The sequence below is a fragment of the Poecilia mexicana genome, unplaced genomic scaffold, assembly GCF_051168715.1.
Source record: "Poecilia mexicana isolate PSO_F unplaced genomic scaffold, ASM5116871v1 scaffold_10, whole genome shotgun sequence".
NCBI classification, from domain to species: Eukaryota; Metazoa; Chordata; class Actinopteri; order Cyprinodontiformes; family Poeciliidae; genus Poecilia; species Poecilia mexicana.
The window spans coordinates 11,745,267-12,033,624 of record NW_028263379.1 but is presented as its reverse complement, the minus strand read 5'-3'; the positions used below and the strand labels follow the sequence as shown (position 1 = coordinate 12,033,624).

The following is a 288,358-nucleotide window of genomic DNA, read 5'->3' as shown; positions in this document are numbered from 1 at the left end:
GGAAAAATGCCTTTTTTATAAAACTCTGCTAGTGGAACTAGTACTTTTTCATCAATATTAAGTAATTACTTACTTAAAACAAGCTGTTATTACTGAAAAGTTACCTTTAAGCTAGTTTCATCTTATTTTCAGTGTACTAAGATATTTGTACTAGAAATTAGACTAAAACACTTGGTAGGAGTTTGTGTTTTTGCAGTGCACTCAGGTGTAACTAGTTGATTTTTAGCTGCATCATTGTTTACATCTAGATTATAAACAAAATTAGGTCACAGCGTTTGAGGAAATGTTGCTCCACAGCACAACTGGTAGCCAAACATTTACGACATTTATTAATAATTTATGTTTAAATACTTTTACATCTGATATATTGAGTAATTTTTCATAACAAGACATTTTTGTTTGTTTGCTTTACATTTTGTCTGTCATTCCTTTGAGGCTCCACATGGTGAATTTATCACGGTATGGCCACTCAGCTGCTGGTTGTTGTTTTCATACCTTTGTGATCATAAAGACAGATGAGTTTGGCTGCCAACCTGCAGTCAAGTGACAGGAAACTCAAGCAGGGCATCCTCTACTCATGTGGTTTTCACACCACTGAAATAACAAGCTGAAGTTGCCTTGCACTGAACTTCCTTCTCTGCACTCGCTGCCTGATCGTGTTTTTGCCTCCCTGTCCTGCAGCTTGACTGTATGTTTTTAAAAAGAGTGCAGACATTTTTCTGAGTCACTCCTGTATTTTTATCCAACGGCCGTCTCTTCTGGAACTTGTGACTGACGTTGCAACAAATTTATCTCATAAGTTATTGGCTGCATGAACATTTGCTGCTGCGATTGTCCTGGCTTGGAAAATTTTGTAGCCTCAGTGGTTGGCAGCTGCAGAGCCGTTGCAGTTTCCAAATATGTCATCCTTGATCATCTTTCACTTCCACACTTTACATGTGCTCACTATGAATACATTTGGACATGTTGACTGTAAAACTTTTGAGCTGAAACTATCATTTAGTATAAATGAACATGTGGGATTTTTTATTTATTTAAATGAATACATGACCTTCAGAACAAAGTCATGGCGCTTTTATTCAACTGATTTTGAGCAACTTGCATTTGAAAAATTTCTTTGAATCTTTTCACACTTCAAAACACTTTACTCTAGTTTCTAATGCAAATGTCTCAGCACACTTAAATAAGACACAACTAACTTACAAGTATTTTGGTAGCAAGATATATGAGCTTCTATTAAGTCAATAATTTCTTAATATTGATTAAAAAGTACTAGTTCAATTGGCAGATTATTCAACTTATAACAAGAATTATTTCCCATGTTATAATATTTTATAATCTGCCAGTGGAACTAAAACTTTTTCATCAATATTAAGTAATTACTTACTTAAAACAAGCTCACATAACTTGCTAAAAAGTTACTTGTATGTTAGTTTTCTCTTATTTCAAGTGCACCAAGGTATTTGTACTAGAAGCTAGACAAAAACTCTTGGTAGGATTTTGTGTTTTTGCAGACCAGAACTTGCCATAATGGCGCCTGAGAGCTGTTGAGTGTATAAGTTCACTTTTTTCAAGGAAGCTAATGGCACGCAATCATGAGTAATGCATGTAACCAACCCAGTAGCTCTGTTGAGGTTCTGAGCAGCAGAAACAGGGTTTGCCTTTTTAGTTTCATTGCACCCATGTGACTTCCTGACTTGTTCACTTCACTCTTTTGCAGCAGAGCACCTCAGCCCTCTTCTCTTCCTCCTCACCTCGCTCCGGATCGCAGCAGTGCAGTGACAGACGTTAGGTGATTAAACTCTGCAGCCTTCTCGCAGCTTTTCTTGTCCAGAGAGAAAAGTGGAAGAAGATGCTGAGGCGAAGGCCATCGAACGCCTCAGAGAAGGAGCAGACGCAGAAGAAGAAGGTGAGTTTCTGCTTCTGACTTTGCTTTGGGAAACCAACAGTAAGGCCTGGTTGGTGTGTATAAAAGTGAGCTTCATCGTTTTACCGTTTTGTAGTAAAACTCCAGTGAACGCCTCACACTCTGCTGGTTTTGTCTAAGTCTTTTAAACACAGGATGTCAGCTCAACTTAGTGCAGAGCTCTGCGGTCAACCTGAAACCCCCACAAACGCAGAACTTTAAAAACCTCTCGCATATTTAACTAGTTTAGGTCCTTTTGTGTATTTCCTAACTATCTGCTGCAGCTTATGCTTTGTGAGTTCCTCCATTCTGGCCTGGTGATTCATTGCAGATGCAGATTGAGTCAGAAAAGGCCGTGTGGCTTCAGCCGGCTTCGTCTCCAGCTGTCACCAAATCAGCACGCCTCCCACACTCGACACCAGTGCCCTTATTTTCCATCCTCAGCCCTGCTCCTGCGGTCTGATTGACATCTTGTCATTACACATCTCCTCGCTTTTGTTCTCAGAAAACATTTGTATTCGCTCAGGGAGTCATCGAGGTTGGAGGACCTCCTCGCTGTGGCTTCGATTTTCAGCAGCTATTCAGTTTATTCGATCACGTTGCAGCAAAAACTCGAGATGTTAAAGGTCGGCGAGTTTGTCTGACTTCACCTGCGGTTTTAATTCTTCAGGTTTTTGACGCCGCTGAAATGTCTGCAATGATTGGCTGGCAGCAGTTGCTCAAGCTTTGCCCGTTTCCTGTGGTTTCAGCACGCAGAGACAGAAGGATGAGCTGCGATAAGATTTTTTGCGCTGCGCCACAGTTCGACGGAAAATTAGACAAAGAGTTTCCGCCACAGATAGAGGGAAAACTCTGCTTGTGGATAGTCATGCAAAGGAGTGAAAATCGCAACCGATTTGGTTAACAGCAGTTCCTAATTTCAGAATGTGTGCAGGAAAATTGTAGTTTGTACAACAAAGAAAGAAGTTCTCAGGGTTTGGACGTACACAAATGTCAAACATGATGAGGAAGTATGAAAACCGGTGTTTCCTATTTTCAGACGTCCTAATTAGCATATTTTAAAGATTCGATCTGGAAGTCTGATGTTGTATCGCTACTTTCATCACTTATAGATCTTTGCAAAAGTTCTCTTTAACCTTTTTATCACAGTATAACCACAAACTTCTATGAAATCTACTGAGATTTGTGCAATAGACCAACACAAAGTAGAGCACAGGTGGAAAACAGATTCCTGTCTTATCAAAGTTTTACAAATGAAATTACATCATTTATTAATGATTTATTCTGATTAGTTCCAGGTGATATGCAGTTAGAGTTTTACTGCAGTATTTTGTGAATATGATAAAGATTATTTAGGTAACTGTGTGACTGTCATTGCGTGGCCCAGCATTCATAGCGCCACAAACACAATATTTATTTAAAACAGGCTTCTTCAGGATCAATTAAAAACATTATATTTAAATCACTAAACTACACAGTTACTTCATTTAATCATATTTTCAAATTTACTGACATTTATTTAAGTTCTTGTGCAACAAAAGTGAAGAAAAATAACATTTCTGATCATATTATCAGTTTTGTTTTCATTTACTATCAATAACTGAAGTTTATCATGACAATGATAAATCAATATTCTTATCATAAGGACTCTGATTCACCTAAATAAAGTTGATCATGAAGTTAAACTGTCTGGGTCACAAGCAGAATGGTGTGCAAGGTGAAATACTAGACATACACCACTAGGCATGGTGTTAGCAGCATCATGCTGTGGGGTTCCTTTTTGTCAGACGATTTTTATTGAGCTTAAACTTGTGTAAAATGAATACACATCATTTTAATAGCTGGAAAACACAAAATTAGTGCAACAAGTTGCTTTAAGAAATCTACTAATTGGTAAACAGAGTTCGCTTGTTTTTACTTTAGTCATAAATTTTTATACTTGTTAGAAAACTTTAGTGAAAATGGACATTAACATTAATCTGGGAAGCAGCCAAGAAGAGTCCAACTCTTCGTCTTTCACTCCAGAAGTCGCGTATAAATGGACGAAAGTCGAAGTCAAAACTGGCAGAAATCCATTAAAACTTCTGTTGCAGTTTTCCACCAGACATGTAGGGGGCGCTGCAAACATGTGGAAGTAGATTCTCTGGCCAGATAAGAAACTTTTTGGGGTTCATGTGCAAAACCAACCAATGGTTGATTTAACCTGAGTTGTAACTGCTTACATTTCAGCCGTCAACTGAAAACTATCAGGGTTTCTAATAATACCAGCTGCATGTTTTCCCCTTTTGTCACTTTGTAGCCGCTGACTGGAAATATATTTTAGTAATATTTGCACAGTCAGAGCCGCATTTAACTAGTTACATCTACTCAATTGCATTTACTTAAATAACTTTTTTTGGGGGAAAAAATACTTTTAAGAGTATTTTACTACACTGTACTTTTACTTAAGTAATTTTATTATGAAGTTTTTCTGTTCTTGAATAAAATTTCTGTTTTCTCTACCTACTGAATGAAAAACAAACATGTTTTAACACAGACCTGCAGTTTTTGTTTAAGTTTTATATGTTTTTATTGAAAGAAACTGATTAGAGAAAATTTATTTAGCCTGATTTTGTTATTTTTTGTTACTTATATGAATTATTGTCACTTTGGTATTTTAGTCCATCTGATGGATTAAATGTTTATATATTAAATAAAAGAGAATTTGATCACTTACTCTATTTGAGTAACTTTTTACCAAATCCTTTTTTATTCTTAGTTCAGTAATTGTTGGACGGCTATTTGAGTAAAAATTAAACTACAATATTTGGGTACTCTGCCCACCTCTAAATGTAGGACAACCCTGAAAAATGGCAAAATACTTGAAATTGGGTCAAAGGTTCACCTGAAAGTTAAAATGTCCGAGTCAAAGTCCAAACTTAAATCCAATTACAAATCTGTAGGAAGACTTGGAAAAAGACGACCAAACATAATTTCCAATTTGTCAAAAAAGCTTTGACAAATTGACTCAGGTAAAAAAAAAACTTACAGAGGTTCTTGGTAGTTATTTAAAACTAACATCCCCAAATTAGATGAGTTGTGTTAATATTTTGGAAGTTTTATGAAAATAAACAATAGTTAAATGTTTCTTTGGGAACATCATGGATTTATCGGTATTAAACTACCAGGCATCACTTCGTACCTGCTGACGTCTGGACTCATTTTATTAAATGTTATAAAATGTACTGTGTCTTGCATTTGTTAAAGTATTTTTTCCTAGTGGAGACATTTTTGGGCACCAAAACTGGCTCCAGCCCAGGGGCCCATATCCTGGTAAATCCGGCCCTGCTGATGGTTGAAATATGTACAACTTTCTGTCAGTCCATCAGAAAAAAATCCCAATAAAGTTGAGTTTCTTCTTTAAACAAAACGTGAAGAAGTTCCAAAGATATTAATACTTCAGCTAAGCGCTCTACATTAGTGGTGCGGTTTATTTCAGAGACAGCTGTTAATCAGCCGCCCTCGTTTCCTTTCTGCTCTATATTTACACAAACACAGTCACAGGTAGAGCTGCAGAAAGCTCAGGACACAGATTTCTGGCTGCACTGCAGAAACACAAACACAGCAGGTGTTTCTTTCAAACTGACATAAGATAAAATTTACTTACATGTAACTTTTCAGCAGGATATAGGAGCTTGTTTTCAGTAAAAATAATCCCATAGTATTGATTAAAAAGTGCTAAGATACAAATGTTTTATTAAAAGTGAAATAATCTGCAGTGGAACTACAACTTTTTAATCAATATTTAGGTTTTGTTTACTTAAAACAAGCTCCTACATCTTTCTGAAAAGTTACTTACAAGTTAGTTTCATCTTATGTCAAGTGCACTAAGATATTTGCACCAAAAATACTTGGTAGGATTTGGCGTTTTTGCAGTGTGTTTGTGCAGAAATAAAACAATAATTTGGTAACACTTTATTTAAAGGGCTGTGCACAAGACTGATGTAAATGTCAAAAACATGAAGGAGTCTTTGTGAATGTTGTCATGAAGTGTTATTTAGTAAATAATGACACTTTTAGTGCAATGTTTACACTTGTAATGGGCATTCAGTTCAAGTTTTCTTGCATCTTTGCTTTAAAACTGTCATTATTCACTATATAATGAAAATTTGACACTTTTATTGGACTTTTAAATGACATTTTGAATTACTTGTATCACTCTTAGGCATTCATGTTTTATTCATTTTATCACTCAATGTTATATTTGTATTCTCAAATAACTTGTCAACTAATAAGAAGTTCCCCTTGGGGATCAATCAAGTATATTCTACTCTGTTGACATTAAAAATGTCGTTATTGACTGAGCGACACTTCATGACAAGAATCATAAACATTTATTAAAACTCCTTCGTGTTCATAGCAGCTGTTATGTGAGTTTTATGCACATCCCTTCAAATAAAGCGTTACAAATTGTTTTCATAACCAGAAATCGTTCTGCACTTTCACTGTTTGACCAGTACAAGATAAGAGCAGAAGCCTTGTCAGCGCTGCAGCACAAAATCACTGAGCAGCAGCCATTGTGCACCAACAGTCGCTTATCTGGTGCTTTTTTGTGTGTTTGTGCCTCTGCGGTTTGTGCTTTTTCTTCATGGCCTTTTCGTGTTTTGCAGCTCACCTTGCAGAGGTCCAGCAGCTTCAAGGATTTCATGAAGCACAAGCCCACCTCCCCCTGCACACCAGATAAGGAGTTCACCTTAGACGAGCATGTGAGTCTCTCGCCCAAAGCCAGTTTGAAACAAAAGGCTGGAAAAGTAGAAGTAGGCGCCTCAATCTTTGTCGTTTTAAGTTCCTGCATGGTTGTTCCTACAGGTAGTGTTTTCACAGTGTTCCTCATTTTTCTTCAATCCCAGAGAGAAACCCCACTACTGTCAGTTGCGACTGAATTAAGCTTCCCTTTTTTTTTCTTTTTTAAATCAGCCGCTTTACATTTTCTGTGAATCTCCCAGCAGAAAGGGTTAGTCACTTCTCGGCAGCGTTGAGCGAGTTGTAGGACGAAGGAGTGCAGAAGTACCGAAGCGGAGAGGAAGTAAGAAAGAGAAGCAGTGCGGTGCAGATGACAGCACCGAGCAGACAGGATGTCCTCTGGTGACAGCTAGTCAAGCAGAGAGCCTCTGCGTCAGACAGGCTGAGCAGAGCAGAAAGCATTAACCAGGGCCTTTCCCTGGAGATTATAACGCGCTTAAGACTCGCCGTTATCAGGTTTTAATCCGACAAATTAACTCAGCCATGAAATCTGAGTGAGCATTAAACTTCTTCAGCAATAAAACACTTTATTTGAGTCCTGATTGGACAGCTTATAGGTAAACAGTGATGTGGGTCTGGTTGCATTAAAGTGATACTCCTCCAGTTGCATAATTTACTAGATTGAATTAATGCAGAAGACAAAATCTTACCAAGTTTGTCTAGTTTTTAATGCAAACATCTTATTACATTGGAAATAAGACAAAACTAACTTACAAGTAACTTTTCAACAAGATATAGGAGCTTGTTTTAAGTAAATAACTCCTAACTCTGGCAGATTATTTCACTTTTAACATGGAAAATGTCTTGTGATAAGTGAAATAATCTGCCATTGGAAATAGTTATTTTTCATCAATATTAAGAAATTATTGACATAAAACAAGCTTCTATTTCTTGCTGAAAAGTTACTTGTAAGTTAGTTTCGTCTTATTTCAAGTGGATTAAGATATTTGCATTGAAAACCAGTGAGATTTTGTGTTTTTGCAGTTCGTGGCTCTACATGCTGTTACTCCCTGATGATGTCATTTGGTGTTTAATAAAAACCTCCAGGCTTTTGCTGCGTGATTTTCTCTCTTCGTCTCTCTGCTCATTCCTGTCTGAAACACGGGTCAGTAAAGGTGCTAACAAGATGCTAGCAAGATGCTAACAAGATGCAAACAGAATTAATAATGGTAAAATTGCAGACGTGAAGAACTAAATGTGTTGCACCCACAGCCAAACCAATGGCGAACAGTAGATAAGTTTTCATTACTAATGTGTCGATATTTGATAAAGTTCTCGTTCCACTGGCAGATTATCTCACTTATAACATGGGAAAAATAATCTGCCAGTGGAACTAGTACTTTTTCAAGAATTAACTTAAAACAAGCTGTAAAGTTACCTGTAAGTTAGTTTTTCTTACTTAAGATGTTTTCACTAGAAAGTAGAGCAAAAACACTTGGTTAGGTTTTGTGTTTTTACAGTGTAATGAACGTAACTTTGGGAAATAAACTGATGCACAACATTTTGGAGAGTGAAATGGTTTGTTTCCAGGTAGAAAATGAATTTAGGAAGGGTTGAAATAGCTAAAGATGGCGTCTTTAGTTGGTCAGAAAGACAAATTGACCCAGAGACGTTGTGTGGCTGTGCGCCTGTTGCAATGTATTCATGTTGTATGTAATCAAAACTATTGAGTAACCGCCTTGTAGAAATAGTGAGAACCTCAGTTTCCTTGAATCACCAGGCTGCAGATGTGTGTGCGTGCGTGTGCGTGTGTGTGTGCGTGCACGTGTGTGTGCGTGTGCGCATGTGTATGTGTGGGTTTTCAAATACCAAGACCACAAACCTGCAGGGTTTCTAGTTCGTGAGAATTTAACCTTTTTTTGTCTGAGTGATCAAGATAAACCGGCTTCGCCTTTGTGACTTTAAAGGAACAGGTCGCTGTTTTACACTTTCTGTGATCTCTTGTAACCTGACAGGTGTTGATAGAGAGCTGGTGTTTTTTATTTTTTTTCTTGTGTTAGGTGGGAGAGAATGTGACCGAAGAAGAAGCAGTGAAAAGTGGCAGCAAACTTGGGAAAAAATGGCGCAACGTCATCTCCCGTACGATGACCCGGAAAACATCCAAGATGGTGCAGAAGGCCCTGGCTGAGGAGGGGGTGAGCAAAGCACAACCTGACGAATTAAATCCTTACCAAATTTAATAGAAATATGCTTACAGCCCTAAAAACCAGCCCACAGCGCATTAATTCATGCTCCAGATGAACCCTGTTTAAAAAGACTTACAGCTTGTTATTCTGAGCTATTTGCCTCCCCCTTGTGGTAAGAACTTGCGCTGCATTTATTTAGAATAAGTCAATAAAATATAGAAACTGTTAACAGATTAATGATCCAACAACTTGATCAAAATTTTTTTTTATTTAATTTTTTTTTATTTTAAATAAAAAAAAAATATTAATCATTATCATAAAGGTGCAGAACATTTAGACTTTATATTTCTAACATTTAATAATATATTTTAAAGTATGAAATGGTTATATATTCTTCATTTAAATATATATTTAAATAAATAAATTCACTTCAATATGCAAATTTAAGTGAATTGATCAATTTGATTAACATTTCAAATTATTTGTGATAAATTATATTTAGCAGAAATAATTTAAATAGAATGAATGTTTTTCTCATTGTTTTCATTATTGACTGCTATTCAAGCAAGAAAAACAGGACTAGTTTAATATATTTCACTGATATTTAGTGTTTCGGCATTGGGGTTAATTAAAAGTGAACGGTTCTCTGAGCTATGTTGATTTTTTAATGTTTTTTCTCCAGGCGGAGAGCGGCGAGGAGCTGTCCCCCGTCTCCTCTGACTTTCTCCCAGACCTGAGTGCGGGACAGAGGACGTCCGTCTGCTCCACGGGTTCAGAGGACACGACTCCCAGCCCAGTCTGCCGCCAGCTCTCTGCCAGTAAGCCTTCGAACTTCAAGAACCTCCACAGAAAAACCAATAAACACGCTGCCCTTTTATGGTCAAGTTTAATTGCCCAGAGAAAATATTTAATTCACTGTAACTGTGTCACGGTTTTTATGTTTGTGCAAGTTTTCACCACTCAGAAATAATTGGAACTAGCATTATTATTTTTTCCTAAAGGGAAAAATTTAACCTCATAAAATATTTGACATCTGGTGACAGATCGTTAAAAAATAGATTTTAATAATATTCCAAAGAATGAGAGAAGGATGGACCAGTGAACTCTCCCCCACTGCAAAAACTAAAATACTTTTTATCTGGCTTATAATGAAGATATCTTGAAATAAGACAGAACTAAATTAATGTTTCAGCAAAATATAGGAGCTTTGTTAAAGTCTATAATTCAATACTGATGAAAAAGTGCTTGTTCTGTTATTTTACATGAGAAAATGCTTTGTCATAAGAGAAACTAGGACTTATTTTTAAATCAATACTAATGAATTACTAGCTTAAAACAAGCACCTATATTTTGCTGTGAAGTTACTTGTAAGTTAGTTTTGTTTTAATTAAGGTCTACTAAGATATTTGCACTATAAACTAGATCAAAATTACCTGGTAAGGTTTTGTTTTTGCAGTGTAAATGAACACAAAACCTGACAAGTCAACATAACATAAGACAAAGGGTTACTATAACTCTAAATAAGACAACCTTACTGGTCGTTGCTAGGCAACCACAGTTGGTGGGAACTTGAAACTTCTTGCTGCAAAGCAGGTCGTTGCTAGGCAACCAACGAGTGAGAGAGTTAGTTGGTTCACATTCAAAAATACTTTACTGATCCTAAAGGGAAATTAAATGTTGTCATTCACATTAATTCAGATTCTTCAGTTAGTGTACATTGTGATGGCTGTTGGTAGGAAACATCTCCTGTAGCAGTCTGTGTTACAGCAAATATGAAGAAGCCTCTGACTGAAGACACTCTGTTTTCCCTAGAAAGTCTCATGAAGAGGATTTTCTTAATTTTATGAAGAATCCTTCATAAAATGAACCCACAAAACTTTCTTAGCTAGCCATGAGAGGTTGAACGGCCAAAGCTTTTCCTCTGCCTTCATTTCCCAGACTGCTGTGCGGTTCTGAATTAGAGTTCAGTGAATATTCTATATGTTGAATATTCTATTATCTATTGATACTGATGATGTGTCTACAGCGATACATATTGTTACTAATTTATTGTCCAGCGCTAACCTTCTGTTGTCTTCAGGCAGCGACAGGCAGAGCCTGGACAGCGGGTACTGCCAGCGGGACAGCATGAGGCTGGAGGACAGCGCCTACAATGGGCCTTTCTGCGGCCGCGCCGTGGTCCACACCGACTTCACTCCCAGCCCCTACGATGTGGAGTCGCTGAAACTCCAAGTGAGTCTGTCTGTGATCTGGCCTTTAGCTGAGTCTGCTGTCTGGTTGTTGTTGTCCTCCTGGGAGCTTGTTAGCTCCACGAAACAAGACGGCTCATCTGATTATTATTCTGCAAAGGGAGAATAATCTGCAGGGCCCAACGCTGTCTGAATGTTTAAACACACTGACTCAATCTAAGGAAAACATACAAAAAGGAGTAAGAAGAAAAGATAGGTCTGTAGGTGATGCAAAATATGTCCATTACATTTTTCACACAAAATCATTTTTAGATAATGAGATTTTAAGTTTCCTCAGTTCTGCTATTTCAGATTTTGAAGTAAAACATTTTTAAAAATTTCCAAAAGTAAAAACAAAATTGCTTTTAAACTCAGAAATGACGATGCTTCTTTTCTAGCAACAACAGAAAAACAAAACAAATGTGTAGTTTTTTTTCTAAATAAAATACAAAACATGATCGGTTGAAATTAAATCAAAACATGTTTTTTTTTAGGTAGAGTTGAGAAATTCAAATAAAAAAAATTTAATCTGTTTCAGATTCCCTCTTAAAATTTAAGCGTCAGTCTCGCCACACTGACATCGTTAGATATTATATTATAAATATTATAGATATTTTAGCTTGAGCCGGCCACCTCTAGTTTACACTCATTGGTGGAAATGGCTGGAAACAGATGTCAATTATATGACCGCACATCTTTGATAAGCAGAAGTAGAGCCTCCTGCACAACCAAGTGGTATCTGGACTGTAGGTCAACAACAAAACACTTGTGTTTTCCAGCAGCCATTGTACAGAGCATGCAGCGGTACAACCTACTGACCAAACATGCTGTAGATCTGCTGGGGTTGCTAGGTAACGGGGGAACTCTGCTGGGGTTGCTAGGTAACAGGGGGGAACTCTGCTGGGGTTGCTAGGTAATGGTGCAATACCATCAAATGTGACTTATGTTTTTGAAATGACTCATTTTCCAGACACCAAAATACATGCATTTTTTGGTGTCTGGGTGTTTTTTTTTAAGCGTTTGAACTGTTTTCAGATGCAGTTGAGACCCAAATTGAAGTACAAAATAGGCCCCCTTTAATGACGGTTTCCGAGGTTTCATTAAACGTTCATCTCGATGCTTTGCGTCTTATTTTACAGAAAGGTGACATTATCCACATCATCGACAAGCCCCCCGTGGGAACCTGGACAGGAAAGCTCAACAACAAAGTGGGATCCTTCAAGTTCATCTATGTCAACCTTCTGCCTGATGAGACGCCTCCAACCAGGAGGAAACGCTGCCACAGCAAGGGCAACCGGTCCAAATCCAAGCCCAAAACCTTGGAGGAAGTCCTGGACCGCATCGGTCTGACGGTACGTGGACCGAGCCGTTACCGCTCTGGTTCCTGTCCACACATTAATCACAGTCTGATGAGAGTTTCACTGTGTTTCAGGAGCTGAGTTCCTTGCTGTCCATGCATGGCTTCCAGAGCCTGGAGGACTTCACCGGACTGAAGGAGTCTCACCTGAACGAGCTGAACATCACAAACCCAGATCACCGCTCCAAGATCCTGAACGCAGCTGACCTGCTCAGAGACTGTACGTCCAAACACGGCAAAACCCCGTCAGATTTCAGATTAACACTGCTCGACGGCTGCTGCTCAGACCAGGAACTGCAAATAAAGTTTTTCTTTTTATTTAGGAGGAAAACTAAGACAACTGGCTTTCCTGTCAGATTTAATTCATTTTTATTTGTATACAGTGATATTTCACCAAAAAAACTGAGAAACTGGTTAGCTTTACTTTTGCTGGATTATAATTTGACCAGCATGTCCAGTGGTAAATTTAAGTATAGAATGCATTTTATCGTAATTCTGGTTTAAATTTATATTAAGTCAGCCAAATACCATTAAATTCAAGAAATTTGGGGATTAGAAATAAAAAGCTAAATATCATCAGCATAAAGGGAAACCTTGTTCAGTTTGACCTTCTGAAAGCCCTAAAAGGTCAATAACAACAAACTGACATGCAAATCTTAGCTAAAAGTGACATAATGTGTCAGTGGAACAGGACATTTTACCCACCTCATAAATCTATTTTTTAATCCACTGACAGATTATAGCTACAGTTGAAATAATCTGCCAATGGAACAATAATTTTTTAGGCAATATTAAGGAATTATTCACTAAAACAAGCTCCTATGTTGTGCTAAATGTTGTTTGTGAGTTAGTTTTGTCATATTTTAATTGCATTAAGATATTTGCACTAGAAACTAGACAAATACTTTTTAATATTTTGTGGTTTTGCAGTGCATTATCTTTGTCTTGCAATGAGTGTTTTGGGGCCAGAGTAGTTAGAAAAAATTAGTAAATATTCATAAAAAATTTCTCAAATATTAAAAACAAAAAAAAACCAAGAAAACTGTTGGGTTTGAGAAGTTGGAAATTTGCTAGAAAAAAATCTGAAATTGTTTAGAAAATTTTCAACTTTTAAACTCAGAATTTCCTAAAATTTTTTCTCACAAATTTCTGAGATTAATCTAAAATTTCTGTTTTTATAGCAAATTTTGGATTTTTCAAACACAGAAATTTCTTAGTTTTTTCTCTAAAATTTCTCAGATTAATCCGACTCTATCAGTTTCTTCTAGAAAATTTCTGACTGTTCAAACTCAGAAATTTTCTAGATTTTCTCAAAAATTTTTGATTAATCTAAACTTTTCTGAATTTTTTTCTAGTAAATTTTCAGCTTCTCTAACTCAGAAATTTCCTTGTTTTTTTTCTAGAAGATTTATAGGATTAATCTCAAAATTTCAGTTTTTTTTGTAAAATGTACTCGTCTTTTTTTATTTTCTATCTGCACTGGCTTTAATACGGCGTCATCCTGTCTGAAGCCAAGTTAAAGATTCTTTTGACATATCCTGTACTTAAACCTGATTTATTTTCCATCTTCCAGCTGAAGACGAGTCTGAACCAGAGGGTGATGAAGAGGAGGAGGAGAGGTCAGCTGAAAACTCGAAGGAGCCGCGGGACTCAGGTTGCTTTGAGAGCTCAGAGAACCTGGAGAACGGCCGCGAGGAGCCGAAGACGGAGGAGGAAGAGTCAAGCCAGCCAACAGAGAAAGAAGAGGAGAAGTCGGAGGAGACGCGGGAGGCTGGGGACCTGGAGGCCGTCCAGGAACAGCTGCAGGAGCTGGCGGTGGACGAAGGACAGTGATGGAAAACTCTCAAACCTTCCCCTCTGATTTCTGAGACTGAACGGCATTTAACGTCTCTCTTCATCGAAAGAGAGCAGATTGAGCCACTTCACTGCTACAAGCCGGCCGTCCGTTACTGAAGGCTGATTTTCCCATGATAACGATGATTTCACAGCTCGCTTACAAGCAACACAAACTGTTACCAGCTGCCACAGGTGGCAGCTTTTTTTAACCAACTTGTAAAATATGATGCTATAACTTTACTTGATGCATTTTTTGTTTCACTATAATGTTTATGCTAAAGCATTCAAGGGTTTCACTCGGGGCCCTATTCTGTCCTTTGTGTTTCAGTGTTTTCCTTCGTGAATGTAAACTATCTTCACATTTTTCATGTATCATGTTGTCTGTGACTGTAAATAAATTAAATAAACAATCAATGGAGTGTAAATAATGTTGGTTAATCCCTGATTAAATTGGTTTTTAGTTCTGCGTTAAAATTCTCAGGTATCTGGTTAAACATTTTCACTGCTTTCCATAAATGTTTTTTTTCACTAGTTGCCATGGAGACAGAAGCTGATAAATTATGACATCAGAGCTTCCTTTCCTGAAGCTCCTCCCCTCCCTAACGCAGAGCATTCTGGGAGTAATATTTACAAAGATACCATCTTCAGCAACATTTTGATGAGTCAACAAACAGCAGAGTACAGTTGGTGTCAAATATTTTTCATTTTAAAGATATTAATAAATGTTTCTAGAGGTCAAAGGTCAACTAGCCAGTCCACATTCACAAAATTAAAATAAATATTGTGTCAATCATCTGTGCTACATTTGTGCTGCAAAAATATTTGTTTGGACTGCAATAATTTAAAAAAAAAGAAATTTTATATTTGTGCTGCTAAAATTGTAGAAGCAGTTAACTGACACCAAATTTGTTTGACTTGTTAACCTTTGATGACCTCTGGAAACATTTATCAATATCTTTAAAATTATAGCAGCACAAAATGTTTTGCTGCTCAAACCTAACTTAAACATTTGACACTAATTTCATTTAATTCTGAGACCTTTCCACTAATGCAAACACGCCTGCATACAAAACTATATTCAAATTGTGAAAAAAGTATTTAAAAAGTCCGTTTATAGTAAGACAACATTGTTTATTTAATGGACACACAGATCAAGTAAAAAGAAGTGAAGCAATTTGAATGAAATACAGAGAATCACAGTGTTGTGTTGATACCAAACAAAGAAAACATAAATAATGATTCCTTCAAAGTATCTGTATATATAATGCGGTGTAACTGATCAGAGCATTCAGATCTGATCTTCGTTTCAACACAGGAATTATAAATACAAGAGCTAAGACTGGTCTTCAAAAATAAAAAACATAAAAATCCATCAGTCCCTTTAAAATGTGCTTCAAAAACACAAACATCCCTTTTCTCAAATGTCCACTACCTACATTCCTGCTTCTTCATAATAACACCAAGCCGTCTTAAAATACCTTCACAGTAAAGGAGCTCAGCTTTAAGTTTAGCACTTTTTACTGGCAATTTAACATTTAAAATACAGCTGTATCATGGCAACATTTTGGCGTTACACAAGCTGCTTTAGAAATGTAAACTTCTGTAAATTTCCATAGGTTATCATGATGTTATGGATACGAAGTGGCCAGCTTTGTTTTAAAGACATTCTGTTAGCTTCAGTCTGAACCTTCATTAACAAGTGCCTTATGTAAGATTAAACTAAACCCCCTTCGACTTAAATAAATCTTTCTGGGCAGAAATGTCTGATATAAAACTTGAAGTCTACACAAGAAAGATTCACAAACACAAACTCTGTCTTGCATACAGCACAGTCACTACTACAGACTCGCTATCAGCTAACACTTTCTAAATACTAACGTGTGAAAAGATCTTCCCGCTCTTTTCTCTGCGATTACATCCCGTCAAAACTGTCTGATGTGTCAAGAGACGGAGTTTACTGAAGAGGCAGGAAAGGAGAGAAAATGCAAAGGAAGGAAGATCACCTCTGCCATAGTTCACAGAAGGTGCTGAACAATAAACCCCAGCTACGCTTCCTTATACGTTACTTTAAGATGTTTCATCGCAGCTCTACCTAACAATGTACAATAAATAATGGTTTTACTTTTCACCACAAACTCCAGTTTCTCATCTTATCAGATGTTTTTGTGGCCATGTTAAAGGTGGAATACTGCATCTCTAAAAAGAGTTTTCTATTAACTTCTGATGGAAAATCAGTTTTTCAAGCATCGTTATGTCAGTTATATTGTTGCAGTTTCCCTTTTATAAAAGAAGAAAATTTAGATGGTTTGTTTTGGCTGTAAAATTAAGAAACTAGTTTTCCAAATCTCACCAGATCAGATATTAGCAGCTAGTTAGCTTAGCTTTTCTGAAAATGTGTTTTTTATTATTAAAGACTAAAAGTACTCATTTACATACAACCAAATGTTAACGAGACATTTTTTAATTTAGAGAAACAAAATGTGGGATTACAAACCGTTTTTCTAAGCAGGGGGTTGTTTTCACACTAAGCTAAGCTAAAGTTAAACTAGTCAGTTCCAGTAAATTTTAATCCCACATAATTGGATTTAATCCCCAAAAAGCCCAATTATCTTTTAATTATCTAAACCATTAGATTGATCCAATTTAAAATAGTCAAAAATTAATCTTCAATTTACGTCAGGAAAAATTTGAGTTTCTTTTCATAAGTATTGTGAAAAAAAAAGATTGTACCAGTTTTGTTAACGCAGCGTTAATTACAGAATGTAGTTATTCTACTTTATTGTTGTTCTGAAAGTTAAATTAAGGAATCAGTCCTGCTACCGCAGCAGCTAGTTAGCTTAAACATAATTTAGCAGAAAACAGAAAAGCTTAATTTATTTTGGGAAACCTTTACAAAAAGGAAAATACATTTTCCTTTTACTAAGCAGCGCATTTAATATTGGCTTATATTCACAAAGGAAAACTAAGCTAAGCTATGCTAAGCTAAGCTAAGCTGCACCAAGTTTTTTAGTTTCTTCCATCAACTGAAAAATCAGATTTAAACTAAGCTAAGTTCATTTATGATAATTGTTTTGTTTTTTTCTTCAAAAATTCTAATTATATTTTAAATAACTAATCATTTTGTGAAACTGTTATTTCTCAGTTAAAACAAAATCAATTCTGGATTTTTAAAAATCTTTTTCAAAGCTTTATGAGTCAAAATGTGTTTTTCAGTTTGCTTTTTAAACCAGATTAAAGTTTAAATTGTCCCTTTTTGAATTTTGTTCTGAGTTAAATGAAGAAATCCACTTAAACCAATTCAGCATTCACAGCTAGTTAGCTTAGCTTAATCAGAAGAAGCTTAACTTATTCTGTTTAAAATATGTAGAAATCATAAAACACTAGAAGATTTCCAGAAATACAAATTACTGTCATTGTCTTGTAGCAGAGTTACGAAGCAATTTGTCACACAAATGTAAACTATAAGCTAAGCTACGCTAACAAACTAGCAAGTCGCACCGCATTTTTTTAAGTGGCTGCAGCAAGATGGTTGCTATCTTTTCTTCCAAAAAGTCAGATTAGCTTTTGTAGCTGATTTTTGATTCAACACTGTTAGAGGATCGTCCCTGTTGCTCGAGTTGCAGCTGCATTGATAAGGCACTGTTAATGCGAGTGTCGACACTCATTAGGCCTTTTCTTTCCTCAGACTCAGGGGCTCAACACCACCTGCAGCCTCAACATCACACTACATCCTTAGTTATAAAAAAAAAAAAAACAACTAAACCACAGCAGTTGAGATTGATTTAAAAAAAGATGCACATACGTGTGAACAGCACTCAATGCAGCAGAATCAGAAGACAATTGGTAGGCGTTACCTGGAAGGAGTCCGACCTACGAGCGATTCCTCCTGCGTCCACGTCACATTTTCCCCAGGTTAAACCAACTCATACCCATGTTCTCACAAAGATGCTTTTCCAGCCTCACAATGGTTTGCATAGGGTATGTAATTTATGTACAGCATAGATGACACACTGCAAAAACAATAAATACTACAAAATACTTATGGTCTAGGTTTAGTCCAAATATTTTAATTCACTTAAAATAAGACAAAACTAACATACAAGCAGAGTTGGGTAGTACATGTGAGCTACATTTACTCGCATGTACTTTTAGGAGTATTTTTACTAAGCTTCACTTTTTACTTTTACTTGAGTCATTTTGTTCTGAAGTATTTCTGCTCTTACTTGAGTAAAATTTCTGTTTTCTACCCACTGAATGGAAACATGTTTTAGCCAAAAGTTCACCAGACACAGACACACTCCTGCAGTTTTTGTTAAAATGTCATAAGTTTTTTATTGAAAGAAACTGATTTGGTTAAAAAAAAATTAGCCTATTTTTAGTATTTTTTGTTACTAATATTAATTATTGTTATCTTTGTCCTTAAAATATCTAAATTTTCACTTAACTTTATATTATGGTCCGTCTGATGATTTAATTTTAAATATTAAATGATTGATAAGTGGATCAGTTACTCCGTACTTGAATATATTTTTTACCAAATACTTTTTTACTGTTATTTGAATAATTTCTTGGATGCTACTTTTCAGTTTTACTTGAGTAAAAACATGTTGAAGTACTGGTACTCCCACTTGAGTATAATTTTTAGATCCTCAACTCCCCTCTGGATTTAATCAGAAGGAAACTGTCTGGTTAAAGTTAAATGTTGGACAGTTCTGGAAGAAAACTGCAAAATACTAGAAACCGGGTCAGGACCTACAAGTTAGAATGTCCCAGTCAAAGTCACAACTTAAGTCCAATTAAGAATCCATAGGAAAACTTGGAAAGAGATTATCAAAAATAATTTCCATCCAGTTTAGACTTTTTACTTTTACTTGAGTAAGAATACATTGCAGTAGTGGTACTATTACTCGAGTACGACTCGTGTAGTTTCTCAGGCAGATTATTGCACTTACAAGAAGACATGTTACCCTTGTTACAAGTGAAATAATCTGTACTTTTTCATCAATATTCAAAAATTATTTACTCAAAACAAGCTCTTACATCTCCCTGTAAGTTAGTTTTGTTTTATGTACAGCATAGATGCTGTACATGTGGCTAAAATATCTGCTCTAGAAAATCTAAAATACTTGGTAGGATTTAGAGTTTCTGCAGTGTTTTTGATTCAACCGATGTTCAGGAATCAGACCCTTCGTCTCTGATGCTTGCTATAACTGAACTGGCCTCTGGATATAAATGTTTACAGTTTCAGATGATGAACAAACAGACTAACAATCAGCGTTGGCTCTCCGAGCAGCATCTCTCCTGCGAGTCTTTTCCATGCAGTGGTCAGGAGACGGGAAGCTGCTGATTTTCCTTCTCTTCTAGGAGTCAAACGTTTCTGCAGGAAAAGCGCAGGCGCTCCAATCCGTTAAAGGTCAAAGGTTAACTGAATACCCCTCATATGATCAGGTGCTGATTATTATTGTTTTTCAGTTCATGAGTTGACAGATTGCTGGTCCGTCCAGCTACTGGTTCTTGGCGATGGACGTCTCAGCATCGGTCTCGGGGGAAGCCAGCGGCGGCTGCATGGCGGCCGGCGGCTGGTCGTCTTTTGGGCCGGAGCTTTTCTCTGCTGCGATGCTCGGCTTGACGTCGTCAGGCGTGTGCTCGTTGGGGATGAGAGGAGCTGTGGTTTTCTGTGGAAAAGATGCAGAGAAAGAGGTTAAAAAGAGAGAAAAGAAGGTCACACTGAGATCGTCATGGTAACACATCTTACTGGGCGATAAATTGTTCCAAAATTTATTGCGATAAACGATAAAATTGTTGTTTTCAGATTATTTTCAACTAATATAATGCAAGATCATACTCTTAAAGATCAATAAACTTTAAGTTCTGATTAACATTTAACATGGGAAAAGATTTTAAATCTCCAAAATAAAGAAAACAACATAAATAACAAATAAAATTAATTATTAAGTCTTTGTAAACAAAACTGTCCTTCAAAATAAAGGTGTAGTTGAGACCGAAGCACCACCAACTTTCATCATCTAGTTTTTGAAGAAAAAAAAAGAAGACAAAAACAATAAATGATACAAACGGAAATCATTAAGTTTGCTTTACGTAATCATGTGATTAATTGATTTTTTGCTTATTGTGACAGTCTTAGCCACACTTTTCAGATTTTAATCAGTCAAAAATTTTACAATTGCAATTGTTGGCAGCTTTGTGTTGATCTCTTACAAAATATCATGATAAGGTTCATGGTTCACACATGAAAAAATGGTAAAAGGTTCAAGGACTGTGGGAACATTAAAATCAAAACTACAGAGTAAAAGAGCAAATATTTTAAATAAAAATTTAAAATTTGGATAATATTTTTCAAGCAAAATAATAAATCAAACATTTGGATGTTTTGATTTTTGTTACTTATTTATTACCAATGTTATCACTATGTATTTAATATATCTTTAAAAAATATCATAACTTAAGATTTTGAATCCTAAAAATAAGCAAAAAGCAGACAAATATCCTGAAATAATAAATTCTCTTTTTACATCTCTTACTTCTTTTTGTTAATTTTTATTTTATTTTGATTTTGTAACAAAATTTGAATCAGGAGAAGCTAAAACTGCAACTAGAAGATTTCAGGGTAGAAAGAATTTACAGATAAAGAAGTTTAGTTAAATTTTTTATGCAAAATGTTGATTTTTTTTTTTTGCAGTTTTGGTGTAATTACTGCTCTGAGTGTATTGTTCTCAAAGGAATTATTCTCTTTTGAGTCAGTTTACTCCTTTAATCAATGACTAAATCAGCTGACGATCATTCCAATAATCTGATTAATCGCTGGCTGTTTGGTTGCACCTTGCAGCAGAGGACTGACTGGGGTGAATTAATGTGCTCACCGTAGTTTGTGCCACTGGGTTGTCGAAGGAACAGGGACCTTCGCTGTTCGCAGCAGCGGGCGAATCCTCCTGCATCAGCCCTCGTCTGTCCAAGACGCTGAAGGGCAGAAAACGGGTCAGAAACTGAATGTGGCGCTCATTACTGATCCGAACAGGGAATAAATGGAGCAACCAGACCAGGAAATGTTTTATAAGTAGAGAAGAAATGAAGGAACTGAAGGAAAGCGGAGGTATTCACCTGGGGTAGGTCGGCCCACACAGAACCTCGCAGCAGTTTTTGATGATGTTCTTGTGGCTGTAAGGATTCTGGCCTCTGTTCTTCCCAGACCAGGAGCCTTTAATCTAAAAACAAAACGCACAGCAACACCAATCAGAGCAGCAGCAAACACCAAAACACGCCCTGCAAAGTCAACCGGTTCATTCCCACAGTCCCTCCTTCAGCTTATACCTTATTCAAAAGCATGCTTCTGTTTTTAGACGATATTCCCACTGGCTTTGGTTTGACCTACTAAAATTCATCCTGCAGGATTAAACGATTCCTGCTTTAACTCCGTTCGCCACAAAGAGAGCGAGGAAAGATTAAAAACTCTTAGTTAATTCATGAACATGATTTACGAAACGGATTAATGACAGAAATACCTCCAAATTATCACGGCTGCATCTCCACTCATCACATAATGAGGTTTGAAATTTAGCTGAAGTTAATTAAACTAAACAACGCAGGATTTAAACTATTTATGACGAGTTTATCTACTTTCTGTGAGCAAAAACACAAAATCTTACTAAATATCTCTCATGCAAATATCTCAGTTTATGTAACATTTCAGCAAGATACAGGAGCTTGTTTTAACAAATAAATTTTTAATATTGATGAAAAAGTTCTACTTCCACTGAGATTATTTCATCATAGCAAAAATGTCTCGCTATAAGCAAAATAATCTACGAGTGTAACTTTAGGGGCGAAAATGAAATAATTCATATATGTAACAAAAAATAACAAAATCAGGCAACAGAAAATCAGTTTCTTTCAATTAAAAAACTTACAAAACGTTATCAAAAACTGCAGGTGTGTGTCTGTTGTATTAGCACTACTTCAACATATTTTTACTCAAGTAAGAGTAAAAAAGTATTTGGTAAAACACAAGTACTGAGTAACTGATCAAATTATCAATCATTTAATATTTAAATAAATTATACACTTAGACCAAAATATAAAGTTAAGTGGAAATTTTGGTATTTTAAGAACAAAAATTATAATAATTAATATGAGTAAAAAATAAAATAAAATCAGGCAACAGGACATTTTCCAAATCAGCTTCTTTCAATAAAAAATTGATTTGGAAAATTTAACAAAAACTACAGGTGTGTGTCTGTTTATGGTGGATTTTTGGTTGAAACATGTTTGTTTTTCATTCAGTTGGCAGAGAAAACAGAAATTTTACTCAAGTAAGAGCAGAAATACTTCATAATAAATTTATTCAAGTAAAAGTAGAAAGTACAGCATAGTAAAAATAGAAGTTACTCAAGTAAATGTAACTAGTTACTACCTAACTGTACACTCAGAGATAAACAGATGTAGATAAACCAGATTAAAAGACAGAAAGTGCATCTGTAACATGACTCCTACGGCTCAGCATGAACTAAACGACCCGCCTGCAGGGCAGAGAAGACAGAAGAATGCTTCTGGTGGTAAACATGTAGGTCACCAGGCACCGTGTGTGTGCGTGTGTGTGTTCGTACGTGCGTGCGCGCGCGTGTCTGCATGCGGGTGTGCGTGTGCGCCTGCATGTGTGTGAGTGATCTATGGGAAACCAGAGCGGCTGCACCACTCAAGGTGCCTCCATCACGCCGCTGTGCTTCTGGCTGCGCTCCCAGACCCTGCAGGTATCGATGCATCTATTATTAGGCTGATCACAAACGCTGAAGCGACCGGGCTGACAGCCATCGCTTCATCTCCCGCAGCGGGAAAAAAATAAATAAAAAATCACAGGTCGCAATGCTTCATTACTGATTAAATGAATGGAAAAAATGAGGCCAGTCATCCCACTGGAAAGGAGCAAGGGGACGATAAATTAATCATTATAACAAAGTAGAAGAGCTCAAACCACTAACATCATCGTTCCTGCTTCGTTTTTGAAGTTCTGCAGTCAGACGTTGGCTTGAAAACACAGAATATCTAATAAACATGCAGCACCTGTGAATCTGTTCTCACTTCTGTGGGTAATTAACGACCAAGCACAATAAAAATGATCAATTGTTCTATTCTTATCTGGTTTGGGCCTCAGAAGCTTTTCTAAAAGTAGCCCAGAGGTCCGGGGAAAGAAACAGACGAGTCTGTTTTGCCCTCAGATGTGACAACGGTTTTAAGAATAGAAGCTATTTATACGTATTTTTAGATGATTAGATAACATTGAAAAAAAACTGCCATTTCAGGTTCCAGCTGACTTAAATACGCTCAGAAGCTAAAACAAAATCCAGAAACAAAATGGAGCTGAAAACAATACAGACAATGTAAGTGTTTTTACTTTAAAGAGACATTTTATCAACATATTTACACATTTTTATACTTCTATTTGAGTCTCTACTGCTTCTAAAAACAGCCTAAGTAGTAAAAAAAAAAAAAAAAAAAACCCTACATGACCCACAGTCATTTCTTGACAAACTGGTGGTTTTTATTGTCTGGAAATGAGCCATTTTTAAAACCTCCCGAATGTTAAGTCACATTCCGCAGGCGGTGCACCGTTACCTAGCAACCCCAGCCAGCCCAGTGCCGTTACCTAGCAACGACAGCCAGCCTGGTGCCGTTACCTAGCAACCCCAGCCAACCCAGTGCCATTGCCTAGCAACGACAGCTGAGTTATAACTCTTTTGGTTAGCTGGTTAACAGGCTTCAAAGTGTTGGGTTGGAATAAAACAGCTTTTGGGCAGGTTGTTAAAATTTGAGCTGCTTTTCACAACATTTGACGGATTTTTAGAAAGTTTTCAGAGGAAAATTCTTATTAATAGTTGTTGCTATGTGGCAGAAAAGCACAAAACTTTTACTAAAATGCTTATTGGCTCATTTATTTTGAAATGTCTAGAATCTGCTGAATGTGAGATCATCAGTGATTAGTCACTGGTTAAGTGTAAAACAGAACTTCATGGGTGATATTATTTAAAGGACATACTGTATCAGCATAAAAAGTCTCACTGTGTTCAAAGAGTCCCAATTGGACCTGGTACTGGTCAGAATATAATAAAGGAAAACGACCTATGGCATATATAATTAACAGACATATGTGACTATATATGACTTTTTTAACATGAGTTTCAGCTGAGACTTGGGCTGATTTTATTTTATTTTTGGGGGGTTTTATGTTGTGTTTGGGCTGGAAACTGTTAGTCAGATCTGGCAACCCTGCAGCTGTATGCGCTGTACAATGGCTTCTGGAAAAGACAAAGAGTTTTGTTGTTGACTTACTACTCAGAAACCACTTGCTGTGTTGTTGTTGGTTATGCAGGAGGCTCTACTGATGCTTTTCAAAGATGTACAGTTGCATAATTGTGCATTGGTTTGTAGCCATTTTGGCGCAAGAATGATTTTGTGCAAAAAATGTAATGAACATGTTTAGCATATCCCATAGATCTATCCTAACGTCTTTAAGGAAGTATAATAAGTCACCTTTAAATTATTATTTATCTGGAGCTTCTTTTTCTATCTCGAGGAATATAACCTTAATTTTTTTACAACAGAGTCGACCTTAGTTTACAACACAAAGGTCTTGTTAAACAAGCTGCGGTTTACGAGCCACTCTGTCCTTCAGGGGTGAACGAGGTGCTGCAGTTGTCACGGTAACGTATCAGCTCTTCGATGGCGCAGAGTTCACACCTCAATGATGCCGTTAGGATTTCTGATCTCTATCATCACAGACTTAATTATCTACACTGTCTGCAAAATTTCAGAATTACCAAATGCTAAACATGTTTTCAAGTTGAATTATTTTTTATATGTGATTAAAATATTTAGATGTACTGTTTGAGAATTGTCAAAGAAATAAAAAAGACAAAAAACAGAGAAAAACAAAAACAAAAGAAACAGAAAAAAAGGAAGAGACGATGAAAAAAGGAAAAAGAAATGTATAAAAGAAACAGAAAAGAAAGGAAGAAGAGAGAAAGAAAGAAAAAAGTGAGAAAGAGAAAGAAAAGGAAGAAAAATAGAGAAATAGGAAAGAAAGGAACAGAAAAACGAAAAGGGAAGAGAAAAACGTATGAGAAAAGGGAAAAGGAGGAAAGAAAAAAAAGAGGGTAACAAAAGAAAGAAAGAAAAAAAAATCATAAAAGGAAAATTGGAAAAAATAAATAAATCTTTTTTTCATAATGAGGAAGGAACAGAAAAAAGAAAGAAAAAGAAAGAATGAGAAGAAAAGAGAACAAAGAGAAAATGGAAAAAGAAACAAATAGAAAAGACAGACAGAAAAAAGGATTCAGGGCAGTGAAAGGATCCTAAACCACTTACGTCCTCGTTGGTGGTCTGGTTCAGAGAGATGAGGTACGTGTGGAAACCAGTCAGTCCCACCATCGACCACAGGGTGAAGAAGCACACCAGCACTTCCAGTACAGTGAGTTCCAGTTAAGAAACCACAGCAGGTCTGAGTCATGGCCGCCAGTAAACAGACGGTGGTGTTAAAACAGCTGGAAGTTATAGGTGCTTAAAGACGTTTGATGGAAAAGCACGGAGAACGGACGGATTCCTGCTCCTACAGACAGATTCACGTTTAATTAAAAGTTACAGATGCTCTTTATTTTCTTTATTGTTTAGTTTTATTTTGTTGTGACTTTTATTTGTCTAATTAAGTTATTTATATTTAGTTTTTAGAGTGTGTTTGCTAGTTTTCATTAGCTAAATATTTTTAGCTTCAGTTTAGTTTTTAGTAGTTATAATAGTAGTTTTAGTTTTTTCATACTTTGGTTAATTTTTAGGTGCAGAATTCAAAAAGGTGAAAGTATTTTATTGTGATTATGTTTACACTCATTGGGTAATGAGTACTGAAAGAAGACACATTTTCAAAAACTATATTTACCAACTGATTCTGGTGTTTCATACCAAACTTTGCTGTCAGGAGGATTATGGCGATTTACCGACAGCTGATGTTGAGCGGAAAAAAAAACAACAAAAAATATAAATTTCACATCAGCTTGAAAGGCTAATTAACGGATAATAAACAAAAAAACAAAGGTTGTTATATTTATAATTTCAGCATGTTTTAGTTACTTTTTATAAATTAACAGTATGGTTCCAGTTAGTTGCAGTTTTTCCTCCATTAATTACTGTTTTTGTTTATTTCAGTTAATTAAAATATTTTCTCAGTTGCAGATTTTGATATTTTGTTAGTTTTAGTTAACTAATAACCTTTCTTCATATCTTGTTTCCATCTTGGAGTAGTGAGGATATTCCACCTCTCTAAGCTGTGTTGTAAAACTTGTCAGGAACCAAATGGGACCAAACATTTGTTACTGATTATTCACTCCTGCCACTTCATTTATAAGCCAAGAAAAGAAACAGTTTGGAACAGTTTACTGAAAAGAGGAAGCTGCTACTTTGAGAACAGGACAGAGAGTCCTTAAAATAACCAGTCGACTTCCTCTGATGTATAAATAACATCCGTTATAAATATCAGGCCCTAAACTGGGGTCAAAGGTCAACATTTGGGAAGAATAAATCCAAACTGTCCGTTATGATGTCACTGAGTTAACTTGTTTGTGCTTCATAAAATTATGTGTCCCAGTAATTTATCTACCAAAAATGAACAACACAGGTATATAATATTTAATAACATTTTGATTTACTTAACTGAAATTCAATGTTTTTTTATAATAATTATAGAGATGCACCAGTTTGGTTTTAAGTTATTTAAGAGCATTTTAAATACAGCGCTAGCATCACAGGAAAGAGAAAAACAAAAAACAAAAGGATGAATCAATCCCTGAATAAACGTTTAATTAACAATATAGCCTGTTACTGATAAGGTAACTAACAGTAACTTCATTTCCAATAAAAATGTGTGCAAAATGAGGATATTCTATTGTCAAAAAACAATTTCAATTAATAAGAAATGTAATTAAAATCACAAGTGAACAAGTTTATGTAATATATGAATAAAAAACCAGCACCACCATCATCCTCCTACCACTTCCTGTCGTAATTTATTGTGGTTTTCGCCAGTAGTAACTTGATGCTGATAACATGACTTGTGTGAAGTGAGGAAAGTGTTTTGATTGCAGTTTAGCAAAACACACTAATTTTGATAAAACCAAAAAAAAAAAATCATCCTAGCGCAAAAACCTTTTATTGAAAAAGTTTATTTCTAAACTGGCGTGTGAAGGAAATAAGGAACGGACAAACGGAGGAAGAAAGTTCTTGACTTTCTTAAAACATGGCGCGCACACACAAACACACAAAATGTATTCATATTTAAAGGATATGTTCCAGGTGTTTCCTTCAAGGTGTTCAGAAAGCCTTGATCCACGGAGCCTGAGCACAAAGAGAGACAGACAGCAGAAACACGGAGGTAAATGTGCTGAAAAGTAAAACTCATACATAGAGTATGGCACTAAAGGGGGATTATTATACCAAATTCTAATCAGTATATCCATTTGGGTTTCTACTGCTTCTAAAAACACTCAAAGCACTTTTAAAAAATCACCAGAGAGTTTTTGCCAATAAGTTAATGCTTTTTTGGTGTCTGGAAGATGAGCCATTTCAAAAACCTCCAGGTTGTTAAGTCACAATTGACAGGCACTGCGCTGTTACCTAGCAACCAGCTGAGCTCCAGCACATTTGGTCAGCTAGTTATACACTGTAGTGTATAACTAGCTGTATGTGGTGTACAATGGCTGCTGGAAAAGACAAGACAACTTACCATCCAGAAACCACTTTCTGCATACTTGTTGGTTGTGCAGGAGGCCCTACTTCTGCTTTTCAAACATGTGTGTTTTTATGATGTAAAGAAGTTTGAACTGCCTTGTTGTTGAAATGTGCTGCATGAATAAACTTAACTGATGTGTTTGAAGCCTTTTTCACGGGTGAGTCTAAACATTAAGTTTGGGGGCGTGGCCAGCAGCAGCTTATTTGGATTTAAAGTGACAGGACGCCCTAAAAATGCTCTTTCTGAACAGGCAGAACTTACGACTGAAATCTCATTTTCTAAGAATGATTTTGTGCAAAAATATTTACTGAAAAATGTTTTGTATCGCTACGTTTTCCTTTAAAATAAGGTCAAAGGCCAACTATGATCTTTTTCTGTACAAAAAAAGCAGCAAATCACTTCAGGTTACTTCTGAGGCTCCAGTTGATGCAACATGAACAATCAGCTGCTATGAAGCTCCTGTTGCATCACGTTCTTCCAGATCTGCCACATTCCTGCCGCCGTACTCACGCATGACGACGTGGACGATGTTGAAGGCGAAGATGTAGATGGTGAGCAGGGACAGCGTCAGGGTGAACAGGTAGAAGTACCTGTAGTTCCTCTTGCCCACGCAGTTGCCCACCCACGGACAGTGGTGATCAAAACGGTCTGAAAAACAACAACATTCTCCGTTAATATGTGAAAACAACAAGCTGAGGCGTTGTTATAGAAGTCGAATGTGTGAAAAATGACACCAGCTTTCTGTGAATCTGGAGTCTAAAAATAGTTTTCTTCCTCCTCCGTGTTTGGAGCGAAGCCAGAGGAAAGCATGGCAGGGTTGAAACGAACAACAGGGAGAAAACATTACTGCACTGATATTTACCCCAGTTTCACAGCAAGATACTGAAAACTCAGTCAGGTTAGGCTAACTATTGTTTTATAGAAGGTAAAACAAACTGGCAAACCCAAATAGTTTCATCCAGTTTGACTTTTACTTGTGATATAATTTATTTATTTTTAGGCATTTAGCCTCTTTAACCTGCTAGGTTCCTCAAAGGCCTTCAGATTTAAACAAAAGTTCACACATTTTTTTAGAAATTACACAGAGTTTGAGGGAAATTGTTTGATTTGTGTTCATTTTATGTTTTTAATCAAGAGTGATTTGACACAAACTTAAATTACTTGTCAACAAACTTGAGGCAAAAATGTTGAGTTTCTTTCTAAATTCACCGATCCCTTAAGTTTTTTACTTTTTAAAAAGTAAAATAATGAAGTTCACAATAAAATTGTAATTATACACTGCTCAAAAAAATAAAGGGAACACTCAAATAACACATCCTAGATCTGAATGAATGAAATATTCTAATTGAATACTTTGTTCTGTACAAAGTTGAATGTGCCGACAACAAAATCACACAAAAATCATCAATGGAAATCAAATTTATTAACCAATGGAGGCCTGGATTTGGAGCCACACGCAAAATTAAAGTGAAATGTTCCCTTTATTTTTTTGAGCAGTATATTTAAAGCAAAAAGGCTTTAAATAAGCAAACAGGAATAGATAGATAGGAAGGAAGGAAGGATGGAAGGAAGGAAGGAAGGAAGGAAGGAAGGAAGGAAGGAAGGAACGAACGAACGAACGAACGAACGAAGGAAGGAACGAACAAAGGAATGAAAGAACGAACGAACAAACGAAGGAACAAAGAAAGGAAGACGACAGGAGGAAAAGTAGAAAACTAGAAGGACAAGACAGAAAGGAGGACACTAGGAAGGAAAGAAGACGAGTGAAGAAAGACAGGAAGGATACTAGGGACGTAAGAACGGAGGGCAACGGAAGGAAAGTCAGCAGAAGAAAAGAAAGATAGATAGTAAAGGAGGACAAAGATCCAAGGAAGGTGTTAAAAAAGGCAGGAAGAGGACAAAGTAGGAGGCAAAGAAAGAAACGAGACAAGGAGTTAGGAAATAAGGAGACTATGAAGGAATAAAGGAAAGTTTTTTTTACTGGTGTTTAATCAGATTCTATTAATAACTGAGTTCAGTCTGACTGTTGCTAACAGTCGTCAACATAAACCCGGATCTCATCGGGTCACAAGCTGAAGGAAGCAGGAGCAGCATCACAGGAACGTTTTACGTATTTAATATCACATTAACATCGGTCTACTCAAAGCCCGTCCACCTTGAAAAGAAAAACCATCTTCCAGTTCGCCTAGCAACAGCAGCCACTCAGGCTGAGAGCAGCTAACAGGGTTTCTGATTGATGCAGCGTATATCTGAGGTACACAGAGCAGCAGGAGAGTAATCGTTCACACTTCAGGAAAGTTCACTCTAAAGCTGCAAACGTTGCACTTCCTTTACAATCAAACCGAGCTGTGAAAATTTAACTGCACTTAAACCCAAGATTTATTCGGTTTCAAACGGACAGTGGTGGATCACAAAAGCAGGATTTGCTCCTCTTTGGTTTGGTAAAACATTAACTTTGACCTTGAACAGGTTAGGAGAAATATATGGGCTAAACAAAACATGTTCATTAATTTTTTTTGCACAAAATTATTTTTTGATAATGAGATTTTAGCCTGGTCAGTTCTGCCTATTTGAGCTGTTTAATGGCCTCTGCCACTTTAAATCCAGATAAGATGCTGCTGGCCACGCCCCCAACTCTACGTTTGCACTCGCATGTGAAAATGGCTGCAAACAAATGCACAATTACGCAACTGTACATCTTTGAAAAGCAAAAGTAGAGCCTCCTGCACAACCAACAAGAATGCATTAAGTTGTTTTTGAATGGTAATTCAACAATGAAATACTTCTTTTTTCCAGCAGCCATTGTACAGCACATTCAATGGTAAAACCAGCTGACCACACGTGTTGAAGCTCAGTTTGGGTTCGCCAAATGTAAAATGCAACCCAAATTTTAACAACCTGCCCAAAGTCTTTGTTTTTAGATTGCAAAGGACTTGATTCTTTGAACACAACAAGACTTGTGTTTTTTGTGGTAATATGTCTTTAAATAATAATGTTGCCGGGGATATCTGTTTTACAATACTATTACATAGTGACACTTGATTAACCAATAATTATTAATCATTGATAATGTCACGTTCAACCAACTCTACGCATTTTCAAAAAATAACAACCAATAAGATGAGCTTATGAGCTAATAAGATGAGCAAAGAAAACTATTGGGAAAGAATTTTCCTCTGAATATTTTCTAAAAATCTACCAAATATTAAGCAGCCCAAATTTTAACAACCCGCCCAAAGCTGTTGTTTCCAGTTCAACAGCCCAAACCAGCTGACCAAATGTGCTAGAGTTCTGCTTGGGTTGCTAGGTAACGGGGCTGGGCTTGGCTGGGATTGCTAGGTAACGGCACACTGCCCACTGAATGTGATTTATCTGAAGGTTTTTAAACAGCTCACTTACCAGACACCAAAAAACATTAAATTATTGCTAAAAAAGACTGGGTGTTTTTTTTTAAAAAAACACTTTAGTTGCTTTTAGAAGCAGCAGAAACTCAAATGGAAGCATAAAAATATGCAGAATATGAATTTTGCATAATAGGTCCCCTTTAAGCTAGCATGAAGATGATTCCTTCAGTAAAAGCGACTGAGGCGTGTCGCTGTGTAATGGCAGCCTCTCCACAGCAGGTGCACACAGACGAACCAGTGTTCACAATGACTCAGCGTTTATTCCCTCACTGAGGCGCCACTGTCTCCTCTCATATCGCCTATGACTCCAAGGCTTCCTTCAAACACAGCCCTCAATCATCAGCAGCCAAATCACTTTTACTTCGCGAGGTCGGGAGGTGACACGAGCCGACAGCTCCCAACTCAACACGGGCGGAGTCACAGTTCAAACCACCTTCATCGTTCAAAGCACAGATTGCAACTCTTAGTACTTCCACCCCATCTGCTTAGTTCAGCGTTTATTTTTAAAGCTTTTGAAATTATTTTATGAATGCTGATATGTCTGCAGGCAATTTTCCTCCCAAATCTCTCTTCCTTTAACCATGTCTAACTCAAATAACCCATTTCACCTGCCTGACTTTATTAAAACTACACTACAGCTGCTGCTTGAACCAACTTTTAAAGTTTTACCTTTTGAGCTTCTTACAAAGTATTTTTGTCTAGTTTCTATGCAAATATCTGTGAAATGCCATGTAGTAGAGTTTTAGCATTACCTTCCAATAAATACCCTGTTTGTATAGCACTTTAGCATTAGCTTCTAAGAAATACTTTGCTGGTGTAGCCCTTTATTGCTAGCTCCTAAGAAATACATTGTTTGTGCAGCTCTTTAACATTAGCTTCTAAAAAAACCCTGTTGGTGTAGCGCTTTACCATTAGCTTCTGTGAAATACTCTTTTGACTAAATGCACTTTAGCATTAGCTTCTGCTAAATATCCTGTTGGTGTAGTGCTTTAGAATTGGATTTTGCAAAATACCTTGTTGATGTAGCAATTTTGCGTTAGCTTCGGAGAAATACTCTGTTGGCTAAATGCACTTTAGCATTAGCTTCTGCTAAATATCCTGTTGGTGTAGTGCTTTAGAATTGGATTTTGCAAAATACCTTGTTGATGTAGCAATTTTGCGTTAGCTACGGAGAAATACTCTGTTGGCTAAATGCACTTTAGCATTAGCTTCAAAGAAATACCTTGTTAGTGTAGCGCTTTACCATTAGTTTCTGCTAAATATCCTGTTGATGTAGTGCTTTATAATAGGCTTTTGCAAAATACCTTGTTGATGTAGCAATTTACCGTTAGCTTCTGAGAAATACCCTGCTAGTGTAGCACTTTAGCATTAGTTTTCGCTAAATATGTTGTTGGTGTAGGACCTTAGCATTAGCAGATCTAGTGTGTATGATTAGTGTTTTAGGGTTATCACTACTATCTTTTAAGTTAGCAGTGCCCACCACTAGTTTAGATGTAGACTTGTTTATCTTCTAAATTAATATCGATTAGACATTAATTGCATCGTAACGAACATAATTTACTTTTTTTCAGCGTAATGGAAATGTGTGATTGATGCTTAATTGGATGAAATAATGTAGACATTTTTTGAGACTGGTTTGATGTTTGACAAACGGTGGTACTAGTTGGTTTTTGAATGTTAAAGTGATTTAAAGCAGCTAATTTCTGCAGCACAGCTGAGATGACGTACCAACACAGTTGTCACAGATGCTGCAGTGAGACGCTCGCGGAGGCCGGAAGATCTTGCAGGTGTAGCAATACTTGAGCTTGACGATCTGGTTGTTGATCTGAACGTTACGGATCCGAGGTGGAGCTCGCTGCCCAGACGGGACGTTCCCATTGGCTGCCTCTGTGAATTAAAATAAAAACAAGATGTCACCACAGAACACACCGACACATCATAGCGATTTTGTTCTGGAGTTGTTGCTAAAGGCTCGATGTGTTGCTTTTGGAGATTTTTCAGCCTACTTCATGTTGTCAGACTGGTTCTGCTTAAGTAATTTATAGTTTCCACAACCTAGCAGTAATCAAGCTTTGGTGAAATTGAACTTAACTTTTCAAAAACTGTAACCAATAATAATTATTTCATGATTTACCAAAGGAGGAGGAGTCATTTTTACAGTGCCATTTCTGCGAAAATTAAATCGTTACTTGAAAACTGCATTAACTGCCTACTTTACTGATATTGAAGTTTACTTGATATGAAACATTCAAGTTTGACAAAAAAGCAAAACCAGAAAAACTAACCGAATAAATCTACTGAAAAGGATTAGGATAACTAAAAAAAACCAGAATTCAGATTTTGAATTCTACTTCTGAATTCTGAAGTTTCTTCTCAAAATTCTAATATTTTTTTCTCAAAATTATGACATTTTTTGTAGAATTGTGATATAGTTTCTTGGAATTCTGACAATCTTTAGAATTTTAACTTTTTTTTTTCAAAATTGTGACATTTCTTCTTAGAATTCTGAAATTTTCTCACAAATTTGACATTTTTTTTCTCAGATTTGACATTTTTTCTCAGAATTATGTCTTTAGTTTTAGAACTCACACATTTCTTCTTAGAATTGTGACTTTTTTTTTCTCAAAATTGTGATATTTGCTTCCTGGAATTGTGACATTATTTCTCAGAATTATGACTCCTTGTGAAATCAAAAGTCAGATTCCTAAGGAATAAAACATCACAATTCTGAGAAAAAACATCAGATTCTTTTTTCATTGTTTTTTCAGTTGCTCTGATCCTCTTCCATAGAAATGTTATGTTTGATTGACAGTTTATTATTTCTGCTTAAGCTTCACTACAGAAGCCAGGAGGCGTACTAATGATCACAAGGCTGCAAACTCAGATCCCTCAAGAGAGAAACCGCTGTGGAGAATCGACCATTAAGTTGCTGCAAAGAGCAGACAAGAATTACCTCTTAATGGGAAAGAGCAAGCATGCCCACATGAATTTCTGGAGATGCATTAAGATAAAAAAAAATTTATATTAGAGGGAAGTTAATTCTCTCAGCTGCAGAAAGCATACAGACAAGAGGATAAAAGTGACTCTAATTCAAACTAATAGCGTATCAACATTTGTTTACAGCTTTCAGTGGAGGATATCTGCCATGTAAAGTGGTTTTTGCACGAATAAGTCAGACTCATTATGAAGCATTAAAATGGTGAACAGATTTTTTCTGACAGTAAGAGATAACCAATATTAATCATCCAAATAAAGCTGGAGAAGGGCTTTTGAGAGAAACTGGGAATAAATCTGAGAGAATGCACTCAGAGGGATTGATGCCACTCCCAATGGAGGCCAATCTGCTGGAGGCGTCACAGACAGGAAACAGTTTCCTGGAATTAGAAACCCTCCTCAGGAGCGCCACCAACAGGATGAGGGACAGAAACACCCAGGCTGCAGCAGTCACATCAAAATGTCTGCCTGGTTATTAAAATGGCTTTTTAAATACAAATAGCTAAATTATGCTAAGCTAAGCTAAGATAGGATGCACTAGAAACTGGACACACTGCAAAAACGCAAAATCTTATTGATAGACTATTTCTAGTGCAAATATCTTACAACAAAAACTAACAAAACTAACTTATAAGTAACTTCTCAGAAAGATACAGGACCTTATTTTAAGTAAATAATTCCTTAATATTGATGAAAAACTACTAGTTCCTTAGGCAAATTATTTCTCTTACAACATGAGAAAATGTTTTATTATAAGAGAAATAATCTGCCAGAGGAACTAGTCCTTTTTCGTTAATATTAAGGATTATTGACTCAAAACAAGATTCTACATGTTGCTGAAAAACTACTATTAAGTTAGTTTTGTTTTATTTAATCTGTAGTAAGATATTTGAAACAGAAACTAGAGCTAAATTACTTGGTAATATTTTGTATTTTTGCAGTGCAGCAACTCAATGGCAGGTCAGGCCTTTAAAGATCTGTGATCGACCAGAGAACTGCAATCGATGCACTCCTAATAATTATTTTTAACATGGAAGCCAAATAATATTTTGGAAAGTGAAAATGTATAATTTTGCTGCAGATGCCATATAAACTGATGTCCACTAATTAGTAACAAGTATATAAATGTATATGTTTGAATAAAATACAATCCTATCACAACAATTGTGAAATATCCTTTTAGTAATAGATTACACCTCTTTTTGGTGCACAAACATTTTTTCTTTTTTTTCTACTTTAACCTGCAACACAAGAAGAAAAAGATTTTATGTTTTCTATTTAATAAGTTATTATCTAGCGTAATGAAATTAAACCAAAGCAGTGGTGTAATGATAACCAAAGCCAAAAGTATCAGAATTAAATAATTTACTGAGCAATTGCTCCAGGTGCAGCTTTAACAGGGATTTCAAGGTCAGTGTGAGGATTTCTGTAAAATCCTTCATGTAACCTGCTGCAGCAAACTGCAACTGGTCCATTAGGGCCATCAGGGCCACAGCAGAACCACCATCCTCCACGCAGAGTGAGTCACGGTCATAATGAGAGCAGCAAACCCATCTTCAGAGGGCTGCGTGCCTCCGCTCGCTCGCTACACCGACTCCCTTAACTCCGCCAGAGTGCAGAGTTTCCCCACAGTGAAATTTAAGCACATTTCAATCAGGACTGGACAATAACAGATTCAGAGCTGCACGGCATTATGGGAGATGTAGGCAGAGGAAAACGCTTTAACCAACATTTCATTTCCCTGTGGGAGCAATAAAGTATTTTTGAATTTGAATTTGAGTCAACTCACTCACTCACTCCTCGGTTACCTAGCAACTCACTCGCTCACTCTTTGGTTGCCTAGCAACGACCTGTTACTTACACAGCAGCAGTTTAAAGTTCCACCACTGTGTCTCATAACTGCTTAAAATTTAAAAAAACAACGGCGTGAGGTGAAAACTGGAAAGGTTACACCACCAGTTTCAAATGTTTAAACAAAAAACGAATAAAAAATTATCAATATCGTCTGAAATGAAACGTTTAGGAATTGAGCTCGTCACATCCTGATAACTCAAAGCTTTTTTCTTATTAAAACGTTTTTCTTTAAAACATATTGTCCAGCTCTATAAGGAAGTAACTAGAAAAACAACTTTCTAACATAAGAAGCATGAATAAACACGGTTCTGCCTGCTTGCTGCCAAACAAACCAATCTGAAACATTTATTCCTCATAAATACTTCTAGCTTTAACCACTACAATTTTTCCCGCATCTCTGCTTGTTATTTTTGTCCAGAAAGATCCCCAGGTAAAGATGAGGTAAAACATGCTGATGTCACTCCTGTAGCTGCCCTTAAATGCCTGATCATAAAGGTTTGATACCATCAGTAAAGACCGAGAGCAAACTCCATGGATTGTGTAAAAATTGTTTTCATGAAGTCATTTTAATTAGGCAAAAATACAAATTAACACTGTGAATCTATTTGTATTTGAATCAGAAATCACAGAGAAAGCTTCTAAACATGGCTCCTTGTTTTCACAGTTTTACAGTAAATTTGTAGCTTTTTTCCTACATTTTTTCTTCTGCACATTTGTCCTTTAAAAGTTAATAATTAGCAGACTTGTATCTCTGGTCTCACATGCAGCTGTAACATTACTAATCAGCTGGTCGTGTTTGTTTTGCCCTGCCAAACCAAAGACATTACACTCCTTTCTACTTATCTTGTGGCAAACGGGAACCACAGTCATGAGCAAATATATAAGCATTACCAACCTGTCAAAAGGTCAGACACCTTCTCACCAGTGGGAAGTGGTGTCCAAACGTCTGACTGGTAGGGTTTATATAAAACTCTGGAAAAAAATTAAGAGACCGCTTAAAATGATCTGATTTTACTCGTTATGTTTAAGTAAAATGAACATCGTTCTTTTATTCTATGAACTACTGACAACACGTCTCTCTTACTGTCAAACTTTGAGTTTTTTTCCTACAATGGCCCTAATACGCCACATTAGATTTTGCAAGTTTGAAAGAAAGATTTCTAGTTTTCAGTTTATTTTGGGTTCAATTGAATAAATGTATTTTCAGTAATAAGAACTGGATTTGGGTCACTGCGTTTCAAAACTCTTGCTATATTTAGCCGAGTTTAGCAAGCTGACTTCTCAGCACACCCCTGGATTAAGTACTTTGATTTTTGTCGGTTCTTGGAAAATAGCGTACGATGTTTCCAACTCTCCACATTTTAGTTTTTTAAGTAACTGAAGCTTTTCTGAATTTGAAATGTCTTCAGCTAAGAGATGGAAGCAGATCTGGTTGCTTATTAGCCACCTGCTGCAGATTATTCACATTTGTGAGGAAACTCGTGGATCAGCAGTGACTAAACCATTGTGTGTTTTTCTGACATACGACCAACACTTAAACAGTTTAGGATATTTCTATGGGCCATACAAAACATGTTCATTACATTGTTTTTAAGAAAACCATTCTTAGATAATGAGATTTTAGTCTGATCAGTTCTGACTATTTTGAGCTGTTTTAGGGCTCCTTGTCACTTTAAATCCAAATAAGCTGCTGCCAGCCGCACCCCCCCAAACTCAACGTTTACACTCGCACGTGAAAATGGCTGCAAACAGATGGACATCTATGAAAAGCAGAAGTGGAACCTCCTACACAACCAACAAAAAAGCAGCAAGTTGTTTCTGGATTGTAAGTCAACAACAAAACATTTATCTTTTCCAGCAGCCATTGTACAGCGCATACAGCGGTAAAACAAGATGACCAAATGTGCTGGAGCTCAGCTTGGGTTGCTAGGTGACGGAGTTGGGGTTGCTAGGTGACGTCGCAGTGCAACAATCGGGAGGTTTTTGAAACTGACCAAAGAACAGCTGGTTATTTTTTAAGCGCTTGGGTCGAAACAGTAGAGACATAAATGGAAGAATAAAAACATGCAAACCATGAAATTAGCATAATAGATCCTCCTACACAGTTAAAACATTCATTGGCTCCATTAGCTAAGCTGAGTTCAGGTTCAGATGATGGTTTTTTTCCCCTCTGAGAATGGAGACGAATGCATCTACTGACCGATCTCCATCTCTATGAAGTTGGCCTCCTCGGGAAGGGCCCGCGGCAGGACCCCGGGGTCGCTGAAGCTCGTCCTCAGCAGCATGGCCATGACGAACAGGAAGAGCAGCACGGCAAAAACTGGGATGGCAGGAGACAGGTGGACGGCCAGGTACGGACACCTGCACAGGAGCACGGCAAAAATGTTGCTCTAGTCGGAAATAATACAATACAGCATTTATGAACTCTGAGTTTGAGGATTTTAAACTTTTAACTGGTAAATTAACACCTTGGATTAGGAAACACAAGATTATGTGGGATAGAAAATTGGAAGATTCACTTTTAATAAAAATGTAATCACAGTAAATACTCATGACTTAACATGTTCACAATTATATGAGCCCTTTGAATAATTGGAGGGTTTTTCAAATGACTCATTTTATAGACACCAAAAGATAAAGTTATTACAAAAAAAGCCAGCCTGATGTTTTTTATTTTTTATCGATATCTGTATTGGTCCCAATGTTGAAAAAGATTCCAGATCAGGTATTGATGACAATGTGTCTGATTCACAAGGGCAGATCTATTCAATCTAATTCTATACTCATGATTTATTGATTTTACATTATATTTAACTTTCTAATTGCTCTTTCTGAACCATTTGATTTGTAGCAGTTTATTTTTTACATTTTCGACAGAGCTGATGAAACCTTTTTTATCAGCTTCAGTGTCTTTATTATTATTGGTTCTTTTACTCCTAACTGCACTGAAGGAACAAATTAAAGTTGTTTTTACATGTTTGCTTTTGAAGCTATTGGTGTATTTAATGTGCTGTACTGGTGCAGAGTCAAAAAATAATAATTTTGTAAGAACATTTGTGTCTGTGTTTTAAAAACCAAAGAGAAAAGTCCCCAGTTGCAACGTGTCTGAATGTGAAAAGGTTTACGTACAAACACAGCGAACATTATGCTCTCAGCGAGGTCGCACCAGAACAGAAACACTCTGATCTGCTGCTTTAAGCATGAGGTCATGACCTTTTAACCGGACCTCACAGCTGTGCATAAACAGGCCGCAGCCTCTTCGCTGGCGGAGAACATGGCTGGTATCAGCATAGCTCTGGTAGTGGGTCCAACCGGGCCGAGAGCCAGCAGGACTCCTCTGAACCCGCCTGCTGCTTGGTAACAGATGGCAGCTGCAGAGCAGCAGCACCTGAAGCTCCTGAATGCTGGTGTTAATACCTGAACTGCTTCATCTCTGTTCGATGGAGACGTTTATTCATAAAGCTAATGAAGCTCCACAGAACGGAGACGCATCCTGAACAAGAAAAACGCTGTTACAGCAGCTCACGTATCTGCCCACACACAGAACCACCATTAGTAAATTTAACATAATGTGACTATTCAGTGTTAAGAAATGAAGTGATGCTGTGGACTAAAAAATTCACAATTTTGACCACAAAATCTGTGATTTCAGACGTCAATAATAATAATAATAATAAATCATCCCAACATCCTGGAGGGACTGTCTGTCTCATCCAGCCAGGATTTCCATTTTCACAACAAACTTAGCTAACAGGAAACAGCTTAGTCAGCAAAACACCACAAAGACCAGAGTCCATGTGATTCGCTGTGACCGCAGGGACGTCGGCATACTGGAGAAGAGACCAGCTCCCAGCTCCACCAGTCTGAGCTCTGCAGCGTTTCCCCACCGCTAATGGGAAGCAGCAGCAGCAGCGTCGGATCGATAGAAACTTCCAGTGTGAGAGCAGGATGACCAGGCGGGTGATTCCTGTAATAATGACCGTCAGGAACTGGAGTCACGCTCCATCATCACTTCCCATCTGCCCCTCCTCCGCTGAGCTGCTGAGGCGTGTCAATCAGCACAGATCCAGAAAAACTGGATCTAGATTGTTTACATTCCCACAGGATGAAATTTTCCTCATTAACAGAGATGGTGGTGTTTAGCTACATTTACTCGAAAGAAAATTTAGTTTTTCTAAGCTGCACTTTTCAGCTTTTCTTGAGTAATTTTATTATAAGTATCTCTGCTTTTGAGTAAAATTTATGATTTTTTTACCCACTGAATGAAAAACAAACATGTTTTATCCAAAAATTTTGTTTTTTGTTACAAATATGAATTATTGTCATTTCGTCCTGAAGAAAAACAAAATTTCCATTTAACTTTATATTTCAATCCATCTGATGATGTAAGTTTTAAATATTAGATGATTGATAACTTGATCAGGTACTCAGTATACTGGAGTAACTTTTTACCAAATACTTTTTACTTTTACTTGAGTAAAAATATGTTGAAGTACATTTTGGATACTCTCTCCTTCTCTGCTTATATTTCATCTCAAACCTTCTAACATGTAAAATTGTCTCATTTAAGTTAACAGTTAAAATGTGTTGGACTTTTGCTGGCGGGCTTTGAATGAGCCGCTGGGTGAATTTCATCAGAACCAGGTGAGTTGGTTCTTCCTGTTTCCTCTCATTGTGCCAAACACAACAAACCTGCTGCTGAGTGAAACTCCAACACAAAACATATTACATCACAGGTTTTATTTAAAACCCTCAGAGTGGGAGGTTTACTTTAGCAAATAGTAAATACAAATAGGTCGGTTTTCTTTGCACATATTTCTATATTTCACACAAAGACCTTCACAAACCGTCCCGCTTCCTGGAGGCTGAACAACTGAACAAACACTTTCTTATAGCTGTTATTTTTAAACCTTATCAGACGTTTTTCAGGTGATATGACGATTTATTTTTAAACAGTCGACATAAAACACTCAGGAAACGCAGCAAAGTGTTACAGCGACTCGTCTTCAGTAACTCTAGTCTGGAGCCGGCGTGTTAATCTGACGGAGCTTCTCTTTTTCTCGGACTTTTGAACCATCAAAATATAATAAACAGGTAAAACAGGTTTCAACGGTTCAGCCTTTGCAGCCAAAAAACTTGATCAGTGACGTTACTGCAGATTTAAAACATGAAATATCTGTGAAACACTTTGGCTCAAAACGTTCATTAGCTGCACCTGTGTGGGTCAGATAGCATTAAAAGACCTGTAGACAGAAATGATCGATCCATCCATCCATCCATCCATCCATCCATCCATCCATCCATCCATCCATCCATCCATCCATCCATCCATCCATCCATCCATCCATCCATCCATCCATCCATCCATCCATCCATCCATCCATCCATCCATCCATCCATCCATCCATCCATCCATCCATCCGAGTCTACGCTTTTTAATAATCATTTGTTTTTTTACAACAAATCACAATAAATGTTACTTTTTTATCGGTTTAGATTAGAGCTGCAACTATCGATTATACTAGTAATCAATTAAACGGATAAATAATTGCCACATTCTGCAGATTTTTGATTTATACACTTAAGTTTATTTTATGCAATTTACAAATACATTAAATTACTAATAAATAATTAAATTCCTTTTTAATATAAGAAAATAAGAATTTTATTTGGCTAAAATGAGCGCGTGATCATTTGTAGAAAGGATGAATCTGCAGCTAAAGAATAATTTGTTGATTTTTATTTTGATTAATCAAATAATAATCAAATATCGTGATAAAACTTTAAATTAATATCTCCCACCTTTATGTCAATTATAGAAAGTAGTAAATTTTCTAACCAGCAAACACGCGTTTTGGAGAAATGTTTAGGTCTTTAACGTTGTACTCCATTATAAGCTTAATTTCCTCAGAAACATTGAAGACGTTAGGCTTGTGGTTGGTTAACACTGGAGAACCTTCAGCTTATAAATAACAGCACATAAAATAATTACGCCCCATTATAAACCTGATCCAGATAAGCTCCTTCGACATGCGAGTGTGCACAAGGTGTGGACGCGTTTCTAGGCGTGTCTGCTGCAGACGTTCATCAGCGGTTACATTCAGGATGACATGAGCCTCCAGATGAAAAACGGCTGCAGTCAGGATTAAAATCCTTTCAAAGGTCTGAGGAAGAACGCCGCTGCAGTCAAACCTGTGCCACTCATGACACTCTCCCTGCATTGAACTTTCTTATTAATACTTAACAGCTGTGAGCTGTGATGAATTAATCCACAAAAAGACTGATGCTCTCGTCGGGTTTCACTACGTTTCTGGGGCGCTGCAAGGTAAAACATAAGATCGCAGCCTGAGCTGGCCTCTTGTCTTTCACAGTATAGAGAGGAAAATCAATATGTGAGGAGCTTTGATACGTCCCTCTGCAGCAGCGGCTCCAACCAACTGATACGCTTTTCCACAAAGCGACTCCTCCAATCGGAGCGCTAATGCATGGTTTTTATGCTCCAGATATAAATTATTCCAGAAGGTCTGATCAATTGAGGGGCTGCAGGCCTTGCAGGGTCTGTAGTGGATGAGTTGGTGGCTTTCAATAAAGGAGATCAATCCTTAGCGTGGCAGATCGCTTTTAGAAAGAGAACTGAGCACTCTTGTTTAGTCCGATTTAACTGAACTGAGTTTGTTTGCATAGAAAGTTTAGTTTGTTTGGGTCGATGTGAACGTGCAATCGAACTCTGATGTGGACCAAAAAAAGCTGAATCGGGTCTGTCTAAAAACCTCGGTCTCAGTTGAATAAAGTGAATTTGAATGTTTATTTGACTACAAGCGCACAGGAGACCGCTCCAAAAGCAGGAAGTGGACTAAACCGCAGGGCATTCTGGGTAAATACAACCAAAACAGACGTGTGAGTCTCATATCAGAGGGAGAAACGGCTTCTAGTCTTTTACCAGAGACAGAAGAGGAATCCTACAACCACTAAAGTCAGACGCCGCTCCATTTTTGTTTATATTTTTGAATTCATGTCATTTTCATGTCGGCTTGATTTGGGAGCAAAGTTGCAACATTTGTTGCATTTTCAGCTGCTGTGGTTCACTTTCACACCGCGCTGAGTGAAACGAACCAAACTAACGGAAAAATCAGTTCACCTCCTTGCCTGTGGTGGCGCTGTTCCAAGAAATACTGAAGGAAACGACATGAAAACCTCTGAAGAAGACATGAGCGCAATGTCATCATGTCTGGTTATACTTCCTATTTATATTCATTTTACTCAAGCAAGAGTAAAATCAATGAATTTACTCAAGTAGAAAGTACAGAGTGTTAAAAATACTCAGAAAAATAATTTTTTCAAAGACGTTACTCAAGCAAACGTAACTTGTTACTACATAACTCTGCTTCCTTGTTATGTAACATTTTAATATGACATTGACAGAAACGTCAGAGGTGGGGCCGTTGACCTTTACTGGGATTAAAGCAATAATCCCAGTATATAATACGCTGTTGCATCACAGAATATTCAGTCAGATGAGAAAATCTGACAGTGGGGGGAATAAAAGCGATGAAAGAACCACCCATTATTTACATATTTCTGTTGGAGGAGTATTTATTCAAATGTAAAACTCCCAGTATGAGAACAGAAAGCAGCTCTCTGCTCCCAGAGAACAAAGCCTGCGGATCGCTGCGACTGTAAATGGAGCATGTTCTCTGAGCATAAATCATGTTGCTGCTCGTTTAGCCTCAGCTGGATGCTGACTGGCTGGCAGGGCCAAAGGGTGGGGTCGGATGCTCGCGGGTCGGTTACCAGATCTGCTCTCGACTGCAGACGCTCTGCTCTGCAGGGTCGACCCACAGAGGAAAACTCTCTGCACATAATGCAGCTTGGTGTCCTGCGGTGGACGAACAGATGACTCACTGTCCTTGTGGTCCAGTCTCATCCCAGCTCTGCAGGGAGCTGTGTGCACACACACTCATGTATCGCACAAATATTTATCACAAATCAAGCTGAAAAAAGCCTCTGTAGAGACCTGAAGGTGTGTTTTACAGCAAGTTCAAGGATAAAAGCTGCAAAATGAGCAGGATAACAATTACTGACTGACTAATCTGTTTACTAGGGATGAAACGATTAATCAGATTAATCGATTATTCAAATAATCATCAACTAGGCCTTTTGCAATAAGTAATAAATCAATTAATCACATGATAAATTAAAACTAGGTCAATAATTTCCATTTGCATAATTTATTGTTTTTCTTTTTCTAAAAGTCTCCGGTTTGGTGTTTTGGTTTCAACTCCTTTTTTTGAAGTGAATTTGCCATTTTAAGGACAAAAACAGTTATTCACTCCTTATTATTATTATTATTATTATTATTATTATTATTCCATTCCCATCATATTACTGGAAAATGGTCTCAAAACAACATTATTGTTTATCGTAATAACCTCTGGGGCAATTAATCGTCCAGCAAACTTTGTTCCTATCGTCAACTAATCTAGTAATCGATTAATTGTTAACTGAACTAAAAAAAAGGTCCATTTACTGAAAAAGTAACAGATTTAGAGCAGTAATTAAGTCAAAACTATACAAAATTAATATAAATTTTGAATTTGAGATAAAAATATATTTTTCTGTAAATATGTTTTACCCTGAACTCCTAAAGTGGTTTAGTTTTAGCTTCATCTGGTCTAGAAGAATGAGCTGTTATTGCATTTTAGGCAATAAAATGTTTATTTTTCCTTTTTAAAGACAAAATTCTTTATTATTTTGCATTTTTACTGTATTGCTAACATTGTATAAAAACAAAAAAGCGGCTAAATGAAAAATCTATAGAGTGTGGAAATGTTTTGATCCGATTAAACTGATTACTAAAATAAGAGTTGCTAATGTTTCCTTTCTGCTGCTCGTGTCTTTAATTTAAGGCGAGTTTTCGCTGCGCGAACCGCCAACGTCTGGAGGTAAAACTGAGCCACGCGTCGCTCTCCAACGCCGCAGCTCAACCTCAGGTTCACCTTAGAACGAATAAACTTCTGGTTTTATTCACAGCATGAATATGAATTAAGTTTTAAATCAAGACGAATGGAATAATCTCAGAGAAAATTTGGTGTTTAGGAGGAGATTTTTTAGTCAATATTAAGCAAATAGCTGCTGTATTAGATTATTGTGTCGTTCCACAAAGTGCTGCAGACACACTAATCACTTTTGTGCCCAGTAATCCAGAATAATTTAGGATAAATTAGGTTTGAAGATTGCCCTCTTCCTCTTTCTGGGTGGCGTGGTTATTACACAGGGTACCAGCGGTTTGATGGTGCAAACTGTCGGTTTCTGTACTTCGTGATGAAGGGTTCAGGTTTCTTTTCTCTGCTATTGCATTTGGAAAACTCCAATTCCCACATCAACATTTTATTTCTGGATCTCAGATTTCAGGGGGAAATTACAGAGCCTTGTTTTTGTTTATTTTTGTTTTTTTGGAAAAGGAATGGAAAAAATTTTTCTGTAGTTACAAACTGAAATGTATGGAAATGATTAAAATGTTCTACTTTCCATTTAAGCCCAACTCTGCTTTTTATATTTAAGGTTCGTGTTATTAATTTGACTGAATGGACTTACTAAGTAATTTCACACTCTAAAAATGTCAATAAGTAACCAAAGATTTCGTGAAGGATCATTCTTTGACCCAACATAAATCAGTGTTGTTATTTAAAGACAATATAAAACATATTAAATCTTTGCAATAATCAGACGAGTACTCAAAAACTGCACTCAAGTAAAATTAGCATAACTTCACCATATTTTTACTCAAGAAAAATAAAAAGTAGCCTAAAGAAATTAGAAACAAGAGTAAAATTATTTGGTAAAACATCTATTAAAGTACTGAGTAACTGATCAAATTATCAATCATTTACTGTTTAAACATGACATCATCAAACAGACCAGAATATGGAGATAAGTGGAAATTTTGGTATTTTAAGAACGAAAATGACAATAAGCAGCGAAAAATAACTAAATCAGACAAAATAAAATGTTTCCAAATCAGTTTCTTTAAAAAATAATTTATGAAACTTCAACAAAAAACTGCAGGTGTGTCTCTGTGTCTGGTGAATATTTGATTAAAATATGTTGGTTTTTCATTCAGTGGGTAAAAAATCCAGAATTTTACTCAAGTTTGAGTGGAAATACTTCATAATCAAATTACTCAAGTTAAAGTAAAACTGCAGTAAAAATCAGTTTTTCCAAAAAGGTTACTAAAGTAAATGTAATTGAGTAAATGTAGCTAAATACTAACCAACTCTGAATCTTAGCTTCTAGAAACTTCAATTAAAAAAACTAAAAAATAAGAAAACGGGACAGTAACTGTTTCCTTGAATGATAATAAAACACAATAGTGAAATACAATATTTTTGTAATCTTATGTACAACCATGAACACTTTAAACCTGCAGCTGGAGTTTCACAGAAACATCTGAGGTTTCTCCTTGCAAAGTAACGTCGAGCTAAACCCACCAGCATATCGTATCTCATTCTCAGCATCGGCTCCCGCCCACTCCACATAATTATGTTCCTCTGTAATATGAACATCCTCAGCTAACGACCCTCAGAGCGCTCAGCGCATCAGCTTTTTCCGCTCTGTGCTCCCAGCCGGACAAAAACTCCTTCTGTGCAGACTCAGAGTTGAGCAGGAGGCCATTAAACGATCGGGCATGAAGATAGGAGGAGAGCCACTGCTGCACAAACGGATTCAACCTGACGGCTGCACACACCCAGCCAGTCAAGCACAGACCGAGTTAACGCTGCAGGACTTAGTGCCAAGTCAACAATCTGGGTGTGTTGGCCAAAAGAAACTCAGGAAAAATGAGGAATAATTAAGAAACAGGAGAAAATCAGCGTAAGCGCTGATTAAAATGCTCCTCATGCTATAAACACATAAAAAGCAGAAGTGCTGAGTCGTGGAAGCCGAAGAGGTTATCTACAGCGAGGTAAAGGTGGGCCACTCAACACATTAAATATTAATCAGCTGTGAACCTTGAGTCAGATAGGAACAGGAAAACATGCACTCACTGGTAAAAAAAACAAAAATTACACTGCTTTTTACTGAGTGCACTGTTAAAACAAACAGAATTAATCAGTTAAACTGGCGTTAAGCTTACAAACATTTTAGTTTAGTTTGACATAAAATGTAGCAAAAACATTAAAATACATGCATATAAATATTTTCTAACAGGGGGGAATGTAAATACTTACCCTGAAAATTAAAGCTATCATGTGACAGAAATCAAACTTAAGAAGCTATGCTTGCTAACAATTTTCACTTTAGCTTTAGCACCTTTACTAAACTAGTAATAGATGGAAACGGTTTTAAATTCCTTTTTCAAAACAAAAGCTTTAAAAACAACTTTTCTGAACATAAATGGAGCTTATATATTTTAATTTTAAATTATAAAACAAACTAAACCCCTGCTAGGCGTCACAAACAACAGCTAACAGCTGACTTAGCAGCTAACAGTTAAATTCTAATAAAGATGTTAAGATTGCAGGTTTTCAGGTTTTGCCAAATAGCGCAAATTAATGTTGAACAAAATTATAATTTTACATCTTTTCTTTGTGTTTGAGCTTATTTTGTTTAAAAATATGTTTCAGCAGCAAATAAAAACCAATTAAATCTTCCCAGATTTGATCAAAAATCTGTGTTGAATCGCCATTAGTGGTGAGGCCCCAAAAAAACTTGAACCGGCCCTGATGACACGTAAACACACTGATTTATTATTTTTGCTACTTTTGTAAAGATATTTTTTCAAGATTTTAGTATTTTTTAAAGAATATATCAAATATAAGCTACTAAGCCAAATATTTACTCAACAAAGCAGGTTTTTGTGAATGCAAACAATTTAAAGAGAAGTCTGAAATATTATATTAAAGTTAATATATTTTGCACTAAAGGAAGTAAAAAACTAAATAAAATAAAGGAAAGCAAGTTTTGTTTACCTAAATCTCGGTTTGACTTGGGTCTTTAAACTGTAAATGCATATTTATGGCTTCATGTGGGCCCTGAATAATTCATAACCAATGAAATCTAAAATTTCTATACCAGATAATTAATTGACAGTTGATGGTAACAACTAGAAACGTCAAAGCCCTGAACAGGAAAGTCATCAGGAAAGTGTGTCTTCTTTGGTCTTCGAGACGTGAAATTTTTGCAGATGAATCCAGATTTACTGCTTCAAACGGCTGGAAAAACCATAATGAAAGGACTCTAACATTTCAATCGACTAATCGATTGGTCTGTAACGATTAATCCTATTACTGGAAAACTCAGATTTCCCAGTAATAGGAAATCACCCAAGTGTGCTTCTCAGGTCTTCAGGATGTCAAAGTTTTGCAGATAAATCCAGATTTATGACTTCGAATGGGCCCTGAACAATCCATAATCAAAGGTTTCTAACATTTCAGTCAACTAATCAATTGGTAAGAAATGACAGTGATTGCTAAGTAATGGTATTGATTGGTGGTAATGACTGGAAATGTACAACCCAAAGCAAATGCTGTAAGAAGAGTGTCCTCTCAAGCTGTCAAATTTTTACAGATAAATCCAGATTTACGGCTAACATTTTAATCGACTAATCAACTAGTCTGGTAACAACTGGAAAAGTAAAACTCTGAACATACGATGTAAAGGAAGTGTGTCTTCTTGAGTCTCTAAACTCTCAACTTTTCACAGATAAATCCAGATTTACGCCTTCAAATGGGTCCTGAATATCCCATAATCAAAAGGAATGTAAAAACGTATATGACCAATCGATTAGTCAGTAAAGATAACCATTGGAAACGGTTAAACGCTGAACACATGCCGTAAGGAAAGTGTTAATTCCGTGACCTCTGAGGTGAACTACTGTGACTTACTCGAAAGCGAAGAAGAGGGAGCAGGTTCCGATGATGAGGAACAGGGTCAGGTAGAAGATCCCCTTCTGCCGGGCCATCATCACCCTCCCGTCGCAGCAGAAGGTGTTCTTCCCGGGGAGCTTCTCCCATTTCCGCACCTTTCGCGTTATCATAACCGCCGACATGCTGGCTGCTTTTTCCAAAATCTTCACTTCTTCAAACTGGGACAAACAGAATCGGGTCAGTGGTGGAGATGTTCGGTCAAAAACAGGCGGGTTGCTCGGATGTTAAAGACTTCCGCTGCATTCTTGTTGTTTTATTTTTTCCTTTTTGGATTGTGGCTGTCACATCGTTGCTGCTTCCTACTCCATCTGACTGCAGCGTGTTTTTATTCCCACGGCGATGCTTCCCTTTCTCCTCAGGCAGGTCTTTAATCCCTCCAGTCCAGATTATTAGAAATCCATCCGAAACGACTGCGACAGATGTTTCCCACTATAAAGAGAGGAAATCCACCCGTGGTTGTGGCAGAGCGGACCTTGACCGCTTGACTTTCATATCATCTCGATAAAAAAAAAAATAATAATAATAACAAAGCGAGCTGCTGCTGCAGAAACAACCCGCTGCAGTCACAGATCCCGGGCTGAGAATAGGATGCAGTCAGCTCAACCAGATCACCGTAAAAAACAGGAATAACCTGTTTTTTGAGCAGAAACGCGTTGCGCTGTGATGAGCTCCAGTTTTTTCCTGCAGGATGAGCTCTTGGTTTTAGTCAATGGCAGCAGGAAACACGCCTAGATTGAAATGTCTTGTCTTAAAGGGACAGCACAGGTGAAACAGAGGAACAAAGGAACAGATTCAGCTCCTTTTACAAAAGATTGAGAACTGCTTTACTATAATATGTAAAATCAACAACTTAACTTTGTTTAATTCTAATACTGTTTTATTCACATTAATTATTTACTTAAATTAATGGGGGGAGGGGAGGGGCCGTTTTTAGCCTCATTTTTAACAAATTAATTGTCATAAAAATCCTTTGGAAAATGGTCCAGCTTAATAGATGACACTATATAAAATATATATGTTTACAGTTAAAGAGACACGGTTATATTTCTATTTTAGGATGATAAAAATACACCTTTTTCTTGTTTTGTGTATTTATTATGTTTGTCAAAGATATTGTGATATTCATCTTGAAAGGTGCTATGTAGACAATGTCTTCAATCATTTATTTGTTGCTTATTGGGGGTAAAGAGACTATAAATATCAACAGATGGGTTTCAAAAAACAAAATAGACAACTCATATTAACTGTGCATTCATATCAACTAATCTGAACATCTGTTTATATCGGTGTTGGGAAACTCTACTTGCTCTGTGTTGAGAGGTTTGACCTCTTTAGCACAGCAATCAAACTGGAATTCAGAAAAAATTACATTTTTGATACAATATACAGACTTTCTCAACCTCAAATCTCATTGCAGTTCTTATTTTTTACTTCCCTCTTGGCAGCAACCTTCTCTGTCTTGTCTGTGCTGATGTGTTTTCCAAACACTCATAAAATGTTCTGATATTTTGTTTACATCCACAAACTTTATATTTTTTTATTGTGATTTGATGTAATAAACCTTTTTATGGCCTCAAGTTTGAGGAAGCTCATAACTGTGCTGTCAAAGGCAAATCATCCGTGATCTTTAAAAATGTTTTACAAATAAAAATATAACCTTTACATGGATACAAAGCCTAAAGATACAATAGAGTTACAATGGAATGGTTTTGCTCAAACGATGCTAATTTGTTAAAATGGTACTGTCAAAGTCCAGACCTAACATTCAATCTAGATCCCATGAAAACAATCAAAAATGTGGGTATTTGGAAAAAGTATAAAGTAAATTTTGGTATTTTGGAGACTAAAATTAAAAAATAAAATAACACAAATAAATAATTTAAAAGGAAAAATATCAGGCATAAGAAAGACTTTTCCAAATCAGTATTTTTGCTATATAGAACTTATGAAACTAATATTTACAATAGGTAATATTAAATGTTATATATGACAGACTTAAATACTTGCAGGAACAATACATAGAGTTTAATGTATCTTCTTGATCTTAAAAAGGTTTAGCAGATAGAAAATATCATTAAAACAATAAAGCTTGTGTACAAAGAGGAAGTCTGACTTGAACATAATTGTTGTCTCACTGGTCAAGAATATGTAATCTTTACCAGGTTCTGAGATTATTTAAATATATCCGCGATCTGTGCTTTTACTTCAGTAAATTAAAGTAGTACTCCTCTTACTTGTGTATATTTTTTCGGTATTCTACCACTTACTTGAGTAACTTTTTTGGGGGGAAAACTTCCTCTTAAGTAAAATGTCTAGATAGTTTTGAGTAGGTTTTATGTCATGAACCAGATCATATCACACTTTGGATTTAAAACAACACTTTGTCGCCATCTACCGACATTAGCGAGAAATTGTCTATTTTTAATTACTTCTTGCTGTTTCAACTTCTTCATGTAATTCATTCTCAGTTTTGTTTTCTGTCCCAAAAGTAGACAAATAAAACTTCAATTGATAAAATATAACATTTTATATTTTGCAAAGCAAGCAAAACATGGGACCAGCTAATAGCAAATAACAAGCGGTTTGTCCGTCCTTCACAACAGTCCGACTGGAAACAAAAGCTTGATCAATGGCAGGTGCCCCATTGGCTGCATATAGCGTTTTACTAACTAATGAGACATTTAAAGTAAATCCAAAGTATTTATTTAGTTGCTCATAAATGGATGGTGTACCTTGTCTCCGTGTGTCTTGTTGTCAGGCACAGCCGTTCAGGTAAGGATCTGTTTACGGCGAAAGCCGTTAGCTTAGTAAGCTAGCAGGCAGCAGAAAGAAACTGGTAGAGCGTCAGAAGTTTATTGTGTTTTTAAATAACGTTTCTGTTTTATTATGCAGAATGTATCTCCAGTCCAGGGGGATGTTCGACCGGAGTTTTAGCTTGGTTAAACAACCAGACGGGACAGTCCTCCTTCCTATTTCACCATCCTGCCTCTCACAGCTGGATCTGCAGTCTCTCAGAAACACTTTGACTCCAGATGTTTGTGACTTCACCTGGAGTCAGGTAGCTACCGCCAACTTCAATCCCTCATTTAAATGTTAGGATTTCTGTTGTGTTTAGTATCAATGGCGATCAGATGGAATGCCGTTAACTGCAAAGTTTTAAAAACTTAAAATTAATATTTGCACACCTGCTACAAACTATTTCACTGATCATGTGGCTGCGAGCATAAAGCCTAACATAAAGCATTTATTAATTAAATAGAATGGGGCACCAAATATAACTTACTCTGTTTGAATAAAAGGAGCTGATTTGTTTTAAAGAAACCTTCTTTTGTTATGTCTGGTAATCAAGTATTTGGGTAGGTCCAAAGTTATTTTGATTTAAAAAAGTGATAGTTTCACTGACAGATTATTTCACTTGTAACATGGAGAAAATGTCTGATTAGTGAAATAATCTGCTAGTAGAACTAATACTTTTAATAAATATTAAGCAAATATTGACCTTAAAAAAAGCTTGTATTTCTTGCTGAAAGGTTCATTTTCAGAAACAAACAAATTACCATTACAGGAAAAGCATTTATTCAACGTCATCGGTGGCTATCCTAACTAACCTAGCGTTTACAACAGGCTATGCTTCTATAGCATAGCAAACAGGAAGAGGGAGGGGATGAGCAGCGCCACACGGAGGATGATTGACAGCTCTAAGCCCTGCCTACTGACTCTGATTGGTTGTTTCTAGTTAGCACTAGGAACACTAGGAGAAGGCAGAGGAGCTCAACTTTTTCACAGATTCTGTCTCATAAAACTGTCATGACATGGTGACAGTTTCAACAAAAATATAAAAACATATTTTTGTTTTATAAAAGTTACATCCTGGAGCTTTAAGGCGTTTAGAATCTCTCTTTTTCTCTCTCTAGTCTCCACAGTCAAAAAAGGAGAAGGGAAGGAAAGCTGGAAGTAAACTGGAGAGAACCATCCAGGAGTTGTTGGAGTCTCGGGGTGAAAGATGGATGGAGGAGATGAGGAGCGATCTTCCTCGGAGCTTCCAGAGGCATGGAGACCTCGTCCTGCTGGCCGACAGCTGCTTTACTCTGCCGATATGGAATAAAATAGGTACCACCTCATTCACTTTAGTACAAACTGTAGAAAATTTGTTCATTTCGAATGTCCATCTCCGGGTGACTCTGAACCCATCCAATCACTGAACGGACGCCTAGAACAGGTAAATGTGCCAAACCTTTCTCCAACTTAGCAGAAACAAAACTAAGTTATCTTTCTAGAGTCAACACACAGCTTCAGTTATTACAATTAGAAACTACTAATAAGGCCTGAAACCGGGGAGTAGTGATGAACTCTGGCCTGAACCTTCAGAGCCACATAAAGACAGTCAGAAAGTCAGCCTTCTATCATCTGAAGAACATCTCCAGGATTAAAGGACTAATGTCTCAGCGTGATCTAGAAAGCATTCAGCTTCTATGCCCCACAATTCTGGAACAAACTTCCAGAAAACTGCAACACAGCTGAAACACTGAGTTCCTTTAAATCCAGACTAAAACCCAGCTGTTTAGAGTTGCTTTTGATTATAATCAATGAAACATTAATCAAAATTTTGATGTGTAACGATGACAAAATATGTTTGTCCAATTCTTTTCTTCTATTCTTTTGAACTCCCTTGCTGCTGAAATGTGTCACACAAATAAACGTTATTGATTGATTGGTTTCTCTAGGCGATCAGTTATGGAGTGCAGTGACCAAAGAGCTGAGGGCGAAGCGGCTTGCAAAGATGAGTCGAATATCCAGGGATGGGTTCAGGTCTCCTGTGGTGACGATGCTGCTGGGCGACAACAGCTGGGTCAAGCATGTGGACAATGGCATCAGGTGCGCGCATATATATATATATATATATATATATATATATATATATATATATATATATATATATATATATATATATATATAGACATGCTCTTAATGAATAATGTGTTTTTGTTTCAGTTATGAGTTTGATGTTACCAGATGCATGTTCTCAGCCGGGAACATCACAGAGAAGCTCCGTGTGGCCGGATTTGACTGCAGAGGAGAGACTGTGGTCGACTTATATGCAGGTAAGAAAAGATCAATGTGTTGTTCAGGGCTGGGAGATTAATAAATTTTATCAATCAGTCAAAGTTTTGGTTCTTTAAGATTAAGCCTGTTGCAATAAACAATAAATCAATTAATCGCATGATAAATTAGAACAAGTTCAATAATTTGCATTTACATCATTTATTGTTTTTCTCTTTTCTCTCTTTCTACACAAAAGTGGATGATAAAAGTCTTCAACTAGCGCTTTATTTGAAGGACAATGTAGTTTACAGAAACTTCATAATTAATTTTGTTTTGTTCCAGTTCCAGTGTTAAATGTTCATTAAAATATCAATGTTATTACTTGAAAATGGTCTCAAAACAATATTTTTATTTATTGCAGTAACTTCTTGGACATTATATTGTCCCTAAAACTTGACATGCTTATTGAAGATTTAATTTTTGGAAAATTAGGATTTTTTTTTCTCCTTTGGTTTCTATAGTTCAGAGTGATGTCAACATTAAGAATAAATGTAATTATTCTGGCATTCTGTTGTGTAATCGTCCCATTTTTGCCTCCTGTCAGGTATTGGCTACTTCACTCTGCCATATTTGGTTCATGCGAGGGCCAGCCATGTTCACGCCTGTGAGTGGAACCCGGACGCTGTCGCTGCTTTACAGAAAAACCTGGAAGTGAACGGGGTGTCAGAGCGCTGCACCATCCACCCAGGAGACAACCGTCAAGTAAAGAGTCTTCATTTGGCTGGTCTTATTTTTAAAAATGTGTCCAACATAGCTGAATCAAATGACCGAATTCCCTCATCAGCCATTCATTTGATTCAGCTGAGTTGGAGAAAAAGAAGCATATAAGGAGGGGCAACCGCTACAGCTCAGCTCAGTACCACCCCCTAGTGGTACTACTGGGAAACACAATGTGACTGAGTCGGAACAATTAACTTTTTTTTTTAACATTGATATATAATCTAACATAATATAATATAATGATTAATATACATTTATGGTTTTTTTCCCCAATTTAGATAATTTTCAAATTATAATTTTTTTAAATTACAGAGTCAAGACTTAATAAAATGTATTTATTCATTCATTTATTGGTATGATTTTTAAAATATTTTTTATTTGTAGAATAAATTATTTTAAATTTAAGTAGTTGTTTGGCATCCCATATACAAAGTATATATATAATATACGGTGGATTGCACCGTATATTATTTTTAATGAAAAATTTATTTTAATAAGAATTTTGATTTATTGTTGTCTCAATAAAAAATAATAAATGATAGTATTATCAGAAATATTAATTTTTCAGCAGGATGTAGGGGTTTGTTTTAAGTTAATAACTGAAAAAATACCAGTTCATTTATAACATGGGAAAAATGTCTTATTATAATCAGTGTAACTAGCACTTTTCCATCAATATTAAGGAATTATTATTATTATTACTTAAAACAAACTGCTATTTCTTGTTAAAATGTTACTTGTAAGTTAGTTTTGTCTTATTTCAAGTGTACTAAAATATTTGCCCTGGAAAATACAAAAATACTGAGTAAGATTTTATGTTTTTGCCTTTGTTTTCTTTTCTTCCCAGGTTCAGCTGTGTAATATCGCCGACCGGGTGAACCTGGGTCTCATCCCGACCTCTGAGGACGGCTGGCCCATAGCGTGTCGGCTGCTGAAGAAGACGACTGGCGGCGTTTTGCACATTCATCAGAACGTCACCTCTCCTTTACCGAACGCTGCTGCTGGCGACGCCGCTCCTCAAAATCTTTCTGCAAAGAACGCTGACAGAGAGGTGTGGCGGGCCTGGGCCAGTGACACCGCAGACCGAATAACTTCTCTGTTCAAGGACCTCACTGGTGCATCATGGGTAATAAATATCCAGCACATAGAACATGTGAAGTCTTATGCGCCTCATGTGCACCATGTTGTGCTGGACTTGGACTGCAGACCGAACTGAATTAACACTGAAACAATATTCCTGCTGCTTTTATTCCCAGGAATAAATAAAAGAAAGAAAGATAATATTGTTGTTTTGAGACCATTTTCAAGTAAAAATGCAATAACACACTATCAAAGATCAATAAACTTTAAATCCGAATGAATATTTAACACTGGAATTGGAAGATATTTTAAATTTCCAAAATAAACAAACAACAGAAACAACAAATTAAATTAATTATGAAGTTTCTGTAAACAAAATTGTCCTTTAAAAAAGAGGCCAGTTGAGACAAAAACACGAGACTGAAGATTTTAACATCCAGTTTTTGGTAGAAAGAAAAGAGAAAAACAATAAATTATGAAAATGTAAATAATTGACGTTGCTTTAATTTATCATCTGATTAATTGATTTATTGCTCATTGCAATAGGCCTGTGTTTTTGAAGTGTAAGCACAGAAACAAAAGGAACAAAACACAAAACAGCCAAGACCAGATATCTCTACATTTTATAGCAATTAAAGCCAGTATGAGTTTATGAAAAAATATATTATAAAATAATTTTGAAATCACGAATTGGCCATAAAATACTTAGAAACTTTTTTCTCTGCAGGGTTATACTAAATAATTAAGCGTTTGATCATATAGTCAAAATAACTTCAAATCCTATCACTTGAAATAGTTTTCTAGCCTACCGTGAAAATAAATGTATATATTTGATGGAAAACAGACACTTTTTCCCTTCATACATGCTTGTCTTTTCTGATTTTATTGATTAATAAGAAACTAACCAGTAACAAACATCATACAAATGATAAATTCAGTGAGATTTTCATTGGTTTAAACCCTGAAAACTTTCATAGAGCAGATGGATTTAGCACAAAGTCTGCATCAGATTTTCTGAAAAGAGCTCTCCTCAAAAAGTGTCAAACTTTAATCAGAACTAGAAGTGAATCTGCTAAAAAAAAAAACATTGAATTATTTGACAAATTTCTCATTCATGAATATTTAAATTAGTTTAAGGTATCACTGTGAACTAAAGGAAGTGAAAGGAGAATCAGTCCTCCGTATAGACAATTCCCTGCATGTTTTTATTAGCGTGGATGTAATGTGAATCACATGCTGAGACCCTCACAATAATCCTATCTGAGCTCGGTTGAGTAGATGAGGGAAGATTTGCTCCCAAAAAAGGGATTTTTCTTCTCGATGATCTGCAAAAGCAAAAAGTCAAAGTTGTTTTAAAGAAAAAAATGAAGCTTTGTTGGTAGCAACATTCTGAACATATCAATATTAATTATTTCTGGTTACAAAATAGTTTATACTGATCAATATTGCTGCAAAACTGTGACTCCTTTCCTCTCTTTACTTCAAATTGGGACTGACTTTCCTAGAATGCTTATTTTATTTTTAACATTTTTATTTTTATTTTAAATGTAATGTATAACTCATTTTTAAAAAATGTGCCAACAGACACTGGTTAGATTTGAAAATTTTACAGATTTCTTGAAATTGAGCTGTTGTCTTACAGCAACAGTCTTCAGTCAGAGGCCTCTTCAGGGTCACTGCAAGACTGACTGCTACTGAAAGCTCTTCCTGCACACAGCAGACTCTCTGAAGATACTTGGATACAAATTTGGGGAAAAATAAAGTATCTTTGAATTACTTTATCTTTATTAAAATTATTTTGATTACATAAAACTTTAACAAAAAGATGAAAAAAGGAAAAACGTTAAATGAACATTAAATTATTTCCATTCTTTCAGGAGCTTTGAACGTTTTGTGGGATCTAAGGGAAAACGGAGCTCTTCCCGTTCCAACTTATTAGCCAAAAGGAAGAAAAAGAGCTGAGATATGAGGAAAAAACGGTTAATGAGCCGATTTTTCCACATTCAGCGTTTCATTCTGTGGTAAACGGAGCAAAAGAAACGCACCTGTCATGGAAAGGCGCTCCGACCCGAGTGCTGCCAACTTTCCTTTATCTTCCGGGCAGTGGTTCGGATCCCGCAGGGCAGGAAGAAGACGAAAACACCAGGCATTGGAGCAGGGAGGAATATTAATCAGTCTAGAGGTGCGGTTTGGACCGTGGCGGTGAAACAGGCTGAGTGAAGTTGCCTCTGCCGGATCGTCTCATGGTTTCTGTGTTTTTACAGCTCTTCATCGTTTTTTCTATTATTTCCTGTCGTTGTCTCTCACAGTAACCCGAGTCAACGCCGACAGCGGACTGGTGTCGACTTTTACCAACAGGTGTGTGCAGTTCTCACTAACTAGATACTTTTAGACACTTTCATGTAACTGTGTTTCTATGCGACTCAGACCAGTCTGTAGTCGTCGTTTATGTGGATAGTTAGTGTAACTTGCGCTGCAGTTTGAGGCTCTTAACGTAACTTACGTCAACGTCCGACCGTTGGTTCGGTTAACGGCTAACGGTGGGCTTCATTAAACGGGCTTTAATCGCCAGATTTCATACATGTTTAACCTAAACTGGCGAGTTTTAAAGACCGTCTGAGCGTTGTAGTCATTTGCGAGTTTAAATCTGTTCTTATTTGCATTATCTACTTGCCAATAGTTTTATTAGACTTGCATATACATCGTGGTGAACCTTGATAAACTTTATTAGCAGCAGTTCTCCTTGTCTTTTGTTACAATCACCAGTTCCTGGTAGAGTTTTTATCACACAGAAGTTGCCCTACAGGTGCTGTTTAACTGTTGGCATTCAAACTATGAGGAAAAAGTTGCCTGGTTATTCCAGTAATGTTTCATTTTGCTTTAAGGTAACCTAGAATTTAAATGAAGCTCTTATTTGAGATGGGAATGTGGCATACTATAAAACTGGTGTTGAGTTTGAACAAATGATCCGCCCTGCTCTCTGTATCTTTACAGGGTGGGAACCCTCCATGATGGCCAAGTTCATGTTGTTTCAGCCTTCATTAATCAAAACATTTAACCCCAGCAGAGGATGTCTGTGGGATATTTAAATCCTGCTTCTTTTTAAGCATTTGTTTTGTTTTTTTTAGGTGGGGAACTGCATGTCATGATCCTTTTTCAGAATTTCTGACTAAAGTGCTGTGGGAAAATATGTCTACATCAAGATTTACTCACATACCTTTTTTTATTATTTGAAATGCAGTTTAATCTTCATGGCATGGCATGAAGCATTCGGTCCATTTGGTTTTTCTGGGTTTTACAAATGAGCCACATCCTGCTGAGTTGAGCTGTCGAGCACTGCAGAAACTTTCTACTGGTATCTTGACTGCAGGCTCCTTGTGTCGATGTGCCATCCATTAAGTCGACCCAGTTCTTCTGACCTGACAGATCTTAAAGACATGATGCTAGAGGCTCCTGACTTGATCAACCTGGGCTTCCTGTCCGATTCGGAACGGGAGCTTATCCTGGAAGTGCTGCGTCGGGATGAGGAGCTGAGGACGGTGGAAGACAAACGAGTACGGTGAGAAGAGACCAGAGAGTACCAAAACATGTTACGTTTACATGGCCAGGAGATTTAAATGTTGGGGTTCCCTTAATTTTATGCTCCTCTTATGACACAGTAAGTTATGTTTTAAAGATTGCCATGAAAATATTTTACATCAGTGTATTTGCAAGCACTATGATTAACTTCTGTCTTTAGCTGGGTTAGCTTACCGTTTTCAAATCCGTAAATAGTAGTTTTAGCTTTTAAAAGTCCGAAAAAAGATGGAAATGTTTATCTTTTTCCATCCCATCTATGCAAAGTAGGTTGTGTTGCAATATGTATGCAAATTGGTAGGGTTACAAAAATAAATACTTTCACTAGGGAGGAAACGATAACATTAAATTCTGACAGGATTTTAACGCCAGAAAGTTGAAACATTTTAAGAAACTAAATTAAGTGCAATTGTCTTATTTGACACATTTTGTGAAAGGAAAATGATTCCTTCCCTTCCACTCTTCTCATTATTTTTCCATCCATTTTGCAATCATCCTTTTATTTCTCCATTCATTTTTCCATCCGTCTATCTATTAGTTCACCAATTTTAATCACTTAATGGCTACATTTTGGTTGTCTTTATTCAGTAATAACATTCACACTGAAGAGTGCTGGCTTCATTGCAGACTGGTAGCATTTAGGATGGTGCTTAATGCTACATGAGCTTTTAGGTAGCAAAAGAAGATCCATCAAATTTGTGTGCTCTCTTTTGCTGGTGCACCTTTTCCTTCCACTCAACTTTCTTTCAATATTCCTGGATGCATAGCTCTGTGAGCAACAGGCTTCTTTAGCAGTGACTGTTTACGGCTGCGTCTTCTGGAGCGTTAATGCTGCAATGTCTGGTCAGTAGTTTTTACCTGTGAAGACAGTGTCTAAGCTTTGCAGGTGTTTTTATTTACTGTATTTCATGGTTCATGTCCATTGGTATGAATTAACATTTAACACATCAGTGAAAACATGAGTCACAAAGAGGAAAAAGCATGGACCATAAGAACCAGAACCAGCCAAACTATGAAAAAAAGTGCTACTTATATTCTGGAAAATATGGAAATTATTGGTGTGAAACTGAGTTTTCTTTATTTAACTTTAAATTTAGACACAGAATTTTGGATTTTTATTATGTGTAAACCACAATGATCACATTAAAAGGCTTGGAATATTTTAGTGTATAATGAGTTTTGCTTTCTGATGTTGACCAGAAATATTAAACTTTTTCATGCACAACATTCACATTTTTTCAGATGCACTTGTATTCTTTGTACTGTTTTGTTTTTTATTCTTAACTTTTCCAGTTGCATTTTCTTTATTGAAAGCACATGTACAGTATTCCTGAGCTCCCTGCCTGCATTAATGCTCAGTTGAAGTGGTGGTTGTTGGTTATTTATCTCAGGAAGCTGAAGTCGGAGTTGCTGGAGGTCAAACGGAAAGGGGCCAAGCGCGGCGGTGAAAGTTACAGCGAGCGGAGCTGTGGCCGATGCCAGGAGCCTCTGAGTCGTCTGTCGGTTTTCTCCAACCAGTGTAAAATATGCAATCACTACGTGTGCCGAAGCTGCCAAGCAGTCCTGCCCAATGGATCCTGGCTGTGCAGCGTGTGTATCAAAGAAACGTAAGACCGGTTTGGTTCCCTCATCCTTGCATATCTGCCGTCGTTGATTTTGCTGCATTTGTTCAAAACGACTTAAAATTTTAAAGACTTGAGTGACTTTGTAAGTTGTTTTTTTTAATTATTATTATTTGTTGCGTTTTGAATGAAAATGCCTCCATCCTTTCTGCCATTGATTTAAATCCGTGGTGTCCAACCAAAATCCCCAATCTGAAAATATTCAGGGTCCAAAATCTTTTCTCTTTTTTTTCCTAGATTACAAATGCCAAAATATTATTGTGTACTTTTTCTGTTTTACCTGCACAATATTAAGGCAAACGTAAAATATTAAGTTTGCAGTTATTTTATTTTTTGGACTTATTTTCCATTTTAAAATGTTTTTAGTTTATTGCCACCAATGAAAGTAAGATTTTTATTTTACAGTCTTTACTGTATTTGGCTAAATGTAAAGACGTGCCAAAGTCTGTTTTTGAGTAAAAACATCCTCAATGTTTGTGGCTTGATTAATCGCATAATAATAAATAATAAAAGCTAACTCAAGGAAAATTCTTTGCGTTATAATTAACATTTTCTGTTTAAGATGATATAAACTTGCCATGGAAAAAATGACAGTGTTGCAGTCGGGGGCCATATAATATTAATCCAACAGGGCCACAAACGGACTGAGCAGCAGCTCATTGGAGAGGGGCTGAGTTTCTATTACTGTAGCACTGCTGGCAGAAGAAATCAGGCATCAGTGCCACTGATCTTTTTTATTATTATTATTATTCAGAAGTTGTGTCACCAGCCCCTGCTGCCATATATCCAAATAAATATTCATGCCTAGTGTGTATAAAGTCCTGTTTCCACACTCCTCTGCATGTGTTTGTAATAAATTTCAGGGACGTAAAGAAGAGGACAGGCGATTGGTTCTACGACCAAAGAGTTAATCGTTTCTCTATGAATCCTGGGCATGACCTCGTGAGGGTCTCCCTGAAAAAGAGACCACCAGGTTAGTTAAGACAGGAACCAGACATGAGCTTCAGTGGTTCTGATTCTAACAGTTTGTTTTATTCTTATAGCGAGGAAACGTGAAACAGCAGGAGAAAAACTCTTGAGAACTGCAGTTCTTCCCAAACCAGTGCCTCTGCTCAGACAGAAAAATCCGCCCGTTGACACAGAGTGAGTCTTCTTCATTCTTATGGTTTTCTGAAGGATTAGTGTGAGCTTTCTCACAACGCACAGGAAGGAATATTTCACAACTATTTGTTACATTTTCATTGACAGTCAGTCAAGTGAGCATTCAGGATCTATTGCTTCAAGGGAATCTCTTGAACCAAAGGATAATGTTTCTGCAAAGCCTCCCTGCAGTGACACAGAGTCTGCAGAAAACGTCAGTATCCTTAGCGCTAAAACCAAGACTGAATCCGGCCGGGCAACTCCTGAGCAACCGAGGTAAATTCACAGTTTAACACCGTTTAGACTCGCCTTTAAATAAAAAGTGAAGTGGAAACTGAAACCGTAACTCGTATTATTTACATGTACTTTATACTGTTTCCCTGAAATTCTCTTTATTTGACAAAATTCAAAGATTTAGCAAATAATTCAAGCATCTGTGACCATTTTACCAGTGATGTATGGAAATAGAGATGAATAACTAGAGGTGCACCGGTTTATCAGGCAGCCGATCTCCTTAATTTTGGGAGATCAGAGATCGGCCGATATTTACATGTGTAGCTGATCTTATCTGCCTCGGCGAAGGTTTAAAAATGAACCACCATCCTCTTCTGCTCTCCCATGAGAGGTTTGACTGACAGACCAGCCCATCATGTCTGCCCATTCATTTAACATGGTCACCTCACTGTAGGCACCAACTTTATTGTTATATTTAATTAAATTTCAGACAAAAATAAATCAGGTCAGTCTTTTTCAAGATCAGTAATTGGTGATCAGCCAGAAAACTGCAACCGGTGCTAAAAACAGCTTTTTTTTAAATGAGTGAATGGGAGTTGAATTATAAGAACAACTCCAATTTGAACTACAGAACATTTCCAAAATCTCACCTGAAGTAAGGTTTAATTTCTGGAATGTCTTGGTAAGTTTTAAGTTCAGCGATGTTAATTATTTTTCAAACTAGAAGCGGAGCTCATAAATCTCAGGTGGTCAGATATTTATTTCTCTTGTTTTGTGTGTTTTGAGCAGCAGAATAAAGCTGCACATTTCCGAAGCCTTTCTTTCAGTAGATGTGTTTTCCTGCAGAGCTCGCAGCTCCGTCCCCTCCAGCCCAGCAGCCTCCAGTCCGATGGCGCCGGGCAGAACGGACGTTGTCAGAACTGAAAGCGGCAGCTCAAACACCAGCCCTGTAAGGACTTTTACTTCAGTCTTAAGTGATTGTGTTTTTATGCATGTGTGTATATTTTTTCATAATGCTTTACATTTTTGTCCTGGAGGCTCCGGATGTGAAATCCCGCAACGCGAACTTCGACCTGGAAGTTGAACGACTCTTCAAGAAAAGCGTCAAAATAGACCCAAAACCCAAAGGTTGTTAATCCCATTTAGAAAAACTGTTATTTTATTATATCTACCTAACTTCTGTTTTTATTCTGTTAGAGTGTTTATCAACACTTGACTTGCGTGATGGTGGTGAGAAACCAGAGGCTTTGATGGGCAAGCGAAGCCGCTCAGTTCCAGGCTTGGACATACAGGTAAGTGGTGAATATTATCGTTTATTTATAGAATCATTATTGTATCATTTCTTTCTGGTTCTGATCAGGAATCTCTGTCTGTGATCCAGTCTTTTAAAATGCCTTTACTGGGACAGTGGAGTACTTGACTGGGTTTGGATGTTTCCACTTTTTGCTCATGGTTCATTATTGCATGTACTGACCAGGCCTGGCATGGTAACAAATTTTACTGGATGATAAATTGTCCCAGAAGTTATTGTGATAAATGATAATATTGTTATTTTGAGACCATTGCAAGTAATGTAAGGGTAATGGCAAAATAATGGAAAAACAAATTTTCTCAAAGATCAATAAACTTAAAGTCTGATGAACATTTAAAACTGGAACTGGAAGACATTTTAAATATCCAAAATAAATAAACAAAACAGAAACGAATAAAATTAATTATGAAGTCTCTGTAAGCAAAAATTATCCTTTAAAAAACAAAAAGCTAGCTGAGACCAAAACTGAAGAGTTTTATCATCCAGTTTTTGGTAGAAACGGAGTAAAGAGAAAAACAACAAATCATGCAAATGGAAATTGAGTTTGTTTTAATTTATCACAATTGATTTATTGTGACAGGCTCAGTACTGAAAATGTAATCTTGTCTATGATGGATTTTCCATAACGGTGAAACATACGTGACCAGAAAAATTCAAACTTTACCCGATTGAACCTGGATCACTGAAGCTGCTGTTGACATTATGATGAACTCGGCTTTATAGTGTGACTGTTGTGTTTATTTAAATGTTTTTATGACCACACAGGAGGATGAGGAGGAGGAGGAAGATATTGACCGTTTGGTCAGCTTTCATAAAATGTCGATGGCCAGAAGTAGCTCCAGTCTGCAGAGTTCAAAGGTATCAATGCTCTGACATTTCTTACAGCAGGCGCAGCTGATGTCAGCTAATCTACATGAGCATCTTTAACCTCAGGATTTCCTGCCTCCAGTTCGGAAATCCTGAGCTCATCTAGGACGCCAGCTTACTCAGTTTTGATACGAATTATCTTAAAGAAAATGCCAAATTTTTGCATGTTTAAACAGAATTTGGATAATAAGAAAACACTATTAGTCCTTTAGGAAATGTCTGAGCATCTAAAAATTAGGTCATCTAAAAATCAATGTTTGCTTTAAAATGCAGACATTATTACCGACTCTTAACGTCTGTTTGTGCAGAGCATGACGAGTATTTACAGTGAATCCGGAGACTTTGACAGCGTGGAGGTGAGCGGCGACGTCGTCTTCTCTCTGAAGTACGATGAACACACACAGAGCCTCCATGTGTTCATCAAGCAGTGCAACGGTCTGGCCTGCGCCGACGCATCGCGCCTGGTTTCCAACCCGTGAGTGTTAAACTTCCAGCTGTACGACACAAAAACAGTGACGAATAAAATCCTGGACTTGTTGAGCAGCTGGACTGATGGTCTCTGTGCGTTTTTGATGTGCAAACACGCCTCAGCGACGTTTCCACAGCTTTGATCAGTTTAGATAAGGGGCTGTTCTGTTTACACAGGCTCGATTCTTGCATCCCTCTGGTGATTAGCTGAGCTTCACAGGAAATTGTATGTTAACATTCACCTCAGCATTTAGTCAGGAAATGCTGCAGAAAACCAGCAGTTGTTCCTTGGAAAAACCTAAACTTTCATCCTTTTTTGTTTTTTTTCCTTCTTTGTTTTGTGTTTCAGTTATGTGAAATGTTACCTGCTGCCAGACAAATCACATCAAAGCAAGAGAAAAACCAGCATCAAGAAAAACACCATCAACCCCGTCTACAATGAAACTATAAAGGTGAACTTTGCATTTTGGCTTAAAGAAAACTTCAGAGTTGGTTTTCTTGCACTGCTCCAAGTATTGACCGCACCCACTCTGACCCTGGGATCTGTGTTGACTTTGCAGACAAGTACAGCTATTGTCAAATATTGATTTTTGGTCCTGCTTTCAGTGGAGGCAGCTGAAACACAAACAGAGCAGCTTACATGGAAATTAGTTGAAATATTTGATAGGAATAGTTGTTTAATATGCAGTCATTTTGAATTTTAGGTACAAGATGAGAAAATTTAAATTTGTTTTGTTTTTTGTTCATGATCTTTATCATTACGTCTCCACCAGACGAGCCTTTACAGGGTGTCCACTCTTCCTTAAAAAGTCTTAAATTTGTGTATAAAATGTTAAGGCCTTAAAATGTCTTAGATTAATTTTATAAATGTAAGTTGGCCTTAGATTCATCAGTCTTGTATGTATATTATTATTTTCTCTCAGACTTTTTTTTATACATTTTTTGTGTTCCACTGTTTTTAACTAAACTGTTGTGATCCCCATTTCAAAAGTTTGTATTGCCTGTTGGCTGGACGATGTTCATCTTTCCCATTAGCTCTTGCTAACTGGTACATTGCTGTTTGAAGAAGCAGGGCACCGTTCCACTTTAATCTACTTATTTTTATACATCTGTCAAGTTTCCTGTTTGGCAAGAAAGCTGACTTGCCTCACTGTATCCAAATCTACCTAATGGTATAAATAAAGTTGATTTAAAATATGATTTTTCTTTTTGTACATTTCTGTCTTGCTACAGATATTAAATTTCACTGTTAATGGACTTAAATGTCTTGAATTTGAATGTATGACACCTTCAGAAACTCTCCTTTAATTATCTGATTTTTGCTGTCCAGTACTCCATCGTCCGTTCTCAGCTGGTCAACCGCTGCCTGATGATATCGGTGTGGCATCACGGTCGCCTCAGCCGTAATGCCTTCCTGGGAGAGGTGCAGGTCGCTCTGGACTGCAGAGACCTGGAGTCAGGACGCAAGGAACAAATGGCTCTCATGGCAAAGGTAGACTAAAGAGACGATTCTGTCCTGAAACGAGGTTTTCTGGTGGATGATGGGTGTTTTCTGTGTAGTTTATATTCTACCTGTTACCAGAACATCTGAGGGGAAAACAAAGCTTACAGAAAATGTGTGTAGGTACTAATATCTCACAGATCCTGGAGTTTGGAAACCAGATTCTTCCTTTGTTTTCTAAGGTTGGTCTAAAGCTGACCTGCTGGCCACGAGCCTTTATTTGGACTTCCTACACAGTCTGGAAAGTTACAGAATTTGATCTAAAAGCTTTTATAGATGAGCACCAATCAGGAAAAAGAGTTGTATTTTTCCTCCTTGGTAGAAATATTTTTACCAGTAGTTTTGGTCTAGTTTCTGAAGTGTCCTTCCACACAAGTAACTTTTCAACAAGATACCAGAGCTTGTTTTTAATTAGTAATTTCTTAATTTTGAGAAATGAGAGAGTACTAGTTCCACTGGCAAATTGTTTCACTTATAACTAGTACTTTTTAAGGAATTATTGACTTGAAACAAGCTGTTTAGCTAAAAGTTGTTTGTAAGTTTTATCTTATTTAAAATGTACTAAGACATTTGCACTAGAATTAAACAAAAATATCTAGTTAGATTTTCTGTTTTTGCAGTGTATCTCGTCTAAATGTTGTATCCCTCCACCAGCCTTCAGTCAGTTCATCCTTCCATCCAACCTTTTTTGGTTTATTCACCATCCCATTAGTCCTTCTGTCTGATCATTTCGACATGTTTACATCTATAGAAATAATTGCCATGAACTTTTTGTCAAGGTTTTTACTTAAGAAATGGGAAGGAACTCTAGAAATCTGAGTTTGGAAAAGTCTAGAATATTCTTAAATGTGTGAAAACCTGGTATAGTTATTAATCTGTTAAATATCACTAAGTTGTTTCCCTTTTTACCTGAGGTTGTAAGTATTATAATTTATGCAGGCACTAACTTTTTTAGTAAGAGGCATCATCAGAAGAGATTTCATATTACTGACGATTTAGTAACCAGTAGTTTTTTCTTAAATGCCTCTGAAATAAGATTTTCCTGCCATTAGTCCAAAACTGCCTGCAGCCATAATCTGTCTTGGAAAATATTTAAAATTACAGGCCACTTTTAAAGACATTTATACTGGAGCGCATTGAAGGTTTCTTTGTGGTAAATTTTACCTCAGATAGTTATGAGTGTCTAAAAGTTTGAGGTTTAAACTTAATTTCTCAGTAAATGCAGCACCTTCAGTCTGTCTGTGCTGCTCGTTCGTCACTGATGTGGCAGAAACATTGATTAGCAGCAGCAGCTGAATAATGGAGCCAGCAGAGAAATGTGATGTTTTTAAAACAGGAGACAGTCCAGTTGCTCTTCCTCCCTACTTTTAGTCAGAGACCAGCAATACCTGCAATCAAGCTCAAGTTGAACTTTTTATTTTTAACTAAATCCCAAATAATTTCTCACTTCTCATCCAACCCTTTTTATTCCTTGGACCACAGTCTGCTTTGGAAATAAATCTTTTAATTATAATGTAATATAATAAAAACAAATCTAATCTTTTATAGGTGTTTTAAATGGCTGGATTTCTCTTTTTCTTACTGAGATCTTCATTTGTCCAGTTGAGAAACTGCTTTGTGACGTCGCCAAGAGAAACGGACGAATATTTCACATATATTTAACTGTTACAACACATCAGCTAAAGCCATGTTCATGAAATCATTAATATGTTTTAGTGTGAGTATATTTCTGCTTTAACGTAGTAACTGTACCAGCTGAGCCACCCAGTCCTGATGAACCTTGTTTTGTTTTTTGGTCATATTCATGTTTTGGTTCCTAAATGTTTCCTTTAACAGACGGGGTCGGCTGTGCCAGCTTCACCGTTTGCTCAGTACAAAGGAGAGCTGGTGATCTCACTGAAATATGTCACGCCCAAAAAGACGACCGCAGCGAAGGTCAAAGGTAACGTCTCAGACACCAGCTTTCTGCCATGCACTTTAAAACTCTTCCTATCAGTTTTTGTTTCTTATTTTCAGGTAAAAAAGCGCCGCCTGTGGAAAGTGGAGAGCTGCATGTCTTGATTAAAGAAGCGAAGAACCTGATGGCAATGAAAGCCGGAGGGACATCTGACAGCTTTGTGAAAGGGTGCGTCACACGCCTCAGGAAGGGAACTGACATCGATTCATTATTGATCCCACTTATCGATTCTCATTGAGCTGGGAAATAAACTCTTTAATTCAAAATATGCACCATGATGTATTCGATTAAAGCAAAATGAAAACTTACTTAAAGAATAAGAATCCCTCTGTCAAACATTTTAACATAACATGCAACTTTCTGCACATCAACAGTTTTTGTGCTTTTAATATAACGAACGAGCCTCATGTGAAAATACATTCTAATTTATTGAATGTGACTGAATGTTGGAGATTATTCATTCAGTGTGGCGCCAACATGAACACAGTAATGTGGAGGAGTTTAACGTTACCTGGGACTTTTACAGCAGAAGACGCTGTGCTCAGAGAGTCACCGCTGTTGCTAAGCAACGTATCAAACACTTTCCATTCGTACGGCTCCATCTGTGTGGTGAACTGTTTGAGGATGATGGAGGCATTTACTCCTTTCATTGCGATTAAAGTTCTGACCATGTTCCAACCAGCCATAGTTTTGTCTTTTTTTGAGAAATATAAAGATATTTTGACGCCATCTTGGATATTTTCTAATTTAAAATACGAAGCATGTGCAAAACGTCATCAAGCAAATGCGTTACAGGAACCAATAAGTAGATTCGTTAAGCAGGCGCCTTAATGGATCCAAGAAACTGAACTACTGTGAACGGATTCCCATCCTTATAGTCGCTTTAACGACATTTACTGAAACATTTCTTAATTTACTGGGTTTGTATTTGTGGCTCTCCAGGTACTTGTTCCCGTCTAAGGCGAAGAGCACAAAGAGAAAGACCGACATCGTGAAGAAGAACCTGAACCCCCAGTATAACAGCACGTTTGTGTACAAAGAGCTGAGTCTGGAGCAGCTGAGAGAGATGTGCCTGGAGCTGACGGTGTGGGACCGAGAGGCCATGCTGAGCAACGAGTTCCTGGGGGGAGTCCGCCTCAGCTCAGGAAAACGTAAAAAACTGATGTTTCTGTTTTCAGCTCGACAAGAAAATCTAAAAATACCAACCAGAACTAATCAGATTAAGTGTTGTCAGGGTGTAAAACTGGAATGGTAGCAAATCCTGATTCATACTAATAGATGAACAGCATTTTAAAGGGGCAGTATTATGCAAAATTTACTTTATTTTAGCTTTAAATTATGTTATTTCCTCATCAAAAACATACATGGAGTGTTTCCTTGATTCTCTCATGCTTGAGAAATCCTTTAATCTCCATGGCAACCATTCAGCTGTGCAAAACGCCTGGGTGGACTTGGCACCGCCCTCAAGGCGCAGCTCCACCTCCGAGCCACAGTTTTCAATCTTCTGATCTTTCCCCAAATCCTTCAGACTAGCCAGCAGCATTTGGCAAACACCTGGTGGAGCTGCACTTCTGCTGAGCTCATTTTACGAACTACTTCTCAGTTCAACACTGGTAAAAATGCAATAGAGGAGAAATGTTGTGAAGAGACAGAGGCTCAATTGTTACATGTGTTAAATTGCAAAGTAAACCTTATGAAAATCCTGTTTATTCCAAATGACTTAAAATTACAACTGAAGGTAGCGTAGTTACTTGATGGTGCAATAAAAACAGATAAAAATGTAATTTTAATATTTAAAGATGAACTCTTTATTTCCACATAATGGAAAGAACTTTGTATGTAGGTCTTAATTTTCCAGGTTGGTTTACTGTAAGATCATCACTACTTCTCTTTTTTTCTCTCTTGTGTGAACATAATATGAGTCAAAGGAATTTTCCATCATGGATCATAATGGATGCCGTGTAATCTTCACACTGCAGGCGCTGTAAAAATAGGAAAAGAGGAAGTGGAGCTGGAATCTGTGGGAGAGGAGATCAGCCTGTGGCAGAAGATGATGCAGTACCCCGACTCGTGGGCAGAGGGCACTCTTCCACTGCGATCCTCAATGGGAAAGACGAAGGGTAAATGAGGACAGAGCTGAAAATGATCTGATATGATAAGCTCTGGCCTCGGAGACAAATGGGAGTCTGGATTCATTGGAGAAACCAAACTTATCTGACCAGAAGCTCGGTGCTACAGTTTTACCGTCTGCTCACTCCTCCCTCTCTGCACGGGACTCAGCTTATTTCACCGACTCCTGATTGGTGTTACTATTGAAAATGCACCAAAGCATCACACTTAGTCACTTTTTCAAACTCTGAATGTATGTATTACTATTTAAAATCATGTAGGACACAGACGTTTCTTAATTTTTCACACTTGTCTTTATAATCGTTTACAGAAGAACACTATGAAGGAAAACCATTATAAACCGGTATTATGGAGGATTTCTGGGTTTGGATGAAAACCACCAATGTGCTTTATTCTTATTACTGTTGTTTTTATAGAACTTCAATTAAAGGCCTTATTTGAATAAATTAAATAACTATAAGTTTAAGATTTTCTTTTTGGAGTGTTATCAGTCACATCTGTTGACCCAATAAAAATTAAATCCATCGTGTTCTTGTCTCCACTTTTTTCTGTTTGCATCCAACTCGGCATGGAAACATTTAATTGACTTACAGTTAATTGTCGATTTGATTATTAGATTCATTCTAGCTAAAATCGATTAATAACGTCCGTTTTAGACATTCTCCTAGCGTTGCAGTTTGGCCGCCGTCCAGCAGAGGGCGCGGCTGATCATTTCGAACCGGAGCTATTTATACAGAAACAATATGGCGGCTATTCCAGAACGGGAAGGGAAATACGATCCAACAGAGTCAGATGTGGGATGCAAAATGCACCTTTTAAGATTCTGTTTTGAAATATAAACACCTGGATATCGCCCATTCAGCCGTTATACGATAGGGCGACGTCAATTTCCCAAGAAGGTGAGGCTGTGCAGACAGAAAAACGGAGTAAAGGTTAAAAAAATAAAATAAAAATGATTAGCAAGGTTGATTTTAAGGGCTGTCGTGAGTTAAAGCACTTCATGTAGCGAAGTTTTAACATTTCTGTAAGATCAGCCAGACTTCCATATTCATCTCTGTTCATCAGCAACTTTTGCTTGACATATTTAATTATTTTAATATTTTTATTTTTCACCAACCCTATAGGTTCTTTTATATTTTACAAAATACGTCTAACCTTAATAATGTGAGAAAGGCACAATTTCACGGGTTTTTTTTTCTCAGTATTTAATACAGCTGACACTAAATATTTTTATTTTCTAAAAAATGTAGCCATTTATGTTACAGGAAGACAGTCGGCATCTTGATAGAAAACTCAGATTTCTAAGAAGATGGCCGCTCCTTTAAAAAATAACAGCGAAAAGAGAAGGAATTAAACAAAAAAAAAATAAGATAACTAAGAAAAGATGCTGATTGTCAAGTCATTAGTCAATTGATAAGATTATTCGACTTTAAATTTATTAATAACTTGCATCTCTATGTCCACCTGGTCATTTTCCCTTTTCTAACATGTCATTTACTGGTAAACTAGATTTTTAACTCTGGGATTTAATAGTTGTACATGACATTAAAGCAGAATAGGTTATTCTAGATTTCTTGCAATAAAAATGTTATTTTATTATAAATTAGAACAGAATTTATTGATGTAAAGTAAAAATAAACTCCTTTCCTGCCCCAGATGTTGGTTTTATATTGAACAAACAGTGCCAGCACTTCAGTCTTGTGTAATGACCCCATTTAAACATGAGGAGCTGCCCTCTGCTTTAATCCCCCCTGGAACTGGTTCCTGGTTGGTTGTCCCTCCACATCTCGTCTAATAAACATGATGGCGTTGCCGCGGCAGCCGGAGAGCCTCCATAAATTAATCGCAGAAGTCTCTGTGCAGCTCCAGCCTCTCCCGTTCCTCCTCCTCCATCAGGAAATTGTCTATGTAGGAGAAGAGCTCCTCTGACGACACTGGGACGATGAAGCGCTCTCGGTCAATGCCCAGCTTGTCCAGCAGCACCATGCTGAAGTAGAATCGGGAGATTCTGAATGCTTGCCTAGAGACGGAAACAATACAAGCAATTAACAATAGAAACAGAGTCCGGTTTCATGATTTACAAAAAGATTGATCTCTTCTACCTCTGCACTATGCTACTATTGTCTAAACGCACCGTTCCCAACCAAAAACAACCAATCAGAGCCAGGAGGTGGGTCTTAACGCTGTCAATCAACCTGGTGTACCCCATGTTCAATGTGCTAATGGTGGAGAAACAAATTATCTTTACACAAAACACTGTTTATTTGTCATCATGGGTGGTTATGCTAACTAGCCTAGCATTCATTGCTGGCTCTGCAGTAGCAGAAAGGGAGGTGTAAGACTGGACAAGCAGGCGCACACAAGTATGATTGACAGCACTACAACATTCCTCTGAGCTCTGATTGGTTGCAATGGGAGATTTTTTAAAAATTTTTACTGATTATCTTTAATACCATACTGTCACAATAATGGTATTTTTTTTACAGAAGTGGTTTTGCAAAGAGGACCACTTATGCAAAACATATTTTGCACGTTCTTTGTACTTCTGTTTGGGTTTCTACTGCTTCCAAAAACAGGACAAGCACTTAAAAAAAACACCTGCCTGTTTTTTGGCCACAAATTAATGTTTTTTGGTGTCTGGAATATGAGCCGTTTCAAAAACCTCCTGTCAAGTCACATTCAATGAGCCGTCACCTAGCAACCCGAGCTCCGTTACCTAGCAACCTAAGCGGACTCCAGTACGTTTGATTTTATTACGAGTGTTTTGTTGTTGATTTAACATCCAGAAAACACTTTGATGCATTCTTGTTGGTTGTTCAGGAAGCTCTACTTTTGCTTTTCAAAAATGTGTGGATGAATAATTGCGTATCTGTTTGCAGCCATTTCCATGTGTGAGTGTAAACGTTGAGTTAAGTGGGCGCGGCCAGCAGCAGTATATTTGGATTTAAAGTCACAAGACGCCCTAAAACAGCTCATTATGAACTGATAGGACTAAAATCTCATTATCTAAGAATGATTTTGTACAGAAAATGTAATGAACATGTTTTGTACAGACCACAGACCTATACTAATCTATTCCAGGAAGCATAATATGTCATCTTTAACACATCTACTTTTATTTTTTTGTTACTGCCTCTACTGCCAGGCACGTTGGACAAAGTTTAGCCCTTTTTTTATTCCCTACCCTGCAGCCTCTTGCCTTTAACTACCTCTCTCTGTGTTCAGTCCTGTGAAGCTGTGGATTCATGAGTCAGGGTAAAGACTGGATGTTTGGAGATTTTCCAGTCTGGAAAGAATGAGAGGGGCTCCGTTCTCGACTTACACAGTTATTGGAAAGAAGTCTGAGCCTGGAGTTCTCCTAGGAGGAATTAGTGTGTTTCTGGTGCAAAGTTGAGACTTTTTTTAAAACTCAGCTTGTTTAATGAGCCAAAGCTTGTTTAAGTTATGTTTCTTTGAAGATGGTTAACTATAAAATGGATAAGAGTAACAGACTCTCACAAGTGAGTGTTTTTTTTTTACATTAAAGGAGAGTGTTGTGAGTTTTCCAGACACATGGTTCCATTTTATAGCATAATCAAGTAATTATGTTGCCTTCGTGCTGTATATATCTAAACTAACTTGAAACATAATGGATTATATAGAACAGGAAAAGATTTCGCTTCTGGTTGTTTTATTAAAGACGTATGTGGTTGTATGGATGAGTTACAGAAGACTGTGAATAGTAAGACTGGATAATTAATCATTTGTCATGAAATATAAATGATAAACGATCCTTTATTTTTCACACTGAATGTGAAAAATATTGTCAGAATTTGATATTTTGACCATTTTGATATCGTCAAAACTCCTATATTGATTTGACGATAAATCAAAATAAGAATCTGGATTTATCGTCATCACAATAAATTTCAATTAATGTCAAAAAACTGACTAAAATGTTTTTTAATCTATTTTCTGCCTTGTTTTTTCCAAGAAAGCATCCAAAAATATCAGTAAATTCATAAATATGATTAAATAAAGTCTCTATGTGCAGTTAAGTAAAATAAATCACATTTCTTTATGTAAATGACATCCTGAAGAATCTATATGATCTTTGATCTATGTCAAATAGGAATGTTTTTCAACAGTAGTATTTATACTGAATGCTGTGCTATGCAGTTATCATAATTTTTATTATTATTATTACAAAATATTGTGATAAAATTCTAGGAAATTACATTATAACATGATGAAAAAGCTCAAAAATGATGATTTTCATAATATTTCTCATTTAAAGGCTGAAGAGAAAATACTCCTTACTTGTAATGATATACATATATTTTTGTTAATTAGTTTATTTTCTCTGAATGACCCATTTAGATAGGTCTCACCTCAAACCCTCGATGACGTCTGACTGCAGCAGATTTTCTTTGATGCGTCCCGTCTCACGCGGCGGGGAGCCCAGCAGCTCAACCACTGTGACGTGTCGAAGGTCCAACCCACAGTCAGATTTCTGGGGAAAAGAAGAACCTGCTCGTTAAAACACTGTAAAAAAAAAAAAACCCTGTAAAACACTGTAGAGAGCAGAGCGACGGTTCCTCACCTGGATCATGATGTTCTGCAGCTGGTAGTCTGGGTCGGATATGTTGGGCGCCGACATGATCAGCAGCCTCCTCTTTTCATAGAACTGATCCAGGAGAGCGCCGACTGTCTGTACGCTGAACTTAAACTCCATCGCTGCATAATAAACAATAATTTACAACCTGCAGCACACAAACACTGCAATGTTTGCACAGATCTAACGAGGCTTTTAAAATGATTTTTGATCTTTGAGCTTTTTTGAGGCAATGGGAGTAAAGAGGCTGTTTAGGACCTCCACACCACCAGGGGTCCCCCAAGAGCAAAAAGCTAGCATATTTGTACAGCTCTGGAAAAAGTTCAGAGACCACATAAAAATGATCAGTTTCTCTGATTTACTTTCACATTTGAGTAAAATGAACATTGTTCTTTTAGTCTACGAACTACTGACATGTCTCCGAAATCCCAAGCAAAAATGTAGTTTTTATCTCCAAAAAATGATAAATGGTCAAAATAATGAAATGGATGCAGTGCTTTCAGACCTCAGATAATGCAAAGAAAATAAGTTCATATTCATTAAGAAACAACAAAACTGATGTTTTAACTCAGATTTCAGAAATCAATATTTGGTGGAATAATCAGGAGGTTTTCAATGGGGTTCACTGCAGTAGGCTCTTTTCAGAGCGGTATGTATATGAACTCTGGTGCAGTTTGAATACATATAGGAATGCAAATTGAACCGGAGAGCTCTCCAAAAGCAGGAAGTGGACTACAGCGCAGGGAATTCTGGGTAAATACAACCAAAACAAACGTGCAAGTCTGGCGCTAGCAGAGCTCATGTTCTTTTACCAACAACCTTCTATAACCACTAATATCTGACACAACTCAACTTTTGTTTACATTTTGCGAAGAAAGAAGTCACGCTCAGTGTCTTCTTCTGCGGTTTTTATGTCATTTCTTTCTGTTGTTCTTGGTGCAGCGCCACCGCAGGCGAGGAGGGGAACAGGTTTTTCAAAGGGTTTGGATCATTTGATACAGTGCAGTGTGAAAACGAACTGCAGCAGCTGAAAATGTAACAAATGTTGTAATTTTGGTCCCCAATCCAACTGAGTCCACCGGACTATCAGCTGTGAAAACATCCTAAGTGTACAAGACTCATAAACATGTATGAACTGATCCCAAATCAAAGTTCAAAGGTCTCTGGTATTAACTGAAAAAATTTAAAACTCATCAGATAGTCCTATTCCATCATTTCTCAAAAAGTTACACATTATCCACGTTTTAAACAAAAATACTCACATTTCCCAAAGATTCATGCTATTAAACACTAATCTAAATGAATTTATCGATGCACCTTTTAAACTGCTGCTGTGTTTTGTGTGACTCTACTCACGGACACACTCCGCCGGTCCTCCGCTCCAGCTGCGGTTGAACTGGCAGACTCGGCTAGACATTCCCTTGCGCTCATATCCGCCGTCACAGAGGTATTCACACTCTGCGCCGTAGTTATTCCCATCAGACGAGCAGATGAGGTAACCGTGTAGCGGCGGCGGCAGTTCTGGACACCTTCTCACTGAGACAGAGTGGAAAAAGCCTGTATCAGCTCCATGTGTTGCAGCTTGAATCACTTCATGAGAGGAAAAAAACCCTGGCCGCTTACCCTCAACACGTACAATAAACTTGCAGGCAGCTCTGTTCCTGGCCTGATCGTACACTTTGTATCTGATGACATGCAGTCCCTCCTTAAACTCGGAGCCGGGCTGCTGGTCCACTAACACCACACTGCACAGCAGAGAGACAGGAGACGGTCGGGCGTTTATTTAAAACTGAAGAAGAAACAAGAGAGGGAAAATCAACTTACTTCAGGAATTTGTCTGCAGTATCAGTGGCAGCTGGGGGGTCCCAGCTCACTCTGGCGGTGAGCTTCCCAGGTTCAGCCACTTTCAGTCTGGATGGTGGACACCTGATCTTCGGAGGGTCGGTATCTGAAGTAAAATATTGACCACCACAAAAAACAGATACAAGACATGTCTTTTATTATCACAAGATCTGCAGCTATGCATTTCTTATTCAGCTTGCATAGTTCTCATCATGTTACCACAGGTAACCAGGTTGAACAGGTTAGTATTGCTTTATGGGCTAAACAAAACATGTTCATTACATTTTTTCCACAAAATCATTCTTACATAAAGAGATTTTAATCTGGTCAGTTCTGAGCTGTTTTAGGGCCTCCTGTCACTTTAAATCCAAACAATCTGCTGCTGGCAACAACCTCCTATCCAGCGTTTACACCTGCATCTGAAAATGGCTGCAAAGAGATGCATAATTATACATCTCTGAAAAGCAGAAGTGGAGCCTCCTGCACAACCAATAAGAATGCAGCAAGTGGGTTCTGAATGATAAGTCAACAACAAAGCACTTGTCTTTTCCACCAGTCATTGTACAGGGCATATTTTCAGTTAGTTTCCCCATGAAAATATTATTCTGTCCTAAAAAGTCGTTTCATGCTAACGCTACACATGTTGGGTGGTATAGCAGCTAAAACAATCAGTTAAAGACTTTATTCGTCATTTAGCTCAGACACAGAGAAAATAAATACTAAAGTCTGAAGTTAAACAGTTATCTCATAAGCTCTCCTGTTTACTGCCTGATTATATTATCTTTGTATCAAAAGCTCTTGCTACAATTATTAAACATATTCTCATTAAATTATCCTTTTAATTTATGTAAAACATGAATCCTTCTCACACTGCAGATCTAGATTATGTGTTGTCATCCAAAGATGGTGCTCACTTCCTGTTTTTTACTGCTAATATGTGTTTTTTATTTATTTGCTTTTAAAAACGACAAGGCCTAAATATGTTTTATTTATATTTTATGATTTTGTTTTATTTATATTTTATGATTTCAATAAGTAAAGATTTATGGGTCTAAAATTTACCCCTTTAGAGAACAAAGTGATGTAAGATAAACACAGACAATACAGTTAAGTGAGGCTAATGCTAATTCATAGAACTTGGTGAAGTTTTACGAAGCGTTTTGTGGAAAAGGCGACAGCTTTAATTTCAGGAGTAGAACATGAGGAGTAACTGCAGGCTGCGGTTTGGATCCTCTCAGGAAATTAGTCAGTTTCTGTGAAGCCGTGAGAGCAAACACATGTGGACCTTGTTTTGAGAAAGGAATCTCAGGAAGTTGAGCAATAGCACAAATGGACCCAAGTTCAAGCCGCAGTTCACAGAATTTCCTAAAAGACTTTTAAAAGTTTGAACATCTTAAAGAAACTCAACCTGAACACTCCGGCTGTACTCCGCTCCACGAACCCCGGTGCAGGCAGGTGCGCGAGTGTTCCCCCTCGATGCGGTAGCCGGGTCGACAGGTAAACTCACACCTGGAGTCCACGAAGAAGCCCTGAGTGCAGGAGTATCTGCCCTGTGGGATGAGGGGCAGGACATGGCAACGAACCCCTGCAGAAACATCAGTACACATTCACTGCAGTCATAGTTAGGCCTTTTTTACACTGCAAAAACACAAAATATTACAAATATCTTGTACACTTGAAATAAGACAAAACTAACTTACAAGTGACTTCAGCAAGACATAAGAACTTGTTTTGAGTCAAGGATCCTTAATATTGATTTAAAACACATGTGTCAAACTCAAGGCCCGCGGGTCACATGTGGCCCGCCATGTCATTTTATGTGGCCCCCCCCAGCATTTTATAGGCCGATGATTGACTTAAAATAGGTTTTGAGCACGAATTGATTACAAACTACATCTCCCACAATGCATTCCAATTGTTACCAGCCAACATTACAGCTTCTCGCCACTAGAGAGCAGCAGAGTCACCTCAAGCTGCTTATTGATTTTCCCAGCGAATAAAACTGAGACATCGACAAGCTAACATCAAAACGTCCAAGAAAAGAAAAATCGATTTACAAGTAAGACTGTGAATGAAGATGTGTGTGAGTTGGTGTCAGGGCGGCAGGTGGCGCTAGACTTTTTTTGTTATCTGTTATCTTGACCGACAACATAAAAAAAATCGGTCATGTACTATTTTTATCCGTGAAATTACAATCATATTAACATCGGCTACTTAGTCGCATTTTATGCGGTTTAGTTAATCTTCACCGTTAATCCAGATCCCATCACAAATTAAGCAGATAAATGTATCTACATTTTTCTCGTAGTGACAAAAACCACTGACTGAGGCCCCAATAACTTTTAATAAATTAAATTAAGCGACTTCACTTAAATTAGCATCACTTCACCCGCTGGGGTCTGAACGTACTTCCTCCTGGTTCCCATCTGCAGAAAATTCTGCGCTAATTCATCAGTCAGTTGGATCTGTCTGATCCAATCAGATTAACTGAGTGTTTTACCCTGCGCGGTCCGGTGTGCGCTTCTACTAGGATTTTTTTTTTTTTTTTTTTTTTTGCTGGTTTCGCTTCTCCGAAACTGACAGATGTTACGTCTGCAGCTCCTCCAGAGCGCCGCTCTCCTGGGTAACGTGAACCCAGAAGGCTCCATTTGTTAAATCCGCTGGGTGAGTTACTTCCAGCGGTTTCTTTCTAATTTCGCAGTGGTTGAGCAGCGGACTGCGCATGTTACAGTCTAATTAACTTTTGCATCGTCATTTATTTCCTCCAGATAAACTACCGGCTCCTCAAATGGATTAACACAACGTTGCATTCTCTTTAGTTTTTTCTGGTCTGTAATGGAGACTTGAATTTAACGCACCATTTCAACAAAAGATTTGTAATGTGCTTCCTAACCATTTTTTATTTGTAAGTATTGATTTTATGGACTGAACAGACAGAAACCATTATACAGTTTGAACTCTTGATTTTATTTTTTAACCCTTATTTATTTTTTAACCATTTTTTAATTGTGAAGTGTTGATTTTATTTTTGAAACCTTATTTATTTTGAAGTGTTGATTTTATTTTTGAACCCTTATTTATTTTGAAGTGTTGATTTTATTTTTGAACCATTTTTTAATTGTGAAGTGTTGATTTTATTTTTGGACCCTTATTTATTGTAAAGTGTTGATTTTATTTTTGAACCCTTATTTATTTTGAGGTGTTGATTATCTGAAAGACATTAGACATGAATTGCCCCATACGGGGTTTGAACCGACGACCTCAGCATTACCAGCACGGTGCTCTAACCTGCTGAGCTAACTCACCTACCTTACAAATTGTTGAGTTTCCATGGATTTAAGAAGAACTTACATGATCTTACCACAATGAAGATTTGATAAAAGTGCTTATATTCTAATGTTTTTCAAAACAACATACATAATATTTTATTTTCCAGAGATTTTGTATTTTTAAGTGTTGATATTATTTTTGAACCATTTTTAATTTTCAAGTGTTGATTGTATTTCACATATTTTTTATTTTAATGTGTTAATTTTATTTTTGAACCATTTTTTATTTGTAAGTATTGATTTTATTTTATAGCCATTTAGCCAAGTCTCTGCAGAACCATTTGTCTCTGCTAATGACATCTTTAATACAATTTGTTGATCCCAGGCTTAGTTTATGGACAGACAGAAACAGATTTAGTATGTTCTATTCATCACAGGTGTTTACTAAAGGTCAACAAGGGTTTTGTGGTGTCATGGGCTGTACTCTGAATCCAGGCATCTGAGTGCAAACCTCAGTTGAACTTTTCATGTGTTGCATCTCACATCATCAACTTTGGAACCTCAAACTGAAACAGAGCAGAGAAGTTCAGTTCCTGTAGTGTAGTGGTTATCACATTTGCTTCACACGCAAAAGGTTTCTGGTTTGAAACCAGACAGAAACAGATTTTGCATGTTCTCTTCATCACAGGTGTTTACTAAAGGTCAACAAGGGTTTTGTGGTGTCATGGTCTGTACTCTGAATCCAGGCATCTGAGTGCAAACCTCAGTTGAAATTTTCATGTTGCATCTCACATCATCAACTTTGGAACCTCAAACTGAAACAAAGCAGAGAAGTTCAGTTCCTGTAGTGTAGTGGTTATCATGTTTGCTTTACATGCAAAAGGTCTCTGGTTCAAAACCAGACAGAAATGGTTTTTGTAGGTTATGCATCTCTTGGGGTGCAGTGAGACAACAAGAGCCTTCCTCTTTCGTGATGGTTCATTTGCCAATCGACTTCAATGTCGGCTTCTTTGAAATCGAAGCTACTTTACTTCAATTACCAATTGGCAGTTCTATGGCGTAATGTACATGTGTCAAACTCATGGCCCCCAGCATTTTATAGGCCATGGGAACTCAAATGCAATATATAAAACTTCAATACATAAAATCAGTTATTTAACAATATGAGGTGGTGTTTAATTTATTTTTAACATTATATTTTTATACATTTACAGTATGCTGGGGCTGCCCAAGTCTAGTTTTCCAGAGCTACCATCTACAACTTCAGATGCATTCCTTCTCTAACACACCTGGACCATTGAATCATTATAAGCCTACAGAACTGAATGAGGGAAGTCAACCTTTTGTCTGGGGTGTTTTAGCAGGGATGCACTCCTGATTTGTACCGTCAATGTGGCCCGTTGAGGGGGGCCAATATGCTGAAGTGGCCCTCGGTGAAATTGAGTTTGACACCCCTGATTTAAAAGTTCTAGTTCTACTGGCAGATTATTTTACTTATAACAAGAGATTTTTCTCAGGTTTTTAGTGAAATAATCTGCCAATAGAAAAGCAAATTTTCATCAATATTAAGAAATAATTGATTCAAAACACGCTCTTATATTTTGCTGGATCGTCCCTTTTAAGTTATTTTTGTTTTATTTCAAGTGTAATAAGATATTTGGGCTAAAACCTAAACCAGAAATACTTGATAAGATTTTGTTTTTGAAGTGTATGATTTACAAATCAAATTTCAACCAGAAAATATTATTTGTAGCCTATTTCCTCCTGCAGCACATCTCATAAGCTCTGAAATTATGTTTTTGTCTTGTTTATTTATTCTAATTTCAGACTGCAACAAACAATTATTTTAGTAATCAATTATTCTGACGATTAATCAATTAATCAGATACAAAATTGGCACGTTCTACAGATTTTCATTAACCTATTAAGCTTTTATTAAACAATATTTGAAATACATTAAAAGATGAAAATAAATAATTCAATTCCTTTTTTAAATGAGAAAATAAACATTTTATTGCCTAGAATGCGATACCATTCTTTTAGTGAATTTGAACTAAAACTATGTTTTGGATTAAACAGAATTATAAATAAAGGTGCTTTTTTTCCTAGATGTAAATTATTTACATATTTTTGTACAGTTTTGATTTAATTACTGATCTAAATATGTCGTTTCTTAATCAAATGGCCTTCTTAGAGTCTGAATTCTCCAGTTAACGATTAATCTATTACTAACTTAGTTAACGATATTTCAGAAATAGATTAATCATGATTAATCTGATTAATCGTTTCAGCCTTATTCTAATCTCATGATCATTTCAAGCGCTACATTTTGAAAACTTTCTGTTATTACAACATTTTGCTAGCTCTCAAATGAATGAAGCGTAATTAGGCGCTGATGTCTGGTTGGTCAAATCTCAGTTTGGCAGTTTGATGAGTTTCATTCTGTTACAGTCTGAAGTGTAAATTCTTATTCATGCTCTTCTTATTTCTTCACATCTGGATGACTGAAATTCATCATCATTCACGTGTCTAAACAAAGCCTCCTTGAAACGCCTGCAGGTTGTTCTGTCAGACTCATGACTAACTATTCGTAAGTCGCACCATTTCCGTTTCCCAGCTCTGGTTTCTCATTAATGCCAGCATCCATTTTAGGATCCTGAGTTAGACTTTAAAGCATTCAGTAGACAAGCTGTAGCACGGACCGGAAACAGCATGCAGATCATTTCCAATGGAGGGCTCTGAATTAAGTTCATTAAGTTCAAATAAAAGATTATTCCTTTACTTTTTGCTTTATTGTTTTAAAATAGGGCCGAAACGATTAATCATGGTGATTTATTGAAATAATCGTCAACTCATTTAGTTATCGATTAATCGTTAACTGGAGCAAACAGACTCTAAAAAGGCCTCTCACTGAAAGAACATATTCAGAGCAGCAATTCACAAGGCCTCAGATTCATATTGTTGGTAATAAAGACTAAAAGTGTCCACGTACTGTGGCAGTAAGCCGACCCGGACCAGAGGCGGTTGGCGAGGCACTGAATCGACCTTCTGCCCAGCAGTCGGTAGCCTCGGTCGCAGGTCATCTCACACCGGGTGCCCAGCAAACCCCGGTGGGCCCCACCGCGAGGGGAGCGGCACGACACCTCACCATTAGGCAGATGTGGAGAGCGACACCAGTTTGGGTCTGCTTTCAAAGAAGAAGAGAGAAAAACAAAGAAAAGCAGAAAAATTATTTATTGTTATTATTTAGTATTCTGTTTTCATTTCTGTCACTAATGAAGATTATTTCATGTCATCTTATCAATTCTTAGGAAAATTCCTCCAAAATCCAAGGAACAAACTGAAAAAGCAGCCAGTCTAAAAAAGGTTAGAAAATCTGTAAACTGGAGCAACTTTTAATTTCTATATTGAAAAAAAGTTTAATAATTGTAAAAAATAAAAAATTTATGCAAAAATAACAAAGTAAATATTGGACAGGAAATTCATGCTAATTATGTGCTAATATTTTATGTTTTCTAAGGTCAAACAGTCAGACTGCACAACATATTACATGTTTACTGTTATTGTGTCAATCTTCAATAATTGTTAGCTAATTATTTATTTTACAGGCTCTCTAGTTATGTTATATTTAGATGGAAAATATGTGGTAAGATGTTCAAATTATTAAGGAATTAAAACAAACAAAAACAGACAGAATAAACTTTATTGTTTAAAAAAACATGTTGAAAATTCATTATCTGAGATTCATGTTTTAATAAACCCAACGCAGAAATATATTAACACTTCTTAATTATCACTGTAAAATGATCTACTATGCTTCCTTCAACAGTTTAGGAAAAGTCTATGGTGATACAAAACATACAAATAATTCTTAGAATGAGATTTCAGTCTGCTTAGTTCTGCTTTGAGCTCCTTTTAGAAAGAGCTGAGCAAGGCTCTCTGGCTGGTTTAGCTGGGGTTGCCAGGTAACGGGGCTGGTTTAGCTGGGGTTGCTAGATAACGGGGCTGGTTTAGCTGGGGTTGCTAGATAACGGGGCTGGTTTAGCTGGGGTTGCTAGATAACGGGGCTGGTTTAGCTGGGGTTGCCAGGTAACGGGGCTGGTTTAGCTGGGGTTGCCAGGTAACGGGGCTGGTTTAGCTGGGGTTGCCATGTAACGGGGCTGGTTTAGCTGGGGTTGCTAGATAACGGGGCTGGTTTAGCTGGGGTTGCTAAGTAATGGGGCTGGGCTTAGCTGGGGTTGCTAAGTAACGGGGCTGGGCTTAGCTGGGGTTGCTAGGTAACGGGCCTGGTTTAGCTGGGATTGCTAGGTAACAGGGCTGGGCTTAGCTGGGGTTGCTAGTTAACAGCACAGTTCCCTTTGATTATGACTCAACAATTGGGAGGTTTTTGAATCAGCTTGTTTTCCAGACACCAAAAAACATTAAATTACTGATGACAAAAAAAACAGCTGGGAGGTTTTTTTTAAGTGCTTGGATTGTTTTCAGAAGCAACAAAAACATCCAAAATGTGAATTTTCCAATTTTGAACAGCAGATGTAAACTATTATTACCATCAAATCTTAATCATATTCATTGTGTATATATAAAGCACAGAGAGGTTTATTTGTGTCAAATAATGCTGCCTTAGATATTATACACGTGTTTCACATTTGCACCTTTGTAGTCCAGCTGAGGAGTGTCGTCTTCCTCTATGAAGTCACTGTAGCTGTCGTAGTCTGTGGTGGCTCCCGCTGAAATGTGGAGACATGAAACACATTTTCAAATATGTCTGAAATGTTTCAAATGAATGTAGGTGAAACAGTTGTTACACAGATGAATATTACATGTGGAGAACAGAAAATGAGGGTAACACAGAAACAGGCAGGCATGTAAGCTCTTCCCTCACATTGGCTCATTTCCTGTACCTTTAATGGAGGAAATGTCTGGTTTTCAAATCAGGGAGGACGATGGAAACTCATGAAAGTTTTAAAACTGTGTGAAAAGCTCCAAGATCATTCTCACAGATGCAAACAGAAATACTAAACAGAAATACTTGATTTAATGTGTAAAAATTTAATTGTGTTTTGTTTTTATTCCATTGTGATTCTAATAACCTTATTTAAAAGTTTCAATTTCACTACATTTTGATAGCACATCAGTTATTTTAAATTATTTATCCTATCTAACTTGGTTTAAAGCTATAATTATCTCCCTGTCATCATTAATTTGTTCATAGAAGTGATTAAATTTAGATCTGGAAGCTGTTTCACTAAAATCTTCAGATTTACTCATTTCTTGACCACTTTGCTTCATAAAATACAACCACAAACCAAAAGAGGCTCATTTATAGATTAATATGAAACTTATCAAGAAATAACCTTGAAGGCTATAATATACTTGGGAGTTTCTACATAGAGACCATCAGGGTGGATGAATATCTAAATCAGTTTCTTATGGTAATATGTACTGGCACAGAAACCGTAGCCATTTGGTTCCTTGGACCAATTTCATATTTCACCTTCACAGTTTTACTTTAACAATGAATTATAAATTAAGATGTTACTCTTTTAGCTAGATCCATATTGAGACAGGATCACAGTTTTCATCTGCTAGTTCAGGATTCTGCAACCTCTGATGTGTTTTTTTTTTATTTATTTATTTTTAGTTTTAATAAAATATTGCCCTGTTTAGTGTTTTTTTTTTTTGTTTCATTCTTTTGCTGTGCCTCCATGAAAAATCTCACTTCCCTCACTGATTAAAATTTCTGTTAAAAATGTTATTTATTTATATTTCCTTTACTTCCAGACCAAAAGTAGTCCACATCATTTTAAAAATAAGGAATAAATAAATCACAAACCAAACATTTTTAATCCAATATTTAAACAAGCTGGCGGTATATTGTGTCATTATATGTTACAGTTGACACATTCAAACAAGACAAGATTTTAACTCATAAACATTTGGCTTGCACATGTTTATCTTGTAGTCTGAGGCATGAACACTGTTCTTGTGTCTTTTTTTTTATTTTACATGTCATGTTTTATTCACTGTAGGCAGAAAATAATCAAGTAAAGGCTTGAAAACATTAGTCTGAGACTAATTAATCTATGAAATGAGTTTCATTTAGTGAACTAAGCTGCTGAAATGAATGGACTTTTTAACAATATGACTTGTATGAATGAATAAAGGGAAGCATATGGATGTCTGCAGCCTCATGTTATAAAATACTTCATCTGATGACAAATGTGGAAACCCAGCATATTTTCATTATTCTATTATAGACTCATTTGTGTATCTTATTGCACAACACCACATGTATTTCACTCTGCAGGCATCCTAACTTCTCTGCAGCTGTTTCACGCTCATTATGCCCTTTGAAAGTCTGACTCCATGTTTGGAGCTGGATGCCAGAGTTTCCTCCCCCCTGTCTCAGGCCTCATTCCTGCTCCACTTCCTTTCTCCAACTGAAAGGTCGCTTCAACAACATGTTCTCTTAATAAGGATGCCTCACATCCAGCCGCCAGATTGTTTCTAAAACCAGAAGACTTTTAGATTAAAGCTGTCATCAGCATTTTAACTCATAATGAGCTCTGTGTTCCTCTCTTTCCCCCAGGCTAATGTAGCCCCCTCTTTCTCCCAGAGCATTAGTCACACAGGAAATAAACACTCAGCTCATCTGATACTATGCAAGATTCAAGAGGCAGCAGACTTAAAGCGGCATGCACCACGAGGGCATTCAAACGGCACGTCCTTTAATTCACATTTTATACTTCCATTTGGGTCTCAATTGCTTCTAAAAAGCGTTTAAAATACACCCAGCCGTTTTAGCAATATATAAGTTAATTGTTTTAAGAATCTGGAAAACAACCCGTTTCAAAAACCTCAGGAATGTAATGTCACATTCAACGGACACTGCGCTGTTACCTAGCAACGTCAGCCGAGCTAGCTTCGTTACCTAGCAACCCAAGCGGAGTATGTTTGGTCAGCTAGTTTTTGTGAAATCCACTTTTTTCACGTGGTTATTTGCGTTTCCAATTATATGTGACTTTTATGTGATCTCCTAATGTGAACCCCAAATAACCTAAAAGTGTTCTGCATGCTGACTAACGTCACATAGCGAGCATGTTCAGTGTTTGCGGAAGTAAACGCTAGATGCTAACGGTGGAGCGTACCTTGATTTTAACATTTTTATCCAATAGCAGCTAGCACATGACTTAACCCTCATTACCGTCCGCCATGGCTGTTGTTTTTCTTCCTGGCTGCGCGTATCAGGACGCAGAATAATGACGTTCAGGTCGGTTGAATCATAGACATAATATATTATATTATGTCTATGGGTTGAATGCCACCCGAGCCTCACAGGTCACGTTCGAAAAAAATCATATTGTTTTAGGAACACATATCCAAGTGGCGAGGGAAGCAAGTGTAAAAATCCAATCTGTTGTTCAGACTGTAGTAATAATCTGAGATACATGTTGCATTAAGGTAAAATAATTAAAAATCGGATTTGGGTTACTTCAGGCTGCAGTGTGAATGTAGCCTTTTGTTAGTCTAACAGCCTATTAAGTCTTTATCTGTGTAATGTTTGGTTTTTGACTCCGTTACCTTTTAATTACTTTTAGTGTTTTGTTTTTCCTTGTAAAGCAGAGTGTGCTGTTGGAAACATGCTATATAAATAAACTTGATTTTGGTCTTACCATTCAGAAACCACTTGCAGTGTTCTTGTGGTTGTGCAGGCAGCTCTACTAATGCTTTTCACAGATGTATGGTAGTATAATTGTTAACCTGCTTGCAGCCAAATTCACATCAGAGTGTAAAAGTTGAGTTTGGGAGCATGGCCAGCAGCAGCTTAATTGGATTTTAAGTGACAGAGACCCTAAAACAGCTCATTCGGAAAGGAGTTCTAAATAAACAGAACTAACCTGTCCTAACCTGTTCAAGGAAGCTTTACCTTTATAACTGCCCTGACTCTGGCTCTGGGGCCTCACGGATCAAATGGTGCAGAATACTCAAACAGTGGCACTGTGAGTCCACTTCCTCTCTAGTGACAAAGAGAAACGACCAGCGTCCTTTCAATCGTCTGAGTCCCTGTGTGCTCCTGGGCAGTTTTTAGGTGTGGCTGTTATCTTGCAGGATTAAATGAAACCCCACTGAGGGAGATGGTAGGGGGAGCACCTCAGTAATTAACTGGTAGTGACTGGAGCAGAGCTGTAATTAAACCACCTGTCCAGTGAGTACAGAGTAGCACCTGAGGATGAGAGAGCGAAGTTTAACTACAGCTTAACCCAATAAAACAAGAGGCAATTGGCAGGAAAATTCTGATTTTCAAAAGTGACCTATTATGCTTCATTGAACAGGTTAGGGTAGGTCTACAATTCATGTTCATTACATTTTGACCCCTAGAAAATAATTTTTAGTTAAGAGATTTTATTCTGGTCAGTTCTGTTTATTTTGATCTCCTCTCATAAGGAGCTGATTTAGGACTGCTGGCCAAGCCCCCCAACTCAACATTTACACTTACACAAGAAAATGGCTGCAAACAGATGCACAATTATACAACCATACATCTTTGAAAAGCAGAAGTGGAGCTCCCTGCACATCAAAACACTTGTCTTTTCCAGCAGCCATTGTACAGAAAATGCAGCGGTAAAACCAGCTGACCAAAGGTGCTGGAGCTCCACTTGGGTGGCTAGGTATTGGGCTGGGCTTCGTTGCTAGGTAACTGGGCAGTGCCTGCTGATTTGTGAAATTACACTAAGAAGGTTTTTGAAATGACTCATTTTACAGACACCAAAAAACATTAATGTATTGCCTAAAAACATCTGAGTGTTTTTTAAGTCCTTTGGCTGTTTTTAGAAGCAGTACAAACTCAAATGGAAGTACAAAACAATGCAAAATGTGAAGAATTTTTTTTTCTTGCTAACTTTTGGAAACATTGCTTTGTTTTTCTATAAAAAACATTAAAATGACTTTTTTTTCTTGTAATTTCAAGACGTTCTCCTGGTAAAGTTGTGTCTTTATTCTATTCTCATAACCTAATACATACATGGATTCAACTCTCAGAAGAGATGATAGAAATAAAAACAACTTTCTGAAAATAAACTTTAATTTCTTTGTTTGAAAATAAAGCAAGAAAAAAAATATTAAAATCAGAAATAAAATCTGGTATGAAAGAAATTAAAGATTTTATTTTGAAGCCCTAAAAGTATCCCTCTTTGAATCTAATGGACAATCAGTGGATTAGGGTGATGGCGAGGAGGCCTTCCAACCTCAAAGACAAATCAACATACCAATGGAAACAAAAACAAATGCTGTAAAGCCAGTAAGGGTTTTATCTATGGAATATTGAGAAGCTTGAGTCTAAATGTGAGTTTGATGGGTTAATGTTTAATTCATCCTGACTGGAGCCTGGCCAGTTGCATGCTGGGGGACGCTGAGGAGCAGCTTCTCATTCCTGCAAGGAAGATGGGCTCACTGTGCAGTCAGCACATCTGCGTCTAATACAAATGTTGTTTCTGCTGAGATGAAGGCGTTTTCCTGCTGCAGTAGCAAGAGGCGAAAGATGAGCTGCTGTAATTACCTCCAGAAATCCTACATACAGCATTAAACCATATATTTAAACACACTGAAAGACACTTTAAAGACTTTTACAAACTAAATGTCAATGCACCTAATTTTATTACAAGGTAAATGAGAGCCATATGATGTCATGCATTATTGTCAGTTTAATATTGTCAGTATTAATTATTTGCAAGTAATTGATTACTAACTGTTACTGATATTTCTTTTGTTTCCTTCTGGTTTTGTCTTGTTTTATGTCCTGTTTTGCTCTCTGTAATCTCATGCGACAAGCAATTAAATATATATATATATACAAATATATATATTTATTTATAAAATATTTTCTGATTTCTTTTTCTTGAAAAAAATTACACATTCTTGTAGTAAAATCGGGCAGTAGGGTAGTAATTTGAGGTTCAACATTCATCTTTAGCCTAACGCAGCATTTGTGTATTTTAAAAATCACTTAAGCAATAAACTAGATTTCTATACAATTAAAGTAACGATTGTTTTGTCATTAAGTGTCCTGAAAATGTTCTTGCATTAATTTTGCAATTATATAAAAGTTATAAATCTGCTATGAAATGTTTTGTAGTTTCTGGAATCACCTGAGAAGAAGAATAAGATGAACGCAGCAGCAGCAGCAGCAACACATCGGTTGGTTGGCATGGTAGTAACAACGATTCCTCTGCAGGCGGAGAATAAAAACGATTGTTTTGTTTTGTTCAAGGAGATTTTACAAGAAATTATCAAAGTAAAATCTAGAAAAGCTTTCAAAGTTGTTTGGTAAAGAGCCTTTAAAAATCTTGAGTTCGCCTGAACCCCGATGAGGACAAAAAAGAGGCTCCTGAAGAGGAAAAGTTTTTTCAGTAAGTAAAGTGAGAAGGTAACGCCAGTAGGTGGCGCCCTCGGGCTTCAATGCATGCACGTTTCCTCCCCTCTGCTGCATTAAACATGATGAATCGAGCAATTAACCCCACAAACTCCATAGAGAGGATTAAAATACACCAACACATTAACCCGTGAGCTTCAATAGTGATTTTTTTTCTTTAACATTTACATTCATGCGACTTGTACACTTTGCTGGAGTTAATTTTTTAACAACTACGTAGCTTTTTTAAATTTGCTCACAACTAATTCAAGCATTAAATCTGAAAATAGTAGACACTGATTAAATCAAATAATAATCAGCTACTCCTGAAACATATTGTTGTGATTTTAGATATTGTTTAATTTGTAAACATCCTGCTAGATAATACTGTAGCTTAATTTAGCAGCTATGAAACTGGTCTAAATAAAAATGTTTATAAAGTAAAACCGCTAATTTTAAAGGCCGTGTTTCACTGAGTGCCACGTTGTAATAAATTTATTTACGTGGGTCACTTCACCGCAGCACAGACGTCAAGGCGAGCTTCGTCATACAGGAAACGGTGCTGCTACTGTCAGAATAAAAGCACACGACTAAGAAGACGATAAAAAAATATGCAGATTAGCATTTTTGTTTTGGAAGCATTTCCAAATTCCCAAAAATAAATATTATCTTCCTATTTTACATGGAGCTCAATTAGGTCATAAAGTTTGTTCAAAAGAAAAATAAACTGAAATTGAAAAAAAGGATGTGCAACTGAAAAAAAATGTTTACAAAGTTGTAAACTGTTTTTTTAGTTTATTATTTATTCTTTTTCAGTTTAATACATTATTACATCTTTGACAAAATAAAAACTGTAAAAAGTATCATTTGGCCCCGAAAAGCTTTGACAACATATAGACTGCAGCTTTGGAGAAAAATGGAAAAGCCTAGTAAAAATCCAGTGTCTTGGACAGCTGAGATTAAATATTTTATCATTTTAAAATTATTTAATTGGTATATTGTTTGTTTGTTTGTTTGTTTGTTTGTTTGTTTGTTTGTTTGTTTGTTTGTTTGTTTGTTTGTTTGAGACAATTGGATGATGCTGATGATGGGATTTACCTTAAAATAATTTAATAGGCTATTGCTACTGTTTTTGCTTTTGTACAAATTTTCTACCACACTTTTCCTTTCACTAGACTTTGAAATAATATGCTTGGATACAGATCTCTACACACAGTCAGCTTCTTCAGCTTTCTGGCAAACGTATTCTGTAACATTTCTAGTCCTTCTTAATAATAAATAAGCTCAACATAATACTTGAAATTTAGAATAAAAGAATGGAATAGAAACAAACTTTATTGTCTCGCAACAAGGAAATTCTGGTGTAAAAGTACTAGATATTAAAACAAGTTCTTAAACGGTTAAAATATATATAATAAACAAGATTAACATTAACAACAAACATAGTTATAATAATAATCTGTACAAAAGTAAAAGTTAAGAAATACTGTGCAGTTATTTGAAATAATCAAATAATTAAAAATATTTCTTACAATCCAAGGAATGTGCAAAAAATAGCACAATGTGTAATAAACATTTATATTTTATTTTAAAATAATATATAAATAATATAATAATAATATAAAATAAAATAATATATTTACTTTAAAAATCCAAATGATGCTATATTTTTACAAGGATCAATAGGATTTTTCAACAAGCTTTCCTTAAAAATCCTCCTTTGTTCAGTGCTTTTATTTTGTTAGCTACTTCCTGTTTGAGGCGTTTAAAAGGTGGCTGCTGCTACCTTGACCTAGGAAAAACCATTTGTCCCTTCAGGAAAGTGATTCTTGGGTTAGTGACGACACTTCCCCCCTCTTGGTGAATCTTCAAAGTTTTCCCCACAATCTCGGCGTCGGGAAGCAGAAAGGGAAACTTTTTTTGTATCTCTTATTTTCCAGCTGTGAACCTAAACTCCAGCATGTCGCCTCCGTCTCGGCGGCTTCAGACGAAGCCAGTGATCACCTGCCTGAAGACTTTCCTCATTTCTTACAGCCTCATTTTCTGGGTGAGTGGCTGGATGAGTAATGGGGTCTGGAATAAAGGAGCAACAATGGGGCTCAAAGCGGCTACCGAGGCTAATGACAGAAAGTCGGAAGGGTTAAAAACAAAATCACTGCACGAGCCAAACATGTTGAACGAAAACAAACGAAACGTTTTAGTCGGTTTTGTTCAGCCACTTGTTGGAAACTCTTCGGCCGTTGGGGAGACACGAAGCAACCGTTAGCTTCTGCGTTTCCAACCGTTGGGGGTGGGGGGGCTGTGATTAGCCTTTACCAACCGAAAGAAACGAGCTGTAGGCATGCTGCTGATGTGATTTAACGCGACTAAACATTATGATCTCCGTATTGTTCAAATGCTCAGCTGAATCGCACACAACGCGAAGCAGCAACACTGATTATTGATTATTCGAATAATCAATCGAATAAAGACTCGGATCACTTGGCTTTGTGTCAGAAACAACTTAACGCCATTTGTTTTACTGACTGAACTTCAAAATACAAGACGTAAAACTCTCCAATGTTCTAAATATTTGAAGAAGATATAAGTGTAGCCTTACTGTGAACGGTTGGCAATGTATTGAAAATGATGGCTAACTACACCTAACTCACAGTTTTATGGTGGGTAGTCCTGTTGGAATACAATGTTTAAACTGAGGAAGTAGTTAAAATGATGCCTTTGCAATTCTATAAAATATGTCTTAAGGAAAATGTTTCTACAGAGGTTCGTCCTTCTTTGTGTTTATAGCCTGTAGAAGTATCTCCCTTAAATTTATGCTGAATTTACTGTTTCCATCCATTGTCATCTTCTTAATCTGGGGTAATCTGGAAGCAGGTTGCTCCCACAAACCTAACTTTTCTAGTCGATTCTTGAAGGGTTTGCAGTTTTTACATGAAATTGTTCGGGAACCACACCGTCTTCATCTTTTCATAAAGTTTACATCAATTTAGATGGTAAAAATATTAAATAGAAAAGCAAATTCCCGAAATGTACATGTTGTGGTGCTTTTAAATAAATGAAATCTTCAAATGATGCTGAGATGATAGCTTTAGGGTAAAAGGTACAGTATTTAAAAATGATGGATGCTAACGTTTCCTGGTGAATAAAAACCAGCACGTATTAAACTATCAAATTAGGTGGGGTTTTTTTGTTTGTTTTGTTTTTAATAAATGATGGTAGCTGAACACAGAACTAATCAGGGCCTGAAATTCACTGCGGGGTTCAGAGTTTCATACATCGTATAATCGATTCCTGCAAATCTGTTTTTTATATTGTGGGAAATTCCCGCTGCGAGTTACAACAGTGTAAGACCTGCATTCATGCTCTAAGTAATTCCCCCTTTTTAAAAGGTGAATTTCAGAATCTAATACATGCTGTTGGTTCTTTAAAGTAAATCCAATGAAAGACCAAGGGGGATTTATTTCAGACTAAAACTATAGTACAGACTGGAAAAATGGGCAGGGAAGTTTACCTTGCATGTAAAATCATAAATCAAACTTTTACCGACTTTAAAATAGAATAATTGTTCATTTTAAAGCGTGCTCACATTAATGCTTGGCGCTGCTCTGAATAAATTATTTATGAAACTGATCATTTATTTTTACCTTATTACTAAAATAATATGAAAAACAAGTATAACATTTTTTTAGGCAAGGAATTAAGTGTAAAAAATGAGAAATTTCATGTTGGAAATGTAAGTAAAATGGGCAAAATAACATAGTTTGACCATAACAAAGCTAAAGAGTTTTCAGATTTTTGATTGAAGATGTAAGATATGCTTTACATGTTTAGTAAGGTAACTGATTAATTGGTTCATTAATTAGTTGGCTGCAAAACATCAAAATGTTTTTTTGTTGTTTTTCTATAGCCTCACTATGACAGACGGGACAACACTGAGCATCAAGATGCAGAGACAGGAGCTTATTTTCAGAATATTTCTTCTCTAGAAACATCTTAAAACATTTTAAGATGTTTACTTGATTTACACAAGTCTTACAGGTTGAATACCACCCAGTATGTTTACTCGTTTTGTCATGAAGCTTTAAGATCAAAATTTATTCTGAAAATTTGCTATCAAAACCATGAAGATCAGGCGTGTGTGTGTGTGAGTCCTTTTTCATTTAAGGTGACTCGAGTCTTAAGGTTCAGTACAAACATCAGTCCAGGACTTTGTATTCTCATCCAAAGTCATGCTGCGCACAAATGGAAGAAAGTCAGATTGTTCTTAAACCTATAAAGATCAGAGTGAAAGCCTTTAAGCTCCTTAAACATCGTTACTGTTTTACCACCCAGAAAATATGAAACATAAAGGGATTCCAAAGGGAAAAGGACGGCCTCTTTTCTGTTTATTAAGGCTTATGACAGAAGATGAGTTTTGTTTTTATGATGGCCTCTAAAATCTTTTCAGGAGGAAAAAATCAGAAGCGTAAATTAGGGAAAATGGACGCTGGATTTCAGTACAAGAAGCTTAACCCATTTTCAAAACTCGAGTACAGCGTTATCAGGATTTAGGCTTTTTGTTTTCCTCAGGCCAGAACAGCTTAGTTAGCAACATTAACCTTGAAACCTTTGGGCCTAATGATGAGAAACGAGTGAATGAAAAAGGGAAATGTCTTCCTGAAAGATTACATTTTTCCTCTGTCCATAATGATACAGCTAACTATGGAAGTTTGCATTCTGGTTCTGTTTGCTAGTGGAAGCTGAATAAAGTAGGTTGGTTTGAAAACATCATGGCCAAAAGCAACAGCAACAAAGGCTAAAGGCGTAGGAAAATCAGAGCCTGTTTTTGCTCTTGGTGTTAATCTTTGTGCAGATCAAACAAGCAGCTGCTGCTGGCCGAGTTCAGGGCTTTTATCTGGCCATTTATTGCTGCTGGCTGTTTTCAGCCGCTCACACTAACGACTCCGCGCTTTAAAGAAGGAAACATTTAGCTGATAGAACCCCAGGCGGAGGTCAGCGCCTGTCCCAGCTGTGTGCGTCTATTCCTGACCCACAGCGCTCTAATCAGACACCTTGCAGTTCAGGTGACCTCATCCTTTTTCTTTCTGCTCTGAGAAATCCAATCCTGCTTCTGTTTTTTATTTTACTGCGTTTGTTCCCGTGGGAACGGTGTTGATTTGGTACAGGAAATCAATGTTGGAAATAGTTTTTTGTTTTTTCCAGCCTGGATTCTGTTCTCTACGGTTAATAAAAGGGCCCACCGTATCCCTGTCAGGCTGGATGAGCACCTCGGTCGACAAAAATGAATCAAGTTGTGCTTGTGGCTCAGAAAAAAAAAAACACATTTCTGGAGCAAAGACAGAACGCCGCTCGCCTGGTCCTCCATGTTAATCAGACAGCTGCTCAATATTCTGTCAGATGTCTGAAATTCATACAAATCTACGCTTCTAATCGTGTGCCATGTTCAAATTTTAGACCCTGTCACCTCAAAATAATTATTATTCTGTTTAATAAAGATGAGGAGGGCCCAATTTTTTCCTTGATTGCCTATCAAGTAATGAAAAAAACAAGGCAATTTTAAAACCAACTATGATATATTCACAGCATATGTGAAAACCTCAAAGAACTACGAATCAATCAATTAATCGTGATGAATTGATTATTGAATTAACTAATTTAGTAATTGATTAACCATTAACTGGCATATACAGACTCAAAAAAGGCTAATTACTGGGAGCTCAACACTCCCAGCATGTCAGAACTGAACAAAAAGATAAACATTTTGTCTGTACGTCTTATTCAGATCTACTCAAATTACATTCTTAGCTTCACTTGGTTCAAATTCTGAAAAACAGTCAACTTTTGCTGTCCAATTAATAACTAGTTAATCCAAAATATAATCAACAGATCACCCATACATTATATTGATAAGCTGATCAGAAAGAACTTTTCACTGGTTCATGTTAGAAATATTGTTAGCTGCAGAGCATCAATCTTACGCTAACCGGATGCTTTAATTGTTGAATTTTAGGCAATAAAATGTTTATTTAAATATTTCTAATGTAGAAAAAATCCTTAGGTGGTTCAATGAAAAGCCATTTTTTCCAATTAATTAATTGCAGCCCTACGTCATTGCATCTCCACAAGTCGCCATCATGTCATTATTTTATTTATTTACTTTCCTTTGACTGTTAATTCCAGAGCTTTAAAATATTTGATGAACAAGATGCCAAACATGGCTGGATTTTTGCAGGTAAAATGATTGTTGATGTTGTTTTCACTGCGTTAAAATGTCGTCGTCGTCTCGCTCAGTTCACAGGTGTGATCCTGCTGGCTGTCGGGGTCTGGGGGAAGGTCAGCCTGGAGGCCTACTTCTCCCTCGTCTCTGAGGACAGCACCAACGCGCCGTACGTCCTGATCGGGACCGGAGCCATCATTGTTGTCTTCGGGCTGTTTGGCTGCTTCGCCACATGCCGAGGAAGCCCATGGATGCTCAAACTGGTGAGCCAGGAAGTGGAAGGAAAACATTTCCTCTGCGGACCGCTGCGCTCAGCTTACCCACGTTCCCCTCTGTTTTTCAGTACGCCATGTTTCTGACTCTGGTCTTCCTGGCCGAGCTGATAGCAGGAGTTTCAGGTTTCATCTTCCGTCACGAGGTAAATCACTGAAACTGTGGAGTCATTCATGTTCAGCTGTGAAACTGCTTGACGTGTTTTGAATCCATCAGATCAAGGATAAAATCGGCAAGGCTTACGAGAGCGCAGTGATGACGTACAACAGCACAGACAGCAAGAGCAAAGCAGTCGACACCCTGCAGGAAACGGTTGGTGCTGCTCCTCAAACTTTGAATTTTTATGTGTTTCATGAAGGAGATAATCCAGATTAATGAACACCGTCATGTACGTATGCTGGATTTAGCCAAAGAGGCTAATTTTCATCTGTAGTCCATTAGCAGATTGATGGAAGAGATTAAAAGATTACAATTAACATCAGTCCAGTTTATCACCACATTTCAGAAACAAGCTTTTCAATTTGCTTCACATCAGGAAAATGGAAAGAACAAGTCGCCAACTGAAACATTACAGTCGTTACACATCAAGATGTTGCTTAGTGTTTCATTTATATTCATGATAAAGCTGGGTCATCAGTCTGGATTTAAAGGAACTCGGCGTTTCTGCTGTTCAGTTTTCTGGAAGTTTGTTCCAGATTTTGTGGTGCATAGAAGCTGACTGCTGCTTCTCCGTGTTTGGTTCTGGGGATGCAGAGCAGAACCAGAAGATGACCCATCATTTATAACAGATTTCAATGTATAGCCAATGGTTGAGTGAATTACAGTAAACAGTTAAAATAAAAACAAGTCACATCCGTTAAAAAAACATTAATTTAAAAATGCAGTACAGTTTTGATTACCTGTTGACTGCTGCAGAAGGGATTTCCTCTAGGATCGGATTCTGTTGCATGAAGTTTTTTTTTTTTTTTTTTCTGCTTTTTCCAGCTGCATTGCTGCGGCATGAAGAATTTCTCTGACTGGGGGAAAACGGACTACTTCAAAACTCACGGGATTCCTACGAGCTGCTGTAAAACCAACAGCAACAACTGCACTGAAGAGAACCTGAAAAACCTGGGAAGCGCCGGCACAGTGGTGTTCCCTCAGGTGAGTTACCACCAGCTGCAGTCACGATGTTTACTGGAAGCTTTAGATTTATTCTTGTCTGCTTTTCTTTTTGTCAGGGCTGCTTTTCACTGGTGACCAGCATGTTGGAATCCAACCTGGGAGTTATTGCCGGCGTCTCCTTTGGGATTGCTTTCTTCCAGGTTTGTTGCTTTTTCTCCCTCATGTTAAACTGTGTCAAGCTTTTTGTTTCCCCAAATGTGAGATTAAAGCTGCATGTAGCAGTAATGATCATCTTCCTTCCACAGTCATCCTTGGGTATCATTAGTAAGGATTTTTAATTATAACAACTTTCATTAATGGCCACAAAACCTGAATATCCAGACCTTAAAAACATAAAACCTCCTGAAACTGTTTCGTGTAATTAGCCTCAGGGGTGAAAGCTTCCTGATTTCCTTTATATCCAGTATTTAAGGTAACGACTGTTGCATAATTAAATGTTCAAGTTGAACCTGTTTTAAGTGCAACATGTTCAGATTGTCTGGCTCTGCGTGATGCAGTCAGTCAGTGTTCAAAGTTTATTTCTATTGAACGAGTCGACTAAAAGATTGTGCTTATCTTTTATTGAACAACACCTGGAGCATGTTTTCCTATTTCTAATTTTTTTTCCTTTAAAATATTATCTGCCTCAGCAGTGTGTGAGGATGATGCAGTTGGATCATTTTTACAACTTTTCCTTTTCAGTTTCAGCCAAAAGACGCCAAAGAGTCGCAGCTTTAACAGTAGAACCCAAACCGAGGCAGAACAGGAGAAATGTTGAGTAAATGAAGCGGTTTGGGCCCCAAACTCCACCCTAGGGAGGATTAAAAACACTCTAAAACTCTGGCAGTGTTCAGATTTCTGCTTCAGTTTTCTCAGCATTGTTCCTGAACGATTTCATCCAGCTCAGCCATTTCTTGTGCGCATTTCCTCATCAGGGAACCTTAATGGAGATTACATCCTCAGATGCTAATCAGTTCTTTGATCCTCCATTTTAAACGGCGAAACCAGATCAAAACGGCATTAATCTCAGATTGTTTCATGGTTAAAAACACAAACTGGGAGGAAATTTGAGGCAAAATGAGTTTTAAATGAGCTGCGTTGATCTGACTTCCAGCAGCCGGAAACATGGAGAGTCAGAGATTAGATTGGGATTACAGTCACCTTTTAAAGGTATAATTTGATTATTTTGTAGCTATTAAGCTCTCAATATGAATTAAGACCAGTTTTAACTCAAGTTTAGAGTAATTCACACATTTTAATAACTGAAACTGAATTCAAACTTAAAATCTGTGACTGTCTTCCATGATAATCTGACTTTCTGAATATTCAGATGCATGAAATTCATAAAAAATATAAGCTTTTTAATACTGTGCCATTATCAAATTTTATATTTTGTTCCTTGAAAATAATTATTGGGTACAGAAAAGTTAAATTTTCATTTGATTGTCTTTAATTAATGATCAGATGATCAAATGCTAAAACATTTTAAAAACTTTCACTGGATGAAGACTAGCGAACCAGTTCGTCTTCGAACCAGTTCGTCTTCGAACCAGTTCATCATCTTTGAACCAGTTCCACATTAAATGAATGGAGATGAGCATTTCTAACATTTGAAACAAAATGGCTTCTTTCTTCAGACCTGTTTGCATTGAGACAGTTAAACATTTCTAGGCATAGTCGTAAATCTGATTACATTTTTTAATGGATTGATGGTTCTGGTTTGAACTGAAACTAATTAAACTAATTAAAGCTTACTTGCTCCGTCCATAATTAGGCCAGTAACAGCAGCGGTGTTATCAGGTTAAATGTGCTGACAGTCGCTCATCTGGTTGTAAATTTACAGCAGGGTCAAAGTTGAACGTCGTTCCAAGAACGCAGCAGGTCATAATATTAACTCGGGTCTCTGTGAAAGTTATGAATCTGAAGCTTTCAGTTTAGTATGAGCTGCAGGAGCCAGATAAATGTTTGATTTTTTTTTTTTCCCCTCAGGTCATTGGGATTTTCCTGGCCTGCTGCTTGTCTCGCTACATAACCAACAACCAGTATGAGATGGTCTAGCAGTCACCTGTGACAGGTACGGCTTTATTGGCTTCACTTCCTCTTTCTCTTGACCACGCTGCCCTCGTTCATCTGTTTGTCGTCTCTGTTTGCAGGTGACGGCTGGGCAGCTGCAGCTGCAAACTGAGCTCAGATTTTAATGTTGTATAAATGTGTTAGTTTCATTTTTAGGGAGCAAAACTGACAGCTTCTGCTTTTACTGTCTCACCAGCAGAGCGAACGCATTACAGGGACGACACCTGACCAAAACAAAGGGACCTACATGTTTCTGTTACTCACTCCAGTTTGGCTGTCATTATGTAGTTAACTTAATATTTGTGTTTCCTGTCCTTCAACTGCCTTGTTTTTCACTAATAAGCTTGATCTAGTGTATAGAAAATCTTCAGCGCCACTTGTGTCTTTACATGTGAATCTAATTGGAGTCGGAGAGATCGCTGCTGTGGATGAATTATGTGGAAGAGAAACGGTGTGTGGGCCAGTGCTGATGAACAGCAGCCATTATGTGCCAATCCAGCCGCTCCGATGACTCTGTGTTCAGTGTTGATGTTCTTTGGATGCATGTGGAAAAAATAAAGATGAAATCTGATATCTTTGATGGGCCGTGGTGTCTGGATGTGTCTGCTCAGCCGTTTCCTCCCGAGGTCGTGATAAAAACACAAAATAATATAAACTAAATGAGTTTAGTTTAAGTTTGAGGTCATTAGTTGGTGGAAAACTTGAATATTTCCACCAACTCAACCTGTCTATTATTAGAAACACTTTTTATACATACATTCCTAAGAAAAAAATTTATTTGCTCCTTTAATTCATATTTTAAATGTCTTTTAGAGGTGAGTATTTATCGTATCGTTAATTATTTGTGAAAATTATTCATCACTGTCACAATAATGTTGACTTAAAATGTTAGTTTTGCTATTTCCTCACCTGTTAAATGTGTCGTTTAGTGATATAAATCCCACTTCTTTTTGTATTTGGTGTCCTAAAGACTAAAATAAGAATCTAATTCCATTTGTTTGTGCGTTGCATATACTTTAGCGTTTACCTAAAAAAGTAGCTTTTTTTAGCATTTGTATTGTAAATTATAATAGTACCACAACATACTGTGATAATATTATATGTATGTATCACCCGCCCCTAGTCTTAATTGTGAGTGGAATTAAAGTCTTAATTTCTTGTTTTTGTCCACAAACTTGGTGAATAAAGTTGATTTTGAAGAACATTTAAGTTTGGACTTAACTGCTTGTGAGGTTAGATTAAAATATATAACAAATTATTTTATAAAGTAGTTAAAGGGCTTTGTTTTTCAAAAATGCAACTATAATTTTTAGCAGACCTACTTTAAACATTTATTTTAAAATATTTACTGAGGTTAAGAAAAATTTCTCTGCTTCATCACCTCATCTGACTCAGCTGTGTTACAGAAACATGTAAAACATTCAGGGCCGGGTTGGAGAAATGCTGTCCGACATAATGTGTTCTCATTTGAGGAGTTAAAACACTTTCTTTTTTTTTTGGTGAAAAAATAAGTTATAATAAGCCAAAAGAAAGCATCAAAACTCTGCCAATTAAAGCTTTTGTTGGATTTTTAAGGTTTAAAACTCATAAATGCACAGAATGCTATTGAAAAATTAGCTTTTTTTTTAAATAAAACCTTGTTTTTGTGAATATTAAATTACCTTTATTTCCAGTGAAACATATTCTGACCTTGTCATGAAGTAAGGGAACTCCCTGTGCCTGTGTTTACGGCCATGTTGACTCTCAGCTGCTCAGTACATTGGAGATTCCCCTCTGTGTTTGCTGGCAAAATAAACACAAGATCCACCGTGAGCAGAGACTCCAGACCGGCAGAAAACAGCAAAGGTACGTTAAATGTTTCTGTTTTGCAAACATTTATATCCATCATTTAAACACACACTTATTTTATTTTTTTGTTTTTGCAGAGACAGGAGAGGAGCTGGTCAAATTAAATAAAGTAGATTTATATGTATGTATTGTGAAGATATCTTGGTAGGTTGTTGTATAAAATAGGGTAGGCAAGAATAAGCTTGGCTTCAGCCTATTCCTGTTTTTGGTAAATTATGTGTTTGATTATTGTTTTGTTTGTGTTATGTGTTTAATGTGGGAAAATTGATGCACAAAAAATAAAATAAAAAAAGACTGATTTAAATTAAATGAGCTAAAATTTTGCTATTTTAATTTATACTTTGAGTGTTTTTGTCAAATATTAGTAAAATTATGGTATTTTTTAAACCTGCATTTCCTGTTCTGTTGACTTGAATTTTTGAGAGACAGCAGGCGCAAATCGTGACACCGCACCTCGTACTGGCACTTCCGGTGGCAGGTCTGACACCTGCCACAAGTGCCACTGCGTTCGGCTGACTTCGGCTGACCTCGGCACCTCTTACTGGCACTTCCGCTGACACCTGCCACAAGTGCCACTGCCTTCGGGACTAGCTGCCAGAGTTGCCACTGCGTTCGGCTGACTTCGGCTGACCTCGGCACCTCGTACTGGCACTTCCGGTGGCAGGTCTGACACCTGCCACAAGTGCCACTGCGTTCGGGATTAGCTGCCAGTGCTGCCGCTGCGTTCGGCTGACTTCGGCTGACCTCGGCACCTCTTACTGGCACTTCCGCTGACACCTGCCACAAGTGCCACTGCTTTCGGGACTAGCTGCCAGAGTTGCCACTGTGTTCGGGTGACTTCGGCTGACTTCGGCTGACCTCGGCACCTCTTACTGGCACTTCCTCTGACACCTGCCATTAGTGTCACTGTTTTCGGGTCTAGCTGTCAGTGTTGCCACTGCGTTCGGCTGACTTCGGCTGACTTCGGCACCTTCCAAGGGTTGCCACGACCTCATACTGGCACCTCCCACGCCTCACGGACCCCTCTCGCCTATTTTTGCTCACGAGATTTAGGGCGGCCATCTTATAGCGTTCGACCGCTCCACTCAGCGTTATATGTTTAACAGGCACAATGACGTATTTGAACATTTAATCTTTCATAACACGCTGTTTTGTTACTGGAAACCTTATACATGCAGCCATATTTATAAACAGTTGTATTTTTAAAGTATTTTTAATTGTATTATACATACTTCAGCATATTTAAATATGCTTAGTGGGGAAAACAATAGAATAGAAATATAATATTCTTTGGTGACAGCTTCTGTGTCAGAATTAATATGAATGAATTTATAATTAATGAAAATAATGGTGGATCTGGCACAAAGTATTGCATTTCTTGTTAAGTATTCTGTTCCCTTAAAAAAAGCAAATATGCCCTGGTCTATTTTTTATACAGTCTCAAATTTCAGTTTCCAATAAACAGCCTCAGTGAAAACATGTTGACAGTTGCCATAAGCTGTCACTTGTGCCACGGGCTTCTGGGTAAGGTGCCACTTGTGCCACCTTACCACTGGGTAAGGTGACACAAGTAAGGTGGCCATGGGTGCCACAGGCTGCTAACCTCATTCTCTATCTGTTTCAGACAGAATGTAGCATATGAATAACTTTAGATCAAACAAATAGAAATAAAATATATCTTAATTACAACATAATTCTCATACATATTTAAATATACAGCCGGTGTTCAGACTTAAACAGAGAAAGACAACTCCTGCGCTTTCAGATGGGACCTCTTCTGCAACAGGTGATAATAACTACCAGTAGGTACCTACCACTACAACTGACACTCGGTTGCCATGGTATGTCAGTGCTGACAAGCTCCTGTCAGTTCCGGATTATAATTATTTTCATACAATGACCTTAATATAATGCTATTGATTATTAAACCGGGTAAGTTCACTAATATTGACTTATTAGTTAACATTTCTGACAGTGGCAACATGAGATATTGACAATTCCAGAGTGACATTATGTTCAGCCTGGTTCCATGACAGTGCACAGGATGTCATAAGTTATAGTGGCTGCCTGGTCTATTATCTAATAGACCAGGCAGCCACTATAACTTTCAGTGTTTTTTGTTAAGATAATGCATTTTTTAAAAAAAGAAACATGTTATCATAATTTTCCAAAAATGCCAGTTAATCATTTTTAAATAGTTATTACTTGTTTTTATTTATTACATTTAATCCCCGCTATTTTTCATTATTTGTCAAGTTTATTACAGATTTGTGTGGCATAAATGAAGGTTGCTTCTCTGTGTTTTTTTCTGGTTCGGTTCATTGTCTTCAAAGTTTTCTTATTCAAAGATGAGAGAATGACTAAAATCTGAGCTAAAAAATGCATTTCAACAGCATTTTCAAGGCAGCAGGAGGATTTTCACTTTCAAGTTAAAACAACTTCAATTTTTTTACACCAATATTGAATATTGATAAGTCAAAACACAAATTATTTACACCTCAAAAAATTTGACAATGTGTGAATCTTAAGCAGCATTAAGAACAAGAATGTTACATATTTTTGGAAATAAAAATTACTTTAGTTTATACTTAAGATGCAAATGATTTTTTCAAAGAAAATTGTGCTGTTTACATATTATTTTATTTGGCAGATATGTTTCAACATTTTTTCAAGTTTATGTCACAAAGTATATGCATAGTAATTGATTTGTCAATATTTATTAGCCATTGTATGTAAATACTTTAAACAGCAATTTGAAGTCTACTGTAAAATTCATGTTTAGTCAACGTGTGAATTTACTACATCAGGATCAAATAACTTATTATTCCTCCATGAGAAATTATGATCATTAAGCTTAAATTTATTTTTCAAACTTTATTAATTTCTACAATATACGTTATACAGAGTCTGATTATTATTACTATTATCCAGTTGCAACATTTGGCTTCCTGTTGCACTATGTCAGCCACTGTTCTGCGATATAAACATGGGCAAGGGTTGAATGTCATTTTGATTAAGTAAAAAGTCCTATTAACTATCAGTGATGTGTGATTAACCAGATGTGTCTTTGAACATAGTGACAGGTTCCACTGTAATAGTGACACTTTATAGTATATTCAATTGGCCATCTTGATTGAATTAAACTCAGTCAAAAATATTCAAAGTGTTAAATGGATAAATATACAATTACCATTGAATTTTTTTTTATAAACACGCATTATAAGTAACACGTTTTCAAAAAACTGTCATTGCCATCCCCCAAAACATCGGAAACAGTTGTGACAGCTCTGAAACATCCTGGACATCTAACAGCAGCTCTAGTGGAGGCGAGACTCAGCTGTTACAAAGGTGCCGAAACCAATGGCATCCCTGATACCTTCTGTGTATTTGATTAATTCAAAGACGGAAGGAGTCGGCTGGATTATTCAGATGAACTTTAGTGAATAAATAGGATGAACGAATCATACATGATATAATAAACGTGTAGGAATTCAGCTAACATAAGTATTTATGCGAAAAAAAAATTATTAAATTCTGTCTTCTTCGTCTGTGTTTAAGTTCTTCTTCTACTAGTAATAAAGCATCATGGGATATGTAGTCCATTTGCCTAAGTCAGTAGCAACACTGAGAGCTAGACCCGAAAACAGTGGCACTAATGGCAGGTGTCACCGGAAGTGCCAGTAAGAGGTGCCGAGGTCAGCCGAAGTCAGCCGAACGCAGTGGCAACTCTGGCAGCTAGTCCCGAAAGCAGTGGCACTTGTGGCAGGTGTCACCGGAAGTGCCAGTAAGAGGTGCCGAGGTCAGCCGAAGTCAGCCGAACGCAGTGGCAACTCTGGCAGCTAGTCCCGAAAGCAGTGGCACTTGTGGCAGGTGTCAGCGGAAGTGCCAGTAAGAGGTGCCGAGGTCAGCCGAAGTCAGCCGAACGCAGTGGCACTTGTGGCAGGTGTCAGACCTGCCACCGGAAGTGCCAGTACGAGGTGCGGTGTCACGATTTGCGCTCGGCCCTGCTGGAATTTTTCCATGTTGGTAAAACAAACTCGGTCTCAGACGCACGTAGCTGAACCTGCAGATACCTGAGAGTTGGTGGATATTTGTAAAAAAAAAAAGAAAAAGTCCAGTGGCTGCTGTGCAAATAAAGTTATTCTTAATAACCATTTAACAGCTGAAACATGTCAGTATACTAGGATATTGCTGAAATTATTTCATTTATCTAATCTCATTTACAGTCCTCTCAACCCTGCAGTCATCCCTGTATTATGTGAAACCCTTTTTACCGCATTTTTCCTTCCACTAAACTTTCCAACAATATTCCTAGAAACAGTGTTCTCTGAACAGCAGCTACTTTAGCTGTAACTTGACCTTTCAGTGTCTTGTGGAGAGTATCAGTGACTGTCTGCTGGACACCTGACCCAGATGGTTGAGTTAACCGGAACGTTTCTATATTGTAATTTATATCATCTTGAAATCTCCTGAGGAACTGAAGTTTGGGTTTTCACCAGCTGTGAGTCAGAATGTTGAAAATTAACACTAATAAACACAAATTAATTGCTGAAATAAAGAACTTTAAATTATATTGTCCACTATTTATTGATTATAACTACATAATTAGTATGAAGTTATCACTATATGTGCAATATAACTATTTTACAAACTCATGTAGTATAAATATTGCTGCTGTGTATTTGTACTTTTTCATGTTTCTGCTGTATATTTTATTTCATATATTTTCATAGTTTCTCTGTTACATTTCTTGCTAAACCACCTTTATTGCCCATATAGCTCCTGGAAACAAAATGCTATTATTATTATTATTATTATTATTATTATTATTATTATTATTATTATTATTATTAATAATAATAATAATAATAATTCAATATAATATAGAAATAATTTATGCTGCCTCTTTGCCAGGACTTTGAAATATAAATTTTTAATCTCAAATAGTTTTTTCTGGTAAAATAAAGGTTGAATTAAAAAAACATTTTATTAAATTATTCATTAAAATATTGGTGTAAATGTGTATTACAATTTAAGGTTCAGGACTTCATTAGTTTTACTTGAGAATTTTTAAAGATTTTATTGTATTTATTTATAAATGGCATGGACTACCTTTTGTCTTGAAATAATGACTTTCAATTATTTACATTTTTACTTTTATTATAATAATTGTCACCGTTTTTTATGGAGAGCCATTGCTGAAACTTTGTTTGTAGTTTAAATCTTTCCACCTAATATTGACTGAACATGTAAAGCATACGAGTAAAATAAGAAACACATTTTAAACTTGTTAGATGTAAATGTAATGGTAAGTAAAAAAAAACAACACTTGGTCCATAGTTGAATGTTATTCTGTTCCGTGCATGCCCAGAGCTGCACTATGCCACACCTGATCATTAATTAATGTAATTAAACACACCTGAGTTGCTCCTGCTGCTGCTGGGACTTTAATATAAAGTCAGGCCTGTCTACCGGGGTTTCTGGAGTCGTTACGGTCTAAAACCTTCAGGTAAGACCAGGGTTTCCTCTAGCAGGTGCAATAGATGTACGTTTTAAACTGTGTTAAGTGGGTTACAGATTGTGACCTATAAATTTAAATTGGGGAGTTATTTCAGTTCATGGGAGGTTAATGTTGAAGCTGCGTGGCTCAGCCAGCAGGGGGCAGAGTTGGGTAAAGCTCCCAATGCGGAGATAAGAGCGAATCCCTGGGGGGAATATCCTAAAACTGGATTAATCTGATGTAATCCAAACCTTTCAGTGCTTCCCGCTAGTCTAACCTGACAGATGAGTATTATTTAGGTGTCTTCAGGTTGTAATGGCCTGGCAGCACGGAGAGAGACGTAACCAGGCAGCGGATAATAGAGGAACAAACACGGCTAACTGACGGCGCTAATCTCCTCTCTGATTGGTCAGCCGCGGATCAGAAGCTACTAAGCTCCGCCCACATTCTCCCAGCACTCCAATTGGCTGTGAGGAGAAATAAAACGGGGCGGGGTTTGATTTGTTTTATTTTTTCCAGCCGGCGCTTCTGGTATAAAACCGGGGCTAACGCTTCCAGACAGCTGAGGAAACGTTCACATTTCCTTCCCGGCGGTTTCTGTCCGGCTCCTGGCGAAACTAACAACCAAAACGGCCAACAAATATTCTCCTCAGGGTTTCTAGAGCTTCAGGTGAGTCTGAGTCCTCTCCATTTTCTGCTTAATGTGAATGTTGATAAAGAAAATAATTCAAGGTCATGAGGATTTGCTTCACTGCAGGAATATTCAGGAAATGATTTGTCAGCTTTATGTGCTTCAGATTTTTAATTATTCTGCTTTCTATTTTGCAGGTTTAACCCCAATTTAACCAGTCTGCAGCTAAGCCTATAAATCCCTCATGATGATGCAGATCAGCATCGACCCTGCCAGCAACAAGCACTCTCTCCTCAACGTCATGCACCGCTTCATAGCAGCTGCCAACAACATGGACGAGACCATCATGGTGCCCAGCCTGCTCAGAGACGTTCCCCTGGAGGAGCAGGCCAACAACAATAACAACGACGACGATGTGGCGGAGACCCAGGTGGCCAGCAACAAGCAGAGGGACATGTATGAACACTACTTGCTCCTCAAGTCCATCAAGAACGACATGGAGTGGGGTCTGCTGAAGAGGGAGATGAGCAGCGGCGCCAGCTTCCTGGAGATCGCCGTGAAGCAGGAGGAAGAGGAGCAGCAGCCGTCAGTGAAGGGGGTTCTGGCTGTGGAGGACAACGCTGACCTGGAGCATCAGTTTCATTATCACCTCAGAGGACTGTTTGGCGTGCTGTCCAAGCTCACGCTGCAGGCTGACCACCTCACCAACAGATACAAGAGAGAAATCGGAGGAGGGAACTTCATGAGATAGAAGTCTCTCTCTTCCACTGAACTGCTTTGACTTTTTGTAAGAAATCTTATCTGACCAGGGTGCTCTTTGTTTTCACTCCTCCTCTGCACTCCACCTGCCACCTGAAACCAGTGATGCCAGACCTCTGTTCAGTGCTTGGTGGAGGTTTCCTCACTTTTCTTTTTTTTCCAGCCAGATGACGCACAGCTTTGTTTCTTACAGAACCTTACCCATCACCTTGTTTCAGGTTCAGACATGTTTGTGAATAAAAAGGTTCCTACCTGTAGGAGATGTTGAATGCTGGTTGTTCTGCCCATCCTCCTTCTTTAATTTATCTTAAAGCTGAGCTGAAGGGCTCTTAACTGTACAGTTTAATTCCTTACACTTGTTGGTGTGCCTTGGCTTCATACTTTTTTTTTCTACTGCTTCCCTGATCAGGTCATTGATGTTTTAACAGCTCAATGTTTGTCCTTGTATTTCAAAATCAGTTTTATATTGATGCATTACAGCTGAAATAAATTGCAATGTTTTACAATAGTTTCCTTCTCTTCCTTATTGCTGCACTACTGGGATCATTGCTTGGCTTTTCCTTTAAGAAACTTTTAAAATGACCAGTCAAGTTTATTTGTACAGCACATTTCAGCAACAAGGCAGTTCAAGGTGCTTCACATCATAAAAGTCAGAACATGCAACTAAGAACCAGGAAACATTTTGCCACGTGCTGCCATGAAACATCAAATATGTTTATAATGGTTCCAAAGCAACTCTTAAACATGTGGGTTTTAGTCTAGATTTAAAGGAACTGCTTAAGCTGTTTTACAGTAAATCTGGAAGTTTGTTCCAGATTTGAGGCTGCACAGTGGTGCAGCCTGGCCCAGTTGGGCAGCAGCTCTGCCAGGAATCTGGGTTCAATTCCCAGCCTGGGTCTTTCTGCATGGAGTTTGCATGTTCTCCCTGTGTATGGTGGATTCTCTCTGGGTTCTCTGGCTTCTTCCCACAGTCCAAAATCATGACTGTCAGGTTAATTGGCCTCTTTAAATTGGCCCTAGGGGTGAGTGTGTGTGCATGGTTGTTTGTCTCTGTGTTGCCCTGCGACAGACTGACTTGTCCACGGTGACCCCGCCTCTCGCCCAGAACGTTAGCTGGAGATGGGCACTGTTTTAAGACTTGATAAAAATTGCTTTCTAACTTGCATCTTCAATATTTATTTTAAAATGTGACTCTTGGAATTTTGCATTGAATGTATTTAAAATTTCAAGCAGACTGGCTTTTTACACTGCAAAAACACACAATCTTGCCAGGTATTTTTGTCTAGTTTCCAGTGCAAGTATCTTAGTATATTTGTAATAGGATAAAACTAACTTGCATGAAACTTTGTAGGATATGAGCTTGTTTAAATTCAATTCCTTTAATATTAAAGTTCTAGTTCCACTGGATTATTTCACTTATCAGGGATGTCCAAGTGAAATAATCTGCCAGTGGAACTAGAACTTTTTCATGAATATTAGGGAATTATTTACTTAAAACAAGCTCCTATATCTTGCTGAAAAGTTACTTGTAAATTTTGATATACATACTAAGGTAATTGCACTAGAAAGAACAAAATTTCTTAGGATTTTGTGATTTTTTTTTTTGCAGTGTAAAATATCAAATTTACCTAAAGGTAATGATAAATGCTGCATAAAAGGGTCATGGCTGCTCCTGAAGCAAATTCAGCACTTTGTATTTGAACATGGTGGCTGTTTCATGCAAATTAGAGGTGAGTTGGTCTGCAGCACACCGGAGCTGCAGATCCTCCCTGCAGTAAAAATCCCAAACCTTTGGGAACATTTACCAATCGTAAAGTACAAACACTTTGCTGCCAACTCAATCCAGTGACATTTACAAAGTCCACTAATCATCTCAAACCCTGGGAATGGGAGCTCTGGGCCATAAACAGGACCTAGTCATCACAGCTGATAAGATTTGGGTGAAACAAAAAGTACAATAGTGACGAAGCAAATTCAATAAACCTGATTAGAGATCAGACAGGTGTTTCTCTGAAGTTTGCCTTCAGCGGAGAACGAGGAGCATAAATTACCAGAGTTACCTCACACCTAAAGCACTTTACTTCAAAGAATCATTATTTTTTATGTGATATATTCTTCAATATTTGCAACTCTGGTTAACATTTACTGGTTTAGTTTCATTTGATGTGTGCAATAAAGAAAAATCACTAAAACAGAACCTGTTCAACAGCATGAAGCTCAAAAAACCCCAACAGATTATGCTGAGAAACAAATTTGCTGACGTCTTATCGGCCTTGAAAAGGTTACAAAATTATTTCCAAAGCTTTGGGCCTCCAGCAGATAACAATGGGAGGCATTATACAGAAAGAATGGACAATCAATTCAGTAATAGTGACTGAGCAAAAGTGGCACACATGATTTTAACATAAATTAAAATCTTAATTATTAATACTTTGTATTCAACTTTTGCAGTTATTCAATTGACATATTGATAGATACAATCATTTATTTCCTGTATTTTTTTAGTTTACCAGGAAGTTCTCGGAAAGCATGGAAGTGTAGTATATAAAACACATTAAATGCATACAAATAAAAAATAACAAAAGTCACTTATGTACAAAACATGTAATAAATTACAGAAATAGAGGATAAAAACTGCTTAAAAGTGGATTAAGAATAGCAATATCACGAGTCAGTTAGTTTTAAAAAAGGTGATGTATTGTGATTCCTTGAACAGGTTAGGATAGGTTTATGGGCTACACCAGTGTTTCCCAACCCTGGTCCTCAAGGCACACCGCCCTGCATGTTTTAGAAATGTCCCTGTTTTAATGCACCTCATTCAGCTGATTGCAGTTCAGCAAAGACCTGCTAATTGAAATAACCTGTGCTGAAGCAAGGAAACACCTAAAACATGCAGGGCAGTGTGCCTTGAGGACCAGGGTTGGGAAACACTCGTCTACACAAAACATATTTGTTGCATTTCTTTGAACAAAATTATTCTTAGATAATGAGATTTCAGTCTGATCAGTTCTGTTTATTTTCAGCTTAATTCAGATTGAGCTGTTTTAGGACGTCTTTTCACTTTAAATCCAAATAAGCTGCGTGACCACGACCGCCAACTCAACATTTATATTCACACCTGAGAATGGCTGCAAACTGATGCACAATTATACAACCATACATCTTTGAAAAGCAGAAGTAGAGCCTCCTGCACAACCAACAAGATCAGAGCAAGTGGTTTCTGGATGGTAAGTCAACAACAAAACTCTTGTCTTTTCCAGCAGTCATCATACAGCAGTAAAACCAGCTGACCAAACATGCTGGAATTCTGGTTGGGTTGCTAGGTAACCGGCTGCTTGGCTGGGGTTGCTAGGTAACATCGGAATATAACTTAACAATGAGGAGATTTTTGAAACTGTTCATTTTCTAGACACTAAAAAACTTATTAACTTATTGCCCAAAAACAACTGGGTGTTTTTAAAAGATTGGGTTGTTTTTAGAAACAGTTGAGATGCAAATTGAAGTATACAAACGTGCCAGATATGAATTTTGCACAGAAGGTTCAGTTTAATGTACATTTATTTTAAATATCAGCAGCTCTGTTTTGCTATGCTTGGTGCTCAGTAGGGGAACGACACACAAAAACAACACATTAAGCAGAATGGGTCCAACCACATCTATCCATCAACGAGAGAAGCCCTCCCCTTAGCAACAGCTCCACCAATCCCGTCCTCGGATCCTCACCCCCCCCCCTCCGCCTCACAGCAGTGATTAAGAGGTTGTGGGATGAAGGGCGTCCACAGAGCGACACCGTCCGCCGAGCTGCTGCTGTTCCTCCAGAGAGCAGCGAGGACGCCGGCAGGGTCAGAGGGTTTGCGTTTCTGAACGCTGCTCCTCTCTGTTCCTCTCACACAATGGGCCTTTGAATCAAAATGGCTGCATTGGTCAGTGTGCCTCAGCCCACTCAAGTAAACTGGGTCAGCTGCACTGGTGACAGCTGGCCCTGCAGGGGATCCAGAGAGAGCGGTAGTTTCCTTTTAAGCTGAGCTGGATGAAACCACTGGAATAAATTTATGTTTTAATTTATTAAGAGTTCAGAGAAGATGCAAAAATGTAATCTTTTTCACCTGTTTATCTCCAAATTATAGAATAGATGAGCAGGAGCTTTAAAAACCAAATAAGTGAGGTAAACAGGCATACAATGCAGAGTTGTGTGGTAACCAGTTGTATTTACTTGAGTAACGTTTTGGAAAAACCTAACTTTTTACTATGCTGTCATTTTTACTTTTTATTGAGTATTTTATTATTTAGTGATTCATCCTTTCTGTGCCTTATTTTGTTTATTAGAAATGCTTTAACCTCTAAAAGCAAATCTTTCTTCATGGCTCTGAAGATAAAAGGTTCCTGCATTCAAGATTAATAACAAAGTTTGTCAAGAGCTCCAGGAACATTTGGTTGATAAAGTTTCTGCACTTTCACTTCTGACATCTGATTAATTTCTTTATCTCCACAAACAGCTATGAAGCTGATATCCAAAATATGATTTATCCTAAAATCAGAGCCGGATAGTAACTAGTTATATTTAGGTGAGTAACTTTTTTGGGGAAAAAAATTACTGAAAGGGTATTTTTACTTTGCTGTGCTACTAACTTTTACAAGAGTAATTTTATTAAGACATATCGCTACTCTTACTTGGGTAAAATTTCTTGATTTTTTCTTCACTGAATTGAGAATAAGCATGTTTTAGCCAAGCATTCACCAGACACCCACCTGCAGTTTTTGTTCAAAGTTTCATAAGTCTTACATTGAAAGAAATTGATTTGGAAAAATGTTTCTTTTGCCTTATTTTGTAATTGTTATTTGTATGAATCATTTTCCTTTTGGTCTCTAAAATACCTAAATGTCCACATAACTTTTCATTTTGGATGGTCTGATGTTGTAATTTTTAGTGTCCCATGTACGTCCAAACACAATAAAAAACCACAGATTGCATCATAATAAAGCATCCTTGTTACTTTTAAAGCTAGATGCATCTGAAAATGCCAGAACAGGAAGGTTAGATATCTACATGCCAGAACAGGTTCTTCAACTTCTTTATCTTTTACTTTTGCTTCTGATTTTATGAAATAATCTTATCTAAAGCCTTTATTGATACAGTATCATACAGATTGAATTTTCCAACTTAATGTTTTGCGCCAGGCCATTTTCTTGTATTTTTTTTTTTTTTTTCAGAAATTGAGTCTTTTAGGCTTTTTCACAGAGTTTAGCTATCAGCGTTTTTTAAAAGATGGATGTTTCTTTGTTTTTATGGCACTCTATTCTAATTAATTAACGTTTTGGGTATTAAAAGACTCCCACACTTAAAAGATGACCCTGTTCTTGTCAACACCTAGCCAGTTTAAAATGTCTCAGGACGCTTGATCTGTGAGACTTTCATAGTTAAGACATTTTGAGATGCTAATCAGCAACTCCTAGTACTTAAAATACACTGTTGCCATGGTTACGTGCCATAACAACTGCCAAAAAGTGAAAATATGATTTGAAAGATACGTCCAGCTGCACAGGATCCAAAACCAGAGGGAATAATTAATTTCCTCAACAAAGAAAAAATATTTAGGGCAAAAGTATAGAAGAACAAATCGGAACTAGAAGAGCTGCTACAACATGCTACCACCGTTAGCTGTGTTAGCTAAAACTTGGAATCATTCGTTTTTTTCAAGGTGGACAAAAATCCACCTAAATTAATAAAAGAAACTAGGACTGGGACTTTACTGCGTTAAAGTCAAGTAATTAATTACAAATATTGCTTTTTACAAACGAAGTTAATCGGTTTTTTTAGACACAGAGATTTTGATTCGGAACCTTTGTATTGTGTTTCCGGTACGGCCGTAAATCTGACGCACAACCGACGGATTTACATTTATGCTTCAAAATGATCTGATCGGTACGGAAGCGCATCAGTTTTTTCTATAAAATTAATGTTTGTTCACTCAACATTTGTAATATTGTTAGAAAATCCCAAATGTTTTGACCAATGATTTAATTCATTTCTATTGAATTGCTTTAATTAGTTAAAGTTTGAGCTTTTAAAATATATTCAGTTGTATTAATTATTGCCATAATTTTTAACGGCCAAACTTTTCTGAGCATAGATTGTGTTTGAAAGCCTTTATTTTAGTTATGATTTTCCACTTACAGTTAAAAAAGCACTTTGAACAAATCTGATTATTGAATAACCAAATAGCAGATTAAATACAATAAATATATTTTTGTTGTTGAGCTCATATTTCTATTTATTTGATAATTTTAATTGAAAATGTTGCTTATTTTTGTCAATATTATTCAATTACAGACTCTGGAATTAATTATATTAAACATTTTAATTGAGTCCCCACAAAAAAGAAAAAGAACATAATATTTTGAAGTGCAATATTTTTGTGCCATCAAGCTAATCTCCAAGGTCAGAGTCGACCTCCCAGCAGGCCACATTCGGCCCTTTAGAAACCTGAGAGCAAACATCCAGTACATTCTGGATTTGAAAGGGCGAAGAGGAGGAGGTGCTGTTTCATCATGCAGTACAGCTTAAAGTTCACTGGGAATTTTATGTAATAAAATCTTTCCTAATTACCTTCGCCCTGCCTAAAAAGCAGGAGCCAGACGTTCAGATAAATTTGGAAGCTCTCAGGTGTTGCAACGTGTCTTGGGTTCAGTGTGCGACGTGACACAGATAGATCTTGGGACATGCTGGGGAGTCGTTAAGTGTTGAAAGACCTGAGTGGGCCTTGCCAGGCATGATGAGGCTGCGTGACTGCAGACTTGGCAGGAGCGGGCGGTGTCTCCTGTCCTTTTCTCTGGCTGCGCCTCGGAGTTGCTCAACAGCCGTAAAACAGTGGATAACCAGGCAGAGCAGAGATTATCAGTTCACAGGGCAGGTCGCGTCTGCGTTCCTCTTATCACTGGAGTGAGAAATGTTTTAACTGTACTGTTCCCTGAGCAAACAGCTGACTGCAAACCAGTTTTTTTAATACTGTCAGTTTACTGTGAGGTGTGTGGGCACCTCTCAGAAAACCAACCAATCAAAGCAGAGAAAAACTGGGAAAATATTTACTGAACTTTAGGTTGACGTATAACTCCAATTGTTCTGCAGGAATGTTTTAAAAAAGCCTCAGTTTATAAATGCATGGAATGTGACAGACATTCAAAGAAAAACACAAAATCTAACCAAGTATTTCTGGTCTAGTTTGTGTAGTACAAATATCTTGGTTCACTTCAAACAGGAGAAAATTGACTTACGTGTAACTTTTCAGAAAAATATAGGAGGTTGTTTTAGGTGAATGATTCCTTAATTATAATGAAAAACTACTTTATATAAGTAGAATAACAAAAAAAACTATAAACCTTTAATATGAAAATAATGTCTTGTTCAACTGGCAGGTTAATGTAACTTGTGCGTTTTCATCAATATAAAGGAATTATTTACTTAAACTATTTTTTCTTGATAAAAAGTTACTTGTAAGTTAGTTTTGTCTTATTTCAAGTGTATTAAGATATCTGTACTACAAACTAGACCAAACATACTTAGTAAATTATTTATTTATATATATCCTAAAAAGTGTAATGTATCTGATCAGCACTTGCATTTAATTGGAGTTGGTGCGTAGACTGTAGGTAAAAGCAGTAATCATCAGGTGACATGGTGCTAAATCACTGCTTTGCAGCGTTTTATTGTTTCAGGTGGTTAAATTATAACTAAGATTCATATTTTACACCCATTTTATATACTTTGTCAAAATCCAGTCAGATAAGAGTGTAAAAGATAACCTAATTTTAATTATTCTGTTCTCAATATGGTTTATGTTTAATGATTTTTACTTGGAATCCACTGACTTCAAAATCAATGCTGCTGTAACTGACATTTACCAATATATATTACGTATATTTCCCCACCCATTCAATTCCGTGACCAAAGCTCGTTCAGACAGTTCACACACAACTGATTTTATTTATTTATTATTATTTTTGCCCCCATCCGGCTTTTCATTGCAGTCTGAAAGGGCTGTACCCACCTTTTAGCCCAAAAATCTGATTTGTGCCACTTACTATTAATTTGGTTAGATATCAGATAGTTTTCAAAGTCTGCTGCAGGAATAGTCGTGCCGCATTTTATCTAACCTTTACGTCATTTATGGGAGACATGCGTCATAATTCTGCACCAGAAGAAAACAGAAGCGATAAATCTAGACGTGATGGCTAAAGCTAGCGACACACTGACCTTTAGCTTTCTTTGTGATGTTATGAACTTTTGTCAATAACGTCGGTTCTCGATTGCTCAACAACTTGAAAATTGATTCACAGATGGCAGCATCCATTACTATTGCTGCTGTGTGACGTCTACGTTCTTCTTCTGCGCATGCGGGTCGGTAACCGTTAGCCGTTAATCAAACGACTACGAACAGAAGTTGGATTTCAGAAAAAAAAACAAAAAAAAACTAAATTATACGAAGCTTTTAGCTGCAAGAGCTTGTAAATAAACTCAGGGGTGTTTTTTAAGTAGTTATGACAAGAAAACTTTGTTGTTATAACAAGACAAGTTTTATCTGTAGTTTAAATGAGAAATCTTGCTAAAAACCTGCTAAAATTATAATTTCTGTCTCGTTTTAAACAAGACCCTGCTCCTGAATTTATTCCTAAACTTGGGTAATTAAAAACTTCCTTTGAGCATCGAGACGCTATTATGTGGGGAAAAAACGATTAAAAAGGTCGTTTTTTTCATCGAGTTTTTAACCATTTTAGAATAAAACATTCCCATGTGAATGGGGCCTGAGGATGCTTTGGCAATTAAATTTCCTTCGTTTCACCGCTTGCAACAAAAATCCCAAACCATGATTGTCCCACCTCGGTTCTGAAATGTTTATCGAATAAGAGCTAGCCTAAACGTTAGCAGTCAGTGAGCTGCTCTTTTCCCCTCAACAGGTTATCCTGCAGGTTTCAACTTGGTCTCAAGGTAGCGGTTGCTTGGAATTTAAACAAATTTGCTGTTGTGTAATGCGATGTACGCTGCTTCTGTGCAGCAGGGTTGGAGTTGCCAGGCGTCGTTGTGACGTAAAATCTTCCCATGTGAAGCGGACGGCTCAGATACAAAGCTCTTCCTTGTGCTGCAGGCATAATGTGAACCAGCATGCAGGCTGATGTCATTAGCATTTGTGTTTGGCATCTTTCTGGCTGCACAAGAGCCGCATGGTTGCAGGAAACATCCACAGAGACAAAGCTTCTCTTTAGAGAGATTATCCACGCAAGTTACAGGATCTCTCCTATAAAATACAATAAGTTAAACTGTTAGCCAAGTTTTCAGAAAATGTAAACAAACTTTACTGAGAAAAACGGGACATGTTCACGGAAGTGAAACAACCTTGCCGTGTTTGTTTACCTTCATGATGAACTTTGAATTGTGTCAGAAAGTATTTTTAGATCTAATCAATACCATACCGTGTTTTCAGTAACAGACTACAGAGCGACCTCGCAGTAAAGAAGATTTTTATCTGCGTGAGGGACGGGGCTCCCTGTCACATTATCAGGTGTTTTATAGTTTATTACAGTCATGTTTAGTAGAAAATGTACATGTTTCTGTCTTTGTCTCATTACACAGCAATTTTGTACCTGTGTCTTTGTGAGGGTTTTGAATTTATTTAATCTGTTTTTGGCTCCTTTTATCATTTTACCATTGTTTTATTTTACAAGTGCGGATATTTTACTTCAGCATTGCAGAAGAAAGGCTTAAAAATATCAACAAAGTTTCATTTATCTGATAAAGGTTTTACAGAGAGGAATTAAATATTCTCAACATGTATACTATTTTCTGGTGTTCCACAGGGTTCTGTACTTAGATGCCATTTGCTCACCTGAACATGTAGGTGAGAAAATGTGACCTGCATGTTCGCCGTTATGCTGATGACACTGTGATCTGTGATTACTGCACAGTAATTTCCTGGTTGGGATGAATAAAGTACTTCTTCTTCTTCTTAAAACTTCAGGAATATGATCAGCAGCTCAGTGTATGAGCTGATCTGGAACACAATAAAGTAGATTATTTGTGTTTTTCTTTTGTTGAACTCTAATACAACATAAACAATAAAAACAACCATGCATGTGCACACTCATATCTAAGGGCAATTTTAGAGTAACTAATTAACCTAGCAGTCATGTTCTTGGACTTTGGGAGGAAGACAGAGTACGTGGAGAGAACCTGCACATGCTGCAGTGCTACAAACTGGGCAGCGCTAATAATATAAATATATGCAGTTTAAACCAGACATTTACCTTCTCTGTAAATAACCGTTTTGTTCTCACTGTCTGACATGAAAACAGATATTTTTCCTGCTTTAGGTCTGTTACAATAGTTCAAAACATGTTCGTTACATTAAAACATAAAATTATTCTTAGATTATGATATTTTATCCTCCTCAGTTCTGCATGTTTGAGTTCCTTTCAGAATGAGCTGCTTTAGGGCGTCTTGTCACTTTAAATCCAAAAAAGCTGCTGCTGGCCACGCCCCCTGCTCAACGTTTACACTTGCACATGAAAATGGCTGCAAACAGATCCACAATTATACAACCATATATCTTTGAAAAGCAGAAGTAGAGCCTTCTGTACAACCAACAAGAAAGCAGCAAGTGATTTCTGGATGGTACATCAACAACAAAACATTTGTCTTTCCAGCAGCCATTGTACAATGGTAAGACAGGCTGACCAAATGTGCTGGAACTCTGCTTGCCTTGCTATGTGACTGTTGACTGTGGCTTAACAACCAGGATATTTTTTGAAACAGCTCGTTTTCCAGACACCAAAAATCCTTAACTCATTTCCTGAAACTTTTTAAATGTTTTTTTAAGTGCTTGGTTTGTTTTTAGAAGCAGTAGTTACAAAATGGAAGCATAAAAACGTTCAAAATGTGAATTTTGCATAATAAGTCCCTTTAAGTTTTAGTTTCATCCCTTTAAGTTTTTGGACTTGTCCCCGAAGGTGAAGGCCATTTGCAAACTGTAATCTTGGTTTTTATGTTGCTGTTAGAGTAATTCTTCCATTGCTACTTTCACAGTAAGAGCATTGAACCACTGAGAGTCTTATCAGCTTCAGCCAGCATTATCTCAAAGTTTTATGGAAACGATACCCAGACTTCATGCCGTCCACCGTTCTCCTCCTGGTATTTTGGCTGATTTCTTTTCATTTTTCCTGTTATGTCACAAAAGGAAGCAGCGAGTTTGAGGCATTTCCTTAAATTGTATCTGCAGGTGAGCCTCAGTTTAACATCATTTTTGTGAACTAAATCACGAAGCTTATAAAGCCATGAGATCTGGGCTTTCCCAAACTTCTTCATGACATTTGATAAAAAATTAATCTCTACAAATTCATTGTTCTGGGATTAACCCATAAGAAATAGGTTTGGTAATTATAACCCACCTAAAATGCAACAGGTTTTGTTTGATCTAATAACAGGAAGTGTGGAGGGGGGGGAAGGTTTTTTAAGGTTTTAAAGCCAGAACTTAACGTGTTTCTCATGTTTTCTCTTTAACATTTGTTTTCCGTAGCATTTGAACTGAAACTGAAGCTCTTTCTTCTCACAAACTGAAGTCTCGTAGCGCTCCATTTTGTCTCAAAGGTCTCTTTGTTCATCACCATCCCACCACATTTCTTCTGCTTGTAGCTTCAAGGGTTTCCAGAAATTCAAGCTGAGGTTTCAGGATCTCCTTTCATAGACAACAAAACTCACATCTGAATCAGTTTTGTGTTCTCTTTTCTAATTAATTGCTGTTAGTAATCATTTTTATGTAAAATCATGCAAACTTGATTTTATATTTCAATACATCACCTTCTGTTTTCACCACTTTGTATTTATTTAAGTTTTATTTTCTTAGAGTCTCTGTTGAAAATATTAAATTTAAATTCAATCACTCTTTATGAATATTTAAATCATTTGAGGCCATTCATCATAAATACTTTTCACCTTTCAGATCTTTTGACATGTTTTGCACCTCAGAGATTAGATTTTTGTGCCTTAATTGTAAGTTTTAGCAGCTTCTGTTTGCTTCTCTAGATTGTTTTTGCTTTTTTTTAGTGGTACTTAGTGAATCATTTGTTTGTGTCTTTATATGGTTTGTTTATGTGAATCTTTAAGGATCAACACTGTAAAATACAAAAACTGACAAAGTTTCTTTAGTCTAGTTTCCAGTGCAAATATTTTAGCACACTTGAAAGAAGACAAAACTAGCATACAAGTAACCTTTCTGCAAGAAATAGCAGTTTGTTTTCAGTAAAGATTTCCTTAATATTGATTTAAAAGAGTAATAGTTCCACTGGCAGATTATTTCACGTATAACCAGAACTTTTTCTTCAACATCAAGTAATTATTGACTAAAAACAAGCTGCTATTTCTTACTGAAAAGTTTCTTGTAAATAAGTTTTGCTTTATTTCAAGTGTAATAAGATATTTGCACTAGAAACTTTACCAAAAATACTTGGTAGTATTTCATGTGTTCATCTCTTTCTTTTCTTTCCTATCTAACTGTTCACAGGCTTCATGTTTTATTTAGCTTTTGTGTGTTAATTAAAATACACAGTATCATGCAGATGTGATAAACTACCTTTGATAATGGTAAGAAACGTTTGTGGTACGTTTTGCATGTGAGTGTACTGAAGCACAGAGAAACGTTCAGCTCCTGGTTCTGGGAATTGTTTTGGCTCTTGTTATCAGTGTGACATTTGAGCCAGGCCTCCACATAAACATCTGTAACTGTAAATCCTGAGAGTCAGCTCGACAAATCTGGTTTCAGATGAAAGCTGTTGGCCGGTGCTTCAGTCCCAGCATGTTGTATTGTCAGCAAGAAGGTGCAGCTGTGCAGCCAGGAACACAAAGTTCCCCGTTGGGCGGAGGACTTCCCACAGAACCGCTGCAACAAAACACCCAACAGTTGTTTATAAACACACACACACAATATTTCTTTGCTGCGAATGCTATTTTATGTTTTCAGAAACTTGATCAAGGCTGAACTTGCAGACCTGAGAGTTGGCTTTGAAGCAGAACGGTTAGTGTGATCCTGCCACGTGCAGCGCATGCAGGACCAGATGAGGTTATGCAAGAGGAAAACCAGGGAGGGCGTGGAGTCCAGCCGGAGCCGCTTACAGCCTGACACAGCGTATCTCTGAGAGTGAACAATCCTCTCAGCCATGCAGCCTCTGCACACTTTAACCAGCCGCTGTGTTCAGCTAATGCAGGTCAGCACAACCTCCAGCCATGCATACACACAACAAGAAGATGCATTTCAAGCAGCGGTGGGTAGAGTACCCAAAAATGTACTCAAGTAAGAGCAGCACTACTTCAACATATGTTTACTCAAGTAAAAGTAAAAACTAGCCATCTAAGAAATTACTCAAGTAAGAGTAAAAACGTAAAGGCTGCTCAAAGCTTCACATTTTACATGTTTTGTAAATCAATTTGGGTCTCAGCTGCTTCTAAAAACAGAACAAACACTTAAAAAAAAACACAATTTCCAAAACTTCAGGATAGTTAAGTCACTTTCCACAGGCACAGCGCTGTTTCCTAGCAACCCCTTCAGAGTTCCGCCTGTTACCCAGCAACCCCAGGAGCCCAGGCCTGTTACCTAGCAACCAAAGCAGAGCTCCAACACTTTAGATCATTTAGTTTTACCTCTATATGAGCTGTACAAAGGAGCAAGAGCAGCACTACTTATATTTTTACTCAAGTAAAAGTAAAAAGTACAGCATCGCATCAATTTCCTAAAATCATGGCCTTTTTGACAGTCATTTTTGGCAAAAAAAAAAACATACTTATTTTAAGTAGGTGTCGACACAACAACCGCTACTAATAGGAGTAAAAATACTCCTAAAAGTAAATTTACTTAAGTAAATGTAATTAGTTTCTACCCAACTAATTTTAAGATTAATCATGTATTAGATATCAGTTTCACAGCAGCTTGTGGAGAAAAGAAACTCAGATGTCAGAAGTACAGAAACTTTATCGACCAAATGTTACTGAAACAGTTGATAAACTTTGAGGTTTTTTTGCAACTTTTTAGCTACTGAGCTACAAAGAAACAGTTGCTTTTAAGCAGTAGAGGCACAGAAATGTTTTTGTTTCTTAGAAGTGGGAGGATGAACCAAAGGTCCAGTGTTTGCTCTAATTATCAGTTAAGTGGTGATTACAATAAGAGCCTCCATCCGGAGAGATAAGAGAGTCTCAGTCAGTCCATCTGTGCTGGAATCGAATCGGGACTGAAGGTCCGGAGCTGCTGGAAGCTGCAAGGCTGTCGCCACCGACTGCAGGAGGAAAACAGCCTGAAACGCTGCAAAAACACTGAACATTACCAAGGTTTTATGGTCCAGCTTCTATGAAAACATCTTAGTTCACCTGAAATAAGACAAAGCCTACAATTAACTTTTCAGTTAAATATAGGAGCTTGTTTTGAGTCAATAATTCCTTATTAATAAAAAAAAGTTTTAGTTCCTCTGGCAGATTATTTCACTTAAAACAAAACATTTTTATGTTACTAGTGAAATAATCTGCTAGTAGAACTAGAGCTTTTTTTAAAATCAATATTAAGAAATTATTAACCTTAAATAAGCTCATGTTTCTTACTGAAAAGTTACTTGTAAGTTAGTTTTATTTTATTTCAAATGTACTAAGATATTTGCACTTGAAACTAAACCAAAAATACTTGGTAAGATTTTGTGTTTTTCCATACTAAGTAAAATTGGTAGAATATCATTATTTAAATGTTATTTTATGAAGTTAAACTCTTTAATGTTTGGTGTTTTTATGGATTTACTAATAAAGAAAGAAGTAAACCCTTACTTTTTGAGAGCAAAACAGAGAAATGACGGCACACTCAAAGTCTGAGTGTTGGTGTCTGTATAAACAATGTTCTCAGTTAATCCACTGCAGCTCATGTGCGATGGATAAACATCTCCTAGTTTAGTATCAGAGTCTGTCTGGCATCATCAGATGTGTTTATAATGTCAACGTAGCGACACGTGCAGAGTGCCTGGACGGAGAACCGCATGCAGGGTGCAGCTCATGTCTGCAGAAGGTCAGAGCATGATGGAGCTGCTGTCTTCCTCTGATGTTATATTTAGCCTGGAAGTCAGGGAGACTCCGCATTTAACCCTATTAGATGTCCTCATGTTGGCACAAACAAAAGACATCCAACACTGCTGCTGGGACAGAGACAGACACACAGTGTGCTGGAAAACTATTTAAACCCTCCAACCTTTTCCAGTTTTGTCACCTCATGAATCAAAATTTAAAGGTGAGTCACCATGCCTCCTTTAAAACAGGTCAGGACGGGTTTATGGGCAAAACAAAACACGTACATTACATTTTTAACAAAATCATTCGTAGATAAAGAGCTTTTAGTCTGGTCAGTTCCGACTACTTTGAGCTCCTTTCGGACATAGCTGCTTTAGAGTCTCTGTCACTTTTATGCAAATAAGCAGCTGCTGGCCACGCCCCCAACTCAACATTTACGCTTTAAACACATGAAAATTATACATCTTTAACTCTGAGTTAGACCCAAAAGCATTAGTGGAGCCTCCTGCACAACCAACAACAATACAGCAAGTAGTTTATTGATTCCAAGTCAACAACAAAACTCTTATATTTTCCAGCAGCCATTATATAGCACATACATATGTAAAACCAGCTGCCCAAATCTGCTGGAGCTCAGCTTGGGTTGCTAGGTAACAGGACTTTGCTTGGCTGGGGTTGCTAGGTGACGATGCAGTGTACGTCAAATGTGAATTAAAAATCGGGAGGTTTTTGAAACGAGTCGTTTTCTAAACACTACAAAAACATTAATTTATTGTCAAAAAGGCGTCTGTATGTGGTTTTTAAGCATTTGTTTTTTTTTAGAAACAGTAGAGACACAGATGGAAGTACAAAAAGATTATAAATGAAAAAAAAAAAAACACCCAGTTGTTTTTGACAATAAGTTAATGTTTTTTGGCGTTTGGAAAATGAGCCATTTCCAAAACCTCCTGATTGTTAAATCACAATGGAAGGGCACTGCGCTGTTACCTAGCAACCAAAGCTTCAGGTTGTTTGGTCAGCTGGTTTTACCGCTGTATGCACTGTACAATGGCTGCTGGAAAAGACAGTTGTTTTGTTGTTGACTTACAATCCAGAAACCACTTGCTGCATTCTTGTTGGTTGTCCAGGAGGCTCCACTTCTGCTTTTCAAAGATGTGTGGTTGTATAATTATGGATCAGTTTGCAGCCATTTTCATGTGTGAGTGTAAATGGTGAGGTGAGGTTGTGGCCAGCAGCAGATTATTTGAATTTAAAGCGACAGAGAAACAGCTCAATCTGAACTGCTCAAACTAAAATCTCTTTATCTAAGAATGATTTATGAATGAACATGTTTTCTGTTGCCTATATAAATATCCTAACCTGTTCAAACAGAAGAAGATGTGGGCGAAGGTGGGAAGTTTTCAAAATGTCTGTCCATTCAGTCCAGCTGTCTCTGACCTATTCTGCAAAGAATAAAACACAACAGACAAGATGGCTTCCAAAAAGCTTGGATTAAACATTTTTTAAATTAATGCTTTAAAAATTTTAACTGCACAACAATTATACTGTGCCTAATTGTCGTGCAACTAAGATTTGAATAGTTATGCACAACAGTAGTGCATAATTGCAATTAAATTTTGCAATTGTTATGTGTTGGTCTGTGTATTCACAACACTCTTACAGGTTCTTTATCAGTTTTTAGGGAAAATTCAGACTAAAAGATTTAATTTCAACAGAAGCAGCAACAAGTGAGAGAAAAGGAAGCCTCCAGATTTAAATTTACATGCAGGAGACGTCAGCAGGACTTCCTCAATCTGTGCGCCGCCTCGTTTTTTTGTTCCTTTCATGGAGGACTCTTACATAACGCGCTCAAGGAGCTGTTAACAAAGACAACGAGCATGTCCTCAGTGAACTCCTTCGGCTTGAACGGTTCCTCAAAACTCCCACAACGAGAATCCAGACCAAGAAGAAAAGCAGCTGAGTTAAAACTCCCAGCCTGGATCTCGAACTCTCTCTCTCTCTCTCTCTCTCTATCTATCTGTTGCTGTTATTGAAATAAATGTTGCATTTAAATATGCAAGGGCCTCAAATGTCCCTGAACTTTTGCAGATTTAAGAAAGCAGCTTTGTTGGGTTTGTTGCAAACGAATTGCAACAGATATAACTTTCAGTTCAGCAGTAAAGAGAACAACTTGTCTCGCCAGTCTGGCTGAACCGTGACGAAAACTTTAACCAAAAATGATGTTGCAAATGAAGCACAATTTCATTCAGAGGTGATGAGTTTAACCGGTTGAACTCTAAGCAGTGTTCAAAGTCATTTCTGCATGAAAAATGCATAAAATAAATAAAAAATGGCTTATTATCAGAATGAAATGCAACTTTTAGTGCCTCTACAAAGGTAAAATATCAAGTAATGGCTTATAGTGTCAGCATATTCCCGCTGCCTAATTTGTTAGTGGTAAAGAATGTAGTAAATTTTACATTTTTTTAGAATCATCAAGTTCAGCAAATTAGGACTGAATCAGTTGAAGCAAAGTTATGTCTCAAAAGTTTTAGTGACAAATGTATCAAGCTTTTAAACTTTGTTTAAAAAAACTTATATGAAATTTTTTTTAATTTTTTTTTTTTTACATATTTTGTAAAATTGTCACTATGTTGTAACGGTAAGAGACAAATAATCAGTGAAAACATCGATCCCCATCTAATTGCTAACTACTGTAATTGCCATCTGAAGAAATGTTGCGCTCCTGATCAAAAACAACCAATCAGAGCAAGGAGGCGGGCCTTTGTGGTGTCAGTTAACTCATGTACTCATGTACTCGCTGCTAAATGTGCTAGGAAACAACTTACCACTGCAGCAAAACCATTTATCCGCTGTCATCGGTGGTCATGCTAACTAGCATTAGCATTCAGGACAGGGTTTGCTGACAGGAAGATGCAGCGCTAAGACCCGCCTCCTGGCTCTGATTGGTTGTTTCTAGTTAGCTGTTGGAGAAGGCAAGGGAGCCAGACGTTGTTCATAGATTATCTGTCTCATAACATATTGTCACAACATGGTGACTGTTTCAGGAAACATGTAAAATACATTAAGTAAAAGTTAAAACTGCAGTATGCTTTTATGTATTATTTTTTAAACTTCATTAAAGGGAATCTGGTCAAATAAAACAGCTGTAGGTAATTTTGCTCAGCATAAAATCCATAAAAAGCAACTAACAAAACGAGTAATCATGGCAAAAAGTAATCCAAATATTATGTGTGATGGTTTCAAAAGTTTTTATTCAAATAATAATGAGAGAAAGTTGTTATTTTCAATCATGTTACCTTATATGGACTAAGCCTTCCTGCAGTTCTTCGGTGTTTTATATCAGTCTGTCAGTGGGCTTGAGCAGACTTGCCCTCATTTTCCTCCAATCAGAGGCTGCTGCCTGTCCGTGCGGACCAATCAGGGGCCAGGCTCGGCGGGGGCTCGGCGGGACGGGGGGAGGACCTGCGGGGTCCCGGCTGGATGTTTGACGGCCCCAGATTTACAGAGACCCAGACCTGAAACCCAACCTTTCCCTGAGAACAGACCAGATCGAGTTACGATGAGAAAAAAAGAGAGAGAAAAACCTGTAGCTCTGAACTTTTCAGCGTTTTCCCCAAAGTATCTGATCTTCCTTTGTAAATAAAGCTTATCAGACGGAACAGGGCGAACTGGTCGCAGCCTGAACGGCAGTAACCTCCCGGCAGGCGGGACCATCTGGACCCGGAGGCCCTGCCAGGGGCGGCGGCTGGCATCGCTGCCCCGCTCCGGTCACACTGGGATGCATATGGCGGACATACTGGTGGCAGAGCATGAATCATCGCATTTAAACTGGAGAAACTCCAGTGAAACCAGTTCAAACATGCTTCTAATGCGATTTAAGCGCTTTAATATGAATTTTAAGTTTGTTTATTTAGTAAAAGTGGTTAGTAACTAGATACATTTACTTAGTTACAATGAACTCGAATAACTTTTTTGGAAAAAAATTACTATTTGGAGTGGTTTTCCTACATTATACTTTTACTATTATTATGCCGTATTGTTACTTTTATTTGAGTAACTTTATTATTAAGATACCTTTACTTTTAATACTTAATTACTTTTACTTGAGTAATATTTTTATGAAGTACCACTACTTTTACATATTAAGATACTTTTAACAATACTAAATTTACTTGAGTAATATTACTTTGAAGTATTGCGGTTTACATGAGTAATGATACTTTTACTTTTAATAATTACTTTTAATGAGTAATATTATTAAACTTTCTACTGCCTTAATTTATTTTGAAGATATTTGTATATATTTAATAAAATGACTTTATACATAATTTTACTTTTTTCTCTCCATCTGATGACATTGTTATGCAATCTTAAGTCAGCTATAATCAGTTACATTTGAACCTTTTTAACTTTTCTCTGCTTTCCCCTGAGTTAAATCTCGTCTCTTCTTTGTGTCTGAACTGCAGCTGTCCGGCATAAAACTCAGATTTAATGTGTTTTATCAGAAGATCGTGAGGTTTCATGAGCAGCCGCACGTTGCAGTGACGTAACACCAATAAAACAGGATTGTTCAGGTCTTCAGTGAACTGAGCTGCTGTCTGTGGCGCCCTCTAGTGGAGAACATAAATCCAATCTCACCGCAGCAGTCACATTCATTTTTAGTTCAGACATGTCCTCCTTTTGTGTTTTTTTAAGTTAAGGGACTCGATTTAAATTATTAATCGAGTTATTTACAGTGTCTGAAATTAACATTTTAATTAAAAAAAAAATCAATAAAATAAACATTTTCAATTAAAAAAACCGTTTTGCTTTAAATTATTAAATCTATAGACATAAGTCCAACAATAAAGATATTTATTTTAGTTTCTTTGAAAAATTACTTCTGAGGAGTTTAAACCATAAAGAATTTCATTAAAGTCGAGTCTTCAGCTTCAGTCTGAACACGAGCTGAAACTATTAATCAAATTAATCAATTAATTGTGAGTAAATTGATAAAACTCTATAATTATTAGCTGTATCCCTAATCTGAACAACCCACTGACAACAAAAACAGAGACAAACTATGATTCACAATCATGCTTTATTCTGCTTGATTTCTTATAAAAGAATCAGATAAAATCCTCTTCCAGGATCTCCTTCAGTCTAGCTGCGTCCCGCTTCCCCTCAGCTAAACTAAACTTTCCTTTACACCTTAAATATCTTTTATTAGTTTGTGACGTCAAAGCAAAAAACAAAAAAAAGAAAAGAAAGAAACTTCGTTGATTGTCAACACAAAACTCTATTTTTAGCACCAGTACAATAAAACTGTACTTTAGCTGTTTTTGAAACACTGGTTCTGAAGGAGGGAGAGTAATCTCAGAGTAAAGGGATCCTTAGTGAGAACATTTCAGAAAGAAGCACCAACCATGGAGGCGTCTCCTCACACACCGGCTCCTCAGATACACAACAGTTCAAATATATTAATGACTATTAAATTAAGCACAACAAACAGTGGAGCTCCAACACAAAGCACTCTGGGATCTGGAAACACTGTGGGGGGTTTGGGTCGGGTCGGGTCGTGGCTGCAGTCGGTCGGGCGGGCGTCTCTGGACCGCCGCGGTTCTGTAACAGTTCATGATGAATGAATCTGCCTGGTTCTGTAAACAAACTCTCAACGTGGCGACCGATGATGTCGTTCGATTCATGGCGGTCTGTCTGTCCATGATGGCGACCGATGATGTCGTTCGATTCATGGCGGTCTGTCTGTCCATGATGGCGACCGATGATGTCGTTCGATTCATGGCGGTCTGTCTGTCCATGATGGCGACCGATGATGTCGTTCGATTCATGGCGGTCTGTCTGTCCATGATGGCGACCGAGTGGAGCGAAGCGGAAATGTGTCTCAATATGTGCCACGGTTTCTTCTCTCCCTCGAGTCCTTCAAAATAAAAGCCTCGGGTCGTCTCCTAAATGCTAAACTGAAAGACCGGAAAAATTCGCCGGCTCATCGCCACGGCAACTCATTTATGTAACCAAATGTGTTCACCCTGATATACATTTACACAACCATGTACACACGGATCAGTAAAAAAGTTTCTTGTGTATTCAAATATACCTAAAGATAAGAACCTGAAAGCTGCTTTCCTGCATTGACCACTCCTGTGTGTGAGGTCAAAGGTCGAGGGTTGGGGCTGTCACGGGGGTCAGTCCCGCCGGACGGAGAGGCTTCCTGCTGTTTCCATGGAAACGCGGGGCGGACGGGGGGGCTATCGGCTCCGACACTTGGCTGTGGGAGCCGGCGTCTCCTCCTCCTCTTCCTCGTCTTCCTCCGGTAGGATGTGAACGGACGAGCCCAGCAGTCTCTGCAGCTCCGGCACGCAGCATACCAGCTCCACCGGACCCTCTTCGTCCTCCTCCTCCTCCTCATCATCATCGCCGGCGCCGCGTTTCTGGGGGAAGCCGACCTGGCTGACAGAGACCTGCCTCCAGAGCTCGGCTTGGGACAAACTCACGACCTCGAAATGAGGGTAACGGGCCCGGAAGATCCGCGCCGACATCTTCAGCCGCTTCAGGACGTCCGTCAGCAGGAACCAGTTACAGAAGCTGCCAGGGAGGAAGAACAAAACAAACGCCTCGCGTCAGCCAAGACGTCTGCAGCAGCCTGTCTGGAACAGGGTTTATTTTAACATAGTATAGTTTGTCAAAACCTGTTTATTCATTATCTGGATTCATTTTGTTTAGTGAAGAAGTCGTTTCTTCAGACATTAGCTGAATTCAGTCTGCATCCTTTGAAGAACCCGGTCTACGGAGACCGGGTTCTTCTGATGGTCTACGTAGATCGGGTTCTTCAAAGACTACGAATAAACGAAGACCAGAGGAGAAAAGCTGTAACTCCGGACAGGTCTAGCCTCCACCCACTGTCTCCGCCCCGCCTCAGCGTAACTCATGTTGCCTAGCAACTGTGACATCACCTATATTTCCCTAGTTATAGGTGACTTATAGGCGATTTAAGATGTTTTTAGCATTTACAATCATTTCTTTTTTCTTCTTATCCTTTGTGGTGTAACTTTAACAGACTTACTGTTTTTTTTATTTTTTATCTCTTTTCAGGCTGTTTTGTTGTTTGTATTGCTTCACATATAAAGTGGTTTGTGTTGCTGTGGTTCTGTACAAAAGGTCATTGATTAATTAATAAATTGATCGGTTTGTTTCAGATATTTAAACATTGTGAAGGCTGCCCAACAACAGACTGTGAGGAACATGTCAGACTATGGAATAAAGGCTGGAAATAAACATGTTTTTAAATTATTCAGATCCAAATGAGTGCTCTGAATGTAGATTAAAAACCTTCCACGGGTTTTCTCATCAGTTCTCTACATTGCTTTGTCTCGGTAACGTCGTTTTGAACTCACCCCTGTGTCAGTGAAACCTGAACATGGTAGCAGGGTAACAGCGGCTCCGATGAGAACTCAAACAGGAGACAGTCTTTGTCCGAGTCCCTCTCCGGCTTCGCATCTCTGTTCTCCTCCTCCGGCTCTTGGTTCTCCTCAGACAGCAGGAAGTCCCAGCACGGCTCCTGGTCCGTTTCTGCACAGCGAAGTCAACAGAGGTCAGAGGAAATAGAGACAATATCCAGCTGGCGGCAAAACACGAGGTCTGGACGCCCCCTAGTGGTCAGTCCGACCTCACCAATCACAGTTTATTGAAAGGAAATGCTGAACCCTCACAGCTACATGCAGAGGGAAAATACAACAGAACAAATCTCCCTAAAACATCAATAATTTCATATTAAAAACTGAAACCCAGTTAGATTTGAGGGACTTAAAAATAATCATGACTTAACCGTGCAACCTAAACACTAAAAGCTGTTGTAAAAGTTTAGTCTACAAGTAAAACAAGCAGATGTGAGGATTAGCAGGCTGGACACAAACCGAGAAATTAGAGAAGGAGAATATAATTTTAAAATTAAATAATTACTGGATTAAAGAACAACAGCAGCTGTCACAGCGCAGATAAAACGGCGAGGAGCAGCTCAAACTTTACTCCATAAGATATAAATCATGGATGGATGTTGATATTATTAGAGAAGTTATTTATGTCTCCTGGGGCTGAAAAACACGATATAAGAGTTTCATATCAGTCGATATCAATAATCATTGATTCTTTTTCCATTTTAAATATCTGAAATACTGCCACACTGGTAGAATATTTTATTTTATTTCACTTTCCACTACAAGCTGTTGATTTTTTATTTTCAAGTGGTTATGAGGCGCCGTGGTGAAACATTAAACTGCTGCTGTGCCAGTTACTCAACAAGTTGTTGCTAGGTAACCAAAGAGTGAGTTGCTAGGTAACCAAAGAGTGAGTGAGCCGATTCCACTCAACATGCTCTGCTTAGCAGTGAGAGGTTGAGCAGCTACAGCCTTTCTTCTGCCTACATCTCCCAGAATGCTGTGCGGTTCTGGATCAGAGGTCAGTGAATTTCTAAATATTGAATATTCTATCAGATGGATTAACTATTGATATTGATCGTGTGTTTATTGTGATATATACTGTTTTGGATTTATTATCCAGTCCTAATGTTTCCTGGTATGAAAACTACAGTCGACTTTCCCTGAAATAAAATCCTCAATATAAGAAAGAACAGGTAATAAAATTTAAAACTTCACAATCACAAACACTGTCATGGTTAATGATGAGTCCAGCCTTCAGTTTGCTCTGCAACAACTCACCCGTTAGTCAAAATAACCTGCGAAAGTGCTCACCTCGAGGACAGCTAAATCTAGTCACAGTTTTTTCTGACTGATTTTGTAAATGATGAACATGAGCTTCATTTGCAGACAGATCTGTGAAGAGGTTTCTTACCAAACAGCGAGCTGCTGTAGAAATCCCAGGGTAAACTGGAATCCTTTTCACTGCGGCCTTCTAGGTCTGAGAAATACTCTGGAAAATAAAGTAATAAAGTACACTGCATCAATATTCAGTGGCAGTTTGAACATCAACAGACGGAAACAAGCTGAGGGGAGTTCTGCAGGTTTCACCAACTCAGATTTAAGACTTTTAAAGACCTTCTTAAGGGCATTATGAATGAAACTTAAGACCTGTATCAGAATACAAATGTGCAGAATGACATCTCATATTTTGTGAGGCTCTCCACAAACTTAAGCCCCGGAGTGCCAAACTTGTTTTTGCACAAGATGCACTGAGCATCGTATGGATTAGCAGCAGAAGTGATTTAATGGAGAAGTCCAGCAAACTGGCTATAAATTTTAACTGACCTGTGTCAGATGCAAAAAAAAAACCTAGCAAGCTAGCTAAAGTATATTAGCAGCTAGTTAGCAGTAGCTTCAATTGCCTCAAATCAGAGAACAAAATGAAGATGTCTGAGTGCAACTCTACATGTTGCCTGACAGAAGAGTCCTGCAAGATTTTTATTTTTAAACTACACAGAATATACAAGATTAGATACTGCTACCATGACATAATTTAAGACCTGTGATTTAAAGCTAACTTACCTTAAAAAAAAGAAAAAGAAATGTTTCAAGGCCTTAATTTTTGAAACACAAATTTAAAGACGCCCAGAACACCTGATCATGTCGTTATCGCAACATTCACCTCCACAACTAGATACAGCATGTCTTCCTCTAGTTCATAACAGAATTTCACAATTGAAATACAACTATACATTGAAATAGAATACAAAAAATCTGGGTTGACCAGTGAAAAACACAGAATCTGGACTTTGTGCACACTGCCTGCTCAGAGCATCCTTAGAGCACCATATTAAGATTATAAAACAGAAAGACATTTTAAGAGCTGCAGCTGAATGCTGAACAGAAAACGCTGCATCAGCTGTTGCTTCTGATAAACTAATAAAAATGCTGACAGTGTTTCAGAAACCTGCTATAAAACAATATTCTAATTTTTTTTTGGAAAAAAGTCTTCTTACGGTGTAGAGAGGGCTGTTTTGAACTGTGTGTATAAATATTTATCTTTAATGGTTGTTGTGAAGATATCTTTCTGTAAATCCTGGATGAATAAGGCTAGCGATCCAGAAACAAACAAAAACAACCGAGTCATCTCGGCTTTTTATAAAGTCGGCTCGTCTGTTCCTGATTGGTTACTTCGTCACTATAATCACTGCTTGTCATGTTCGGCGTCGGGACGGCTGCAGAGTCCCAGCAGCAGGACGAGCAGCGCGTTTGACAACAGTTATTGTCCTGCTCTGAAGGAGACGGTGGACCCAGCAGCAGCTGTTAATCCGCCTCGCCGTGCCAAATGAGAAGTGGGCACAGTGTTTATTAATGTGTTGACACTTTCACTCTTGGAAAAACACATCATCAATTATTCATGTTTCGTTTACTTTCAGTTGGCTTCATGAGATCCTTGCTAGCGTGTAAACAGCTCTCTGGTTAAATATTGCTGCTGTGAGTCGACTTCTGGCAGAAACGGCGTCGGTACCTGTGAGGAAGGTCTTCATGCTCGGACTGTGCGCCAGTTTGACCGGCGTGTGGCCAGAATAAGTCGCCAGCGTCGGGTCGGCTCCGTGGTTCAGCAGAAGCCAAACTATTGGCAGGTTGTCGCTGGCTACTGCATCATGAAGTGGCCTAAAGGGAGAAACACACACAGGTGGGTTTCAGGAAGTCTGCAAGGTAACAAACGACACCAAATCAAAAACCTGCCCTGAGCTCATCTGGTAAAAAGCTAATTATACTTCATACATTCATGACCACAAATCACCATCAGAGTAGCAACAATTTAACATATTTTCACTCGGGTAAAAGTAAGTAGTAGTCGTCCAAAAAATTACTCAAGAGTAAAAAAGTATTTGGTAAAAAGGCAGCTAAAGTACTGAGATACTGATCAAAACATTGATCATTAATATTAAAAAAATACGTAATCGGACGGCCCAAAGTATAAAGTTATGTAAAAATGTTGGTGATTTAAAGACAAAAATGAAAATAATTCCTATAAATAAGGCAAATACAAAATAACAAAATCAGGCAAAAGAAAATGTTTTCCAAATCATTTTTTTAAATTAAGGATTCAGTAATTTGATTTAGTAATTATTCACTAGATTGATTAATCTGGTGATTAATTTAATTTGATAAAAAATAGGAACATTCTGCACATCTTTTTATTTAGCTACTTAAGCCTTTTTTATGCAACAGTAGAAATAGATTAAAAGATACAAATAAAAAATTAAGTTCCTTTTTTAAATAAGAAAATAAATATTTTATGCAACAATAGCAATCTTTAGTAAATTTGAACCAGGTGAATTTAAAACTGGGCCACTTGAGGAGTTTGGGGTCAAACATATTTAAAGACAAGTGTGATTATATCTTAACTGTAAAATATGAACGGTTTTGGCTTATTTACTGCTCTGAATATGATGTTTTTGACCGTACACTCCAGTTAATGATTAATCGATTACTAAATTAGTTGACTAGTATTCAATTAATCACGATTAATCGTTTCAGCTTCCAATAGAAAACTTATGAAACTTTAAGAAAAACTGCTGTGTCTGGTGAACTTTTGGTTAAAACATGTTTATCATTCAGTGGGTAGAAAATAAAATCTCTCCAGTAAATGTAACTGGTTGCTCTTAAACCCACCTCGTTCCATCCTGAGCGCTGCAGTTGACGTCGGCTCCGTGTTTCAGGAGGATCTGGACGATCTGAGTCCAACCTCGTGAGGACGCCTCATGAAGAGCCGTGTAGCCTGCGTTGTCCCGCCGATTCACCTCCCTGATGTCCTTGTCCAGACAGTACTGGACCACGTCCTGCCCAGCAGAGGACAGACAGACTTTCAGAACGTCTCTGGTTTCGGAGTAACAAACCAATCGGATCGCAGCGACGGCGGTTTACCTGGTAGCCGAGGCGTGAGGCGCGCTGCAGCAGAGTTTCTCCAGCGTTTTTATTCACGATGAGTCGGCGGACCTCAGGAGGAACCGGCCTCTTGGGAGACGAGTCGGAACCGCTGCTTCTTCCTGAGGAGCTTTTCTTGACGGTCGGAGAAGATGGAAAACTTTTTGGAGTTGGCAGAGGCGTGGGTTGTGGTTTTGCATCAGTGCCGTCGTCGTCCAGCGGGAGGGAGGAGCCGCGTTTCCCTGAGCTGCTGCGCTTGGTCTTACTCTAAAGAAGAGAGTTGGGTGTTTACCATTCATGTGGCTGCTTACTGTCCCAGCTGATCCCATATCTGTGGAGAACAGCGTGTCATCTGGCCACAGGGGGGCAGTGTAATCTTACATATTTTCAGAACTGTACATGATTAGAAATGTGCTGCAACCTGGGGTGAAGGATCAGGAGCGTACCTTGGGCTCATCACTGTCACTGAGGTGTTTGCTTTTGAACTTCCTTTTTCCAGAAGGCTTGTTGCTGCACTCGGACTCCTCGCTCTCCTGGTAGCGGATGGATCCGGAGCGAGTGTATGAGGGTTTGGGTGGGGGAGGGGGCTTTGGGCTGGGGGCAGCCGGACTCGGACACCGATCCCTATGCGCGTCTGCAGACAGGATTGATTAAAAGTTATGCAGAAGCTACCACCAAGCTACAGCCAAACGTGAGGCGCCCTGCGAAGGTGTTCATATTTCATCCCTTTATTGATTCCCTTTCAGGTCTTTATTGATAAAATTGTTAGAAATTCACAAACACTTTCCTGCTGCACTCCTTTGTTTTCCTATATTACATAAAATCTCATTGGTTTAATGGGGCATGAAAAAAAGGCAAAAAAATCCCATCGTTGAATTACAAAATAATCTATTCCACAAACAGCTGATGTGATCAAAGCTCAGCAGGAAAATGGAGGAGCAAAGACAGCGACACTCCTAAATCAAGTCATAACCAATAATCCACCTAACAGGGTAACCACAGAAAACTCCATCTGGGATGTGACCTTTAGCCCCCCTCCAGCTAAAGGTCGCGTCTTTAACTCCCAGAGCACCTTTACATTTTGTCAGATGGACCTCAGCATGTTCACCCAGTGACTCGACTTGGAAACCTTCAACATTTATTCAACCATTTATTCTGGGTTAGACCAGCAGCAAAGCCTCTCAATCTGGCAACATGGACTGTCTGTGCTTGTTGTTCTTCTTTGGTTGTTTGTTTATTTAGTCATATTTGTGTGTTAAAAGGAACATGAATTGTTTTAACTTGTTTTTGTTTTTTTGGGGGGGATTTTTGCGCGTTAACAGTGTAAAGTTCAAACTGGGTACTGATGGCAACACATTTGAGCTCAAAGACAACTGAATTAGGCTGATTTATTAAGTCAATTTGATTGTTTCCATTATGCCAAGAAAAAATAAAATTTTAATATTCATGTAAATTATAATCTACTAGATTTGATAAAGTTTATTGTTAATATATTTTCATGTTTTGAACGCTGTGCAGCTCTAAGGATTTTTGCTCTTACTTTTAATTTACTTGAGGACAGTTGTTGTTATGCGTAACCGTGGCAACAACGTTTTTGGACCTGGGAGCAGCTGATTAGCATCTCAAAACCTCTAATAATGAACTATGACATAAAATCCCAGAGGAGCTGAAAGGGATGCAGAGCAGAGAGAGGTGAGGAAGTTCAAGCCCTCGATCATAACGGCTCATATCCCCTACTCCAACGTCTCTCTGCTTTATAACAAAACGGTCAGACGGAGATTTAAAGAGAAGCAAAAGCAAAGGAGGTGGATTAGCAGTGCTTGCTTACAACTGATGGTGTCAACAAGACACGTTACTGTGAAATATGGTCTCTGGTAAATGAGCTGTTAGCATAACATGACTGTCAACAGTCTTCAGTTAGAGGTCTACTGAGACCGCTGGAAGACTGTCTGCTACTGGAGAGCCATCCTGCCCACAGCATGACCATCCACAAAGACTCTTTGAAGATATCTGGATGATATGAGTTACAATATTTAACTTCCCTTTGGGACTAATTAAATATTTTTGAACTGAACTAAATCATCTCTGTTTCAGTTTATTAAAGGCTAACTGAAACTAAAAAAAAAAAATATCTAAGTAAATCATCCCTGTATTATTTCCTCTGGTAAGTATGATGCTGTTCTTTGTAAAGTTTGTGCAATAGTCTGCTCAGCTTCCTATGTGGTCTGCTGGTGTTGCACTGAAAACGCCCCCCTGCTGTGAGAAGCAGCCTGTCTGCAGGAATCACTGACAAAATGGTCTAATAGGCAAAACAACACAAATATACCTGCTATTTATTCAACTTCTGCAAGTCCGTCTGTCTGACTGATTTGGGTTATTGGTATAGAGCTAATCAATCAGGATACTGATCAATCAGGAGAGAAGAGGAAGTGAAAGATGTCTGCCTCCTCCTCTTCCTCCTGCTTCATCTGTGGACTCAAGTTGCTGAAGGAAATTCTCAGGTGAACCAGCTGTTCTAGTTCTCTGCTTCTTAAATGTTTTATTTGTCTAGACATAATTTATAAAACAAGCAGCCATTTTCACAGCATATCCTTAAGAAGATAAAGACGTTACGGTGCTGCTGCCATCAGATTTATTCTGATTGTTTTTGTTTTGGTCAGTAAAATCTTCAGATCGTTAAACAAATTTTAATATCAGACAACAGAGTTTGCCCCAGAAAACCTACCATGTCTGGTGGTCCAGGTGGCCTCTATCTTATAAAAGGCAAATATATATATATATATATATATATATATATATATATATATATATATATATATATATATATATATATATATAAATAAATAAAAAACTAAAATAAACAAACAAACAAAGCTCAGCCTGGTGGCCCGCCAGGCTTATAATACACCTAGATAAAGTAAATATAAAATGCATTTTCCAAGTTAAGATTTTGCCCCAAGATTCGTCAACTAAATAGAACCTGCCTGACGACATGAAGCAGGCTAAAAGATCTCATAAAGGGGCATCATCTATAGAAACTTAACAAACGAGAAACAAAGTCTCTTTCCAGAACTGCATATAAGTTAAGGGATTCATGTGTTAGAGAAGAAGTGACAACAATCGAAACGCCAACTAAACTGGAGATAAAAAGAAAAAAAAATTATTTGGATAAAAGCAGAAGCAGGAATTGTGTAAAAACTCAGAATGACTAAAACGAGCACCAACGTCATGTTCTAAAAATAGTTTCTTTCTGCTGCTTTTAAAGGAGCAATTTCATATTTCTCTCTGTAAATAGATTTACAATCTTTACACAATTATTCATAACTTTTTCAGCAGTGATTCACCCTGATACACAATGTTTTTTTATGAATAATCACTTAACCTATGAAACGTCAGACAATGACAAACACTTGCCACAAGCAAACAAGTTGAAATGATTTAAATAACTCCCTACTGCCAAAGAAAAGGATGAATGCACAACAACGGTTTTAAAACGAAGCTCTTACAGGCTAAACTATGACGTGTCAAGCTGAGTATTTTGTTGCCACTGTTTAATATGCCAATAACATTACACACTGCTCTGTGACTACCTTTGTACTTCAGATTTACTTTGTTTTCCTTCAGTTGTACCAATCATAAAGGTTTTAAAACTCCGACTCCTTTTCCAAAACATTTCATGTCAGAAAGTCAAATCTTTTCCCCTCAGATTTCTGGAGTTCTTTTTATTTTAGCTTATTTGTTAAACTCCTCAATAGATATTTTTATCTATTGAGCACCGAAGTATTCATTTCGGTGCTCTGGTCTCAACTAGCCTCTTTTTTGGAGGGTAATTTTGTTTACAGAGACTTCAGTATCCATTTTATTTGTTGTTTCTTTTTATTTATTTTGGATATTTAAAATGTCTTCCAGTTCCAGTGTTAAATATTTGAACTTAAAGCTTATTGGTCTTTGGGAGGGTGTGCTTGCATTCATTCATTCATTCATTCATTCATTTTTTAAGTTTTGGGGGCTAAAGTTGGAAATTAGCCTTAATAGCAATAACCTGGTACAGTAAATCTCTCCTGCATTGTCCCATTTTAAATAACATCATTCATTCAGTATTATGTCCTAATCTTTATATTACTTTAAAACTGAAGATGAATGTTGAAGCTGATAGTTGTCCTGCCAACAAGCGATAAAATTACACTTTACCCATGATAGATGCATAAAAGCTAGCTAGCTAACTATTAGTAGCTAGTTAGCGTTAGCCGCAACCGCCTCAAGTCAGAGGACGTAATGATAATGATTGCGGGTGATTCAAACATTTGCCTGACAGAAAAGTCCCACAAGAAAAATAAAGCACATATAGGATATTAAACAGTCCTGCCACGACAAAATTTAAGACCTGTCATTCACGTATTTAAGGCTAACTCACATTTTTAAATAAATTTAAGACATTTCAATGCTTTAACTTTAGATACATACATTTAAGACTTTTTAAGGATGAATCACATAAATGGTTAAAAAACGCCAAACAGGTGGATGGACAACAGACAAATAGGTGAGTAGACAGATGAATCTACCTTTAAACTCTGAAACCAAACTGGAGCTGTTCTGTGTTACCTGCTGGCGTTTCGGCGTCCGGCCTCAGAACGTCTCCCAGCTGCTCGCCCTCCTCCAGCTTGTCCTTCTCAGTGATGTATTCCCCAGTCTCATACTTCTTACTGGAACATCGCCGACGTTTCTTGTGTGGGGGCGTGTCAGCCTCAGCGCCGGCCGTTTTGACCTTCCCCTCAATCGCTCGTTCAGGCAACGCGTTCGATCGGGGCCTGCCTCTCGGACGGCGAGCCGGCTGGCTGGGCGTCGAAGGCGGCGATGGAGACACGTCTTTGGGCAGCGGGGGCGGAGGGGACGGCGTTGCAAACCCCCAGAGGTCAAGTCGAGCATCGTCGGCCCGTCGCTGTCCTCTCCTCAGTCGTGGGAAGGAGGATTCTGCCGCTTCTGGTTCTTTGTTGGATGCGGTGGAGTTGTTGGGGGACACAGAGGCGTCTGCACTGACAGGACTGCTTTTATCTGTAATAGACAAAATAAGATCTGATTGGTAGTTCAGATTTTATGCATGTAAATATGAAGAAAATGAATTGAAAGAAACAAGAAACTGCTTAAAGTGACTGCGCTAACACTACAATGGAAAGCATAATTAAATCTATGATAAATGCCACAAACGCACATAAGCTGGGAGCGCTTTAAAGGCAGTAAATGCCTCACAAAACAGGGTTTGTATATTTTTCCCCACAGTAAAATTCAAGCACTTCTCAAGCATTTTCAAGGTAAGTTTTCAAACTTTTCCAGCACCATGCTTTGGAAACAAAACAAATGAACTCAGAAAAGTCGGTTTCAGTTCCAGAATATATGATACCATTTGTGACTGTAATTAATGGTTTTGTGATAGTATTCTAGGAAAACTAAAATGTAAGAATAAAGATTTTTTATTTTGAAACCTCATACACCTCACTGGTCTGAGAACAAAACACTAATTAAACAAAAAAAATTACCAATTTCAATAATGTGGTTTAGCATATAAAAGACAACTTTATTTCAATTACACAGATCAATAAGCCATTGAGAAATTAGGAAAAAGTAATCGTCATTGCATTGAAACAACCAAATTGTGACCGTTTTACTCAAATTAATTGCTCAAACACAGTAAACAAAGTTAAAAAAAAAAACTCCCTCTAAAATCTAAAAAACGTTCAGACTAAGTTTTCTGGCATTTAACCAACAGAAATAAGTTTGGAAATTCCAACAGACCAAAAGTCTGATTTATTTCAGGTAGTGAAAAATAAATGTGTCTGTGTCTTTGTATGAAAACATCTGGTTTCAACTGCACATAAAGTTTTCCAAATTTAGGTTTTTAATCAAGCGTTAGGCTACTGTGGCGTTTTGTAGTGCAGTTTCCAAATCTTGAAAACACTGAACTGATTTAAGCATTTTCAAGGATTTCAAGCACCCGTACGAGCCGTGAAAACAGGCCGTACCTGTTTTGTTCCGTGCGGCGTGCTCAGCCTCGTTGAAACCGATCTTGTCCTTTGGATTCGGCTCTTTACTCTGAGGGGAAAGCCCTCCTTTCGACAGATTCTGCTCCAGTGCAGGTGCAGATTGTTTCTTCTGCTGAAATTCACAGGGGACACATTAAACAGGATGCTATTGATCACAAACTTTCTTGGTAAAGTAAAGAAAGCTAACTCAAAATAAAGCCCTAGAAGTAATCAATCACAGGCCTGGTTCATGAAATTGAGCTCTGACCACCTCATCAGCTCATGAGAACCTTTATATGTGTTATTTTATCACCCTTGTCGCTCCAAAATGGATATTAAACTAAAGATCTGCAAGGCATCAACAAAATGTACCTTTTTATTCACAGGAACCTTCACTGGTGTCTTCTCTTTGTCTTGCTTTTTCTTCCCCGCAGCCTTCTTCGCTGGGTCTGCTGCTGGCTTCTCCTTCGCTGGCTTCTTAGGACTGCTCTTCTTTTGTTTGATAGCAGCTGCTTTTGCTTTGGTCGGCGACTCCTCTTTGGTACCGTTTGCGGTTTTCTCCAACACGTCACTCCCACCTCTACGCTGGCCTGTAAGGATGGATGCAACCATGCCCTCCAATTTTTCACCCGCAGCACCGTTTGATGTCCCACTTTCTTTCCTTGATATCTCCCCTTCTAACACCTGGGCCAGTTTGCTCTCCATCCTGCCCCCATTTGTTGATGCATTGCTCCCAAACAGATGAGTCTGACCAGTGGGGTTGGAGGAGCCGTGCTTTGCGTGCTGTGTGCTGTGAACGGTGGTGTTATTTTCTGAAAGTTCAGCAGCATTCAACATCTCGTGCCTTTTTGTAACTTGAGTGGATTCTCCTTGAGACGGCCATTTCTCCACAGGCCAGTAAGGGGGGTATTCGAAAGTAGTACCATGCTTAGATTGGACGTCTTTGCTCTCACCGAGTGGATTCAGAACATCGGATTTTCTCAATGCGCCAGGTGATGCTTGAGTGCTCCCCTCATTTGTGTGCGCTGTCGTTTCAAGACCTTGTTGCTTCACAATGGAAGCAAGGTTGGACAGGGGAGACTTCATTCTCTCCCACTTGTTCTCCTCGGGTTTGGACGGGCTCTTGAACTTGGACCCCTCTGCGACGGTGGAGCCTTTTGTCTTTGTTGATCCTTGAGGGTTTTTTCTCTGGTGAGGAAGAAGGGACGGCGGCTGCCAGGTCGGACTGACGGCAGCAGCAGAGTACGGCCCAGTTGCTTTGTTGGGGCCACATTTCTTTTGACTTCCAGCGTTAGTGGAGCTCAACAGGGCGGCCGACAGAGCTCCTTTAGTGGGACAGTTCTTGGATAAGGCCGTGCTGGTGTTTTTAACGTGCTTCCCGCTTTGAGCGTGTTGGTTCCCCTTCACCAGACAGGATGGCTTCTTCCCTCCTGATGCCAGATGTTCTCCTTGGTCAATGATGGATATAAACTCTTGCTTTGCAAAGCTCTGTAATTCATCAGCAAAGGTCCCCTTTCCATCTTTGCCTCTTAGGGTGGAAGCCAGTATGGGGCTCGCCACGCCTACATACGTACCAGGGATACTTTTAATGGACTCCTGTGCAGATCCCTTCCCCCACGTCGGTTTGGACTCTGTAATCTGGTGATTCTGAGTCTGACTCAACTGCTTTTGATGCGATCCGTTCCTGTGGGAGTTCGGTAAAACTGGATACTGTGTGTTTGAGCAGTAAGCTGTAGAATGAGTCCTCTTTGCGTTCAGAAAGTCTCTCGGACTGGACTCGCCATGAGGCTCGACCGCAGAAACCGGTGCGTCGCCTACGCATTTCAGACGTTTTGATTTAGCGGACAAATCGAGAGGTACGTCTCTTTGTTCGTTGGAGCAAGCAGAGTGGTTTTCTGCAGCAGAGGGGGGCATAGCGTTAACAGCACCCATGGCTGTCTTGTCTATGCTGTTGGCTTTTTCCAGATGGTTCAGGAGCCGACTTTGGGAGGTGATGCCGGCCAGTGCAGACCCGCAGCAGATGGCAGCGGTCGGAGACAAGGTGTAGTGGGTGGGTGCTGCTGAAGTTAATGATGGATGCTGCAATGGTAGTGTAATAGCTGGTGAGCATACCACAGAGGCTAAAGATTTAGGCTCTCCTAAAGATTTGGTAGTCTTGCTTGACGAGTGGTTGGGTTTGAGCTTTAGGTTTGATCCAGCTGCTTTCTTGTCTGGAGCTCGGCCCACGGACAATGAGTAGGGGTAAGTCCGCAGGAGAGATTTGCCTCCAACACCTGAGCCCTGAGGCTGAAGTTCTTTCTGAAACTGACTGCTTGTGGCATCTCTCAACGCTGTGATTTGACCCAACGCTGGTGGAAGAGTGATTTTACAAAGCTGAGGGGAGAAATTAGAGGAGGGGATAAAGGCAACGGGCTGGGCTGGTTTGAACATGGCAGAGCACTGAAACCCTGGAGCGAGACTTTGCAGAGACTGCGTTTGTGGGTGTGATTTTTTACTAGATGTCACATTGCTGTGACACGGGTTGAGAGCGTCCTCCCGGCCGGCTTTTACACCACTTGACCACTGAGGAGAGGGGAAGACCCCAGACCCATCAGCTCTGACTTTCGGGGTGTCTGTCCGTTTGTCTGTTCCCTTCTCTGAACTGGCCAGAACCGGGCTGGACATTGGTGCATTATTAGGCTGTTGAGGCAGCGGATTTTCCAGAATATGGTTGCAGTTGCTAGAGTCCAGGCAGGCTTTTAAGGCCTTACAGTCTTTTGTTGGAGTGGTCTTATTTTGCTGACTGAGGTTCGCATCTCCTCTAAACTCAGGGGTTAGCGCCTGCGGGGGATTTCCCACCATACTAGTGGATGTTTTAGTCAGAGCACTGATCTCTCTGCTCACCGGGCCTCCATCCCCTACATTCATTAGTGTAGATTCCACCTGGGTAATGACAGAGGTTAATGAGACCAGGGTTAAGAGGATAAGAGGACAAATTGCTCTAATCAAGTGATCTAACTTCAACAGAAGGAAAACAAGTACCTGCATAGGTGTTTCTCTAGCAAAACATGCCTCAGGTGGGAGCTCAGCCAGTCAATATGACCTTCTTTAAAACAAAGCAATATGCTGCAGAACACACAGGAAAGAACAAGTTATGATTCTGACATTGCGCTGTTCTGTTTTTACTTAAATCTGAGAAAGCCAGAAGCAAACAGGTTGATCTGATCCCAAGTGTAAACTACTAAATACAGGGCTCCCTTTTAGCTCTCGCACTAATATCCACCTGACTGCACTCAAACCAGTGGTGTCAAAAGTGCGGCTCCGGGGCCATTCGCGTACCCTGGAAAGATCAGGCAAATCTAAGCACTAAAGGGACAATACAACAACACTCCTTAGTACAGATGCTGTTACTGAGTGAAGTAGGAACTGGCATCAATGGAGACCTTAACATAAAGTCAGAAGAAACACAAAGATGCAAGAAGTTTTCAACTGCATATTGAAATATGTCTCCAGTTCATCCAGGCTGTGAGAGAGCAAGAGAAAGCAAGATTTCAAGAGAACCAATAAAGCTGAATGTACTGCAGAAAGTAGCTCATATGTAATGATGTTGTGGTAATGACCTGAATGGATTCGTAGGAACACTCAAAAAACTACACTCTGACTTGACAATAAAATTATCACCACAATCTCACCACAATAATCTGAAAAATTATCAAGATTTCTTGGTTTTTGGGTGTGATTATTTTGTTGTTTTTACTGAACTGAATTATCTAGCTCCCTCACCTCCAAGAGCCCACTGCCCTGAACCCCATTAAAACCTCCTGGTTATTCCACCAAATATTGATTTCTGAACTCTTCCAGGGTTAAAACATTAGTTTGTTGTTTCTAAATGAATATAAACTTGTTTTCTTTGCATTATTTGAGGTCTGAAAGCGCTGCTTTCATTTTCTACAAATAAATACTAAATTGTTGCTTGGAATCTCGGAGATATGTTGTCAATAGTTCATAGAATAAAAGAACAATGTTCATTTTACTAAAACATAAACCTATAAAGAGTAAAATCAGAGAAACTGATCATTTTACAGTGGTCTCTTAATTTTTTCCAGAGCTGCCAGAGTGCAAAACCTATTTTCATTAAATTTATCACAAGACTATTTGTCTGTCATGTATAAGGACTTCAGCACAGCTGAGTTAAGAAAAAAAAAATAATTTAAGGGTGTCAAACCTAAATGTGTGTGCCTTGCATCAGCAATGAACTCTATAATTGCCACTTCTTTCGACTCATTTTCTTATCTCACATTGCATCTGGTGGAAAGCAGCTGAGTGTTTCAGTGTTCATGTCTGAATAACGGTTTAGCTCAGGTGGCTAAATGTGTTTGTGGTTTAGGAGTAACATCAGGAGATGAGCTGAAGTCATGTTGGTTGAACAGCTGATCACAAATTGTCACCAGGTCAGGAGACTTGGGTCTGGGACAGATTTTAAACGCAGGTATGAACTCACATAGTGGACCGTTTGCAGTCGGATCACATAGCATTCACAGCACAATCAAAAAGGCCCAGAGAGCGTTTTGGGTGAGGTTTTCCTTTGTCTTAGTCCGACTATCAATTTCGAAAGGGAACTACTCTTTTTAGGAAAATATTTGAAGTTAGAGCTAATGCACTTGTTGCAACATGAGGAGACTATGAGTCACGCAAATAGCCAACAACAACCACATCACCTCTTTGCCATCATGCTGAGGCTTTTCTGCCTAACTTTGCTGACTAGCTTTACCGCTAATGATCTGTTTGTGTTGAAAATCAAAAGAGATATTTAAATCAGTCCAACAGCCCTCCTTTCAGCAGCAGAGTAACAAATATAAATTGACTAGAACATTAGACAACATAAAAAAGGAACAAGATTTCCACAGGAAGAAAATAAACCACAGAGGGTTGAATTTCCTAAGCATTTGTCCACAGCAGATTGCTTCTGTTTTTCCTTTTTTAATCACTCTTCAGATAAAACAATATCAAAGCAAAGGAAATATTTCCACGTTTACACAGTAGGTCTTCAGGCACTACTGATTTTTTTGCTTCACTTCTATGTGAACAGTTTACGACCCCAAAGCGATTCGCATGAGCAGAAGAAGAACGTTGACATCACACAGCAGCACGTTGTTTACGATCTATGGATCGGTTTATTCAGCAAAGGGAGCCGACAGGATTGTCACAACACCATAACAACACACAAAACAAAGCTAACAAAAAGAAAGCACAGCTAAAAGCAACGGCGTTTTGTGGAACATTAACTTCTGCAGAGAAGTCTGTTTGGATGCGTAGTCGGTGCCAAGAGTGGTGGGATTGTGATGTGATGCGTTTCCCTGACACAGACTTCTTTCATAATTTCATCATTATAATTTTCAGCCGTTGTTTGTGTCTGGATTTACAGCGTCTGGCTTCTTCTGGTGCAAAATTACAATGCATGTCTCTCATTAGTGACGTAAAAGTTGAATTAAATGAATGTGACAGTTCTGACGACAGACGCAATCCGATGCATATCCAACTTAGTATCACATGAAAGTAGCACAAATCGGAAAAAGTCGTGTTTGGGTCACACGAGGGCTAAGAATGTGCATTTTGGTCGCATTCAGCTGCTGTGTGAACATAGTCTCGTTAGCTTTCAAATTATGACTGATTCAGCCAAATCGGAAGGTTTTCAAGCACGAGAGGCTTTAGCATCTAAATCAAATTTAAGTCCAGACTTTAACTAGGCCTTCTTTTTGTTTTATGAGCCATTGTCCTGCTGCATAACCCAGGTGTTTGCGACCTGAACATCACAGACTGATGGCTTTTACCTTCATTTTCTAAGAGAAAGGGAGAGAGAAAAAAATCATGGTTTAATCAATTACAGCAACTCTACCAGAACCTGGAGCAGTAAAGGTCATGATACTTCCACCACCATATTTCCCTGAAGATTAAACGTTGCTTTATGGAAATACCACTTTTTGGCAAATTCCTCTAAAACGTTTCCCTTTGTCTCATTAGTCACGGGTTTTTGGGGATCAATGAGATATTTTTAAGTCAAATGTGTGGTGGATCTTTGTGTTTTTATTGCTTTCATCTTGGATCAGAAGCTGTTTTTGCCCAGTCTCTTTCTTGCTGTTGATCCATAAACACCGACTGTACCTGATGCAAATGAGGCCTGCAGCGCTTTGGATGTTATTCTGGGTTCTTTTGTGAAGAGGTTGCGAAGGGTTAATCAGAGTTAAATCATGATTTAACAAGTAGGCAATTACTTTTTCACAGGTGAATGAATGGTTTGGACAACTTTTCCCACCTTAATTAATGAAATCGTTTGAAATCTGCATTTTGTGTTTACTCTGCTTGTCTTTATCTGACATTAAAGTTTGAACACGTCTGACAAAAAAAAAATAAAAACAGAAGAAAACAAAAACTACATGTCAGAAATGTATTTAGAAATGTACTACCGGCACATAAACACACATTTATCTGGCAAATGTTGCCAAATAACTTTATATTCCTTAATCCTTATTTTAAAGATATGCATTTAGAAAAAACACATTTAACCTAAATTAAAAAGTAAATTCGAATAGTACATCTGTTACATTCTTTTGGTTTAAACACCATATTTGTTAAAGCCACCAGCTGGACTACTGAGTAATGTCTAACCTGTCATTACTCTGGGCAAGCAACAATTGCTTTTCCAGAGTAATAGACTAATTACATCACCTATGACACATAACATAATTAAAAGATTTTTAGAATTTCAAGGAAATGTCAGCACACAGTTGTCACGGAGACGTGATTTGGAAAACCAATCCAATTTAAAATAAATGCATTAAATCATTTTTGGACAATAAAGTCTGTAGGTTAAAGCACAGTAGCATTTTGCAGAATACCGAATCCCAAAATAAATCAATGATACTGACAGATCACTGCTGTAAAATACACAGGTAGCTCACACACCACTGAAGACATCAGCGAGACTAAAACTAACTAAAAAAATCTACTAAAATGCAAACCCGCTGCACAATGTCTTAGAAAGTTATACAATGCCTTTAAAGAATTATCCACACCCTTCAATTTTTTAAAAAAATTTCCACAAACTTTAGTAACTTGTATGTGTTAAAACAACACAGAACACTAAGCATTGTGAAGCAGAAAAAAACAATATTTTCTAAATGTTTGCAAATCAAAAGCTGAAAAGTGCCACATACATATGTATTCAGCCGCCCAGAATTATTAATATTTTATAGAAAACTCCTTTCACTGCCTTTTAGGGTATTTTTCTACCAGCTTGCACATGTAGAGACTGACCTTTCTGCCTTTGTTCTTGAACAAAATAGCTCTAGCTCATTCAGACTGGATGAAATCTGTGAACACCCATTTTAAAGTCCGGCTGCAGATTTTCAGATTGGCCGGTTCTAAGACATGAAATCATTCCATCGTTGCTCTGGCTGAACCTCTGCCACAGCCTCAAGTCTTTTACAGCCTACAACAGGTTTCCCTCCGGTACGTCTGTGTATTTAACTCCATCCACTGACCCTTTTCCACCAGCACCTAGCAGCAAAACTCAACTCCACACAGTTCTGGTGGTTTTCCATTACAATTGAGTAAGAGCTCTAGCGGGTGGGGTTGACGTGTATTTTGACAGCCTGGGAGTCCAAAACGTAGTGCAATACAACATTGGAGGAGAAGGAAGCCATGTTGAACACTCTTGTCAGTCTGTGGCTCTGAGTGAGTTTTCACAAATGTTGGGTCAGATTATTGCAACAAGCCAATCAGTGATGGTTTTCTGTGTTTTCAGTCTGAAACCCAGCGAAGTGGCTCTAAAAAAGGGGATGGTACCACAGAACCGTTACTGGTGGAAAACCAAGTTGAGAAGGTGCCACTGGAAAAGGGCCACATCTTCCCATCAAACCTGACCCGATTTCTGTCCCTGCTGAGGAAAAGCATGATGCTGTCACCACCATGTTTCACCCAGGGAATGTCCTGCTCCGTGTCAGTTCTTTCCACATGTAACATTTTGCATGAAAGGCATAAAAGTTTAACTTTGATCTCATCTGACTGAATCTTTATTTCTTCTGTTTTTCATTGTCTCTTTAAATGGGATGTTTCTAGGCTTTCCTTCAGCCATCCCTTTCTTCTTGCACCTCTTCCATAAAAGCCAGATTTGTGGGGTGATCGACCAACAGATTGTTCCATCTGAGCTGTGGATTTCTGCAGTTCCTCAGGAGTTACCATGGGACTCTAAGCTGTTCTCTGTTTGATGCCGCTCTTGCTCAGTCTGATGGATGGATGTACTGCCCTCTCAAAGCTGCTCTCTGTGAAATGTTCAAAGCTTGGGGTATGATTCAAAACTTAACCCTTTAAACTTATCCACAACTTTCTCCCTGGCCTGTCAGTTGTGTCCCTTGGTCTTCATGTTTGCTCAAAGATGTTATTAAAAAAAAAAAAAAAAAAAAAAAAAAAAACTTACACTGATTTTCAAGAGGGAACCAAAATTGCAACATTTGTTACATTTTTAGCTGGTTCGATTTGCTCTGTGTCAGATGATCCAAACCCTTTTAAAAACCTGTTCCCCTCCTCGCCTGTGGGGGCGCTGCACCAAGAACCACTGAAGAAAATGTCACAAAAACCTCTGAAGAAGACGCTAAACACAACTTCTTTCTTTATGAAATGTAGACAAATGGAGTGGCGTTGGATTTTAGCAGTTGTATGATTTCTGTTTTGGCTTTGACAGAAGACCATGAGCCATTTCTCTGTTTGGTTGTATTTACCCAGAATGCCCTGCGTTATTGTCTGCTTCCTGCTTCTGGAGCGTAGCTCAATTAAAGTGGATCAAACAGGGCGATTAAAGCCAACTAAATAGGTCTGGTGGAAATACACCCTAAAAGGGACCAAATACATACGCAACATTTTTCAGATTTTTTTTAAGGTTTATTCTTAAAGTTTTATAATTTCCTTCCACTCAATTATCAGGGACTACTTTGTGTTGGTCTCCCAAATAAAATCACAGAAAATTCATTAAAATTTGAGGCGGTAATCTGGAAAAATGCGTCAAAGTTTAAAGGATAAGAACAATACTGAACGGTACTGTGTACGCCACGCTCCTACCTTTTCTGCAACATGCATCTTATTCAAGTTTGAATAAATGTTGAGGTCCTGCCTTGGTGACATTTTCAGGCCAACAAGGGCTTTAAATGGTCATCCTCATTGCATTACATCCCTACTAATGAACCCTTATGCAAGAATAAATGCATGTAAACGTACGCAGCAGAGTATCAAACATTTCAGAGAAAAACACGCTGCCTTCAACAGATAGGTGTGAAAATGGTCGTCTATGGACATAATTCAAACGCCCAAATCAATTTCAAACCATTGCTGACAATAACCTACTCACTAATTATTCATGATGCTTAGGGCTGAGCAATGTTAAGAAATGAAGACATTGCAAAATTACTTTTGTTCTCGCTGAACTTCAGGATCTTGGTCACTGGACCTATATCCGGGGTGGGCACAGGTAAGTGGGCCGAATAAGTTGAACAATGTCTAATATTACATATAAAAAGATTGAATGGTGAAATCTGCCACTCAGTACATGATGCAGCTTTAATTTACAGCAATAGCCCAGTTCTAATGCAGCCTATCCATGCATTACTTACCCTGTTGTATCAAAATAACCTCAAATCAACAACTATAGCCATTCAATCAGCCCAGAGCTAAAGGACAGAATATATTTTCAACACCACTAAATAATTTCTCACTGACACTTGCTTTTATCTGTCACTTCAAACAGGAGCTAGAGTTAAAGTGGCCTCTGACCCCTGGTCTCCGTGGTCTGTCCTCCGTATGACCATACATTAATCCATATATGAGGCAACCACTGAACTAACCTTTATCTGCAGCGTTTTGCTTTACATAAAGTCCAGCAGAGCAGAAAGTGGTCGACTTAAATGAGAAAAAGTTTTGATTGTTATCTTACAGAGAACAGGGAATTTAATGTAATAACATAGATAACTATATCACACATTTAATCATGAAGCATCCGTGTGCACAGGAGGAGCATCCTGGATGAAGGTGGAGGTGAGCGCACCAAAAAGGCTCTAAAAATCTGAGGTGAAAGCTTTGAATGCGATGGAAATGTTTCACCTTTGAGTCACTGGAGCCACAGCGAAGATGATGCACATACTGACAGACAGACACGCCAAATCTCTGCGTGTAATCTGCGTGTTCAGATGAGAGAGAGGGGGAGAGAGAGAGGGGGGGGGAGCAGCGATGCAGATGCCGCTCCGCTCCGTGGAAAGGAGGGTCTGCATACATTACCGTACAACAGTTGCTTACAGCTAGTTTGTCTTTGTGCTCCGATCGCGGTCTGCTCCGCAACATCTGAATCCATTCGCTCGGATGTAGGCCAGCGAATGCATGCAGAGGTCCGCGCACACGCCGTGGGCAGCAGACGAAAACAAAAAGTGGAGGCTGGGAATACCTCTGAGAGAGAGAAAGAGAGGGAGAGAGGGATGAAAAAGGGGAGGAAAAACAGCCACATTATTCTGTTGTGGCCCCCCTACTTCCATCCGGTCAGCCCCCTGTCCTGTTCAGCGGTTCCCAATGTCACAGCTGACAAAAAAAAAGGAAAAAAAAGAAAAAAGAAAAAGTGCACAAAAAGCCCACATGCACGCTGTGCTGGGGCAGTCGGTATAAATATAAGCACGGAAAAACTCTGGAGAGCTCCGCGTTGCTCCCTTTCTCCAGCATAATGGGAGGACCGGGCTCTCAGGTGACCGGTCCATCCGCAGGCAAACATGGACACTAACCGGGCAGGCGGCTCGCTGACAAAACCAGCGAAGTGACGGGAGAGCCCTGCCAGAAGACCCCCACAATCTGTCACATCTGCGCCCGATAAGGTCAGTCAACATCCGAGCAAAGTCAAAACAAGAGACCGAAACGAGACGCGAACTAAACAACAACAACAACAACAAAGTAACACATGACAAACTAACGATTATTTCCACTGGCCAAAAAAGCACACAAACTGGACCAACTGGTAGGTAGGTGAGAAAAAGTAGTCCACTACAGAGGGGCAGCAGAGGGGTGACAACTTATTACCGGGTCCGGCTCGCTGCGTGTTTATCCCCGGCCGCCCTAATGCTGAAGTGCTCCAGCCTCTCTTATCGGCCCTTCACCGGACCGACTCACGGAGCCACTCCGGCGTTGAAAGGCATTCACCGAGCCTCTCCTCTCCGGGCCCCCCTTGTTTCTTCTTTCACTCTCTACCTCCAAAACTGAACCAATCCGGCGCTAATCAGCGAGCGAGCGAAAAGATGTCTAATGACACAAACAGTTACGAACCCGCTCGTCCAGATGGCAAGTGAAGCGACGTGCAGACACGACTGTGGTGGATAGATACGGCCGTGTCCAGCCTTTCGCCCCGGCCGTCCGCGGCTGCTCACTGATCTCGACGGTTTTCGGCTCTAAAAGTCCGGGGTGGGGGGGCGGGAGTAAGGGAGGAGAAGAAGGGGAGGGTAGAGAGGGGGGGTCGTCAAGACAGTCCGTTCCGTATCTCCAGCCTCCAGTCTGGTGGGAGAGAGCGGAGGGAGGGAGAGGGGCAGGAGGGTGCGCGGCGACAGCATGGGAGATGTAGTGCTAGGCTCTCCACGCCCAGCGTTGGACGCTGGAGAGGCCGGGAGCGCTCGGAACTGCAGGTACCGGCATGCAACGCGCGCTCCAGCCGCTCAGGGGAATGGGGGATCGCGACCAAAGAGTGTAACGGTGCGCTAAACTGAAAAGGCTTATCGGGGCAACGAAGTAATGAAATGCGTGTGCGTGTGTGTTTCTTTCTTTCTTTCTTTTTCTTTTTTTTTTTAAATAAACAACGCGGGGTTACGATTATCACGGAGCGTCTGACTGAGTCAGCCCACGACAGGTCAATTAGCAGTCAGCTGGTGAAACGGGCTTTAATAAAACCCAGAGTGGCAGAGGTTTGGGTCTGCTGCTGGAGGACTAACATGAGGGAGCGGGAGGCCCTCCAGCTGCAGCCTGACGGACGGAGGGGGATTTTGAAACATGTTTTCTTCAAAGCACCTTTGGTCTTTTGTGGCCATCTAACTTCACCAGTCTCTTTATGAGCTTTAGTTTCACATACATGGCCAACACCGGATGGGAAACACAAGCAAATTTTTTAATAATTTCTACTATATTTACCATGTGGATGCCAAATCAGTTAAGTGATATAATGACGACCAGAATTAGCCTTTTCCTTTTACCTTGTTCTTATTAAAATTGTTTTTTTCCTAATACAAATATACAGCACGTAACTGATTAAAAGTATCAAAAACATAAAATGCTTAGTTGCAAATTCACAAATTTGCATTGTTCCACAGAGATTCAGCTCAATTAAAATTAGATTTTCATTTTACTGAATCGAGCAGCTGACTTTGAGCCAATGCAAAGACATTCAAAATAAGACTGGGCATTATTTTGAATAAGATTTAAGTTTAATTAGAGAGAAAACACTGCTTCTTACATTTTAACTCACCCACATGGGAAAACCCATTTTACTGGCTCCATTTTTAAAAAGCTGATCTTAAATTGACTTCTTGACAACTTGATTTTTGCTGAAACCTCATGTAGTTTACATTATCACTGGAAATAGTCCAAATAGACCCTAAAGATTATCCAAAGCACAACACTGATTGGAAATAACAAAAACATCTCAACTTTCAGTCACAAATACAACAAACATGAAAAAAAGCTAAGCTGATGTTGATTTTCTGAGAACTTTTGACTTTTAACTCAACATTATGTTAATCTCACTTTTTTATACCTATACAAAGTGTGTCTGATTTCAACAAATCTATTCTTATAATCTTCTCTCCTTCATAAAACCCAGAGATGAGTTTTCTGTGTTTGTGTAAATCTCCATTGTCTCAAATCAAAATAAACCGATCTGAGACCTCGTGAATCAGAAATAAAGACCATTTCACATTTATGGCGATAGCAACTGCTAACAACTATTTATAATGACAATGAAGACGGTAATTAAACAGATTTTAAACTAGACATGGGTCGATCACAGATGTCAAGGTATACCGAGGCTTTTTCATTCAAAACCAATGAGCACAGAGTGAGAAATCACTGCCCCTCCCCCACTAGTTGCTGCACTACTTATTGAATGGCAGAAAGAGAGCTGCTACATTTTTTCCCTTTCAGGAAAGTAAATTCAGCTGTTTGTAAGTATTTTTGGTTACAAAAAAGTACAGCTAGTCAATAAATGTTACAGATGTGGTTATCACAGCTACGATAGTTAAAATGTCAGATTATTTTAGCATCAGAGAAAATAATTGTTGATTTTGTGTTTGAAATGCTATATAATTCTGTTAAAATGTTACATTTATGCAGAGTAATCGTGGTATTTTTACCTGAGAATCACATTCTGGCCCAAACACTTTGATATAGAAAACCTAATGAGTGAACCCTATTGAAACAATTATTTTATAATGATTATAAAGACAGCGCCTCCCTCTCCCTCTCTATGTGTTGTGCATCTTCAGCTCTGACATTGCAGAGCAGTATGTCAAAATCACATTTCCTGTTACCATAAGGGTAGTTTAGGTTCTGGATTCAGTTAGGTGGTTTTAACTCCAGTTTGCACATTCAGATTAATCCTAGTTTACATTCTCATATTTCTGTGCTCACATCATGACAGGTAAGTCAATGGAAAACAACAAGATTCCCCCATCCCCCTAAAGATAAACAGCCACAGGTCATTCAGCTCTCTTACTCCATAATCACATTTTGGCACAGTAGTTAAGCGGTGCAGGGGACTGCGCTGTAATTAGGCCACTCGGTCTTACCTGAATCCAGAGAGCAGAGCAGGCCTGCTGCTTTGCACGGGGATCCACTCCTTTAGCAACAACAAATATCTGACTTTTCTGAACTCCAGCCTGGTGCCTGGTGGGGAAATAACCGCCCAAAACGGCCGGGCTGAAGCCGCCGTGTGGTGGGAGGAATTAGTGTGGCTGCTGCCGCCGTGCAGGACAACGACCCTGTCCACAAACTACTTCGCTGCTCCGCCGTGCGGGAGACTCCAGCATGCCCTTCGCCATTCGCCCAGCAATGGCTGCGTGTAATCGGACAAATCGCTGACAGGCGGCCAGATGAGAAATCGGCAAAACAAATACAAGCGGCCGATCAGTGAGGAGGGAAACGCCGTAGAGAGCCGTAACAGTCACACAAAGTGGGCAGCTGACACATCGCATTGTGTCTGAGCCTGGGGCAGCGGGCTGGGGAGGGGGGCAACCCGGAGACCCGAACCTCCGCGCAGGAGCTCCGGATGAAATCCCCCGGCTGCGACCGGCTGCTTTCTTTCACGGACTCCACACCGGATGTGTGAAGCTGGGAGTTTTTTTTATTTATTTTTTATTTCAAAACTTGTTATCCACGCCATTATTATAAATCAGGGATGTGGTATTCCGCACAAGCGACGATGGCAGCTGCGATGCCACGGATGAATGCACTTTGTTTATGTTCAAGGGCCTGTTTTTATTTTGTTCAAAGTGTGTCGTCTTCAAAGTGGGCTCACATGCTCATCTAAGTGTTAGTCATATCGGAGATTATCGACCCTATTTAGGCCGCCATGCTTCACGGCGAGGAGGATGTCCCGTCTAAGTTGGTGCTTCACCTGGTCAATAATGTCGAGGCTGCGGGGAAGTCAGGACACGCAAACCCACAACAATGCCCTTCCATCTTGGTATAAGTGATCAATTATTCCACAGTATGCTACAGGAAGGACAGCAGCCGCTCACAGAAACAGTCCAGAGTGATGTTATCCTCCAGGTTAATGGATGGCCCTGTGTGCTATGTTGTGTTAAATCTATCCCAGAAATGTTCAAATCGCATCTACGGGGGTCTAAACTGTGTCAGGATCTGGATTTTACCCCGCACCCGGCACGCATGGACGGCACTTCCACGGATGTCATCCCCACAACTTGGCTGTCCGTATACATGTGACACGATCCCGCATTTAATGCCGCGGGATAACAGAGAAACATCACGCCAACTACTGTGGCTCCTTCGAGACACAAACCGGGAGGGGAAACGCAAATATCCAGGTCAAAGTTTGGCAGAGTTTTACTCGCCCTCGGCAGCGTTGTGCAATGCCCCCTTTAATGCCCCCTGCTCGCCCGTAACGCCTTTGTTATTAGTAATCGCATGGTATTGCACCGTCTTACCTTGCGCTCCGAGCCGTCGACAGCCTCAAAGCCCGCACACAGCGCAACAAGCGGCCGCCGCCGTCGCCCGGGCTTCGGTGAGGGGCCACGGGTGGGATTTTTGAAGCAGAATGAATACAGTAAGCAATTTTGGCTTGTCCTCGCGATCTTCCCTTATTGCCAGTTTTCGGTCTGCAGCAGCTGGAGATGAAAATCGCGCACCCTGGGTCCTAGCGCCGGCATAAGCCCTACAGGTGAATAACAGGCAGACATGCTGCTCGTTGGGTCTCAGCCTTTCATTTTGGAGTCTTTAGTTGCTGTCCCCCACATTATCTGACTGATATGTAACCCAAAAACAGCCGAAATAAAGCGAGATGTTATTCTGAATAAGCAAGTATTTGATTTGAATTACACAGGCCAAATTAAACTTTCGTAATGGTGAGGGCTGGAAACGCTGCTTCTGCCATTTTAACTCACAAACGGGTGTGAACACAGCACCCTAACTTCCCCTTACTGACTCCAGCTAAAACACAGAGCTTATTTAAGGAGAAAAGTTCTTGTTTATTAAAGTACTCACATTTTATCTCATTACAACCATACAACATGTTTGATTGTGATTTTATGACAGATAACACGATAAAGTACAAAAGTGGGATGGGGAGTCAGAAGTCAGATCATACATTGCTGTCACTTTTATAACAAATATAAATCTGGAAAGTGCGGTGTGCTTATATATTCACCTAGCCTGGTGAAAGTCAGCTCCTATTTGCTTCAACAGAGTGTCTCGACTTTCGGCCACTGAGAAAAATGATTGCTTACTCGAGGTGTGGATTCTGTTGAAGTTTTAAATTTTACTCAGTGGTTAATATTTGGCCATGACGTAGGTAATGCACCAGTTCGACTGGAAACAACCATCCTTTGCTGCCTTCAGCCTCTTTCTCCCACATTATCTGACTGAATGTAACGCAAAAACAACCGAAATAAAGTGAGATGTTATTCTTAACCATCCTTTGCTGGTTGTTTCCATGCTTTGCTGGTTCCATTCTTCGAGGATAGAGGTGCCAAGCCGAACAAGCCGACTGTTGATGTTAATTCAGTTTTTTTGGAAGCCTGGCCAACATGGCTTCATTCACTTCCTCCACTGCGTTTGCTAAACTACATGCAGGCTACAATTCTAAAACAGGGCAGAAAATAAATGTCATCACTCACAACTTTTCTTTCTGTTCGCTGATTGGTTGCAAGTCCACCAGAGAAATCAAGTTCAATTGGAGAAATACCAAATGGAGCACCAAAGGGACATGATAATTGAGCAGAGCTGAACATAGGAAGTTAATGGCCAGGCTAATATTGACCCTTTTTAATAAATAAAAAACTAAATAAAGTCCAGTGGAAGTAAATGCCTCTAGAAGTCACCTATTTAATATAATCTCAGAGGCTCTGTGAAACCTTCAGCGAACAAAGATCATGAAGACCAAGGGACACACAGGTCAGAGATAAAGTTGTAGAGAAATATAGCTTGTCATAAAATTGCACTGTAGGCCAGATATGGGGCCAACAAACTTTAATCTTTGTTTTTAGTTTTTTTTTTTTTTTTTTTTGTATCCCAGATTCATGGATTTAGATCCAATTCAAAACACCAGAAGAAGGCATGGCGCTGTTTTAAATGAGCACGATTTTACGTTTAATTACAGACTCCATCTTGACTTTCATATTAATAATGACTGAAAACATTGCTTCTGACACTTCAACTGTTTTCACCTGAAATGTTTGACATTTTCGCCTGAAGTGAAAATGTGAAACTGGAGAGCTGATGTGAAATCATCTAGTTTAAATTGGAAGGATGGATGGATGGATGGACGGACGGACGGACGGACGGACGGACGGACGGACGGACGGGCGGGTGGGTGGGTGGGTGGATGGATGGATGGATGGATGTATGGACGGACGGATGTAAGGACGGACGGATGGATGTACGGACGGGTGGATGGATGATGGATGGGTGGGTGGGTGGGTGGGTGGATGGATGGATGGATGGATGGACAGATGGACTTTGCTTTGGGCAGTAGTAAGAAGTGTTGGAACAGAAATAGCTAATCTCCAAACTGTTCTTTCAGTTTCTCATTAAATTGTAAGAAATATCTTGGTGTGCTGCACCATTATGGCGTCTTTAATTAAGAGAACCCAACTTCTGAAAAAAAGAGCCACATCGTTCATAAACCCTTCAGCACCAAACTTTCTACTTGGTACACTGCAGCCACCTTTCTCCTGGCTAAAGCCAAACGCTGAGCTGCAGCCTGGATTTAGTGAAGTGAGGCTGCGATGCAGCTGCTCAGAAACAGAAACTTACTCCATGAAGCTTTCTATGCTTCATTGTTCAGATACTTTGAAGGCCACATAAAGACTGGAGCTCTGCAGCTTGTCGATGACCTCTGCACACTGTGTCACGACCCTGGGGTTTTTGTGTTATAATAATTTTTTGTAATTTATTTATGTTCAATAGAACTTGCCATATTCTGTTCAGCTCTCTGTATTCATTATAGCTCTGTGGTGTTGCCATATTAGTTAATTCCTTTCTGTTTAGTTTCTTAGTACTTGTGTTGTGCTGCTTTTACATTCCAATTTATTTTCTCAGATTACTGTCAGATCTTCCTCCTTCGGTTTGTAGACTCATTGGTTGTTAGTTCTGCTCCCTCTGTGTTAATTAGTCTTCCTCCCACAGCTGCGCCCCTGATCATCTCATCTGGTTCTCTTGTCATTTTCCACCCGTCTCAGTATTTTACCTCCTGGTTTTTCAATGCTCTTTGTTGGATTCTTACGTTTCTCTACCGCTATTTTATAACCTGTTCTCATTGTGCTTCTGTTGTAAGTTTTGTCATTTTACTATAAAAGTGTCCACAATGGTCCTCAAAGGCTCTAGTCTGCGTTTGGTCCAGCTTCAGTGACACAGAACATGACAATGTGTGCCTCAGCATCCGCTGACCTGACTCTGTGGATGCCACTTTGTGGCTGAGTTGCTGTCATTCTCAAACGCTTTCACTTTGGAAAATTTAGTAGGGAAGAAATATCCTGGCCGGACCTTTTGCCCAGTTAACATATTATCAGGATACTTTTTCTGAAAGTGACTCATTCTTTTACAAAATGTTTGTAAAAGCAGCTTGTAAGCTCAGGTGCTGGAGTTTATACGACTGTGGCCATGGAAGTGATTTGAATGCCTCTAGAAGTCACCTGAATTAAATGATTTGGATGGGTGAGCAAATACATTTGCCAATATAGTGCAATTTCTGTGTAAGTCTACTTTTTTTACTGTGAGTTTTTTGGGATAAAATCTTAGCTTTACTTCTCAAATTTCTGTGCAAACTTCAAGAGTTAACTCAATCCTACGGGATAACATTCTTTCCCCTAAAGATAAACAGTCAAAGGTTATTTATGGTAGATCTACGACTCCATAGTCACATTTTGGGATAGTAGTTCAAAGTATTCTCACCATGATGAAACTACAACAAACATCGGTTTAAAATTTACTGTTGTTCTCGTATGTAAATTTTACGTTTCTAGCTATTTTTGACATCTAACAGTAAAGATTTACTGTAAATTAAACACCTGTGTGATCCAAACACGAAACACACTTTGTCACCTGAGGCAGAGCCACCAATGGTGCATATAAAGTCAGGTGAACATGGTTGTCTCTGTCGGTTCCTGGGCATTAAAGCACCACTGAGATAGTGAAAGGAGAAACAAGCAGCTGGCAGCTTTTAAATGTCTGGACAGTATTCACTTTTTCCACATTTTTTTATGCTAAATCCTTATTCCAAATTTTATCAAAATAATCTCTTTCCTTAAAATTCTATACACAAATACTCAATTATGACAAAAATGTTTGAATTATTTATTTGTAAATTTATAAAAATAAAAAAAACTAGAAAACCAAGAAATCAGATGTACATTGTCAGCCTTTGCCATGAAGTTCTAAACTAAGCTGTGTCCACTGGTCAAACTTGCATGTTTCTACTGCTTAAATGGAGTCCACCTGAGCCGACTGGACTTGATTTGGAAAGGCTCAGACCTGTTTCTACGAGGCCCTACAGTTGGCAGTGCAGGTCAGAGGTCAAACACTAAGCATGAACTCAAAGGGATTGTCTTGAGGCTCAAATCTGGGGAAACGTTTCTGCTGTTTTGAAGGTCCCAGTGAGCTCAGTGGCCTCCGTTATCGGTAAGTGGAAGAAGTTTGGAACCAGCAGGACTCTTCCTGAAGCTGGCTGGCTGTCTGAACTGAGTGATTAGAGGAGAAAGGTCTTAGGGAGGTGTCCAAGAACCTGATGGTCACTCTGTCCAAGCTCCAGAAAGGACAACCTTCCAGAAGGACAATTATCATCTGGCCTGTAAGGTAGAGCGGTCAGACGAAAACCAATCCTTAATAAACATGGCAACCCATCTGGAGTTTACCAAAAAGCTCCTGGAGGACTCTCAGACCAAGAGAAACTAAATTTTCTGATTTGTTGAGACAAAGATTGAACTCTTTGGTGTGAATGCCAGACGTCATATTTGGAGGAAACCACGTACACCTCATCACCGTCTCTACAGTGAAGCATGGTGGTGTGAGTATCATACTATGGGGATGTTTGCAGCAGCAGGAACTGGCAGACTGACATTGTGGCATCATATTCAAACCCTGCACTTAGGTGTCAAATAAAAATAGTTTGCTTTCTAGTTCAATTTAAACATTTTTTTTTAAATAACCGTTATGCTTTTGCTGGGTGATGCCTTACTTGCTTTGAAAAAATATGTCTAATGATCCTGATTTAATTGTTACTTTTATTTGTTTCTTCATCTGTTTTATGAAATGTGCTTTGCTAACAAACCTGACTTGTCCAATTAATCACAGCAAATTCAGACTGCAGGACAAACAACACCTTGCAGGTTCTTTTTTTGGATTTTTTTCTTCAATAATAATAATAATAATAATAATAATAATAATAATAATAATAATTTCATATTGTGTTTATGTTTGTTGTCTTTGACTGCTATCTTAATTGGTTTGATGTTCTGAAACACCTAAGTGTGACACATAATGGAAACCAGGAAGGGTGCAAACACTTTTTCACTCTACTTTATGTGAGTGTTTTTCTGTGGAGGGGATTTCTGCTGTATGAACACAGTGAGTAAACAGTACATGTGCACTGATATCTGTGGGACATCTCTGTGTATTATACATCCTGTATTCATCAAGGGAATATATTTTCTTAATTTTGCTATACAATATTTTTAATAATACACTAGAAGAGATGTGTGAGTGTGGGTTTACTATTAAGGAGGCTGTGGACATGAGCGAGATAGTCTCTGTATTTCCTGTGTGAATAAAATATTGATGTTTAGGGTTCAGTTTTCAAACAGCTGCTGAATTTTGAGAGTTCTGGTTAGTCTGCAGCGAGCTAAGGCATCTGGTGGCAAACCTAATAAATATGAGAATTTTATAACCTGATATCACTGTCAATCTGAGATAAAAAGAAATATTTAGCACAGACAACTCAAACAGCATTAGTTCATTTGTGTCTATAATAAGTCTGCATTGAGACTGGTGTAAATATAGTTCTCTTCAAATGACACAGAAGGCTGAAAAGAAAAAAAAAATAAAGAGATGCTCTAAAAGTACAAAATGGATTTTTCTACCAGACATCATTGTCCATCTAAACTGACAGACTGGACAAGGAGAACATTCATCAGAGCAGCAACAAAGAGGCAGTTCAGGTGGGAAAATCTGTTGACAAGACAACCATTAGCTGTAGACTAAATAAATTCAGCTTTTATGGAAGAATGGAAAGAAGAAAACCACTGTTGAAAGAAAGTCATGACTTTTAACTTGCAGCTGTCATGAAGGGGCCGCAGCAAATATACGTGGAACTTGTCAAATTCAAACTTTCCAGACTTAATTCAAAACTAACTGAACATCATCGTGAACACAGCATCTCCAAGGTGAAACATGCTGGTGTCAGCAGCATCATGTGATGCTTTTCCTCCAACAGGGACAGGAGAAGCGAATGGATCTAAACGCAGAACTATCCAGGAGGGAAACCTGGTAGAGATGAGGACTGAGGCCTCCTTATGCTGAACCCCTGCACCACCACAGCACCCTGATGATGTCAGGCTTCTTAAAGATTGGTGATCAGCCAGAAAACTGCAATCAGTGCACTCCTATACTAACTTGAGGTTTCATAACTGTTTTGCAAAACATCTCTAAAACTGTGTTTTCCTTACATGAATGTGTTTCTCTCAATAAATATAAATACAATATACTCAACTTTATTGAGGCAACGTATAAAATGTGAAACGTTGAGAAGACTTTTTCAAGATAGTGAAAATGCATTTAAAATTTCACAGTCCTGTGTGTGTATTTTAGATTTTAGTCTGTTAAACTGGCCAATAGGGATTTTTTTTATTATTATTTTTGTAATTACTGCATTGGACATTGTGAAACTGCACCCACTGACAGGGGAAAACATCTACAACTACACTTGCTGAAAGGTATTGCAACTTTACTGCAATGATTACAATGTTAGATCAAATGGATAACAAAGTCGGCACACTGCTGACCCTGGATCAGTGGTCCAGATTACAAGCAGCCGCTTAGTGAGGAATGAAGTCATGCAGCCATTTTATCCTCTTCTGCTCACAGACTTCCTGCAGAAGATGTTGAGGATTGCTGGAACTGACTTTTTGTCTAATTCAGTTGGCTTTAAATAGCTTTTATTAGCTAGTATTAGTTAGATATTATTTTTATTAATTATAGTCGTTTAGTTGTAGTATTTTCACACTATGGTTAACTTTCTTAGGAGCAGAATTGAAAAACTATTTTATTGTGATTATCACTTGGTTAATGAATCCTCAGCAGATACTATTTTCAGAAAATGTATTCAGTTATTGTTGAACAACCGACCAAATCTGGTGTTCTCTCCCAACTTTTGCTGTTATTTTGCGGGCTAGCGTAAGTGCTGCCAGGAGGAGAATGGAGCGCCGTAATTTACCGACAGCTGACGTAAACGTCTTGTGTGGTGAGAAATGAAAGACGGAAGTATTGAATGAAGCAACTGCAATTGTTTTTCCAAGTTATTTTTGCCAGTGTAGTAGGTTTGCACCGATTGCAGGTTTCTGGCAGATCGCTGATTGCTGATGTTTAAAAACCTGGACAGCAGACTCCTGTTTTGGCTTATACCAATTTTTTTGTCTGAATTATTGCTAAATATAGGAAGAAAGTCGCTGAGTGGTCAATAGTGGGGTGACTGTTGTTAACTGTAAACGTGCAGAAATGACCTAGTGTGCTGGTCTGTCAGTCAAACCTCTCTCACAGCAGAGCAGAAGAGGACAGTGGTTTGATGAGGTAGATAAGATCGGCTTCACATATCAGCATCAGCCGATCTCTGAAGTCCCAAAGTTAAGGAAATCGACTGGCTGATAAATCTACGCACCCCTACAGTATGGCCATGGTTTCTACTTATTCAAGTCAAGCTAATTTGTCTGTAGAAGTAACACATCTAGTTGGGACTCAGCGGTTATCTGAAGTCTTGCTTTATGACTCCCTATGCCAGAGGTCTGAGGATAGCTTCATGAAGATAATCCAGGATCTGGAATTAGCATCTGTTTTTGTTTACAAAGGGATTTACCTCACAGAAGCATACAGGATGGTCAATACAGGGATGTTATTCTCCTGGAAGAGGTCTTTAATCATATGTATGTATTTGGTGATTTGGTGAGACATCTTTTACTTGGTGCTTTGGTGATGTGGTTGTAGATGAGGGTCCTCAGGCAAAAGGAAAGTTCACTGTAAGATCTCCAGCCTTGAGCTCCATTGTCCCATTGAAGGAAAACGCTCCCATGCCACGATAAATCCCCCTACATGCGGAGAACATCTGCCTATTCTGCTTTGCAAAGCAGAATAGGCACGTTTATGCCGTGGAAGAAAATGTAGAAATTTTATGTTCTCTAAGTTGCGCTCTTATGGTTGTTGAGCTGCAGTCAGCCTTCACTTGGGTCGGATATCTGCCTTGTTAGATCCTGAAGCTCAACACAGCTGAAATCATTTGGGTTCTACCCCTTGACCTTCTCCTGAAAGCGTCGAACCCGCTGTCTTCCTACATTCAACCTCTGCAGGGATGAATTGTTGCAAGAAGCCTTTTCCTTGTGCAGCTTACACTGCCACATTCAAAGACAGAAAGCCGTGTCGCCTTGGATATCAGAGGAGGGCATGACGGTGTGAATGCCTGACAGAAAATTACTTTAAAATCCAGATTTTTGTGAAGATTTTAACTATTCAAGGCTGAACAGCAGCATGTTGGAGTTTATCATTTTTCTTCTCCAGTTTCTTCCTGCTGCAGAAAATGTGATCTCTTGAAATTTCTTGTCCAGCTTTAACATTTTGGTCAGGACTGTAAAACTACCCGGTTCCAGTGTGTCTGTGAGGTATCCTTTGTGTCTACAGCCTGTACTCCCTGTTTTGACTGACTGTTGGACAATCTGGCCACGGCCTGACAACAATGGTGCTCCGCTGGGGGAGCCATTAAGTAGCATTCTGGTGCCTGTTTCTGACATGCACCGGGGGTCTGAATCTGCACCAAATGACACCAAAATCACACCATTCTTCTGGGTCCTTGTGTGTTTTTGTCAGCGACTCAATGAAGGGAACAGTAGTACAATAATTTCCTGATGTTTTATGAATGAAATTAAGAAATCAAGCGGTTCTCGGGATCAAAACAATATACCAAAGCAGCAACGCAGCTGATCCAATCTCAGAAAATTTTAATTTATAAAGATGCATTCACCTGCTGAAGGCTTTTAGAAAATCAAGCACTAAAGCAGCAGCTGATGAAATAATATCTTCAGTGATGAGCACTTTTCCTGTCTTCTCATTCCAGAATTTGGTCCAAAGGCTTGTAAATTTACTTCTAAACAACAAAAAATTTAATTTAAATTAGAAAAAATGTGACCTAAGCATCATCCAAAAATCTTAAAGTGTAAAAAAGGAGGCATGCATTGCTGCAGGGCTCATGAATCTCACAAAGCTGGAGGTATTTTGTTGGAACAATGGAAGAAAAAAGCTTGCTTAACCTGTTACATGTTGACTCCGCATTTTGTTTGATAATCGGTTCCTTTTGTTGTCATTTGAAATACCAAAAACAACAAGGTTCTAATTATATGATGTTTTAACTTTTCAGAGTAGCAAGAACTTAAGATGTGTTCAATATTTTCTTTTTGCATCGCTGTATTTTTTGACTAATTTGAAAATTTTCAGAAAGTAATGAGCACATGATGAATTCTGACTCTCCCCACATACAATTTTATCTAATAATCCTGCCTGCAGTGCCGGAGCCTGGATCAGTGGAAGTCTGTCCGGCTCTCAAGGTCTGCTATTGTACGCCATATGATAAATAGATGAAGCTGTCATCCCCATATTCTTGAACAAAGTCTTTCTGCCCTTCACTGCAGTGAACATGGCTAAAAATGAGAGAATCAGACTCAGAAGTTTGACAGGTAGATTCAAGAAGTGGATAAAAGAAAATAGTTTGATGTTAAATTAGTTTGATAGTCCAGCTACACTAGAATTATCATTTAAGTTTGATCTGCAACAAGAAAACAAAGACAGACAGAACTTCTTGTAAGATTGGGACAGTTGCTTGATTGAGATATTTTTGATGTGCACATTAATCAATGACAAAAACACTAAATTTCCAAAATATCCATACATTCACATGTAAAAGCACAAATAAATCTATTAACTCTAAGGATCAGAAATGTCAAGTAAGACGATCTTCTTTTAGACTTTCATACAGTTTAGAGTCCTTTTGAAAAGATCCTAGTCCTGGAGTCACAAGAGTTTATTGAACATTCAGTCACAAATAACATGCGTTACCTCTTCCACACATGTGCACTGCCAATCAGCTGGCTAAAAGAGGGACAATACATTGCATTTTTGCAATGTATTGTGCTATTTGAGAAAAATTGCAGTCACAAAATACTTGCCGTTTAACCTAAATTGGTACCACCTAATAATCCTATTACCAGAAACAGAGCACTGCACTTAACTCTAAACTATAAATATGGACTAAAAGAAAGAAAAACACATAAATATGACTGAAGAACAATTAAATGCAAGGAAAGCAATTAAAACAAACAAGGCCAAATTAGGCCATGTTGACACTGAAAAACTTAAATAGAAATGCATTTGAAGATTATTTTAGATTAGGCAGTGAGGAGCACTAGAAATGTTTTCAGTTTTTACCAGCTAAAAAATGTGCATTTTGAACCAGCTGCAAATACAAGAGGAACAACTAACTCACGCCAACATAAAGTCCACTAAAGACCATTTAAGATGGATCTCTGTCTCAGAGATGCATATAAGTTGGTATATCACAAATTATCACAATAATTAATAGAAAAACCTTTATTTGCCACACAGATCCCTCTCTTCTGCCGTCTTTATTTTAAGCAGTACTAACGACCTTGCATTAAAAAAGGTGTGACAAGGTTTGACAAAGAAGCTTCAGGGACACGTTGAGATTGAATAATAAACTCAGTCATGCTGCTTCTCTCTGTAGTCTTAGTTTGTTGTTGTAAATGTTACACTCAGTCTCTCATGTTTTAACCTTTTTATGTGTGCCATGTATCTGTTGTGAAATATTAGAAATAAACAATTAATACTTTGACTAAATAGTATCATCGTGTGTTTGAATGTGTTGCTGCTGTCAGACATCCATGTACAGCTATGGTTGACATGGATATCATATTAATTTTAGGGATTTAATTATGAATTTGTACTGACACAATAGATAAAAGTGTAAAATGCGTGTCAAAATGTACATACAAACTCAAATATATGCATGCATTCACCCTCACCAGTACTTGGTTAAATGTCCTTAGTAAGTACCACAGAGAAACTACACACTTCCATCAATGCATATCTGGTATAACTCTTTCTCAATAATTAACCAGAGGTGGGTACTAACAAACAAACTAACTAGTTACATTTACTGTAGTACATTTGGAAAAAATGCACTTTTAGTTGTACTTTTACTGCACCATAGGGGAGATATATATTTTAATCCATGGCTACCTTACTATATCTAGAAAATGAACCACACATATTTAAAATATATGTTAAAGTGATACTTCTAGTATGTAAACAAGTTTGTTCTAAAGTAATTTTCTATCTGCTGAGCCTTTTGCAGGTCAAGTCAATGTACAGTAAACACTGCATATTGTCACTAAAACTACTTTGCACTTTTTTAGCACATGTACATCACCTACTTCAAGTACTTAAAAAGCTTTATGATGTAAAACTAATTTCTTATGCCTACATTTCTTATTTTGTAGTGATGCTACTTATTTGAAGTATTTTACTCTTTAAAACATCAGAATTACATAACTATATAATTTTGTCTATCTGTTTACATCATTTTTCTAAATAGATGCTATGATCTGTTACTCAGTACTTTAACTTGTGATCAACTGAAAGGTCCCAACATAGAAACTGGTATTGAAGTGAATCTACCAATATTACCCCCCGATCAAACCTCAGGAGGCTCCTGCTGTAGCCTGTAGCCACTAAGATGTGGCTTTCTGCTGCTGCTGCTTCACTCTATTGAGTTTATCTGTGATTGTACTGTTTGGTGTTAGCTGATGTGATGGCAGTGATGTATGTTTGTGCTTGCATGTTCTGCAGAGCAGGAACCTGCTGAAAAACTATATTTGTTCCGAGTCAGGCCAGATTACTTTTTAATCTTTTCTTGTTTTATTTTTCTAAATAAAACAAATAAATAAAAATGAGCTCTGCCATTTCTGATAAGGGTGCTTATTTATCTTGTCAGAGTTATAGCTGAAGCTTGTTTGTGGCAGCAAAAAAGCATGAGGGTTCTAGCTTACACATGAATATATGCACCCAGGGCCGGATATAGAAGGATGTGGGTCCCTGGGCTGGGGCCAGTTTTGGTGCCCTATCCAATAAGGAAAAATATTCTATTAATGGAAATTACTGTAAATTAATACATAGTTTCATGTGACATCACACTTTCAGGAACTTTGTAGCTGGAAGCCATCTTGGTAGGTATCTGTAACTAACTGTTCATGATGGTTGCTATGGAGTTGGTATGACAACAATAAATAAGACACATTCTTGGAGCTAGCCCTCGCCTAGTTTCTAATCTATAAATCTATCTAATTTATAAATAATATAAGTACATTACAACTCTTACTTGATTACTCAATTTTTGAGCACTCTTCTTTCATTTTGTTGATCTCAAAGCCATGGTTCATCTGTGCTTTGCGCTACGCTTGCCGAACAAGATGGCGGTTAAGTGGCGTGGATCACTTCCGGTTCAGACTTGTGGGACAATAACTCCATGTTGTTCCCAAAGAAATTGACTGTAACTTCATAATTATCCAATACTTCAATGTACTGTCTATATTCATAAAAATAACAAAATATTAATAGAACTCAAAAAGAAAAATAAGGAAAGAAAAAATCCTTGGGCCCTCTCAAAAATCGGAGCCCTCTGCTACTGCCCCTGTAAGCCCTTTCTCAAGTCTGGCCCAGCAACTCCACAATATAGATAGCTTTAACTTCCCACATGGGGATCAGAAATAATATAATATAAATCTAAACTCTAAATCTAATTGGGTTTTTTATAGTCTTTTAAGTAGATTGTTACATAATCATTCCACCCTGAGAAAGACCAGCTGATTAACAGCTCCAAATTAACATAACATTCATGGTGATAATGGGTGGACGTACATTTCTTTACTACGAATAAGACTCTTTCTGTCAAACTTGATCACTTTAAATGTTCCTGCTAAATATACGATCTTTATCTCAGCGACATGTCCGTATTTTTCACACAACACATCAGTGTCCCACATTCACATGACATCATAAGCTGGCGAGGTGCAGCAGCAGCGAGCCATTTCCTTCAGTTTGACCGTCCACACACTCATCACGCACCATACCAGCAGGACACGCAAAAACAGCTTTGTTCCGGACGCTAATCTCGACTAGCTGCCCGTGCGAGTCGGCGGAAAACGAGAAAAGAAATAGGGACAAATTACGAGGATTCGCTCCACTCCGTGTTTATAGTTTACAAGCTGCAGCTCAGGGTGATCAGAGACAAAAGCTAACCGTCCCAACAGGAATCGACCCTCAACTGGACGTAAACAGGAGCAGCCGAAAGTAAGCAGGCGAGCGAGCTGGGACTGAGACAGCGCAGCGTGGAGGACACCGTGACTTTCCGCGCTGTCATTCCCATACGTTGTCACAAACAACCGCGCTCTGCAATGCACGCGGAACTGCGCATTCCTCTGGTATCGCGTCATATGCCGAGTCCAGGCGCTCGCGAAGCCAGTTGGTTCCATAGTGTAGCGGTTATCACGTCTGCTTTACACGCAGAAGGTCCTGGGTTCGAGCCCCAGTGGAACCAAGCGAACATTTTCCACTCTGTCATCAAAAAAGAAGTGAAAATTCATTATTTCCGCCTTTCGGCCGAAAATTCAAACGAGTACAAACCTGATGAAAACTTACAGTTCAAATGTGGGCCGTAAATTTTCTTCATGGTTCTCTGGATCTGGCTGATTTTCAGAGCCGTTAATGTGGTTATTTTTTTTTTCATTTTAGTGCTTCTGTTTCTTTTCCCCATCTTGTTGTCCCTGGTCGCAGCAGATGGCTGCCCTGCCTGAGTCTGGTTCTGCCAGATATTCCTACCTGTTAAAACGGCTTTAATTCTCCCTTGTTGCCAAGGGATCGCTCATAGGGAATTGCTGAATTTCTTTGCATAAAAATGTCCCGAGAATACTTTCTGCTATATATTAAGGCAATATAAACACAGTTTGCCCTATTTCTTAATTTTAATATTATTTTTTGGGGTGAATCTTTTTTTTTACTTGAATTTCCTCACTGGAAGATATGTATACTATATTTTTCTGCTCTATTAACTAAGGATATCTGAATTTGTGAGACAACAGAAACACAAACTTCTTGGCTCAACAGAACCTGCTAGTTTTTGCTTTCTTTATTCATTAATTTAGAAACTATTTCTGGTCTGTTTGAAAGAAAAAGGCAAAAAAGACCAATTGTTTTGGGAACTAGTGTCTGGAAAATATGCAATTTCCATAAACATTTTGAAAGTGATTCAGGTTAACTATATATATTCGTTTGACTTCTCAAGAGAGTAATAAATCAAAAATCTTCCCAAATGTATTATTTACTGGTGTACAACTTCCTAATAACAGTTAATGTTTCCAGAACTAATGTACAAACCCATTATAACAATAATGTAATTCTTTCTTTATGCAGAAGTCCTGAGGCATAAATCTTTTTTATAAAAGTAAGTACACTTTACTGCAATTTTTAAAACTCCCCTTTAGCAAAAGCTGTTCAGAACCCAGAATGTTTTTTTTATACATAAATGTATGTATCAGGACATACTTTAAAACTTTGCTGGACTTTGCAGAGTTTAAAAATCTTTAAACTCTAACCTCAAGTGTTCAAAAGCATAAAAAGCTGTTTATAAAATCTAAGTACTTCCCTGGTTTCTCACTGCATTTAGGTGAGGGAAGTATCAGGTCAGGTGTTGCTATTTAAATTACTGATCATCAGCAAAGGATGCCTAGGTGTCTGTTAACACGATGCAGTGAGGAAAACACCAGCGATGACCATAGAAAAGCACTAGTTGCTGACCATCATTCTGGCCAAAAAAAAATTTATATAGGTGCCATAGGAAAGAAACAGGAAGTAACAGCAAAGGTGAAGCCAGCAAAGATTGCAAACAACCAACAACCTCAAAATCCACAGGCCTCAATTAGTATGTTAAATGTCAAATGACAGAACAACACAATTAAGATAAGACTATCAATCTGCCTTAGGTTTGGAAATATTAATCCCTGCAATATTCTTTGAACAAATGAGACAAAGTAAAGCTTTTTGGCAATAATACAGAATGCCATACTTAAAGGAAACTAATCATACCATGTAATCAATATGTCAACTATCTATCCTTCTGTATACCAATAAATTCAAAATATGATGTCATCTGTCTGACTTTTGAATTTTTACACAAACTAGGTCATGAAATAGAACAATAGTCCAAAACACAGCCATAAATTGAAATAAATCAACAAATTGCAATGACCCAGTCAAAGTCCAGACCTCCGCAGGATGGGAATGCTATGTATGGTAAGACATGCCTGTAAACCTCATATCAGAGAAGTGATGTTGTAATAACTCCCCGGAGGTGCGAGAAACTCATATTGTCAAAAATATTCATACCTCCACCCCTCCTTTTTTTTTTTTTTTTTACAATGTTAAACCTCAATGTACTTCATTGAGATTGTATGTGATGTCAGAAAAGTATAAACATTTTTCACAAATAAAACTATAAAGTGTGGCATGCATTTATTCATTCATCTGTCAAACTCAATCAGATTGGTTGGAAAGAGTTCGTGAACTTTATTTTGTAGCCCATATCATCCTATTACCAATTTTATTTTGTAGTTGCTTTGATTTAAAAAACTGCATTGTGTCTATGCATTAGTGTGTTTTTAGTTGTGTTAAATACAAATAGAACTACAAACCACACTTTTGATATTTTTATTTGTAAAGAAAATCTAAACAAAATGTATCCTTGTATCTCTTCTGTCACTTCACAACCATAAAATCCAAGATTGTAGTTATAATGTGCTGGAATGTTAAAAAGTTAAAGCGGTATAAATATTTTGTAGTGTATTTCAAGAAGAATAGATAAACTGATGTGAAATTAATGTGTTTTTTCTACAAATTTAATGTACATGTCTCGGTCTCTCTTTTATCAGCCTCCACAGGTGTCAACTGTTAACTAACTGCAACACCTTCCTGATATTTTAACGGCTGCTATTTACTAGCTAACGGGCACATAAAAAGTATTAAAAATAAAACATTTACTGACCTAATCTTCTGCTTTGTTGCGGAACAGCTGCATCTCCATCGTTCAGTTCACCTGGTTGACTTTTTAGGAAGGAAAACGTGACTTTGTAACCGTCCATCTCTCTGTTTCTATGCTGGGGGAATAAAAAAGGCAGCAACGGTTACCGTAGCAACAGCGCCATCTGTGTTCTAATGGAAAGTGACGACCGGTTGTCTTCGGCGTTGTTCGACGTTAATAACGGAATAAATTAAAACTCTCGGGGATCGGTTAGTGAAATTTTTCAAGAGGTCGAGAGAGGTCGCGCTGCTGGTGTTTGAGCGCGGCGCCTCTTCTAACAACCGGATGTTGTCTCCTGCTGATATCCTCCGGTGCTACGTTCATTGTGGTCCCCAAAATGGCGAACGTTGCTGCAGCTACCGTGGCCGCTGCGGCCGCAGCTGCCGCCGCGAACAGAGACCCAGCCGTGGATAGGTCACTACGATCGGTTTTCGGTGAGTTCAGCTTTAATAGCAGCGGTCAAAGCATGAAACAGTAAAATAAATCAGCTAATGAATGGAGACGTCCTAGCTTACACGTATGGCCATGTAGCGGAGGAACAAAACTCGACGCTAATAAGCAAATAGCTTCGTAATTTGAAGTGTGAGCTTCTTTTCTGTTTTTATTCAATATTCTGTCATTTTGAATTCTTATTTCAGTTGGAAACATTCCATATGAAGCCACAGAAGAGCAGTTGAAAGACATATTCTCCGAAGTCGGACTTGTTGTAAGCTTCAGGTAAGTAAAGGAGAAACATTACAAGGATAAAAGTGCACATAATTGTCTCCATCCATTGTTTTTGTTTAATACAAGTGCCTCTAAGTAAAGTAGAATATATCAGATAAGGCAGCTGACTTCTGTAAATCAATTAAATTAAAACGTAAATTTGGAATATTACATACAAAAATGTCATATAATGCATAATCCTGGAGAACATTGTTGACCTAGCAGTAAGTTGGATGCAAGAAACAGGCACAGCCGCATCCTTAAGATGGTAGTGAAGCATATGCTGTTCAGTACTTCTGGGGGAGGTTCAACAGGTGTGGAGTCAAACCTGAATATGGGTTACAACTCCTGCATTCCTTGGAATAAATCTATCCTGAAAAAGAAGCATATCACTCTGTATATCACGTGTCAAACTCAAGGCCCAGGGGCCAAATCTGGCCCCTCGTAGCTTTCTGCTTGGCCTTCTAGACTCCAAATTACATCAATAAATCCCTCCAGTTTTTTATAAATCCACAAAACTCACACAAAATCGACAGATTCCCGTATTTTTTCTCAAAGGTTTTCCAAACACATTTGGCTTAAGTGACTGCTTCCTCAGCTTTACTTGATGTCAAGTTATATCTGTGACAGATACAGTGATTAATAAAAAGATTGACATGGGCGATCATCTGTGGGTGGCGCGCTTCATCTTGCACCATGTCTGCGAAGACTTTGGTGTTGTGGCATCGTTCGACCCAAGCCCATCCCAGGAAACTGGAACGGCGCAGGCTGCCATACAAACTTCAGCATTTCTAAATTAGCACGACAAAATCTGTGATTAAAATTGCAGAAAAACCACAAAATTTTGGATGGACTGGTCAGTGTGAAAAGATGTTCAATATTATTTAATTTTAAGAACCACTTATTGAATGCTATAGCTATTTATTGATAATTTTACAATTTAATGGGTTTTATCAGTACAATCTGGCACTACAGGCCCTTTAAGAACATTCAGATATATACACCTCTGCTGTATGTAATAAATATAAATGAGGTTTAGTTTTTTAATTTAATTATTTAAACAAAAAAAACTTTCCTATGGTACCCTAGTTTATTGATATGTGTCACCCATTGCGTCTTTTTGTGGTGTAGATGCTATCGTATGTTACTGTGAGTGTATGTCCCTTGTTTTTCTCAGGTTAGTGTATGACAGAGAGACAGGAAAGCCAAAGGGATATGGCTTCTGTGAATACCAGGACCAGGAAACGGCCCTCAGCGCCATGAGGAACCTGAACGGGAGAGAGTTCAGTGGTCGGGCTCTCAGAGTCGACAATGCAGCTAGTGAAAAAAATAAAGAAGAGCTCAAAAGTAAGTTACTGCATTAGTTAAAGCAAAGGAGATGTGGTTATAATTTCTGTCTTTGTGTGAAGAAACCATTCTTCCTTTTCCGCACAGGTCTCGGCACCGGAGCCCCCATCATCGAGTCTCCTTTTGGAGACAGTGTGTCGCCAGAGGAGGCTCCAGAGTCCATCAGCAGAGCTGTGGCGAGTCTTCCACCTGAGCAGATGTTTGAGTTGATGAAACAGATGAAGGTAAGTTGGTTTACTGGATCTGTGACTGACTGTCCAAAATGTAATAGTTAATACATATAAACCTGAGCTTAAATGTAGCGAGAACTCTGCTGATGTAAGTCTGTAATTGTATGAAAGTTTGACTTGGAACCTGCATCTTTGTTTACCTCCTGTTGTGCATTTTGAAGCAGTGTGTACTTTTTAACGTGATGTTTTATTTGTCTGATTTGTGAAATTTGATTTCTCTCCCCAGCTGTGTGTACAAAACAGCCCCCAGGAGGCAAGAAACATGCTGCTGCAGAACCCGCAGCTGGCCTACGCTCTGCTGCAGGCGCAGGTGGTGATGCGGATCGTTGACCCGGAGATCGCCTTGGTGAGAGTTAGGCCTGTCGATAAGCAATAAATCAATTAATCGCATGATAAATTAAGATGAGCTCAATAATTTCCATTTGCATGATTAGTTGTTTTTCTCTTTTCTCTCTTTCTACCAAAAACTGAAAGTTTTCAGTCTGGTGCTTTGGTCTCAACTAGGCCCTTTTTTTTCTGAAGGACAATTTTGTTTAGATAGACTTCATAATTAAATTTATTTGTTGATTATGTTGTTTTGTTTATTTACTTTGGGTATTTCAAATGTTTCCAGTGTTAAATTAGAATTTAAAGTTTATTGATCTTTGGGTGTTCTTGCATCATTACGCCATTCCAATTATAATACCTGAAAATTGTCTCAAAACAACAATATTACTGTTTATCGTGAAGACAAAAAGATGAATAGCTTGTTCTTCATGGCAACATTTGGAATTAGATTTGGGCATTAAGATTTTGATGAAACTGCTTTTCATTTTTGTACAGAAAATGTTGCATCGTCAAACAGCTGTTCAGCCGCTGGTGTCCAGCAGTCAGGGTGGAGGAGCACCGCCTGTCAATCCTCCGGTTCAGCCCAACGTGCAGGTGTCTCAGCCACAGCCTGTGGTAAGATGAACGCCAACCCTCTCTCCAGCTCCAATCCTCACGCCCCTTCCCAAACACACCTGAATCTAATAAATGGCTCGTTGCCAGAGCTAAATGAGGAAATCCAGCCGTTTGATTCAGGTGTGTTAGAAAAAGGATGCTTCCAAAGGTTGCAGGATAGTTGCTCTGAAGGACTGAAGTTAGAGACTCTGCTCAGATTTCTGGGATTCACATAAAGTAAAAACATAAAACAAGCTTCCACTGTGCTTGTCCTCAGGTGATTAAATAAATCACATATAATCGCTCTACACTCTACAGTTGTGTTTAATGAAAGTTGAAAATTAATTAAAAGACTGAAAGCAGGCAAACGTGTTACAGGGTCATTGAGGACTGGGCATTTATTGTATTATTCATCATTATCATGAAAATTATCTCATAAGAAATTATTTTTGCTGTTTTTTTCCACCAGTTTGTTCCACAAGAGCATCCATGTATTTAAGAAAATTTGAAAATGTGATAAAAAGCAGTTACTATGTGCAGTTTAAGTCGCACTCTGTTGCCCTGAAGAAGCATATTTCAAATGGGAATGTTTCTGTGTGTTTGTTGCCATGATTGCTGCACCATGCATTCACAACCACACAGTTCCCTAAAAAAGAAGCAATAAAGTTTTTTTATTGTAATTTTTATTGTTCTCACAGCACTACAACAAAATCCAGCAGTAAAATCCTAACTCCACATCGCCCACCATATTAATCTGAGCTTTGTCTCATTATCAGCCGGTCATGCATGTGAATGGAGCCCCTCAGATGATGCAGCCCGCCAACATGGGCGTTGTCCCCAACATGCCTGTACCGGGCCCTGTACCAGGACCCGGACAAATCGGACCTCCAGGTAATCGCTACTCGTTTCTTATACTACTCACTCGTGGCTTCCCATAGTAAGGATTGCATTGCATTGTGGGATGTGGTTGAGTAAATATGCTAATAAACATCATTTTTGAAGCATAAAATTTAACTTTCCAGACATAATCTCAAAAGTATTTTCTATACTTCTCAGATCAGAATGTTAATAAAACCCAGAAACCTGCTGGTGATGAGATTAAATTCTTCCCATGTTCTGCTGCGTTAGAAAACAGAATCTGCTTCCTGTATTTACATTTGGCTCCCCCGACCCGACACATCTGACCAGCAAACACACCGGACGTTCTGGTTTCTAGTGACCGGTTCTGGTTTGCCTGGAGTTTTCTCTGTTTGAAAAGAAAACTCCAAGAGAACCACATGAAAAAAAAAGTTCAGTTAAAAGTTAGCAAACTTGACAGCTGATTTAGGCCAAACAAACTATGGATCACCCAAATCACCATAAGAGTGTGCGAGGCTTCCTTTTTAGAACTAACAAATCTAAAAATGTAACATTTTAGCATCAAAGTGTTGCACAAATGCAGTTCAGTTATCATAAATTCAGAAAGTATTGAGGCTTTAAAGAAAGTATTTGATATTTGTCTACATTAAATTGGTTCTTTTCCTGTTTTTGGTCAGTGAGGATCACCACTGCTAAATACCAAAATAATGCACATTTTACAGTGATATTTTTTTACCCTCTCTTCAGATTTGTAAGTTTGTATGAATTTCTTATGCTTGGGGTTCTCCTTCATCTGGAAGTTCCTCTGTTGATGTTTGGAGATTTTGCCTCAGGTCTGTTTCAAGGAGTCTCCCTGCAGACAAACCTTCAGGTTTCATACAATTGCACCCAAAGTTAAATCTGAGTTGTGAAGGCCCACGTTTTAATATTTTTAGATGTAGATGTCGTACATAGAGCAGGTGTTGCACTGAAGTACATCCACAAGTGTGTCTATTTTTAACTTATCAGAAGCTTAGGAAGTGGTGACATCATCACCATCTGTCTCATTATTCTGCTGTTCATCCAATAAATGTAGTTTGGTTTCTAACTGACCACAAACAGGAAAGGTTATGTCTGATTTCTGAGGCTTCTCTGAGTTTCTGCGACGAGCGTTGAAATCCCTCCTGGGTTATGAAGATCAGGCGTCACATTTGGAGTTGATTTGAAATGCAGCGTGGATCTGTGCTGAGCGCGGTGACAGCAGCGCCGGACGCCCTGGAAGACGGCAGAAATAAATCATCTGGGGACGTTTTGCATTAAATTATCTGTATACGCAAAGCTAGAGTCATGCTCTTTTAAGTTTCCAAAGCATCGCCATAGAAACCTATAAGTAAATGGTTGGGATTAAGACCCAGTTTTGAAGGTTGGATTTGTAAAAAAAAAAAATTAAAAATAAATAAGTTACAGACTGTAGCCCTCTGAGATGAACTCCGCCACATGAAAAAACGCTTTTTTTTTTTAGAAGCGGTAAATGATCCTGTGACCTCAGGAAGGTTAAATCTGATTTGATTGAATTCCCTCGATTTGGAAATTTGTCCCCACATCGAGACCTTACTGTGGAGGTGACCGATTTCTCCTCAGTACTTGGAGTTCAGCCCAAAACCTTACATTTTTTTATCTAGAAGACTCGGGGAAGGATTTTTTTATTTTAAAGAGCCACGGAGCGTTTTGTTTCTGGAAAACCGATGGAGGGAACAAACTTCCAGAGAAGTCCTGAAATATGAATCTGCAAAGATTTTAAATGGGAATTTAATTCTACAACGAAAAGTTTCCTTTTTTCTGATGGTACATTTTTCTGAATTAGGCTGAAACGATTGGATTAATAACGATTAATCAATTTTTGAAGTAATCGTCAACTAATTTAGTAATTGATTATTCATCAGCTGGAGTAAAAATACTCTGAAACATGCCCTTAGCTGAAAGAAAAACAATATTCAGAGCAGGAATTAAACCAAAACAATACAAAATAAAAACACTTGGATTTAATATAAAAGAAAAAAAAAAATCTTCATCTGTAAAGATGTTCTACCCAGAACTCCTCTAGTCTTATAATTTTTGCTTAAATTCTGTATGTATAAAAACAAAAATGTCCTTTAAGGAAACATTTTTCCTATTAAATTACTGTTTAATTTAAAAAATAAACCACAGTTCAAGTCTGCACTGCGTTGATGTCAAGTCAAAGGACTGAGCTTTTCACATTTTGATGCTGGAAGTATTTTTTAGTTGTAGATCTTTTGCTATAAATGATCAAATGTTCACTAAAACAATGCCGTTATTGCATTTTAGCTTTATTTTCTAATGTATAAAATGTATTTAATTATTTATTTGCATCTTTTAATGTTTTTCTAATATTATCTGAAAAGGGTTAAGTTGTTAAATGAAAAATCTGCAGAATGTGTAATTTTTAAAAAATCTGGTTAGTCAATTAATCGTCAATAGAATAATGGTTAGTTGCAGCTCCAGTTAGAATACTTTTAAGGCTGACTTTTGCACCCGTCATGACTCACTACGACCACTAGGTGTCACCAGAGCCCCTGCTAATGTTCTCAGCTGGGTCAGTTTCGTTTCCTCTTTGTGATGTCGCTAAATGTCAGATATGAAAATTGATTCTTTCTTTTCTGCACATTTGACACGTTTTCATTTTGAAGCGAAGCCTCGCTGTGTCTTTCTGTGTGCATGCGACGATGTGATTAGCCCCTCATTGCCGCTTCGCTGTCTTGAGTCCTGTGTCTCCTGTTCTTTTCACTTTAATGCTGGCTCAGGAAACCTACAGAATTCCCCCACAGGATCAGCCGGACCCGCCGCTATCGAGCGGCCTCAAGGTATCACTGTCACCCCTCAGCCCCCCTGACAGCTCAGTAGACTCCGCAGGGCAGACGCTGTCCGCATGCAGGGCAATCTGTGGATTTCACTGTTTGATTTCCACCATTTCTGCTTGCATGCCTGCTTCTTCCTAATGCCTTTCGCTGTTTCACTCTGCACCCTGAGAGCGATTATCAGGCCTGTTCATGAGCTGAGAGCGAGACTGCGATGATAACTGGTGCAGAAATGCTGCGTCATGAAGGAGAGGCTGGGTATGAAATGATACCGGGTCAGAAACTCAAGGGCTTTTGCATCAGTTTCACAATCATAATCAAATATTTGTCTACAACAGCAATATTATGTCGCGATAACAAATTTTGCTGGGCGATAAATTGTCCCAGAAGTTATTGTAATAAATGATAATGTTGTTTTCCAGCATTGCAATAAATGATCAGAGATCAATAAACTTTGAATTCTAACGAACATTTAACACTGGAACTGGAAGGCGTTTTAAATATCCAAAATAAATAAACAAAACACCAGAAACGACAAATAAAATGAATTATGAAGTCTGTCCTTCAAAAAAAGGTCTAATTGAGACCAAAACGCCCGACTGAAGACGTTTGTCATCCAGGTTTTGGTAGGAATAGAGAAAAGACAAAAACAATACATCATGCAAACAGAAATTATTGAGCTCATTCAAATTATCATATGATTAATGGATTTATTGCTTAGAAAGGCCTATTTACAATCGGGTCTCCAATGTAAAGTTTCTGTTTGCAGAAAAGATGAATGAGAGAAAACCTACTTGTAGCTAAAATATATGGACACACAGCAAAAACACACAGAGTATTTTTGGTCTAGTTTCTAGTGCAAATAGAAATGGAATCAATTTGTCCTCATTATATTAAATTTCCTTATTGTTTTTAAAATGCACAGTGAGCTGCTCTGATCGGGTAGAGAAATGTGTGGAAAAGCAGCCGACGTCTAAAGAAAGACGATCAGGAAGCTTCGATAACTGCTGATGTGCGGTTTTCACACTCGCTGTTTCTCTGGGTGATATTTGTGTTCGTCCTTTCTGTCTTTTGTTTTTCTTTCTGTAAAATCAGACAAATGTGATTTAGTGAAGAAATTGAAGAGATTTTCTCGTCATGAAATTCTCCTCTGTGTCGGAATCAGAGATTTTTTGGCTCATTTCCTTTTTCCACTTTTTGTAAAGAATCTGACCTGCTGATGTCAACTGAGCTGATTTCTCTCTCACCTCTTTCTCGCTCGTTCACTTGATCTCTTGCTCCATTTTTTCCGCTCACGCCTCTCATCTATCTGTCTCTCACTGTATGTCTATCACTCTCTATCTCTATCTTTGCCTCTTTCTCTTTTTTCTCTTTTTCTTGTCTCTCTCTCTCTCTCTGTCTATCCTCAGGTAACCGTGTGTTAAGGAGGCCAGCTCTGCAGTTAAACATGATTCTATTATTATTTATAAATAAATGCAGGGTGACAGCCCAGCTGTCTGTACTGCCTTATATTTGTGCAGTTAGCATTGCTAGCTAAACATTAGCCTGTCTGTACCACTGGACTCTTCTAAAGGATAAAACCGAGCTGCTTTGTTGGAAATTGTTCAGCTTCCTGTTATTTGCTGAAACTGTTTTAAGGAGAAGTTTCTAGAAGTTCCCTGCTCCTTTTTTAGCTTATAAAGTTGCAGCTTCTCCTCTCAGTTGCAACTTCCTCACTGAAGAGTTTAATCAGCATGACCTGCTCCAGCTTATGCATGATGTTTAATTTTATTTTTTAAATTTCTGCCTCTTTGTCGACAGATCCAGGCCAATCAGTTTCCATGTTTGTGGTTTTTGAGACTCACTTTGTTGTTTGTCTGTAAGAAAAACTTTTCCTTTTGTTGAGCATTTTAATAAAAAATTGGATCATTTTGAAAAACCAGAGCAGGGATGTTGCAGAATAAAAGGACATTCAAAATAAATATAATAATAGCTATTATTATTATTAATGATCAAGTGATAGGGATGGTTGGCACATGATGTGATCAGAGTTGGGTGGTAACTAGTTACATTTACTTAGTGACTTTTTTGGAAAAAAAAAGAAAAAAAATTACGAGTATTTTTATTACGGTTTATTTTTACTTGATTGTTATTATGAAGTGTTTCTACTCTTGAGTAAAATTTCTGTATTTTCTACCTACTGAATGAAATACAAACATATTTTAACCTAACATGCATCAGACACAGACTCATACCTGCAGTTTTTGTTAAAGTTTCATCAGTTTTTTATTCAAAGAAACTGATTTGGAGACATTTTCTTTTGCCTGATTTCGTTATGTTTGTTACTAATTTCAATTATTGTCATTTTGGTTCTTAAAATTCCCAAATTTCCACTGAGCTGTATATTTTTGGTCCGTTTGATGATGTAATCTTTTAGATATTAAATGACTGACGTTTTGATCTGTTACTCAGTATACGAGTAGATTTTTACCTAATACTTTTTTTTTCTTGAGTAATTTCTTGGATGACTATTTTTCACTTTTTACTTTTTGAGTAAATCTACGTAGGGCTACTCATGCTTGAGTAGGTTACGTTTACACTGCAGCTTCTTTAGTCTTTTGTTTCCGTCTAAATGCTTCTCTCTTTGAGAGCAATGGTTCCAAAACAAAACAAAGAGCTTTTTCTTTTCCTGCACAGTTAAGATTTTCCAGGATCTTGCAGACGTGGTGGAGCATTTAAACATTAATCACTGTGAAAGGGGGAAACTACCGGCTGCTGTCGAACAAAAACACTCAGCCTGATTACATTTTATTTATAGGACGGCATTCGTTACATTTATGTGTGTTTGAGTTGGTCAGAGTGAAATCGGTTCAGACGTCTCGCTGTGGGACGTTTTGCTCTAGACTGGAGAATCCTGCAGGTTTTCTGCCTGTCGCTGGTTTAATGTGACCCAAAACGGCTCGGTTCTGACATTAAAGCCAACACCTTTTATAGGTGTGTGTGTCTGCCAGGAAATTCAGCCCACTCAGCGCTGCCAAAGAAAACCCATGACGTGTGTTTTGGCTTTTGATTGATGTTTTTGTTGTTGTTAACGTAGGGCCGGGCGGTATCCCACCCAGAGGCCTGTTGGGCGATGGACCCAATGATCCCAGAGGAGGAACTCTGCTGTCTGTCACCGGAGAGGTCATCGACCCCAAGTAAGAAACATCAGCAGCTGTTAGCAGGATTAGCGCCGCAGTACTGTCCACTCTACTGTTCTGGATAACGCCGCCTCTCTGCTCCATTCCATCGTAAACTATTGAGAAGTCGTCTTTTTGTTCTGTTCATCTGGTTCTTCTGACTCAGTCCAGCTTGTCTGGCTGGTTGAAAGCAAAATGGAGTAGAGATGTGAATCTTTTGGTGCCGAAAGATTCGACTTTTAGGGTTCGATTCAGAAACGATCTTCAGATTCTGTTTAAAGTATGGCTACGTTCACAAGTTTTGTGAACGTAAACATACACTTTTTTCTTTTTGTCTCGTGGTTGTTGAGATTTCCAAATATAAACGACTTGTATGTGATCTCCTGTGTGAACCGTAAACGACCTGAAAGCGTCCCGCGGGCGCTGTGGTACTGGCCAGAATCGTAACCGGCAGGTCGGGCTTTTTAAAGATCGGTGCACCGATCACTTGTTAAAGCCATAAATCTGTAACGCGGTGATCAAACCCAAAAATGTAAATCTGGTTGAACTGTTTGTGTTTAGCCGGGCCTACATGGCCGCTCCGCCGCCCCACCAGGCTCCGCCCGTACATATACCTCAGATGGGAGGCGGGCCACAGATGGGAGGCGGACCTCAGATGGGAGGCGGACCTCAGATGGGAGGCGGGCCACAGATGGGAGGCGGGCCACAGATGGGAGGCGGACCTCAGATGGGAGGCGGACCTCAGATGGGAGGCGGGCCACCCGAAATGAGAGGCCCTCCGATGCCTGAGCCACGGACCATGATGGTGGATCCGCGAGGGCCGCCGATGATGGAGCCGCGGGGACCACCAATGGAACCCAGAGGTACGAGTCGGAGAAAAACCTGTTGTTGAAGATTAAATTTATCAGATTCATGTTTGTTACAGAGCTAAGATCAACTCCAGCTGGCAAAGAATTAACAAAACGAAATAAAAACAAATCAGAGTTTATAGCTGTAGACTGAGCTACATGTTCCTTAAAAAGTCTTGAAATGTCTTAAATTCATTTTAAAAATGAGTTGACCTTAAACATCGCAGGTCTTAAATTTTGTTGTGGCAGGATTATTTAATCTCATATTTTATGTAGTTTTCATTTTTTCTCGCGGGACTTCACTGTTATGCAAAGTTTTTTGCTGTGTTCTGCGACTTGAGGTGGCTACAGCTACCGCTAACTAGCTGCTAATATGCTGTTTTATTGCTAAGGGTAAAACTAGCATATTTGACTTCCATCATGGCTAAGTGTAACTTTATCGCCAGCTGGCTGGACGATGTTCATCTTCATCATTGCCAACCGAAACGATTTGTTTATTATTGATTTTCTTTTGCGTTTCTGTTTCAGGTCTTAAATTTCATTCACACGGCTCTTAAAAAGTCTTAGATTTGAGTTTCAGCATCATATTCTCCTAAGCTTGTTACCTGTTTCCTTTAGGCCGTGACCCGAGGGCGATGGATGCTCGCGGGCCGGTAGCGGGTCAGAGGGTTCCCATGGTGCCCGGGATGCAGGGCCCGGTCCCCCACGCCATGGGTCCAAACGTTCCTCCGCCTGCAAGACCGGTAACTGGGCAGAGCCTTAAATCCGTCTGCTGTTTGGTTGAAAGCATCTTTCAGCTGCTGAGACTTTCTGCATGTTTTACCCTCCAACTTTGGGATGTCCAAAGTGTGGCATGGGGGCCATTTGCGGCCCCTGGGTTGTTTTTGTGTGGCCCCCAACTACAGTTTGAAAGTTTTAGAAATTTGACCCACCAGCACAGGCTTTTGTTTGATGATAAATTAAAATCCTTTCACAACATGATAAAAGTATTTGCCTTTTAATAACCAAACTTGGATCGTAAGTAGGAAGTTTGCTTGAAAACAAAAATATGTACACAATTTTTTTTATTATTATTATTATCCAAGTTTGGATTTGTTGTTGATTAAAAACAGACAAAAATTAATTTTCCAAGACAAGAAAATAGAAAATAGTCGACCATCAAAATATAAATTTGTTAATTTTTCTCCTAAGGAAACCTAATTTAAGTTTAATCTACAATAATTTGTACGTCCTTTTCCTACAAATTTATACTGTATTGATAAGTAATATATTGCATACATACGTTTATTTTTAGCACAATAATAAAAATCACAATTAGTTGTATTATTTTCTTAGTTTTCAAACATTTCTTGCATTTCTGACTTGACCGTTGAAACAAAAAGCCTTTGAGTGATTCCTAATTGGTTCGACTTTTTAATACCTTTTAGTTTTTGTAAAATCCCATTTGTTAGTTTCTAACTGAATGTTGTTTCCCATCTAAAGCTGACTTCATCACCCACAACAATCCACATTTTACAAACAAATTCTTCTGCCACTCATGCTGCCCCCCCCCCCCCCCCCCACAGATGCCGCCCAGGGTAGTTGCCCATATCGCTCAGATCAGAAACCGTCACTGACTGAACTACTTCCCTCTCACTCGTTATTTTTTTCCTTAATTAAAACTTTTTCCTGACCTTGTCATCTTGTCGTTGTGTATCAAAGCTCTGTGTTTCGTTTATATGTCAGGCGTTTATTTAAGATTTGACAGCTAAACCAATGCTGGTCATCGTCAGTGAGCATCTGTACCAGCGGCGTCAAACTCAGTTTTATTTTGGGCCAGATGAAAAATCTTGATATCCTTAAAGGGCTGGTTTGCCAGAATGTATTGATAAAACCCATCAAACTGTTAACATGTTAATGAACAGCTGTGACTGGATTTTCTCATTGTTTTTGTGGTTTTTGTAATCAGAAACCACAAAAAATCACAGATTTTATGAACCCAAATTAGAAATATTTGTAAGAAAATTTTGTGTATGTGCTAATGTATGATGTTAAGTGTGACATTTTATTACTAGTCAAATTGATCACCGACTATAACTTGGCATCCAGTCAATTAAGTCCAACGTTTTTGACCAATTTTGATAAAAATTTGTAATAAAACCAGAAAAAATGTGGGGATTTGTTTATTTCATGTGAATTTTGAGGAGTTGTGAAAAAAATGGAGGGACTCATTGATGTAATTTGGAGTGTAGAGGGCCACATAAAAAGCTGCGGCGGGCCAGATTCGGCCCCCGGGCCTTGAGTTTGATGCACGTGATCTATAAGGTGAAGGAAAATGCAGAAGAAGTGAGTGAACCGAGCTGAGGCTGTGCTGTCCTGCAGGGTCCGGGTATTTCTGGCGTTGCGCCCTCAGGAGGAGGCTTCAGTCCCGGCCAGAGTCAGGTCTCCACTCAGGATCAGGAGAAGGTGGGTCCATCAACGCCGTCGCTGCCGCCGATGTTTCCTGCCAGCCCCGCTTAATGCCGCCCTGTCTCTTCCAGGCCGCCCTCATCATGCAGGTCCTGCAGCTGACCCCGGAGCAGATCGCCATGCTGCCGCCGGAGCAGCGGCAGAGCATCCTCATCCTCAAGGAGCAGATTCAGAAAACCGCCTCTGGCGCTCCGTGATTCTCCAAGGCGGAGTTCCTCCTCGGCTTCCCGCCTGGAGCAGGAAGGAGTTTTCTGATTTCAACGATGTTTTCACTCGTTCCTGCTGCAGGAGCCGCCGTCTCTTCCTGAAACTGGCCACTCTGCACAAACACAAAATATTACCAAGTATTTTTATCTAGCTTCTAGTGAAAATGTCTTGAAATAAGAGAGAATGTCACATTTTTCCCATGAGTAAATAATCTGCCAGTAGACCCACCACCTTTTAATCAATATTAAGGAATTACTTGGTAAAACGTTACTTGTCAGTTTGATCTTATTTCAAGACAGCTCTAGAAACTAGATAACAGTACTTGGTAATATTGTGTTTTTGCAGTGTAGGAGATCATAGCTTTGTTTCCTCTTTTTGTATGAAGAGTAGCTTTGATCCGAATTACTTCAGAATGGACACGTTTTTTTTTTTTTCCCTTTAAACCAAACTGTTGTAAAATCTCAAAACTGTTTTGTCAATAAAACTAAAGAAGTCACAAAATGCCTCCTTATTTTTAATCCAAGATACTTTAAATAACAAAGAATAAACTCTTACAGGAAGACATACCACTGTCTGCCACGGCTTTAGTTTGCTACCTGGTTCCTTGTTTACCTGCTTTTGTTTCTAGTCGGGAAGAAGTAGGAAGCCATTCAGGAAACGCTGGAAAACTTTTATTGTTCCAGTAAACCACTTTCCTCAACCAGTAAGAGGCGACAAGGATGTACATCATGTATTTGAAACACTTTGTTTTCTGTAACAGATATGTAAACTTTATTTTCATATTTACAGCTTTAAAAAGGCAAAATGTACAAAGCTTCAGCAGTCAGCAGAAAATGTAATTTTTAAAAAAGGAAAAGCTGCAAAGATTTAAACATTTTCTACATTTGTGTTTGGATCTACATAGTTCAGTTCAACATTAAAATCAGCACATTATTATCCCAAATTAGCACAACCAGCTGCGTTTTTTTAAAAATGCACATCATTTTTGTTTAGCTTCACACTTCATGGTAACAATGAAACTTTTATTGCAGCTGACTTCATGACTCATGATGACAAATCCTGAGCTTGAGGCCTAAGCAGCTCCTTTCTTTCCAGTGGATTTAAAAGTCAAACCCACCCGGCCGGTTCTGCAGCCAGCTGTGAGTCTTTACGGTCACTAGCGATCTGTGAATCTCCTCCCCAACCAGAACCAGCCCTCAGTCACACCTGCTCAACAACAATCGTTTTGTTCTTGGCTCAGAAGTTCTCCTTGTTGAAGTAAAATTTGGTTTTGCGAGGATCCACGTCCGAGTATTTCCCGCATTTCTTCTCCAGAACTTTTCCGAGCGCCTCGGGTCCGCACAGGAACGTTCCCACCACGGACCTGCAGACAACCAAAACAAAACCAAAACTAAACGTCTGCAAATCTGTTAATTTCAGTCCTAAACAGCTTCAGCAACCAATAAAATTCACCAGCAGAACAGGTTCAGGTCATAATTTCATGGCTCATCTTAACATGAGAAAAATCGATCACATTTTATCCTGCAGGTCCCCTAAATTACTTTGTAGTGTTATTTTTCATACTCAAAAGTAATTTATTCCTTGTTATTTTTGGACTGAAGTCCAATGTTAAGCTTATGACAACACATTAAAAAGAGTAAATTTCTGCCAGAAAACCTCAGAAATGTTCCTGATAAAACAAGAAAATTGAACTGCAGAATTTGGCAGGAAAAGCAGATTTTTTTTTAGATTAATTTCAGAAATTCTCTAGAAAGAGTTTGAAAATCTTTGATTTCCAAAAGTTGAGAATTTGCAAGAAAAAAACTCAAATCTTAAGATTAATTTCAGAAATTTTCTAGAAAAATCCGTAAGATTCCTGAGTGCCACAAGTCAAAAAACAAATTGGAGAAAAATCTGAAATTTTAAGAGTAATCTTGGAAATTTTCTATAAAAAACTTGAAACAGACGTTTTATGATTAAATTTTCTCCAAAAAAAACAAGCAGATTTTTGAATTTTGAAACTCAAATGTTCTTATTTTTTGGAGAAAATTCCTGAGATTTAATCTTAAAAAGTTAGTTTGTCTCAGAGCTCATTTTTAATCTTTCAAGCGCAGAAATTTTTTGAGTTTTTCTAGAGCATTTCTGGGATAAATCTCAGCATTTCTGAATGTTTTGGCAGAAATTCATCCCTATTTTCCTCATCTAAAACGGCCCTAATGCGCTCAGCAATAAAAATGTTTGTTTTTCCAAAAAGAGGACATGAAATAAAACGCCTGCCTTACGTTGGGTTCTCTTTGCGGACTTGTTCGAACTCCTTGTCCCAGTTGGGTCGGCCGTAGTGAGTCTTCTGCTTGAGCCCGGTGACCACATCCGTTTCCTGATCCACGTTCACCATGACGTAATTCACCTGATGGCAGTAAAAGGAAAAAGGTTTACGGCGGCGTTCATGAGGAAACGGTGACGGCTAATCTGGACTTTGGACTCGTACATGGCTCTGGTCCCATCCGGTCAGAAACAGCTTGTAGGTGAGGAAATCCCCCATGCCTCTCTCCTCCATCTCCTTCTCCTGCGCCTTCAGGAGGTCGGCGAACCACTCGAAGGCGTGGGTTTCCCGGCACAACCAGTAGAAATAGATCTGAGACCAGTAAACACAGCAAGGTGTGTCAGAACCATGGTACCGCTCCCTCTTACATAGGAGTATAATTATTATGTTGTTAAAGATTGTGCCTGGATAAGTTGGTAAAGCCCATTAACAAACTGTTAAAATAAAGAAATATCTGTTTTAAATTCGTCTCTAAAGCTGCATTATGTCACTTTTATTAAAGATGTTTTTTTTTTACATATTTGTTAAAACTGTCATCATGCTGTGAGACAGATAATGTAAAAAGAAAATCAATCTCCTCCACCTAATCCCTGAGCTACTACTGCCATTTTAAGAAATGCCAAAATCAACCAATCAGAGCCAGGAGGAGCGCTGTTAATCAACCTCATGAACACGATGCTAAACGTGCTACTGGTGGAGAAACTACTTACTGTTACAGGAAAACCGTTTATCCGCTATTATTGGCGGCTGTGCTAGCTAGCCTTAGCATTCACAACAGACTCTGTGGGTCTCAGCGCTGATTGACAGGGCTAAGACCCGCCTCCTGGCTCTGATTGGTTGTTTCTGGGAGAAGGCAGAGAGCTTGACTTATTCACATTTATCTGTTTCATTCCATAATTTCACAACATGGTGGCTGCAGCTTTAAATTAAATAATGTCTAACATCTTCTCGCATTCATCAGTCCATCCAGGATTTTACGATTGTTTTTGAGATTTTTTTATTTTTGCAACCAAAATCACAGATTTTGTGGAGCTACTTTAGAGATATTAGCAAGAAATGTTTGCACTTAAAACAGACAGTAAGTGTGATTTTGCTTTGTGACTCCCCATATCGATTACAGATAATAATAAAAGTAGGAAATACTGCCACCTGCAGGTGGGAGTTAGCATCACTTGAACTTTATGTTTTTGACCATTATTATGCATTAGCATGAAGCAGTGTGAGGATCTTTTGATTTTGCGTGAATTTTTGCACAAAACTAGACTGATTAATATAATTTGATTTGATTGATAAAATAATATGTAAGCTCAGAGCTTTTATCTTGAAGGGCCACATTGAAGGCTGCAGCGGGCCGGATTCGGCCCCCGGGCCTCGAGTTTGTCACCGTGACGAAACGTGAGCAGGCTCACCTTTCTGGTTTTCAGATTGGGGTCGTTGTCTTTGAACTTGTACCAGATGGACTTGAGGATGGAGGCGAAAGGAGTGACGCCGATGCCGGCGCCGACCAGCATGCTGACCTCGTAGTCGAAGACGTCCTCGCTGGCCGTCCCGAAAGGCCCGTCCACGCCCATCCTGAAGATGGACAGCAGGTCGACAAATAAACGTCACAACTTACAGTGAGTTTGTGTTGGATTTCAGGAAAAACACCAACACAAAGCAGAGAAGGATAAATGTTGCATATTCAGCCCTCTTTACTCTGATGCGTCGAAATGAAAGCAAGAACAATCATTTGTTCAAACTTCAATCTCAGCAGTTGAACGTTAACAGCAGGCAGGTCAGAAAGTCCTGTTTATTCTTGTATTATTATGAATTTTTTCCAGTAATATGATTTTCCTCATAATCTGACATTCTTATTTTGATTTTATTCTTGTACAATTTTATTAGCATTATAAAACTTTAAGGTCGGATTATGACTTTATTCTCAATATACTGTGACGTTTTTTGTTATTTGGACTTTATTGTCGTAATTAAAAAAGACTTACTGTAATACTCCATCATACCGCCATGTTTCCTAAAAGCTGCTAAGAGTTATCGTATTATTGTAACTTTATTCTCCTAATATTACGACTTTATTCTCGAATTATAATGACTGTTGTATTTTTACCACTTTATTGCCGTCTTGTAAATGACTTCTTGTAATATTATGAGTTATTATTTCAACTTTATCTTCAAAAATTTTGACTTTATTGTTGTATGACTATTGTCGTGTTATTACACCTTTATTATTACTTTTGACTTTAGTCACGTAATATTCGAACTTTATCCTCATAATTATATAAGACTAATTAGTTTTACCCTAATATTCTGCCGTATTTTTATGTTTCATAAAAGCTTCTAAAAGTGTAATAAAAAAAACAACCTAATGTACATATTTATTTTATTTTTCTAATTTGTTTTTAGGTAACATGTTTACTGACGCCTTAGGCAGTTAAGAGGGAAACTAATAAATGTTTGGTGGGAAAATAAAATCAAACATGCCTCATATCGGATTGGAGTAAAAATCCCATCATTATTCACTTTCAATGTTTCTGCAGCTTAAACTACTAGCAACCAAAACAAGATAAAAATTTGCTGGAAAACCTGACTGTTCGTAATGCGAACACCTACTTGGGCCCCTGCGCTCCCTCCGGCAGCTTCTGCATGATATCGATGAGTTTGTCCGTCCAGTCGCCGGCCGAGCGGATGTGGACGCTGAAGAAGTCCTCCTCAGGGGCAGAGGTCATGGTGAACGGGTGCCACTCCAGCTGCGAGATGGCCGGGCAGTTGAGGAAGACGTACTGGCCCACGTCCATTTTGAAGCCCTTCTTCACCAGCTGCAGCTCCAGCACTTTGGACGGCCGCATCACAATCTGCAAAAAAACAACAAAACCTCTCAGTCAGAGCCGGCCCAAGGAATATGGGAGCTAAGTAGCTGCTTAGGGCCTCCACACCAGTAGGGGGGGCCCAAGAGCAGCACTACGCTAAGCTAGTGTGATAAAATATATTTAAAATAACATTGAATAATGCAAACTACATGCTATTACACATCGATTAACTATTTCTGTTTTATTTTTATAGTTGTTACACAAATAACACACTGTAAAAACACAAAATCTTACCAAGAATATTTGCCTAGTTTCTAGTGCAAATATTTTTAGTACACATGAAATAAGACAAAAGAAAATTTACAAGTAACTTTTCAGCAAGAAACATGAGCTTATTTTAAGCCAATAATTCATTAACATTGATTTTAAAAAGTACCAGTTCTATGGCAGATTATTTCACTTAAAGCAAAAATATTTTCCTCATGTTATTTGTAAAATAATCTGTCCATAGAACAAGTACTTTTTAATCAATATTATGCAAGTCAGTTTAATCTTAGTAACATTTTGTGTTTTTGCAGTGTAGGTTAATATTTTAATATTAATATTTTCCTGCTGTTGACTGTGGCCACTGTTGGGGAAAGATAAGATATTAACTTGTCGCCTTGTTTACTGTAAATGTAGTGTTTAATGATACTTTCAAATAGTTAAAATCATATGCATACTTAAAAACCATTATGCATTTCAAAATCCCCCCAAAAAATTTTTGTTGTTTTTTTACTCCTGGAAGGTCAAAATCAATTGCAACAATAACACTGGTATGATGTAAGCTAATCACAAATTATGCTAATAAATGTAGGAAAGATGAAGCATCTGGTGGTGACATGTTGGTAGGGGAGGACACAAATGAAAAACTGCTCAGGGCCCCAAAAAGGCTTTGGCCGGCCCTGCTCTCGCATCAATCAGCAGCAATAAAACACATAAAAATAATAATTAAACTGATGTTTTACCTTTCTGTACTGGACATTCTGCATGTAGCGAATGAAGCGCAGCAAACGCTCGCATAGATAAATAACCATTGGGCCGATCACGTACCGCCAGGTCTACAGAGAAAAAGGAAGAAACGATGACGTTCTTCATACTGGGAGGAGAAACAGACGGAGAAACTGAAGAGAGATAACACAAACCTGAGCCGGCCCTCCTTCAAACTGAGGGATGGGACATTCAGGAATCTTCCCCCAATCCTCTGTGCGGTTCTGACAAAACAAGGGGTTGTGTTCTTCATACGACTCTTCATCCTGCCTCCTGACGATGTACCTGAAGATGAGACGGGCGGGTAAATGACGAGACAAACAACAACGCTGCAGGACAAGAAGAACGTCAGAGCGAACAAATGCTCTCCTACCCGATTCCATGAATGACGAGACCGGCGAAGAAGATGATGAAGAGGTGGTGTGTGTACCAGAAGACCTCGAAGTAGTTGCGCCTGATGACCTCCATGGAGGACGTGATGATGAGGATGAGCGCCAGAGTGATGATGACGCCGGTGAGGCCGGCGATGGACGTGAAGACGAAGTAGGTGGGGATTTGCTGCGGATCCTGAGGCAGAGCGAGAGAACAAGAGGCAACATCTTTAATCCTATTTGAGAATATTTCACCAACCTGATGCTTTTTGCTGAATTGAAAGCAAAAGTACAGTTTATTATGTATGACAGAATATTAGGATTAGGGTTAAGAAAGTAATGGAGTAAATTTTTGTCACAAAACTCAGAAATTTTCTATAAAAGAAACAAGGATATTACTAAAAAAAATAGAAAACATCTGATTTTGGAAAGCTGAAATTTTTCTAGAAGAAATTCTCAGAAATTAAAAAAAAGAAGAATGGAAATTTCTGAGTTTCATATTTTTAACCTTTGAAACTCAGAAATGTCTATGTCATTTCAAGAAAATTTCTGAGATCTATTTAAAAATTTCTGAAATTTTGGAACAAATTTTCAAACTCAGAAATGTAGATGTTTTTTCTAGAAAATTTCTGAGATATGAAAAAAACGAAGATATTCTCCTTTGTGATGGCAGAATCTGGTCTATTTGTTGTGGTACATAATCAAAAATATTATTTAATTTGTTTCATTTAAGTTGGTGTTTCCTGTGGGAAAAGTGATTTTTCTTCGATCCTGAACGCCACATTGAATGCATCAGTACAGATTTTATTTAATTTATGGGGAAATGTGGCAGAATTTTATTTATTTGCATCGGAAACGTAAACATGGCGGGCTTCAGTGCAGGACTTACGATGTCATTTTTGCGGATCGGGTTTAGGTAGGTGGTTCTGTGGTCTGAATCGTCTGTGTCTTCCTCCAGGTTGGACAGAGCGGTGCTGAGGTTGTCGTAAACTCCCTGTCTGCTGTTGTTCAGCCACTCCACATTCAGTAAGTGGGCGATCATATGAACAGCTGTGAGAGCAAACAGGAGAGAGGTCACCGCTTCATTTCTGGCTCTGGTTCTGCTGTCTGCAGAACCACCTGCACTCAGGAAGGATCCTAACGCTGAGAAACTGCAGGTTAAACATGTTTGAATCAACAAAAAACCCAGAGGTATTTAAAATATCATGTCCTTCTGACAAGGGCCAACAAATCTCTACAGGATTTTAAGCCTTTTTTATCTGTAATATTGTGAAATTGTAAATGAATTATCCAGAAATTAAGACGTTATTACTGGTCCAAGGATTTTACTTTGTCATTAGGCTATCTGCGTTTTCTCTAACTTTATTTTAACTGTTTTTAAAAAATGTATTCTTTCTCTTTTGTCTGAAATCCGAAAATAGAAAAACAAGCAACTTTTTATAGCAACTTCGTCAAGTTTAGGTTCAAAATTTAGTTAGCATACAGCTAACCTCTGAGCAAAAATGACAATTATCAGGAAACATGTTGTTTTAAAAACAACCACAAAGAACCATTGTTTCCACTTCTATTTCCTCATATGCTTACAAGGGAAAATCAGACAGATAAGCATCTTGAAGCATAATTGCTCCAACATAAACACATAAAGGAATTGTATTGTTAGAACAGATTTAAAATGTCAAACTTATTGTCAAAGAGAAAAATAAATTTAAAAATGCTGTCAGAGTTGTTGGATTAGTTTAGAAATGGGTGCATGAGTTCACCTGTCATCAAGGCGATCATGTAAGCCACCAGCTTGTGGAAAGTCAAGTTTTTGTCCAGTTGTTTCCTCATTGTTCTGCTGCAGCGCTGAAAGAGTTACATGGACGGAAGCCAGGGTTAGAAACATGTTAGGTTTAATTTCATTACTCTCCACAAAACCACAAAGTTGCCCAACATCGGCCTCTTAATGCCACTGTAAGGAGTGGTTTTACAGTTTACTGCCCCATTTAAACCTTATCAATACTCCCTTTGTTAGTACTATGCGTGGAGCTGTGTTGAAGTGGCCTACTTTGTCTACTTAATGTGGAGAACGCATATCTCAGAGAGCTCTTCGTGAACAATATTGCTAGCTAATAATATCCAACGTTTGGGCCATTTTCTCTCGTCATTTATCGATTCATCTGCATTTTATGTTTACGGGTCGTTAACACGCCTCTCATTAACTGATGTGGCTAATTTGGTAGAGTATCTAATTGTATCACGCTGTGTTAAACGGTTGTAGTACGCTGACTGACGACTTGTTAGCTAAAACAGACAGATGAATGCGGGTAACCATGGTAACCAGTGAGCGTTTAACGGCCGCCCGGCTCTTTCTGCAGTTGAGTTGCGCGCGCATCCGCTGTGTTTCAACACAAATAATCCCTTCATAGAAATAAATTGCGCACAAAAGCGCCCCACTGTTGTTATAATGTTGTTATTTTGAGACCATTTTCAAGTAGTATAATGCAAGAACACATTCTCAAAGATTAATAAACTTTAAAGTCTAATGAATATTTAACCCTGGAACTTAAAGACATTATAATATCGAAAATAAATAAACAAACAACAATTAAAATGAATTATAAAGTATCTGTAAACAAAATTGTCCTTCAACAAAGGGCTAAGCAGCAGACTGAAGATTTTTATTATTCAGTTTTTGGTAGAAATGGAAAAGAGAGAAAAACAATAAATCATGCAAATGAAAATTATTGAGTTTGTTTTATCATGTGATTAATTGAGTTATTGATTATTGCAACAGGTCTATTTGTCACCACAGATATCAGGTTTTAGGTTAAATAAAACAGTCAGAAAGCTGGTTGATCAGAAGTTGAATTTTAATAAAACAAATTGCCTTTGTTGTCAAATCCAGCTTTCAAATATTTTTAAATCCCACTTCCTACATTTTCAAAATAATGTTATAATTTTAAAGCTCTTAATGGCCTTTCTCCACCTTATTTATCTGAACCTTTAAATTTTTACTTTTGAAGTTTTAATTTTTTTCTGCACATTATCAACTTTTATTACATTTTCAAAGGAGAAAGCTGAGATATTCACCAGATTTAATCTACTAGAGTCTTTGTCAGTAAATATGGCTTGTGGTGTGAAATTAGGCTTGTAAACGTCGTCCTACCACGAAGGATCCTCGGAGCAGAGACAGCAGGTTCCTGCACACTGGCAGCAGGATCAGCATGCAGTTAAAGTTCAGGACGGCTGCAGGAGCTCTGGCCCAGGACAAGGCAGACTGCAGGAGGGACAAATACACATTACCTCAAATTATTACTCTGTTTAATGTTGATTATTGATGATGAAAACACCAAATTCAGATTCACAGACAGTTTGAGCATTCATTAATTCATTAAAATTGGCGAAATACAGGAAGTGTTTTCAAAGAGAGATCTAAATCCTGTTTTTGTTACAATGAATTGACTTGTTTTATTTAAAATGTTTTTTTAAATAAGTTTCAAAAGTTTAAAAAACAAATGTCAATTTTTTTTACATTAATCTAAATTTTTTTTTCGGAAATGTATTCCATCTACAATGGCCGTACATAAGTTTATTTCTGAAAAGTAAAAGATAAAATGTTCTAGTCCTGCGAATCCTTCTGACTTGTTACAAAAAGTTTGTACACCTCTTGCTCTTTTTAATCATGCCTCCAAATCTCAGGTAATTTCCCCCTGATTCTGCTTCTTTGGATCAGGTTTCAAAAATCCGAAGTATGCGAGGAGTTTCTCTGAAAAGCATCACGGTTTCGGTCGTATCCACTACTCACCCCCAGCAAATGACGGGTGTAGTAAAACTCTTCTCCGTGCTCATACACGAAGTAAAACCAGACAAAGAGGAAGATATTCAGGCCCATCCAGACCGACTGCAAAAACAAAAAGTGTTCATTAGAAAACTGATCTCTTTCAGAAAGGATACAAACTGCACTTGTCAGTCAGAATTACGTGCAAAATCAGTGCGTAAAACTCCGCTAAAAGGTTGGATAAGGACTCACTATTATGATGGCTGAAAACCAATTGTTGACAAACCAGTTCCCCATGATGAAGGCTGCTTCTCGGCTCTCTGTAGGTGCTCATCCTCAGCCCGCTGGCTTTATAGCTCCCACCTGCATGGACTCCTCCCTCCATCACTCCCAGATGCACAGGAAAGCAAATCCCCCCCCCTCCTCCTCCTCCGCAGCAGCAGCAGGTGAAATTACGCTGTTCAGGAAGTTCCGAGGAAACTAGAAGAATCACATTCCTGTCTGACTGCAGCGTTAGGCTGGATTAACCTTTACTGGACTGACGGATGAATGAGGAAACAGACATTGACTCCATGCAGGAAACCTCACTCTGCTGCGGTGACGCAACCTGAGTAACTTTTATTGTTATGCGTCTTAATATGATGAAACATAAGAAAGATTAAGTCATTCAGTTAAAACTGAGAAGCTTCTAAAGAAGCTGGAATGTAAACTTTCCAGCCATGGAAAGTTTAGTGGAAGGAAAAAGTATAAAAAAGAGGGGATTGTGTTGCAGGATGCGGTGCAATTTTCACATTCCTTCTAGTTACTTCCGAACGGTACATTAAGGCCACATTTACGACAAAAAACAAAACAAACCAAAAAAAGACTCCTTTTGAGATTTTAAGATTAAACTCAGAAAATATCTAGAAAAACAACTAAGAAATTTCTGAGCTCCAAAAGTCAAAAATGTGCGTGAAAAAAATCCCATGGCGTCTTGATGTTAATCTCAGAAAATTTCCAGAAACAAGGACATTTCTGAGCTCCAAATGTCTAATATTTGCTAGAAAAACAACTCAGAATTCTGAGATCTCAAAATTCCCCAAGTTTTTTTTAGCGGAAATTTACCGCTCTTTTTTTTTTTTTATAAAGGAAACCAGAAACAACTTCTGTTTCCAGATAATTTATTTTATTGCTCTAGAAATCAGAATCCCAGAATCTAAAGACAGAGGACAACAAAGTCCAGAGTGTATAAAAGATGTCTACCGGGAAATGCACGTCAAGCTTCCTTCTGCTGATAAGCTTTATGGAGAGGCTGATTTTATTCTCCAGCGGGTTTTCTACCTGTACCAAACACACCTGCTTCAGCAAACTTACCTCCATAAACCCCAATTTATGAAAACATGGCGTGTGCAAAGATGACAAACATCAGACCCATTTAAGACTTTTATCACGAAAGAATGTAAGAGTCTTAGCCCCATAGCACCGAGCTAATGTAGCATCGTTTGGGTTAGCAACAGAAGTGAGCCAGTGGCGGAGGCGAACGTTGTCAAGCCAGCTGGTGATAAATCTGCACTTAAACTATGATGGACGCAAACAAGCTAGCTACTTAGTTAGCTAGCTAGTTTTTCTCCGTCTGTTTCCACGGCAGCAACCAGAAACAATGGTGACTGGGAACTAGCTGCTAAGATACCCTTGTTAGCTAACTAGCTACTAATAAACCTTTGCTAGTTAGCAACACAGATATGAATGTCTACGGCTCGCAAAGGTATATTAGCAGCGGTAGCCTCAACCGCCTGGAGTAGCAGAAAGCAAAGCAGAAGCGATTCAAACGTTTGACAAAAAAAAAATCACGAGAAAAAAAAGACTATAATCAAAATTTGGGTATTACAACTTTAAAGTGATGTTTTATATGATGTCTGTTCAGCATTTTGGTCAGTTTTGCAATTTTGAAAGTGCTTATAGTTGGCTTGGCTAAATAGTCCTGCCGTCTCAAAATTTAAGCCCTGTGATTAAATATATAAGGCCAACATACCTTTTTTAAGAAAAACGAATTTGAGACATAAGGATATAATTTTAGGTACATGAATTTAAAACTTAAGGGATGTGTGGATACCCTCATTAAAGACAGTTTGGCTTCCTTAACACCGCAGTAGAGCCACACAATGCCATGTTGCAGTAATGCAGCATTTAATGAAAAAGGAGCCCCAACCAAATATAAAGTGCATAAACTGTACATTATATGTACATATTTTAAATAAGTTGCTATTTCTTTAGTAAAAATGCTGTTTTTTTTTTTAAATTTTGTTCACTTTTTGTACTTTTTCTTTCCAAGTGACTTTCTATAACTATGATTAAGTAGGTTTAAAAACAGCTTCTTTAATGTTTCTTGTATTCGCTTAATGTTTAAATCTGTTTTATGGTCTTTGTTTTATGCCGTTTTAATTGATTTATTGTAGCACTGAGATTTCTACAAATAAAGTGCCATTAAATAAAATGTACTATTAGCAAGTCATTTGAGTTACTCTCCATGTGGCGATTTTCAGTATCCAACATGATTGTATCGACTAATGTTACATTTCTGTAATACCTTTCAAATGATGCCATTTTTATTATGTTAAATCCACCTGCAAGTCAGAAAACTTTTTTTTCCACTTTATTCAATGTTCAAGTAGTACAGTAGTAGTCAAGGCACTGAATGACAAACTAGACAACTTAAAAAAATAAAAACATGCATAGTATCAAAGCATAATTACAAGCTCATTTAGTGTCCATCTCTTAATTTTACACAATAATTAGGTTAATTCTGGATAACTTCTGTTACAGAGGCCACACACAAATATTCACCGTCCTTTCAGTTTCTCAGCAGAACAACGTGTCCAACTTTCTGTTTTTTCCCCCCATTTAAAGGCAGTGAGCTGTGAAGAACAGACAGCAGCTGAGAGGAAACCAGTCAAAGCTTTGTAACATTTTCTGCCATGCTGCGTTCAAGTCTGATCAGTGCAGATGCAAGACGTGTGCAAACAGGGAGCTTTGAAACCCTGAGGTAAACTGAAACTGTGCTGGGTCAGTGTCTTGGCCACTTCACACACACACGGGCACGGACACGGACACACACACACACACACACACACACACACACGGACGGACACACACACACACACACACACACACACACACACACCTGGCTCAGCGCTGCGCTCACCTGCTTTTGAGCATCGCCGCATATCTTCAAGTGCGACATTCTTTGGTGGCGTAATCATGATCTGGGAAAGTTCATACACTGCAAAAACAGAAACTCTTACCAAATATTTTTGGTCCTTTTTCTACTGCAAATGTCTTATAACAGATGAAATAAAATAAAACTAAATTACAATAAACTTTTCAGTAAGTTAGTAGGTTGTTTTAAGTAAATAACTTTTAAATATTGATGAAAAGCAGATTATTTCACTTATAACGTGATAAAATGTCTTAGTGAAATAATCTGACAGTTGAACCAGCTTTTTATCATCAATATTAAGGAATTATTTACTCAAACAAACTTCTATTTCTTGCTGAAAAGTTTCTTGTAAGTTTGTTTTGTCTTATTTCAAATGACTTCAGATATTTGCACTAGAAACTGGACCAAAAATACTTGGTAAGATTTTCTGTAAATATTTTAGTACATTTAAAATAAGATAAAACTAAATTAAAGTAACTTTTCAGCAATAGGAGCTTGGTTTGAGCAAATAAATCCTTAATATTGATGAAAAATATTATGAAATATGAAAAATTGGAACCAGTACTTAAAATAAAAAACAATATTAAGGAATTATTGACTTAAATAAAAGTCCTTGGTTTAAGTAAGCACAAATTTATATCTGATAAATAATATATTTTTGGTACAGAAAAATGTTTTTCTTTTACCAACTATGTTATTTATTTAATATTTAATTTTGTTGTATTTTACTGTCATAGTGAAGTGGGGTCAGAAATCTCCAGTGACTTTTTACTCAAAAACAAACTTTGTCTCAGTAATTATGATCCACAGTACAACAAGTTTGGAGAGGATTCGCTTAAAATAAGCTCCTATATGATGCCGAAAAATTACTTGTAAGTTAGTTTTGTCTTATTTCATGTGCACTGCAGTGTACGCACTAGAAACTAGACCAAATATATTTGGCATGATTTTGGTTTTGCAAGGCTGAACTTCAGTATTATTCACTTATTTATAATTCTCTCATAAATCAATATCTTGAAACTTTATCTTATAGAAATCGAGTTCTTAAATGTTAGTTTTGTCTTATTCCAGGTAAAGGAAGTTATTTTCACTAAAAATTAGACCAAAATACTCGGTAAGATTTTGTGTTTTTGCAGTGCAGTGGCAGAAACAAGCCTTTTAGTTGCAGAAAAATTGCTTTATTATAAGTGAAATATTTTGCCATTGGAAAAAGCACTCTTTTCATCAATATTGAGGATTTATTTACTAAAGACAAACTCCTAAATCTTGCTGAAAACATACAAGCAAGCCAGTTTTGTCTTATTTTTAGTGTACTAAGACATTCGCACTAGAAAATAGATCAAAAGTACTTGGTAAGATTTTGTGTTTTTGCAGTGTAGCTTCAGGTCCAAATATTTTAGTCAACTTAAAATAAGACAGCTAAATTTCAGCAAGAATTAGGAGCTTGTTTTAAATCAATAGTTCTTTAATATTGATGAAAAAGTTCTGGTTCCACTGGCAGATTATTTCATTTATAAAACATGAAAAAAAAAATCATAAGTGAAAATAATCTTCCAGTGGGAACCAGGACTTTTTTCATCAATATTAAGGAATTATTAACTTAAAACAAGCCCCAGTATCTTGCTGGAAAGTTATTTTTCAGTTATTTTTGTCTTATTTCAGGCGTACTAAGATATTTGCATTAGAAACTGGACCAAAAATACTTGGTGCGACTTGGTTTTTGCAGTGAACAAACTTGTTTACAAGAAGCGTGGCTGAACTTCAACAATAATCTTCAATAATTCAACATCTAAAAATTGCAACATAATTTTGAATTGGCGTTAGAAAACTAATACCTTTAAGAAGTTGATCTTATATGTTAGTAAGTTTTGTCTTATTTCAAGTGTAGTAAGTTATTTTCACTCGAAATTGACCAAAAATACTTGATTTTTTCCAGCGTGATTTGCCTAAGCGCCTCGTTTTTCCCAGCATTCCTCCCGTTTTTGGTGTGTTTCCCGTCAGGCTAAAGACTCCCGCTCGTCTGGAGGAAGGCAGTTCTGAGGGTCCAGCAGCTCCAGTGGCTCCTCCTTAAGCATGGTGGCGGCGGTGGAGTAGGAAGGCGGCATGCTGCCCCGCCGGCTCGCGGGCCGGGGCCGGCAGCAGACGCAGTGCAGGCAGTCGTGGACGTTGTACTTGAAGAGGCTCCTGCACGGGTGGCAGAACTGGTAGAAGAGCATCATGAAGAGAACGGCCAGGCAGTAGCCGATCAGCAGCTGCACCACCACCAGCAGCGCGCACACGTACTCGAAGAAGTCCGACTTGAAGAAGTACCAGAGCGTGATGAGGACGAGGTTCTCCAGGAAGCGGCCGGAGTAGTAGAACACCAAGCGGCGCCAGCTCTGCTTCCGGTTGATGAGCTCCTGGTGGGCCAGGTCCAGCTCCACGGCCGACCAGCAGAACACGTTGATGCAGGCGTACAGCAGCGTGAACATGCACAGCACCACGGCCGTGCCCAGCTTGGAGAAGTTCTTCTCCACGCCCTCGGCCAGCGAGCCTTTCTGCACCCAGAACTCCACCCACGGCAGGAAGAAGAAGAAGAGCAGGTTGAGCCCGCCCACCAGGATGACCCAGTGGGTCAGGGCGGTGCTGAACAGGACCAGGGTCGTGACCCGGGTGGTGATCTCCAGGGCCCGCCACAGCACCATGCACAGGTAGGCGGCGGGCCGCAGTCGCACCTTGATGGAGTCGTAGGTGATCTGGATGGCGAGGACGCTGCAGACCAGAGCGCCGTAGGTGATGGAGACCAGGGTGATGATCATCAACGCCACTGCAGAGAGGAGAGAGAGCTTAACACGACCGGAGCAGGATAAGCTGGAGTATAACACACACACACACACACACGCACACGCGCACACGCACACACACACACACAGATGCACGCATGAAATTACAGATTTTTTTTTTAATCGGATTATAGCAAATATGAAACTAAATATGGAAACCAGGAGAGAGAGAGAGAGAGAGAGAGAGAGAGATGGATGGATGGATGGATGGATGGATGGATTAAAGAAAGAAGGACAAATGGAAGAGAGGAAGGACAGACGCTGGTCAAAGGAGTCTGGAAGCAGAAACTTTTTCCCAAAGCGTTCCAGCTTTTCCAGACCTTAAAACGTTCCTGAACCAGGTGAGGTCTTCCAGGTGGAAACCAGTGGAAACCTTCCAGTGAGGTTTTCCAGCCTCACTGGCCCAACAGAAACTCTGAGGTTAAATGTCTTTTGGTTGAAATTGACTCGTCTTCCCCCGACTTTCCTCTGGAGCAGCGTCCAGCTCCGCCTGACCTGGTTCAGATCTTATCAGAAGCTGGCCGACCTCAATCAGCCTCATATAAACACAGGTGTGTCTGGTTCCCAGCAGGGCATTAGTCACCAAGTACAGGAAACAAACCACCTGACCTCAGAAAACCAAAAACACAGTCCTGTTCTGACTGCAGGGTTGAACGAGGGTTTAATTAGGGTTGAATAGAGGCGTGGAAGTAGGATTTAAATGTGTTTATTGGTGTGAATGTTGGGTTGGTTCCACCTGTCCATCCAACCCTTCTGTACACGTTCACACCGATAACTACGTAATCAAATAATTCTCATGCGTTTCATTATGATGGATGTTAACTCCTGCTCTGGCGCCACCTTCAGGCCAAAGCGAGGCCTCTCCCAAAAGGCTGTTTCAAGCAACAAAGTTTATGTTTACAAACTGTGAATGAATCAGAACATGCACTAATATCAGCAACTTCACAAAACTCAGTCTTGCAGCCTAATGTAAATAAAAACAGACATAAACTTGTAGGGCTTCTGCAGGTTTCCCCAACACAAATTTAATACTATTTGTATGACCATGTGGTCACAAATCGACACTTTTACCACACATCTGGCTAAAAAGCCACATTAAAAACAGTTTTCCGACTTAGGATTCTGTAAAATACCGCAACAATTCCTTCAAAACCTTGTTTTTTACGCTGTTGTAAGACTACCTTCTGAATGGCGAAAATTACAGTGTTTATTCTAGTAACTGAACGCCACTTTGAATGAAAAACAGTGTTCAATCATTTTCGTGTTTTTAATGTACTTTTGTAGTATTTTGGTGTCTTAAATTATAAACTGGCATTTTTTTGTGTGACTTTTTAGCTAGAAAGTTTGGTAAAAGTGGCGATTTATGGCTCATATGGCCTTCCATACAGTGGAAGTGTTTTACGTAACAGTAAAGACCCGCGAGAAAAACAAAAACTACATACAATATTAGATTAAAGTTAAGATTTGTGCTTAACGTATTTAATACCAACGTATTTTTCTTAAACACTAAAAAAAAAAAAAAAAACAGAGACTCAAAATGTCCCAAAATCCACATTTAAGACTCAAAATGTAATTTTTGCAAAAAGAGAAAGCACTTAGGGAGGATATAAACCAGCATTTCTTACGTCTGACAGACAGGGTGTACTTCTCCTGGATGTTGGCGTACAGCTGGAGCGTCAGCTGAGGCGTGGAGCCCAGGAAGGCCTGGATGACGGCAGTGCGTTTGAAGGCGTTCCGGTGCGTGGCCAGCGTCCGCTCCGTCTGCCCGATTTCCAGCTCTATCTCCCGGCCCTTCTCCAGGTTGGTTTTCCTGGACAGGGTGACGTAAGGCTCCTCGTTTTGGCCTGCCTTGAAGTAGACCACCAGCGCCTCGAAACACCTGAACAATGAGAGGCATCGGGAGGTCAGGGTGCAGTAACGCCTGAGCACCAGCAGGGGGCGACATCATGTTAAAAGTTACAGGACGGTTTCTACAGCCAAACTTGTATCTACAAACAAAGCTCAACTTCTTCAAGGGTATGTGATAAAAATGCAGTTAGCCAATTCAAAACTGTTGATTTTTTAAGAAGTTGAGTTTTTAGAGAATTATAAATAATTGATATTTTATTTTGAAGTTCAGTCGAGCTTTTTGTAAAGTTCTTTCATAGCAAAAAAAAATCTCACCACGTGTATTTGGTCTGGTTTCTAATGCAAATATCCAAGTACAGTTGAAATAAGACAAAAGAAGTAATTTTTTAGCAATCTACAGGAGCTTGTTTAAGTAAATAATTCCTTAATATTGGTGAAAAATAGCTGAATAAGATTTTTCCACAATAAAAGCAAAATAATCCTGTGAAATTTATATTTTTTTAAATAAAAAAATCAATATTAAGGAATTATTCACTTAAAACAAGCTCCTAAACCTTGCTGAAAATTAGCACGCTTCTCTTATTTCGCACTAGAAACTAGACGAAAACACTTGGTAAAGACTTTGTTTTTGCAGTGCTTGAGTAAACACCAGCTTTAGCTGTTCAAGTAGGTCAGCTCAGTTCTGCTTTTGCTTTTTTGTTTCTGAAAATCTGTTACACTTTCACTGTGTTGTTCGGTTGCAGCTTCATCAGGCAGTTTCTAGATTATATGCAAATGTTTGGGATATAATTTGTCACAGTTATTAATATCTTGTGATGGTGTCTGCATTTTACAGCAGCGACAAGATAAAATAAAATCTAACAAAATTATGTTTTGATACGTCTCTCCCACTAATTTCACAACAAATTTCAATAACGTATAAAACAAAAGCCAACCTTCAATTCAGTTACACAGATCAATAAATCTTTAAGTCACTTGGAATAATAAATATTCACTGCATTGAAACAATCAAAACAAATCGTGTTAAATAAATAAATAACCTCCCTGCTCAAATTAAATGATTAAACACAATATACAAAAAAATCTCTAAAAATATTCCTAGCATTTAGCAAATATAAATAATTTTGGTAATTGTAGTTAACCTAAAACAATAAAAGTTTAGTCTGATTTAACTAGAAACAGGAAGAAAAAAATTTAAAATATCTGCTTTCAACTTTAAATGTTTTCCAAATTTTGTGTTTAATCAAATGTTAGATTGCACTTTATCACAAAACTGTCCAGTTTTAAGGATTTTACATAGAAATAAAATACTTTCCAAACCTTGAAATCAAGGCATTTTCAATTATGTTAAGAACCCTGATGCATTGCAGCCTGATGCAAATATATTTAACAATATATTTGTTAAAAGAAAGTAGAATATCTGCCAACTAAAGGTTACTCTGTACTCAAACAGTGGCTACAGATTTTTCTGTATAGGAAATTAAGACACACATTTGTCATAACAAAGAGGCCTTTCTTTGTAAATCTTGGCCAAACTAAACCAAACTTTTCCAGTGAACGCTCCAGCAGAGGGCAGCTGGAGGATAAACTGAGAACGTCTGGGTGTGGCTGCCTGAACGTTTGCAAGGTAAATGCTCTCTGTTTGGCCTCTGGGGTGGGTGCCGCTCATAATGACAGAAAAACTGGTTTTAAACAAATATGTGCTCCTGTACAAGAGGAGGAAAAAGGTTGAATAAAAGAGATAAAAAAGAACGTATTAAATCTCATATTGTGTCAGAAGCAGGTTTTCAGCCTGCAGCATTAAAGCGCCATAAAACAGAAAGAACAAGCGAGTTAAATAAACTTAAACTACTGAGAATTGTGTTTTCAGCTCATGACCTCAGCAGCTCTGCAGATCCTCCCTGCAGCACTAAATCTCACATCGCTGTGCAGGAATGCACCGCCAGACGCTGTTGCTTCAGCAACGTCACCAAGAATCTTTACACACAGTTTACAGACGCTCAGAGCCGAAACTAAACCGGCTGCAAGCAGGAAGATAAATCAAACTAAACCGGCTGCAAGCAGGAAGATAAATCAAACTAAACCGGCTGCAAGCAGGAAGATAAATCAAACTAAACCAGCTGCAAGCAGAAATATGGATCAAGAGTTTTACGGAATCGACAACCAAAAAAGGAGAAAAAACAGACCAGGCAGACCAATTTCTCAAAAGTATTTTACAGTGGAACAGTCTTCAATCAGCTCACAGACACATTCATACATGGACTGGTGGTCAGATTTAGCACAAGAGCCTTGCTCAGGGGAACATCGACACACAGCAGAGGAGGAAACAGAAACCTTCCAACTGCAAGAATACCATTATTCCCTGGGATTCAACAAAACCTAGCCATGAATTTATGTCAGATATTCCTACAGGGAGACAGTAGTGAGGTGTGCTGGAGGAGAGGCAGAGGAAGACAGGAGTTCAAGGAAAGAGTGGAGAAAAGAGAGCGTAAAAAGAAAAAGAGCAGAGCAAAGGAGGAGCAAAAGAATGGAGAAAAATTACCAAAAAGAGTAAAAACAAGAGCAAAAGCACAAAAAAAACGCAAAAAACAAGTGAATGAAACGTGTGAAAGAGTAAAAAAGAGCAAATGAAAGAAAGTGCAAAAGAGGAAAAAAGAGAGCAAGATAGTGGAAAAAATTAGTGAAAAAGAGTAAAAACGTCACAAAGAAAGAAGGAAAGAAAAACTAGAGAGCAAAAGAGTGGAAAAAAGCAAAAAAAGTAAAAAATACAAAAGAACAAATGAAAGAACAAGTGGGGAAAAAAGGAGCAAAAAAAGCACAAAAGAAATAATTTTTTATTTTAGCACATTAATATTTCAATTAATATGCAGAGTTTTACGTTCTAAGAAACTTTCACATTTAGAGTTAAAAACTAACAATCCATCAATAACAGAACAAAAAACATTTTTAAAACATCAGGGAGAAAAACTCAGTCAGGTACAGAGAAAGAAAGATGCATGTAAGAAATGAAGGAAGGAAAAGAGAAAAAGAAATGAACAGAGGCGAGAGGAAGGCAGGAAGAAAGGAACGACAACATGTGGAATTACAAATATTTTCCTTCCTTATTTGGTTTTCCAGACGTTTCCACTGGACTAAAACCAAAACCAGAAACCCAGCAGGCTGTCCATTTTTATATTCTTAGAGCGGAAATGTGCAGGACTGCGAGGGCGACGCGGCGCAGGGGCGAAGGCGACGCGGCGCAGGGGCAAGGGCGACGTGGCGAAGGCGACGCGGCGAAGGCGACGCGGCGCAGGGGCAAGGGCGACGCAGCGCAGGGGCAACGCGGCGCAGGGGCGACGCGGCGCAGGGGCGAAGGCGACGCGGCGAAGGCGACGCGGCGAAGGCGACGCGGCGAAGGCGACGCGGCGAAGGCGACGCGGCGAGGGCGACGCGGCGAGGGCGACGCGGCGAAGGCGACGCAGCAGACGAGTGGATTAGTCAGAATAAATGTGCTGATTTTTAAAGCGCCGCTGAATCGATTTATAAACAGAAACGTGGGCCGCTGCTCTTCATTTGCAACTTTTCACATGCAGTCTGTTCCCATCTGTGACTGAAACAGACCAGAGAAGAAGAAGCTCAAACACAACAAATGTCCTCTGATGTTAGAGGAAACAGCAGTTTTATTTCAGCTGCTCTAAACTGCAAAAACACAAAACATTACCAAGTATTTTTAGTCTTAATGCTCAGGTTGTACATTTTAACTTCTCATATAGAAAGAAATGTCTTGTTCCAGTGGCAGATTATTTCACTTATAACTACATTTTCTTCAATATTAAGGAATTATTAACTTAAAACAAGCTCCTAATTCTTTCTGTAAAGTTACTTGTAAATTCATTTGTCTTATTTCAAGTGTGCTAAGATACTTGCAGTAGAAACTAGACCAAAAATACTTTTCGTATTTTTTGCAGAGCAGCAGGATCATCGTGTTTCTGTTCTCCTCAGATTTCACCATCAGGCTCACTGGCACTCGGATGACAAACTGTGCATGCTGAGACAAGCTTGAGCTCAGTGTGTAATTATGTCTCAAGATGTAATTTACTCAAAAAAAAAAAAGAAAAAAAAAAAAAAAGAGAACAAGTCAGGGCAGGATCCACCCACAAGCGCCGACTTCAGAACAACAATAAAGTCGTACGCTTTTCATTTAAATTCCCACTGGACGCCATCTTGGTTCCCCCAAAGGCTTATGCTGTATAACGTATAGCTGTGTCCGGTTATTATCTGTAAACATTATGAGCTGAAATTCCTCGTTTGAGAGCAGATATGGTGTGTTTGTCTGCGCAGCCACAAGGAGTCAGGGGTTGCACCATCCCAGAGTCACACAGGAAGCCTCCCATCACGGCCCCGACCGCAGCAGAGGCGATTTTATCGAGCATAAGGGGCAGATCGCAGCGCACTGTTATCTCAACACGGGTTTCCTGAACTGAAAGCTGTGCTCACATGGAGCAGAGCAGCACAGATGGAACGCACGCTGCTTTGTGTTGGAGCGGTTTTAAAATCGGACAAGGCGCTCATGGAAAGAGGGAAGAGGAGCGCAGGAAAGAGGAAGAGTGCACACCCAGCAGATGCACCTGTGCTGGATTTTAGACGCACACATTTTTCCAGACTCATATTCTCAGACGTTCACTTATCAAGAATAAATCATACAGAAATAAAGTCTGAATATAAGAGTCATGGACTTTAAAAATCTAAAGAAAAAATACAAAAACAAATTGTATTTTTTGTTTTTTTGGTTGGTTGGTCAGACGGATGGATGGATGGATGGATGGGTCAGTGGTTGGATTATAAAATGGATGGATGAATGATCAACCGTCAGCCTGATTTTATTCTGTTTGTATCAAGTTTCAATTTGATCAGTAATCAGTAACCAGTGTAAACACGAAGAGGTTAATGTCTGCCAATCTGGTGCAGGAAGAATGATTTGAATCTTGATAAATCTTGATGAGCTGCTCATGTGCAGCTCCAGATGTTTTAATAATCAATAAACATTCAGCTGCAGACGCTGCAGCCGTGCATGCTAAAAGCCGCAGCCGTGCATGCTAAAAGCCGCAGCCGTGCATGCTAAAAGCGCAGCCGTGCATGCTAAAAGCGCAGCCGTGCATGCTAAAAGCCGCAGCCGTGCATGCTAAAAGCCGCAGCCGTGCATGCTAAAAGCCGCAGCCGTGCATGCTAAAAGCGCAGCCGTGCATGCTAAAAGCGCAGCCGTGCATGCTAAAAGCGCAGCCGTGCATGCTAAAAGCCGCAGCCGTGCATGCTAAAAGCCGCAGCCGTGCATGCTAAAAGCCGCAGCCGTGCATGCTAAAAGCCGCAGCCGTGCATGCTAAAAGCGCAGCTGCAGCAGACGCCATAAATAGCCGCAAACGCAGCTAAAAGCTGCAGCCGTCAGGAGGTCCATGCAGCTTTATCTCCAACGTGTTAATGAATGATTGTGAACTTTGGGCCGAACCGTCTCTGGCCCGGCTCCAGTGGGAACCGTAAGTCTGCAGCCCCCGTTTTCCCTCAAATGGATATTATCAATCAAAAAACACAGTCAGGAAATATTTCTGCTTGTTTTCACAAAGTCCAAACTCACATTTCTCCCTTTCCAAGCTCAGATGACTAACAGAGCAAAGCAGAGCTCCTTAAAAATAAAACAATGAAGTGTAAATTCAACTCACAGGTCGAACTCTTTCCCTCGTAAAAACGACTACGCCCAACAGCCCCGTAAATTCACTGTATCGATGTAAATGAATCTGTTGACAAACCAAAGTTCAGAAAGTGGAGCAGATTTGAATTGAACAAAAGTCTCCACCTTCGTCTTCCTATGTGAGTCTTCCAGCCGCAGAAACTGGTAATGCCACTTCGATTACATGACCGTCTTCTGTCATAGCAAAACATAAACAGCTAAAAAAATAAAGCAGTTTTGCAGTATTCTAACCAAGCATGGAGAAAGATCAGATGCAGTTTTATAAACGAGCAAACAAAACATGCTAAGCTGATCTAATCACTTCGATTTTGTTTTTAAAGGCAGAAAATTCAGCTTTCAGTCCTGTGTACTCTGATACAGCTAAATAAAGTCTTGTGAAATTTAATCAAAGAATCAGCCAAGAGGTTTCTGATCATTTTGGAGGAGCTCAGTTTGATTCGCTGCGTGTTGACAAAATGCAACGCTAGCATATACGTATGGTTAAGTTCACACAGCAGGCGAATGTGACACCCAAATCGTTTTATTTTCCCCATATACAATGAAATAAAAATAAAAAACAACGTGTGAATCATGGCTCTCACAAGCCTCTTTTCCCAGCTTGTTAATAGTAAAGTTAGTATCAGTCCATAGACAATTACTGAGTCGTTTTTTGTTTTAAATATCGGAAATACTGTCAAACTAAAAGGTCAGTGACCTGGACTGACCACGCCGTTTTTTTACTTTACTTTAAAGCAGCTGTAAGGCAAAGTGCTGGAACCATAAACTGCTACTGTGTCAGTTACTCAGCAGGTCGTTGCTAGGTAACCAAAGAGTGAGCGAGTTGCTAGGTAACCAGAGAGTGAGAGAGTCAGTGGATTCCACCAATCAACTTGTTTAGCTGGTTGTGAAAGTTTAAATCAGAATCACTTTTATCGCCATCGCCAGTATAGAAGTTTGCAGGATAATAGAATGTTTTGATGCAATGACACAAAAAGAAAGAAATAAAATATGAATATGAAAAAGAAAAGTAAGTATACATGTCTAGGCTGTGTTGAGCTACAAATAGTTGGTCTGGAAAATGCAGTACTCAAGAGGGATGAATAGATGTTTTTTTAGATTTGTATGATTTTTTTTAAAATTTAACATTAATTTCACAAACAATTCTGTATTATGAAGAATTTCAAACATTTTGCTGTTTTGTTGCCATATGTGTCATTGGTTGAGCAGCTAAAGTTATTGGTTTATTGTGCGACCCTACAGAAACGGCAGTTTTTAAAACGTTGTGCTTTCGTTTACCAGCTTTGTTTGTCTCGTTATGATTTTGTGACAATACTTTCGGCTGATTGGTGAATAAACATTAAAATCGATCCATAAATGTCTCCATTCATTATTACTTCTGGAAAAAATGCGCCGCTGTGGCGTCAAAGTTCTTCTTCTGTGCATTTTGGAGTCGCTTTTGAGTCAAAAAACGACACAGACCTCTAATTGTGGTCACATCATTCAGTAGTATCAACAAACATCAAGAAAAAAAATTGAGCATCAAGACTTCCTGTGTGAACCTAGCTTAAGACATGGTGGTGGAAGCATCATGCTGTGGGGGATGCTGTCCATCAGTAAGAGACAAACACTTGAGAATGGGGTAGAAGTTCACCTTAGCAGACAACCATAGCTGCAAAAGAATGGTCTTAGATGAAAGTATACTCATGTGTTTGAATGGCCTAGTCAAAGTCTGAAGCTAAATCAAATTGAGAATCTGTGGAAAATGTTCATGTTTTCAGAGTAACAGCTATTTTGGGCTTAAAAAGTGCAATAAATTCAATCCAAAATACTTCCAGGTGTACAGTGAAAGGTGGTTGTAGGAATACATTTACCGTATTTTCTGGACTAAAAGTTGCTCCAGATTATGAGTCGCACCATAAAGAGGAAAAACACATAAAACAAGTCATGTTCATTTACAAATTATTAAACATGAGTGGGGTCATGGTGATTATATGACCCGGTGACATGTCAAGCAGAACAATGAAAAAAGGGTGAATATATTCTAGGAGATACGGTGGTTTTTAAGATTTTATGTGGAAAAAAAAGGTAAAAATGTAACATTCATTTCACAAACGAGCACTGCATTATCCAGAATTTCAAAGAGTTTTGAAGTAAAACAAGTCAATATTAGCTTGAAGGAACTGCTTTAGCTTCCACACCATCATCCTCTCTTTTCAAGAGGCCAGATGTTTTTGTAACCGAGGCAAAGATGTGGCAGCACAGCAACACGTGTGGGAGGGGCACATCTGTGTTGCTCTTTGCTCCACATAGGAGGACTTTTCAGACTTTAATCTGCAGGAATGGTTTGACAGAAACCTTGATCTTTGTGACTAACTTATGCTAAATCATGACTCAGCATGAAAATCATGTGAACATTACTGTATCATGCTATTAGGCAAACACAACCTCAGACAAATGACAACCCATGATCTGATCCGCTCCAAACTGAAAAATAAAAACAGGAATAAAATGCAGAAGGAAAAACTCTGCCCTTTACTACTACCATTTACACAGAAATTCAGTGAGTAAGCAGCTGCTACATTTCTGAAATAAAAGCACCACGTTGGCTGATCAGCAGCAAGTGCAAACCCTGAAAAAGCAGAAGCGGTGGCAGTTTGCTGACCTGAAAGTTTCATGCATGTGGGCATTCAGAGAAAGCAGCGTACGTTCTTATCGCAGAAGAGCGGCCGTTTCTGCAGTTTTAGTTTGGAACGGTTTAAAAAGGTTACCTTCAAAACATTTGGATGCCACTGGAAAAACATTCCCCAAGTATGAGATGATTAATAACAGCTGTGGATGTTCCCAAAAGTGGATGAGCCGGAAAGTTCGACCCACGGCCAGAGCGCACGCAGCTCTGCAAAAACAACAAATCTTAAGTTTTTCTCTAGCTTCTAGTGCAAATATCTTACTGCAACCAAAATAAAACAAAACTAAGTTACAAGAAACTTTTCAGCAAACTATAGGAGCTTGTTTTAAGTAAATAATTCCTTAGTATTTATGGAAATATAATATTTCCACTGGCAGATCATGTATAACAAGAGGAGAATGTCTTGTTCGTCTTATTTCGAGTGTACTAACATCTTGGCACTAAAAACTAGACCAAAATACTTGGTAATATTTTCTGCTTTTGAAGTAGTTTCTAGTGAAAATACTTTAGTACACTTGAAATAAGACAAAACTAAGTTACACATGACTTTTAGCAACATGTAGGTTTTTTTAAGTCAGTAATTCCTTAATATTGAATTTAAAAAGTACCAGATCCACTGGAATTTTATTCCACTTGTAACAAAGACATTTTTATATGTGTTAATGGCAACATCTTGACTCCTAACCAATATTAATGAATAATTACTTTAAAACAACCTCCAACAGTTGGATTTATCTTATTTCAAGAGTGCCAGGATAATTGCACTAGAAACTAAAAGTGTAGAAAATGCAAAACATCCCACTTGTCACTCCTAGATGTTAGAGTTCAAGGAAGTAAAACAAGGAAAAGGAACGAGCAAGTCTGGTTTGTTTAGACAGATTGCAAGGAGGAAGAAATTACAAAACGGGTTTGGATTGCAAAATACAATCTGAACAAACCATGAAATTTCAAGATGTTTGAGACTTTAAGTCCGTCTATGTCACAAAATCCAAGCAAAGTACATCGAGGTTTGTAACTGTAATGTCACAAAATGTGAAAAATGTAAAGCTTTTTGTCTCATGACAGGCAGCATTCGAATGAAATGTGTGTGTGAAACAGCTGAGACGTCACTGAAACTGGACCAAAACCAGCAAACGTAAAACAGACCGAAGAGAAGAAACGTTTTCCAGAACCAAATTCAGATCTGAAGCTCCCAGAAAACAAAACTATGAGCATAAAAGTCTCAACAGACAATATGTTTAATATCATACATGCTTATATAAACTAAAGATGAGTGAACAGTTAAATGGTTACAGTAAAAATATTTTTTATTTATGCAAACAGCTAACGATTATTTTAGTAATCGAGTATTCTGTAGATTATTCTGATGATTAATCAGACAAAAATATTGACACACTCACCAGGTTTTTCATTTGGAAACTTATGCCTTTTTTTTCTACAATACTAGAAATGCATTAAAATCCAAATGAACAAATTAATTCCTTTTTAAATAGGGAAAAATAAACATTTTATTGACTGAAATTCAGTACGTTTAGCCACTTGTAGCAAATGATGCATCTGCAGCTAAAGAAAATCTTTTACATCAACATGTGAAAAGCTCAGGCTTTTCTGCTTGATTTAACATCAACACCGAATAATAACGGGTCATTTAGCTGTCAAATTAGGACAGACTTAACTATTTTTTACAGAATTTGAACCAGGTGAAGCTAAAACTTTGCCACTTGAGGAGTTCTAGGTGGAAAATATTTACAAAGAAGTTTTTTCATCTTAAATTCAAAACGTATAATTTTTTTTACAGTTTTGTGCTAATTACTGCTCCGAGTCAATTGTTCTTTCAGCAAATGGCCTGTTTTAGAGTTATACTAAATCTGTTGACGATTATCAGGCCTGTCACAATAACAAATTTTGCTGGCTGATAAATTATCCCAGAAGTTTTTGTGATAAACAACTATAATGTTGTTTTGAGACTAATGCGAAGTAATGTAATGGTAATGGCATAATAATGCAACTGCACCATCTCAAAGATCAATAAACTTATATTTCTAATATTTAAGACTGTAACCAGAAAACAGTTTAAATATTTAAAACAAATAAAACAGAAACAACAAACAAAACGGACACTGAAGTCTGTAAACGAAATTATCCTTAAAAAGTTGAGACTAATGAAGACTATTGTCATCCAGTTTTTGATAGAAAGAGAAAGAGACATAAGAGAAGCAATCATGCAATTGGAAATTATTGATATCATTTTAATTGACCATGCAGTTAAGTGATTTATTGCTTACTGCGACAGGCTTAACGATTATTTCAATAATCGATTAATCACGATTAATCATTTCGGTCTTATTTTTATTACTCCAGAGAACGTTGTTCAACAAAACCTTAAATCATGTAACTTTAGTATCGACAAACAGCTGACCCGATCCAGACAGCTGTCTATATCAAGGATGTCCAACGTGTGGCTCGGGGGCCATTTGAGGCCCTTTAGATAATTTTGTTTGTTCACTTGCCTCCACATGCACAAAACAGATGAAAATAAATGTGTTGTTCTTATTGGCCCAGTTTTATTCATCAGCCGATATCAATGTTGGTCCCAATATATTTTTCATCTCGAGTTTTAGTATATTACTGAAGAAATAAAAAGGATAAATGTCTCAATAAATGCATTTTTACAGTTTTAATTATGTAAAAATATTAAGCCTCTGAATTCTCTCGACATGACAGTTTTGGCTCTAATTCCCAAATGTTTGGACAGAAATATGTGGGTCGTACACATGAAGGACAGTTGGGACACAGGGGAGCTATGTAGGTTAGTCTGACAAAAAAGAGGCTGAACAGCCTTTAATTCAGACCATGATGAACGGTTAACCCCATCAGTTTCTTAATTTCAGGATGCTCGGTGTTGTTGCAGGTTTGTTTTCAGAGCCTCCACAGCCCATCTGGTCTGTTATCTGCTGCAGGAACAATGGCTCAGAGGAAGTTATTATGATGATGGATCATTAAAAAACAACTTCAGCAGCATCCTGTCAGGTCTTTAAGATGACCCTGCAGGGCCGTAATGTTCTCCATATCCACTCGTCTCCCATTAACCTCCATGATACGCTAATGGAAAGTGGAAGCTGTCCAGTGCGGACAACAGGACGCTCCCTCAAACTCTCAATTTACTGAAGGAAATGTAGCAATGCTGCTAAAATTACTAGCAGCAGTATTAGCAGTCTGAGGATTAACTAGCATGTGCTACATTTTACCTCATTAAACCAATTTTTAAAGGTGATCCATTGTGCTTCCTTGAACAGAGCAGTACAAATCATGTTCTTGACATTTTTTTCACAAAATTATTCTTAGATAATGAGATTTTAGTCTGGTCAGTTCTGTTTTAAGGCTTGTTGTCAACTTTAAATCCAGATAAGCTGCTGCTACCCATGCCCCACACTCAACGTTTACACTCACAAGAGAAAATGGCTGCAAACAGATGCACAATTATACAACCATACATCTTTGAAAAGCATAATTAGAGGCTCCTGCACAACCAACAAGAATGCAGAAAGGGGTTTCTGAATGGTAAGTCAACAACAAAACTCTTGGCTTTTCCAGCGGCCATTGTACAGTGAATACAGAGGTAAAACCAGCTGACCAAACGTGTTGAAGCTTTGCTTGGGTCAGAGGCATCTTCTGATTCGTTGCAAGCTTGACTGCTTCTGGAGATCACAGTATCACAATCCACAACTTAAAGATACGTGAATGGGTTACAACATTTAATTTATCTTTGAGATGAATAAAGTATTTTTAAGTGAACTGAATTTAGACCTGAGCTTTGACTATGCCTTTTAACACATGAATATGCTTTAATATGGCACATTTTTCCACACATTTGCTGTATCCTCTACACGATCTATGGCAAACTGAAGATATTACTTTGTATGGGTTTCTTGTTGACATTTTCTTGGAATGAATGACTAAAATTTGTCCTGTCAGCAAATTCAAGCTGTGGCTTTCTTTATTTTCAATTCATATTTAGGCACTAATCTGTGTTTTTCTGTCACCTACATCTCAAAAAAAGAGAAAAAAAAGCACATTGAGGTTTGTGACGTGTGTTGAAATTCAAATACTTTCACCAGACACTTTACATGGACCCTCGTAAATGCTTTTAAATTTTCTTTGCAAATATTTTTTGGAAACATCCAATCATGATGAAAACTTCAAATCAACAAAACAAAGCAAAGCAACTCAAAAGCCCTCAACAGCTCATCTAATCAGGAAACCAGCACAGATTCAGTTTGAGGCTAAACCGTGAACACGTCATTCCTGTTTTCTGGTTTATTTGAGTCAATGTGGTTATTCTGGTCTGTTCAAATTATTTTGAATCTTTTCCTGGTTCCTGGTTGTTTGGAAGGAAAAAACAACAACAAACAAACAAACAAAAAAACATTATATTTAACATTTTTAATCATTTATGAAACAATTAATCATTTTATGAAACAATTAATTGAGTTAATCATAATGAATTGATTGAAACAATCAACCAACTTAGTAGTTAATTGTCAACTGGAGTATACAGACACAAAAAGGTGGTTATATATTTGATTATATGTTCATTTGCATATTTAAATATATCTCTACCATTCCATAAAAAAGACTTGTGACAATTTTCTTTATCCGATTAATTGATTAGTCGTCAGAATAATTGATTACTAAAATAACTGTTAGTTGTAGCCCTACTCTATTTTTCTATACATGATTTATTGTGGTTATTTTTCCAAATTTCCTGAGCTATAGGAAGTTTGAAATATCATATAGTGATATAGAAATAAGATAAGTGACTCTTTGGGCAACTAATTCACGTTTGTTATTCAAAAAGTTAAAAAAATGAACAGATTAACCAACATATGCATGTTCAAAGTTTTGCATATAAATTATTGTTTATTTGTATCTTAATACAACTATAAACTTGTAAATGAAGGCTTAAGTGGTTAAATGAAAAATTTGCAGAATGTGCTTGTTTTTTTTAAATCCAATTAATTGATTAGTTGTCAGGAAAGTGTTAGTTGCAGTCCCACATTCATGTACATTGTACACATACTTTAAGGGGGGTTTTGAAGAGTAAATTCCTGTTATTTTAAAATCTGGTTTGGCTGTTTTATGTTGTTTCTCAAACTTCCTCAGCTCAGATTAGTGACTCTCTGGGAGACTAATGCAAGTTTGTTGTTCAAAGCTTAAAAACCAGGATAACCAGCAGATACATGTTCAATGTTTGCATTATTCTAGAATTACGTCGTTCAGAGTGGCAGCACGCTGGAGTAGATCTACACTTTCATTGATATTTTACTTCTTTTTTTTTCTTTTTCAAAGTTTTCTTCCTGTCTTTCTGGGGAGAAATTAAACTTTTTGTTGGGAACCGTTCCTTCTTGTTTTGTATTCTGTGTAATTGGCCAGATTTTTGTCAACATTTTTCATACTTTGCTATTTTGCCATGACGTGAAACCATAGCAACAGGGTGGTTTACAACAGGAAGTAGCTGATTAACAATGGAAAAGCTGAAATACTTTTTTAAAATGTTATTTCACTTTGGGAATCAATACAATATTTTTGAATTTTTTTAATGATTATTTGTTTATTTGCTTTAGTGATTAAATGGAAAATCTGCAGAATAAACCAATTTTTCATCCGATTAATCGATTATTGTCAGAATAAATTAGTAAGAGATTAGTGGGTCTTTGGGCTAAAGACTAAAGTTTAAAACCCAGAACAACCAGCAGATCCATCAGGTTCAGTGTTTTAATGAACCGCCCTGTTTCCCACCTGATGAGCGGTCCAAGCTGCAGGAGGTGCAGGAGCAGGACCAGGGGCCGGTCCCGACCCACGTCCCTGTGGATGAAGGTCAGGGTCAGCTGGATGAGCACAGCGGGAACCAGCATGAAGACGATGGTTAAGCTCATCCAGAACACATCGTTCGTCCTGTGGTAACTTTTGCAGAGAATGCAGGCGGTGATTAACTCTGCGCAGTAGAGCATGGTTGTCCACACCACGCTGAGTGGGGGGTTCACCCGGCGGCGGGCGGACTCCACGATGACCCCGTACTCCTCCCGAGAGGAGCACCGCTCCATGTCCGTGATCTCGCTGCCCTGCTCCTCCATGGCCACCTCACACATGTCAGTATCAGTTTCAGCAGCAAAAAATCACAGATAAATTGAACTCCGCAGCAAAAACATCACTTTTTGCGGCATATCCCTTTAATGCGCCGTCGCTCCCAACTTTCCACCCAGTCGATCATTGCAGGTGTCTCATTGTGTTCCGCTCCACGGTTCGGCTGACTCACAAGCAGTCCGCCCTCAGCAGGGTTTGATATACCGTCGAAGAAAGCGGGGAAAACGCCTCTTCTGCCTGATCAGATCTCTCTCCGTATGGGCAGCGTTAGTAGTTCAAAAAAGTTCAGCCCACGACGCGTACAGTCGGGCTAAATCCACAGAAACTTCCACGCCGGTGACAGTGACCCACAGAGACACAGAAAGAGCCCCAGCCCACCGGGTTGTGGGTGTTTCTCACACCGCATTGTTGCTGCTCAAGCTGGGCTGCGTGTTGTTACTGTTAATTCATCTGCTGCGTCAAGTCAACCGTAATGGCGGAGGCAGAACGGAAATACGACCTCCTTTCAAAATAAAACACAAATCGACCCCAGACGCTGGGTCAGCATCATTTAAGACCGGCGTAACACATCCTTACTTTCGAGAGAGGGGTCCAAGTTGTTTGCCAAGTGCTACCGCCATTTTTTGGTTGCCTCATTTTATTATTTTCCATTTATTTGTTTATTTATGTTTATTTGATAGGGACAGACACAAAAACACAGATCAAAAACACATTTAATACGCAACATCCGTTCTTAGGAGGACCTTAAATAGTTGATTAAAGGTCAACTGTTAAAGGTCTGAACACTAATTTCTCTTTCCAGATTATATTTCTCAGATAGGTCGACCATTCATTCATCCATTGTCTATACCCGTCCAAATGCACAAGCTTTGCAAGCTATTTAAACGGGAAACTCCTCTCTCAGCGACCGTCATCACTTTAACCCACGTTGTTCTCCGGCGAACTGTTAAGGAGCGGACACTTTGTGTTTTAAAGGTTTGAAACAGAGTATAAACTTCTACTAAACCTGATCTGAACTCTTTAATTGAGCTGTAAATGTTTCTTGTTTCTTACTGGGCCTCTCTTTTGAGTAAATTTGTAATAATTTTAAAGCATAACGTTGGTGAATGGATGTAGATCCCGTTTCCGGTTGGAATTAATGGGCTATCCACTCATTTTGAGTTTCATTTTACACAGATGACGTGTTGATTCTAATGAAATCTGGTCTGAAATCAGACCTGTTCCTGTGAATGTTGGAAAACTGTTTCGTAAGCTGTGTGAAACGAGGTGTCCAGAGAGCGGAGCTACTTACAATATTCACATAATACGTGAGTTTTATTTAGTCTAGCACCATCTAGTGGTCAAATTAAGACCTAACGTGTAAATAACAAGCCAGATTTCTATAAACTGTTATGGAAATAAGTTTTTGAAAACGAATTAATTTTTCAACCACTTGACACATTTTAACAATCTATTTGCTAGTGGAGATCAAATCTTTCAAGCGGAATTATTCCACCACCACCAAACAAAGCAGGAAATCAAAGAAATAAGAGGAAGATCATATTAACCTCCACTCCTTTCTGACTGCCAAGGTCTGTCCTATTCAAATTAAAGTAGTGTGAAGGACAGGCAAAGAGAGATCAGTTTCCTTTCCATTTTTAGTTTCTCGCAGCAGGGCGGGCTTGGCCTTGTTTTAGTGTCCTACAGGCCTGAACAGGTGCAGACTTCAAACTGAGAACGATACGTCAAACATTACAGTCAAACAAAGACATCTAGTCATTATTTTTAAAGAATGAAATGAAAGGATCCTGTTTGTGGAGGTTCAAATTCAAATTTAGCTTACAGGCGCCTGATTTACTGAAACATTTCCAATGCAAATCCTTTTCCAACAGCTTAAATAAGAGTTAAAATAAGCTTTAACTCTGATGAAAGTAGCTTAGAACAGGTTCAACTCAGCTTTAACTGAATATATATACATCACAGTTTAATCAGATCTTAGGAGAGATGATCCGACTTTGACGGGGTTTGCACATTTTCGGAAGACTTGTCATTACACTGCAAAAACACAAAATTTTGCCAAGTTGAAATAAAACAAAACTAGCCAACAAGTAGCCTTTAAGCAAGATAAAGGAACTTGTTTTCATTAAATAATGCCTTAATATTGAGTACTTTTTAATCAATATCAAGGAATTAATAACTTAAAAGAAGCTCCTATATCTTAACAAAAAGTTACTTAAGTTAGTTTTGTTTCATTTCAAGTACACTAGGACAGAAGCTAGACCAAAAATACTTCAGTTTTGGTGTTTGAGACTAAAGGTACTTGGTTTGGTCTGGTTTCTAGTGCAAATATCTTAGTACACTTGAAATAAAACTAAGCTAATCACAAGTAACTTGTCAGCAGGATAGATGAATTTGCTCTAAGTAAATAATTCCTTAATATTGATGAAAAAGTACTGGTTCCACTATCATATTATTTCACTTATGATAGAGGAAAATGCCTTGTTATAAAATACTACTTCTGCCATGGGAAATAAACCTTTTTCATCAATATTTAGCTATTATTAACTTAAACAAACTCCTATAACTTGTTGAAAAGTTACTTATAAGTTATTTTTACCTTATTTTTAGTGTACTAAGATGTTTGTATTAGGAACTAGACCAAAAACACTTCGGTTTTGGTGTTTTTGCAGTGCAGTAATGGATGTGTTTGCTGTGTGGTGTGAGTGACTGCAGTCAGTGAACCCAGCAGACAGGAAGTTCATCCTGTAGAACCAGAGCAAGCTGCTTGCATGTTTCCTGTGTTACCGATCTTTCAGATTGTTTTGAAATGCTTCACAGGAAATCAAAAATAAACGACACCGGAAGATTCAGCTTTTATATCCTTAAAAGATCAATCTCAGTTTAAAACCCTGAAACAAACTTCAATATCTTATACATGAGATTTATAAAAGTGCTGCTATTGATCCTTTACTGCACACTCTGCTTCTTTGAATAGATTATCCAGAATGGTGAGTCTTCTCTTACCCAGAATGGGGTTTAACTGATTCATCCTAAAGCGTTACATTTATTAGGCTTTATGAAAATGATGCTGCCACTCATCTACTTTACAGTTGATGAAAAAGTACTGGTACTGATGAGCTTGATGATATTCAAGCGCTGATGGCAATTGTGGCCAAACACTTCAATTTTACTTTAATCTGCTTCAAATTAATAAAAGCTGTTGTGGTCATTTATGTTGAATTTTTGTAAATCACAGGTGTGGTCTTTATAGTTTTTTTTTCTTTTAGGCAGTTAATTTGGAACCAAAATGTTTGGTTCCAAATTGTTTGTTTGTATGTTTCTGTACATGTTTCTGTGTCCTGAGATAGAAGTGTGTTACATTGATCTGACTCTTGTGTTTTATTAAAGAAAATGTTTATTTTAATGCTTGGTGATAATGTGCTGTTCACACTAAATGTTTTTGCGCAGAATGCATTGTGATGTTTAATGAAATTCATTATCAGATCAGAAATTTTGTTCATGCAATTTGAAACAAGAATTTAAATTATTCCAAAGTAAAATAAGTAGTTATTTTAACTTGATATTGTGAGTAAAATAACAGAGAAATGTGGTTCTTTAACTTATAGATTACATTTTTTTCCTTACATATTGTGAAATAATTATTTGGTTTAAATTACAGCACTAAGTCTACACTCACAAGTCAAGATTAATTAACTAAAAAACAATGTTTAGAAAACTTGTCTCTTGTTAAATCAACTCCATGAACTTTACAAATCAAAACAATTTTCTTTTTGACTTAAATTGCATTTTCAAGGCAGCAGGTGAACCTTCATTTTCAAGTTAAGCCACCTTCAGATGTTTTACAGTGTACCTGATTATTCTCAATCAGGGGGTGCTGACTGTAACAAACGCTGCGACATCAGCAGAATAATGCAGAAAGCAGGAGAAAATAGATGCTTGTGTTTTTGCTGCATGAGTGTGAATGTGTGTGTGCGGCTGACGCAGGGATGAGTTTACTCAGCACCGCCTGATTGGACCTGGATTTAAATTACATAATGCGATAAAGCACGGAGAGAGGCCGCTGGTTCTGTCTCTGCAAGATGTAACTGGATATTGATTTTGAAGTCCAGCTGAAGCGTCGCCTCTTAAATCTTCTGGTAATGCTCCGCGGCGTTCTTTAAATAAACATGTAATCATATTTAATTGTCAATATATGTGATACATTTGCTGCCTGAATAGGAAAAGATTTATTGCTCAAACGCAATGGTGTTTCAGGCACAACATTTTAATATGGCTCCATCTAGTGGCTGTGTTTGATACATACAGATTATTATTACTGTACTAATACCATTATGCAACAGTCTGTTGAGTTAATCCGCAGTAAACACAGAACTGAGTCATTTTTCCAACTCTGTATATCTGGGTCTGAATTATTTAGACATATTTAGTTACTAGATTTTATCACAGGTTGGTAGAAAAAAACAAAAATTGTAAAAGCAGAACTACCTCAACATATTTTTACTCAAGTAAAAGTGAAAATAAACCATCCAAGAAACTACTCCAGTAAGAGTAAAAATACTTACTGATCAAAACACCAATAGACAGACGGACATATAAAGTGAAGTGGATTTTTTTGTATTTTAAGGACGAAAATGACAAAGTAACAAAAAATAACAAAATTAGGCAAAAGACCATTTTTCCAAATCAATACAAAACTTATAAAACTTTAACAAAAACGTTAGATGTGTGTATATATCTAGTAATTTTTGGTGAAAAGATGTTTGTTTTTTATTCAGTGGGTAGAGAAGCCAGACATTTTACTCAAATGAGAGTAGAAATACTTCATAATCAAATTACTCAATTAAAAGAAGTACAACATTGTAAAAATACTTCTGAATTTACACCTTTTAAAAGATACTCAAGTAAATCTAAATATAACCAGTTACTCTCTTATAATTTCTATTATGAAGTGATTCATAATAGAAGAATACATTAGCTATGCATGTAAAGTGTCATAAGTCAATTCAATGATTAAGTTTATTTGTATATTACATTTCCACCTCATCCTAATCCAAAGACTTTAAAAAAAATACCAGTACTTGAGTTTTTTTTTTTTAATTGCTGTGTTTCCATTAAGTGAATTTATTTTTGTAATTACAATTTGTGGATGCAGCTGGAGAAGGGAGCAGGTAGAGGCAAACGAGGAATCAATAAACAGAGGGTGAGGCAAAACATAAACAAAAAAAGAATATAATAAGAGCTGAAAGAGACTAGAACCTAATATAAACAAGAAACAGAAAAAAACAAATCCAAACCATAAACAATTAGAATAAATGAACTAACAGCAGGGAAAATCAAAAGGAAATGAGAAATAAATTATAAACAGAAATTAGTCCAAACAACAGCAGCTAGTATCTGGTTGGACCATTTTTATTTTCAGAAAAGCTTTTATTTTTGTTCTCAAGATGTCCTTACTTATTACACATGTTGGTTCATATTAACACCAAACAGTTTCCTCATATTCACTGACATCTGATTAACTGCGGCCATCTTTGTTGAAGCCAAGCAGAGTAATGCTAACCAATCACGACGCAGACATTGAAGCCTTAAGACCCCGCCCCCCTCATTTGCATAATGAGCCAGAAATTCATAAATAAAAGTAAAAAGAGATGAGGAAATATGAAAAGAACAAACACTTGAAACAAAACAAAATAAAATATATACATTTTTTTGTCGAAAATGCATGTGTAAGGAAAAGAAAAAAACAACATATTCATACAGTTCTAGAAAAAATTAAGAGGGCACTTAAAATAATCAGATTCTCTGATTTTACTCTTTATAGGTATATGTTTGAGTAAAATGAACATTGTTCTTTTATTCAATGAACTACTGACATGTCCTTGAAATTCCAAGCAAAATTTTATATTTCTTTGCAGAAAACGAGAAATGGTCAAAAGAGATGGAGTGCTTTCAGAACTCAAATAATGCAAAAAAAAAAAAAAAAAAGTTTATATTCATTTAGAAACAACTTATTTCAACTCAGGAAGAGTTCAGAAATTAATATTTGATGGGATAACCAGGAGATTTTCAATGGTGTTCAGTGCCGTGTGCTCTTCATTTTTCCAGAGTTGTATTTCTGCTTTTATTTTTAATTCTGTCAATTTTGGTCTTCCATAGAAAATCTGTAAATGTCTCTTAAAGGACTTTTAAAAACTCTTTATACTCATAAAACACAAAGCATGATTCTCTATAGCTCTCTGTATCATTGTCTGTTGAAATTTTCATTTTTTTCAATTATTTTTTGGATCTCCATTAGCCATTGCCATGACAATATGGCTACTCTTCCAGGATTTACTTCACAAAACAAACAAAACATTTATTACAAAAACAGTTGTACAAACTTAATATAGCAATAGTAAAATCGCATATTGATTTTTAAATGTACAATTTTATCCGTTTTTAAAATAAAATAATTAAGAAGAGCTCTTTTAAAAGTTCTTAAAAGCTTTTTTTGCAACAGCTTTTAAGAACTGTTGCAAATGTTAATATAATTAACTTTTGCAATATAAAAGTTAATTATATTGAAAATATTTAGTCTCTGTAGTACTTTCTGGGAAAGAAGATCATGGAGCGTCACACATCACACCACTCGATACATTTAGTCCTCCTGGACGGATTTATTCACCTCCATTAGGAAAAGTTAAAAAGGAAACCTGCGCCGTCCAATCAGATTATAGGCTGAGCCTGCGCGCTCTCTGATTGGTGGAGAAGTGAGCGCAGCATTTCCCAGGATGCACCTCCCACATGAGGTGACTAACGGCTTAAGGTGAGCCTGATTAGCTGAGCAGCAGGTGGCTGCAGGATGTCAGTCGGGGCGTTCACCCAAACAAATGCATGGACATAGATCTGCTTCTGTGAGTATCTCCATGAATTTTTACATTTGCGTATTTTAATATGTAATTTACTCACATAATCTACTTTTTATTTTAGTGCCAGCAGCACTGAAGATCATTATATTCCGTTTCAGAACCTGAATGACATAATTATTACTAAAAAAAAAAAAATCTAATAATGACACATTTTGTGATGAATACTGAGTTTTAAGAGGTTAATGTGGGTTTATTTTGTAAATAGTTTATTAGTTATCACTGAGATTTCTGAGGAACAGCAAAATAGTTTTATAATTTCACTTGACGGTTTGGTAATTTTGTTTTAAGTCTTCTAGCTTTATGCCTTGGTGAAAAAACTCCATAACCACAATGCTTTTGCATTTGCAAAACTCTGAGTAGAAAATTCAGTTGAAGATAAACAACATCCAATTAACCATTTGGCAAAGATTCAAAATCCTTCAGACGGCAAAACTTTAAGAGATTATGAAAACTTTAAATCTGTTTTAATGTGTGTATGTAGGTTATTTTGATTAAAAATAACAAATATTTGCCTGGATAAATTATGACTGCACAGTCAGTAGAGGTGTGTTGATATATTAAGTGTTTAAGAAGCTGCGTTCTGAATCTCTGATGCCTTTCCAAGTAATTAACTGTGTTTAAATTACAAATATGAGCAAACTCTGTCGATATCCCACTAAAAAAGCAAAACAAAATTTCACAATTGCAGTGCGTCCATTAGATAAGAAACGCAATTAAAAGTCACATGTGAAAAAGTATGTTCATGTGATAAATCATTAAAAAACATACTGCGTCCAACTACTTCCTGTCGTCTTCTTCTTGTGCCAGTAGCAACATCATGTGACTCGTGTGATGTGAAAAAAGTAGTAATATTCATAACCACTAATTCCTTTTCCCATCCAGTACCGAGTGAATTTCAAGCTAGAATCTGTGTTACCAATCCGAAACCGATAATTTGTCCAAAAACACCTAATATGTTTTGTAAATCTTAAAAAGAAAAGAAGTGGTGTAATTCAGATTTTGAACATTACTGTATTTTATTTATTTTAAAGTCTGAAGCAGGCAATCATATCAGTAACTCAGTACATAAAATCATAAATAAATCCTTTTTTAATTATTAGGAACTATTATAAAATGAAAGCTTGACTCCTAATTGACATGATGGATGGAATGGATGGCGTCCATCTTTGAAACTTTCCCTCATTTCCATGTTTTTGTTAAGGAACAGTGGCATATTTACTGTTTTCCCTTTTAGTCCATTTCGTTTATTCCTCAGAACTTCTTCTGCCTTCAAAAAGACTCTAATCTAGGCAAAATCTCAATAATTTAGCTAATTTCTAATATGTTCTTGTTAGGATACATTACATCTAAATTGACTGAAGCATTTCAGTATGAATCTGCACATCATTAGAAAAAAGGCCTTCTATCACAGTTTTGCTAAATAACACACTTTATGCTAGCGTCAAAACATTTTTATCAGAAAACTGTTTTTTCTCTATTATTTTCAAAATGTCAAATAAAAACTCATTGTCTGCTGAGGACAAATACGGGTCATCGTGTGAACAACACCGTCAAAGTGGGCCATTCTAAACGGGCCTCAGCAGATTATGGTGCCGGAGCAGATGTACTTGACAAACTTATATCTAGCAGGTTAGTCAGTGGCCTGAATACCTCAGACAGACCTTCTGCTCAGCGTCTGCTGCAACGCACGTGGGGAACCGCCAACCATCTGGGGTCGTCCCTAAAGCCCAGAGTAAACAGACATTAAGCGTCTTTGAATCAGACCCGACCGTAAACCCGTTTACTCCAGCTGCTCCAGCCCCGTTTTACGACTAATGCTGACGTTTACCGGCTGCCTGCCTGCCTGCAGGTACCAGTTCCAGAGAAGATGGTGGCCGCTGTGCTCACCTTGTTCTCCTCAAGTCAACATGTTCAACCTGATGAGCAACTGCTGCAGCTGGGTCGCCAAAATCCAGGAGCCACTCAGGTACGCACTGCCGCTTTCTCAACCTGAACCTCCAATGGACAAAAATGCATTTGATGATTTTTTTCTGGTTTTGCTTTTTTTTTTTTTTTTTTTTTGGCTTGCTTGCATGTTTTGAGGTCATGAAACAAAGACCGCCAGAGTAAACAGAAAATAAAAGGCTTAAATCTTACTTTCATTTAATAATAGAAATTAGCTATACCTAAAAACCTGGTCCTTTCCCCTGAAGTCTAATACCTAATTTAGTTACTTCTGATGACAACATTTAGCCTAAAACACTATTTTGGTCCACTCTTCGCTGCAGAATTGTTTAAATTCAGCCAAGTTGGAGTTTGACGAGCCCCATCCCAACCTTCATTTTGTTATCTTCGTTATCTTCCTTCGTCCTACTTCAGAGTGTCAGACAGGTGCTAATTAAGAGATTTATTGTTTCTGCGGGTTTGGCAGAAATCATCCAGGGTTGTGATCAGTGAAATCTAACTTTGCTTTCTACAAAAGCCATTGCTGTACAATGGCTGCTGGAAAATATGAGAATATGTTTTGTGGTTGACCTCCCAGAAACCAATTGCTGCATTCTTGCTTGTTGTGCAGAGATGTACAGTTATACAATTGCACATCTGTTTGCAGCCATTTTCATGTGCAATGTGAACATTCAGTTAAGTGGGCGTGGCCAGCAGCAGCTTATTTGGATTTAAAGTGACAGAGGCCCTAAAGCAGCTCAAAATAGGACTAAGATCTAATTATCTAAGAACGATTTTGTGCAAAAAAAATGTAATGAACATGTTTTATAGAGCCCATAGACTGATCCTAACTTGTTCAAGGAAGCATAAAATGTCACCTTCAAAAGAGAACTGATATAGCTCTGTTTTTATTTCTCTGAAGGAAAGTGACCATTCTCGTGGTAGGTCTTGACAAAGCAGGAAAAACCTCATCGATCAGAGGGATGTTAAGAGGTACAGTCCTAACACAGCAGCGTTAGATATCGTCAGCAGGAATGTAACATCCGACTCGCCTGTTCTGCTGCTCCAGTCCCTCCTGGTGTCGACGCGGGGCCGACCCACGGCTGCATTAAAACCGAGCTGAGAGTGGAGAACTACCTCGTCACGCTGCTGGACGTCGGAGGATCAGCAGAGTCCCGTGGAGCGTGGAGGGAGCTCTACGGAGAAGCCCATGGCGTCATCTTTGTGGTGGACTCCAGCGACAGGCAGAGGATGAAGGAGGCCAGGGACGTTCTCGCAGACCTGCTGAAGCAACCGAGGGTTGCAGGAAAACCCATATTAGTGTAACGACTTCCTGTTTTAACCTGACTTCTAGTTCTGGTTGAACTTAAATTATATTGGATTAATCGCTATGTGTGTTGTTGTGCTTTCAGGTTGGCAAACAAACAGGATAAGATGAATGCGCTGCTGGGAAGTGAACTGATTGAGATTCTTTCCTTAGAGAAGCTGGTCAACCAAAGCCGCTCTCTGTGCCATATTGTGAGTAAAGTTCAGAGGTCGCCTTGGGAACAAGGTCACAGAAAGACTGGATGTAGAAACTCAACTAGGATGGATGGATGGATCTATAAATGGATGGAAAGCTGAATGGACTGACCGATGGATGGATGAACATTTAGATGGATGGGTTGATAAACAAATCGAAGGATGGATGGATAAAAGGCAGTTTTTTTTACTCTACTTTATTTTCCCTATTTAAAATCTACTTTTCCATTAGTTCAGGAATCCTGATGACAATGAAGTCAGACTGAAATATGAAGATTGAACCCTTAGTTTTTCTTCCCAGGAGCCTTGCTCAGCCTTAATGGACCTGCGGCGCTGGTCGGACAGAAAGACTCTACGAGGCCTCCGCTGGTTGCTGCGAGCTGTTTGCCTGGATTACCCGGATCTGTGTGCCCGGGTGGCGCAGGACAGCAAGCGGCCTCTGGAGCCCCGGGAGAGAGAAAAGAAAGACAGATCCGAGAAAGCGCAAAGAATATCCAAACTTGAACGGTACTGTCAGAACCAGAGAAAGACTGAATACAACAGAGATTGATTCTTTTAACAAGACCTGATGGTTAATTTTCACTTTCATCTCACCTCAGAATGAGATCCAGCAAGTCGGATCTGCGTCAGGTTCATCGGTCCAGAGACAAAGAGAAAAGGAACAGTGGTGAAGGAAAGCTGCAGCCCATTAGGAACATGCTGCAGAAGGTCAGAAGAACATTGGTTTTCATCACGGCAAAAAAAGATTCTCTGGAAATAATAGACCCGGTAGCAAATTTCAGTCATCATGTACATTACAATTACTTTCAGTTCACATTTAGGACTTTTTTTTTGTGTTTGTTTGTTTCGTTTGTTTGCTTTACTTCTATTTGGGTCTAAACTGGGTCTTCAAACAGTCGAAACAATTTAAAATTAAAAATAATAGTAATAGAAAAACACCTAGAAGTTTTTTGGTAGTAAGTTGATGTCTTTTGCGTTCTGGAAACTTAGCAGTTTCAAAAACCTCCAGACACCTGAGTCATAATCAACAGGCACGGAGCCGTTGCCTAGCAACCCAGTGAGCCCTGCCGCTGAGTTGCTAGCGCTGGGCTCGCTAGCAACCCATCGAGCTCCGGCCTGTTTAGTCAGCCAGTTTAACAGCTGTATGCGCTGTATAGCGGCTGTTTGAAAATATAATAATCTTGTTGTTGACTTACCACCCAGAAACAGGAGGGTAATACTTTTCAAAGATGTACGGTTATTTTGCCCATCTGTTTGCCGCCATTTTGAAGAGCGAGTGTAATCGTTGAGTTTGGGGCGTGGCCATCAGCAGTTAAAATGACAGGAGCTGCGTTTCCATTACACATGTGTGAATAACTTTGCAGATATTCCGCTAATGTCGAGAAAACATATTTATAAAAGAAACGCAATTATCACGCCTAAGTCATAAAAAGCATGCGGCGCCACCATCCTCCAACTACTTCCTATCGTCTTCTTCGTCTTTTCCGCCCGTAGTGACAGCCTGTTGATCATGTGACGTGAAAGTGTTTGCATTGCAGTTTTGTGCAATATGCTAATTTTGATACAGCCCAAAATCCATCTCATCCTAGGGTGGTAACTTTTTTTTATTGAAAAACGAGAGTTTCTTTCAATACTTTAATGTTTCCATTAAGCAAATTTATTTTTGTAATTGCAATTTGCCCAGTTATATGGTCAATTGAAACAAGCCTTGAGGGGCTCAAGATTAAAATTGGCAGAACTGATCAGACTAAAATTACATTATCTAAGAATGATTTTGTACCAAAAAATGTAATGATCATGTTTTGTATCCTAACATGAACATAATAAGTCACATTTTAAACCAACTAAATTCTTAACATGTCTTCTTTTGCTATCTAAAGTGAGAACAGAAATCTGAAGAATTTGGTGGATTAAACATGAGCAACAACAAAATAACAAGTCTTGTTTTCCAGGAAAACACACTGAAGAAGAGGCTGAGGTCAAAGAAGATGAAGAAAAAACCAGTGAAGGTTAAAGAAGGTGTAAAAGATGTTGAAGAAGCACCTGAAGAGGAAGAGGAGGGTGAAGCAAATGAAGGAGAGCAAGAAAGTTCTGGAAGCAGAGACAAAGCCAGCAGTGCCCTGATCCCTCCGAAGAAAGGCAAACTGAAACGCAAGACAAAGGTGAAAGAAGAGATGCTGGACGCTCCAGAATCCCTGGAAAGCAACGAGACACCAACTAAAGGTTGTCCTTAGCTGCCTTATGTTGTTCTTTATGGTGTGTAGAAATGAAACCTCATATTTTTTATTTATTTTAACTATAGCTAAAGGAGAAAGGAGGAAGAAGAAGAAGGTTGTGAAGGTAAAAAGAAAAAACAAGATCAACACGGAGGGAATGCCGGTGGCGTACTCTCAACCTGTGGACCTTTCTGAAACCTTTGGTGAGGCACAAACACTTCTTCTTACCTCCTCCTGTCAGATAAAATAACCCAGGACTCTGAAAATACAAACTTTAATTTAAACAGATGAACCTGTCTCCCGGTAGATCTGTACCGAAAAGCAATCCAGGCTCTGAAGGAACGTCAGGATCGAGCTCAGGGACAGTGAATCCGGTTGCTTCCGACTCTCCAAACAGACACAACCTACAATCTATGCTCAACACTCCTCATCCACTTGGAAATAACTGCGACTTTTACCAAACAAGGAAAGTTGTATTGACCTCCTGACCCCTGAGCACTTGAGGAGAAGTCTCAGTGTGCAGTGAAGGGAAGGCAAAAAAAGAGTCGTGTTGTACAGTGTACAAAAAAGAGAACATTTAGGCAGTATTGTGAGTACATGGCCAAAATATTGATCTGTAGTTTGTAAAATGTGATAATTTTTAAACTGTATTTTTTAATATTATTTGAGAATTATCCAACAATGAGCTGATATCTTTGCAAAAACTGCTGTATTCCTGATTAGATTATGAGATGTAATAAAAACATTGTCTCTAACGTGGCTGGTCTCCTGTTAAAGTCGGACATCTTGGCTTTATGGTTTTGATGTTTGGAATCAAGCTATTTTCACATTTTAACCATTAAAGGTATCCCAAACTGAGAGAAAATTAGTATTTTCATGGAAGGCAGCCCCAAACGAGCCGTGAGCTGGATTGACCTTGGTGACGCATGTTTTCCATCTCCTCGGACGGAGAGCGAGAGGAGGATGGAGAAAAACGGACCTGCTCCAGAATCAAGTTCTTCAACCTGGACCAAAAATTTCAGCTGACTCCTTTAGGTGAATTTAGGAGTTGACTTTTGGATACAAACATGCCAAGGATAAAGCTCTGAAGTCGGGTCACTGAGTTCTTTCCTGCTTTGATTTTTCACTTTCTTAAACAGTTTAGATCAAACTTTCCAGACTTATTACAATACAGATAAACATAATCTGTGTTTATCACTCTTTGACATTGGTGGTATTCCTTGGTTTCCAATGCTAAACCCTTTAGCAAGAGAGTTGTGTTCAATGTCTGGAAAAAAATGTAGTTTTATAATCTGATGAAACAAAGATGAAGCTTTATGGACACACTGATGTACATTTACAGTGTTGAGGTAGGTTTGGGCGAAATGACTTAAAAATAAAATCTCAGTTTTATTTTTGTGTGTTTTGTTTTTCATTTAAAATACAACAAAAGTAAAATGTGAACTTTTGCAGCACCAAATGAAACTCTAAAATGGTGGAATTAGAAACTTAGAAGCAATAAAAATAAAATCAGTTTTTTATTCATTTTAAAGTTTTTTCTTTTTTTACCAGATTTCCTATTTTAATAGATTTTTGTTAGTGCTTTGTTTTGTAAAAGAAAAATAAATTACAAATGATAGAAAAATATTTTCAAAATGACTTATTGTCCCTTCTGTGAGTTGTACAATGGCTACCAGGCTACATTTTTAAAATTGTTTAATTACAAGAATATAGTCATAATTAATCACTAGTAAAGACGTAATATTACCAGAAGAACATAGACTGTCTGACAAGATAGACACATTTGTCATTTCAAAGTCAAAATTTAAAGACACACAAATAAAACATTTCTTAAGAATTTACAAGCTGTGGTCATATTTTTACAGAAACTTTTAACTGTCAAAACTTGAAAATAAATTCAGGAGCAGCATCTTGTTTAAACTAGAAAACTTTCTCGAGATGCAGTATTGAATTGAGAAAACTTTCTCATTTTTCAAAACTGGTAGTAATAAGTTTAGTCTCTCAGTAAAACTAAAATATAGTGAGAAGAGAGTCATAGCAAGCCTCTTTATGTCTTATTAACAAGTCCAAATGTGTCCGATGAGCATATTTTGATATCTCGTTGTGGTTATAACGAATTTTTTATGGTATGATCTTCTTGTTACAACAAGATACTGCTCCTGAATTTATTTCCAAGCTCTGGCAGAATGTTTCCATACATTCCATGTGCAAATCTTTAATTTTACAAGCTCGCTTGTAAGCTCAACCAATTTAATTTAGCTTCTCCTGTCTTTTGTGGTGGTTCTTCCATGAAATAATTTTGTCCACAGGCCCCATACAGCTAATCCTGTGCAGTGATTAGATAGCGTATCATGGTTGCCTAGCAACACCAACTGCTGCCAAAAACCATTCCCTCTCAGCTGTTCAGTTTCACCAGTCTGTGGCCTAATAGCGGGTTTAAATTGCTCTCTGTTATGTATAATTGTGAAGAAAGCCCCCCACTCGGGGATGCGGCGTAAAGTGGCGGTGGCACCGTGTCGCCATTTTTTTCTGGTTCATCCAGAAGCCCATCCCCCTGGTTGAGGGAAACTGTCCGACTTTCATTCACTTTCCACTGGGAAGCGGCCCGGCTGCGTGTGCGGCGGTTGAAACATGGCCTCGCCAAGGACAATAACCATAGTGGCCCTTTCTTTTGCTCTGGGTTTATTTTTCGTGTTTATGGGAACTATCAAGCTCACCCCGAGACTAAGCAAAGATGCCTACAGTGAAATGGTGAGTAAGCGTTGATTCTTTAGCGCCTCAGTCGGGCTAAATGAGAGCCATTGTTCTAGGCTTGCTGCAAACGCGCTCGAATATTAACATATGGAGACGCTGACCTAAATAATGAAAAAACCGGAAAATTAGTTATTTGTAGAGCAACGTGCCACATTAAAGCTTTGTTATCCCTGTGAAGAATTGGGTTATATTGCAGATATATGTGATTCTGCTGTAATCATCATTGTGAAGGTCATTTTATTGTAAAATAAACATCATAATATTTCTCCATCAATGTACAACGCATACAAAAACCTTCCGAAATAGGCGCTGCGGAAACACATTAATTTAAGATATATATTTCTTGTTAAGCCGGTGTATTTACTCACATTTATGCAGAAATAATAACGATTTACTATGTGTATACATTTAAAAGTGTAGTTGCACAGCTTCCTTTTTGAATTAAAGAAAGAAAAAGAACTGAAGAGCAATGGCGGCGCATTCGAGCAATTTCTGAGATGCACCTGCAGGTGCTGATGTTGAAACATCCTGCACGGATCAGGACTGACTGGAGGGCATCCCAATGATCCCCATCAAAAGTAAAACAGAATCATAAAGGCATACATTCATATTACACATTAATTAATGTTGGATATATGAAAATAGACAAATATATAAACAAATAATTGGATTCAAAATGAGAATGGGTGGAGTAAACTTAAGATTTCATCATGATATATGTGTAATTTATTGTTAAAAGTGCGGATAAAAGACTTTTGGGGATACCCAGTCACTGCATACCTACCAATGCCTCACAAAAACAAAAACGGCTCTAAAATAAACTTTCTCGTTTTTAATAATGGTGCTTTACTGCAACAGTTACATTCAGCAATACAGCAGTATAAACACTTAATAATTGGATGTATTTATATTTGGAGGTGTAAATGGAAGCATTTAATGTATTGTGCAGAATTAGTAGTTACAACAGTTCTGCAAACATAGTTACTTGTTGTCACATGATTTATTTAATGACATATTAATTATAATTTTCATGATAATGACTGATTACCTGACATTGAACCATTCTTAAATCATAATATTAAAGATGAATAGTTTATTAATATGTAATTAAATAACTTAGTGTATCCAAATGTGGCTTCGTCGTGTGTTAAAGATAGACACATGTATTTGGTAATTTCATTGTTATTAGGATTATTTATAGAATGCCTGCACTCCAATGCATTGTGAAAATAAACTTTCTCTGTTTCGTCAAAAAGACCCCAGTAGGGATTGGCAATCATTGTATTAGTTATTGATATGAAATGTTATTGTTAGTGAAATGACCATGATAAAAACTGTGGTTGGTTTTAAAATTAAACCAATCACAATTTTGATCAATTATGTTTATAAAGTCTCGAAACAAACTGCATTTGAAAATCCTTTGTTGTTTTAATGAGAGCATAAGTATTTACAATGTTACATGAGTTAATCATAAAATTATTTAATTTAAATCATTTAAAAAAATCTGTTATTTATGTAACTATGTATTCGGTAGACCATTGACATATTTTAATTAGTTTTTATTTATTTAATGACATATTAAGCCAGGTATCACATAATTTGTTTATTTCCTTGTTTGACGTTTGTCTTGGATTTGGTTTTTTTACCCTTGATACTGTAACAGGGGCTCTTTGAAATACAATTAAATTTTTTTAAATAATTATAGATTTGTTTAATCATTTAAAATTATTGAGAATTTTAAAAATATATATTTGATAAATGGTTTAGTCCAAAAAATTATGGAAGATTTCTAGATGTATTAAATGTGTTGTTCTTGGTGTTGTGACACTTTTTGTCACAACTTTTGTAGGCCAAAAGTGGCTCTTAACTGTCCCTTCTTTGTTATTTGGATTGATGCTGGTTATAGATTAACTACAGGTGCACTGATAAATCGGTGGTAATTTTCTTCATTTTGGGAGATCTTTGATTGGCCAATACTTAAATGTGAAATCGATCTTATCCGCTGATCTTGTCTACCTCAGCAAAGGTCTAAAAATCAGCCTTTGTCCTCTTCTGCTCTGCTGTGAGAGGTCTGACTGACAGACCGGCCCACCAGGTCATATCTGCACGTTTGCAGTTAACAATAGTCACCCCAGTTATTCAGCAACATTCTTGCTATATTTTGTGATATTTCAGACTAAAAAAATGGTATTGGCCAAAATCGAAATCGGCAGTTCAGGCTTTTTATAGATTGGTGATCAGATAGACAACTGCAGTCATTGCAGCCCCAATAGTAACTGTTTAAAAAACTAACACTTGGATATGCTGAATATGGTGAAAGCATTTAGAGAGTGTTTAGCTTTTTCTTTGCATTTTTTATTTTTTATTTTTGCAGAAAAGGGCATACAAGAGCTACGCCAAGGCGCTGCCAGGTCTGAAAAAGATCGGCATCAGCTCCGTTCTGCTTCGCAAGATCATTGGGTCCCTAGAAGTGGGCTGTGGAGTGGTGCTGACCCTGGTCCCGGGCCGGCCGAAGGATGTGGCCAACTTCTTGCTGCTGCTCGTCATGCTGGCTGTGCTGTTCTTCCACCAGCTAGTGGGGGACCCCCTGAAGCGATACGCCCACGCTCTAGTCTTTGGTATTCTGCTTACCTGCCGGCTGCTCATCGCCCGGCAGACCGATGATCGGCCCGAGCGGGAGGACACCCGGGAGGAGCTGCAAATCAACGACCAGGAAAGGAACAAGGTCAAGCAGTCTTAAGGTCTTCAGCGGTAAAGGAAGAAATGGATTGCAGTAATTGAAAATTAAAGGGAATCATTCACTTCTAGTAATAACCCTCCACATACACATATCCTCTGTCGTCCAGCTGGCTGACTGATTAAATTCACCAATTCCTCTGCACTTCCACTGTGAAACTAAGAACTCATGTTCCTTTTCTCCTCTGCATAATCGTGGACAATCATGTCTGACTGATCTCAACTTATTGTCACCACAGTCCTGTTTTCTATTTATTTGAGTGCTGCAGCTGTAATAAATGTTTGTGTTTTTACTTGAGTACATGTTAATTGTTGATTTGAGAATGCCGTTTCTCCATCAGTCTTTGGATCTAGTTTTTTCTAATTTGTTTTTATACCGTAAGTAGCTAGGAGAGATCTGTTATAAATCAATTTGAAGCATGCTTAATTTAGTCAGGAGTGCATAAGCCAAAAAAGAACTGTTGATAAAATTTTGTACCACTTACATGTCAACTTTTCAAAGATGTGGCAACACAAAGACGAATTACACAAAATAATGCAAATGCTCATTTACTGTTTATTTCAGTAGATATTTCTGGGTGTTCACATGATAGCCTGTTTTAAAATGAAATAATCTGGATATTCTCTTTCTTCTGCCAGGTTTAAGGCAACACAGATTGCCTCAGGTGTTTGCTGCTAACTGATACAGCAGCAACTTAACCAAAACAATTATAATTTTTGCCTGTAAGAACTTGTATTTTATTCCTTGTAATTCACTGTTACAGTACGAAACTGGGTGATTTTTTTTCCATCTTTGAGCATTTTAGGTGCAGTTACAAATCCTGTCAATATTTCTGTAAATGAAGAACTTTAAATAAAGAATTGGAGGTGAGAGTGACCTTTTTCCCCCTTTTTATCCATGTCATTTCATTCAAAGCCACGTCAGTTTTGCAGCAGAAGCTAACAGGCATTGTCAGCATGAGTATATCATATCAGAGCTTTTAATGATCCATTTGAAGCATTATTTTTTTCTGGATTTTAAGTGTATACAACAACTTAGAGGAATTATGAAAACAATTATTCTGTGACGAAGCATCATTTTGTGAACCAGGTTTTAAGTAGATTATATTGAACAGGTCTTTTTTGTAACTGATCATTTGTTCTCTATCTACTTACCTGATAAAATTAATTTTAAATCAAATAAAACTATTAGAATTGAGGGCTGGGCTGTCCCAAAAGTCTGAAGTTAGCCTGATAGCATGCTATCTTGTTAAGTAGTTTTGGTGTGTTTGGATTTATTGCCCCATGGAAACACCTTGTAACTTGTACCTGTGGTTCATGGTGTGATGTATCACTACTACTGGCAGCAAAATAGACCCTCGTCACTGTCACCAACACAATGCTTTACATAGGTTTGAAAGCTTTAACTGGGCATTTCCAAACTTACTTATTGTTATGCTGTCCAAATATTTTAATTGGGTTAGGTTCCTATATTTTGTTCCTCTATTTTGACCAAAATCCTTTCCTTTGAGGTGACAGAAACTAGTTCAGATGTGAAAAACATAGCCACAATTTTAAGTTCCATCAAGAAAGTAATGCCAAACATGCATCGAATCTGGTTTGGAATGGATGAAGAAGGCTAACCTTAAGTATATTGAAGTGCCTGAAGCTAGTTTTGAGAATTATTCTTCAGCAATATTCTACTTGCAATATACAGTTTGACAAAAATACAACAAAAATCTTACTATGTTATTCTTACACTTGAGTGATTAAATATTTTTCCAAATAAGAGAAGAAAAAAAATACACAAAACAAAATGTTCATATTTATTATCAGGGAAACCGCTAGCTTCTTCTCTCAGCAGGAACTACAAACCAAAACAGACTACAACTCCCGTGAAGCACCTCAGCGGATGAACGCCACTGCGCAGGCGCAGGGCAAACGGTCGGCGCGGAAGATTTTGAGTTTCCATTGAACGAACAGAGGCAGAGTTGGGGAGGGGATTGTGTTTTTAAAGTTTTTAGCAATGTAGACATGGCGACGCTGCTAAACCTGTCGGATTCGGACCATTCGGGTCTGAGCGACCAGTCTGTGTCCACTCGGAGCAGCAACCGGAGTCTGAGAATCGCAGAACAGGAGAGGAGGAAGAACGAGGCGGAGGACCCCTTCGTTTTGGCCTTGAAATATTTCTCTGAAGGTAGGTCCACAAACAATAACAGTTGGATTCATAGCCATCAACGGAACTGTACTTCAGCTATAAACTTCAGTATAATAATGAACAGGAACATGTTATAGATAGAATATAGTGGAGAACGTAAAATGTCTTTATAAATAGCTTATGGTGTTTTATCTTAACGCAGAGGAAGACGAACCTACGTGAGGATTATAAACATGTCTTACAGAACAGTAGTAGTCCACTAGGAAACCCTCACATTTTCCCTACTTTCGCTATATCAAAAAGCTAAATGTTGTTGTATTTATTTACACCTTACAAAATATTTGAGATAAACAAGCATTTACTGGATCTCTAGATTATCACAGTAATAGCATAAACTGTAGTTGTATGTTCTGCATAGATAGGATGCTTTATTATTTACTATATTACTTTACTCCACACATTTTAGTGCAAATTACATGACTGTGAAATGTTATTGCAGTTTCTCAAGCAAAGACTGTGCCTCTCTTCGTGTATAAATTGTCCAACACAAAAAATATAATTTATAAACCTACTGCAAAATGGATAAAAAAAATAAATAAAAAAAAACTCATGGGACCAGCAAAATAAAACATGGCACCCATCTCAAACGATAAACCAGTAGTGTACCAAGAGTATCGATTTCAAAGAAAATGTTTTCATTTAGATTTATTTTTAAATATGGCATGTAGAAAATTATTCATATTTTTTTCAGTAATCGGTGAAAGAGCAATGATTAGCTAGCATTACTTGTATTAAGCCCTTCTTATAATTGTCTTCATTGGTAATTTGGCAATTTAATTTTGGTGAGGAGTTCCTGAAAAGTCAAATTTAATTGGATTTTGCCCTAAATATAACACTAATAATGACATTTCCACAGGATAGCAACCCTAAAGAACATGTTGTATTGATCTGTTTACATGGTTTCTGTTTTGACACACCTGAACATTTCCCTAGAGGACACATTTTAGTCTGGATATCCAGTTCATTTTGGTTTAAATAATTTCTTATTTTAGTTTTAATTTTTAAGATTATTTTTAAACCACTGTTCTGTGAATGAAAAATTGTTCTTTACGAATATAGTTATAGAAATAAGCAGAGAAAATATAAATACGAGCCACTTAGCAGGTCACACAAGATCAAAATGAAAAGGTTGTGAACTTCTAAAAGGTTTTAACAGAAGTTTATTTGTGCAGAGCTGTTTCAGGATGTTATCATGTTTAAATGCTCCTTCATGCATATCTAACCTGTAGATATATACTTGTATTCTTTGGAAATGTTTATTTTCTCATGGTATTCCGTCCCATCCAACCTCGGAAGTTGCATTTCTGTCGTTCTGATGTGTCTTCCTCGCCTCTCTCTCTGTCCTTTAGTGGAAGCAGGCACTCCTGTAACTGGGAACGATGAGCTGGAGAACAATCTGGTTCGGGTGGAGAAAGTGGCGTTCAGCAGGGGTTTGTCCCCAGAAGCCATTTCCATTATGCTGGACTTTGCTATGAGCCTACGCATGGGTAAGCCCGCCACTTAGCTGCTCTTTGGAAGCACATTACTGCAACTTTTACACTTTAGCACAGCAAACTGAAGAACAAGCTAAGTGATTAGGAAACATTAGTATTTAATCAACTAAATAACCCAGAGGTTCCCAAACTGTTCCATGCTGTGGCCCCACCAAACAATATTAGTTTCTGGCCAGGATCCCCCTTTGCAAACCCACAGACAATGCTACAAAATATGTAAAGAAATACAGAATTTTACAGTTTTTTTCCTCACTTTTATTCACTATTCGACAATTACTACATTCATTTAGCATTCCTTGACAATGAGTTCTGTGGTGTAAAATTTTTATTAATCTCATGTTCAGTAGATTATCAGATAAAAATGTTCACCACAACCCCCATCTTTTGATAAAAAACGTATGGAATGTTTTTATACTAATCCCATCAAACAGTATTTAATCTCCACAGTTTAGGATTTTGCAGAAGTGTCCTCAACAGCAGGGCAGCTGGATGGTTCCTTCTGTCTTTTATTTGTCAGAAACGTTTCCATTTCTAGTTTGAGGAGAAAAGACACTTGATAAATTTGGCTGACAGTCAGAAAGATGAGAAAGACAGTAACTTTTTCCTGAATTTCCAAGATAATACCTTATATCTGCATCTTCAATAAGTTGTTTTAACTTATAATTAAAACAAATCAAAACAGAATACATTTATAAAAAAATTTATTATTTAAAAATTTATTTTATTTTTCATTTTTCTATTTTTTCTCTTCACTCTAACTTTCTGAGGCGCCCCCTAGCGGCTCACACCTTGAAAAACACTGAACTAAGCAATCAAACAAACTGAAAATACTCCAACAACCTGCATGTTTATGACAATTTTTAAGTGAATTATTGCTGATGATATGAGAGATGATATAATGGAGCAGTGAGTTGTAAAAACGCCTGGCACCTTTTGTAGAAAATGCTATGCTAATCTGTGATCTGTTGACGTTTGCTTCTTTTCTTCATTCATTACGTCTGCAGGCAGCAGTCCATGTGCACGGGTGCTGAAGTGTCTCCTTCCCGCTTCAGTGGTGCCACAGGAGGCTGTGGTCCGAGCCATAGTTTGGCTCACTGTTCGGAAATTACCCATCAGCACTCAGGTTTGCGAAAATCCAATCACTTCCACATGTTAACATCCAAATAATGTAGATTAGAAAAATACGGCACAGATTTTTATTTTTTTTATTTTCACTAATAATGTTAAAATGTAGCTGATCTTGTTCTTATTCAGTCAGTTTTGTTTGTATGTTTTGGATTGATGCGTTTTCTCTCTGAAATGTGTAGGTTTTATTTATAAAATGGGTGCTGACTGTTTTCGACATGATCGATGCGAAAGACAAGCTTCGAGCCATTTATGGCTTCATCTTCAGCTTCGTCACAGATGAGAATCTGGTATGTGACTCGTCTTCTCTGCGTTGATTTAACTTGAAACTTATTCACTTCTTTGAAAATGATGGAAAGTAATAGTAGCGTTTTGGGGCAGCTTTAATCTGATAGAGAAAAGTAGCTAAAGATTAGGGTGATGGCAAAGAGACCATCCGACTTTAAGGAGCTGCAGCTTATCAACAAAAGCTGGTTTGTTTCCTGTAACATCTATTGAAACATTTCTGTTGATAGTTGAGAGAGGAGTAAGTAATTTGACACATGAAAATAAGAGCAGATAAATATTATTTTAATAATGTACATACTATTCTTTAATCCTGTGAGAGATGCCCATTTTATTTCCAATGAGAAAAAAACTACTTTGTTGTATGAATGTAATTTAAAATCTAAAATGACAGAGGAATTAATAATTATCACCAATATCTCTGAGCTATGGCAATGTCTTACAGTCATAATTATAAATATGCTCAAGTCATAATATAATGTAGTTAAGAGAAACTATGTCATAAATACCTTTTACTGTATGAAAATTGTTCGATAACAGAGTTGTAATAATGAGATCACCAACTTTAAAGAAGCAAGTCGCTGGTGTTGAGTCTCAGTTATCAAATCCAGCTGGACTTCTTTACTGTCTTCGTCAAGATGTTTCCGCTCTGATCTGAAAGACCGAACTTGGTTGAACCGATTACAGCCAGGAGCGGTGAGAACAGTCACACCAACAGAGAAATTAAGGTCACAGATTGAGCATTAAAGACATATAATAGCCTCTATTCAGCTCAATAGTTGGGTCGTTGTTGCTTGACGGTCCAAACAAATCCCTCATAATGCCGTCTCAGTTGTTTTGGTCTCTTGTCCAAAGGTGTAAAATGCTACAAAACCACGTGGAAAGACGAGTCAGAGATGCAGAGTAGGTGTTTAGTGTTGGTTTTTCATGTTTAACAAAGGTGGGTTCGTTCACTCCTCTCTCAGATTAACATGTAGATGGTAAAATGGTCAGTGGCCTGCACTTGTATAGACTCAATGCTTCACACTACATGCCGTCATTCACCTTTTCACATGCTGATGATGGTGAATGTGGCATATTTCTGTTTCCAGAGGAATGTCCTTTGACCTTGAGAGGTAAATTAATTATCCAGCTTGATATGGAAGAATTGGTGACTTGGTCCTTCTGACCTCAAATCATTGAACACTTTTGGATTAAATTAGAGCTGCGATCCAGGCCTTCACATCCAACATCAGTGTCTGACCTCAAAAATGCAATCTGTTCATCTGTCGTCTCTACCTGCAAGGAGCAGAGCAAAATTTATTTAGCTTTAATTATATGTAAAATAAACTGATGTTTCTATTTTGTCATGTTATGAACAAGACTTTACATTTTCTTGTTCTTGTTTCTTTCAGTGCCCTTTCATTTGCCACTTGTTGTATCTTTTAACCAGAAAGGAAAATGGTGAGCCAGGCTTTAATATTTGTTTTTCTGTTCTCAGTGTTTTCTTCACTTCTGTGAAAAAATATTAACAGTATTTTTATTCCACTGCAGTGCGTGTCTTCAGAGTCAGGAAGCTACTGGAGCAGCAGTCGAAACTGGTAAACTTCCTGTTGATTTCGTTTGTTTGGGATTTTTCTGTCTTTGAATCTTCTCTGTCTTTCGCTCTTTTACCCTTTCTTTCATTCCGTTTTTCTCTTTTGCTGTCTTTTGTTGTTTCGCTCTCTTTTCCCATGCCCTTCTTCCTTCCCTCCGTCTTTGATTCCTTAAGTGGAGTGTTATGATTACTGGCTGATCGGATCACATCTCCTGACTTGCCAGAGAGAAACTATGGAAATATGTTGTAAAAACATGTAAAGCTTTTGTAAAATCATCCGTATTTTTCTCATGGGACTTATTATTTTTGGCGACAACAGAACTGATTGTTGGATTTCTGGGAATCTGCAGACGTGTTTTATGCACTGTGTTGCACATCTCTCTTGTCTCCTCAGGGAAGGCAGCCTTACCTGCTGTACCTTCTGTCTCTCTATAAAGTGTTTTGCCCTGAGCTGGTGACGCTCTCCATACCGTCCCGGATGAAGGTTTGTACTTCAAACTGAAAGCTCCTCTAATACTGCCTGACTGTAAACTCTAAACAGTAATGAAACACCAGTGCTGTTTGATTTCTCGCAGAGTGGGTTTAAGAATCACATTTCCCCCTGGAAGTCGGCTCTAATCGGAGTCCAGAGGAGGAACGGCGTGCAGGTCGCCTCCGGCATCAGTCTGGCCTTCGCTGTCAGAGATAAAACCGCCTCTCGGAAAAGGGTGAGTTCCCCAGCACATTATTCAGAGTGTTTAAATGATTTCTGCAGCACTTGACATATTGCTGCTCCTTTCCCAGTATTATTGCAACATTTCATCACCTCCTCAGCTTCTGTCCAGAGGCTCCACGTGTTTCCTACAAATGGACAACAGCCGATATCTGTTTTTATCCCAGTAACAGGATCAGATTAGAAAGTAGATCTGTAGTGAACAAGTTGATTTAGGTAGTATTTTTAATTTCATTTAGTTTATATCTGTAAATCATAAATAAATATTGCTTACAGCAAAATAAACCCCCAAATTCAGTTTCTCAAATGGATTTGACAAACAATACCTGAAATAAACACATTCTAACTGTTAAATCTTTTAAAGATTAGCTTAAATATGAAGTGGAGATATCCAATTTTAAAACATTCCTATCTACAATCCAGAAATGAGTCAGTAAATTGTCTGAACATGTAGTGAAATCTTTTGTTTTGCTTTTCCAGAAACACGCCCACCTGGAGTTGCCGTCTCTGAGCCCCGTCACCATCAAGGAGCCCCAGGCGGCGCAGGGCTCCAGTAGGAAGCTGGTTCCTATGCAGCAGGTCCAGTCCTTCGCTCAGCTGCTGCAAAACATGCATCGCATTGAGGTAAACCGTCCCTGGACTAATGAGACTTTTATTCAAAATGCTACTTCACGAGACTTTTTTGCTTTAAAAAACAAATAAAAAAAAAACAGTGAAAGTAAAGTGTTTTATTTTTATATGCTAGTCTAGATACTTCATATCCAAATTGTGAACTGCTTGCCTTGAAGTTGCACATTTAGCAAAGTAGAAATCACTTATGTTACTTTAAAACACATTTACTAGACCTGTCGCAATAAGTAATAAATTACTTAACTGAATGATAAATTAAAAAGAGCTCAATAGTTTCCATTAACATGATTTATCGTTTTTGTATTTTTACCAAAAACTGGATGACAAAAGTCTTCAGTCTGATGAATTGGTCTCAACTTTTATTGAAGGACAATTTTGCTTACAGAGACTTCATGATTAATTTTATTTGTTGTTTTTGTGATTTATTTTGGATATTTAAAATGTCTTCCAGCTGCAGTGTTGAATGTTCATCAGAATTTAAAATTTATTGAACTTTAAGAACTTCTGGGACAATTTATCATCCAGAAAAATGTGTTATTGTGACACAAGCCTAGAGTCATTTATTTTCTCCACTCGTTCACTTCAGGGCTCTGAATCTGTTTCTGGTGTGATGCCGCCTCACCGCCACACGGTGGTGCTGTTGCACCGTCTAATCTGGATGACGTGCAGCGCATTTACATCTCAGTCCAGCACAGGTGGCCCGCGGCTGTAATTGTTTTATTAGATTAGAGGATAAACCCGCTTTATGAGCGCTGTGCTTCTCATTAACTTTACCATTATATGTTTTTCCCCTCACAGACGTCATTAGCGGTTTATCTGTCCTGAATGAGTAATAAAAGCAAAAATAAATAAATAAAATAAAATGAGATTCTGTGTAACACATAAATTCACCTCTTTATTTGAACACCACACAGCTTATAAAATACAACCAAAGATCTTTCTTTACTTTGTTGTTGTTTTTAATTGTTAATTTTAATTCTTTTATTGTATTGATTATATTGGTAAAGGATCAACACTTTACTGCTTCTTGTTGAAATTGTGTCTGTTCATAGTTTGTCTGCTTTTTATTCTAATTTATCCATGAAACTGGCAGCATCTCTGTGTTTTGAGGCAGCTGCTAGTGCGCTGTTGCTGGATTCTCAGCTTGGCTTGACTTTTTGTAATGACCAAAGTAACTAAAGCTAACAAAATAGCAAAAACTGAAATAGAGAGAACATTTTTGTTAACTGAAATAAATAAAAATGGTAATTAATGGGGAAAAACTATAACTAACTGGAACTTGAAATTGTGCGTTTATGAAACATACTGAAATTATAGATATAAAATCCTCCGTTTTTTTCCCCCCCCACACAAGCAGTTTACGTCAGTTGTTGGTAAATTACGTCACTCATATTTAGGGCTGAAACGATTCCTCGAATGATTCGAGTACCTCGATTACTAAAATTCCTCGAGGAAAATTTACCTGCCTCGAAGCTTCGTTAATTTATGTTTTATTAGTTAGCGCACCGTGTTCCGGCCGGGACTTCATTTGCGTTGCGCGGAGCTCTCACTTCCGCCTCTGAGTTGTTGACAAAAGCTAAGTCTCAGCGGCATAAAGTCCAATCTTCAAGATTGGCCCGTGGGGATTTTATTGATTGATGATAATGCCCGACTTTTTATCGTTTTTGGGGAACCAATAAGCATCCTTAAAATGACTGGGGGAATGCCTGGAGTACGGCAGCATTTCTCCTCCGGGGCTGCTGGTTGAAAGCGAACAGCGGGAAGAGCGCTGAGGTGAGCGGATAGACTGAACAGGGCGGGCGGCTGAGTAGCTGATGCTTACCGTGTAAATGTAGCTTTACCGACGAACCGCACAATAAATTTCATATCCCGGTCTGAAGAAACGGGTGGCGGAGCGCATCGTACATGGCTGGTAGATGAGTTTCTGAGTGTGACCAGTGAAGGTGTCGTAAATATCCCGTATTGCTTCCCCCCGTGTTCGTCCCCCGGTCTAACGGTTCGTCAGTCCGCTGGTCTATTTCCTCCCCTCCACCCCATGTTCGTTCATTCGCCCTCTCCTCCCAGTCCAGGCGGCATTTCCCGTATTTTCAAACCCAAAGCGCGACAGGTTAGGTGGCAAGGTGAGTTTAATTAATCTATTAAACTCACTGAAGATGAATACATAAACTAAAAGCTGGATTGTAGACATTTTTTATAAGCATATTTATGAGCCTGCCTCTTTGTTATTAAATTCAATATAATTTCAGATTTTTCTATAACTTTTCTTCTGGTTAACTTAGAAAGTGAGCTGTTATTGTTACAGGTTAGTTTTCTAAACTACAAAAAAGCAACTGTTAGGGATGCTCAAATATGAAAAATTGGACTGATATTGATACCTGATAGTAACACCGGTATTATGCCAGATTTACCAATATTTCATTTTATAATTTTTTTTTTATCCGATTACTCGATTAATCGTAAGAATAATCGATAGATTACTCGATTACTAAAATATTCGTTTACAACAGCCCTACTCATATTCTTCTTGGCAATACAAAATTGCGACAGCAAAAGTTGGAAGCAAACATTAATTAAATTCATTTTTAAAAAACAGTATTTATTGCGGAGTATTTATTAGCCAATCGATGTAAACATAATCAAAATAAAAATACTTCTAACTTTTTGAATTCGGCACCTAAAAATTGGAAAAAATAAAACGAATAAAAAATGTATCTAATGACAACTAGTAAAATCTAGCAAACACACTTTAAAACCCAAAAAAGTCACAGTGAAATAAAACTAAACTCTAGTGAAAATTATAACTCTGGTATCAGCATTGACTCTCCTAATGCTGGCAAACAGGATGATCATAAAGTAAAACAACAGATTCTGTATTTTAATGTGAAGTTTGACTTTCTTAGCATGTTTTTTAATTAAAATGTGCCTCTGGATGCCTGTCTGTGTTGATGGGTGTGTGATGATGTTTTTATCTGGTTGCTCCTCCGCCAGCTGCCAGCTCAGATGGGCTCTCTGCTGGGGTCCAGTCTGGCTCTGCAGTACCTGGACTGCGTGCAGGATGAGTCGGCCCTCCTGCGACTCAACTTCTGGCTCGGCTACGCTCTCCACGAAGGTAAATGAGACGTGATTGGACGTGAAGCTGCAAAACCGCTGTGACATGGTCATCATTATCGACAAGCAGGAGAAGTTTCTCCCAAATTAAAGCTGACCTTGAGCTGAACTCCAGCGGATTACGTAGTTTGGCTAATCAAAGGGAATTATTTTAGGAGAAGGAATAAACATTTCCAGAATAATTCATGTGTCTGTTTGAGTTACTAAATTTTCTTCTTTCTTGTTCAGAGTTTTTGTTCTGCAGCGATGGAGGAGCCAATAAGAACCCGGACGAAGTTCTACAGTTTCTAAACCGGCTGCTGTCGGCGCAGCACTTCCTGCAGGTGAGCGTCTCATCACATGAGTTCATTTATTTTATACTTATGAAATATTTCTAAGATTTTAATTAATAATTACATTATCTTATTTAATTATTGGTATTGAAATTAAAATTTTTCCCAATATGTACATTTTAAATGTGCAGTTGAATGACTATGAAGTCTCTGTCTAAAGTCAGAATTCTTCCTAGAATCAGAATTATTAAACTTTTAATGCACCATAAAACAAATTGAGTCTTAAAACTCAAATCTAACAAATAAATTTAATGTATGGAAGACAATTAGGGTCAAAAATAAAAGGATTCTGACTCAGAATTCTTGCTTTAATTTTAGAATTCAGATTTTTCCTCTCAGAATTCTGACTTTTTTTTCTTCTTAGAATTCAGATCTTAGAATTCAGATTCTTTTTTTTTTTTAAATCAGGATTCAGATGTTTTTTCCTCAAAATTTGGACTTTTTTCTCAGAATTCGGACTTTTTTTCAGAAATCCAACTTTTTTTCCCCTCAGAATCATAATTGTTTAAATTCTCATTCTGCACCATCAGACAAATCTAATCTTAAAAAATGTAACAAACGAATTTGGGACAGGCTTTCATTTCAGGTTTACAAATGTTATTAACAGAAATAGTTATATGATTAATTTCATACAATAGCAACACAGTTAACATACACCTGAGGATATTTGGATCTTTAATTGGATCTTTAATTGGATCTTTAATTGGACTGACACAGAATTAGAATTATGAGAAAAGAGTCAGAGTTTAATTTAAATGAATTGTTGATTCATGTTTTCTTTAAACAATGCTTGTGCCCATTTTAGGAGGGGTTTAACAGTTCTGATGCCTTCCTGTTCAAATTCCTCAACGTTTGGGACGGATCTCTACTGCGTCCGCAGATCCTCGGCCTCCTGAGCAACATTCCCGTCATTCCGAGCTCGCGTGAGTGTCCAAAAAAACAAAAACAAAATGCTGCTTTCTACCTTAGTTGCTACTAGGGCTGAAACGATTCCTCGAATGATTCGAGTACCTCGATTACTAAAATTCCTCGAGGAAAATTTACCTGCCTCGAAGCTTCGTTAATTTATGTTTTATTAGTTAGCGCACCGTGTTCCGGCCGGGACTTAATTTGCGTTGCGCGGAGCTCTCACTTCCGCCTCTGAGTTGTTGACAAAAGCTAAGTCTCAGCGGCATAAAGTCCAATCTTCAAGATTGGCCCGTGGGGATTTTATGGATTGATGATAATGCCCGACTTTTTATCGTTTTTGGGGAACCAATAAGCATCCTTAAAATGACTGGGGAATGCCTGGAGTACGGCATCATTTCTCCTCCGGGGCTGCTGGTTGAAAGCGAACGGCGGGAAGAGCGCTGAGGTGAGCGGATAGCCTGAACAGGGCGGGCGGCTGAGTAGCTGATGCTTACCGTGTAAATGTAGCTTTACCGACGAACCGCACAATAAATTTCATATCCCGGTCTGAAAAAACGGGTGGCGGAGCGCATCGTACATGGCTGGTAGATGAGTTTCTGAGTGTGACCAGTGAAGGTGTCGTAAATATCCCGTATTGCTTCCCCCCGTGTTCGTCCCTCGGTCTAACGGTTCGTCAGTCCGCTGGTCTATTTCCTCCCCTCCATCTTACGTTCGTTCATTCGCCCTCTCCTCCCACTCCAGGCGGCATTTCCCGTATTTTCAAACCCAAAGCGTGACAGGTTAGGTGGCAAGGTGAGTTTAATTAATCTATTAAACTCACTGAAGATGAATACATAAACTAAAAGCTGGATTGTAGACATTTTTTATAAGCATATTTGTGAGCCTGCCTCTTTGTTATTAAATTCAATATAATTTCAGATTTTTCTATAACTTTTCTTCTGGTTAACTTAGAAAGTGAGCTATTATTGTTACAGGTTAGTTTTCTAAACTACAAAAAAGCAACTGTTAGGGATGCTCAAATATGAAAAATTGGACTGATATTGATATCTGATAGTAACATCGGTATTATGCCAGATTTACCAATATTTCATTTTATAATTTTTTTTATCCGATTACTCGATTAATCGTAAGAATAATCGATAGATTACTCGATTACTAAAATATTCGTTTACTACAGCCCTAGTTGCTACGTAGCATGGTAACTGAGAGCCGGGCTGAGGCAGCTTTATTAGAAAATGTGAGCTGTTTGTTGATCAGGAATAATTGTGATATTTTCTCTCCTGTTCAGAAATCAAGGCGTTGCTGTTTGATCCTCTCATGCAGCTTTTCTTCACGTCCTCGCTGTTTTTTAAGGTGAGTTTGCTGTTTGAGGCAAAAGTTGTTAAATCTTCAGGGTTTCTAGAAAAATCTCAATGCTGAGGTGTTTTTAAAAACTTATTTTTAAATCCTGTTTTCTAAAACGTGCATCCGTCTCTGATCTCTATGTCCATCCGCCTGTTCATCCATCCATCGGTGAATCAGTTAGTTTATTCATCCGTCCATCCTTCCATTAACGCAATAGTTTGTATATTCATCCATCTATTTTCTCTACATCGTGTTTCCATCTGTTTTTTTCTCTCCAATCATTCATTTGATCATTCTTTCATCAGTTCATCTATCCATCCAGTGTTTCATCCTTACATCCATCCATTTTGTCATTCTTCCATCCATCCCTCCATCTGTTCATCTATTCAAACAAAAGGGGCTAAGCAGAAATGTAAGAGATGAAAAGTTTGACCTTAAAATGGTCAGAAACCCTGAATCGTCCTCACGTAGCAGCTCTATGTTGACTGGATCTTCATGGTTGCAGCTAACATGTGTTAGCCTTGCATGCATTATAAACGCCGCTATCATTGAGTGTTTAATCGGTGCTTTTCCTCTCTGCGTTTCTGCAGTGTGGACTGATTGAGTGTTTAAACCACATGCTGTTAAAGTGGCTGACCTGGCACTCTGCGTACGCTCTGGAAGATGACCTGGACATCAGCCTCAACAGCCACACGTCCATGTGAGTTTTACGTCCACCCCATTAAACAACTGAAGAACAACTGGAGTTTTACAAAAAACTCCAGTGGGTTTTACAAAAAACCCACTTGATGCAAAAAAAATGACAAACTTGCAGCTTTTTTCTTTTGAAGATGAGGCGTATTGGTGCATTTTACTTTTTGGTAGGGCTGGACAATCGATCAATAACAACATATATCACGATAGACACATGATAATACGTCTGATAGATTATTGAATATTCACTGTACTCTGATCCAGATCCACAGCTAAGCAAGGTTGGTGGAATCAGTTCACTCATTCTCTGGTTACTTAGCAACTCACTCATTCTTTGGTTACCTAGCAACTCACTCATTCTTTGGTTACCTAGTAACTTGCTCATTCTTTGGTTACCTAGCAACGACCTGTTGAGTAACTGGCGCAGCAGCAGTTTAAGGTTTTGCCTCATAAATGCTTGAAAATAAAAAGTCAATGCTGTGGAGTGAAAACTGTGGATAAAGCAGGAACGGTCACACCACCAGTTTTTCAGTATTTCAGATATTTAAAACAAAAAACAAAAAATTCTTATTGATATCAACTGATATGAAGCATTTACATTGTGATAAGTTTTTCATTCATATCGTCCAGCCCTACCTGTTTTATAAAGTACTTGAATAAATTAAAATATGCAAATAAACAAACCACTTGGTCCCAGTTTTATGGAAGGAAATAAACATTTTGTTGCCTAAAATGCAGTAACGTAGCGTCTCTTTAGCGAACACTTCAGCAAAGGATGAATCTGTAGGTAGAAAAAAAAATCTACTGATGTGAAATGCTTAGTGTGATGGATTTTTCAGCCATATTGTCCAGCCCTAGTCTAAATAAAAATTAGAATTCATAATTGAGCCTTGAATATATCCCTGCCATGCCATGTAAAATTTGCTGACTCATTGAGTAAATCTGCCCCTCTGGTAAGAGTGTCTGATATTTTCTGCTGCAGTGATCTTTCTCCGTCTTATCTGAAATCAGTAAACGTGTGTTGGAAGTTTCCCTTAGTGTCAGCTGAGCAGACGGTTTCTGTGTGTGACCCTCTGCTCTGCTCTCTGTCTCAGAAACATAACCTTGTCAGGGTTCAAGGACTCTGTGATGGAGCTGGTTCACTTCGTGGGTCGGCTGGCCTCCCTGGGCCTCCAGCTGGAGGGCTGCCACTCTCTCCTGCTCAACTTCATTCTGGATTTCTACGAGACAGTAAGTGGGAGATGCTAACTGGGTCTAAATATTGTATGTTTTATCCAGTGCTGCAAGTGCCTTTGCCAGTTTGGATCCAACTTGATTCAAAACAGATTTTATGGCCAAGTTTCACTGCTAGAAACTTTATTTTCACCTAAACATTAAGCATTTTTATTTTACTACTATTATCATCAGGGACTCACAAGCTTCTATCAAACATGTCAACATAATCTGTATGCATCTAATACATTGTTGTTAACTTGTGTTACTATAAGTAGTTTGCCAGCACAAAAACAATCAAATCCCTGTGGTTTCCTGACTTCCAACTGGAATCAAGATCAAACTGGATATAGCATAATTCCCAGCTCTGAGATCCGACTTTGAGCTAAATGGATCGCAGCATTTTTGGCCCAACATGAAAGTGTGCATCAGATTATAGGATGTCAATGCAGAGCTCTGCAGACTCGTAAAAGCTGTAAGATTAAGAGCTGGAGAATCATTTTTTTCACCCTCCTTTCTCAGGTTTGTGACACTTTCCTGAAGTTTGGCCTTCCCCTCGTGGTCATGCCTCCTCCAGGACTTTTTTACCCTGCCTTTTTCGCTGCCGACCCCATCAGCGTGGACAGACTGGCCTTCATCATGCACAGGTGGGAGACTCTTCATTCATCTGGTAGCATCAGCTCTGATCTCTCACACGTTTAGTGGAGTTAAAACCTTCAGTGTGTTTATTATAAAGTGGAAGGCAAATGATTATTTTTCTTAATCTAGAAATCTAAAATGAAACCATCTTGGACACCATAGTAGAATATCTTCTGGTGCTTTGTCTCTTCTAGCTTTAAATAAACAAAGACTTTCAATCTGGTCCATTTTTCTTTACAAACTAGCTCAAGCTCACTCAGACTGAACGTGGGACTTGATGCTCAAGTCTTGCCACATGTTTTTAATTGGGTTTAGGTCTGGACTTTAAGAGTGTTTTCACACCCAGTGGACCATCAGGTGGGATGATTTTCAGTTGGTGTGGTTTGCTTTCACACTGCGCTGTCAAATGAACCAAGCCTTTTGAAAAACCTATTTCCCTCCTCGCCTGTGGTGGCGACAAAAACCTCAGAAGAAGAGACGGAGCGCGACTTCCTTCTTCACAAGATGTAAACAAAAATGGAGTAGCGTCAGATTTTTGCCTTTGTAGGATTTCTCTTTTGTCTTTGGTAAAAGACTGTGTCATTTCTCGCTCTAGTGCCAGACTCCTGAATTTGTTTTTGTTGCGTTTACCCAGAATCCCCAGTGCTATCGTTCTCTTCCTGCTTTTGGAGTGGTCTTTGGTCTGCTTGGCGTTCACATATGCATTCAAACAACACCAGAGTTCACTTCAACTGAATTGAGACCAAGGTTTTAAGGTGGACCAGAGTTTGGTTGTATAGTCACACCTCCCAAAATGAATTGGACCTTCTAAGAAATCTGATTAGTGCGGACTAAACAGGGCTAATGTGAACGCACCCCAACTTGGTCGTTCTAATTGGTCACAATGAGTTTTATTTAAGAGTAACAGAGTAAAAGAAAGGCATGCCTCGCAAAAACTCAAACGTCATTTTCCTTCTGTTCTGCAATAATGGACCACTTTGTCACCTAAAATCTCAATAAAATACATTGTTATGAATTTCTACCTTAAGATAGCACTGTAAATGAAAGTGAGGCGAAGGAGTGAAAAAGAACATGGTCTCATCCCATATCGACATGTAGATGCCTGACAAAATCAGATCTGTGAAATTAAAATTTAATTTCTAACTTTAAGTTATACTGTGACACAGAAAATGGGATTTTATTTCTATAATTAGTTGCATCATTTCTGTTTTGTTTAGGTACAAAGTAAACCTGACGTCCGCCAAGAGGCAGGAGAAAGTGACTGAGGTAAGGACGAACCTGTGGCTCTGTGGCTGGATCAGTAATCCAGCTGTTTGTTTTAGAAACCGAGGTAGATGTTTGATATTCAGCCGGTCCGTCTGCGTAAACCCGATAACCATAATCTCCTCTCACATGAGAGTTTGGAAATGTTTATTTCAACGCAGCTCTGACTTTTTAGCAGGTTTTTCTCCCCGCCGGCTGACCGGCTCGCCTGCAAATGCCACCTGATTGTTTTTATTAAGAGTCCCTAAAACATTGTACTCCAGTAAGAGTAGAAATACTTCATAATAAAATTACTCAAGTAAAAGTGAAAAGTGCAGCGTAGTAAAAATACTCTTAAAAGTAAATTTTCCTCACAAAGGTTCGTTAAGTAAATGTAATTAATTACTACAGAACTCTGATGAAGGTGAATCAAACTCAGTGAATGAATCGCCTCCTGTGGGTTTGTTTGTTCGGTTTCGTTTCTGCAGCAGGCCTTTCACATCAGCCGCCAGACTTTCCGGGAGTTTAACCGCTACCAGGTGTTCCTGGTGAACTGCCTGTGGAACTCCAACATGTGCTACCCGGAAGCAGAAGTGCGCCTGTCGGACGAGCTGCTCGCCCAGAGCGGCGTGCCGCAGTTCTCGACGCGCCTCGACCTCATCCACCACCCGGCCTTCGTGAGCTACGCTCTGGACTTCCACCACAAGGTCAGAGGGATTCTGGGAACAAATGGAGTTCGTCGTTCTCCACAAGTTAGGAAGAAGAAGATGGGAGAATGAAGAATATTCATGTTCTCAGAGTTTATCCCCTCGACTGCTGTCTAAATCTGGTTCTTGTTTTTCTTCTTTGTGCCCTTCATCGCTTTCCTCATATATCTAATTTTTTGCTACCCGTTTTCCTTTCTTTCCTCTCCTCTTGTGTCCTTCCTTCCTTCCTCACTTACTTGGTTCCTTCTTGTGTTCTTTTTGTTTCCTATATCCCATTTATTTTATCCTTTCTTGTTTCTTTCTTTTTCTCTCATCATTCCTTCCTTTCTTTCTTCATTGTGTCTTTCCTGTCACTTGTTTCCTTTTTTGTCTCCTTCCTTCCTTAGTTCTTGTTCTTTCTTTTCCTTTTTGTTTCCTATGCTCCCTTCCTTTCTTTCTTGTCTTTCCTTTCCTTCCATACTTCCCTTCTTGTTCTTCCTTCCTACATTCTTGCTTTTCTTTTTTTCTTCATCTCTCTCCACATATATGCAATTTTTTACTATTTTTCTTTTCTTCTTTCCTTCCTTCCTTTCATTTCTCCAATCTTGTGTCCTCTTTCTCCTTGATTATGTCCTTTCTTTGCCACTCATTTCCTTCCTTCTTGTGTTCTTCCTTTTCTTTGTTTCCTATGTCCCCTTCATCTTGCCACTTCATTCCTTCCTTCCTTGCTTCATTGTGTCCTTTGGTCACTCATTTCCTTTTCTTTTTTGTTTCCTTCATCTCTCTCCTCTTTTAATTTTAATATTTTATTACCCTTTTTTCTTCCTTTTCCCCTCATCACTACTTCCTTCCTTCCTTCCTCTTCCCTTCTTTCCAGTCCTATGTCCTCTCTTCCTATGTCTCTTTCTCTGTTGTTTTTTTTTGTCAGTTGTAGAAATGTTTGTCATAAATTCAGCGTTTTATGTTCATAAAGAAGTGGAACTGGAAGTTTCTCAGGCAGAAACCTGCCTGTTGTTTTGATGGATCAGTTTGGATTCTTGCTGTGCATTTTGCCAAACAGACCTACAGCCAAGACAAATGAGTTTTAATGTATCCTTCAGAGCTGATGCATTAATCAATAGGGATATTTATAATAAATGGCTGCCCTTTAAGATGTTTAATAACACACATACACCTTTTTTTTTGGGTTTGGGCCACCTGCGATCTTGTGAGATTTCCCACAGATTTCTGTCACTGAATATTAATGTCGTCTCTTTATCAGTGTTGGCCCGGCAGAAAAGACACGGACCTCAATTCCATCAAGGTAAAACGAGTCTCCTTTTCCGTTCTGTGTTCATTTAAGACGTCACGTCTAGTCTCGACTCGCCTCAGTCATCCGTCTTTGATCACACAGTCCTTCAGATGTTTTCTGATGCGACTCCCCGTGTGTTTTTCAGCAAACCAAGCCGTGGAGCTGGTACCTGGAGTATCTGTTCACCCAGGGCTTCGACGGCCTGAAAGACTTTTTGCAGAATAACATCAGCCGGCGGGTAATGATGGCGGGCGACAGGCGTGAAGACGGGACGCAGAGCCAGGAGCTCGAATCTGCGCCACAGATAAAACAACCACTATTATCTTAAGGATTCATTTTAAAAGACATGTACATATTTAATCCCTTCTGCTTCCCGCAAGTCCTTTTACTGTACATATTTTTTATGATGCTGGTGCACTTTTAGTTGTTTACGAGGCATGCTAATAAAGTGTTTATTTTATATTGTGGCTCAATAAGTAGGTTTAACCCCTGAAATCTAGAGTACAGCATAAAATTACAGATTGAGTCATTTAGCTGTGGGATTAGATTTTTACAAGACGGCGTTGTGATATATTGATGAGAAGAAGCTATCAATCGATAGGCCTGTCACAGTAAACATAAGCTTTATCGTGACACACAAATGGTGTTTTACCACCATTTCAAAGCAATGTAACAATAACAGCATAATAATGTAAAATATTCTCAAAGTTCAATAACTCTGGAACTGGAAGACGTCTTAAATATCCCAAATAAACAAAGTAGAACATAAAATATGAAGTTTCTGTAAAGAAATGTGTTCTTCAAAAAAAGAGCTAGTTGAGATCGAAGCTCCAGACTGAAGATTTTTGTCACCCAGTTTGTGGTTAAAAACAATAAATCATGCAAATGGAAATTATTGAGCCTGTTTTATTTTTAATTTATCACCCAATTGATTTATTGCTTATTGCAACAGGCCTATCAGTCGATAAGCTGCATGAATATTCAAGTATTTCTGCACGACAGGTTCCAGCTTTTATGAAGTTTTCTTCCATTAATGTGTAAAAGCACACGATGCTCGTGTGGAAATGATTTGATTACTTCAAAACACAACAAGCAGTAAAAAAAGGAAACAAGGACACAATCAGGTTTATTAATATGCATATTTTAAATATACTTATTAAATTTACTGCAGAAGCACAGCAATCTTTATTTTCTCTCATTTTGGATCTGATCCTGTGAAACAGATTTAATTTTGGACTGTTTGCATTTCTGGGTAGATTTAGTCACTTCAAGGGTGTTTCGAAGAGCAGGGAAAACATTTACTGAAATGTAATTTTTTTAAGTTTATGTCATTTTCATAAAAAATAGACTGTTTACATATTTGCTAACGTTGTCTCCATGTTTATGAACCAGATAGTCTGTGAAAAGATTGAGCTCCTCCACATCTGAAGACATTATTATAGTACATTATTGAAAATGGGAATAACGTCCCACAGGAAAATGTGATTTTTTTTTCCAAGAAGAGACAGTGAGACATGTTTTATTGTTCTGTTCCAAATATTCTACGGAGAGAAGGGGAATGGTATGTAGATTACAAGACAAGACATTTCAGACAAACTTTCTACTTCTGACTCTTATTGCGTTTTATTGAAATACCTCAAGGAGACCAGTTGATAGAGAAAATAGTTTTTTGGTTTTTTTGCTTTAAAATTGGCGTTAGCATTCCGAGCTGCACTCCATTCCACTAGATGGCGACAATGCACATCTAAACGTTGCCTGTCAACTCCCATAAAAAGAAGAAGATGGCTGTTTGCTGATTGGGCCTTGTAGAATTTCTACCCGAGAAATCCTCGTTAACGGGAGGAAGTCCAGTCTACTGTACAGGAGATACAGCAACATTTCACGGGAAAGTAATGGCAAGGTTTGTTTACAACTGGGCAAAAGCTACAAATTCTGTGGAATGATACCCGTTTGACTACGGAGAAGGTACGTGTTATTAGTTGATATGCTAGGATAGCATCAGTCAATTTGTTAAGCTAGCTAACATTACGTGACCCTTCTGCTTTGCAAACTGAACGTCTTTAGGGTGTAATCTTGATTTGGTTATTTTAGAGTAGAGCTGCCACATTTCCGTTTTAGCCTACATTCGTCACCGGCTAAAATTCTTGAATTTTATTCGCGTCAAGGTTGCCGCCGCCTATTAACATTGCCTTAGCGTTCGCAAGTTAGCCTTGTTCTAAGCTACAGACAAGCTGGTCTCTCGGCTTTTGAGAAATGATTGCTTCTTGTTTTAAATTTTACAAGCCGAGCAAGGTGGCTGTTGATGTTAATTCAACATTTGAAAGCCTGGCCAACACGGACTGAAAAAAGTTTTGTCATCGCTAAAACCGTAGGCGGACTACAGTGCAGAAAATCGACGTCATCGTTCACGACTTCTTCTGTTCGCTGATTGGTCCGGGAGAAATTCTAAGGAAGGAATCAATTTGAATAGGAGAAATCTCGGAGCTAACGGAAAAAGTACACGAAGCTAATGGTTGCAATAGTTTATTGGTGACTTAATCTACTGAGCAAATAAAAAAAAACGAATAAAGTTAGTATTTAGACATTTAAAAGTAAGGCAGAAGAAAATACGTAAAGGCAAGCTGTCATGAGTTGAGTTTGTCTCCAGGAGATAAATCCAGCTCAGACACCTCCTCTGTTGTGCTGCTGCCGATGTGACTGAGCCGAGGCTCCTTATACAGAAAGCATCGCTCTGATATGTCAGTGTCGGAGCCGCCGGTGCAGCGCCGCGCTCCTCCCGCTGCTGCTGCTGCTGCTCTCCTCACTTTCCTCATGCCTCGACCAGGACTACATTATTTCACTGGGGTCTCCGCCAACACGTCCAGCTGAGCGGTGGTCGGTGTGCAGACCCTCCTCACAGGCAGAGGGGAAGCAAGAGAGAGAAACGGAGGTAAGATTAATTATGTTTTATTGATTTCTGCTGGAGATGTTTTTTGGTGGAAACCGAGCAGCAGAGGAGCGTGGTGCTGTCGTGTGTTTTTTTTTTTATTTGTGAGACTGGTCCCAGTTTGAAGCTGTGGGTTTCTAAGAATGAGCCGAGCAACGTGTGATGGATGATGGTTTGGTTTTCATGAGGGGCTTCAGGACGCCTACATCTCCGATCTGTGTGTGTGGTTCTGTAACATATAGATGGAGTTTCCCACTTCTCTCTGGATGAGAACTTGTTTCGTGGGTTTTTTCTGGCTCTCCTGCGGGATAAAAGCCAGATTTCAGTGGCTCCCTTTCAAGCCTCAATACTTTATTTGGGTGGAGACTGACGTGCGATGACAGACTGAGGTGTGTTGAGTCGGATTTGAACTCTGGATGTCGACAGTAATTATGGTTACAATTACACGCCGTGCGTCTTAAGCCCCCCGAGAATCCTTTGAGGTCTCCACGTTGCAGCGCAGTGGGATAATTTGGGGAAAATATCTGCAGGGAGGGAAGTAAATCCTGCGTGCTTCAGTGGGTGTAAAATTAGGAACAGCCTATATGCTAATCCCGAATTAAAACACAAGATCTGAACATGCTTGTGCTGCGTTTGCTCTTCTCGTAATATTGTCATCAATCTTAATGTTGCAAGAACTTTATAGAGATTCATGATTTGAAACGATGCCTGCAATTTATGCTCTTACATCAATCTTCATTCAGTATGTAAGACAGGGCATTAGGGATATTTTATATAGAACAAAAGGATACGGAGTACATTTTGCCAAAAAAGTCAGAAATTTTGAGATTGATCTCAGAAATTTTCAAGTTTTTCTAAAATGTCAAAATTTCTGAGATTTTTCTTGTAAATTCTTGACTTTTCCAAAAAGTAATTTTTTTTGTTTTTTTTTCTAGAAAATTCATGAGATTTGTCTAAAAAATTCAGTTTTTTTCTAAAAAAAAAAAAAAAAATAAATAACTTTTTGAGCTCAGAAATTTTAAAAATATTTCTGAGATTAATCTAAAAATTTCAGATTTTTTTCAAACCAGTTTTCAGCTTTTCAAATTCAGAAATATACATATCTTTTTCTACAAAAATTTTAGTTTTTTTTTCTAGAAAATTTTCAACTTTTGGAGCTGAAAAAATGTTTAAGTTTTTTTTTTTTTTTTTTTTTAAAGAAAATTTCTGAAATGTGCCTAAAATATTCTGGATTTTTTTTTGGCAGAAATATACTCTTTTTTTTTTTTTTTTTTTTTTTACCACCTATAATGACCCTATATGGTGTTGTAAATATGACACACTTTCATTTTAATTCTTCTAAACCAGATTAAGATAAGGATTTCTTTAACCTTTCATTGTGATGTATTGATTAAGAAGATGAAATTCTTAGACACACATATAATTTTAAGATGGTTCAGATGCTAATTCAGCATTATAATATCTTATTTTTGAACGATAAAGTATTGGGAAGGGTCTATTTGTGGTTTTAGTTATGTGCAGCCTTAAGGATGTTGGATTTTGAACTAGAAATGCTTCTCAGGAAACTTAAAACAATAAAATAACTCTTTATCTCAAGCCATAAAGTGTTGCTCAGGCACGTTGCAGCTGCAGCGTATTTTCTTTCTAAGAAAGGTAGTCGAGGCACAACTGATATGTAATTTGTTTATTTATTTGTTTTTTTTTTATAAGCTCTGGACAGAAGGCTGCTCTTTGTGGGAAGCCATATGTCCCATTAGAATAAACAAAAAATATCCCTTTTATCAGCGCATCGTAAACCTGAGTATGAATATTTTATGGTATTTAGACAGAAATGTATAAGATGATCCCACTGCTTTTATTTATGACTAAAAAAGCTACAATTATTCCCTCTGCTCGATTTATTGTTAATTAGATTTTCCTGGATAGACTTAAGCAAATGAACACTCAGGTTCATTTTCAAGTAAATGTGCTTCTTGTGCAGAAAATGATTCTTTTTTCTCCTGTTTGAGTAACACAAGTTTAATTACTTTTATTATTTATTTAGTTTGAGTTGTTGACACACACTAGCGTCACAACTGCAGCATTATCTTGATAAAATTTACTTTTTACTCCTAACTGCTCTGCTTGTTTTGGCACCAAAGATGCTTAAAAGCAGCCAAATTTGTCTTTCTGGTAAAAAAAAAAAAACAGAGCCTCTTTCAGCCATCTGAACAGCAGTACACAGCAACATAAAGAGAAGGAGCAGAAATGTGTCACTTCATTCCCTCTGTAGTATTTAATAGAACTGATTTTAAGGATCGTATCGTGGGATTTTTTTTTTGTAGGTTTTAAAACTTCTCTGGACACGTTGAACAGTTTGGAGCAAATGAAGCAAAACTTTTTAGCTAAACAAATTTTTTAAAATCCTTTCATCCTCCAGAAAAACAAAACACAAAAACGCATCACTGTTCTACAGAGGAGTGACACGATGACAAATTTACCTGGCTAACAAAATGCTTCAAAAGTTATTGCGATAAACGATTTTATTGTCATTTTGACACCATTTTAAGTAATGCAACGATGATTGTATAATAATAATGCAAGAAAATATTCTGAAAACTTTAGATTCTGATTTACACTGGAACCTGGGAGACATTTAAATATCCAAAATAAATGAACAAAACAACAGATATGAGTACAATGAATCATTAAGTCTCTCTTGTCCCACTAAAAAACGAGCTGGCTGAAAACCAAACGACCAGACTGAACATTTTTGTCATTAAAGAGGGAGAAGAGAAAACAATAAATCATGCAAATGAAAATTATTGATCTTGTTTTAATTTATTATTCATTTAATTGATTTATTGCGAGAATAAATCTACAATAAAACCACAGATGCACCGAAAAAACAGATGATTTTCGTCTGGTGAGACACTAAAAAATGGAATAAAATAAAATACTCATCACTCCTGCCGTCGATAAACCAGCATTTACTGTGATGCATGACTTTTTGTACTCAACTATAAGTCGGATAGATATAAGGAACATGAAGTTTGATGCATAAATGGGGATACTGTTGTGATTCCTTAATTTTATTTAGGGTTAGAAGAATTGAGAATCAGCAGGTTGGACCCAAAAGAAAACCTGAACCTGTTTAACTTTTCGTTTATTTAAACTGGATTATTTTCAAACAAGCCACCATCGTTTCTCCAAGCGCTTCCTGAAGGACAGGAGATGACAGGATCGCCCATCTCTTGATCTGGAGAGCTGCAACAAAAGCCAGCACTGGGGGAAGAAAGGAAACCAGCGTGATGGTTTAATAATAGTTAATAATGAGAGACACGCTGTGAAGTCTTCATGAAGAAAGAGAAATTATTTGACAGAAGTGAGGGCTTCTCGAGGCTCCAGTCAGCAGTGAAATGTAATTGTAAGAGGCTAACAGGATGACGAAGATGCTCCATTGTCCTTGCTCCTCTTCCTCTGCATCCCTTCTGGTAATTTTTCCTTTTAAATTTTTTTAATATATATTTATTTCCAACACTCTCGCTGCAGGCTGCATGTTTCAGATTAGAGATAACAAAAAGCAGACACCATATAGTTACAACTTGGTGTCATTTGTTTTTCTTAACTAGGTTGCTTAGACTGATTTACGTTTTTAATACCTGTTTTATATTGATTATTTTGTATTTGTAATCAGTTTTATTGATTGCAGTGGATTAATCTAGCTGTTTGTTTTCATTTTTGCTATTTTTATTCTTGCAAGCTGCTGCTGATCTTTGCCTGTGACCTCCTTCAGTCACTCCATCTCTCGTGCAACATGCAACGCTCAGGTGTCTCTGACTGTGAATAATCTGCAGTAAATTGCAGTTTCTGCTTCAGAAATGTTGATTTGTAATGTCACCAAGGAGCCGCTGGCAAATTAAAGTAAATCACCGTCGGTTTAGGTTTTCCATCTGGGAGTTCTGCCGTGCATATTTCAGCTTTTCTTTCACATTTTTCACGAGTTTCTTGAAGCAGTTTTATGTTTCTGTTCCCCTGATTAAGCATGGACTGGTTTCCATTGGCAAGACGCAGTAAAACCAGTTATTTACATACTACAAATATAAATAACTATTTTTCTTTCTCAGTGTCTGATATAAAATATGATTAAACTTTTCACTGAATTTCTTCGTATTTTCTGAATGCCAGAATGATGTAGACATGGTATTATTTTAGTTTTTTTGGGGGCATTTTTCTAAATTACTTTCTTCAAATTCAAAAGTCAGGATGAAAGTTGCTGTTTGAACAAAATAAGGAGGTCCAGATGATGTTGTCATACGTTTTTTGAGCCTTTAGTAGGTTAATTTACAGTATTAAAGTCATTTTTTAAATGTGCTGTACTTTTTACTTGAGTAATTTTATTATGAAGTATCTCTACTCTTAATTGTGTAAAATTTCTGAATTCTTCTTACCCACTTAATGAAAATCAAACATGTTTTAACCAAGAATTCACCAGACACACACCTGCAGTTTTTCTTAGTTTTATTATTGGAAAAAACTGTTTTGGATCATTTTCTTTGGTCTGATTTTATTATTTTTTTGTTGCTTGTTTGAATTATTGTCATTTTTGTTATTCAAATAGCAAAAATTCCCCATAGCTTTATAATTTGGTTCGTCTGGTGATGTAATTTTTAAATATTAAGTGATTGAACATTTGACCAATTACTCAGTACTTGAGTAGACTTTTTACCAAATGCATTTTACTTTTACTCGAGTGCAAACCTCTGCTGGTTGCGACAAAAGCAGTCTTGCATTTTGGGAATATTCACATCCTAAACATGCATTTTTATTTTCATTTTTTAATTCTGTGTGTATTAAACATAAGGAGTCGTCTGTGGGAGTTTTTTTTTTCTTGCTAAATTGAAGACTGCGATCTGAAAACGTCGTTCTTTGTTAAAATCCGCCTGAGGTCTGCAGCAACTCTAGCAGAGCGTTAAGGATTAGCAACCTACCAACTGTTGTGACATTATGCGGTGTGAGCCATGCGCTCCTTCCTTTATTTATAATAAAACTCTGATTGCGGGTCAGATGGCATGATTGTTAATAATCAGCCTTGCTGCATGTTTGCTTTCTTAAGAGGAGAAGAAGCCGTGATGAGTTTGTACGCCGTGACCTAGTCGACTAGAGCCGGTGTGATTAAATTAACGATGACCCCGGTTTATTACTTTGCTCCTTACTGCAGCAGATCCAGGCTTCTGCGATTTTGTTTTCCACCTTCTTCTTTATGGCCGGACTTGAATATCTGCATTAGCCTTTTCCCGTATTTAAAGGACAATTTAAGTAAGTGACATTTTTCATGGCCGCCGTCGTCTTTGCATAAGGATAATTAGCGGTTATTTAGTGTTGTCCCGCTGGAATCTGCACGCAGTCAGCAAAGCTGTGGATGTGAAGGCTCATTTTTCTCCCTTCAGAAGAAGCCATTTGTTGTCAAACAGAGTGTAAAAAACAGCCTCGACTGAACTAAAAAGCTCAGTAATCCTCTGAGTTTGAATCCCATGAAACTTCATTTGGGCTTAGTCTGTTTTTTGTTGTTGTTTCATCTTGCTCCAGTTTGATATTTTAATTTTTACAAAGCATGCAAAATAAAAAATTATATTTCATGAGAGAGAATATGGAGTTTGATTCAACAGCTGTAATCATACAGTGTTACACTGAAGTCTGAGGGTTTTAATATTTGTATTTAATGAGGATTTTATGTTGTAGTCCAATATAAAGTTGTTCATTGTTGTTTTTCCAACTAAAAATATAAAAAATAAGTGTTGAGTAAGTAAAGCTGTAGGTCTTGGGAATATTGACCAGGTAGAAATCAGCATATTTGCCCATTCTTCTTTACAAACCCGCTCAAGCTCAATCAGATTAAATAGAAACTGTCTGCCAGCAACAGATTTCAAGTCTTGCCACAGGTTCTTATTTGGATTTTAGGCCTGGACTTTGACTGGGCCACTCTAGGTTGTTTTCAAACCTGATAGTCCAATAGACTTGGTTAGATTGGGGACCAAAATTGCACCTTGTCAAACAATCCAATCTATTTGAAAAACATGTTCACCTCCTCGCCTGTGGGGGCGCTGCACCAAGAACCGCTGAAGGAAACGACATGAAAGCTTCTAAAGAAGACACTGAGCACAACTTAAGTCTTTCAAAAAAGTAAACGACTTTGGAGTTGAGATTAATCTAAAGATTTCTGCGTCCCCCCCACCCCAACCCCCACTTTTTCAACTTTTAAAATTCAAAGATTTCCAAGTTTCTGTTCTAGAAAATTTCTGGAACTAATGTCAAAATTTTAATCTTTTCCTTTCAAATTTTTGACTCGTCAAATTCATTTGTTATTTTTTTGGCGGAAATTAACTCATGTTTTTCTGTCTGTCTACAATGGCCCTAATGTGTCGTTGTAGACCGTAATTTATTTCGGATGTTGATTGAGGATAAAGTGCCACGATTGGACGGCACAGCCAATGCAGCTTGAATCGGCTGCAGTCGCCCTGCCAGACCACTAGATGGCGCTGTGGTGTTATATCATCGAACGTGTATGTTCTTTTGACCGTTAGCTTCCACCTCACTAGCTTCTCTGTCTGCCAAGGAAGAAATGCTGATGTAACACTTATCAGAAATTGTTCTAACTGAACAGGTTAAGTAGCACAATCAAAGCACAGATTCCCATAAAAATTTTATCATGTTATATTCCATCAACCAGTCTCGTATAAACGATGTTTTGAGAGTGAAATAATGTTCTAATGTGTTAGCATTTCGGGGCTAGTATGCTAGTAGCCCCGTTAGCTTTGTAGCTAACTACAAAATTTATTTTTTTCCCGTTTAGTTTTTTGGTTATCTGCCTGTTGGTGTGTAGAATAAACCCAAAAGTTTCACTCAGCTGAAGCAATTGTGATGTCTAAAAAATTACATTTTAGTAAAGGAGCTAAATTAAAATTTCCTTTATCAATAGAGCCCTTCATCTGTAGTAGCTGTCCTTGTCCGAGCTTTTATCCAGAATCTGGTGACCGTTACTTTCCTTTTAGTTTTAAACGGTTTAGTGTCTGCAGGTTGTCTTCTGCGACATGTTTATGTGGCTTTTTTACAGCCAGGTGCTGTAGGCCTCTCTGGGAGGGCTGTGGCGTTGTTGTTTAATTCATGGTGGTGATGCTGTGAGTTGATTACACCTCTCTCTTACTCAAAGCCAGAATAAATTGACAGTAACTGGAAGGACTGATGTGAAATCTGGGGTAGGCAGATGCAGCATGTGGAAGCTGAATCTACTGAGTTTTTATCAAATGTCAACAGCAGGGCTGATGTGTTACTTGGTATGAGAAGTGTTTTCCCCTAAAAGAGGATCAGATATGTGTACCAGTATAAACCAGCACAAGCAGAAAGAGAGATATCTTTAATCCTCCCTATGCTTCCTGGCAGAGATGCCTGCTTTGGTTGCTTTAATGTTTATCTGGATTTTTTCATCGTTTTTCTAAAAGACATGACTTATATGATACTGTTTGTTTGGCAGCAAATCCTTACTCTTCTGTCCTTTGTATTGCTCTTTACTTTAGCAGACACTGCAGAATATGCCGCTATGGAAAGGTAAGAGGACTGGACTAAAAATGAGCCTCCTGAACTCTGGTTTTTTGTAAAGCGCTAATCTGCTGACAGATTTTGTTCCAATCTCTCTTTGAGAACTGTAATATAGGAATACATAACAGCAGACAAAATGTTTCTGTCCAGCCTTCCTGATATCAAATGGTCATAATTTAAAATGGGCATAAAGGAAACATCACTTCTCTGAAAGGAAATGTACGAATTACAAAAAATAAGTTGACGTTTTAAATTGTTTTAGTGATTATTACCGTTAGCCCTGCTAGCATAAATAAAATTATTCTTTGTATATTCCAGAGAATGTAAATCAGGAGATCTGCCAATATTTGCAAGTCCAGGAAGTTTCATAAAAGAGGTTCAAAATGATAAAACAGAGAAACTTTACTGTGTCCGATTCTGTTATCTCCTGAAAGTTTTGCTCCATGCCATCATAATTTGAACCACACTGCAAAAGCTCAAATTCTTACCAAGTAGTTTTTGTCTAGTAGTGAAAATATCTCAGTACACTTTAAATAAGACAAAGTTAACTTACAAATACATTTTCAGCAAGAAATGTCAACTTGTTTTAAGTCAACAATTCCCTAATATTTATGAAAAAGTATTCAATTTGTAGATTATTTCAAGATCCAACAAGATAAGTAAATTAATCTGCCAAAGGAACTAGAACTTTTTAATTAATATTAAGAAATTGACTCAAAATAAGTGCCAATATCTTGTTGAGAAGTTACCAGTAAGTTAGTTTTCTCATATTTCAAGGCAATTAAGATAATTGCACGATTTTATGTTTTTGCAGTGCATACTAAATTATTCAAATGCATATTAAACTCTGTAGGTAAACATTAAAATTTGAAGAAAGTAATAACAAATCAGGAAAGGTTTAATCTGATTTAATGTCAGGCAGTGGGGGGAAAAATGGCTGTGTGTATTTTTATGTAGGATGTGTGAATTTCCTGTTCCACCTGTTCGTGACAAGATAAGAAATGGTGTCATAACAGCTTAAAAAGGAATAAAAAGAAGAAATGTCTGCTGCTTTGCACATTACTGTAGTGTGAAGAAGCGTCTTTGACGGGTATCTTTCTGTCAAATTTGACTGTAAATCCGCAGCTCATCCCTGAAGTGTTTTTAATGGTCAACTCCAGCTTAGAATAAAATTGCATCTTTCAGATGAAAAGCTGCATCATCTGTTGTCATCCACAGCTGAGGATGAATCTCCATCTTCCAGAGCACTCAGAAGTCTTCTCCAGCTGCGACTCTCTAATTGAGGGTAGCGTCTCTCTGAGGGTAGCACGCTTCTTTCTTTTGGCTGCCGCTCACGAGGTTTGCATGTTCGCGCGGTTTCCTTTCTGTACTGCGCTGAATAACAGTCGCTTCTGTAGCGCCACAAGTACGTTTTACTCTCGATTGGATGAACCTCTGAAGTGTCAGTTTGTGTTAATGTGATCCAGCGTCTGCTCTTCACTTGTCATAATTCATCTTCCACACGTGTGAACATCCGGCAGTTAAAGCTAACAGGTTTTGACGTACTGATCGGTGCAGTTTGACCTCTCTTTAGCTTTGTTAGCAGTTTACGTCTTTAATTAGATTCATTCTGGGCATTTTGACTAGTCTGTTTAATGTAGACATGTTAGACAAATTAGGAAATAAATAGGATTGATTGGATTAATTTTGATACTGGAGTATAAAGACTTATAAAACGACCAGTTTTAGCTTCACCCTGTTCAAATTCTGTTAAAAATACCAGTTGCTAACCAATCATTAAATCCCCAAGATGATCAACAGATTAGCCCTACAGTCTATTGATGTTATCTTGATGTTAGAAGTATTGTTTTATCTACAGATTCATCCGTTGCTTAAGCGTTCACTAGAGGAAAGCTAGGTACTACATTTAATGAAATAAAATGTTTATTTTCTTATTTAAAACAGGAACTGAACAGTTTATCTATATATATTAAAATTTTTTCTAATGTTGTATAAAACAGGCTAGACTAGACGGTATGGCTGAAAATTTGGTCACAATATAAGTGCTTCCTACTAGTCGGTATCAATAATTATTGATTAGATTTTTGTTTTAAATATCTGAAATGCTTCCCGTTTTATCCACAGTTTTTATTTTATTTGTCTTTTTTAATTTTTAAGCAGCTATGAGGCACTGTGGTGAAACAAACCTTAAACTGCTGCTGCGCAAGTTACTTTACAGGGTGTTGCTAGGTAACCAAAGAATGAGCGAGTTGCTAGGTAACCACAGAGTGAGTGAGTTAGTTGATTCCAGCCAAAATTTAGCAGCTGAGGCCTAAATCATCCAGAATGCTGTGCAGTTCAGGATCAGAGATCAGTGAATATTTTATCAGATATATTATCTATTGATATTGATCTTGTGTCCATTGCAATATACAAGACAATTTAAAACAGGCTTAAATGAAAAATCAGCGGAATCTGGCAATTTTTTAACCAAATAATCAATAAAATAATCAATTGCTAATATAATCATTAGCTCCAGTCATATATATATATATATATATATATATATATATATATATATATATATATATATATATATATAAGCTTTTCCCCACTCATCCATCAGTGCAGATAATTTTTCCCGGCCTTTATTTTTTTTCTTTTCTTACCATTGGATTCGGGAAATAGGGTTGACTCAGACCGGCAACAGTCATCTCAAACTATTTTACAGGCATAATAGCAAAATTATGGTAATTTGAAATCCATCCGTGTCATAAACAAGGTGATGAACTCATTAGAAGTGACTCCTGATTGTCTCGCTCCACGTCTAACCTTCAGGCAGCGAAAGAGGGAGAAAAACAATGCTGGAGACTATTTCATGGCAGTTCTCCAAGCACATATTATAGAGTGTGAAAATCTGCTCCAATTTCAAGAGAGGTGTTTTATTTTTAACATAATAAAACTCTATATAGCCAAAATGATCTGATTTGGAAAACTTTCCTATATTGTAAGATGACATTAAACAACTTTTCTCTTGTTTTGAAAGGAAGTGCTATAAATTTAATAGGATTTACATAAACCTTTTGGCAAGAAGCTCCTAAAATAAGAGCTTGAATCGTAGTTTCAGTGATGTGTAGGAAGAAGGTAGGAAAGTGTCAAGTACCAGGTTTTCACAGGAAGCAAATTGTACCAGCTGGGCTGGTGTGTCGACTCAAAAACTAAAGATCACAGAAACTGTGAGTGGAATAAAAGCCGATGCATTAGGAGACTAATGGTGGACCATGATGCCCAGTCTGATATTAGTAAATAAACTTCCTGATTGATAGCAGTACTAGGCCTGACCAGAGGTTTTAAAATGCGTTTCCAGTCATTAAAGCTGCAGTATGTAACTTTTATATAAAATGTTTTTTTTTGTTTTTAATATTTGTTAAAACTATCACCATGTTGTTGTAGTTTGTTTTGAGACAGATAATCTGTGAAAAGATCGATTTCCTTCAGATTCTCCCTGAGCTAATATTGCTCTGAAGAAAAACAACCAATCAGAGCCAAGAGGCGGGTCTTAGCGCTGTCAATCAATCCCATGTAGTCGCTGCTAAATGAGCTAATGGGGAAGAAACAATGAGCCGTTACAGGAAACCATTTATCCACCATCATCGGTGGCTATGCTAACTAGCCTTAGCATTCAGGCCCTGCTAGCTGCATTGTAGCAGAAATCAAGGAGGGATGAAGTAGAGTTTGTCGTTTTAAAAGTAAAATTAGTCATAAAAGTACATTTTTTCCCCAAAATGTTATGCAAGTAAATGCAAATGGTTACTTACCCACCTCTGATACGTATAATTATGACTATATAGATTTCAGTATTTCTATCATAATCAAATGTTTGAGCTGAAAACAGCTGAAAGCATTTGGTCACATTTTAAAGTTTAATTAAAAAGTAACTTAGGTAAAAAGTGGTGCTTTTCTATGTATATTTTATTAAATACACTCCATATAGTCTTCCAATCAGGCATTCATGGCCTCACTCTGTGCAGCCAAACCACTTTATGCTGATGAAATTTGTTGAAAATCTTCATCTTTTTCTGCAAAAGTTGCAAATTTGAAAATAATTTTGAAGATGGGAGGAAGTCTAAAAGCGTTTCCTTCGTCACATTCTCAGGAAATGTGACTTCCTCCCTGAATGAATTAGAAAATAGCCAAATGACAGTCTCCATTGGTGCAACTTGTGTGACTCCTCTTCTTGAATTTTAATTGAGCATCAGGGGAATGCTTCTCCTTTCTAAGTGACGAAATACAAATTTTACTTCTCTCCAGACAATCCTGTAGTGAGTATCTCTCTCTCGTTTAGAGAGGGAGAATATTTCAGATTGTGCATGTAAAAGGTTTTGTGTGCAGAGAGCACAGCATGTTTGGGTCGATACGGCTTCAGATCCCAGATCATTTCTCAAAGCTGTATGTTTTCCATCTACCAGGGTAATGGCAGTCTCTGAGGCTCTATGATTTATCAAATGGAAAAGGTCACAACCGCGAGCTGCAATTAATTCTGTCTGCTTTTATTTGGTGTTGCTCAGGAGTGTGCACCCCATCATTGGCATGTGTCATTACAGCGCCTGTCTTCAGGACAGGAGCGCAGGGAGGAGTGGCATTTATTAGCAGGTTATATATAAATGTATACAAACAAACTTTCCCTGACTTGCAAAGAATAAGAACTTTTTTTGTCTTAAACCCAAATTTTCACCTCAGATTTTCTGAAATCTCAAACACCTGGTTTCTACTTTCTTTTAAAATCCTACAGATGCATCAGTACTAAGATGTTTGCCAAAAATACTTGGTAAGATTTAATGTTTTTGCAGTGTAATGGCAGTACTTTTAATACATATATATGTGTGTGTATATATATACTGCTCAAAAAATAAAGGGAACATTTCACTTTAATTTTGCGTGTGGCTCCAAATCCAGGCCTCCATTGGTTAATAAATTTGATTTCCATTGATGATTTTTGTGTGATTTTGTTGTCAGCACATTCAACTTTGTACAGAACAAAGTATTCAATGAGAATATTTCATTCATTCAGATCTAGGATGTGTTATTTGAGTGTTCCCTTTATTTTATATATATATATATATATATGTATATATATATATATATATATATATATATATATATATATATATATATATATATATATATATATATATATATATATATATATATATATATATATATATGAAGCCAGGAGGATTAACCGGCTCTTCTCCACCCAACCAGCTAAAGTGTACTCTCAATGGCAGGGTAATAGCAACAGAGCAGACCCACCAAGGCTGGAGACTGAACAATACTGGAAAGGCATATGGGAAAGGGAGGCGTCCCACAACAGCAATGCACAGTGGCTAACCTCTTTACGAGAGGACCACAGCAACCTCCCTGAACAAGCCCCGGTAACCATCACTGTGGCAGATGTCCAAGAAAGAGTCTCGGCCTACTGGCTAAAGAAACTCACTGCCCTCCATGAGCGACTGGCAGCTCAACTGAACCAGCTGCTACAGAATGGGTCATGTCAGGCATCATAGCAGCTAAGATAAGCGGGCACATGGATAAATACATGAGCACGGCACAGAAGGGCATCGGCATAAATAGCAGAGGAGCCAAACACCAACTCCTTGTAGACCACACAGTCGCCCGAGACTGCAAAACCCGACACACCAACCTGTGCACCGCTTGGATTGATTACAAGAAAGCCTATGACTCAATGCCACATACCTGGATCATTGAATGCTTAGAGATGTACAACATCAACAGGACTCTAAGAGCCTTCATTGCAAACTCGATGGGGCTGTGGAAAACCACCCTTGAAGCCAACTGCAAAGTGCATGGACACTTGCACAAGTGTCCATCAAATGTGGCATATACCAAGGAGATGATCTGTCCCCACTGCTGTTCTGCATAGGCCTGAACCCCCTTAGCCAAATCATCAACAAGACTGGCTACGGATACCGACTCAAGAATGGGGCCACAATCAGTCACCTCCTCTACATGGATGACATCAAGCTGTACGCCAAGAGCGAGCGAGACGTCGACTCACTGATCCACACCACCAGGATCTACAGCACTGACATTGGGATGTCATTCGGACTAGAGAAGTGTGGCCGGATGGTTACAAAGAGAGGGAAGGTCGTCCGCACAGAAGGGGTCTCACTCCCAGAAGGAACAATAGCAGACATAGAGCACAGTTACAAGTACCTGGGAATACCACAAGCAAATGGCAACCTCGATGAGGTCACAAGGAAAGGAGCCACAGCCAAATACCTCCAACGAATAAGGCAAGTCCTGAGAAGCCTCATCGGGGCCCTCGGGGCAGTCACCCCCAAACTGGAGCAGTGGATCAAACAGATCCCAGGAACAACATCAGACCTCTCAGTCCAGAAATGTGCAGTTCTAGGCACAGCCAAGATACTGCGCAGAACCCTCAAGCTCCCAGGCCTCTGGTAGAGGACCCGAGCTCAGAGGATGAAAGAGACCACCCACGGAGGGTGAGAGGGGAATTTTTTTTTTTTTTATTTAAAGAAAACCTTTTGAATGTTTTCTGGTAGGAAATTGTATTTGATAACTCTCTGTAATTCCACTATGTCAGCAGATTTTAACAAGTTACATTTTATGAACCTAAATTGCAAAAAAAATGATTAATACATTTTAACAATCTATGAATGGTTAAAATTAATACATTTTATGAATTTAACCAAATAACCAATTAGTTATGTTGGTTATTTGGTTGGTTATCCAAATAACTATCCTTATTGATTACCTTTATTGGTTGTTTTTGCAATTTTGCCATACATATTGCATTTTGTACATCACATATTATAAAACATGAAGGACTAGATTTTTATTTGCAAAAAATGACAGAAATCATCTAATTTCCCTCCATTCTATGATTATTATCTAAATATTTTCTTTAGTCAGGAACGGGTTGTTCAGTTTTGCTACTACAATCGATTGTAGCCACACAGGCTCACCCACTAGCAGGAAACAAACGCACCCAGTACAACACTTTCATTCTATTGGCTGAGAGGTTGCTAGGCAACGGTACTTTTCTGTTCCTAACATGAGCAGAAAATGATTCACAAGCGAGCAGAGAGACAAGTTTTGAGTGCAAGCAGAAAGGTTTGAGAAAGAACAGCGAGTATTTGAAAGAGAGCCGAAGATTCGAGTACAATCATTACAGGTTTTGAGAAGAAAGACATGAAGTCCTGCTTTCAAAATGAAAATGTGTGCTCTCGAGTTATGACAGAAAAATCCCCCCATAGTTTTGGTTTGCCTTGTGTTTAGTGCAGAGTTACTACAAAGATAGTTAGAACAAACACTCTAAATTTCTGGTTCCTAAATTTTAAACTTTAGGGCACTAAAGTTTAAAATTTATTTGGTTCACTTACTTAACTAAAGAGATTCTAATAAAGAAAGTAAAATGAATGAATTAACCTGGCTAACATGAATATTACACATTTACTAGCATCTATATAACATTTAAATAAATGTAAACATAAATTACATTGTCACAGAAAACGGGTCAAAGTACACCAGTAATGAAAACGACATAAACCAAGACGGCTATGATTTGTGAAATTCCCCTGAATGACATGGAAAGGTGCGTTTTTAAGGTTTTTTTGTATGTTTAAAAATCACCAAGCAAATGATCTGCTGCCTGTTGTTGAATCGCGCCGCAGGAAATGGAGCAGCTTCTTTTCATTTTACAGTTCAGTCTTCTGATGAGAAACACTCTCTATCTCAGATTAGGCACCTTGCCTCAGGGAAGGTTTATTTTCGTCACATTTGTGCCTTAAAAATACGCCGCACTTCATAAAGCCGAGGCATTTCTTTTTATTCTACTCGCTACTAATGCTGAAATCATTTTTCTTAATCTAAATCATCTTGAGTCTTCAGTTTTTTTTCTAGAAGCAAACAGCTGTAGTTCCTATGGTAACTGCAGTGTTAAGAGATCAAACTTATTGCTATGCAGACCAATTAAATGTTATAATCCTTCAGAAAACAATGGTGGAAAATTCAGCACTCAGCTGTAGGTCGCAGGACTTTCCTGCAGAAATATGAAAAAGGATTCAGATGTTTGATTCTTTTACTGCCTTGACCTTTTGGATTCGCTCCACTCATGCTGACCTTTCAATAGACGCAGCTGCAAGCTTCTCCTCCTCAACCCTGATGTTCCACAGATGCATTCACGTAAAAATCACCAAATAAGCACCAGATATATTCAGCGAGAGTGTCACTGAGATCAGCTCCTGATTGTTGCTGAAAAGCTCTGCGTATTCTCCGCCGTCAGGCTGACGGAGAGTTGGGATGAAGGCTTTGTGCTCGACGCCTCAGTAGCTGGATGTATAGTATGAGAGGAAATGCTGATGGAGCCTGCTCTTTATTTTTAGAGTCAATCTCCTGTTGGTGCTCAGTCTCAGAGAGGAGGCTGTGAGTCATGGAAAAAAAAGAAGAAAAATGATGAATGCTAACTGCTAAACCCCCTGTGGTGTGGTAGAAACCTTGCATCTCCTGTCTGTATTGTTAGGTGAGGTGCAGCGATTTGTTTTTCTAACCAGATACAGAAGTTTTCTCACTGGAAAATCTTGGTAGTTTTCTCAAAATGAGGACTGAATAGTTTGGCTTTCTTAGTTGAAGTGGAATATTGATAAAACACTTGATGCGCCCACTCAGTCATCAAACTGAGCTGTCTTACTGCTGCACATTTTCTGCTTATTAGCCATCTGATGGAGACATGAACTTATTACTGATGGATGCATTTCAGGAGATAATCTCCACTACCAGTTGTAAAATTACAAGATATCTCTCACAATGAACTAATAGCAGCTATATTTAGTCTTATCAAGTATGTTAATCGTGTTTCTATTGTAAATATCTTAGTTTTGTCTTATTTAAAATGTACTAACTTACAAGTAATTTTTCAGCACAGTATAGGAGCTTGTTTTAAGTAAATAATTCCTTAATATTGGTGAAAAAGTGCTAGTTCCACTGGCAGATAAATTTACTTAAAACAAAATATAATTTTTCCATATTACAAGTGTAATAATCAACCAACAGAACATGTACTGTTTCATCGATATTAAGGGAAAATTTACTTAAAACAAGCTGCTATATCTTGCTGAAAAGTTACTTGTAAGTTTGTTTTTGTCTTATTTCAAGTGAAATAAGACAAATTTTACCGCACACAGCAGTAAAATCAGCTGACCAAAATGTGCTGGAACTCTGTTTGGGTTGCTAGGTAACGAGGCTGGGCTTAACCGGCGTTGCTAGGCGACAGGCAGTTACTTCTGATTCTGAAGTTACGTTCCAGAAGGTTTTGAAACTAATTTTACAGACACAAAAAACATTAACTTATTTCCAGAAAACGTCAGTTCGACGATTTTTGTTGAACTGTCTTTTTCTGGAAATAAGTTAATGTTTTGGAAGAGGCAGGAACTTGAACAGAAGTTAAAAAAAAAAAAAAAAGCAAACTGAATTATAATTTTACAGGCGCACACAAAAAAAGACTTATTGCCAAAAAATGGCTTGATGTCTTTCTTTTTAAGAATTTTGGGTGTTTTTAGAAACGGTAGAAAACCCAAATTGAAGTTCTAAAAATGTAAATTTTGCATAACACTTCAAAAATGCCAAATCTTGCCAAAGAATTGTACTCTTGTTTCTACTGCAAATATCTTATCACACTTGAAATAAGACAATAAAACTAACTTACAATTAACTTTTCAGCAAGATATATAGGAGATTGTTTTAAGTCAGTAATTCCTTAAAATTGTTCTAGTTCAATTGGCAGATTAATTTACCAAAATATTTTTTCCATGTTACATGTTTATTTACCTGAACTAGTACTTTTTATTAATATTAATGAATTATTAACTTGAAACAAGTGTTTATATCTTGCTGATACGTTTCATTTAGTTTTGTCTTAATTCAAGTTTACAAAGTATTTGCACTAGAAACTATACAAAAATCTTGGTAAGATTTTGTTCTTGCAGTAATACATCCCCTATAATAACAATGAAAAATGTCTTCTGCATGGTTTTCCTCTAGTTCCTACAAGATAAGAGGCGTTTATTTCTAGAGCACATTCAGCAGGGAGTCAATTCAAAGAGCTGTACATATAAATTTTTTGGCATCTTTGCAGTTTTCTGGAAGTTTGTTCCAGATTATAGAAGCATAAAAACTTGACTCTCCTTGTTTGGTTCTGGTTCTGGTTCTGGAAACCCTCCACCGACTGCCTGATTGAATCTGTTAAATGAGAACTTCTTCTTTGTTTTGATTCTTTGGAGTGAATTTAAAGCGTTGGAGCTGCAATAACAAGATATGGGGATGTTATTATCTCTTTTCTGAAAGCTCCCTGCGCCTCACCTCTCTATGAATACATTTGGTCTTGAAGTCAATTAAAATGTGATCACTTTCAGGCAGCTTTTCCATCAATCCAGCAAACATCATTTGTGCAGCTCTTTTCATGCAGACAGGTGTAACACAGAGAGCTTTACGGAGGTTAATGGTTTGGGGTTTTTACACGGCGGTAACTTGATTGTGTTGTTTCTGTACTGAATCACCAACAGATACTTTATAAAATGTTTAAACTGGGATATGACTCAGAGGAAGAAAGGCTTCCATCCCACAGATGGGTAGCTGGTGGAACCATTTAGTGTTGCACAACTGACAGTCGGAGTGGTTCTGTAACTCATGAAACTTGCAGAATTTGATGAATCCCTGTTGCACCCACTGATGGGCAGGCTGAGGGGGATTCGTCTGCTCTGAAATCAATATGGATCTGAGATTATGCTTTAATTGTGGGTGAAATGCGTTCTGTTTTTGTTGTTGTCAGTGATGAAGCCTCCTTGAATTTGCCACCTATTTGATTCTGTCCCTGCCAACAATGGCTAAAGCTTATGGCTATTGATCGGCATGTCAAAAATCTCCTCCACCCATTGATTGCCTATTCACACTTTATCTTGTTTATATTCACTTTGCTGTGATTGGGTGAAGGGCGGCGTAAACCCTGGACAGCTCAGCCGTCCATCACTCGTCTGAAGTGCAGAGGAACGCTCACAGCTGGGGAGAAATCAGAGATTAGCCCCACAAACTTTTTCTTTTTTTATTTATCTGAAGGGGGGAAAATCGAACATGCAAGCATGAAGTCGAGTTTCCTTTGCTGTGCGGTTCTGTTTGAGGTAAAGAGACGCCTTATGGTCCAACCAGTGGAGGTTTATCAGACGTTTTGTGTTGCAGGCTGAAACGATTAATTGGATTAATTGTGATTAATCAATTATTGAACTAATTTAGCAATCGAGTAATCATTAACTGGAGTGTACAGACTTTTAAAAAAATGTAATTAACTGAAAGAACAACACACTCAGAGCAGCAATTATCCCAAAAATGTCCAAAAATATATACATTTTTCACAGTTCTGGCTTGAAAAACTCATACTAAGCATCTTTTGCTGTCTAATTATTATTTGGTTAATCAAAACAATAAAAATAAACAAAAAACATTATTGATAAGTTGAGCTGAAACTTAATATGATTAAGTTAGAAGTATTTCTTTAGCTGCAGATGCATCTTTGGCTATAAATGATCAAATGTTCACTAAAGGAATATTATGAAATAATATGTTTATTTTCTTATGTGAAAAATGAATCATTTTTAAAAAAATATGGTTTTAATTTAAAAATCTACAAAAAGTGGCTATTTTTACATTATTAATCAATTAATCAGAATAATCAATCGATTTATTGATAACTAAGGTAATTGTTAGCTGCAACCCTTTAAATATTACAAATAATTTTCAGATTTGTCTGTTATTTTGTTAAAAACCGTTGATTAAGCTAAAAGTGATGGAGAAAACCCAAACATGCAAACAGTTTTTTTATTTAAATGCACTGAATAAACTAAATGACTCAAATCAAAAGTTTTACTTTTCTAAACCTTGTTTGCTTTACTTCACACAACTATTCCTGCAGTGATGGCAAATTTTTCAGTCCCTTAAATAAATAAAACAAAACATTTTAGTGAAAACTTTGAGTCTCTGAGATGAAAGCGAACAGAATTGCAGCTTTCATAAGTCCTTAAATATTGGACGCTTTTGTTTAAAATTGGGCGACAGATCTGAAAAACCGTAGGAAGATATTTACTCTCACTTCTGTCCAGTTTTCATTTTACCCCAAATTGAACATTTTTTTTTATCGTTACTGAAGCCGCCTGAAAACTCTCCACAGCAGATTATTTTCTGCTAATTAGCTCGACTCCACAGGAACCAGACCTTCAGTTACAAAGACGTGCTGGTTTTTAACGCTTTATGATCAAAGTGTTTTGGGTTTTAGCTACAGAGTAACTTAAAAAGAGATTTATTTTTCTAATGTCTCAAATCTTCCTCTTTTTTTGGTTTTAAATCCAGGCTTTCATGTAAAGTGCTGTTCTGACTGATTTCCTCCAACATGTCCCATTGTTGGAAGAAAAAAATGCCTTGGACATTCCTGGCAGCTACATAATCACCTCCCACATCGTCTTTTGTGTCTTTGTCTCCAAACATCTGTCAGCTGGGCTGGTTTTGTTCAAATCTCCCATTTTAAGAAGACGGATGTATAGTTTTATGATGCAGGTTTGTGTTGTAAAACCGTAAACAAACCAAAACTTTAGTCTTGAACGTTTCTGGGGATTTTGTGTTGGAATCGCTCCTTGTTTGCATTTCAATCTAAGCTATGCGAAGCATGTTATTAAATGACCAATGCACTGTAATTAAATGCAAAACATTTGCTTCCTTTTGTTTTATAACAAAAAAACAAATTTCTGGTTTAACTCAGGAAAAAAAAAACAACCCATTACTGGATAACTTTATTTCATTGGTTGTGACAGGAAAAGCTGTAAAAATATATTTGGGGAAACTTGCTGTGAAACATTTTTTATTCGCTGTACCTTTGTTTTTGTTAAATGTGCATTCCTTTAAATTTTTACAGCTTTTCAAGTATTTGTCCAGTAGAGACAAAATCCAGCATAAACTGTGGTGGGCACTGCTAACTAAAAATTTAGCTATGCTAACAATAAAGCACTAATCATAAACATTAGCTACACTAACTCTAAAGAGCTATAGCAACACAGTGTTTAGCAGCTACTTTAAGAATTTCACACAGATGTTGAACTTTATTTATCTGAAAATTAGCAAAACAGCCAAGTAATTTGGTGCTTTATAAATGATCTTGAAAAATTAATTAAGGGACAGCTCAGTGTACGGAAAATGACCCATCTCAAAAACCTCCTGAATGTAACGTCACAAATCAGCTGGCACGTTACCTAGCAACCCCAGTGAAGCCCAGCCCGTCACCTAGCAACCCACGCTGTGCTGCTGCATGTTTGGTCAGCTGCTTTTCCAGTTGTCTGTGCTGTACAATGGCTGCTGAAAAAGACAAATCACTTGTTGTTGACTTGCCATCCAGAAGCACCTTTCTGCATTCTTGATCATTGTGCAGGAGGCTCCACTTCTGCTTTTCAAAGATGTATGGTTGTATAATTGTGCATCTGTTTGCAGCCATTTTAATGTGTGAATGTAAATGTAGGGATAGGAGCTAATCTGGATTTAAAGTGACAAGAGGCCCAAAAAAGGCTCATTCTGAAAGGAGATCAGATTGAGTTAGACTAAAATCTCCCTAACTAAGAATCATTTTGTGGAAAAAAACGTAATAAACATGTTTTGTATAGACCTCAGACGTATAATAAACTGTTCAAGGAAGCATTATGTCACCTTTAAGCCCCAATAAGGTAAAAACCTGCGTATACGTCTGCTAGATTATTCCCCTTCTCTCTTAAAATGTAAATTTCACATACTGTTTATCCATTGATAGATGATTATCTCCTCCTCATTCTCTTATTTCATTGTTCAGAATGGAGCTGCTGTCATGGTCTGGTACCAGGACTGGGCAGAAAATGAGGAAAAGTCTAAAAGTAACCTCAGAAAAGACTTTCAAAAAGCCCAGAGAAGTATAAATCCAGTCCCTTTTTTTAAGATCACAAGAAAATGTCAAAAGTTAATGTGTTGCTTTGATGTCGCGCTGCAGAAGGAAGAAGGGCGCTCCAGAGTCCTGGTCCAAGTAATGAGACATGCTGACCTGGTTGGACCGGACATGGACGTCTGCAGCAAAGGTGGCTGCTCTGCTGCTGGCTGCTGGTTATTACAGTCTTCCACGTTTCTTCTCTAATCTCTTCTAATGGACTGAAGTTGCCGAGCATCTCTGAGAGTCTTTGCTCTTAAAGCTCTGTCTATATGCAAATGAGCTTCACAAATAAAACCCACATCCATCAGAAGGCTGCACAGATTAATCACCGGTATTTAATCAGATGAGTGTCGAGGAGCTGGAGGTAGATTTGGATTGTGTGACACCTCAGCTTGCCGTACGTCTGAGCAGCAGCAGCAGCAGCATCGTTGTTTTTGCTGCATGTTGCAGAGCGTGAGAGTTTCTTTCTCAGAAGACGCAATCACCCTCGAACATCAAAACGCATCTCTGCAAGTCAGAGTGGCAGATCTTATCCCTGCACTCTTTTACTGGAGACTCGGGAGATTTGACACAGCTTGTTCCACCCCGTCTCTTTAATATGGTCCTGAGAGGAAATTTAAGGAAAGCTGGCCCGAGTCTTTTTGCATCACTTTGACTGAAGGTTGGTTCGTGCTGGGGGTATGCATCATCTGCAAAATAACAACAAAAACAAGATGCTGAAGTTATTTTGCTGCTCTGCAAGTGGGAATGCATGTGATGTTTCTCATAAGATTTAATGAAAATAGATGCGCATGAACAACGGCGTACTAGAACCATTGGAGATGGAAGAAAGGAGCAGATTTCTGCCAAAAAATTTTCTTAAAAAAAACTTGGAAACTTTAAAAAGTGGAAAATGTTCAACTTTCCCAAGTGTTTTTCAGAACGTTTCTGAGATCAATCTAAATATTTGTTGTTTTTTAAAGAAAATTTTTGTCGGAACATTTTTGACTTTTTGAATTTCAAAAAGTTAAATTTGAAATCTCAAATGTATTTTTTTTTACATGGGAATGTACACATTTTTCTCATAAGAAGTAAATGTCTGCCAAAGAAATTTGAGATTAGTCTAAAAAGATGTATTTTTCTACAAAATTTCTGAGGTAAATCCCAAAATTTTGGAATTTTTTGAAAGGAATGTATGAACTTAATTCAGATAAATGTGTAATTCGGATCATTGCAGATGAGGGAAAAAAAAAACTTTAAAAATGGTGTAAGAAACTCTTACATTTTGAGATTAATCTGAGAAGTTTCCAGAAGTAGGACATTTTGAAAAACTGACAATTTCCAACTTGTGTAACTCATAAATTTCTTAGTTTCACAGATTGAAAATGTTTAACTTTTCTAAAAACTTTGAGAATTATCTCAACATTAAAATTTTTTCTAGCAAATTTTTTGGCTGTTCAAATTTTCAAATTTATGAATTTGAAGCTCAGAAATTTACATATTTTTTTCCAGAAAATTTCTGAGATTAATCTCAAAATTTCTGAGTCCTGTGCCGTAAATTTGCAACTTTCCAAACCAAGAAAATTTCAAGGTTTTTTTCTACAAAATTTCTGAGATTAATCTAAAAATGTGAGTTTTATTGACAAACATTTAATTCTCTTTTTGTTTTGTTTTTTATATCTTCATTGGCCTTCATACACTGTTGTGCAAGTGGGAATGTGTGCATTTTGTCTCATACTGACACAGGTAGATGAACGATGACATATGCAGATAGACCAAAAAAAAAAGTGAAGCAAATTTTGACCAAAAAAAATTTTTCTGACAAATTTTAGATTTCTGGAGTTCATACATTTCTTTGTTTTTCTAGAAAATGCCTGAGATTAATCTTTGAGTTTTTGTCCTACATAATGTACTATTTTTCTCCTGTTTTCCCACTTGCAGAGCTTTACCAGTCGTAAACATTTATGTTTTCCTCATAAGACTTAATGCAGACAGATGCGTATGTATGCGCCGACTCTGAGAGGCTCGTTTCCATCGCTGTAACCCGAGGCGGTCCGGGTGAAGGAGGAAGTTTAAAATGAAGGTGTTGCAGGTAAAAAGAGTCGCACTGTAACGGCTGAGTATTATACACCTGCACAACTTTTAATTACATTTTGATTAGTTTTACACTCCAGAGAATGGCTAAGAACTCACAGTGCTGCTCTCTTGTTATGGAGATTATTATTTGGACATTTGGATCCGTATTTCACAGGCTGCTGAATTTTGTGGAAATGAAAACAGGAAATGTTGGGATTCTTATCAGATTTAGTTATTTTCTTCTTGTTTGCTGAGTGAGCTCCTCTTCAGTGTAAATTAAAAGCACCACATGCTCATATTTAAACATTTACACACGTTATTAATTTCAAGGCCTTGAGGAAGACTTCGGACTGCTCTTTTTTTTTTCCATAAAAAAAAGATGACTTAAATCATTTTTGGATATTTGATCTCTTTTTTTACACCATAGTCCGATAGACTTGGTTTGATTGGGGACTAAAATTGAAACATTTGTTACATTTTCAGCTGCTGCGGTTCACTTTCACATCGTTCACATATGCATTCAAACCGAGTTCACTTCAGCCAAACCGAGACAGAGGTTTTTAGTCGGACCAGATTTAGTTTTTCTGGTTTGCGTCAGAGTTTGATTGTGTGTTCACACTTCCAAAAATGAACTGGACTTTCTAGAAAAACGGACCAGAGTTTAGTCAAAGTGGACTGAACCGTTCCTCTGACTGCAACAACTCGGGTCAGATAGTCGAAACCTGGACAATGTTTGGTGTCGCTTCTTGTTTGGAATAAAGAAATCAGACTTGTAGAAAAGTCTCCGGCGGTCCAGCCTGAAAGCAAACTTTCTCCCAGGAAAACAACCAATTTAAATAAAATCTACCAAGTAAACTACTTCCATATGCAGACAGAGTTATGCTGCAAGCTTGTTCATGGCTGCAAAAATGTGACACAGTGTGAATAGGAAAAAAGTCACAGTAAATTAATCCATTGAAGCGTTTTCTTCAATTTTTATTACAACAAAAGGAAATAACGACTCGAGTGCATCGTTAAGGTCTCCAAATCAATATGGCATCAGTGTTGATAATGAGTATCTGTGATGTTTTCACTATGTAGCAGCCATTAGGTGAGATATGCAACACTCTGGGCTACATGGTTTAATACTGGAGCAAACATTTTTATAGTCAGTAAAAGCATTTAATACCAGCAGAATGTAAAACTATTTAGATTGACGAGTCGCGCCGGCTGGTAGTTGCAGGCTGAAGTCGCCCTGAAGCCGAGGCCACCGGCGCTGAAAGGTGCTGGCCAGTTTTCTGATTCAGACAGAAAAAAATACAAATTTAATTATTTCACAGAGTTGAGTTTCTGCCCAGCGGCCGTCACGGGTCGTAGAAAATTACAAATCTAATTGATCTGTGTTTTTCTTTGGTGAAGTCGCGGTTCATGAAGCCGGTCTGCAGGACGGACGAGGAGCTCTGGCTGCAGAAAGTCTGTTTTTGTGTGTTTTCTCTGCTGCCTTTAATGTATTGTGTTTTATAGAACTGCGGTCTGTATTTTAGAGGTAGCATCTCCTTTGTTTGCTGTTCACAATACCGCTGAGGTTCTTTGTAGCACTGCAGCCTTTTTTGGATAAAATGAAGCTCCATTTTCGTCTAAATGCTTTTATGGAAGACAATGCTTCTCAGGCTGATTTTCCTCAGAATATTTTCATATTCATGTATTCAGGATGTGTATGCATAGCTTTGCCAATGTGTTTGTCTCTGGAATAATAAAGAAATTTAAACGCAAAACAAACAATTTACAGTTTATTTTTTATGGTAATCGTACACCATCCACATGATCACAGGCGGCTTTTAGTATTGGATACTTTGTTTTTTTTATCTACCCAAATAATGATTCACCTTTTTTTCACACAGTGATTATAAAAGCCAGTGTTCACTTCGTTTTTGTCTGGTATAAAACAGTATGAATATGTGGAAAAACATCTCAATCCTGCTGTCAGGGCCTGTTTTCTCTTCCAAAAGCAAGAAATCACAAACTCTTTAAAAATACCAGAACATTTTCAGTAAAAAATTGTTGGATTTTGCTAGAAAATATATTTAAAAAAAAGGTTCAACCACTTTTTTTTTTTTGTTGAAAACTTCATTTGCTTCAGCATGATTAAATTTAATCTGTTTGTCAGATATGATGTTGTGTAACTTTAGCAACATGCAGAAAAACACCATCTGTTTATTTTATGGTAATCAAATCAATAAATGTTTGTAGAGCAAGTTTCAGCAACAAGACATTTCAAAGTGCCTTGTATCACAAACATACAAAAATCAACAATTGAAGCATCACATTTTGTCATCATTTACACATAAAATATGTTAATTATGTTTCAAAGCAACTCTAAGCAGCTGGGGTTTAGTCTAGATTTAAATCAACCCAGTGTTTTGGCTGCTTTGCAGTTTTCTGGAAGTTTGTTCCAGATTTGTGGTGCATAGAAGCTGAATGTTGCTTCTCCTTGTTTGGTTCTGGGGATGCAGAGCAGAACCAAAACCAGAAGACCTGAGAGGTCTGGGAGGTTGCTATGACAACAGCAGATCTTTAATGTGTTGTGTTGCTGAGCCATTCAGTGATTTATAAACTAAAAACAGTATTTTAAAGTCTGTTCTCTGTTCTACAGGGAGCCAGTGTAGGGACTGTAGAACCTGGGTGATGTGCTCCAACTTCCTGGTTTTAGTCAGAATGCCAGCAGCAGCGTTCTGGATCTGATTGATTTATTTTTAGTCAGAACTGTGAAGACACTGTTATCAATGTGACTAACAATAAACACATGGCTGAGTTTCTCTAGATCTCACTGAGATATTAGTCCTTTAGTCCTGGAGATGTTCCTCAGGTGATAGAAGGCTGACTTTGTAACTGTCTTTATGTGGCTCTGAATGTTCAGATCAGAGTCCATCACTACTTCCACGTTTCAGGTGGTTTTTAAGTTGTAATAACTGAAGCTGTGACTCTAGTTCGCTCCTCTTTAGATCCAAAGATAATAACTCCAGTTTTGTTTCTGTTCAGCTGGAGAAAGTTTTTGGCATTTCAACACATTTATCTGCTCTAAGCATCTGTTCAATGATTGGATGGGTTCAGAGTCAACTGGTGACATCATAATGTAGAGCTGTGTATCATCTGTAGCTGTAGTAGCTAAACTTATTTCCTAAGACAAATAAGGCAAAACTTCTTTCCCTTTTATGCGGGACAAAGCAGGAAGAGTTGCATCTGACTGACTGGTTGGTGGATTTCTATTATTTACTGATGTAGTAATGGCTGTCCAGACTGGTATTGATGTTGTTTTGTCACTCTGTATTATCCCTCATTTATAGAACAGTGTTTCTTACTTTTTATTTATCTGCAGCTTTAACGCTAAACACGTCGCTTTTCTTTTTGATGCTTTAGTCCAGTTTCCCTCCAGTGTTTGTGCTGCAGCAGGTGTTCAGAGAAGCTGAAGACTCTTTATCTGCAGACGCTCGCCCACCTGAGCGCTCCACTGTCTGACGCCTGCGATTGTCGAGCAGCAATATTGCCGTCACAGGCTGTTACAAAATGTAAAGGTCAAATTCTGCTTTGTAGCTGCAAATTAAAATACATTCAGACAACTCCTGCCTATTTATATGTCCGTAGCTCCAATCTGTGTTATTCTTTTTCGTCAAATGCGCTTTTGTGCTTTGACTTTGCAGCGTGGATTTATTTTTCAGATGAGCTGAAGGGGAAGCATTAACAGGTTTTTACCCTTTGGTATTAATGTCTCTGAGACATATGACAGAGCACTCTCCTAACTTTCTTCTGCCTCTATAAATTATCATGCAAACATAAATCTAGACACACATTTTAGTCGTTCAGCCTTGAAGCTGTGGGAGAAACCATGAATCCAGTCGACTGAAGTGAAACTTTCTGTGCAGTTTGTCAAAGACTGGTCACTAGTTTGACAGCTGAATCTTTTACCGTCGCCGCTTCTTGTTGTCTTTATCGCTATGGAAAGGTGACCCATTGTGCTTCTTCAAACAGGTTAGAATACATCTTTAAGCTTTACAAAAAAACATTTATTATTATTTTTTACAAACCTATTATTAGATGAGATTTTAGTCTGTATATTCTGAGCTCCTTTCAGCTGTTTTAGGGAGTCTTGTCACTTTAAATACAAACAAGTTGCTGCTGGCCACGCCCTCTAACTCCACATTTGCACTCATGAAAATAGCTGAAAAACGATTATCAATTATATGGCCGTTCATCTTTGACAAGCAAAAGTAGAGACTCCTGCACAACCAACAAGATTGCAGCAAGTGGTTTAGAATAGAGTAGAACAGAATATGCTTTATCGATTCTCAAAAGGAAATTGCTTATTTGTTGACAAGTTACTTTATCCCAATAGTTAAATATTAGTAAATACAAATATAATAAACATTTTAAAATTTATACAATTAAAAATAAATATGC

The 288,358-nt window shown here is 38.0% G+C and overlaps 14 protein-coding genes, 1 long non-coding RNA gene and 1 other non-coding gene across 19 annotated transcripts; 10 read left to right on the top strand and 6 right to left on the bottom strand.

The window, feature by feature from the left end:
• Positions 1-1,699: 1,699 nt before the first annotated feature.
• sash3 (SAM and SH3 domain containing 3) lies at positions 1,700-14,649 on the top strand. The gene is made up of 8 exons (XM_014982767.2): positions 1,700-1,909; positions 6,556-6,651; positions 8,689-8,823; positions 9,497-9,632; positions 10,895-11,046; positions 12,182-12,394; positions 12,475-12,619; positions 13,973-14,649. The coding sequence occupies exons 1-8, from the start codon at positions 1,853-1,855 to the stop codon at positions 14,230-14,232; spliced, it is 1,194 nt and encodes a 397-aa protein (XP_014838253.1). The 5' UTR covers positions 1,700-1,852; the 3' UTR covers positions 14,233-14,649.
• Positions 14,650-15,345: 696 nt separating this feature from the next.
• zdhhc9 (zDHHC palmitoyltransferase 9) lies at positions 15,346-49,908 on the bottom strand. Its single transcript, XM_014982763.2, has 9 exons — positions 49,155-49,908; positions 38,474-38,634; positions 33,154-33,312; positions 28,532-28,669; positions 27,579-27,627; positions 25,612-25,714; positions 21,355-21,458; positions 21,117-21,213; positions 15,346-19,910 (listed from the first exon to the last, which is right to left on the bottom strand). Exons 1-9 carry the CDS (start codon positions 49,316-49,318, stop codon positions 19,740-19,742), a joined length of 1,146 nt encoding a protein of 381 aa, XP_014838249.2. The 5' UTR covers positions 49,319-49,908; the 3' UTR covers positions 15,346-19,739.
• A 1,886-nt stretch (positions 49,909-51,794) lies between these two features.
• On the top strand, positions 51,795-56,300 carry tyw2 (tRNA wybutosine-synthesizing protein 2). The gene is made up of 7 exons (XM_014982762.2): positions 51,795-51,968; positions 52,089-52,254; positions 53,111-53,306; positions 53,921-54,071; positions 54,189-54,298; positions 54,844-55,001; positions 55,867-56,300. Exons 1-7 carry the CDS (start codon positions 51,916-51,918, stop codon positions 56,233-56,235), a joined length of 1,203 nt encoding a protein of 400 aa, XP_014838248.2. The 5' UTR covers positions 51,795-51,915; the 3' UTR covers positions 56,236-56,300.
• LOC148156925 (uncharacterized) lies at positions 52,691-58,240 on the bottom strand. Its single transcript, XR_015764460.1, has 2 exons — positions 58,145-58,240; positions 52,691-53,284 (listed from the first exon to the last, which is right to left on the bottom strand). It is a non-coding gene; the product is annotated as an uncharacterized LOC148156925 (long non-coding RNA).
• On the top strand, positions 58,193-71,435 carry sytl4 (synaptotagmin-like 4). Its single transcript, XM_088009417.1, is given in 18 exon segments — positions 58,193-58,281; positions 58,409-58,457; positions 59,470-59,658; positions 61,067-61,282; positions 62,161-62,270; positions 62,341-62,440; positions 62,546-62,713; positions 63,518-63,620; positions 63,709-63,799; positions 63,869-63,963; positions 64,749-64,841; positions 65,159-65,325; positions 65,668-65,770; positions 66,649-66,810; positions 68,656-68,823; positions 68,826-68,944; positions 69,719-69,927; positions 70,756-71,435. Coding segments are annotated over 16 exon segments (2,229 nt in total). The 5' UTR covers positions 58,193-58,281; positions 58,409-58,457; positions 59,470-59,482; the 3' UTR covers positions 70,905-71,435.
• An 877-nt stretch (positions 71,436-72,312) lies between these two features.
• Positions 72,313-91,046, bottom strand: srpx2 (sushi-repeat containing protein X-linked 2). Its single transcript, XM_015006065.2, has 10 exons — positions 90,760-91,046; positions 85,267-85,341; positions 83,604-83,795; positions 78,751-78,927; positions 77,325-77,448; positions 77,124-77,245; positions 76,857-77,036; positions 75,489-75,622; positions 75,277-75,398; positions 72,313-72,926 (listed from the first exon to the last, which is right to left on the bottom strand). Exons 1-10 carry the CDS (start codon positions 90,818-90,820, stop codon positions 72,746-72,748), a joined length of 1,368 nt encoding a protein of 455 aa, XP_014861551.2. The 5' UTR covers positions 90,821-91,046; the 3' UTR covers positions 72,313-72,745.
• Positions 91,047-92,822: 1,776 nt separating this feature from the next.
• On the top strand, positions 92,823-101,306 carry tspan6 (tetraspanin 6). Its single transcript, XM_088009416.1, has 8 exons — positions 92,823-93,069; positions 97,314-97,502; positions 97,583-97,657; positions 97,729-97,824; positions 98,497-98,655; positions 98,733-98,816; positions 100,645-100,729; positions 100,809-101,306. The coding sequence occupies exons 1-7, from the start codon at positions 92,983-92,985 to the stop codon at positions 100,711-100,713; spliced, it is 759 nt and encodes a 252-aa protein (XP_087865542.1). The 5' UTR covers positions 92,823-92,982; the 3' UTR covers positions 100,714-100,729; positions 100,809-101,306.
• A 6,683-nt stretch (positions 101,307-107,989) lies between these two features.
• Positions 107,990-109,974, top strand: mid1ip1l (MID1 interacting protein 1, like). Its single transcript, XM_015006066.2, has 3 exons — positions 107,990-108,085; positions 108,596-108,746; positions 108,905-109,974. The coding sequence occupies exon 3, from the start codon at positions 108,952-108,954 to the stop codon at positions 109,456-109,458; it is 507 nt and encodes a 168-aa protein (XP_014861552.2). The 5' UTR covers positions 107,990-108,085; positions 108,596-108,746; positions 108,905-108,951; the 3' UTR covers positions 109,459-109,974.
• Positions 109,975-129,609: 19,635 nt separating this feature from the next.
• On the bottom strand, positions 129,610-157,893 carry bcorl1 (BCL6 corepressor like 1). Of its 3 annotated transcripts, none has more exons than XM_015006048.2 (12): positions 157,621-157,893; positions 145,433-145,516; positions 142,784-145,333; positions 142,412-142,544; positions 140,997-141,446; positions 136,841-137,028; positions 136,395-136,661; positions 136,143-136,309; positions 134,989-135,134; positions 133,393-133,470; positions 131,940-132,114; positions 129,610-131,130 (listed from the first exon to the last, which is right to left on the bottom strand). In XM_015006048.2, exons 2-12 carry the CDS (start codon positions 145,436-145,438, stop codon positions 130,794-130,796), a joined length of 4,497 nt encoding a protein of 1,498 aa, XP_014861534.2. In that variant the 5' UTR covers positions 145,439-145,516; positions 157,621-157,893; the 3' UTR covers positions 129,610-130,793. The 3 variants fall into 3 exon arrangements, with proteins under 3 accessions (XP_014861534.2, XP_014861536.2, XP_014861532.2); XM_015006050.2 differs by lacking the exon at positions 157,621-157,893 and adding an exon at positions 153,740-155,083 and having other exon boundaries at positions 142,412-142,541; XM_015006046.2 differs by lacking the exon at positions 157,621-157,893 and adding an exon at positions 153,740-155,081.
• Positions 157,894-170,980: 13,087 nt separating this feature from the next.
• On the top strand, positions 170,981-171,053 carry trnav-uac (transfer RNA valine (anticodon UAC)). Its single transcript has one exon. It is a non-coding gene; the product is annotated as a tRNA-Val (tRNA).
• A 2,830-nt stretch (positions 171,054-173,883) lies between these two features.
• Positions 173,884-187,666, top strand: cstf2 (cleavage stimulation factor, 3' pre-RNA, subunit 2). Its single transcript, XM_015006056.2, has 12 exons — positions 173,884-174,022; positions 174,227-174,305; positions 175,471-175,640; positions 175,728-175,864; positions 176,097-176,216; positions 176,693-176,812; positions 177,568-177,682; positions 183,581-183,680; positions 184,224-184,525; positions 185,129-185,253; positions 186,872-186,955; positions 187,030-187,666. Exons 1-12 carry the CDS (start codon positions 173,926-173,928, stop codon positions 187,153-187,155), a joined length of 1,575 nt encoding a protein of 524 aa, XP_014861542.2. The 5' UTR covers positions 173,884-173,925; the 3' UTR covers positions 187,156-187,666.
• Positions 187,667-187,814: 148 nt separating this feature from the next.
• nox1 (NADPH oxidase 1) lies at positions 187,815-197,814 on the bottom strand. The gene is made up of 13 exons (XM_015006052.2): positions 197,684-197,814; positions 197,459-197,554; positions 196,820-196,930; positions 195,432-195,516; positions 194,561-194,721; positions 193,674-193,867; positions 193,456-193,585; positions 193,279-193,371; positions 192,075-192,316; positions 190,877-191,039; positions 189,633-189,779; positions 189,427-189,551; positions 187,815-188,528 (listed from the first exon to the last, which is right to left on the bottom strand). Exons 1-13 carry the CDS (start codon positions 197,726-197,728, stop codon positions 188,402-188,404), a joined length of 1,719 nt encoding a protein of 572 aa, XP_014861538.2. The 5' UTR covers positions 197,729-197,814; the 3' UTR covers positions 187,815-188,401.
• Positions 197,815-200,047: 2,233 nt separating this feature from the next.
• On the bottom strand, positions 200,048-220,291 carry xkrx (XK related X-linked). The gene is made up of 3 exons (XM_015006057.2): positions 219,484-220,291; positions 205,075-205,328; positions 200,048-203,433 (listed from the first exon to the last, which is right to left on the bottom strand). Exons 1-3 carry the CDS (start codon positions 219,831-219,833, stop codon positions 202,625-202,627), a joined length of 1,413 nt encoding a protein of 470 aa, XP_014861543.2. The 5' UTR covers positions 219,834-220,291; the 3' UTR covers positions 200,048-202,624.
• A 6,122-nt stretch (positions 220,292-226,413) lies between these two features.
• On the top strand, positions 226,414-233,151 carry arl13a (ARF like GTPase 13A). Of its 2 annotated transcripts, none has more exons than XM_015006061.2 (10): positions 226,414-226,721; positions 228,586-228,702; positions 229,582-229,652; positions 229,729-229,981; positions 230,072-230,177; positions 230,482-230,687; positions 230,780-230,888; positions 232,133-232,403; positions 232,483-232,599; positions 232,684-233,151. In XM_015006061.2, the coding sequence occupies exons 1-10, from the start codon at positions 226,702-226,704 to the stop codon at positions 232,701-232,703; spliced, it is 1,290 nt and encodes a 429-aa protein (XP_014861547.2). In that variant the 5' UTR covers positions 226,414-226,701; the 3' UTR covers positions 232,704-233,151. The 2 variants fall into 2 exon arrangements, with proteins under 2 accessions (XP_014861547.2, XP_014861546.2); XM_015006060.2 differs by having other exon boundaries at positions 226,416-226,721; positions 232,704-233,151.
• Positions 233,152-234,982: 1,831 nt separating this feature from the next.
• tmem35a (transmembrane protein 35A) lies at positions 234,983-238,757 on the top strand. The gene is made up of 2 exons (XM_015006063.2): positions 234,983-235,147; positions 237,525-238,757. The coding sequence occupies exons 1-2, from the start codon at positions 235,028-235,030 to the stop codon at positions 237,888-237,890; spliced, it is 486 nt and encodes a 161-aa protein (XP_014861549.1). The 5' UTR covers positions 234,983-235,027; the 3' UTR covers positions 237,891-238,757.
• Positions 238,758-239,783: 1,026 nt separating this feature from the next.
• cenpi (centromere protein I) lies at positions 239,784-258,252 on the top strand. Its single transcript, XM_015006058.2, has 20 exons — positions 239,784-240,062; positions 241,433-241,570; positions 242,581-242,699; positions 242,884-242,991; positions 244,381-244,429; positions 244,520-244,566; positions 244,957-245,046; positions 245,138-245,269; positions 245,755-245,898; positions 248,893-249,013; positions 249,241-249,335; positions 250,150-250,267; positions 251,542-251,606; positions 252,188-252,297; positions 253,385-253,520; positions 254,025-254,149; positions 255,359-255,407; positions 255,872-256,090; positions 257,331-257,372; positions 257,506-258,252. The coding sequence occupies exons 1-20, from the start codon at positions 239,900-239,902 to the stop codon at positions 257,686-257,688; spliced, it is 2,253 nt and encodes a 750-aa protein (XP_014861544.2). The 5' UTR covers positions 239,784-239,899; the 3' UTR covers positions 257,689-258,252.
• The last annotated feature ends 30,106 nt before the right edge of the window (positions 258,253-288,358 follow it).

Excerpts from the sequence above, each read along its gene's own strand:
- sash3 (XM_014982767.2), top strand. The coding sequence starts at position 1,853 with ATGCTGAGGCGAAGGCCATCGAACGCCTCAGAGAAGGAGCAGACGCAG. Across the intron at positions 11,047-12,181 it reads TGGAGTCGCTGAAACTCCAA|AAAGGTGACATTATCCACAT; the intron begins GTGAGTCTGTCT and ends CTTATTTTACAG. Across the intron at positions 12,395-12,474 it reads TGGACCGCATCGGTCTGACG|GAGCTGAGTTCCTTGCTGTC; the intron begins GTACGTGGACCG and ends ACTGTGTTTCAG.
- zdhhc9 (XM_014982763.2), bottom strand. The coding sequence starts at position 49,318 with ATGTCGGCGGTTATGATAACGCGAAAGGTGCGGAAATGGGAGAAGCTC. Across the intron at positions 38,635-49,154 it reads TCCCTCTTCTTCGCTTTCGA|GTGTCCGTACCTGGCCGTCC; the intron begins GTAAGTCACAGT and ends GCTCCTGTGCAG. Across the intron at positions 28,670-33,153 it reads CATCTGTGACAACTGTGTTG|ACCGTTTTGATCACCACTGT; the intron begins GTACGTCATCTC and ends GTTGTTTTTCAG.
- tyw2 (XM_014982762.2), top strand. The coding sequence starts at position 51,916 with ATGGATGGTGTACCTTGTCTCCGTGTGTCTTGTTGTCAGGCACAGCCG. Across the intron at positions 52,255-53,110 it reads GTGACTTCACCTGGAGTCAG|TCTCCACAGTCAAAAAAGGA; the intron begins GTAGCTACCGCC and ends TTCTCTCTCTAG. Across the intron at positions 54,299-54,843 it reads TGTGGTCGACTTATATGCAG|GTATTGGCTACTTCACTCTG; the intron begins GTAAGAAAAGAT and ends GCCTCCTGTCAG.
- srpx2 (XM_015006065.2), bottom strand. The coding sequence starts at position 90,820 with ATGCCAACCAACCGATGTGTTGCTGCTGCTGCTGCTGCGTTCATCTTA. Across the intron at positions 83,796-85,266 it reads TCCTCAGCTGGACTACAAAG|ACCCAAACTGGTGTCGCTCT; the intron begins GTGCAAATGTGA and ends CTTTGAAAGCAG. Across the intron at positions 77,246-77,324 it reads ACTGCAGACAAATTCCTGAA|TGTGGTGTTAGTGGACCAGC; the intron begins GTAAGTTGATTT and ends TCTGCTGTGCAG.
- tspan6 (XM_088009416.1), top strand. The coding sequence starts at position 92,983 with ATGTCGCCTCCGTCTCGGCGGCTTCAGACGAAGCCAGTGATCACCTGC. Across the intron at positions 97,658-97,728 it reads GTTTCATCTTCCGTCACGAG|ATCAAGGATAAAATCGGCAA; the intron begins GTAAATCACTGA and ends TGAATCCATCAG. Across the intron at positions 98,817-100,644 it reads TTGGGATTGCTTTCTTCCAG|GTCATTGGGATTTTCCTGGC; the intron begins GTTTGTTGCTTT and ends TTTTCCCCTCAG.
- mid1ip1l (XM_015006066.2), top strand. The coding sequence starts at position 108,952 with ATGATGATGCAGATCAGCATCGACCCTGCCAGCAACAAGCACTCTCTC.
- bcorl1 (XM_015006048.2), bottom strand. Across the intron at positions 142,545-142,783 it reads AGGTTCCTGTGAATAAAAAG|CAGAAGAAACAATCTGCACC; the intron begins GTACATTTTGTT and ends TGTGAATTTCAG. Across the intron at positions 133,471-134,988 it reads CATGAAGACCTTCCTCACAG|AGTATTTCTCAGACCTAGAA; the intron begins GTACCGACGCCG and ends TTTATTTTCCAG.
- cstf2 (XM_015006056.2), top strand. The coding sequence starts at position 173,926 with ATGGCGAACGTTGCTGCAGCTACCGTGGCCGCTGCGGCCGCAGCTGCC. Across the intron at positions 176,217-176,692 it reads TTGACCCGGAGATCGCCTTG|AAAATGTTGCATCGTCAAAC; the intron begins GTGAGAGTTAGG and ends ATTTTTGTACAG. Across the intron at positions 176,813-177,567 it reads TGTCTCAGCCACAGCCTGTG|CCGGTCATGCATGTGAATGG; the intron begins GTAAGATGAACG and ends TCTCATTATCAG.
- nox1 (XM_015006052.2), bottom strand. The coding sequence starts at position 197,728 with ATGGGGAACTGGTTTGTCAACAATTGGTTTTCAGCCATCATAATA. Across the intron at positions 193,586-193,673 it reads CTCGTCATTCATGGAATCGG|GTACATCGTCAGGAGGCAGG; the intron begins GTAGGAGAGCAT and ends TCTCATCTTCAG. Across the intron at positions 191,040-192,074 it reads GAGGGAGCGCAGGGGCCCAA|GATGGGCGTGGACGGGCCTT; the intron begins GTAGGTGTTCGC and ends GTCCATCTTCAG.
- xkrx (XM_015006057.2), bottom strand. The coding sequence starts at position 219,833 with ATGTGTGAGGTGGCCATGGAGGAGCAGGGCAGCGAGATCACGGACATG. Across the intron at positions 205,329-219,483 it reads CAGCTTGGACCGCTCATCAG|GTGTTTCGAGGCGCTGGTGG; the intron begins GTGGGAAACAGG and ends CTCATTGTTCAG. Across the intron at positions 203,434-205,074 it reads GTACACCCTGTCTGTCAGAC|TGGCGTTGATGATCATCACC; the intron begins GTAAGAAATGCT and ends TCCTCTCTGCAG.
- arl13a (XM_015006060.2), top strand. The coding sequence starts at position 226,702 with ATGGACATAGATCTGCTTCT. Across the intron at positions 228,703-229,581 it reads AAAATCCAGGAGCCACTCAG|GAAAGTGACCATTCTCGTGG; the intron begins GTACGCACTGCC and ends ATTTCTCTGAAG. Across the intron at positions 232,404-232,482 it reads CAACGAGACACCAACTAAAG|CTAAAGGAGAAAGGAGGAAG; the intron begins GTTGTCCTTAGC and ends TTTTAACTATAG.
- tmem35a (XM_015006063.2), top strand. The coding sequence starts at position 235,028 with ATGGCCTCGCCAAGGACAATAACCATAGTGGCCCTTTCTTTTGCTCTG. Across the intron at positions 235,148-237,524 it reads AAGATGCCTACAGTGAAATG|AAAAGGGCATACAAGAGCTA; the intron begins GTGAGTAAGCGT and ends TTATTTTTGCAG.
- cenpi (XM_015006058.2), top strand. The coding sequence starts at position 239,900 with ATGGCGACGCTGCTAAACCTGTCGGATTCGGACCATTCGGGTCTGAGC. Across the intron at positions 241,571-242,580 it reads TGCTATGAGCCTACGCATGG|GCAGCAGTCCATGTGCACGG; the intron begins GTAAGCCCGCCA and ends TTACGTCTGCAG. Across the intron at positions 254,150-255,358 it reads CTGGCCTTCATCATGCACAG|GTACAAAGTAAACCTGACGT; the intron begins GTGGGAGACTCT and ends TGTTTTGTTTAG.